We start from the raw sequence: 288,358 nt of genomic DNA on the forward strand, positions 1-288,358 counted from the left end.
TGGAAGAGTAATTTCTGCCTACAAATGTGGGGGCGGGGGGAGGTAAATGGAGGTTGGGCGGTTGGATACAGATGAGAGTTTGATGTCCAAATGTGCTCAAAATGGTGTAAGGGCAGGCAAGGCAAGGCATCTCCAGGTGAAATTAATCTAGAGCTGGCTCAAGCAAGTGGGGCCAAACAGGTCATTGATGTTGGCCTAGTCGCACAGTTGCCCCAACCTGGTACTTCAGCTTGGAATTGACACTGCAAATGGAAGCCAGAAGAGCAGCTGAGCTGAAATTGTGAAGAAAAATAGTCTCAGAGCAGAATCAAAGGGGAGAGAGCCCAGGCCCAGGAAGACCCAGTAGCCTAAAGCTTTGACTCAAAGGACCTCAGATTTACATACCCCTTAGGCCTTTGTGAAGCCTTGCCCTTACTAACTGCTCATGTTGATATTGCAAAGCTGAATTTCCTTTTAATAACTAGTGCATTTGACCAGGAAAAAAGCAAAACAAAAACAAAGTGTTTGAGATTCTATACATATTTTGTTTTTAGGCATCTTTATTTCTTTATTATAGTTGAAATCTTGAAGTTAAAATCAGTTTCTATAATTAACATCCCCCTTTTCTTGATAATACTGTTTACTTAGAAAACTTTGAAATCTGAAAAATAGGAAAAAGCATAAAAACAACCCACCACTACCAAGAGATAAATAACTTTTAATGTACTTTAAAACAAAATGGAGGTAATTTTATAGGTACAGTTTCAGATGTCCCCCCGCCCCCACTGAGCTTTCCGGGCTGGATTGTGTAATGTATGGTCTTCGTGTACAACTCTCCATAGTTTGAATATTCTTTGAAAACATTCGTTTTTACTGATTAGGTAATATTCTACTATTCAGATAAAACCTAACTTATTTACCCCTTCTTGTTAGACATTTTGGTCATTTCCCATTTTTCTGTTGTTCTGAATTTTGAACAGAACTGAACAAAACCCTTTCTTTATAGACAATATGTCCTTCAAACGTCCCTACAAAGCTGTGAGGTAAGTAAATATATAGGATACAGATTATCTTCTTACAGATTAGGAAACTGAGGGTTCCAGAGGAGTTCAGTGGTTTGTCAGAGGTCACGTCTTGGTTCAGGGTCCCCAGAAACAGACCCTGAGATAAGGATTTAGGTGCAAGGGATTTACTTAAAAAGAGATCTCTAGGTAAAAGTAAAAAAATGGGACAATGAGATGAGGAAGGCCGACAGCCAATGATATGTTTGTTCTCAAGCAAGCTGCCACCGTAGAGGACATGCGGGGGCAACTCGAGAAGCCCGTGTACTTGGGTCTCAGGATTATCCCACCCAGGGATGAGGGAGCTGGGTATTTTTCACCAACTCAAATCAGTCTCGGTTGAGGCTACTCCAAGGAACCCTGTCCCCTCTCCCTGTCACTTCTGAACTTCCATCGGGGAGGGAACAAAGCAGGCTCTGGGCGGGGGGGGGGGGGGGGGGGGGGGGGGGGGGGGGGGGGTTGCACAGAAATACAGGTGCTGGCAGTCCCAGGTTGTGCAGTGTTCCCTGCAGCGACCAGGGTGGACACTGAGCCTCTAAGGCCAGTCTCACAGTTGTAACTGTTGGAATGCAGGTGTGCCTAATTTTGGAGCCCTTTACCTTTAATGATTCGGCTCTGCAGAGAAAAGGAAGCTCCCTGTGACCTTGGGCATGTCACTTCATCACTCTGAGCTCCAGGATCTGATGAGGATATCGGCCAGTTCCAACTCAAAGCGTTGTCATAATGTGACAGCATGGATGTGTCAGCACTTTGATTACCAGCAAGGCCATTGTCGGTTCAGCATTACTGCCCATTCCCATAAGGTGGGTAGGAATCACATCAGGCAGACGTAGGGTGCTTTCCTGAGGATGGCTAATGAAAAGAAACTAATAGAAGATGGGCCAGTTCCCTGAGTTTATTAGATGCGTAGTTTTCTAAATTAAGTACATAGTTTGCAGGACGCCTGGGTGGCTCAGTGGTTGAGCGTCTGCCTTCGGCTTGGGGTGTAATCCTGGGTCCTGGGATCGAGTCCCACATCGGGCTCCCTGCATGGAGCCTGCTTCTCCCTCTGTCTATGTCTCTGCCTCTCTCTTTCTCTCTCTCTCATGAATAAATAAAATCTTTATTAAAAAAAGTACATAGTATGCAACATACACGTGGCTTATTCCATTGTTCTGGCAAGGGGGAGACAAATATGCAATTGCTCATCTCTATGCACCGACAGTCTCCAGGTCTGGATTCTCCCAGGAGGGACTTTAATTGGTCCATAAGCTTCAAACTCAAGGGCTCCTCAATGCTAAACTCCTGACGAGCTGCATTAAAGTAAAAATGACAAAGATGCCGGTTGACATATTTATTAAATATGCGGATCCCGAAGGAGCCAATGTGGGTTGCTCGTGCCAGTGAAGTTACAGATGCAAAGTCTGTATTGTCTGTAGCCCTCACACCTGACTGAAGTTCACACCTAAAAGTAAGGTCAAGACATACTGGAGATTTGAACCCTACTCAGGCTGACTTCAAAATCCATGTTTATTCTAGAAGACCACCTATGTGTTCATCTGTTACAGATGTTTTGCGGCTTTACACCACTGGAAAGTAAGTGTGAATGAATTGCACAGAACCATTCCTTTGCAGCACTACCTATACCAAGGTTTCTACACCCTGCCCCAGCCTAGTCCAGGCTGGCATAAGCATTTATCTGAACTGTTTTTGATAGTATGGAACATGAGTTAATACTTCAAAGATTTGGGTTTACCGATTTGGCATGTTTACTCCTAGGCACTAAGGCTGTAATTCAAGGAGCTTCCACTGATGAATTGGGGTCAGTGTCTCCAACATCTGTTGTTACTAATGCCAGGAGATTCACATAAGCTCTTAATCCTCCCAGCAACCCTGAGGAAAAGAGGAAGATACTACAGTCTCTATATCATGAAGGAGGAGTTGGAGGCAGAGTGACATGACCTGAGTTAATAAGTGGTAGAAAGGGGATTCAAGCTCACTTCAGTCTAGCTTCAAAGTCCAAGCACTTTGACACCCACGTATCACCTCCAACTTGCCTAGATGTTCCTCAGCCTCAAAATGCAGCTTTAAAAATCCACAAATTGGGCCAAGAATCCCAGACCCTCGTCTCTAGCCTAACACCTACCCAGAAATTCAGATTCATATAGGGAGGCAATGACCAGTTATCCTAGACCTAGAATTTTTTATTAAAAAACAAAGAATTTTCTTCCATGTATTTTTTTATCCTTGCCCCAAATTTCTTCCTCTTTCAATCTTTCTTATCCATATAAAAGACACTTCCATCAGGTTGTTCACACCAAAAGTGTTGTTATACCTGATGCTTCCCTTTTGATACCTAATGGTGATACCTAATATATTTATAGGCCTATGAAATACACCCTATAGGTCCATCCACCTCTTTTTGTCTCCATATGGCCATTAGAGCAAGCCACTAACATTTCCAGCCTGGGTAAAATGCAAAACCTTCCAAATGATTCTGTGTTCACTTCCACTTTCCTACAATCCATTCTCCACACACAGCCAAAGTCCTCTTAAAAAAAACAAAAAAACAAAAAAGAAAAAAACAAAAACATAAGTCAAAGGAGCCTGGCTGGTTCATTCAATAGAGCATCTGAATGTTGATCTCAGGGTTGTGAGTTCAAGCCTCATGCTGGGAATAGAGTTTACTTTTTAAAAGTATTTAAAAAAAAAAAAAACATGAATGGCATGCCATCTGCCATAGATTGAATGTTTGTGTTTCCCCCACATTCATAGGTTGAAACCCAATGTGATGGTGTCAGGAGGTGGGGCTTTTGGCAGATGCTTAGGTCCTGAGGGTGGAGCCTTCATGAATAGGATTAGTGCCCTCTCAAAAAGGACCCACAAAGCTGCCTACTCTCCATCCACCCTATAAGCACACAACCAGAAGGCCCATCTATGAACCAAGAAAGAAGTAAGCTCTCACCAGACACCGAATCTGCTAACATCCTGATCTTGGACTTTCCAGCCTCTAGAACTCTTAAATTTATTAATCTGTTGTTTACGAGTTACACAGTTTATGGCATTTTGTTATAGTAGCCCAAACAGATTTGAGACATTATCATTTCCTTGCTGAAAGCTCTTCATTCTTTCCATTAGGCTTAGATCAAAAAAAAGTTTCAAAAGGATCAGTTGAAACTTGTACATCTTAGCCTGGCACCCATGATCCTACATGATGTGGCCTCCTAGCCACCTCTCAAACCTGTTCTCACTACCCCCCACACCCCTTTTCCTTGGTGCTCCAGCCATACTGGCCTACCTGTTTCTCAAGCATCCCCTAGTCATGAGGATTTACAACTATCATATTAGCTATTCCCCGCCCCCACCCCTCTACCCCCCGTTGCTTCTTGTGCATATCCTCCTCAGAGAGCCTTCTCTGAACACCCAACACCAACTACCCAAATGTGGCTAACTGGTCTACTTCAGTGTGTGTATATACCAGGGTGTTCAGACTACTTGACATTTTCTGCTCTTCAGGTCTGTTTACTGTGATGTCACAAATATAGTGGACCAATGTGACATTCCATGGATGGTCCAAACACTCAAGGCCCCTGCTGACTTCATTGTAAGAAAATAAGAACATTAATTTAGCCTTGAGGCAAGACTGAATATGCACAGCTATCCTAAGGGAATGTACTTGCTTCTGATTCTTTTCTATGGTAGGGATTTTTTTTTAAGATTTTATTTATTTATTCATGAGAGACACACAGAAAGAGAGGGAGAGGCAGAGACACGGGCAGAGGGAGAAGCAGGCCCCATACAGGGAGCCTGGTGTGGGACTCCATCCCAGAACTCCAGGATCACGCCCTGGGCTGAAGGCAGGCGCTAAACTGCTGAGCCACCCAGGGATCCCCCATGGTAGGGACTAACAGAATACAGTTACTGGGTCAGTAGCTCACACTGAATGCCAGAGGGTGTTTTGATGTGTTCTAGCAAACACTGCAGCCTGCATAACTGCTATTAGGCTATCATTTGCTTATGTCTACAGAAACCTACTATCTTCTACCACAATCATGTCTTTTTGTTAAGGGCTCAAAATGGTGACTTAAATGTGAGTATGAAGAGGACCATGACCCCACATCTTCTAATAGCTACCATTCCAATAGAAGCAATACTGCTTTGGATGTATTATCTTGCTGGGATAGGGTACAGTTATAGGGACACGAACTTTCCCTTTCCCACCATGACTCTTGCTCCATAGATCATGAAACAAACATGAGATTTCTGCAAGCTCCTGAGTATATCCATCTCAATCATATACTCAGGAAATAGCCACAGCGGATCTACTATATAATGGATCAGGGCTCAGTTTATTCCTGGCTTCCCTAGGTCTCCACTTTAATAAGAAGCCATGCTGGTATTTGGAGTTTGGGGGAAACTTTTCAGTTCAGATCTTATATGTAGCAGCCCTCAAAAGAACTCTCTGGTATTCTGATACTGGTATACTGGTTGGTATTCCAGTACTCTGAAAAATGGTCACAGGTCCCTTTGGAGGAAGATTGGGATAAACACCTTCTGTGATGATAGAGGGTCCTTCCTAAAGGGAACCTGGCTTCAGCTTTCATTAGTGAGTTCTGGATTTGAAAAGTGGCTGAAATCTAGAAACTGGATGAGGAATCATGATTTTTCCTTCTGGCAGCTGACATCAGCCTTCAGCATAGTGCTCTCAATGCTCTCAATCTTTTCTGCTTAAGTCAAGAAAAACCCTTACTGTCTGCCCGTTTGTCTCACTACTTTGCCACAGATTCCAGTGGGTCAGGACCACAGTCACCACTGTGGCTTGAGCCCATTAAACAATGACATCTACTTTCACTTTGAATAGCCAAGTGTTAAACCTGGTCTATTATTCCAGAATTTTGTCATGTTCATTAAGATTAGAGACAGTTTGCTAGCAGCATCCCCCAGTTTGCAGTGGTGCATATTAACCAGATGAATAATCTTTTTGTTTCCTAAAGCTGGTCTTTTGAAAAGAATCAATAAAATTGATAAACCTCTGGCTAGACTCATCAGAAAAAGAAAAAGTGAGAAGACACAAACCACCACTATCAAGACTGGAAAAGAGGATAAGAGTACAGATCTTTGAAAAAAATAAGAAATAATAAGGAAATATTATTAACTATTTTATGTCAATAAATTTGACAAACTAGATGAAATCCAAATTTTAAAAAAGATTTTATTTATTCATGAGAGACACAGAGAGAGAGAGGCAGAGACACAGGCAGAGGGAGAAGCAGGCTCCATGCAGGGAGACCAACGCGGGACCTAATCGTGCCCTGGGCCAAAGGCAGGCACCAAACCGCTGAGCCACCCAGGGATTCCCCTGAAATCCAAATATTTTATGAGAAGTAGAACTATCAAAGCTTACAAGAGAAAAATGGATCATCCAAGTAGTTCTGTATTATATTAAAGACATTGACTTTATAGTTAAAAGCCTTTCCACAAATCACTCCAGGCCAGGATGGTTTCACTGGTGAATTCTATCAAACATCTCAGGAAGAAATAATACCAGTTCTATACCAACCCCTCTAGAAAGTAGAAGTTCATTCATGTAGCTAATATTACCCTGATTTCACAAAACAAATGACACACAGATATTTAAGGAAAGAAAACTACATACCAATATGTATTTTGAATACAGATAAATATCCTTAAGAAGAGGTTAGCAAATCAAACACAGCACTATATAAAAAGGATGAGGCATTTTGATCAAGTCAGGTACATGCTTGGAATGCAAGTTTGGTTTTTAACATTTGAAACCAGTATAATTCACTCCGTTAGTAGAATAAAAAAGAAAATCTTATGATCCTCTTAACGGATGCAGAGAAAGCACTGACAAAAATCCAATACTATGAATATAGTTAAAACCAAAAAATTAAAACCTCTCAGCAAACTATTAGCAAACCTAATAAAGAGCATCTAGTGTGGATTTTTCCCCCACCAAATAGGCCTAGAAACAATTCCAGACCCAGTAGCAATGAACATCCTTGGTTTTTATATTATGGTCTTGAAATACCATTTCTCACTAAGAGAAATTAGTCCTTTTCAGAGAAATGGCTGATCCTGGGGTAGAGGCAGGAAATGTCCTAGATGAACCTGGAACATCTTGTCATACGAGAGAGCAAAATTTCTATCAAATACTGCTAGCATCTAATTAAAAGGAATCGGGAGTCAACTTATGAGGCTCCCAATGGTTAAACAAGGGACAATTTGAGCTTCAATAGCATAACAACTATAATTGCTGGAAAATGCCAAATATGTTTAATAGTGTACTATTAGTTCATCAAAAAAATCAAAATAAAACTAGCCCACTTTTGTAGAATGATAGGAAACCTCATTATCTTAGAAAACTCATTATCTTGAAAACTGGTAAATTGAAAAAATGGAAAGTTTATCTTGCCTTTTCTATGTAAACTAGAAAATGTGCTTACATCAAGAAGAGAGAAAACAAGACATTCTGTGCCTTCTGTTGAAAGAATACACCACCACTTAAATCTAGAAAAAAAAAAAATTTAACCTGAATTTGATCAAGCCTCTAGATTGAACTACCAATTTCCTTGAAATACAGAGGACACGGAACATTAACTTGTACCATGAGGAAGCAGGTAAAATTCAGATGTATATCATTTAACAGTCAAATAGCCTAGGTTCTTCTATGAATAAATTGCAAGTAAAAAGATGGGGAGGAGGGAGAAAATTTAGCTTAAAGAGACTTATGAAACTGGCAAAACTAATCTCTATTATTTAGAGTTTCATCTTAAGTGATAAAACTATAAAAAACGTGAGAGAGCAACAACTATAAAAATTAAAGATGAGGCGCCTGGGTGGTTCAATCAGTGAAGCCCCCAACTTTTGGTTTCAGCTCAGTCCATGATCTTGGATGGTGAGATAGAGCCCTGACCCAGCTCACCCCCCAGTAAGGTATCTGCTTGAGAGTCTCTCCCTTTTTCTTTTTAAGAAAAATTGAGTAATGTTTCCTTTGAGATGGGAAGGAAGCAGCTGATTGGGATGGAGTACATGGAGGGTTTTTGAGTTAGCTGATAAAATTCTATTACTTGACCTTGATAGTGTTTATAAGGATATTTGCCTTAAAACAATCCATCAATCTATTCTTTGTTTTATGTAATTTTCTGTATCTGTGTTTTATCTTATGATAGTTTTTTTGAAGCCACTATGAAGAAAGCAATTTGAGTAGGAGAAGATATTTGTACACATAGAACCAAAAAAGAGTAAATCCAAAACACAATAAAGAACTCCTGAAAATTCATTATAGAATGATAACCAACTATGTTGGGAAATAGCTAGCAAACTCATATTGGTAAATTTGTGGACAGACTTATAAATGGATAATATACAGAGTTGAGGGTAGGGTGTAGGGACACCCCAACATTGCCCCTCTAAGACTGAAAGGACAAGGAGAAGTAATAATTCCTAGAACTCAAAAATGGAAAGTTATTGGGGAGAGCTCCTGCCGGGAACTGTGGTCTTGGGTGAAAGGATGCAATCAGCCCCTAGTGACCCTGCAGAGAGAGAATTGGGGAACAAAGTATGAATGTTCACCAACTGTATAATGGATTTCTCAAATGTGGCATCTCTGCATGGTGAAATGCTATTCAACAATGATAATGTTGCTATTCACAAGATATGGATTAACTTAGTGTATTGCCAACTGAAAACAGTAAGTCACAAAAAATTACCTAATGTGTGATTATAGTTACATGAAGTTACAAAACAGGGAAAACTAAATTAAATAATTTAGTCAGGTATACATAGGGGGTAAAAGTATAAAAAAATGTGAGATAGTAGTTCACGAAAGCCAGGATAGTGGTTACCTCTAAGAAGAGGAGAACATTGGATGCAAGGATCCCAGGGGTTGGGAGGTATTGAAGCTGTTCCTGGGATGCTGGTTATGTTCTTTTTTTTTTTTTTTAAGATTATTTATTTATCTATTCATAGAGACAGAGAGAGACAGAGAGAGAGAGAGAGAGAGAGAGGCAGAGACACAGGCAGAGGGAGAAGCAGGCTCCATGCAGAGAGCCTGACGTGGGACTCTATCCAGGGTCCCCAGGTTCATGCCCCAGGCTGCAGGCAGCGCTAAACTGCTGCGCCACAGGGGCTGCCCTGCTGGTTATGTTCTGTTTCTTTATAAGGATGTTTTACATTTTATATGAAAGAAAAAAAATTAAGAAGGGTGGCAACTAAAGGATTGATTAGAAGCTCTATGGGCATGGGCAAAGCTCAACTGCTGGTGAATTGTGCTGTAGGATGATCCATTTTGTTCACTGCTGAGTCGCTATCTCTTGAACAGTTTTTACTTGAACTAGGTGTTCAGTAAATACTTGTTGACGAATGAATGAATGTGTTCAGATATGTCTTGTCTTGATAAGAAGCATTGTGTCTCATGCCTCACAACATGTTATGTAGGAGAAGCCTCAGGGGAGTTCTTAGGTTCCCTGGACCTTTGCAACCAATTAACAGAAGTTTGGTCCATGGTGAGTTACACGTGGAGACTGAACCAGGTGGAGTTGTCACATCAAAGGAAACTTTATTTGCAACAAATAAGGAGATCATAGGAGCATAACTTCCAAAGCCCTGACTCCTCAAGCAGGGGTGAGTGGGTTCTTTTTACTTAGGGTGTAGGATACATATTCAGAAAAGAGAATTTGGTCATTGCCTGTAGAGGTGGCCATAAGGTTACGCATGTGCCTTGAGGAAACATGCCTTTATATACATCGTATGTTATGTTAATGAGACTCGTGGTCCTTCTTAGGTGGAGATTTTAGCATTATAATGAGGTAGAGGTAACATAGGATCAGGGAAAGAGCCATGGGCATGCTCTGAGAGCCAGTAAACCTGGATGGGATCTTGGGCCCATCATGTGGGGTAAGGAATGCAGGGCCTTGCTTATTTTTGAAACAGCACTGGGAGTTTTACCACGGATTGATTTGTTGTGTCTGATACAATTAGGCTATTTCCTGGTCTAGTAGAGACCATTAGTTTTTGCATTCCCTTTGTTTCCTTAAAACCACTTTTGTTTCCTTAACCACTGAAGTTTTTGCATTTCTTTGTTAATTCTGATACCTCCTAGGAAGTTGTGCCAGAAGTGTGCTTAGGCAAGCAGAGCCAGTAAGGCACAGATCATGGAAAATATGGGGTGGGGGTGGGGGTGCCTAAAACGACCGCTCTTCTGTCAAGAAATCTGTATCTTGTCTTTCTTTTCCTGGGGACCTCTAATTCTTTCTGCTTACACCTTGAGGGACTCTATAGATTTGCAGTTAGAGCTGAGAGTGTGGTCTTTTGGTGAATGGGTCTCTCAGACAACCAAGGGAACCGAACTAAGAAATGCTGTGTTTCACATCCATATCCTTGATGCTAAATAAACCTGTTTGTTTGTTTCTGCTAATATTTGCATAAACATGATCTTTCGATCGAAAAATAATAAACTTTCTTTACAGCAAGGATTATCATACCCATTTAACAGATGAGGATTATGCTAGACATGGTTTGTTCTCTTTCCATTCATTTCACTTGTTTTCAGATGTGTAGCAGCCAGGCTAATGAATGACTTACCCCTACTTTCAATTCTAGAAGTGATTATCGATTAATCCATTAGGATGGACAAATTTCTTTCTGAGAGCCAGTTAGTAAATATTTTAGGCTTTGCAAGCCGTAAGATCTCTGGCCAAATTACTCAACTCCATCAGTGTAGCATGAAAGCAGCCATAGACAATCCATCTGCAAATAAACGTGGCTGTGTCCCAAAACAACTTTTCTACAAAATCATGTGGTAGGGCTGACTTGGTCTGCGGTCCATAGTTTGCTGACCCCTAACCTAGAGCAGCTTTTCTCAAACTCCTCATTTGAACTACACACATAGTAAATTATTTGAGTGGCTACGCTCTCAATTCTCCCAAGGTTGCCAAATCTACAAATCTACAGATCTACAGATCTACAGCATCTGTTCTCACGGTGTGGTGCTCATTCCTGCTGCATTAGCTTTATCTGAGAAATTGGTAAGATTGTAAAGTCTCAGAACCAATTCCTGAATCAGAAACTCTGGGAATGAGGCTCAGCAATCTGCATTTTAACAAGATGTCCAGGAGATCCTGCATGTTCAAGTTTGAGAACCACTGCTGTAGAGTCTAGAAAGAAATCGAAAAATTCGTTTCATTGTCACAGAGGGTGCAGTTAAACTCAGGGATAGAGCTAATCAGTAAATGGAGTTGCCCTAATCACAGAGATTGGATTGGAAGTGATCCAAAATGGGGACATTTTTCAAAATATTTACCAACCAGCATATCAAGGACCCCAACTGATCAGAATAGGTGGCAGCCATGGCACGGAACAGTGTTCTAAAGGCCCCTTCTTACACTAGGCACTAATCCTTTCCTCCCTGGATCACAGAGAAGTGAGGGGAGGGGAGGAACACCTTCCCCCAGAGTTGGCGAGGGGGGGGGCGGAGGGGCACAGAGACCAAGGAGAGAGAATTGTTTACAGGGGAAGCAGTATTGGGGAAATAGCTATTTACCAAGTGCATATGCAGAGAAGCAAATTTTGCCACCCAAGTTGCATCTCTTTAGCATATTGATTATTTTTTAAGCTAGTAATTTTTGGGAAACTGTGAACACAGGAGAAGTTCTGAAAACCAAGAAGCTTACCTTTTTGTAAGAGACATTTAGGTACATAAGGGAAATCTATTTGTAAGGGCGTCTCCCTCACTGTACCAGGAGGAGGATGAGGACTAAATCTCTAAAACCTATTACCAATGGAGAAGGCAGGGACTTAAACTCTTGTTTATTGTGCTTCTCCCAGTAACCTCTCCTAACTGACTCCCCACCCCCTAACATCTTCTTTTGTCTTTAGACATTTTGCAGGGTTGCTCAGTTTTCATGAGTCTCCCCCATGTATACAGGAGGTATACATGTTTTTGAAGTTCTGTTTCATGTCCATTTAGTTCATTTAATTCTTAGACCAGCCAGAAGACTCTTGAAGGCTAGAGAGAAATTTTTCCTCCCCAACATATGCAAGTGTTTCACTATTGTAACTGGTACCAGCACACACCAGCGCAAAGCTGTCCTGGGGCAATTGGCACAAGCCTCGATATTTCCCATCAGTGACTGTAGAGACAACAGCCTGCCTCCCACCCCCCACATGTGATAAGTATGTAACCCACGAAAATATCAACCTAAAGGTGAAGCCAACGTAGAGAGGAGGACACAGCAGAGAGAATCAGAGGGAAATGGAGCTCCAGCCCTGAAGGAGCCACTCAAACTCATCCTGCTCCTGGGCACTCCATTCACCTGGCTCAGTTTGAGTTGAATTTTCTGGCTTTTGCATCTGAAAAAGAGGCCCCGAGAGTATCTTAAGGAAAATCTTGCAAGGAAAAGGTTTCTGAGGGCCTGATTGAACTGTTGTCCTTTCTTCCTGGAGATTTGGGTAATGTAGACCCTCCCTTCTTCATCACGTCTGCTGGGGAACAGCTCAGGCGCCCTTTGCCCCGGCTGTGTGTTGGGCCGGCTGCAGTGCTTGTTTATTAGTGGAATGCATCTGATCAGAGAGGCCCGCCTGACAAGTTCATTACATATCAATTTAATTAGCTGATTTACATTTAATTTACATTTCAATTAATGTCTTTAGCAACAAAACGCTGCCTTAATAGGGTAATTGCCTGTTAGGCAATATGTAATAGAATAAATAGTCGCATTCTGAGGAAGAATTCCTATTTTCAATTTTTTATTACCATAAATAACTGAAATAATTATTGCTCTTAAGGGCCACGTCCTCGTTTCCTTCTGGGCCTAATTATAAAGACTTAGTACCTCATTAAGCAAAATGGTTTTAGAGTCACAGAAAAACATTACTCGAATCGTGACTCATTAGTTTCGACAAAAGAGGGAAAACTGTGATAATAGGCACATTTGAGGGATTGGGGGATTTGACAGTTAATAGAGGCAAGCTTTGTCCTCTCTAAGCCACATCACGATAGCAGGTGTTTCTGTTCTGCACACCTGTTGGATATTGCTCTGAGGGATATACAAATAGCCTCTTATAAGTATTTCTGGAGATGAGAGGCTCACTGTCATCAGACCTTACAGGACTCTGGATTTGAAAAGTTCTTATGTTAAATCTGCCCCCCTCTTTGGTAGGTGCCTGCCAGGGAAGATGTTTTGCCAGGGTTATAATTTTTATATAACCATAGTTGTGCAGTAAGAGGAACTGACCACACAGGAATAGAGAGGGGGTGGGATCCGTAGAAAGGGAAGCAAATGGTCTGAGAAATGGGGAGAATGAGACTCTGTGTTTTGAGAATTCAAGAGGAAAAGCTGCCCTACACCCAAGGTGAATAGGAGGGGAAGAAAGGAGTGGGGTTTGGGTCTGAAAAGTCAGACACCAGCACCAGTGCAAATGGGGCTGGCCCGTGCCTTGAAAAAGTGGCCGGGTGTTTAAGCTGAAAGAGCAAATGCTGAGAACTGAAGACTTCAGAGCCAAAGTATGGGGATCCCTGAGGCTCAGGTTATCCTTCCTCAAAGATCCACCGCAATCACTGCAGCCACCTCGCCGCCGGCTGTCTCCAGCAGTGCCACCATGTGGGAGCAAGGTGCAACCGCAGAGGAGGGATTCTCGCTTCACCCCGAAAGCCTAACAGGCCGGGTTTGGATTTGATCCGTAGACAGAGAAACAAAGGAAGTCTCAGAAAAGAAACACTGGACTTCCAGAAAATAACTCATTTAAGAGCTGAAGGAAAGGAGAATTTTTTGATTCATTTTAATGGGAAAAAAACGTGACCATATTTGCACCCTAACATTCTGGAAGTGTTCATTCCAGTTATATGACCACTGGTGCCTGCTTTCCCCCTCTCTCCCGCTGGAACATCTTCGCTTCATGCCAACCCTTTAGAAATTCAATGAGAGGACTTAGGTCCCTGGGTCCACCTTTGCTCACACCTGAAGTTTATTTTCAAGGTAAATATCTCTAATCCCTCGCTCTCTTTTTTGGGGTTGGGGGGTAGGGGTTAGTTTTTCAGATTCATTGACACCTTAGCCACTCTCATCTGGAAGTTATCAGATTTATTCATGGCCTTTTAAAAGCAGATACAAAATCTGAAGGCAAATTCCAGAAGCAGTGAACACAAGGCAGGGTGAAGGAGGCTGTCAGGAGGGCAGCAGGTGTTCCTCCCCTCACCACACTTACCCTTCCTGGTAAGTTTAGAGCCGGGAGTCTCAGCCCTACCAGATCCAATGCTCCTTTTTCATTACACATATTTTGTAACACTTTCTTTCCTATACGGAATTCACAGAAAATATAACTTGCCTAAGTGCACAACTTTCAAAAATACATACGTAATTCTATCTGTAAGATGAAGGAGAAATAAAAGAGTAATGTATCATAGAATGATCTGCATTTCCATATGTAAATATGCTGGTACATGAAACGATGTAATGAAGCAGCACGTGCTTTCATCTCTTTATAAAATTACCTGAATGGGAGAACTACAAATGCAAGCTGGCTCAGTCAGGTATGTTGAACTAATGATGCAAACACTACCCACTAGCTGAGAGTGATATGCTTTTCTAAACTCATGTACAACTCTTTTTCCATTTGTCTGTTTTTTCCTTTACATACAACCTTTAGTATAGTTCTGTACAAAATAAAATGTAGTCTCCTTTTTTTTAAAAAAAATGGCATTATTCTGGACGAACTGCCTTGTATTTAAATCATGCGAAGATTTCGAGTTTATGTGTGAAATGAAATCAGGCTATAGACTCCAGTATTTATAAATACACTCTTCACCCATTAAGTTATGTGAAGGGATGGGATTTGGGGAGGCTGGACGCTTCTTGCTTGTGTATGACTACCTGGCATTTCTGAATATTTCCCACCAAGTGTCAGGAGCACTCCCCCCCTAATTGTTGTGACAGCTATTTAAAAGACCCACATATTTCTGAAACACCTACAGGGTGATATTATCTTCATAGAGTGATGCAGATTTATGCCTCCATTCCCCTTCCTTCTGACCCCAATTCTCTTTTGAACTAAGAATTCTGTCCTGAACCCCAGCTCCCTGCCTTCCTCTCATTGGTGCCCAGTCGGAGCCTGGGGATGGAGGGCTGGTCCAGTTCCTGTATTCTCAACTGTTTCTTACTGCACAGATTACTCAGGCCTCCCTATAGACTATCATCACACTCTGAAGACAATGCAAACTGCTTTTCCTTGGTTGTGGATTGCTTTTTGGCTTGTGAGAAGGTTCCAGTTGTCCACTTTAGGACCTGCAGCCTCCCATGTCGAGGTCCCACCACTATTAGCTCATACACACCATGTCTGTGCTCACTTCCAACTGCCAGCACCTGTTATTCTCCACTGTCTGCTGGAGCCCACTCTACCCACATGGAAACACAGACTGGAATTAACACTCAACCAATGGCTGATGGGAATGGACAGATACAGATCTCAGGTGGGCAGGGATAACTCTAAGGTGTATATTCCACACTGGCTCTGAGTGGGATTAAACTCCAGTCTTCCACAATAGCAATTTGCTTCATAATACGCCTTTTATTTGACCTCCTTCTTTCTCTGGTGTTTATGAGATCATCACCTCAATAAACTACTCAAATAATTGTCTGAAAGTTCTAGGGAAACCCAAAATGAGCAACCCCGGGGGAGCAGAACTTCCAGGAATGCCTTTTTTGTATAAGATCTCCTAGGCCTCTCAGGGAGAAAGAGAAAGAGAGAGAGAGAAAGGAGCTTGACACTGAGGTAAACTGGATCTCACAGGATAGCCTCAAGGAGGATCCACAGCTTTCCAAGGAAGTCATCCTAAAGTAGGAGGCCTATGACTCCTGTCTTGAAATTTTTGTAGATGTGGGGGTTGGCAGGGAGGAATCATGTGTTGCACTGGCTACTGGATGCTAGCATTCAACTGTGTTTCTCCTTGGCCCTGAAAAACATGAACGACGCTCATCAAGAATGGATGTGACAATCAGAAAGGGCCTGTACCTTTGCTAAGCTTTATAAATTAAATAACTGTTCTCAGTGGGTCGCTGGACTCTGAAGTGTGACTGAGGGGATGTTTTCCCTGGCTGGAGAGAGTCCTTCCATGTTGGAGGGAGAGCAAAGACACAGGGTACAAGGGCAGAAATGGCTCTGAAGAGGGACAGTAGTGGGGGCAGAGACGCAGTCTTTCTCGGGCTGGTAGCAGCAGCGACAAAGCCACAAAGAGGTGGAGTCAAGAGCAAGCAGCGAGACATCCGCGGCTGGACAGCTTCAGTGGACCCTGAGGACTCCCTTAACCACCCAGCCCCAGGGGGGGAAGGAAGGGCCTGGGGCAGGCCCTGAAATCCCAGTGGCCCCCCTGAGCCGGAGCTGGAGTCCGAGGCCGAGGCCGAACCACTGTTAACTAGGCTCCTCGTCACCACCAGGGCCCGGGTACTGTAATCTGTGGAACAAGCAGCACATTTTGCTTGGGTCAGCACATTCCAAAGCTGCCCTGTGACTTCCAACGAGACAGGGGCTTTCTTTTCCTCTTTATAGTTTATTGGCAAAGTATCAAATATTTTATAGGGCAAATGCTGCCATCCGCCCAGCTGTGCTGAGCGGTTACTGCCAGTGAGGATGTTTCAGCTGGGACTCACGCTAGGGTAACTTCAGATTTAAAAGCCTGCCTCTGAATGCCTCCCTTCATGCCCTTTAAATGTTGCAAATCAAAGAGGCACACAGGGAGGCTTGGGGATTGGCAAACTTCCTGCCTCAGTGATGAGAATGTAGCCCTTTGTGTGGCTAGGACAGCTAGGGGTGAAGAGGAGGAGGGAGGAACACAGGCAGCCCACCCGGGAGGCCAGAAGTCCCAGTGGACGAGCAAAGCGAATTTTCCGGCTGAGGTCAGGCTGGGGTACTGATGAGACTTCACCAACAACCAGCAGTATCAGGAAGCTCCTTCTTTTCAGGCAAGAGTGCTATGGTTCCTGCTCACTCCTCTTCCTTTCCCTCCCTTTCATGTGTATTCATTCACTGAGTGCCCAATATAGGACAGCCTACTTGTGGGTTCAGGAGGCTCCAGGGCCCCTGACTTGCACCAGCCCTTCCCCTGGTGCCGAGTCCACCTGGGTCACATGTTTTTGCAAATCGTGCAAGAGAGATTTGAATGGCAGTCTTCTAAAACCCGGATCTCTTTCCACTCAAGTTTTCCCTCCACCTCACTAGTCTTTGCACACAGCAGCCATAGGCATCTTGGGCAGCCACATAAAGGGGAGTCAAGTTGAAGTTGGGCTTAGCAGATTATGTTTATGTGATTTGTGGTTACTTCCCACGTAAAATTCAGTTATTACTGGCCACCTCTGGCATAGAAATGGCTTCCAGGAATACTGCTACTGCCCATAGCGCTAATTCAGCCAATGCAGTGACCCAAAGATACGGGGCCTCTAAGACAAAAGACATTGGCAACAGATCAGTGAGTGAGTCTTGGCAATTCAGACAGTGTGCAGGATTAGTACTGCACAAGGCAATGCAAAATGCCTTGAATTCTTATGGCAGCTTATACAAGAAACTTGATAAAGGTTTCCCAGAAAAAGCATCTGAAAAATTTATCAAACAAAACCAATGAGTGGTTGGGAAGCTAAAGTAAACTGTTGTGAGTACTAGAAAACAAAGACCCAATTTTGACCAATCATACTAGAAAAAAGACTGAATTATCTTTCACAAAAATTGTTGTCATAGGAGAAGGTAATCAAAGAGAAAATGTAGGAAATACAAGATTTATGGTGGTTATCTCAGGCAGTTAGTATAAATATAATGTGATATTTCTGGATTTTGAGATTTTTTAAAATTTTGATTTGTGATTTCCTCCCCATTTTAAATATTTACTTTTGTACTTAATTTTCCATTCATAAATGTTATATTCTTTTTCTTAAAGGGCCCTCCCCAAATTATACAAGCTTCAGGTCTCCCAGAACCACTGAGACACAAGGAGAGCTAGTGGGCCTAGAATAGCCAAGACCTGGCCTGTGGCTTCCAGGATCTCACAGGCCACCGGCCCAGCCAGATATACATGGAACAACAATCATACCAAGTGCCCCCAGGACGTTAGGGACTTTACCTCACTTCCCATCTCCAACTCACTTTTTTTTTTCTTTTACTTCCCTTTTTTTTAAAAAAAAAAAAATCAGATAATTATAGGAGCTAGTGTACCTTGCTTGCTCTCATGGTGCTTCCACCTCTCACTTTTCCCTCCCCCATCAAAGGCATCTTGTGCCTATCCATGTCTGTCTCCTTCCTGGCTGCAGCAAGGTGATTTCTGGGATTGGAGGCTTTTGTTTTCTACATCCTCTCTCTCTGCATCAAGGACGATAAAGCAGCCTCATCTCTAGGCAGACTCTCCCATTTACAATGCTCAGGCTACAGTGGCCACCGTCCACTCCATAGTGTATCTTTGAGGGAAGGGGGAATGCTGTGGGGAGTCTGAGTCATGTTGAAGCAGGACAGCCGGGGGAGGGAGGGGGCAAAGCTGAGAGAGCGAGAAGAGATGCTGTGGGGACTGCAGAGGAGGGAGCAAATGTGTTCTCAGCAGCTCCAAACCATTAAATAGACCACCAAGTGGAATCTTTGAGGAGGGAAATTTTGTCCCATTGTAAGAGAACTTCATAATAGTCCTAGTCATGTGACAGTGGGGAGGGTAGCCTCCCTAACACCAGGGCCCTGTTAACCCCTAGGGCATTGCCATGTGAGTTAGAAAACAATGGGCTTTTTCCGAGCCAGCCACTGCCTGACACACCCCAGCCCCCACTCAGTACTCTGGGCAGGTGGCCTAGTGCAGAGCTTAACTTGCGCACTGTCTTACGCAGTAACTGTGTAAGGCAGTGAGCTTTCTGTCACTGGAAGCATTCAGCTAATGATTGGAGAATTTCTTTTGGTTCTGGAGGGAATGATCCTGCTTATAATTCTCTAGCCTGGGCTGTAAATATGTGCTAGAGATGGAGGGAGAGGAGATGAAGGGTGGAAATAAATGGAGTAGGGGAGGAGAGATGGAGGGGTAGAGAGAGGGAAGGGAGGTGGAGGAGGGAGAGAGCCAAGGAGGCTGATCATTTTAAGCTTGTGTCCACATGTGCCCAAATCCAGCTGCATCTTCCCTGCTTTATGAGCAAATAATTTCTAGCTGTGTCTGCCCCAAGATGTCAGTCCCTACCCTATTATTCTTCCCGTCTTGCCTGCTGAGTCCCAACTTTGTTTCAGGGGGTATCATGGTATGAACCATAAGTGGTCTACACCAGGGGTTCTCAACCTGACTGCACAGTGGAATCCCCACCTGTACAGCTAACATATATATTTAAATTTAAAATATAGACTAAATATATATTTATACTATATATTATTGTATGTGAAGATATATATGTATAATAGTATATATAATACATATTATATAGAATAATATGTATAATAATCAGAATATATATACACACATGCATATACATGTAATCAGAACCTTTGGGAATGAAGTCCAGGTATCTTTATTTTTTAAGTTTCCCCAGATGATTCTGGTTAGGATTGAGAACCACTGGTTCTCAGTCATGAACATCCTTTTCCCATTTGTGAAATATTCCACTTTTGGCCTCCCCTACGGCTGTAGGAGGTCATGTGACCTAGAAACCAAAGTCTGTTGGGAGGCATCTAGAAAGCTTTTATTTCTCTATAAGAAGAGGGTGACTTTCTAGTCCATTGGTGCTGCCCTTTCACCTTTTTCCTGGTGTGAATGTGGACAGCCACATTCAGCTTCACAAGGAAAAAGAAAAGCACTAAATACAGTGAAATCCAGCAATAGGAAGGAATTGGGCTTTCAAACCAGGTGAGCTTCAGCAGCAACCACCCCTCCTCCACCCGGCCCCACCTGACCACCTCCAGACTTCTGGGCATATGAGATAATTAAATATCCTTATTTTTTAAGCCATCGATAATTGAGTCTTCTGTTATTTGCAAGTAAAAGCAATTTATCTGGGTATATTTTCTTATGATGAAAGCTATTATGATTTTTTATCCCCTTGAATAAAGAGAAGTACAGCCCATGCTAATGTTCAGGTTCAGAAAATGAGTGTTCCTAGGATGAAAATGTGCAATGGATTTGTGATAATTTTTTTTATACTGATTGTATTAGGTTCCTCAGGCTTCACAGACTGAGAAGCTTAAACCACAGAATTTATTTTCTTGCAGTTCTGGAGGCTAGAAGTCTAGGATCAGCAGGGTTGTTTTCTTTTGAGACCCTTCCCTCTCTCCTTAGCTTATTGATGGCCATCTTCTCTCCTGTGTTCACATGGTCTTTTCTGTGTGTGTGTTTGTGTGTGTGTGTGTGTGTGTGTGTGTGTGTGTGTGAACCTCTTCTTTTTATAAGGACATCATTGGATTGATTCGGACTCACCCTAATAAGTTCATTTAACCTTTTTTTAAGGCTTTATTTTATTTATTTTTAAAGATTTTATTCATTTATTCATGAGAGACATAGAGAAAAAGAGAGGCAGAGACACAGGTAGAGGGAGAAGCAGGCTCCATACCGAGAACCCGATGTGGGACTTGATCCCAGGACCTCGGGATCACACCCTGGGCCAAAGGCAGACACTCAACCGCTGAGCCATGCAGGTGCAGCAAGGTTTTATTTATTTATTTGAAAGATAGCAAGAGACAGCATGAGCAGTGGGGAGGGGATTAGGGAGAAGCAGACTCCCTGCTGAACAGGGAGCCCAATGTGGGGCTTGATCCCAGAACCCTGAGATGATCCTGAGCCAAAGGCAGATGCTTAACGGATTGAGCCACCCAGGTGCCCCAGCTTCATTTCATCTTAGTGACCTCTGGAAAGATCCTGTTTCCAAATACAGTCACATTTTGAGGTACTGGGGGTTAAGACATCAACAAATGAATCTTAGGGCACACATTTCATCCCATAATACTAGTGTTAAAATTTGGCCAAGAATGGGCTCTTCATGGCTTGAACCAGTGGTTCTCCATCCTGACTATGATCATCCGGGAAAATCTTAAAAAAGCAGGTGCTTAACCTCAGTCCCAAAGGTGCTGATTTAATTGATCTGGGGTGGGACTAGATATACTTTTAATTTTACATATTGTCAATCATTATTTCTGTAAGTAAGAGTTGGTTAAGCCAATTAGGGAAAAATTTCTTACTTTATTTAAAAAGTCACCCGAATTTTAAGGGAGAAGCCAACCTAGTTCTGATGGATTGAAGCTGAGAGAGGAGTACTGTGGAAGAGGGTCTCCAGTGTAGGGCTCAAGCTGCCTGTCTTGTCCAGAAAATGGGGAGACACCCAATCCATCTCCACTCTTGCTTTCTATAAGAACAAGAGGAAATGGAGAGACGTGAAGGCATTAGTAGCACAGCTGTTTGAGGAAGAATGCTCCGAATGGGGTGCCCGGGGATACCAAGGATGGGAGGGCACTCACTTGGTGTCAATATGGCCTTATGTGAAAAAAAAAAAAATGGCCTTATGTGTTTTGTCCACACTCCCAATTAATAGGCCAGGAATTTAATTTCGTTAAAATTTGTAGGTGGCCTACAAAGGCCTGAAAGGGACCACTTACCAATCAGAGTGCTGAGAAACCACCCTCCAAACAGACATTGCGGAGGACTGGTTCATTTCCTGAACATGACTTTAAAAAGTCCTCTGAGGTCACTATTTTGTGTCATGATTTTTAAATCTGTAATTTCTATTGCAAAATTAATTCTGGAGTGGCTTGGGCAGCCCGGTGGCGCAGCGGTTTAGCGCCGCCTGCAGCCCAGGGCGTGATCCTGGAGACCCTGGATCGAGTCCCACGTCAGGCTCTCTGTATGATGCCTGCTTCTCCCTCTGCCTGTGTCTCTGCCTCTCCCTCTCTGTCTCTATGAATAAATAAATAAAATCTTTAAAAAAAAATCTGGAGTGGCTTAAGAAACTTAGTGTCAACCTGTTGAACTTCTAATCCACCTGCAGATTCTGACTAAATCAAGTATTGTATGAGTTTCCTCCTGCTGCCCTGTAACACATTACCACAAACTAAGTGGTTTAAAACAACACAACTTCGTTATCTTCTTGTTCTGGAGGTCAGAAGCCTGAAATGAGTCTCACCGAGCTAAAATCAAGGTGTTGGCAGGGCTCTTTCCTCTGGAGTCTCCAGGGGAGAATCCACTCCTTGCCTTTTCCAGTTTCTCAAGGCTGCCCCCATTTTTTGACTCATGGTCCCATATCACATCATCTCTCTCTGGTTTCTTGATCATGTCACCCTCTTTCTGACACTGACTCCTCCTGTTTCTCATGTGATTACACCTGTATAAACCAGGATAATCTCCCCATTTCAAGATCATAAACTTGTTCACATCTACAAAGTCCTTTTGGCCATAGAATGTAGCCTTCACAGTTCTGGGAACTGGGATGCAGACATCTTTAGGAGGCCATTACTCGGTTTACCACAAGTACTCAGTGTCCAGGTGCTTACGGCTTATTAGTTATGGATAGAAATAAATGGTACCTACATCCCCTTCCTCCCACAACAACTACATGGATACACCACCACCAAAGGACCAATAATTCAGAAATTATTCCCTACGATGGATGTGGCTTATAGGCAATGGGATTATGCACAGGGTCCAGACCCTTTTCTTTCCTGAAATGGAGATTATAGGGTCGAATCTCAGGAGGCTGTCCACCAGGTTGGAAGCAATACCCAATTCCAGCACACTCAGTTCGTGCCTAGGGCTCAGAACTTTTATACTATGTTTTCCTACTCCCTTCTCTTATTTTTCAAAACCAAGCTGGCTGATTACATGGCCATTTTCCTTAAGGCTGAAATGATCCCTCATTTGCTTACTACTTTCTCAAATTTGATCAGAGGAATGGAAATCTAATCATTATTGACTGGACTAGCATACCTTACCTAGGGAGACAAGATTAATAAAACAAAGCGTACTTCTGGGTATGTATTATACTGGTTGCATAGTACGTTTCAAGCCCAAGCATTTTTCCAAGGAGTACAATTCATATAAGAAAATTTTATGTAAGAGGAGTGCCTCGGTGGCCTGCCTTTGGTTCACGTCATGATCTTGGAGTCTTGGGATTGAGCCCTGCATCAGACTCCCTGCCCAGAGGGGAGCCTGCTTCTCCCTCTGCCCCTTACTCTGCTCATGTTCTCTCTCTCTTTCAAATAAATAAATAAATAAATAAATAAATAAATAAATAAAGTCTTTAAAAAGAAAAAGCAAAATTCTATATAATAAAAAATTTTTTTTTTTTACATTAAAGTATAGTTGACACAACATAAGAAAAGTCTCACTACGGGTGATTCTTGCTTGATCTTTTTATTCCAAACTCAGAAATTTAAATTTAAATTTTTTATTTTTATTATTTTTTAGGATTAACTTTATGTTTTTTATTCCTATCAGATAATTTTAAGTCTTGTTTCTCTTAAACTTTCCATACCATTCTCAATGATAAATAAGCCCAGTCACGTATTAGAAGTTTAGACAAAGTTGTACTTTACAATATATAAAATCATCCTGAGAATCAATTTAAATGACAGAAACATGCTTTCAGGAACACAAATATCTTTTCAAATGCAAGATCATACTGTGATATGTAACATCTATTCTATTAATGTAACAATCACTGTTATATTTTTTGTTATATTTGTTTGGTATTTTGTTAGTGATTATTAAGATAATAAATGAGAGGCAGCATTTTACAGCAGGAGAAGGACAGGCTTAGGTCCAAGTTCCTGCTGTGACAGGTACTACCTCTGTGATACGGGCACATCAATTTAATTTGCACTTGTTTCCTCATTTATTAAACGGGGATACAGATACTTTCCTTGTAGAGATGTTTAAGGTGTATAATTATCTATATAAAGTACCTTGTACAATATCTGATATTAAATGAACTGTCACCAGTTACTATGGCCATTTTATGTTGTTAATTGTCATATTATGAATAATGAAGACACTGATTTTTTTTTTTGGAAATCAAATCCCTTATAGGACTGGAGTCTAAAAAATGCCTTCTAGCCTTCTGACCATTGGCCAGGGAACCTAAGTTACCTCCTCACTTCATAAATGCAAAGTAGATGTATAAAAGGGGAAAAAAAGCTCTAATTTATTCTCTCAAAGTATTCATCAAATGAGGTAGGATTTCTGGGGAAGATTAAGAGCTTACATTTTTTTATTGGACTTATTTCCCATAAAGTTTCACAAAGGATGAAAGGAGGGGAAGTGCAGAAGCCAACTATTTCTGTTTTATCTGCAACCTGCGATTATAAATCTTCCCGAGATATTGTTAATTATAATGATGCCATTCAAAATGCTGCAATTTAAGACTATTAGAATTTTTACCCAAAATTTAATGCCTGGGGCTTAAGAATTGGCAGCTGAATGTGTTTGTATGAGGCTGAAAACTTGAAGGCTATGACAGAAGGAGAACATCTTTAAACTATTTGCTAAAGACTGAATGTGTCCCCTCCAAATTCATATGTTGAAATCCCAATCCCCAATATGGTGGTACTTGTGAGCAAGGCCTTGGAGAGATAATTAGGTCATGAGGGTGGAGCCCTCCTGGTTGCAATTAGTGCTCTTATAAAAGAGACTTTCAGAGAGCTTTCTCAGGCTCTTCCCTGGGTGAGGATAAAATGAGAAGAGGGCCTTCTGCGACTCAGAAGAGGGTTCTCACCAGAACTCAACTGTGCTGGCACCCTGATCTTGATTTCCAGCTCCCAGAACTGTGAGAAATAAATTTCTATTGTTTATAAACCACTGTGGTGGCTCTGGTGTTGTTATAGCAGCCCAAACTGACAAAGACAGGTGCTGTGCACAGAGAGCCTAGAAACCTATCACAGGTTTCCTCAAAAGTTCAAAGGCTGAGATGAGCTTTACATGCCCTAGGGAGAGATTTGCCAGTTAGCAGCTGCTATAGAGCAGAACAGAGACTCTTGGGATTTGGCAGTACTGGGGATGCTGGAATACTGAACATTCCACTGTGGAGAGATCTTTTAAAAACTTGTATAATACTCTTAGAATCCAGCTGATACAGCAGAAAGTCTGCACTCCAGCAGAAAGAACAATATTATATAGTTAGGCCTGCACTAGGCTTGCCTGCACAGTCTACAACCAAGCCTGAAAAAGTTTGGAAGAGACAGAGAGTTTGAAAGTCGAGTCATACCAAGTTAGACAGGCTTTAAGAACATCTTGGGCTTTCCGCTTTTCTGCACTAGCCAAGTATATCACTAAAGTCTGTACCAGTTTAAGGCAATCACCCCATAATTAAACTGCCTGCTAAAATAAGAATCAATACTCTTCAGAAAAAGATAATAGAATCCAGGTTCTTACAATGTGTTATTCAAAATGTCCAGTATTCAATAAGAAAAATCACTAGGCATACAAAGAAACAGGAAAACGCATGTTTACAAAAATGTGCAATTAGTAGAAGCAGAGCTTGACATGGGACAGATGTTGGATATAACAAATACAGACTTTAAGGCAGCTATTGTAAATCTTTTCAAGGAAAAAAAGAAAGATATATTCAAAGAGTAAAGGAAAATAGGGTCCTAATGTGTAACCAAATAGGGAATCTCAGTAGTCATGTGCAAACTAAAGAAAAGAAAAAGACCACGTGGAAATTTTTAGAACTGAATAATACATTAACTAAAATGAAAAATTCAGTGGGTGGTGGGAGTACTGACTGGTATGGCATTCTGGACAGCAACTTGGAATTATTTCATACAACTAAGACTATTCATACTCCATGACTTAATTTCTCTTCTGTTCATCACATACCACATGGAAAATTTTGAAAAGCACAAACTGGGGAAGATATTTGTTAACACATAAAATCGATAAAGAATTAGTAGCTGGAATATATAAAGAACTCCTATAAATCAGTGAGAGAGAGAGAGAGAGAGAGAGAGCGTGCAAGCAAGGGAGCAAGAGAGAAAGCAAGAAACAATCTAATTAAATGATAGCAAGAGAACTAGTAGGCAGTTCACAAAGAGAAAATGGGAAGACTAATAAAACTATGAAAAGGTGTTAAATCTCAATAATAAGAGATGCAAAACAAATGCGCAATGAGATATGTAGGCTGCACACACTCAAATATACAAACATTAAAAATATAAACAACACTAAATGTTGGTAAGGATGTGGGAAAATAAGAACTCGTATATACTCCCATCAGGAACATAAATTGGAAATGGTGTGGTATTACCAATTAAAATCTCTCCTGTACAAAACCTAATACCCAGTGAATCCACTACCCCTGGAGCATGCGTGTGCTAGTAGACATGTACTAGAATATTCACAACAACATTGTTAGTAATAACTAAAAATGGAAACAGTGCAAGTGGCCATCAATAGTAAGAATAAATAAATATTCAATATATTGGAGTACCATCCAACAATAGAAAAACTTCTGCTACACAGCATCATTACTGGGTGAATTCCACAACATAATAGTGAGAGAAGCAAGTCCCAGAAAAAGACAGATAGTGTAGTTTCATTTTTATAACATCAATAACGGGAAACAAAGACATTTTGTTTAGAAATGCACACATGAGGGGCACCTGGGTGGCTGACTCTTGATTTCTGCTCAGGTCAAGATCTCAGGGTTGTGAGATGGAGCCCCAAGTCCGGCTCTGTGCCGGGCATGGAGCCTGCTTAAGATCCCCCTTCTCTGGATGCCCCTCCCCAAATGCATACATAAATAGCAGAAGGACGCAGGAAAGTGAAGGAACTAACAAAAGTCAGGGGAGGCGCTTCTCGCGGGCCAAGGAGGGCAGCGCGCGGGTCGGAGCCTTTCGGAGGCCTCATTCTCTATTTCTTAACCCGAGTGTGAGTTGCACAGTTACTCACGTTGTTGTTTAAGATGAATACGTTTTGTTTTGTACACTTTCTCTCTGTATAACGTATTTCACACTAAAAATGACTCTTATAAAGACTGGATCGGACAACCTCTAGAACTCTGTCACCGTGGACGGTGTGCGGCCCAGGCCCTTCCCACGCGGACCTGCTGGTCCTGCATGGGCGGTGCCCCGTGAGCCGCGGACCCCGAGGCTGGAGAGTGGCGGGCGGGCCTGCGAGAGCACCTCCACGGTTCTCAGGGAGGCCACGGGGTCCGCACCCAGGGGGCTGGGTTCCAGCGCTGGTTCCGCCTCCTGGGCAAGCCTCTGTGAAATCCACATCTAATCACTGAACTGGGAAGTTCAGGCAGAGACCCGACACGAAGGGCGGTTCTTTCACAGCGGGGGGCCCGAGGGCGCCCCGGGGCTCTCCAGCCGAGGGTGCCGTCTGCACCCAGCACCGGGCTCCCCGGCCCCGCCCCCGGCCCCGCCCCCGGCCCCGCCCCGGCCCCGCCCCCACAGCCCGCGGGCCGCCCCGTCCGGCTGCGCGCGCACCGCTGGACGTCACAGACGAGCTGCCCCGCCCCATCCCGCTCCTTCGGAAGCCCCGCCTCCCCGCGGGGCCCCGCCCCTGGCGTTCGCCGGGCCCCGGCGCGGCCCCGCCCCGCCCGTCTTCCGGCCCCGCCCCTCCCGGCTGCCATGACAACGAGTCCGCGCCCCGCGCACAGCTGCTGCTCGGGCGGGACCCAGGCTGGACCGCGGGCCGCGGCCTGGGGGCCACAGCTGCCGCCGCCGCCGCCACCTCGTCTCCTCCCCGCCCCCGCCCCGCCCCGCCCCGCGTCTCCTCGCCCGCCTCGGGCCCGCGGCCGGGGTCCGTCCCCGCCGCCGCCCCCCGCGCGGATGCCGAAGGTGAAGGCGCTGCAGTGCGCGCTGGCGCTGGAGATCCGCTCCGTGAGTACCGGTCGCGCCCGGGCCCGCGGTCGGCTCTTCCCCGCTCGCCGCCGTGCGCCGGGTCGCCCCCGGGAGCCCGGCTCCGTCGCCTCGGTGTCCTCCCGCCCCGGAGCCGCCGTCCAGTCGCGTCCCCGCGGCCCTGCCCGGGAGCCTCGCTTCGGGGCGCCTCCGCCCCTGCCCGGCCTTCCAGCGAGGTGGGCTGGGGCCTCTCCTCCGTCCCCTCTCTGCACCTGCTGCCCTAGACCGCCGTGTTGGCCCCGTTCCTCCCCGGCCGTCCAGGCGCCGGGATTTCCTCCCAAACCCCTGCAGCAGATTTGCTCAAGTTCCCAAACTTGGGGTTGGTGGAGCAGCCTCTGCTCGCGGTGTTGAGAGTGGAACCCTCACACCCGGCGGCCAGGCCGGCAGCTCTGGGAGCGCCCCGCCACCTCCCGGCCCCCTGCCAGCGCCGGGCCGCCCTGCCCCGCCGGGAAAGGCAGCGACCTGCACGGAGAAGCCCCTGTTCTCGCAACTGGCTGCAGAGGCCCAGCCCCAGGCCCCCTGCAGATCGCTCAGGAGGACCTTCCCCAGCCTGCTGTGGGAACCAGCTGAGGCATGAGCCCCCATGTCCTTCCTTAAAAAAAAAAAAAAAAAAGATTTATTTATTCATGAGAGACACACGGAGGCAGAGACACAGGCAGAGGGAGAAGCGGGCTCCCTGCGGGGAGCCCCATGCGGGACTCGATCCCAGGACCCCGGGGTCACGCCCTGGGCCCAAGGCAGACGCTCGGCGCTGAGCCCCCCAGGGGTCCCCACCGCGTCCGTCCTTCAGTGAAGGAAGTTGGACCTCTCTGTGATGGGAGAAAACTCCATCCGTCTTAATCATGGCAGTAGACCCTTTCAGGGGTTTTTTAACTCCCTCCTCTGCACTTTTTACAGAACCCTCTCATCCTGGTCTTCAGATGAAAGCCCCAACTTGTCTCTTCTGGAGGAAACCCTCAGAGAAGCTTTCCATACCCCCATTTTAGACCCAAATCCCCCATTCGGTCTCTTTTCTCTCCTTCCACTTCTAAGCCCTCTCACCTCTCAACTCTTTGATCTCCCAGTGAAGGCAGGCGGTGAGGGTACCTGAGTGTCCAACCCCAGGCCTCTGAGGGCTGCCCTGGGAAGCCCTCCCCACTTCCTTCCTGCACATCCTGCACATCCTGCAGGCCTGCAGGCCCGGCTTCTGTGTCTGCTTCAGCCCTCCCGTGCTTTCCTGGCTGTCCTGACTCGCGTTGGAATGAGGCCGCTGTTAACACAGTCCGTGTTACCTCCAGGGAAGTCACAGGACTGTTCTAGATCTTTTGTTAGGTGTTAAAGAAGGCAAGGCTGGGTAGGGCAGAGTGTGAGGCAGAGTGGAGGGGAAGAATGTTTCTGGGGATGTTTTCATCCCGCAGCTGCCAAAGTTTAGCAACTTTGTAAAGTAAGATTCCTCTAGCAAAAGAATACCCAGAGCTGCTTAAACGGCTTGGCCTGGAGCAGTTGGTAAAACTCCTCTGCCGGCAGCCTCACCGCACTTTGTTACTGGCTGCTGCTTCCTCCTCTGTCAACCAATGGGGGTTAGCGGGAGTGCAACTGCCTGAGGGGCTGGCTCCCCCCCCCCCCCTTTTAAGGCTTTATTTATTCATGAGAGAGAGAGAGGCAGAGGGGAGACACAGGCAAAGGGAGAAGCAGGCTCCCTGCAGGGACCTCAACCTGGGGCTGGATCCTGGGACTCCAGGATTATTACGCTTTGGGCGGAAGGCAGACACTCAACCGCTGAGCCACCTGGGCTGCCCTGGCTTCCCTTCCTTTGCCAAAAGATCTCCAAGAGGAAGTACTAGGTTGTAACTGATTGATACTGCACGAAGGAGTTGCAGAAATACATTTGATTTCAGTACTGCTCTTCCTCAGAAAGTAAATGTGTGATGCAGCTTTGTGTTCATCGAAGCTGAAGAAGTTATGCAAGTGGAAACGTTCCTATTTAACTTTTTTCAACAGACACTTGAGTCGCAGAATTTCACAATTCTAAGAATCTTAGGTATCATTGAATTTAATTCCTTTTTACAGGTGAGGCTTAGCATGGCTAATTGTTTGCTGAGGGTTGCACAACTGTTTAGAGGCAGATCTGCAACAAGATGCTAAGTTTTAACCAGCAAAAGCCCTGTTAAATGGCTCTGATGCTCAGAAAAAGTAAAAAAAAAGACCACTAGCAACCATTAGCTTGATTAATTTGGCTTTGATTGAATAGATGAATTAAATGACCATAGATATTTTTAACCTCTTCTTTCAAATTTTAGTTTTTTCTTTTCAATTAGTTTTTTATGTTTACATGGTATAAAAGTCAAACCTACAAATGATACACTCAGAGCAGTCTCACATCCAGCACTATCTCCTCAAACTTCTTTCCCATCCATACTCATTTGCTGTAGGTAATGATTTTATTGGTTTCTGAATTATTCTTCTAGTATTTCCTTTTGTAATATAACCAAATAGATAACACACACACCATTCCCCTCATATATTTTTTCTTTGCTTCTTTATACAGTAGGTAGCATATAAACTATTCTGCACTTTGCTTTTTTCCCCACTATGTATAAAATTTGGCATCTTTATTTTCCAACTTTTTATTGACATTTTTTCAAACATAAAGAGTAGTTGGAAGAATAGTACAGTGAATGACTATATCCCATGACTATGTACATTAATTTATCTGTACATATGTGTATGTGTAAAATGTGTTTTTTTTTTCTGAAAATTTGGAGGTAAACTGTTGGTATCATGATACGCCCTCAACATCCGTCTTCTAAAAATAATGACATGGTTCTGCATAACTACCATACTGTTATCACGCTTAAGATCATGAGTGACAGTTCTTAATATCTAGTGCATATTCACATCTTCCCAGTTGTCCCACAAATAACTTGCAGAGTTAATTTTTTAAAACCCGGATCTAATCAAGGTTTACATGTTGCATTTGGTTGTTAGGTGTTCTTAATCCATTTTAATATAAAGTTGCTCAGGCTCCGGGGTTGAGTGCCTGACTTTGGCCCAGGGCGTGATCCTGGGGTCCCAGGGTTGGGGCTCCCTGCATGGAGCCTGCTTCTCTTCTCTCTCTCTCTCTCTCTCTCTGTCTCTCTGTCTCTCATGAATAAATAAATAAAATCTTAAAAAAAAAAAAGCTCTACTTTTTCATTCCCATGATCTTTCCTTCTCCACTACCCCCCCACCCCCATGGATTTAGATAAGTTCATACACTCATGTAATCATTACTCAGGTGAAGACTTAGCACACTTCTATCACCCTAGGAAATTCCTTTGTGCCCCTGTCCAGCCCTGAGCAGAGGGAACTATTCTGATTTCTATTACTATAGATTAGTGTGGCAGTACGTGAATTGCAGGTGCAATGGAACCGTAGAGTATGTAAATTTTGTGTCTGGCTTTGTTTGCTCAGCATAGTTTTGAGCTTCCTCCATGTTACTGTGTATCAGTAGTTTATTCCTTTATATTCTATGTGTAGACAACATTTTTAGCCATTCTCTTTACTGATGATTATTTGGGTTGTTACCAGGTGATGGTTGTCATGGATAAAGCAACTATAAACATTCATTCTTGTAAAACTCTGTGTATATTACTTTTTTTTAAGATTTTATTTATTTATTCATGAGAGATGCAGAGAGAGAGAGGCAGAGACTCCTCATCTGGGTCCTTTCCTTCTGTCTCTGTGGGGCCCTCACCTCCACTCCCTTGGGCAGCTTGCTCGTGTTGGTGGAGCAGTTGCTGTCTGCTTTCTAAGAAGGGTATGAGGGAGATAGAGTTCTGGAACCTTACAAATCCAGAATTGTCTTTATTCTGTGCTACCTTTACCTTTCTGTTATACTTACTAGGAGATTTCTTCCACTTCGTTTTCCAAACCTCCTACTGAGTGTCTCATTTTTGTCACCACGTATTTTATTTTACTTTTTTATTTTTATTCTATTTAGTTTTTATTTATTTTTAAAAATCTTATTTATTTATTCATGAGATGCAGAGAGAGAGAGAGAGAGAAAGGCACAGACACAGGCAGAGGGAGAAGCAGGCTCCATGCGGGGAGCCCAACGTGGGACTCCTTCCCGGGACCCCAGGATCACTCCCTAGGCCAAAGGCAGACTTAACCGCTGAGCCATCCGGGCTGCTCTGTATATTACCTTTTAAAGAGACCATGCTCAGATATAGAATATCCTATGTTGTACTATTATCTGAATTTTTCCCCTATGTGGTGACATTTACTTTGTTCCTAATTCCTATTAACTGGAAATTAGAGGTTTTCTCTCTGTGTGCATTCCATTCTCTCCCCCCACTGTGCCCCGCATGATTGTTTTTTTGCTGTGGGCTTGTATTAGTAGTAATCTCATGTATGATACTGTGGGGAGATGAGGGCAAGAACATAGTAAACATGAAAGGTTTTAGTGTACAACACACCATTTTGTATTGCTCCTTAGAGCTGTATGACTTGAGAGAAAATATATTGCTAGGAAGAAAGTCTGACTTTGCTCGATGAATCTTTGTAGAATGATATAGGCCAATAACTTGCCTATCAAGAGCAGCAATTACGTCTCCTACCACTTATACTTTTAATAGTTGAAACATCTTACCTATGATATGAAAAGTAGTTTTGCTGCTTCTTTTAATTAGTAGTTCAGTTTTCATGAGATTACTTGAGAGAATGGAAGAAACTGCAGAGAGAGTCTAGTGCCTGGGCAATGAAAGCAGTCAATAGTGACAGTTTGGGTTTAATTTGTATATATGTATATATAATTCCCAGTTTTAGTTCTCTATACTCCCTTCACCTCATTGCCTCCTTAAATTATTGATAACATTGGGGCAAACAAATCTGGGTCCTTTTTTCCGATCATTGCTCATCCAGGTTTCTGTGGAGTGAGTGGTGTCTCACAATTGTGCTACAGTTGGTGGTGATTTTCCTTGTAATACAGACTTTTAAGAACTTTTAAATAAAAAACACTTGAAACTTATGGAAAAAATAAAACTGAATACTGTGATCCTTACACCCCTGATTTAAGAAATGCTACATTTTACATGTTTGCTGCAGATTTTGTTTTTAAGAAGTAAAATGGTATGGATATAGTTAAGGCTCCTTTGTGTACCCTCCTGACCCCAGTTTTTCTCCTTCCCTTCCTAGACGGAAGGTAATCAATATCCTGAAGTTACAGTTTATTATTTTCATTCTGGTTTTGTACTTTTATTTGTGTGTGTCTTTTTTTTTTTTTTAAGATTTTATTTATTCCTGAGAGACACAGAGAGAGGAGAGGCAGAGACACAGGCAGAGGGAGAAGCAGGCTCCATGCAGGGAGCCCCTTGTGGGACCTGATCCGGGATCCCACCACACCCTGGGCTGAAGGCAGCGCTAAACCGCTGAGCCACCCGGGCTGCCCTATTTGTGTATGTCTATGTGCTACTTATACTATTGTCTTGTTTTAAAACTTTACACAACTGGTATTTACTTTATGTATCTTTTTGCATACCTGCTTTTTCCAGTTCAGTTTTTGAAATTTGTGTTGATTCTTGCAGATCAAGTTCATTTCCTTAATTGCTATAAAATACTATTTATTTTTGTAATAGTGATTAAATTTTATTTTATTGATAGACTTTTAGATGCCAGTGAAATTCTTTGGGCTACCTTTGTTTACCTTAGTGTTTGCGGGGGTCCTGTTGGTGTTAATTGTCTAATATTCTATATGACTTGAATGTCCTATTGATTATGTACATTAAAACCAGTGTGTAATTAATACAAGTTAAGAATCTAACTCTGTTTTATGTATAAACACAGTCTTTTTGTTTTTAAGGTGGTAAAACTCAGTGAATTTTCTAAGAATACAATTGCAATGTAAATTGAGGAAAGAGTAAACTTCGTTTTGTTTGATACTCTGCTAAGAGTTTACTTTTTTGGAAAATCATGGCACCAGTGGCAGTACTGGTTTGAGTTGTCAGTATGGGCATGTGTTATTCTGCTTTAGAACCTCTCCATTTTACTTAGATTCTGTATACAGGTGCAAGTGCTGTATCCTCTAGCTTAGTCCTGCCTGAGCATTTACATATAGAAATAGACCTTTTATTATAAATTATTTCTGTTTTTTTTTTCAAGTTAGGGCATTGGTTTATTTTTTTGTCACATGTATAGGTAAATTTCAAACCGTCTGTTGTAAAGTAGGGTGTTTTGGATCTTCTAGAATATGGACCCAGTGCTCCAGGCACAAGATTTAGGAATTGAACTACTGAGGCTCCGGCAATTGTGTTAGCTTCATAGGGCTATAATAACCAATTTCCACAAACTTGATGTCTTAAGACAACAGAAATTCATTCCCTCACATTTCTGGAGAACAGAAGTCCAAAGTAGAAGTTCAGCAGGGCAACATTCTTTCAGAAGGCTCTAGATAGGGAGTGGGACTGGGATCCTTCTTGGTTCTTCCAGTTTCTGATGGTGGCAGGTATTTCCTGCCTTGTGGCTGTATTAACGCCAACCTCTAATCCAAGAGGTTTCATTTTCTGTGAATAGCAGTTTATATCCTTTGCCTTTAGGAATTCCAGAGGTGTTTTTTTTTTTTTTTTTCCTTTCTTGTTGAATATATCAATATATCTTGGATAGTAACCTATCCAAGATTACTACATTACATTATATATAATGTAAATTTCAACAATCCAGTTGAACCTTATTTTTTCACTTTGTTTTTGCGGTCTTTAGCAAATACCTTTTTCTTTTCTTTCTTTCTCACTGGTAAGCAAAGAATGCTGTTGATTTTTATTTTTTTTAGGTTAACGCTTTATAGAACTGTATATTCAGCAAGTGCACAAATTCTGAGTGTGTAATCACCACCCAGATCAATAATTAGAAAGAATATCATCAGCACCCCAGATTGGGCTCTTGTGCTCCATTCCTTTCAGCCACCTCTCCTGCCCCCTCCTCTCCCAAAGGTAATCACTGGTATAACTTCTATCACACCATATTTTGAACTTGTGAAATCTGTCTCTCTCTCCACAGAATGAACTTTTTAATACCTAATTTCCGGGATCCCTGGGTGGCGCAGCGGTTTGGCGCCTGCCTTTGGCCCAGGGCGCGACCCTGGAGACCCGGGATCGAATCCCATGTCGGGCTCCCGGTGCATGGAGCCTGCTTCTCCCTCTGCCTATGTCTCTGCCTCTCTCTCTCTCTCTCTCTCTCTCTCTCATAAAAAAAAAAAAAGACTTTAATACCTAATTTCCTTGTGAGAATTCATCCCTGTCATTTTGTAAGACAATAAGCCTTTTATCATTCCATTGGTTTTTTTTCTCCCCAGCTTTATAGAGCTATAATTGACACATAACGTTGTATAAGTTTGAGGTGTGCAACATGCTGATATGATATATTTATAAATTACAGAATGATTATCTGGGCAGTATTAGCTACCATCTGCATCCTGTCACATAGTTATCATTTCTTTTTTTTTTTTTTAAAGATTTATTTATTTATTTATGAGAGAGAGAGAGAGAGAGAGAGAGAGAGAGAGAGGCAGAGACCCAGGAGGGAGAAGCAGGCTCCATGCCGAGAGCCCGACGTGGGACTTGATCCCGGGTCTCCAGGATCATGCCCTGGGCCAAAGGCAGGCGCCAAACCACTGAGCCACCCAGGGATCCCCTAGTTATCATTTCTTTTTTGTGGTGTGGACACTTAAGATCTATTCTCTTAGCAACATCAAGTATTTAAAACCGTATTAGCTATAATCACCATGTTGTACATCAGATCCCCAGACTTATCAATCTTATAACTAGAAGTTTGTATCCTTTGACTAATATCTCCCCATTTCCCCCTCTATTCCCCCATCCCTGGTAACCACCCCTCTACTCTGTTTCTCTGAGTTTGTCTTTTTTAGATTCAATGTATAAGTGATATCATACAGTATTTGACTTTCTCTGATGGGCCCTTGGAGCCCATCCAGATTGCCTCAAATCAAAGGATTTCCTACTTTCTTATGCCTAAAAAATTATATATGTAATCTCACATCTATGTTCATGGACATTTGGACACTTAGGTTGTTTTCCATATCTTGGTTATTGTGAGTAATCCTGCAATGAACATCGGAGTACAAGACATCTCTATGAGATCCTGTTTTCAGTTCCTTTGGATATATAGACAGAAGTGGGATTGCTGGATTGTATGGTAGTTCAGTTTTTATTTTATTTTTTAAAGATTTTATTTATTCATGAGAGACACACAGAGAGGTAGAGACACAGGCAGAGGGAAAAGCAGGCTCCAGGCAGGGATCCCCATGTAGGACTCGATCCTGGGTCTCCGGGATCACACCCTGAGCCGAAGGCAGACACTCAACCCCTGAGCCACCTGAGCGTCCCGGTAGTTCAATTCTTAATTTTTTGAGGAGCTTCTATACTGTTTTCCACAGTTGCTGTACTCAGTTTACATTCCCATCAATAGTGCAGTAGGATTCCCTTTCCTCAACCCCCTTGCCAACACTTAGTATTTATTGTCTTTTTTGATAATAGCCATCATGGCAGGTGTGAGGTGTGGTTTTGGTTTGCGTTTCCTGGATGATCAATGATGTTGACCACCTTTTCATGTACCTCTTAGCCATCTGTGTGTCTTTCTTGGAAAACTGACTATTCATTTTCTCTGTGTCCATTCTACTGTTTTTTTTTTTTTTAAGATTTTATTTATTTATTCATGAGAGACCCAGAGAGAGAGAGAGAGAGGCAGCGACATAGGCAGAGGGAGAAGCAGGCTCCGTACAGGGAGCCCAATGTGGGACTCGATCCCAGGACCCTGGGATCATGACAGGAGCCAAAGGCAGAGACACTCAACTGCTGAGCCACCCAGGCGTCCCTCCATTCTACTGTTGATGGACATTTTCACTATTCCCAGTATTAGGATATTACAAATCGTATTCTTATAAATATTCTTGTATTTCTTTTTGCACATTTTGAATTCTGCACATTGTGGAAATCTCACATTAGTCCTGGTCATTATTTAGATTATCTATGTGGAAAATTATGTTATTTACAGATAAAGACAGTTTGACTTTTCTTGTACAATTTTTTTTCTTTCTTTTGTTTTATGTCCTTGACTAGACTCTCGTATAAAATTGAATGGTGGAAATAATAGTAAATATACTTGTCTCTTTATTTTTATTTTAAGTTGTGGTTCTGAAGTTTTGCCAGTAAGTATTAGGTTGAGTCTTATGAAATTGCTGACAATGGACTATATTTTTACTTTATTTTTTTTTATTTTTATTTTTATTTATTTTTAATTTTTATTTATTTATGATAGTCACAGAGAGAGAGAGAGAGAGAGAGAGAGAGAGAGAGGCAGAGACATAGGCAGAGGGGGAAGCAGGCTCCATGCTTCCTGATGGGAATTCAATCCCGGGAGCCTGATGTGGGATTCAATCCCGGGTCTCCAGGATCGCGCCCTGGGCCAAAGGCAGGCACCAAACCGTTGCGCCACCCAGGGATCCCTATATTTTTACTTTAAAAAAAAAAAAGCCATGGAGATTTCCTATAGTTTAGCCTAATATAATATTAGCCCTAGGATTTTCATTTATTAAAATAAGAAAGTTCCCTTCTATCCCTCATTTTGAAAACATCCTGAGCATTGAATTATATTGAATGTTTTTTCCTGATCTGTTGTGATTATAGTATAATATTGTTCCCATAGCCTATAAAGGGATACATTTTGTGATGTTGCACTCTTTCCATTCCTATGGTAAATTCTTGTTGTTAGGATATATTATTTTTCCTATATTTGGATTGGCTAATTTTTTCTTTAGGATCTTTTTTTTGGATTCATAGATGAGATTTTACTGGATGAGTCAAATACTTATTTCACTTAGATTTCAGTTTTTTTTATTCTTAAAACATTTACTTTAAAATATCTTAGACATACAAAAAGTTATAAAGAGCAACATAATGCACCCATGTGCCTACGTACCAGCTTAAGAAGTAAAATATTACAGATAAAAAAATAATATTACAGATAAAGGTGAAGCTTCCTATATATCTCTCTAATAGAATCCCTTCTTCCCCTTAGCTACTCACTCTTCTGAATTTTATCATTCCTCTGCATTTCTCAGGATTTTTCTCATATTAATGTCTGTCTTTAAGGCATTTGTTTGATTTACTTCCAAGTGCTGCTTAACTGGCATCCCAAAAGGATTGGCAAAATTGTTTTAAAATTATTTGGTTCTAAATATTTTATCTTTTTTTTTTTTAAGATTTTATTTATTTATTCATGAGAGACACACAGAGAGGCAGAGACACAGGCAGAAGGAGAAGCAGGCTCCATGCAGGGAGCCTGACGTGGGACTCGATCCTGGGTCTCCAGGATCACACCCTGGGCCGCAGGCGGTGCCAAACTACTGCACCATTGGGGCTGCCCTATTTTATCATTTTTATTGTGATTTTCTGCTTTAGCTTATGAGCTATTTAGGAATTTGTTTCAGTTGCAAGATGCACAGGATTTATATATGTGTATGTACTCAAGTCCCCTACACGTATACATACAGACTATCTTTTATCGTCATATTTTTTTTAATTTTTTTTATTTTTTATTATTTTTTTATCGTCATATTTTAATTTAATTGCATTGGGGTATTGAATGACATCTGCATGATATTATTTTTGTTGAGATTTCTTTTGTTTCCTAATACTTATACAGTTATTGTGAATAATTTTTTATATACTTGAAAATAATATGTAACTTCATTTGTTGGATGTAGGGCTCTCTGGCCATTATCAGATGGAGTTTATTTTCTCCAAATTTTATTTATTTATTTATTTATTTATTTGAGACACACACAGAGAGAGAAAGAGAGGTAGAGGGAGAAGCAGGCTCCATGCAGGGTGCTCGATGTGAGACTCGATACCGGGACTCCAGGATCACGCCCCAGGCTGAAGGCAGGCGCTAAACTGCTGAGCCACCCAGGGATCCCCCCAAATTATCTTTAATCCCATATTAATTTATTTTGTCTGCCTGATCTTCCAGGTTGTAATGGAGATATATTAAAATCTTCAGTTTGCTTATGTATTTCACTGTATCCTTGATGTCTTCTAGTGCACCGTGATCTGTACAACTGTGGATTCATTTCTACCTACTCTGTTTTGCGTTGGGTGTGTACCATCTATTTGAGAATTTGTGGGTTTCTCCAGTTCTGGGTAAATTCTTAGCTTCCATATCTTTGACTTTTATTTTTTTCTCCTGTTTTCTCCTTTCCTCTGACATATATTGGAACTTGTATCTGTTCTCCATGTGCTTTTTTTTTTTTGGTGTAATTTTTATTTTTATACTTGTTCTGGGAGAATTCTTCAGAATTATATTCTTAAGAAGTTATCAAGTTAAATTTTAAAAATCTCCTGTATTGAGGTGCACCTGCCTGGGTGGCTCAGTTGGTTAGTGTCCAACTCCTGATTTTGGCTCCGATCATGATCTCAGGGTCAAGAGATCCAGCCCCTTGTGGGGCTCTGTGCTGAGCATGGAGCCTGCTTGAGATTCTCTCTCTCCCCCTCCCCCTGCTCATGCATGTGTGTGTGCACTCACACACTCTCTCTCTCAGAACCCTTCCCCCAGAGGTGCCTGGGTTGCTCAGTTGCGTTAGTGTCTGCCTTCTGCCCAGGTCATGATCCCAGGGTCTTTGGGTCAAGCCCCATGTCAGTCAAGCCCCACGATGGATGAGCCCCACGTTGGACTCCCTGGTCAGTGTGGAGCCTGCTTCTCCCTCTCTCTTTATTCCTCCCCGCTGCTCACTCTCTCCTACTCCCTCTCTCAAATAAATAAAATCCTTAAAAGAAAATTTAAAAAAAGCAAAGTCCCCAAACTCCTGTATTGAGATTTTTAACTTCATGGACTACATATTCAAGAATTCTCATATAACCTGTCTTTATGTTTATACATTTATTAATTTTTTAATTAATCTCTATTTTAAGTAATGTGGGGCTCAAACTCACTACCTCGAGATCAAAAGTTGCATGCTCTACTGATTGAGACAGCCAGCCACCCCCTAGTTTCTCTTTTTAAATTTCTGGCAAATATCTTCCTTCTCTGTTAATTTTATAGTTTTTGGGTTTTTTATGGAATTTTCCCCCTTCTCTCAGATGAAGTATCCTAAACACTTACTTTAAAATTGTTTTCAGATTTCATTTGAAGTGAATTTATCACTGGCTTGTCAATTCTGTTGGTTTTCTTAGCTCTTGGGATTACACCGAATTATAGGCCAGTTTTGTGAGAATTGATATCTTAATAGTATTGAGTCTTTCAGTCTACGAACCTGGTATATTTTTTACATTGTCTGGACCTTCAGTTTCTTTCAGAAGTGTTTATTGTTGTCAGTAGGCATGCCTCACACATATTTTGTTAAATTTATATGTAAGTACTGCATACCTCAGGTTTTAATGCTATTGCAAATGGTACTTTTAAAAATTTTTCATTTTTTTAAAAAAAATAAAAAAATTTCATATAAGTGTTCTGACATAAAGAAATAACATTGATTTTTGCATATTGAATTTATATCCTTTGACATCAGATTTTTTTTTTTTGACATCAGATTCTTTATTTCTAGTAGCATATTTGTAGATTATAGACTACAATTAGGTTGTCTACAAATAATCAGTTTTACTTCTTTTCAATTTGTATACCTTTTATTTCTTTTATTTTTTATTTTTAAAAAGATTTTATTTATTTGTCAGAGAGTGCAAGCAGGGCAAGCTGCAGGCAAAGGGAGAAGCAGACTCCTGGCTGAGCAAGTAGCCTGGTGTGGGACTCAATCCCAGGACGCTGGGATTGTGACGTGAAGCAAAGGCTGATGCTTAACCAACTGAGCCACCTAGGCGCTGTATTTCTTTTATTTTTAAAATTTCTTTTGCTTGTCCTTTTTCACTGGCCAGGACCTATATAGTACATTGTTGAATACAAGTGTTGAGCATGGACATACTGACCTTTCTGCTATATTGGGGAAGCATCCAGTCTTTCAACATCAGTATGACATCAAATTCAGGCTTTTTCATAGATATTCTTTATCAGTTGAGGAAATTTCCTTCAGGCCTCAGTTTTCTAGAGCTTTTATCGTGAATGGAGCTTACAGATGTCAAATGCCTTTTCTGAAGAAAAAGAATTGCAGGGAATTTCTAAGATTTAATACTACAGTATACCTTTTAGAAGTGATTTAATTATATCTGACACATTTTTATATGTTGTCTTTTCATTTTCATGCAGTTCAAAGTATTTTTAATTTGTCTTGTAATTTCTATTCTTGTGATTTAGAAATCTATTGTTTAATTTCTAAATATTTAGATTTTTTTTCTAGATATTTTCCTGTTTTTTAATTTTTAATTTTTTCCTGGTTTTTTTTTTAGATTTTCCTATTGTTTATTCTAGTTTGGTTTAATGGGATTAGAAAATACACTCTGCATGACTTCAGTCCATTTATGTTTATTAGACTTATATGGCTCATAATATCTCTATTCATGAATGTTTTCATGTGCACTTGAAAAAAATGTGTATCCTTTTGCTCTTGGATGGAGTTATTACATAAATGTCAATTAGGTCAAATTACTTGAATGTCGTTCACATTTTTTATACTCTTAATGATCTTTTGACTGCTTATTTTATCAGTTACTGAAAAATCAGTTACAGTTATATACTGTAATTTTTTGCTTCGTTTACTTTGATACTGTATTATTAAGGCTATACATTTAATTTTGTTATAGCTTCCTGATAAATCAAATTTTTAATCAATATGAAATATTTCACTTTAACCTTGGTAATCTTTTTCTTAAGTCTACTTTATATCATATTAAGACAGTCATCCAGCTTTCTTATGATTAATGAATGCATGGTATACCTTTTTCTATCATTTTGCTTTTATCTTAAATCTTTATTTTTTAAAAGATGAAGATATAATTCAAGTATAAAAATATACCCATTTAGGGACACCTGGGTGGCTCAACAGGTTTGATCCAGGAGTCCCGGAGTCCCGGGATTGAGTTCCACATTGGGCTCCCTGCATGGAGCCTCCTTCTCCCTCTGCCTGTGTCTCTACTTTCTCTCTGTGTCTCTCACGAATAAATAAAGTCTTAAAAAAAAACATTTAAAGTGTACAATTCAGTGAATGTTAATATATTCACTGAAAAATTGTAAAACAATCAATTCCAGAGCATTTTCATCACCCAATAAAGAAATCCCATATCTATTAGCTGCCGTTCCTCATTTTCCCTCTTCCTCAAGACCCTGGCTACCGCTAATTGAATTTCTAACTCTATAGGTTTGCCTACTGGGGACATTTATATAAATGGAATCATAAGGTATGTAGCCTTTTGTGTCTGGCTGCTTTCACTTAGCATGCTTGTAAGGTTCATGCATGTTGCATCTGTCAGTGCTTTATTCCTTTTTATGGTCAGATAATATTCCATTGGATATACTACATTTTGCTAATCTATTCTTCAGTTGATGGACATTTGGATTGTGTCTACTTTTTGACTCTTATAAAATGCTGTTATACTCTTGTATATATTTTTGGGTTGTTATATGTTTTCAGCACTCTTGGGTATATACCTTGGAATTGGTGAATTTCATGGAAACTCTGTTTAGTTTTTTTGAGGAACTGCCAAACATTTTTCCACAGTGGCTGTGCCATTGATACATTTCCATCAGCAAAGTATAAGGGTTCCCATTTTTTGGCATGCTCCCCAACACTTGTTTTTGTCCATCTTTTAAATTATAGTCATTTTAGTGGATGTGAAGAGATATTTCAGTATGATTTTGATTTATACTTCCCCAATGACTAGTAATATTGAACGTTTTTCGTGAGTTTATTGGTCATTTGTTTTATCTTCTTTGAAGAGATGGCTATCTTTTTTTGCTCCAGCTCTGTTAAGTGCATAAATGTTTTCTTGAAATCTGTATCTTATATATGTGTTTTTAGTTGCTGTGTCATTATAAAATGTCTGTTTTAGTTTCTAGTGCCCATTTTTGTTTTAATGTCTATTTTGTCTGATATTAGTATAACTATTGCAGCTCTCTTTTGGTTGCTGCTTGCATAGTTCATTTTTTCCATTCTATTACTATCAACTCATTTGTGTTTTTGAATCTACAGTGTGTTTCTTATAGACAACATATAGCTGGCTTATAGTTTTTATCCATTTTGCCAAGTTCTACCTTTGCTTGGAGTATTTGGTCAGTTTGCCTTTAATGTAATCACAGTTAAGGTAGGATTTGTCTCTCATTTTGCCATTTGTTTTCTGCATGTCATGTCTTTTTTTGTTGTTTCTCTGTTTCTGCATTACTGCCTTTTGTGTTAACTGTTTTCTAGTATATCATTTTAATTCCTTTGTTTCTATTACTATGTTTTTAAGGTATTTTCTTAGTGGTTGTTCGGGGGGTTCACAATTACTATCTTAGTTTATAACAATCTGGTATGGATTAATACCAATTTAATTTGAATAGTACACAAAACTTTTGCTTCTATTTAGTTCCATTCTGTCCCTTAATGATTTTATTGTCATACAAATTATATCTTTATACAGATAAGCCTTATCAACACAGTTTAGTAATTGCTGCTTTATGTAATTTAATTTTAATTAAGGATGGAGCAATAAGAGAAAAAAATGTATACTGTCGTCATATTTATCTATGCAGTTCCCTTCCTTGTGTTCTTTTTTTTTTTCTTTTCATGTGGATATGAGTTGCTGTCTAGTGTCCTTTCTACTGAAGGATTTTCTTTAGTATATCTTATGGGGAAATTGTGCTAAGGATGAATTACCTGTTTTTGTTTTGCTAAGAATGTCTTAGTTTTCCATCCTTTTGGAAGGGAAATTTTTGTTGAAATTGAATTCTTATTTGATAGAATTGAAGTGCATTGTGCAAATATTCTGAAATTCCTTCGGCACTTTGAATAAGTCATCTCACTTCTTTATAGCTTCATGTTTCTGATGCAAAATCAGCTGTTAATCCTATTGAGGATTTTTGGTACCTGTTGAATCACTTCTCTTGTGTTGCATTAAAAATTCTCTCTTCATCTTTGTCTTTTATGTGGTTTGGAATTCTCTGAGCTTGTTGGATGTATAGATTACTTTTCTTTAAATTATGGAAGTTTTTGTCCATTATTTTTTCAGATATTCTTTCTGGCCATTTCTCCTCTCATTCTGGGGTTCCAATCATTTCTATGTTGTGCTTAATAGTATTCCACAGATCTCTGAGATTCTGTTCATTTTTCTTTTTTCTTTTTTTTAAAGATTTTATCTATTCATGAGAAACAGAGAGGCAGAGATACAGGCAGAGGGAGAAGCAGGCTCCCTATGGGGAGCACGATATATGGGACTTGATCTCGGGACACCGGGATCACACCTGAGCCGAAGGCAAATACTCAACCACTGAGCCACCCTGATGTCCCTCTTCATTTTTCTTTATTTTTTCTTTCTGTTCCTTAGGCTGAATAATATTTTCAGGTTCACGTAGTCTTTCTTCTGCTAGCTTCTTTAGTGAATTTTTTTCATTTCTGTCATGTGCTTTTCAACTCTAGAATTTCTACTTTGTTCTTTAAAAAAATAATTACTACTTATTTTTGATATTCCTTCTTTGAAGAAACATTATTGCCATGTTGCCCTACTTTACTTGAGATTTTAATTTATTTTTTATTTTTATTTTTTGCTTTAGATTTTTAGACAAGGTTTCCTTTAGTTCTTTTTACATATTTATAATAGGTGATTTAAAGTCTCTGTTTAGGAGACTGGGCTTCCTCAGAGACAGTTTCTGTTGACTGCCTTTTCCCCTGTGTATGGGTGATACTCTTGTTTCTTTGCATGTAATATTTTTTTGTTGTTGAAAATTGAACATTTTAAATAGTGTAATATGGAACTCTGTAAATCAGACTCCCCCTCTTTCTCAGGGTTTGTTGTTTGCTATTGCTTTCTGTTTGCTTAGTTACTTTCCTGAGTTAACGTCTGTATTCTTTGTCACCGGTGGCCACCAAAGTCTGCTTGGTTAGCTTCATGGCTTGCTAATGACTGGATTTATATATCCTTAAATGTCTTGAACCAATAAGTCTCCCTGTCTTTGCTGAGGATTTTTGTATGATTGTTGAGGCATATTTTCTGTGCTGTGCAGGTAGTTTACAACTCTGTCTTAGCCTTCACTTCCAACTATTTCAAAGCCTCAGGGTCAGCCAGAGAGATTAGGGTTTCATCAGGTCATTTCTGAGCACATGCACAACCTTGAACATGTGCATGATCTTCTAAACTGCCAAAATTATGTTATATAGCTTCTCAAGACAGCACTCCCCCCCCCCCCATACACTCATATACATGCATTTCCAGCTTTGCATTTTGATCAGGTTATGGTTTGCCTCAATTGTGATCACTGCCTCGGGCATCTGTTGTGTTAAACAATTGCTACTGATTGTTTTTGACAATTGCCTTCCGGAGAAAGGCTGTTTGTATGAGTGAACTTCAATTCAGATCAAATAAAGAGAATCCCTGTGAATGAGGGTTTCCAGGGAACTGTCAGACAGATCAAATAATGGCAGTTCCACGGGGATGAGGCTTTTTGGGTAGCGTTAAACCTGTTCTGAACACTACAGTGTCTGTGTGACTGCTGGTTTTCATGGCTAATATAATTCTAAGGATTTTGTATTTCAAGGCTAAAGAAGACCTGAGTAGAGGAGATGGGGAGTAGAATATGTTAGCATACCACAGTATCACTGTTTTAACTGCAAGTCAGCTATTTTTTTTTTCAAATAAATGCTCTTCAGATTGTTGCAAATCTCTGGTTATTTTCTATAGCTGTAAAAAGTTGATTTCACCAGTTGTTGGTAATGTTCTCTTTTGCTTTTATAGAGGAGCTGATTTTTGGAGGTATTTGGTCCACCAGTCTGAAAGTACTTTGCCATGTGCATCTTTATCTTTAAAGTGATTTTTTTTTGCATACAGCATATTGTTCTTGCTTTTTTTAATCCAATCTGACAATCTCTTCCATTTAATTAGAATGCTTAGATTATTTGCATTCATGTAATTATCCATATGGTTGTTTAAGTCAACTGCTTTGCTTTTTATTTTCTGTTTGTTCAATCTGATTTTCTTTACCCACCCTCCCTTTCCTACTTTCTTTTTGGAAAGCTACTGGGTGTTCTTTTAAAGCATGGCAGAATTTGTAGAAATGTGGGTGAGAAAAACTCATGCTTTCTTGCGTATATATATGTGTGTGTGTGTGTGTGTATGTATATTTCAAAGATTTTATTTATTTATTCATGAAAGACACACAGAGAGAGAGGCAGAGACATAGGCAGAGGGAGAAGCAGGCTCCCTGCTGGGAGCTTGATGTGGTACTTGATCCCAGGATCCCAGGATCACAACCTGAGCCAAAGGCAGATGCTCAACCACTGAGCCACCCAGTTGCCCTTTTGCATATATTGCACATTGGAAAGAGAGTCAGTAGTTTCCAATAGAGTACTCTCAATTAGAGTAGCTGCACAACTCAGTAGAAATAGAATATGAAAAAAAAAAAAAGAAATAGAATATGAGTAACAAGTTTGAACCAAGGATGTAATTGTAAATTTTTTACCAGCTACATTAAAAAAGTGAAAATAAATAAATAAATTAGTTTTATTTTATTTTATTTTTTTAATTTTTATTTATTTATGATAATCACAGAGAGAGAGAGAGAGAGAGAGAGAGAGAGAGGCAGAGACACAGGCAGAGGGAGAAGCAGGCTCCACGCACCGGGAGCCCGATGTGGGATTCGATCCCGGGTCTCCAGGATCGCGCCCTGGGCCAAAGGCAGGCGCCAAACCGCTGCGCCACCCAGGGATCCCAATAAATTAGTTTTAATAATAATTTTACTTAAGTCAATATATTCAAAGTGTTAGTTATTAATGAGATATTTTATGCTGATTTTGTAATGAGTCTTCAAAATCTTTTTGAACAAGTTCTCAAAATCTTCAAAATCTTGTATTTTACACTCATTGTCCATCTCAAATTTGGACTAGCCACAACCGTAAGCATAAGTGGCTAGCACCTACCACATTGGGTAATATGAAGTTAGAGGGATTCTAACAGATTTGATTTTAATGAGGCAGAGTAGGAAATGAAGGTGATGGACAGCATGAGATTTGCTGAAGACCTTGATTTTAATAGATTTTAATAATCAGTGGGGAATATATTAGGACAGAGTGGAAAGTTGATTCAGGGGGAGAGGAAGTAAAAATATCTGGCACAGAAAATAATCTTAACTGCAATGTACAAAGAGACATGAAGTCTTAGTCATTTATTCAGTGCAATAATTTGTGTTGATATGACAAATTATAATGATTTTCAGTCTAACAATAACTATATTGGTGGAATGCTCTGTTAGGCACTTTTTTTTTTTTAAAGAAAGCTGGCAGACATTTTTTTTTTAAGATTTTATTTATTTATTCATGAGAGACACACACAGAGAAAGAGAGAGAGATACAGAGACAGAGACACAGGCAGAGGGAGAAGCAGGCTCCATGCAAGGAGCTCGATGTGGGACTCGATCCTGGATCTCCAGGATCACACCCCAGGCTGCAGGCGGCGCTAAACCCCTGTGCCACCGGGGCTGCCCTGTTAGGCACTTTTCTAAGCACTTTTGAATGTATTGTATTGATTCATTTACTGTGTCGCTTTAAGTAAGTAGATCACCTATATTTCTTGGGGCTCTATTGTTGTCATATATAAAAAATATGAAGCTGTACTTGATAATCTCTAAGCTTCTTTTTAACACTGAAAGTCTGTGGCTTTGGATACACTGATGCGAATAAAATTTCTGTCCTTAGGGAATTACAACTAAAAGAGGTGAGATGTACCCACTTAATTAAAATGCATGGAGACAATAATTAGGCCTTAAGAGAACTACAAAATGTTATGAGAATTTAAAACGTTTTTACTTGAATATAGTAAATTCATAATAAATGTTTGAGTTAGATTGAATGAATAATGATATCTGGTGAGTCAAGATAGGTTTTTTTTTGTAGGAGATGTAGCTGATTGATGTAAGCCTTGAGAGGTGATAATTATAAATGAGGAGGAGATGAAATGGAATGGTAAGGAGTAGTCATCCTAATAATGGAAGAATGTAATGTGTGTGGTCAGAGGACAATACAAATATACTTTCATTGTATTATTGGGGAGGTGTTGAGTGATACTACAATATGAGTATATTGGAATGAAATCTTAGCCTTTAAAATCCATGTAAGGGTGTGGTTGATTACTGACAATGAAATGTGGGCAGGGCCTGAGGAGACTGTGCCATGTAGTTTTTAGAAATGCCATATTTTGTGTCTATACTTTCTGTCAATCATGTGGCTAAATAAATACAATTTCATATTTTAAAAATATTTCACTGGGCTAGAAACTTATAGTTCACTAGCTTTGGAAGTTTGTCATATTGCTTTTGATGAGAGTGTGCATGGGCTGCTGTTTAGGGTGGTACTTTCTATCACTATTTTTTTTTGTGTCTTTTAGGATAGTGCTTTGTTTCTGCTGAGTCTTAATCCTTTGTGATTAAATGATGCTGAATAAGTTTATGTCAGCATTCAGCGTAAAGTGGGTGCCTAAGGCTGACTTTAAAACTGTTAGTGTCTGTCCCAAGAGCCAGTACACAGAGCTTCAAATGTGGCACAAATAACCAAATGGAGAATCATAGATTTCTCAGAGGGATGGAAGTTATAAAGGCATTTCATTTAACTCTGTAAACACTCGAGTCTCTCTCTCTCCTTTTTTTATTTGTGCGTATTTTTATTAGCTTAGCAGACTAGTGTTTTAATGTAATGCCTTGTAAATTATTTTAGTAGGATAGTTCAGGGAATTCATAAAGCAGTTACATCTCTCTATCTAATTTCATTCAGGTAACTTGTCCAGGAGTGGTGCTGAAAGACAAGGAGGACATCTATCTTAGCATCTGTGTGTTTGGCCAATACAAAAAGACACAATGTGTCCCAGCCAATTTTCCACTGGTCTTCAATGCCAGAATGGTGTTTGAAAAGGTGAGTTCAAATATCAGATCAAATATTAACAAATAATCAGAATACTTCCAATTTTTAATAAAAGCCCAGAGCACAAATTATTGTTGCTGACTGTATACTTTGATTTCATTCAGAAGGAGATTTGTAACTTAAACTCGGAAGCTTGAAAATAAATATGCATTCTATTATGCAGTGAATCAGTTGCCTCTTTTTCATGATGGATCAGTCTATTTCCAAATTTTGTTAGTGGGCTTTATGTAAGATAGAGCATCTTGAGTATTAAATAATTTTTATAAAAAAAGAGGAGATATTAATAGGTAAAAATAGGTTTTACATTTTTATTTATGGCTATCTCGTGTATTTCTTTCTTGAGTTTCTTTTCTATTTTTCCCCTAAAACTACTGCTTTTAGTTTATTACCAGTCATATTCTTTATTTTTTTGTTTCATTCTTTCCTTCTCTACTTCCCTCCTTCCTTCCCTAACCTCCCATTCCTCCCTCCCTCCTTCCCTTCCCTTCCCTTCCCTTCCCTTCCCTTCCCTTCCCTTCCCTTCCCTTCCCTTCCCTTCCCTCCCCTTCCCCTTCCCCTTTTCCTTCCTTCCTTCCTTCCTTCCTTCCTTCCTTCCTTCCTTCCTTCCTTCCTTCCTACCTTCCCCTTTTTTTCTGCAAGTAATTACCCATGTCCTGCCCTGTTCCATGCAAATATTTGGAGGCACTGGGTAAACAAGACAAATAGCCTCCTTTCTTGGAGCTTTCACTGTAATGGGAGAAACAGACACTAATCAAGTAAACATGAGAATAATATAATTTTAGGTAGTGATAAATGTCATGAAAAGAATAAAGGGAAGACAAGGGGATGGAGAGGGTCTGAGTGTTCAGAGATGGCAGTAACATTTAAGCTGAGCCTGAATTATGAGACAGTTAGCAGTTATTCGAAGGTCTGGAGGAAAAGCATTCTTTTTTTTTTTTTTTTTTAGAATTTTTTTTTTAAGACTTTATTTATTCATGAATGAGAGACACAGACACAGAGAGAGAGAGAGAGGCAGAGACACAGGCAGAGAGAGAAGCAGGCTCCATGCAGGGAGCCTGACATGGGACTCGATCCAGGGTCTCCAGGATCACAACCTGGGCCGAAGGCGGCGCTAAACTGCTGAGCCACCCAGGCTGCCCAGGAAAAGCATTCTAAGCTGAGGAATAGCAAATAGAAAGGCTTCTTGGTGGGAATAAGCTTGATGAATTGGAGGCGCACCAAGAAGGCCAGTATGACCACGGAAACAAATAGCAGGAGGAACTGGAGATGAAGATGAAGCACAGGTGACGTTGGAGAGGGAGCCATAGTCAGCTGTAATGGGTGTTTAATTGTCAGACCCTCCATAGTGATCATGGGAAACAGAGATGAAGTGACAGTCCTCAATAATGTCAGAAATTTCTTTGGGTGGGAAAGGAATATTATGGGAATGAGGGGAAAAACAAAGACTTTTTATGTGTCTGTTCCTTTCATTTCTTCTTTCCCACCCTGCTTCCATCTACATTCTCCCACTATAGGTGTTCCCTGAAGCAGTAGACCCTGGAGATGTGGTTGCACAGCTTGAATGTAAGTTTTTAACTTTTCATTCCTGATTCTAGGACATTTTAGAATTATGATTATTAATCTTGAGTTAGGTAAATTTTTAAAAAAGTTTGCTAAGAATTTTAAAGATCTCAATTGGAGACCTTTTAAGCATTTTTAAAAACATTTTTCAGAATATACCTGGAAATAATAAAATATACATGTGCTGCAGAGAGGCTGGGAGTTTTTCCTTTTTCTGTGTTGGGTCTGTGGAAATCAAAAAGACTTATTTGAACCTTATATTGATTTAGATGATATGAATTGTTTTTGATGTAAAGATAGAGATTCATGTTAGGTGGGGCTTTGCCTTGCAAAGAAGCATATGTCTTTAACCTCAGTGTATTGAAAATTAATAGAGTAAATAATAGAAGATTTAAGGGATGATAGCTTAAAATATATATGATTTACATTTTGTATTGCATCTAATATGTTAATAAATTATTTGAAGTGACATTTTCAAGGCTGTGGATAATAAATTCCTCAAAGTACTAGAAATTAAGTATAAAGAGGTACAACTACTTTTGAGAGCAACAATGCAGAGGTATATACATACGTGGGAATAAGTTATTAAAGCTTCGAGTATGAAATGAAAAGCTCTGTTATTTATCCTTGTAATTAGAGAGGAATCTGAGATCACAGTTTGCTCTAACATTTAGAACTGTGGCTCAAAACACCAACAATATTGGGCATCATCAGTGCTACCTGCCCCCAGTACCCCACTGGGGCTCCATTATTGTAGAAACATGGGACCTGGCACCATGCTGGAATATGAGCATATGGGGAGAAATTGGGCCAGTTTACTATCTAATCTTCATGAATCTTAGAGTTTAATGATTTTTCTCCAGAGAACTCTTTAATGGCCAGTGTCAATATCTTCTTTATTTATTTATTTTTTTATAGTTGTTCTAGCACTTGGTATCCTATCTTTCACTATGGCAGATTAGCTAGGTGGCAATTTGGTGGGTAAATGCCTTTTTATTTTTATTTTTATTTATTTATTTTTTTATAAATGCCTTTTTAATATTCCTTCAACATCTTCAAGATCTGGGAGATTGTGTTGTGTATTTTAGAAGATATGAATTCTAATATCTAAATATCTAATATCTAGATATTGTTTATCTCATAGCTGAATGAGATAATTATTTCATCATTCTGAAATTCTTTTGTTAGAAACATAATTCTTTTTTTTCTGTGTATTTTTTTAAAAAGATTTATTTATTTATTTGAGAGAGAGAGAGTGAGAGAGCATGCAAGTGGGGGAAGGGGCAGAGGGAGAGAATATCCAAGCAGACTCCTGCTGAATGTGGAGCCCCACATGGGGCTCATTCTCACCAACCATGAGGTTAGGACCTGACCTGAAACCAAGAGTTGAATGTTTAACCAACTAAACCACCCAGGTGCCCCTTTATTCTATTTGATTGGAAATTTGGGGGCTGTAAGAAGAGTACTTAGTAGTTATTATTTGGAAACTTTCTTGCCTTGATTCTGATTCAATTTTTCTTTTAGGTCTCTTCTTTTTGGTACCTTTCTCAAACTCATCTTTTTCTACTCTGTCTTATTTATTACTATTCCACTGGCTTTACTTCTCTGGTCTCTTTTTATGTATTTATTTTCTACTTTCTTCTTATATTCTACTCTCCAAATATTTGGCTCATGTGTTCCCTATCTTCTGATGACTTCCACATCAGCCTTTATTTCTAATCTCTCTTGTGAGCTGCAGCCCCCCTTTTCTTTTACTTTTCTTTTCCTTTTAGTTTTGCAGTCTTTCCCTGTCCACTAACCTTATTAATATGAAAAATTAAAAACATACTGAGAGTGGAGAGGATGGGGCAATGAAGCCCAACATATATATTGTCTAGCTTCAACAATTTTCAACATATTATCAATCTTTTCTTTTTTTCTGGATTTTACTTATTTATTCATGACACACACACACACACACACACACACACATAGAGAGAGAGAGAGAGAGGCAGAGACACAGGCACAGAGGGAGAAGCAGGCTCCATGCAGGGAGCCTGATGTGGGACTTGATCCCAGGACTCCAGGATCACACCCTGGGCCAAAGGCAGGCGCTAAACCACTGAGCCACCCAGGGATCACCCATATTATCAATCTTTAAGTAATTGTGGGACTCTTTAAAAGCAAATAATTTACATTATTTTACCACAAATACTCTGGCATGATCTCTGACTGATAAAGACTGAAATACACACACACACACACACACACACACACACACACATACACAACCACTATGCTGATATCATACAATACAATTAATTTTTTAAAAAATATTTATTTGGGATCCCTGGGTGGCGCAGCGGTTTGGCGCCTGCCTTTGGCCCAGGGCGCGATCCTGGAGACCCGGGATCGAATCCCACATCGGGCTCCCGGTGCATGGAGCCTGCTTCTCCCTCTGCCTGTGTCTCTGCCTCTCTGTCTCTCTCTGTGTGACTATCATGAATAAATAAATAAAATCTTAAAAAAAGAAATTTTAAAAAATATTTATTTATTTGAGAGAGAAAGGGATGCTTGGGTGGCTCAGCAGTTGAGCGTCTGCTTTCAGCTCAGGTCGTGATCCCGGAGTCTCAGGATCAGTCCCACATCAGGCCCCCTATGTGGAGCCTACTTTTCCCTCTGCCTATGTCTCTGCCTCTCTCTGTGTGTCTCATGAATAAATAAATAAAATCTTTAAAAAAGAGAGAGAGAGTACAAGTGAAAGGGGCAGAGTGAGAGAGAAAGAGAGAATCTCAAGTGGACTCCATGCTGAGCAGGGAGCCTAAAACAGGGCTCAATCTCAGAACCCTGAGTCCCATGACCTGAATTGAAAATAAGAGTCGGGTGTTTAACTGACAGCACCATCCAGTCACTCCCAAAATTAATAATTTCTTAATAACATCAAATATGTAGTCATTATGAAGATTTCCCTAGTTGTCACCAAAATGTCTTTTTATGGTTGGTTTGCTAAGATCAGAATCCAATCAAGGTGTGGTTCACACTTTGTGTATTGCTGTTTAGCTCCTAAACTTCTTTTTTTCTGTAGTAGTTTCCCTTTCTTTTTTTAAGTTTTTATTTTTAAGTAATCTCCACCCCAATATGAGGCTTGAACCTCCAACCTCAAGATCAAGAAGTCACATGCTCCACTGACTGAGCCAGACAGGCACCCCCTTTAATGCTGTGAACTTGCTAGAAAACCCAAGTCCTTTAGAATATTCTAGAGGGGCACCTGAGGGCTTAGTTGGTAAAGCATCTGCCTTCAGCCCAGGTCATGATCTCAGGGTCATGGGATCGAGCCTGGTCTTGGGTCCCCTGCTCTGCAGGAAATCTGCTTCTTCTACCCCTCTCCCGCTTTCTAATGTCTCTCTATCAAATAAATAAATAAAATCTTCAAAAAATATCCTACAACTTGGATTTGACTGATTGCTTCCTTAAAGGGTGGTTTAAAAAAAAAAAAGGTGGTTTAGCTTGTTTATTACTGTATTATATAAACTGTTAATTAGATCTAGAGATTTGATTGGATTCAGGTTTATTTATTTATTTATTTTTGGTCAAGAATCCTTCACAGTTGATGCTGTGTACTTGTCGTAAAATATCAAATGGCATACGAGTCTGATTGTGTTAAGTTTGGTAATATTAAGATTGATGATTTGGCTCCAGGTAGCACCAGCCTAACTCCTCCATTGCAAAGTTCCTCATCAGTCTTTCCACTGAGTAGCTTTAGCACCCTTTGAGATCCATTTTTTCATTAGGGATTATAAAGTGTGGATTTTCTAATATTGTCACTTTCTATATGTATTAGTAGAGTTCCTCTATAAAAAATTTTCTTTATTAGCAATTTGGTTACCCCAAAACACAATTCTTGTAGGAAAGGCAGAGTCATTCTTCTCTTCTTCCCTTACATTAATAGCTTTAGTGAGGTATAATTTACATATCATAAAATTCACCATTATAACTGTAGTTAAATGATTTCCAGAAAACATATACAGTTGTGAACCATCATCACTATTCAATTTATGATACTGCCGTTATCTGAAAAGTTTCCTGCTGCTTATCTGTAGTCATTCCTTATGCCCACTTCCAGTCCCTAGTAACCACTGGTCTATTTTCTCTCTTTCTTTGCCTTTTCTAGAAATTTCATGTAGATAGATTAATATGCAGTCTTTTGTGTCTGGCTTCTTTCACCACTTTAGAGGTCTATCCATGTTATTCTACGTTTTACTGGTTCATTCCTCTTTATTGACAAATTGGTACTCTATCATATGAAACTGTTTTCCCTTTCCAAAACTCTAAAACATTACCGAGTGAAATTAAAGATCAGCTAAAAAAATGAAATGACACATCATGTTCATATGTCAGAGATTTGATAGTTCATAAAGGCAGTTCTCCTAGAATCTTCTCTGCATTTAGTATTATTTCTATTTTATGGGCGTTTGGATGGACATTTGGATTATTTCTAGTGTTTGGCTAATTGCTGTGAATATATGGATAGAAGCTGGATTGTATGCAATGTATGCGTTTAACTTTTTTTTAAGATTTTATTTATTTGTTTGAGTGAGAGTGAGACAGTAAGAGAACATGAGTGGAGGGGAGTAGGCAAAGGGAGAAGGAGAAGCAGATTCTATGCTGAGCAGAGACTGACACAGGGCTCCATCCCAGGACCCTGGGATCATGACCTGAGCCAGAGGCAGATGCTTAACTGATTGAGCCACCGAGACCCCTTGAAGAATCACTTTTTAATTTCAGTGATATTTCTCTGTTTTCATATTTTCAATTTTACTGATTTTTATTCTAATCTTTATTATTCTTTCTTCTACCTGCTTAGTGCATGCTTTGTTCTTCCTTTCCTAGTTTCTTGAATACAACTTTTATAAGCATTTAAAGCTAAAATTTCTTTCTACATACTGATTTTGCTGCATTTATTGAATTTTGATGTTATTTGTTTCCATTAATTTCAAGATATTGTCTAATTTTTATGTGTGTGTGGTTTCTTCTTTGCTCTTCGGTTTATTTTGAAATATGTTATTTCCAAATATTTTCACATTTCCTACATTTCTTTATGATATTGATTTCTAACTTAATTCTACTGTGGTAAGAGAACATACTTAATAGGATTTTAGTTCTTTTAAATTTACTGAGACATATTTCTATCCTTGATAATATTCCACTTGCCCTTGAATGTGCATTTTGCTGATGTTGGTTGAGATATTCTATATCTATCTATTTCTATTAGGTCAAGTTGGCTGATAATGTTTAAGTCTTCCATATTCTTGCTGATTTTATCTTTCGAGGGGTGAGGGAAGCCTGATTGTTCTATCAATTATAGAGAGAAGGGCATTTGAATGTCCAGCTATAATTATTGAATTTTCTGTTTCTCCTTTCATTTATTTCAGTTTTTGCTTCATATAATGTCCTGGTTATTGATTTCTTACCCCTCAGTTCCAAATTCAATCTTTTTGCCTGCTCTGTGGAAATTGATCTGGTTCCTTCAAATATTTTTTTTTTCCTTAGCTGGCACTGAAGCTTCATGTAGTAGAGGGCCCCGGAGTAAAGTTACAGAGGGAAATGGTTGTGCTTCCTTAGTAGGCTCTTGCATTGAGCCTGGCTTTTTCCAACACAGACTCCTGTGGTGCTTGAGCCTTCCCTGGATCTCAGGTACTGCAGTACAGAGTGGCTGTCCCTGTTGTGTTGTGTATTGTTTGTAGTTTTGTACTGAAGTGCCTCTGGTGAAACACCTCTCTGTGAATAACCTTCCTGGCACCTTACATGGAAGATTGCTAGCCAGTGCCTTAGGCAGATTTCTAGTAAGTGAGCAACTTTTCTCTTTCAATAAGCAAAAGTTGTACCCTCTTGAACAAGTTCTGGATCTCAGCACTGGAGAAGACAGCTAGGGGAAAACTCTTTCTTCTGTGCTCTGAGCCTCAGGAGTGATGGCTGTGGCTTTTGTCTGCTATTCCTATATTCTTTTAAGTTCTCTTTGTGTCCTTACAGCTAGACACTCTTTCATTACTTTAACTCCCATTATAGTTAATAGTTCTTTATATTAAATTTTCCTTTTGTGATTTCTCTCTCCTGATTAGACCCATATTAATGTATTGTATTGTTAAAGCTCTGTTTTAGTTGTTTAGACATTTATAATTGTTATATACTCCTGAATCTTCACCTCATTTATGGGAGTCAGATTTCTGGTACAAAATTGCAGTAGCTTCAGGCCTCATGTCTTCCCTATTCTTAGAATAAGAAGTCTGTGATCCATAATTTTAATAAAGTTTTGAGATTTTTTTCTAATTACAGTTGGGGGAATACAATATGCTGTCTCTTAGCTTATACATGTTGTACTCAGGTTCAAGTGGTGCATGTGTCACCTTTCTAAAAACTACACAGGTCTCTGATAGAGGAGAAGGAAGGGGAACCTGTGGAGCTTTCTCGTAGGTGTCCCCATAGTGAGCCTCCATAGTACCAAACTAACCTTAAACACAAGAGTGATGGTAGAAATGGTAGAAGCAGCTCCTTTAAATAAAATATAAAATTGAACCCAAAGAAGTAAGGCAGACTTTATGTCAATAAAAGCAAAGAGAAGAATTTCAAGTAAGGAAACATTGATATAATCATGGACTTCTCCAGAATTTCCACCTACCAGTGGTATTCTATTGAGATTGTGAATCACATGTATCATTTTCCATTGTGTAACATATATAAAACTCATATGTACTTTTTATCTAAAATCCAATATTATTTAAGATAATGTTATTTAAAAGCAAATTGAGCATGGTCCAATCTCAAGGAGATTCAAGGACCCCCTTAACTGGACAGTCTGGCAAATGGTCAGATCCTTAAGAACCTCAGTTAAGTTGCTTAGAACAGTCTTTGGCACATAATAAACACTTAAAATGTCCGTTGTTTATTATTATTGGTGGTGCTATTAATGTCACTAGTGTTGTTACTAGAAAATTACCCGGTTCCATTTCACACCATATCTGCACCTCTGAGGAATCTGCAGGGGTTTAGAATCACATGAGGTCTAGGGATATATATGATTTATAAATGATATTAAGTGCCAATGATATTAAAAGCCATAATAAGGCAATTTTAAAAAAAGATTTTATTTATTTATTCATAAGAGACACACAAAGAGAGAGAGAGAGGCAGAGACACAGGCAGAGGGAGAAGCAGGCTCCATGCAGGGAGCCTGACGTGGGACTCCATCCCAGGTCTCCATGGTCACACCTTGGGCCAAAGGCGGTGTAAACCGCTGAGCCACCCGGCTGTGCATGGCAATTTTATATTCATAGAGAAGGCATTCTCTTTAGGGAAACTATTTTAATTGTGGAATTACCAGAATAAACTTGGTGATGGCTAAACCTATACCCTGGGAACCATTTTTAGGCAAGAAACAATGAAAGTTTTCTACTTCATAGACTTTATTGAAAGTGTGGATTCTCATCCTTTCTCAGTGAAGGTTTAGATTCTTTTCTACACACATACACACAGAGGATGCTGTTTGAAAAGCTCTCCCTAAAGATATCCATATTGCTTGCTCCCTCACTTCTTTCCAGTCGTTGCTGAAATTTACCCTCCTAATAAGAGGCCTTTTCTCACTGAAGTATCTAAAATAGCACCTTTTGCTCAATATATCAATCTCTACCTATCCCATTTAGAGTTATTATATCTTAAACCCAGGATATTTTGGGTAAAACAGCATGCTTTTAATAGTTTCACCAAGACAACAGGTATAAAAAGGATACTGCTCAGGGAAAATACGAATGAATGGTCCTTCTGTCTTTCTTTGTAGCACTGGTATATTATTTTTTCTTTCAATAATGTGAGAGTTTCATAAGAGCGGAGGTTTTTCCTGTTTTGTTTACTGGTATATCTCATACATATAGCAATACCTGGCACATATTAGGTATCTAATAGACTTAAATAAAATATCATAATGCATCGTAAACCTGTCTCTCATTACTATTTTTATGACTGTTGGAACTCTTTTATTGAGACATAGCAGCTGTTTGTAGTGTCATAATCCTTTGATTAGGAAATGTATTTTGTATTTAAAAATTTGTAATTAATAGCTTCTCTGGCCTCATTCCCTTTAACACTTGGATACAGAGAAGATACGATTTTTATTTATATTGTACTGGATTAGCAGGTGTACCTATTGCTTTTTCTTGCCTGTAGGGAAAAATTGCAGTTTTACGAGCTCCTGCTTCTCAAGCTTCTGGGAATTAGTGCTTAGCTAGTGTCTGGGGTATTAAAATACTTTCAGGTGAAGATTTGAAGGCCAAGAATATATCCTTCAAAGTCTACAAATGGGAGTGTCCCTGCCTCAATCCTCAAGGAGGGCTTGTAGGATTCAGGATTCATATTTTAAATCCATAGTGATGAATACATTCCAACCAATTCATCTTTGTAGTTGTGGCAGGTAAATAGGCATTCTGAGGATATTATTAGAGCAATTGTTCTGGCTGGTGCTGAGGGCTAACAGCATTCTGGCACTCTCAAGGTATTTACTGTAGCTTTTGATTTGCTGTATTTATGTAGGATTTCTGGAGTATTGCAGTGCATTTAACTCTGGAACTTACACTAACAGTACATGTGAAAAATGAGAATTTTTGTAGAGGAATGAGGAAAATTGTCATTATTTAGTTACGAGAAAAAGGGCAACTATAAAATGAGGTTAATTATGCTGTATGTTCCAGTAGATGTAATTACATTAACTTGCTATGTGGTTAGGTTTTCTTTCAATGATTTCAATGTTCTTTCTTCCTGAACTATTTTTGCTAAAATATATTTTGTAAGTATAAAGGAATAGAAGATTGTTCATAGAAACTAGTAAATGCTTTTTCTCAGTAGAAGTTAATCTAGGTTCTTATCATAAGCTATAAATGAAACCTTAGCAGTTACTTTTCAGGCCATTTCTTTACAGCTGGGCAGTTGCGGGTGACAGTGTCACCCTTAGGATTTATTTTGGTACTTCACTTTGTAGGGCAGTTTCTCGTTGAGCAGATGGTAGATTCTCGAGGTAGCTAGTATATTGACACAAAATCTTAAATTTGTTTTCTATTTAAATCCTTTGTTTTTCAACTTTACACTCCTTCTGAGACCATTGATACCTTGAGCAAACCTATTGGAATTACAAACTAACTATATTTGGAAATCTATTTTGTTAAAAAATGCATAATTTTTCTTTCTGCCCTGGAAATGGTTCACAGAAATAATAACTGGCAATACTAAATACTCATGTAATATTTTAATGAAAGTTTTATTGTCCATTTTCCACTTGCATATTTGGCCCCTTTCAGAATCATTCTAGCTAGGGTGGGGTACTTTTGTTTTACTTAGATCCTATCCTTTATGGAAGTATTTTCTTCCTTGGCTTTATTTTTAACGGTTTACTTTTCTTTATGAAGTGATTTTTATTTTTATTTTTATTACTTATTTGAAAAGAAAGTGTCACTTTTTCTTTCAAACTCACCAGTACTGAATTTGCACTGTCCAAAGTAAGGCAAGTTCTTTGAAACAGAAGGGGTAGTGATATTATGCACATGGCTTCAGAACTTTTCACCCAGAGAATTACAAAGCAATTAATTTTATTTTTTTTATTCTGTAGGACTTCCTCTCAGACCAGATGTCTACATTCATACATATATACGTACTTATATAAATACAAACATACAGTAGCTATTAATGTCTTACCTTTTTAACTTTGGTTTTACTTATATTGAAATTATTTTATTGGTTATACAATTGTTATTTTTCCTTATATCATAGTTATATGTAGTCTACAAAGCTTATTACAAAACAGTAGTCCTGTAAATCCCTCTGCTCCATCATTTCCCACTCCCCAGGGACTAGGTTTTATTTTTTTAAAACTTGTTTTTCTTTGTATTACCCATGAATTTCTACACATTTGTATTGCATTTAAAACATTTTGATTTTTTCTTTTAGGCATTATCTCTATTTTCCCTTACTTTTCATACATACTGTGCTTGCCTAGAAAACATATACATGCCCTTTTGCTGTCTTTCTCTTCTCTTAATACAGTTGTATCACACTTTTGGTTTATGTTATGGCCATGTAAAAAGTATTTTTAGCTGAACCATGTGGTGAATATATTACGGTTACTTTTCTTGGCAAGAATTCTGTTTTCACTTGAATTAATATTTTCTTCCCTTTGCTTGGCTTTGTAGTTTATTTTATTTTTTGAGTTTTTGCTTAACTTAACCCAGTTCTCTCTCAGATATTTAAATTATTTTCTCAAAGTTTAATGTTATTTCACTTATAAGCCATTTTATTTTGCCTGCATGCCTAAAATATTTTTTTTTATCTTTAAACTCTAGTGGTTTTGAATATGTCCTGAAGTTATTTTGTATGGCTTTGGATTCTTCAGTATTGTGTGTGCTTTCTCATCTGTAGTTTGTAATCTGTTTTCAATCTTGCAAAGCTTCCTGCATTGTACTATTTAGTGTTTATTTTTTTTACTTTGCCTTAGTTTTCTTCATCGGGGTCTGCTCTTAAAGTATGTTGGGTTTTTTTTTTTGTGTTTAGTATTTGTTATTTTCTCTCATTTAAAAATATTTTTTTGATCTCTTTGATTAAAACAAATCTCCTTTTTATTTCCTTCAAGGTTTTTGTCTGTTGTTTTTTTATTTGCTTTTGTTTTAATGTTTATTTCTGAAATGATTTCCTCTATTTCTACTTCCTTCCTGAGTTATGCAATCTCACTTTGTTGTTTTTCTGACTTTGATTTATGTTGCTCTTCAATATCTTGTATTAACTTTTAAAATTTTCAAGTTAGTAGATTATGGTTGTGATCTCTTTTCAAGTGTCTTTTGGCTTCTTTCATTGTAGGAATTTTTTTCTTTTGCTTACTATTATTTTTTTTACACAAGAACCTGGTATATATTTGACCTTTATCCTTTTCTTTGTTCATTCTTAATTGAATTTAGTTTTTTCCTGAATGTTTAGAAGGAAGCATGATTAAGGATAACTTTTTTAAAGCCTCACTGAGTTCTTCTGTAGTGTTCAGCGAATATCATGGCTTGCCTTTGGCGATTTTCTGCCTTTGTTTTGTTCTACTTGTGTTCATCTATTTTTCTCTGGTTTTTCTTTTTCTATTTTTAAAAAATCCTGTTTATTTGTATTCTATTCTCTACAGTTTCTCCTAGTTTCTTGGGATTTCTCCTACCTGATCACCCTGGGTGATCAGTTTCTCTAGTTTTTACAGGTTACCAGACTACTGCCTTGGGAACTTAACCTTAAATCTTTTGAACTGACCTGCTATTGAAATGGGCAAACATTCACCCAATTTCAACTGCTTTTCTCAAATTGACCTGTGCTTCCTAGTGAGCACCTTTTGGCTGTTATGGGGTTCTCTTCCTAGATCCTTTAGCTAACCCTTTACTTCCTTCTGCTTTCCTGCATAGATAGATGCTGGTATCTATGGGTTTTGTGACTGTGAGTGGTTTGTAGAGAAGTCTTATCACCTTATTATAAATGTTGCCCATAGGTTTATGGTTTTGCTATGTAGTAGCTGTGTCTGTTTTCATGAAGGGATTTGGGGAGACAAACTGCTGCTTCTACTTTTATTTTCTGTTTTGTGTTTTTGCTTCTGCCTTTCATAATATCTGACATATTAGAGAGTGTCACCGAATTATTGGCCATCCGTTCATATTTAAGAGCAGAAAAATAATATGCTTTTAGAAATTATGTACCAAAGATGTCTGGCACTCCTATTTGCTAAATCTGTTGGGGGTTCCTCCTGAATGGAGATTGTCAATATGGACCTTCTAGGAGGGTGATTCCTCTGGGCTATCTTATTGGAAAACTTAGGATGTCCTTACCTTTTTAATGTCTTTTTTCTTCAGCCAGTCATATTCAATAGAAAAATCGGTCATATCTTCTTTCTATAGGCTATAAACTTGGCTGCTATTGATTTTTAGAACCTGGGGGAAGAGGAAGCTATGGTAAAGTATCAGTATAGCCCAGACTCTTTATCTGTTTTCATATAGTATCCCTGCTATTAACTGTTTCTGCTGTTTCCATTCCAAGGACAAAAATGCTGAGGATGACTACTCTTCCCTCATCTCATCTCCCCTCCCTCCCCTTCTCCCTCCCTTTCACCTTCTTCTCCCTGTCCCACCCTCTCTGGAGAATAAACTTCCAGTCACCTGCCTGGGTATGGGGAAAGACAGTTTTCTAGCAAAGTAAACTGGGAGAAGGAGCTGGGGTTTTTAACTGCTTCTTAAACTTTCAACTGCTGTGGCTTTTAGCCCCACTGATTCTGTTATTTCCAGAGGTACCTGGCCCCACCAATTACTAAATCTGTTAGAAATTCCTGACTATAATATGGGTTGCTTCTAAGCTTTCCTGTCTATTAGCTTAAGATCCTTTCTCCTGCTAACTCAGTTGCCAATTCTGTTCAAATTGTTTCCTCTCAGGTTTTGCCTTTGAGTGTGTGTGTGTGTGTGTGTTTAATCCTTTTTTTTTTTATTTAGTGAGGGCTCAGAAGGGAACATAGCTAATGCATATATTTAACCCACTGTGTTTAACTCAAGCATTTGTTTATAGCTCATTGAAATATTACAGTGTGAACACCTGTGTAACCAGAACCTAGTCAAGAAATAGAGCATTGCTAGAACTTCAGAAAGCCTTCCATATACCCCCTTCTAATGCTGGCTTTTTTTGCTCAGCATTTTGCTTAAGAAATTTATCTGTGTTATTGTTAGCAAGCCATCCATTCATTTTTATTGCTGTATAGTATTTCATTATGTGACTGTACTCCAGTTTATGTATTCTATTATTTATGGAGATGGATGGACATTTAAGTTACTTCTAGTTTTTGCTATTAGGAATAAATTGCTCTGAACATTACTGATTACGTGATGTGGTGCTCATGCACATGCATTCCTATTATGTATGTACATAGAAGTGGAATTGTTAACTCTCAGGGTCAACATTTCCTGTTGCTCTACCAGAAGACACTCTGCCATTGATAAAGTTGTTCTCCACATCCTTACCGACTCCTGGCATTGCCAGACTTTTTCATTTTAGTCATTGTGATGGGTGAAGAGTGGTTTTATTTGGCATTTCCCTGAAGACAAATCAGGTAGACCAATTCTTCATATGTTTATCAATCTTTTTGGATGTCTTTTAATGTGTGTGAAATTATTTTTGCTCACTTCTCTATCAGACTGTTACTTTCTCATTAATTTGTAGGAATTTTCTATATTTTCTAGTTATAAACCCAGTGATATGCGTTGCAGATGTCTTCTCTCACCCTGTGGCTTGCATTTTTTACCTATTAGTGATTTTTGTTCTTTTGATGAACAGTTGTATCTAATATAGTCTAATTTAATAATGTAGTTTGATTAATTAATCTTTTTTATACTTAGTGCTTTTTTTGATCATTTTTAGAATTCTTTCCCTACCCTAAGTTATGAATAGATTCTTCTGTATAATTTAAAATCCTTATTCCTTTACTTGTTACATTTAGGTTTATAATTCACCTGGACTTCATTTTTTTATATGGTATAAAGTAGGAATAAAATTTCATTTATTTATTTGTTTGTTTATTTATTTATTTAATTTTTAAGAAGATTTTATTTATTTATTCATGAGACACAGAGAGAGAGAGAGGTAGAGACATAGGCAGAGGGAGAAGCAGGCTCCATGCAGGGAGCCTGTTGTGGGACTCGATCCCGGGTCTCCAGGATCACACCCCAAGCCGAAGATGGCACTAAACTGCTGAGCCACCGGGGCTGCCCCTCATTTTTATTTTATGTGAATCTGTGTGTGTAATACAATTTGATGAAAAGACTTTTCTTATTCTCATCACTCTGTAATGTTAGTTTGTCTTAAGTTAAGTGCCTACATACATGCGAATTTTTTTATAGGGCCTCTGGTCTGTTTCATGGGTCTGTCTGTCCGTCCTTGTATAAATACTACACTTTCTTAATCACTGTGGTTTCAGTTTTCATATCTGGTCATTTGAACCCTTCAGGTTTATAATATTTGAAAATTGTCTTAGCTATACTTTGTATCAAGTATCTAACATGTACTAATTTTAACCCTGTGGACTCATCAGTGATTAGTCACATTTGTATATAATCATCATTTACCAAGACATAGGGTATTTCTTTTTTTTTTTTAATTTTTATTTATTTATGATAGTCACACACACACACACACACACACACACACACACACAGAGGCAGAGACATAGGCAGAGGGAGAAGCAGGCTCCATGCACCGGGAGCCCGACATGGGATTTGATCCCGGGTCTCCAGGATCATGCCCTGGGCCAAAGGCAGGCACTAAACCGCTGCGCCACCCAGGGATCCCGACATAGGGTATTTCTATTGCCCAAAAAGGTTTCCTTGTGCCTCTACCAGTCAGTACCTCAAGATAATCACTATTCTGACTTCTATCAACATTGATTATTTTTGTCTATTCTTGACCTTCAAATAAATTAAATCATAGAATATGCATTCCTTTGAGAGCACCTGGGTGGCTTGGTGTGTTAAACATCTGCCTTTGGCTTGGGTCATGATCCCAGGGTACTGGGGATGGAGCCCTGGATCAGGCTCTCTGCTCAGTGGGGAGTCTGCTTCTCCCTCTTCTGCTCCCTGTACTTGTGTTCTCTCTCTCTGTCTTTCTTTCTCTGTCAAATGAATACATAAAATCTTAAAAAAAAAAAAGTATATGTATTCCTTTGCTTGTGGCTCATGTCCATGACAATCATCAGTGTTATTGTGTTTCAGTAAACTATTTCTTTTATTGCTCTTTGGTATTCCACTGTATGAATATAATTGATTCATTTTCCTGTTGATGAGCATTGTTTTTAGTCTTGGATTATTATGAATAAAACTACTATGGATATTTTTATAAATATTTTGTTAGTATATACTCAGTTTTCTTGGTATATTCTTATGAGTAGAACTTCTGGGTCATAGAGTAGGTATATGATTAGCTTTAGTTAATAGCACTTTAACAGTTTCCTAAAAATAACTGTATCTATTCCTTGTTGTTTGGGGTACTGGACATTGTATGTGAACAATTATAGAAACAACTGAGGCCATGGCATTGTGCTCTTTCTCTCCAGATAGGTTCTGTTTGCTTTTATTTGCCTATTCTAGGCTGCTGGGAGCATGAGCAGTCCTTAATCATATCTGTCTGATGTCACAGAGTTAGGCCTTTAGAAGCCAGGTTATTTCTAGTTCATCTTTATTCCTGGACCTTTTAGGGGCTAAGGTATGGAGAATTTATGAAAATCTCTCCATGTTGGTAGGCTCTGCAGTCATATTTTGCTTTTAGGTCTATGAGACCATCAAGATCTCAGCTAAATTTATCAATCTTTCATTTGTCTTTTCTGGAATTAGCAGATGCCCTTAGAGAGAAAACAATTCCAATGTCTGGCTCATCCTTCTGGCTTTTTCTTTTTCTCTAGGATTTTGGTCTTGTAATTCTTTAATGCTTTATTTGTTTCTCTGTGCCTTCAAGTAGATTTTTAAAAATAATTTGACCAGATTTTTTTAATCTTCTTAGCAGGATGATTGGTCTGCTTTGTATAAGTTGCCATTATCAGAAGCAGAAATCTGTTCCCCATTAATATCCTTTCTACTCTCATGCTGTCTCTGTGTATTCTCCAATTCCTTTTTCCCTCCATTATGTCTATTATGAGTATCTATTATTTGGTTGAGATTGCATAGTTAGTTATTACAGCTTTCTGTAATCTGTAGTTTCATTTGATACATTCCTACTCACACATGTTTAGTTTTATAGATGAACTTAGAAACATGTTTCAAGGTTTAAGATAAATCTCTTTGAATTTTAATTATACTTTGGAAGAATTGGCATTTTTACTTTATTCATTCTTCCCATTTAGATATGTAATGTTTATTGACTTTTTTTTTTAAAAAGATTTTATTTATTTATTCATGAGAGACACAGAGAGAGGCAGAGACATAGGCAGAGGGAGAAGTAGGCTCCCTGAAGGGAGCCTGATGCGAGACTTGATCCCAGGACTCTGGAACCATGACCTGAGCCGGCGGCAGATGCTCAACCACGGAGCCATTCAGGTGTCCCCAGTGTTTATTGACTTATTTAAATTATTTTTCTTTCTATCTATTACTAAGGTTTTGGAGTATGTATGGGCACACACATGTGTGTGTTTGTGTGTGCTTGCCATGTAGTTCTTATGTTTATTTCTGTTATATATTCTGTGGCTTTGGAGAATAAAGCTCTTCACCAATTTTCTTTTCTTTTTTCCTTTCCTTTGTGTGTGTGTATGTGTGGTTGTTATATAGAAAAGTGATCAAAAAGATATTTATTTCATTTCCAGTCATTTTGCTGAACTTTCATACTGAATCTGATGTCTTTTGAGTCTGTTTAAAATATTTATTCATGATTCATTTAAATATATATTAAAATATTGTTAATTTGCTTTGTAATCAGAGCACATGGCCTCTAATACTACTGCTTCTTAGAATTTACTGATGTTTTCCCTGGGCATCTACATAGGGATCAAATAAAAACATGGCATGGCTGCTTAAAAAGTTATGTTCTCTTTGTGTTGGCTACAACATTTGAAACTTTATCTTATTTTATTTCATTATGCCAGATATCACATCAAGGCTGATATAGAGGAGATTCTTAACAAATGTATATTCCTGGGTCATAGCTACCTACCACTTGCCTTCCTGGCTTTTATTCTAGGTGAGTTTGGTGTTGCTGATTGAGTCTCATGACCTTCAGATTGGTGGCAACATAAGTTGCTTCTCAGTGCTACCTTTCAGTCTTTACTTGTCTAATTTCTCTTATAGGATATTCTAAGGATATTCATTTCTCCTATCAGATGTCTCTTGTTTAAACTCTAAGCTTCTTCAGATGAACAGATGACTCTACTTCCTACTTTGCCAACCAAAATTGAGGCTATAGTAGTGATCCACCTTCATCTACTGGAATCTTGTCCTAAAAGTCACTTATATTATTACCTCTTTTAATCTAATTTATCCTGGTATTAGAACAGAGTTTCTTTATTCTGCGCAAGATTTTTCTGTCTTCTTGTCCCCTTTAACTATCTCCTTATGCCATCTCTAATATCTTGGTCATTAGGGTTTTTTTTTTTGAAGATTTATTTATTTATTAAAGAGAGAGTGCACAGACAATCACATGTGAGCAGACGGGGGATGGGGAAAATGGAGAGGGTGAGAGAAACTCAGGCAGACTCCATGCTGAGTGTAGAACCTGTCTTAGGGCTCAATCTTAAAACCCTAAGATCACAGCCTGAGCTGAAACCAAGAGTCAGCGCTTAACTCACTGGGCCACCCAGGTGCCCTTTGGTCATTAGTTTTTTTTTATTCCTCCTGTATCTTCAACTTCTTTCTTGTTGTGAACCCTTACCCTGTATAAACATACTATATATTCCAATCTTAGAAAGAAATATTCCCTGAATTCATCCTCATCCCCATCTAGCTACTGTCCTATTCTTTATTTTACTCCTCATTCAAAATACAGCTTCCTCACCTAACATTTATTTTGTAAATCTCAACTTTCTAGTTCCAGTAGGCTGTTAATGAAAACAGCACTGGCTTTGAAGATAGTTAGAGCTGAGCTCAAATCTCAGCTTAGGAACTTAAGATCTTTGGAAACCTTAACCTTTAGGCTCTGTGTCTTATCTGTAAGAAGAACACTGGCTTATTCAGGTTGTTTTGAAGATTTGTGAGCTCATTGGAGCTCAGTACTGGCAAACAAGAATCCTCTAGATGGTAGTAAATAATACTGTTACTGGACTACCCATATCTTTTTTTTTAAAAGATGTATTTTCTGGTTTGTAATCATGTTTTTCTAGCAGTTGAGGTTGTAGAATAAATGACCTCAGGAAAATATAGTGTTGGTATCTATAGGAAATTAAGACACTGAGCTTATTCTAGGCTTGTTTAATGTATTTGATTTCTAACAAAATTTCATTTTATTTTGTAGAAGACAGGGCATTTCTTGGTGGGCAAGTATTTTTTTTTTTTAGGTTTTTTTTTCATTTTTTTCGGTATATATTTTTTATTGGAGTTCAATATGCCGAATATAGCATAACACCCAGTGCCCATCCTATCATGTACTCCCCTCAGTGCCCATCACCCAGTCACCCCAACCCCCTGCCCACCTCCCTTTCTACTACCCCTTATTCGTTTCCCAGACTTAGGAGTCTCTCGTGTTCTGTCTCCCTCACTGATATTTCCCATTCATTTTCTCTCCTCTTTATTCCCTTTCGCTATTTCTTATATTCCCCAAATGAATGAGACCATATAATGTTTATCCTTCTCTGATTGACTTACTTCACTCAGCATAATACCCTCTAGTTCCATCCACATTGAAGCAAATGGTGGGTATTTGTCATTTCTAATGGCTGAGTAATATTCCATTGTATACATAGACCACATCTTCTTTATCCATTCGTCTTTCAATGGACACCGAGGCCCCTTCCACAGTTTGGCTATTGTGGACATTGCTGCTATGAACATTGGGGTGCGAGTATTCTGGTGTTTCATTGCATCTGTATCTTTGGGGTAAATCCCCAGCAGTGCAGTTGCTGGGTCATAGGGCAGGTCTATTTTTAACTCTTTGAGGAACCTCCACACAGTTTTCCAGAGTGGCTGCACCAGTTCACATTCCCACCAACAGTGCAAGAGGGTTCCCCTTTCTCCGCATCCTCTCCAACATTTGTGGTTTCCTGCCTTGTTAATTTTCCCCATTCTCACTGGTGTGAGGTGGTATCTCATTGTGGTTTTGATTTGTATTTCTCTGATGGCAAGTGGTGTGGAGCATTTTCTCATGTGCTTGTTGGCCATGTCCATGTCTTCCTCTGTGAGATTTCTCTTCATGTCTTTTGCCCATTTCATGATTGGATTGTTTGTTTCTTTGCTGTTGAGTTTAATAAGTTCTTTACAGATCTTGGATACTAGCCCTTTATCTGATAGGTCATTTGCAAATATCTTCTCCCTTTCTGTAGGTTGTCTTTTAGTTTTGTGGACTGTTTCTTTGGCTGTGCAGAAGCTTTTTATCTTGATGAAGTCCCAATAATTCATTTTTGCTTTTGTTTCCCTTGCCTTCATAGATGTATCTTGCAAGAAGTTGCTGTGGCCAAGTTTCAAAAGGGTGTTGCCTGTGTTCTCTTCTAGGATTTTGATGGATTCTTGTCTCACATTTATATCTTTCATCCATTTTGAGTTTATCTTTGTGTCTGGTGTAAGAGAATGGTCTAGTTTCTTCTTCTGCATGTGGCTGTCCAATTTTCCCAGCACCATTTGTTGAAGAGACTGTCCTTTTTCCAGTGGATAGTCTTTCCTGCTTTGTCGAATATTAGTTGGCCATAGAGTTGAGGGCCCATTTCTGGATTTTCTATTCTGTTCCATTGATCTATATGTCTGTTTTTGTGGCAGTATTGGTGGTCAAGTACTAAATTATTTTAAGTGTAATCAAGTTTCTTAAAAGCCTCACTCCTATTTCAGTACTGTATTTAGCATTAATCCTTTTCTCTTCTTCCATCTATTGGTAATGGGATGAGAAACAGCCTGGTGTATTCACAGAATGTGATTCAAAAGCTAATAGAAAAGTCTTCTTAAGCAAAAGTTGCTTATCCACTGGTTTATGATAAGAACTGAATTTTTTTTTTTAGCTTTTTGTTTGCCTGTGCAGACTCTGTCACTATGCAAGAATATAGGGAATTCAGAAATAAATAAAATATAGCCCCATTTTAGTAAAAGAATCAGACATGTAAATAAATAATCAGAATCTTTGCATAAGTGTACTGAATTTGAGGAGATCCAAGAACTGTTGTATGAGGAATTCACATGGAAGTTGATATTGCTCAAAATTATGACAAAGTTCTGTGTTTGAAGGGAATGTAAGCCTGTTTCATCCTCAGTGAAAAGTGGGAGGGACTTTGAGGTTTAGAGACTGTAATAAGAAAGAGGATGAACAGTTGATAAAATGAGATGGCATAAGATGTGCTATCTTCTTGGTAAGAATCCTCTTCTAAAAAATAGTGTTTTTTTTTCCAGTTTTGTTGGAAAATAATTGGCATATGTCATTGTGTTAGTTTAAGGTATACAGTATGATGGTTTGGCTTACATATATTGTGAAATGATTGCCATGATAGGTTTATTTCTTTATTTATTTTAGAGAGACAGTGTGTGTGTGTGCACAAGTGCATGGTGGAGAGGGGCAGAGGGAGGTGGGGGAAGAATCTTAAGCAGACACTGTGCTTAGCTCAGAATGGGAGGGGCTTTGATCCAACGTCCCTGAGATCACCAACTAAGGAAAACCAAGGGTTGGCTACTTAACCAATTGCACCACCCAGGTGTCCCTACCATGGTAGGTTTTGTTAGCATCCATCTTTCATATAGATACAATATAAAGAAAAGGACAGAAAATTTCTCTTGTGATGAGAACTCCTAGGATTTATTCTCTCAACAGTATCCTTGCATGTCATACAGCAGTGGTAATAGTAGTCATCATTTGTACATCACATCCCCAGGACTTATCTTATAACTGGAAATTTCTACTTTTTGACCACCTTCCTTCCAATTTCTCTTTCCTCTACCACCTGTTTCTGTTAACCACAGATATGATCTCTTTTTCTGTGAGTTTGGTGGTGTTTTTTTGTTTTGGTTTTTCTTAATTCCATATATAAGTGAGATTACATAGTATTTATCTTTCTCTGTCTGACTTATTTAACTTGGCATAATGCCTTCAGTCTCTATTCATGTCATTCCAAATGGTAGAATTTCTTCTTTTTTTTATGGGTGAACAATGTTTCATTGCATAATTTCTGTAGATTTGATGGAAAAAGCAGAAGCAAAACAGTGTAATGGGAGTTTTCACAGTGATGTTTTTGGAGCACACAACTTTCTTTAATCAAATATACTTTTTAAAAAAGTATTTTTAAAAAACTTTTTATTAAGAGAAAATTTAGTAAATATACACAAGTAGACAAAAGAGAGTAATGAACACCCCTGACCTATCACTCAGTTCAGTAGTAATCAGCTCATGACTAATGTTGTTTTATTTCTATCTCCCCCTTCTTTTAGAATATTTTGAAGTAAGTCATGTTTTTTAGAACATTACTTTTTATTTTATATTATTTTGAAGTAAATCTCAGACATCATCTGCTTTTATCTATAGATACCAATATCTGAAATGTAGGGTTTGGGTAGATAGCCTGTTATTTTTTTTTTTTTAATCAAGTTTTGGTATCAAGGTTTTGCTGGGCTTATAAAGCAAATTGAGAAGTGTTCTCTCTTTTATGGTCCTTGAAGGAGTATGCATAATTGACACTAATTTCTTCCTTAGAAGTTTGAAAGTGAAGTCACTGGCTTATTATTTTGTTATTGCTGTTGTTGTTGTTAGATTTTAAATAACAGATTGTGATCTACACACATGCATATGTATATACATATACATATACATATATATATATGGTTTTTATATATAGAAACCATTTAGTTTTTTCTATGTCTATATAGGTTTTAAGTTTTCTTTTGATGGAATTTTGCTTTTTTTTAAGTAAATCAGATTATTTTGAACTAAATGTCAAGATTGGACCAGATATGGATATCTAAAATAAAGGAATATTACATCACACCAAAAAATACCAATTTCTTATTATCATCAAATATCCACTCAGTTCACATTTCCCCAATTATACTATAATTGTTTAATCATTTTTGTTTGAATTATGATTCAGATTAGGTACCTTCAATTTAGTAACATGAATGTATTCTTAATGTCTTGTTAGAATTTTTAAATACCTCTCTCTCTTTTTGTTCCTCATATTAGTGATTTGTGTGTTCTCTCTTTTCTCTTAACCAGTGTTACCATGCATTCCTCAGTTGGTGCATTGAACCTTTTATTATCTTGATGCTTTTCTTTGAAGATTTATTTCTTTTTAATAGTGCAGCCAAGCCAGTAGTTTTTTTAGTTTTCATATGCTACATCTTTGTTTATGTTTTTGCTTTCTATCTTTATATATCCTTATATTTTACATGTATGTCTTATAAGCAGATTTGAAAAGAGTTTTCTTTCTTTAAAAATTCAATTTGTCTTTTAATTGGTTGATTTAGACTTTTTCTTATAATGTATGTTATAATCATAGAAACCAGAAATGGGTGAGTAGTTATTAGGGGTTAGAGATAGGTTTGGGTAGGGAGGAAGGTGTGGCTACAATCTTGACATAAGACATCATGTGATGCACTCCTTCTGTATCTTGACTGTGGTAGTGAATAAACAAACCTGCACGTATGATAGAAGTGTATAGAACTAAATATGGACACATACACACTCACAGAAATGAGTACAGGTAAAGCTGGAGGAATCTAAATAAAACCAGTAGATTGTATCAGTGTCATGGAAGTTGTGATATATTTTACTATAGGAAGTCCCCTCTTATCTGGGGTATTGTTTCCATGGTTTCAGTTACCTACAGTCTAGTAGCAGATGATCCTTCTTCTGCCTAACACTATCATTCACTTCACTTCAATAGTAGCCTAACAGTTGTTCATCTCATTGAATTTTATCACCTCACATCATCTCACACCATCTCAAGAAGAAGGATGAATACAGTACAATAAGATATTTTGAGAGAGGGAGAAAGGCCACATTCATATAACTTTAAGTATATTGTTATAGTTTTTCTATTTTATTATTAATCTTTTTCTACACGTAATTTATAAATTAAACTTTATCATAGGTATAGGAAAAAACATAGTAAATACAGGGATCAGTGGTATCCATGATTATAGGTACCTACTGGGTCTTGGAACATGTCCCGTATGGCTAAGGGGGGACTATGGTATATTTTTGCATTGGGAGAAGATGGGTAAAAAATATATGCAATCTCCCCATCTTGCTTCTTCCTGCATGTGAATCCTCATCTCAAAAAGTCTAAGTAAAAAAATGTATTTACTGATATAATAGGTTTAAATTTACCATCCCACTATTTACTTTTTATTTGTTCTGATTGTTGAATATTAGTGTTCTTTTTTCTTCTATTTTTTGCTCTTTCATTTCTACTCCTTAATGAACCTGGAGGTGCATGTTCTTTGCCGTTTTGGCTTTTTTAGTGGTTACCAGAGTCATGACAGAAGGCAGGCTTCACTTACCTCTAATAGATGTATTTTTATTTTTACCTTTTTTAGGACGTGGAGAAGCTTACAAATACTTGACTTCATTTATATCCCTTCTATATTTTATGTGTTGTTTTTTTTTGTCCTGTGTTTTAAGTTAGTATGCTGTTAAACTACACAAAATTTTACTGTTCTTCTATCAGCATCATCGTTTGACTTTACAACCATATTTTACCTTTTTGGTTGTTCTTTATTTCCTTTCATTTTTGAGCTTCTTTCTCAGTTTATTGCTTTTTTCTGAAGAAATTTCTTTCACAGTTTCTTTCTCAGTGGTCTTTTGGCGATAAATTATCTTGATTTTTTATTTATTTGAAAATGTCGGGATCCCTGGGTGGCGCAGCGGTTTGGCGCCTGCCTTTGGCCCAGGGCGCGATCCTGGAGACCCGGGATCGAATCCCACATCAGGCTCCCGGTGAATGGAGCCTGCTTCTCCCTCCGCCTGTGTCTCTGCCTCTCTCTCTCTCTCTGTGACTATCATAAATAAATAAAAAATTAAAAAAAAAAAAGAAAATGTCCTTATTTTGTCTTAATTTTTGAAGGATTTTTTTTGCTGAACTTGGGGTTATTGCTTTCTATATCCTATTGGGATTATGCTATCCTATTGTCTTCTTATTTCCTCACTTTCTGTTGAGAAATCCTTTATCAATTTCATTCTTTTATTTCATTAAAGGTAGTCTATCATTTTCCACTGGCTTCTTTTAACATCTTCTCTTACACTTTTTTTCCCTGTAGATTTACTTGGATGTGCCCAACTCTGTATATATGTATGTGTCTGTATATTTTAAAATATATTCTGCTTGATGTTTGTATCTTGATCATCTTCTTCAAAAAAATTCTCAGGCATTAATCTTTTAAATAATTGCTTTTGTTCTTTTCTGTTCTTTCCTTTTGCATATCCAATTACACATTGTTAGTGCACCTTTTCCTGTATCATTTTTTTCCTCTTTTTTATGTTCTCTATCCTTTTGGCTTTCTGTGCTTTTCTCAAAATGTTTACTTTTGTCTTCTAATTCCATAGATCTCTCCAGAGTCATTTATAATCTGCTGATAAATCTACCTGTTATGGGTTTTTTTGTTGTTGTTGCTATTTTACTTTTCAGTTAAAAATTTTCCCTTTGGTTCTTTATAATAGTTTCTCATTCTAACATTCTCAACTTTGTGTTTTATTTTGTTGAACCTGTTAGGCATATTTTAAGTCCCAGTCTGATAACTAAGTTTTCTGGATCTCCTGTTTCCCTGTTTTTATTGTCTTATTTTTCTTATTTTTTTATCTCACTTTTCATTTTTATGTGTACTTGGTCAGTTTTCATTGATTGTCAAACTTTCAATGTAAAAGTTTTTGAAATAATTTGAAAACTCAGATGATGATATTTTCTTTTAGAAAAAGTTTGTGATTGTTTTAGCAGATTTCTAGGGGGTACCAGCAATTCAGGATCACTTTAATTCAGACAGTATTTGGGATGATTCAAATTTAGCCCTTAGTTCCTAGTTGGCTGTTTTAGTTCATTTGGGTTGCTATAACAAAATACTGTAGACTAAGTGGCTTACAAACTATAAAAGTTTATTTCTTACAGTTCTGGAGGCTGAGAAGTCTCAGATCAAGGTGAGCAGATTTAGTGTTTTGGTGAGGGTTCCCTTTCTGTTAATAGATAGTCATCTCTGTCAATGTCCTCTTGTGACAGGAGCAAGGAAGCTCTCCGGCGTCTCTTTTATAATGGTACTAATCTCATTCTGAGGGGTTTGCCCTACTTCCCTCCCAAAGGCCCCAACTCCAAATATCACATTGGGAGTTAGGATTTCAACATATGAATTTTGGAAGGAATTCAAACATTCATTATATAGCATTGGCTATCCATTTTTACTTTACTCTTTTATAGTTTATCTTTTCAAGATCCAGTCTTAAAGCCTAGCCAGTTTATCAGGCCATTGTCTCTCTCTCTTTTTTTTTTTTAAAGACTGGCAGTCTTATTTATTTATTTATTTATTTATTTATTTATTTATTTATTTATGAATGATAGTCACACAGAGAGAGAGAGGCAGAGACACAGGCAGAGGGAGAAGCAGGCTCCATGCATCGGGAGCCCGATGTGGGATTCGATCCCGGGTCTCCAGGATCGCGCCCTGGGCCAAAGGTAGGCGCCTAACCGCTGCGCCACCCAGGGATCCCAGGCCATTGTCTCTTAACCAGCAGACGTCCCCTCCTATCTTTCTCCAAGGCCATGATACTCCAATTTTTGGTCCTTTATTTCATGAATTTATCAAAAGCTCTGTTCAGCTTCTTAGTCCCTAGGCTACCTCTTTCAAGACTGTCAGATTCCAAAAAGAAAAGCAGCCTCAAATGCCAGGCTTTTTCTCTGTATTTCCTTCTTATACTGAGTTTCAGACTTATAATTTTTTTTACTACTTTGTTATGTCTCTCCTGCTTTCATTGTTTACCTTTTCAAGTTGATTTTTGCAGAGCGGTTGTTTTCAAACACCTAATCTCTCAGATTACTTTGCTGTGTTCTATTTAGGGCCTTTGTATAACCCATTCCTCCTGCTTGAAAAAAAAACTCTACTGCCCCAGCTATAGATCAGATCCTAAAGAGCTCTTCCTTAGGCTTCTCTAATTCCCTGCTTAGATTAGGTCTTGTTAATATAGTTTTTTATAGCACTACCTGCTGTGCCTTCATTGCACCTGTAGTTTGTAGTTATAATTTATTTGTGTGTTTATTTCCTGTGATGTCTATATTCTCAATGGAGTGTAAAGTTCTTGAGGAAAAGGGCTATAGCATTTTTTTTCTTATTATAAATTATAATCTATAAGAAATACTAAATATATTTAAAAAAAAACAAAAAAAAAGAAATACTAAATATTTCTTCATATATTAGACATACAAATATTGGTTTAAATGATTGTGCCTTTTTCTTGAGTCCTAGAAGGGGAAACAAGATGCATTTCATCTTTTATTCTTATTTTTGTAAGTGTATTATAAAATATTTCAAACATATTAAAAGTATAGGAGTTTTATGATATCCCAGCTGTCCTCATAGCTCCGCTTAAGAAATAAGACATAATTTATATTTATAAAGATATACAGAGAGCCCAGAAATAGACTCTCATAAATATAATCAACTGACTTCGACAAAGGAGCAAGGCAATACAGTGGAACAAAGTTAGAGTTTTTTCAAAAAATGGTGCCAGAAAATTTAGACAACCAAATGTGAAAAAAAAAAAAAAAGAATCTAGATACAGACCATACACCCTTCAAAAAAATTAACTCAAAATGGATCATAGGCATAACTGTGCCATAACTTTTATTTCCAAACCATAAAACTGTTTGGAAATAAAATAAGAAGAAACATAGATGACCCTGAGTACAATGATACCTTTTTATTTTTATGTATATCTTTAAGATTTTATTTATTTACTCAGAATACAGAGAGAGAGAGGCAGAGACACAGGCAGAGGGAGAAGCAGGCTCCATGCAGGGAGCCTGATCTGGGACTCTATCCCAATCCTGGGTCTCCAGGATCATGCCCCGGGCCAAAGGCGATGCTAAACCGCTGAGCCACCCAGGCTGCCCAATGATACCTTTTTAGATGCGACAGCAAAGACATCATCCATGAAAGAAGTAAATGCTAAACTGAACTTCATTTAAATTAAAATTTTCTACTCTGTGAAAGACAGTATCAAGAGAATTAGAAGATAAACCACATATTGGGAGAAAATATCTATAAAATATTGATAAAGGATATTTATCCAAAATATACAAAGTACTTTTAAATTCAATAATAAAATAACAAACAACATTATTTTTAAAATGGGCCAAAGACCTTAACAGATATTCATCAAAAGAACTTATAAATATGGCAAAAAGCATATGAAAAGATTCTCCACACAGTATGTCTTTGGGGAAATTCAAGTTAAAACAAGATGCCACCACACTCCTAGAAGGGCCAAAATCCAAAACACTGACAGCTGCAAATGTTGGTGAGGCTATTGAGCAACAAGAGCTCTTCTTATATATTGCTAATGGGAATGCATAATAGAACAGCAATTTAGAAGACAGTCTGGCAGTTTATTACAAAACTAAACATATTCTTAACATATAATCCAGCAATTAGCCTTCTTGGTATTTACCCAAAGAAGTGGAAAGCTTATGTTCACATAAAAACCTGCACAGGGTTGTTTATAGCAGCTTTAGAACTACCAAAACTTGGAAGCAACCAATATGCCTATAGTAGGTGAATGGATAAATAAAGTGAATGAATCCAGACAGTGAATAGTATTCAGCAGTTACAAGAAATGAGCTATCAGGCCATGAACAACACGAAGGACACTTAAATGCATGTTACAAAGTGAAAGAAGCCAATGTGAAAAACCTGAATTAGTGTATGATTCTAATATGACATTCTGGAAAATGCAAAGCTATGGAGACAGTAAAAAGATCAGTGGTTGCTTATGGAAGCAAATTGAAGTGGAGGAGAGAGATGAATAGGAAGAGCATAGAGGAAAATCAGGGAAGTGAAAACACTATGAATGATACTATGGTGATGGAATATGTCATTATACATTTATTTGTCCATATCCACAGAGTATACATCACCAAAAGTGAACCCCAAGGTAAACTAGGGATGTCGGTTGATTAGGATGTGACTATGGGGGTTCATCCTTGGTAAAAAAAAAAAAAAAGTGCTGTTCTTGTGATTGCTGTTGATAGTGGGGAGGCTATGCATGTGTGGGGATAAGGATATATGGGAAATCTTTGTATTTTCTTATCAATTTTGTTATAAACCTAAAACTTCTCTAAAATGATAACTTTTTTAAAAAACAAACAAACAAACAAACTCCAGAGATTGAAGGTACAATCTCTGCTATTGATTAATAATGCCCTAAGAGACATAGCAACCAAAAAGTATACACAGTATATTAAGATACAAACATATATGTAAATGGCAAAAAAAAATGTATATGTAGTTTACCCAGCAATTACTTTGACTTTTAGATACTTTTATGATGAAGTAACTAATTTTTATTATCGATTTGCTTAAGGAAATTTTTCTTTAAACTTTCAGATGATACAGCATTGTTTGAGTTGATTCAACTAGTTCCACCAGGTACTGTATTATAGCTTGATAAAGTAATTGATGTGCAAACCCATTTCAAAGAATGCTTTTAAAAAATACATATTTTCCCCTTCCCAAATTAAGAACAATGTTGAGTTTCTAGTATTGGTCCACTATGTGTAAGACGTCAATAGATTAAAATAATAAATACATAAAGATGGACATAAATAGTATTTGAACATTTGTGTTAAAATAGAATAAATAGGAATGGAAAGTAGAAAATTACCTGCTATCCTCCTTACATATTTTGTGACATTCATAAAAGTTGACTCTGTGATTTTTCTCAAACTATATTTTTTTATGGATAAAGTAATTGTCTTTGTTTTTGTGTGTTGACTATTACTGGGAATGGGGGAGTGGAATAAAACCTTACCTGTTTAGTAAACATTACAAATCTCTGGGGCAGGGAAAGTTAAAATTAAAATATGGAGGATAGCTTGATTTTTGTTGTTTACCTCTGCAATTATAGGAGAAGTCTATCTTAAATAATTATTTGATGGAGATAGAATGGAGAGCTGTATGTTGCTGAAAATTAATAACCTAAAAGATTTTGAATATTACATATATACCTAATTTGAGTAACCACAAAATCTAGAAAATGTCTACATTTTTACCAACCTGTAACCTAATGTCTTATATTTCTTTTTTCTTTTTTTTTTTCCTAATGTCTTATAATGGTGATTAGAAAAGAATGGAAGATAGAAAAAATTTATGGAGATGATAATTACATTTTAGGTTTGTAAATGTCATACCAACTTAATGTTTAAGGACTTTTTTCATGAGTATGCATAGGTACTCACAAAATTTACATGAATATTTCCCTTCTATAAAAGAGGGAGAATAAGTAATATGTACTACATTTCTGAATAAGGAATCCATTTAACATAACTTTCTTTTAATTTTCCTTTCTTAGAAAAAAAAATAAACATGACCCTGAAGCAGAAATTTCAGTAAGGCATCAGGCACTATAAATATTGTACTTGATGATTTTGTTTCTAAATAGAATATTTTGTTATAATTTGAATCATAGGATATCTTTCTTGTAGTGGGTGAAACACTGTCTACATATGATGAAAACACACGAGATTTCATGTTCCCGGGTCCAAACCAAATTTCTGGACACCATGATTCAAACCGCCAGGTTACCATGAGGAGGATTTCTGGCCTTCGAGTAAGTGTTTACTATTTTCTGAATCAATTTGTGTTATGGGATCATTGTCAAAAACCACCACATAATCTTTAATATGAAATGTGAAGAACTAATTCAAAGTTTAACATGGTTCAAAATGTAATTCGTTTTATGAAATTATGTTGTGACTTTAAGCATACCGAAATTTGAATGAAATCCATGCATCTTTCATCCAGAATTAGCAAACGTTAATTTGCTTTATATCCTTCAGGTTTTTCTCCTCTCCTTCTGCTTCCCACCTCCTTTCCTGCCTTTCCTCTTTTCTTTATTTTCTCTCAAAAGAATGACCAATTAACATTTGAAACAGTGCTGTCTGTCTCATTAGCATATAGGGAAATCCAAAATTATTATTATTATTATTATTATTATTTTAAGATTTATTTATTTATTTATTCAGAGAGAGTGAAAGAGAGGCAGAGACACAGGCAGAGAGAGAAGCAGGCTCCATGCAGGGAGCCCGACGTGGGACTTGATCCCTGGTCTCCAGGATCACACCCTGGGCTGTAGGCAGCGCTAAACCGCTGCGCCACCAGGGCTGCCCAGGAAATCCAAAATTAAAACAACCTTATGATTTTATTTTCATAGCCATATGATTGGTAAAATTTAATAAAATCTGACCATATGAGAAATGTGAAAAATGGAAGCTCTTACATGCTGCCATTCTATGTAAATTGGAACCTCACCACAAATCAGAATTATCTAGTAAAGGCAAAGATTCTTGTAGCCTGTTGCCTTCTAGGTATATATCGTGGAGATATATTCTCTCTGGTATACTAAGAGTCTTCCTAGGGATGTTCACTGATAGCATTGTTCATAATAGTAAAAAACCAAAATAATTTAAATGTTCATTAGTAGGAGTTTGGATAGATTCATTGTTGTATGTTCATGTCATAGAAATACGTTCATTTACCTAAAAATGAATGCTACATTGTGAAAGCCAACTCTTCCATCCTTTCCCCCACTCCCTTCAACTTTTGATGGGTGATTTAAAAATCTACTTAACCCTGAAAATGTCTTCCACTTAGAGAAAGTGGAGAAGACCCTGCCATTTCAAAGGCGAAAAAAAGCAAAAGATGTCTAGGTTGAAATAATTTGGACATTTTTTTTTTACTACTTTTATAAAATGTTAAAGTAGTCTGAGTAAGGAAAGTGGGGTGATATATGAGCCAATATGATAAATTAAATACTTTTCCCTATAGGTCTAGGTTTATGATATTCTGTATTCTGGGAAATAGTGACTTCAGCTTGCTAGAAGTGTAAAAGTTAACTAACTAGCAAATCTATGAAAATATACTCCCTTTGGGATATTATCAGTGTCCATTAGCCATCTTCTATATTATAAAAACCTTCAGAGTGTTTCCGCAAATACATGGAAGCCTGCAATGAAGAAAACTGATTTTAAAATTATGGTGTTTTGAAAGTAATTTAAAATGCTATATTATACCAAATTGGCAGTAAAAACATAAAAGTATGGATATGGACCATTAATATAGGGATCTTCTTCATTTACTTTGGATTACTTTTTCATACGTTCAGATGTTGGATTACTAAGGCAAAAATACTTCTGGTAATGGTGATATGAAGAGGTTGGCAGTTCCTCCCTCCATACAAAACAAGTACAAAACTGGACAAAATCATCACAAGTTTCAGGACACTAGAAACTGCCTGGCAATTAAGACAGATTAAGCGGGTATTATAAGGAAGTGTTGAATTACAATACTGTTTACCTGAAATTAGTATAACAATATGTTAACTAGCTGGAATTAAAAAAAAAGTGTTTATGCTTACATAATGGCTAAAACTTTGGATAAAAATGGTGGCAGTATGTCACCTTGTAGTCTGGGACAACTTCCCTACCCTTCAAGGCCAGTGAGAATTGTAACTGCACCAGTCCTGGGGCTGGACAGAAAAATCAGAAGCTCTGCTACCAGAGGGGTCAGAATCAATTTTGGAGAGTAGGACTGAAATACTATGATTTAAAGTAAGAAGTATATATATGGTCTTTATCCTTGTTCTGGCACAGAGCTCCCAAAATCCTTGGAATTTTCTACGTGATGGGGAGCAATAAATCCATCTCTTGTTATGTTAATGAAGTGACTTTTTGAAACCCCCACTACATAACCTAAAGATGAGGACTGGTTGCCAGAGGGAACAACTCTGTGGTTAGATGGTTGGAACTTTCAGTCCCTGGACATCTAGGGAGGATAGGTGAAGTCTGGAGATTGCTTTAAAATATCAATGGCCAGTGATTTAATCAATTGTGCCTGTGTAATGAAACCTCCATTAAAACCCAAAGGGCCTGTATTTAGAGGCCCTTAGGTTGGTGGACTCTTGGAGGCAGCTCCTGGGAGAGTGATGTCCCTGGGGATGGCATTGTTCTATGTCTCTTCCCACATACTCTGTGAATCTCTTCCTCTGGATGTTCATCTGTATCCTTTATCATATTCTTTTTTTTTTTTAATTTTTTTTTATTTATGATAGTCACACACACACACACAGAGAGGCAGAGACACAGGCAGAGGGAGAAGCAGGCTCCATGCACCGGGAGCCCGATGTGGGATTCGATCCCGGGTCTCCAGGATCGCGCCCTGGGCCAAAGGCAGGCGCCAAACCGCTGCGCCACCCAGGGATCCCCCTTTATCATATTCTTTTATAATAAATCAGTAAACAGTCAACTATTTTCCTGAGTTCTGTGAGCCTAATTGAACCAGGGGAGGAGATCATAGGGACCTCCAAATTATACCTGATTGGTCAGAAACACAGATGACAACCCAGACTTGTGATTGTGTCTGAAGAGGGCTGGGCACAGTCTTGTGGGACTGATCTTTAGCAGCTGTGGGATCTGATGCTATTACTAGGTAGAAAGTGTCAGAACTGAGTTAAATATCACGAGAATTGCTTTGGTTGGTGTTGGAAAACCCACACACTGGAATTGGTGTCAGAATCATAAGGACAGGTATTAGGTCTTCACCAACTAAATGTGATGGATTCAGATGTAAGTGGATGAAGAAACCCCACAGCTTTTGTAGGCCGATGGCAGTTCCAATTAGAGTGAGCAGCCCATTTGCCAAAAAGTTCACTTAAGTAAGGGAGCAATAAAAGGGCAGAGATGAGCTCTCTACCCATTCCTTGCTGACTCTGAAACAGTGCTGAGCAACAAGATACTGTGAAAGCCCAGCAAAAAGTGAAACTCCATGGAAACTGCGGACCAGACTGTATCTTTGAATATATTTTCCAAGCCATATACAGGTAATCAACAGAGTGGAACCCTTATAGTTTCACTGGATGACCACAAAGCTATATATACACAGGTGAGAGCCCTAGAAAGAATGGAAGAATCAAAAGACATGGTACCTCTATAAACTGAACAGCAAAACGGCAGATATAAATCCAATCATATCAATTGTTGTATTTAAATGTGAGTGGAGGGATCCCTGGGTGGCGCAGCGGTTTGGCGCCTGCCTTTGGCCCAGGGCGCGATCCTGGAGACCCGGGATCGAATCCCACGTCGGGCTCCCGGTGCATGGAGCCTGCTTCTCCCTCTGCCTGTGTCTCTGCCTCTCTCTCTGTCTCTCTGTGACTATCATAAATAAATAAAAATTAAAAAATAAAAAATAAATGTGAGTGGAAAAAACACTCCCATTAGTAGTTTGTTGTTCTGGCAGATGACAATGCACCTTTCCTCAATTCTTGTAACATCTGGCCGAGTCTTGGGCTGTTCTTCTGAACCCATTGCTTTGGCAAAAATAAAGTCACACCTGGGATTAAATCCTAGCACTTTCATAGGCTACCGACTAAACTTGAACAAAGCACTATAATATGAAGATCTCACAGGGCTACTGGGTGGATTAATGAAGCCTTGTAGATGGTTATAGCAGTACCTGGCAGAGAGAACACTCAGTAAATGTGCATTATATGCTGATGGCTGGGGAGATCATGACAGTGCTGATGATAATATCCCCTTTAGACTATGAACTCTGTAGAAACAATATGTGGCTTTCTCATCTTTGAATTTAACTCTTAGCACAGTACTTTGCATGGAGTAGGTACTTAAATGCCACTTGATGGAATTAAATGAACAGACTACATCTTCTAGACTTCATAGAGGAACTGACATTTGAGATGGAGTGATGATTAATTTTACATGTCAACTTGGTTAGGTTATGGTGCCTAGTTGTTTGGTCAAACGCTAGTCTAGATGTTACTGCGATAGTATTTTGTAGATGTAATTAATATTTATAAACAGTTCAATTGAAGTATAGGAGATTACCATTGACAAGGTAGGTTGAACTCATCCAATTAGTTGAAGGCCTGAAGAGTAAAAATTGAGGTTTCCTGAACAATAAGGAATTCTGCTTCAAAGCTGTAATGTAGAAATAACTGCCTCATTTTTCAGCCTGCTATCATGCTTACAAATTTCACACTCCAGACTGCAATATCAACTTCTGTCTACATTGCCAGCCTGTGCATTGCCCTGTGGATTTTGGACTTGCCACTCTAACAATTGCATGAACCAAATCCTTAAAATAAATCTTGCGCTCTCATGTGTGTGCTCTCTCTCTCTCTTTCCATATATATATATTTCCATAAATAAATAAATAAATAAATATATATATATATATATATTTATTTATCCTACTAGTTCTTTTTCCTGGAGAATCTCAACTGATACTTATTTGGTTTTGAAAGCTCAGTGAAAATAGTGGCTAAAACATTGAGTTTTTACAATGTGACCAGCAACATATGGGGGTGATAAGTTGCAATTCAGGCTGTGGTAGTTATAAAATACGTCCACAAATGGTTTGATACTTCTCTCTTCCAAAGGCAGAGCTGATTCTCCACACTATACTTAGCAACTCTAACAGATAAAATGTGGTGAAGTGACAGTATTAGACTTTGGAGTCACTAAATGTATTGTGGCTTCCTCCTCGCTTTCACTCTTGTATCAGTCACTTTAGGCTAAGCCAACTGCCATGCATGAAGACACTTAATAAGCACCTCTATAGAGAGGGCAAAAGCTGGAAAAGTTTTGCTAGAATGTTTGTGAAAGCTTGGAAGGTCTTGAAGAAACTGTCAGATGTGTATTTGCAGGAAAATAAGGTGAATGTTATTGGAAATTAGGGATGAAAGGATTCCTTGTTCAGTAATAACAGGAGGTTTGGCCATATAGTCACCTGCAGTAATGTGGGATGTAGAGAAATATCCAATGAAATGGATTGTATGTTTGAGACTTTCCAATAGAAAGTTAGAGGGTCTGCTTGGTTTTCTCTTGCTGCTTTATAGCAAAATATGAGAGGAGAGAGAGAGGAGCAAAAGGAAAGGCTGTTTAGCAAAAAGGAGTTGGAACTTATGGTTTCCGAAGATTCCCAGCCTTTCCCAATGGCAAATAAAACTACAATTAAGGAATGACTTCTGAGCAAAAATCATTCCAGGCACTTTTGGAAAATTGTATTCTGATGGTAAAACCAAGGGTAGTAACTATAAAATTCTTCATTAAAATTTCAGAAAGATCTAAGACGTTGCCTCAGAAAATAAACATTGGTTTTTCAAAGATCCTTCAGGGGAGTCTCAGCAGAAACTGTGTGTGGAAAAGGCTGCAGCTTGTGTCTAATGGAATGAACTTCAGTAAGATTCACATGAGAACCAGTGTGTTTTTTAAGAGCATTGCATTGGTGGAAATACCACCAGCTTGGTCTGAAATGCAGAGAGACCTCACAAAATGAAAAGGCCTTTGGACCCCCAAAATTCTGGTGTCAGAACTCACACTCAGAACACTGTGCAGCTCTAAACACGGCCTGCCTCTCCTTGGAAAGGAATGATAATTCAAAGGTTGGAAGCAAGAGCCCGAGGGAGGAGCCCAGAGGATAGTTATTTCTTGATTAAACTTCTAATCAAGGAACTTCTAATATTTTCCTGGACAGATTTTAGAATTTCTATAGGCCAGTGATTCCCTTTTGACTTAATTCCTCCCTTTTTTTTTTTTTTAAAGATTTTATTTATTTATTCATGAGAGACACAGAGAGAGAGGCAGAGACACAGGCAGAGGGAGAAGCAGGTTCCATGCAGGGAACCTGACGTGGGACTCCATCCCGAATCTGCAGGATCACGCCCTGGGCCAAAGGTGGGGCCAAGATGCTGAGCCCCCCGGGCTGCCCATTTCCTCCCTTTTTGAACAAGAATATCTAGAGTGATTATGCTGTGCCTACTACATGTGTGTACTTTGGGAATGTATGGGACAGATAACTTGTCTCTTTGATTCATAAGTCTTCTAACTGTGAGAAACTGTATTCTAGGAACTATCCTTAAAGAACCACATCTGGGTGGCTCAATGGTTGAGCATCTGCCTTCGGCTCGGGGCGTGGTCCTGGGTCCTGGGATTGAGTCCCACATCAGGCTTTCCACAGGGAGCCTGCTTCTCTCTCTGCTTATGACTCTGCCTCTCCCTGTATCTCTCATGAATAAACACATAAATCTTAAAAAAAAATAAAGAACAACATCTGAGAAGGCTGAATAAGGATTTGACTTAGATGCCAACATCTTGGATTTCAAGCTGAAGTTGGAAAAGGATGAGACTTTTCTTTCTTTGTTTGTTTTTTGTTTGGGTTTGTTTTTGTTTTTGTTTTTGTTTTTGTTTTTGTTCTGTAGGGTATGAGTTTAGTTTACACATGAAAGGAGTGTAAGTTAACTTGTGGTCTTGTGGTCAGAGGGTGGACTGTGGTGGTTTTAAGATATGTCCACAAAATTTTTGATATTTCTCAGCTGAAAAGGAAGTCTTAACTCCTTTCCCGTTGAGTGTGGGCTGTACTTCAGGACTCTAAATAGTATGTGATAGGTGACAGTGCTAGGCTTAGGAGACTAGGTTATAAAAACGGTTGTGGCTTCCCCATTGCTTTGTTTGGGGAGAACTAGCTGCCATGGCATGAGGACACTCAAGCAGTCTTATGGAGAGATTTATGGCATGAGGAGCTGAGTCCTTTTGATAAAAGCCAGGCAAGAGCTGACATTTATGTGAATGAGCCTTCTGAGGAAGTAGATCCTCTAACCCCAGGCAAACTGCAGATGACAACAGCCTAAATGGCAATCTCATGAGAGATTTCAAGCCAGAACCACCCAGTTCAGCCTCTGCCAGATTCCTGACCCATAGAAACTATGTGAGATAGGTGTTTACTCTTGTTTTAAACTGCTAAGTAATCTGTTGTGAAGCAATAGATAACAAACAAGTAGGCATAGTGAGCATCATTAATAAAAGTTATGTTTGCATAAAAATAATCATTTAGTTAGTTCTTAGGCAACTCATATTTACCTTTCCTGTAATGTAATGTTTGAAACTCTAATGGTCAAATGCTGGGTTTGTAAAGGACAAGCATCTGCTGCTATATTCAAATGAAGTCGCACTGGACATACACAGTATCTTTTAATGCTTCATTGAATGTACAGTTTGTGTGCTTCCAAATATTTTGGCAGGTACTTCATGACTGTTCCTTTAAATTTTACCATTTGTCTCCACTTACTTCAAAACAGTGTTCAAGCTGATGTTTGAAATGTTGCAAGAAATAGAAGCCAGTTTCATTCATAGATCTGAGTGTAACCTATATGTTATAGGAAAAAATGTTGGAGGAATTGGTAGAGACTTTCCTCTCTTCTGTTTTCAAGGACTGCATACCTAGAAGTTATAATTTTATAATTTTATACAGCTCAGTGGAAGAGTCCTTTCTAAATATAAAATTACCCCCCCCCATTGTCATTGGACTTAGGAATGAGGAGACTATCCAAAGTATTTCTTGATTATGTAGTTAAGTGTGTCTTAATAAGAACTCAAATCCATTAAGTGTTTTTATATATTTATCGCCTTAATTTTATATCATAGTTTAAAAATCTTAGAATAATTTGACAGGAAAATACTTGAAAATTAAAAAATATGTTAATTTTTACATAAAGGTAATCACTTATAAGCGTATCATCAGCAATGAAACTGCTTCTTGCTAACATTTATTAGCATCACTGTGTTGTCTTATCTTTAATAAGAAAGTCATACTAACAAATGAAGCAGCTATATCTTGACAAATATTTGTTACTTCAGGTCATAGTTTTATCAACAGTAATTATATTTTTTTAAAAATCAAAATGTCTAATAATACCCTTTTTCCCCTCAGGGAATTGCTCCAAAGCTGGAATTTTCTACAACCTCAGTGATTACTGAATGTCTGATAAGTTCAAGGAAGTGCCGCACTCAGGTTGAAATCATTTATTTAAAGTTTTTAATAGTTTACCTTCTTCATATTTATGGGCATTGGGCAAGAATTATTCTTTTATTTTGGCTGCAACTCTTTTCACTTTTTCAGCTCAATCTTTAGAAAGCAAAACAATTATCAGATATTTAGCAGTTTGGTTGCATCTTAAAAATGAGAGTGAAGAGTTTGGTACACATGATAGATAGATGGTGCCATTATATTATTATTTTATGACTTCATGGGGCTTTTTTTTTAATGCAAAGAAATCTGTCCTCCAGAAAGATGTTGAGATCAAGAAGACCCACGGAGAACTAGATTGGAGGCTTCTATAAATCTTATAGAAGTTACAGGTGACTGCAGGAAGTTCAAAGGATAACTTCTGGCAAATGTGACCAGAGATTCTCATGTGGGGATATTGATGTTAAATGAATGTGGTTTCTTGAGTGTCTCTAATTCCTTAAATGACTCTTGTTCAGTTTGGTGGCCATACTGATGCTGTCAGACCAAGGGAACCTTGGACGCTCCAACCTAAGTACCTTCAATATTTGTAAAAACTGTCTTTAGTAAACTGAGATATCTGGACCTGATATTTCATTCTGGTTAACTTTTTACTGAGTCACCAGGATTATCTTACTGCCTTGTCCACAAGTTATCTAATAATGTCTAGTCATCACTTATATCTAGTTGCATTATGATCAGGTAACAATGACTAGTCTGTGATGAAGAGCCAGTATCCATATAAAGCCCAGAGGACCCAAACAAGGCAGGACTGGACCTATGATGGAAAGAGTGAAGAGTTAATTTACTGCATTCTCAGTTTCACAGTAAATTTGCTGAGGATGGTAACTGAGACATAAGCTAAGAAAGGTAAAGCATGGTTATATAAGATTATCAAAAGATATATCTTATATATCTTATTTTGTTTAGCAAGATACATAGTATGCCAATTTGTCTATAATTATTTATCTTTTAAATGAGAGCTGAAATGCAGCTATGAGAGATCTAACAGCCTGTCCTTGCCAAATGCAAAGGTATTACTGACTTGTTTTGAGACATGCACTGTACATATTTATAAATTGTTAAAAATATTTTACCTGGACTCAGACAACATTTTTCTCTCCTCATTGGGGTATGCCCTTCTGATGATTGGGTAGAAAAGTCTTTTTTTTTTTTTTTGTATGAAGTATGGCATATACACAGAAAAGTACTCTAAGTATATAGCTCAGTGGAAGAGTCCACTGAGCTATGTTAAATTACCCCCCCCCCCCGCCGTCATTGGACTTAAACTAACATTTTCCCCTATAAACTTTTGAGAAGGTTCATTTCTTTTTTTTTTTTAACTTGCTATTTCAGTGTTTGTCATTTGTTCTTTATTAAACAGATGTAAGAAAATAGGATAGGTTTTGGTGTCAGTGTTTAAGAAAATATACTTCAGAATCAGATAGATCTGGGTTCAAGTTTCTCACAATTCTGCTTTAAAGATGAAATTGGAGAATAGGTAATGTGTCTGGCACATAGCATATAATTAATGAATATGACAGCTATTACTAAGCTTTCTTTAAAGATAATTAGGAGAGAAGACGGTACTTAAAACAAGATAGAAAACATTATCTGGCACAACAGAGTATACACTTACACATTAAAATTTTAAATGTCAACAGACAGAATTTTCATCTTATTTGACCTTATTTGAGAATGTGATACATCTGCTTTTTTAATAGTATTAGTTACAATTAAAATTTTAATGGCTGTAAAGCAGCATTTTCAGATTCAAACATAAGAATAAGACAAACCATTTTGATTTTTAAAAGAGGAATGAATGAGAGAAACTATAAAATTATTTAAGTTCACAATTACTTATAATGATCTTTATTCCTTTTGACACACAATTTTCAAATTGATGTTTTGTTACCAATTGGATAGATTGAAAAAATTGAGCATATTAATGTGATTTTCTGAAAGAAAACTAGTTTTCTACTTTATATCTAGTAAAGGTAGATTAGTTAAGTATCAGTAGTAGTTTTATTATTTTGTATGCTCTATTGGGTAGTTTTTGCTGTGTAAAAATCAACACTAACTTAGTGGCTTAAAATAAAACATTTCTCACAGTTCTGTGGATTGGTTGGGGGTTTCTTTTGGTTTGAACTGGTGAGGCTAGGGCTGAATGATCTAGTATGGCTTCACTCATGTCTGGCAGTTGGCTGAATTTTTGGTTTGGGAGATAATTGGTTTGATTTTAGCTGCAGCAGTGGCCACAAGACTGTCATCGTCTAGTAGGCTAATTTTGACTCATTCACATGGAGGCAGGAAGGTTTTCAAAAAGGAGTAAAAGACTTTTCAAGTCTGTGTCACATGCTATGTTAACAGCATGTAACAGTCACTATTTTAAGTTTTACTGGGCAGTATCAGGCTGCATTAAGGATTGAGTAGAGTTAGCATGTATCTGTAGTTGACATACCACAGTTTATAACTTACTCTAGTAGTATTCAACATTCAAAAACTCCAATGAAGAAGATGAAGTTAGTTATTTTAGGTTTGGTATAATCAGAGATCAGTGAGGAGGAACTTTACAGCATTGCTGAAATGGACAATAATGGTGTTCATCTGGGTCTGGAGGTAAGAGATATTAAAAATGCATGAATGTCTGAGCAAAAGAGCTCCAAAGACTGAGAAGGTGAGGAAGGTAAGTAGCAGATGGAGTGAGAATAAAAGAAGTAGAATGAGGAAAAATAGTTTTGGTCAGCAAGGGATTTTCAGAGTTGAGATACAATAGATCTGCATAAAAAAAATAGATCTGCATAATGATGAAATCTAAGATGAGGTAGAAAAAGGTAATTAAAGCTGAGTCTAAGATTCTGGAAAGTTTCACTGCTTTGAACATGTGTTAAACCTCAAAGGTGAGCTAACATTCCTGCTTCTGTGCATCAGTGTGATGTCATAGAGATGGATGAAGTGTGATAAGGTAGAAAAATTCTGAATTACTGGTTGAAGTCTTGAACAAGGTGGGAGAAGGGCTGGGAACACATCCGCAGCTGTAGAGGAAAAATGAGGAAATAATCTGATGCTGCAGGTTTGTATGATTTCATGGACTTATTTTCCAATTGGAAAATATTATTTTTTCCTGTTTATCTACTTCCAAAAAATATTTGACTTTTACCTTCTATATCACGTTTATGTTTTATTTACTTAGAATAGATATCCTTAGTGAGTAGGGAAGGAGAGGTTGAGCAAACAGGGAGGTAGGATTGGTAGTTTTTAAAATGATTAAAGTTAGGAATACAAAGATTCTCAACTGCCCATTTTCTTTAATACTGAAACCTTATAATTTTAGATAATGAGTCAAGAGTAATTGTAATCTAAATTTTAAGGTACTTATAAGGCAGAGACTAAATGTTACCCTAATAATATAAAAATGTTTATAAATGTAACATTTGTTTTTTTAAATTTTAGACTGCTAATAAATTATACTAGTAGAGTACTAGTCATTAAAATCTATATGTGTCTTTTATGTCTTTTTACTTTTATAAAAATATGGAATCAGAATTAAGATGATACGACTATTGGTCACAGAATAATAAAGTATTAGTTTGGAGGAGATCTTAAATTCTAATCACTTTGTATAATCCAAATAATACATTTCATGAAAATGTGTATAAAGCTGTTTTTCAGATGTTCACCAGTGTACATGTGCATGTAATCACAGCAGCATAAATGAAACTTATTTTAATCATTTTCTCCATAAAGATTTCATAAGCACCTACTTAGCCATGTGTATTTGTAACATTACTAAAGAGAGCCCTCTTGGGCCACATGGGTGGCTCAGTTGGTTAAGCTCCAACTCCTGATTTCAGCTCAGGTCTTGATCTCTGGGTCCTGGGATTGAACCTCATGTTGAGCTCTGTGTAAAGTCTGCTTAAGATCCTGTCTGTCTCCCTCTGCCCTCCCCAATCTCTTCACTCTCTCTAAAAACAAAAGAGAGAGCCTTCTTAAATTATATAGCCAATTACTTGGATACTTAATTACAAATGATAAACCAATGTTTACATTAATTCTTTAGCACACTGAAAGCTAATTTTTTCTGACCTTGGTTCTTAGATTTTTCATATGATTTAATATTCGGCTTTTATTTTCAGAAGTACTTGTTAGACTTAAGAATACCATATACTTGATTAACTACTAGACAAAGAGTAATCTTTATCTAGCATAGATAGAAAAGAGTAATCTTTGTCTAGCATAGATAGAAAAGACTAATCTAGTTGGCTTTCATAGATTACATGTGCCTTAGATTAATTTTTAAAGTTTTTTTCTACTTGTAATTTATAGATAGATCTATATATATCTCTACATATATCTTCTGCCCAAGTTAATTTTTATTTTTTATGTTTAGGATAAATTTATTTACCATACGGCTCCAGTTGAAAAATCACACGGCAGACTGCAAAGCAGAACATCGAGATCACAAAAGAAAAAATCCAAGTCACCTGAGAGAAATAAATATTGCATAAATGCAAAAAACTACGAACAGCCTACAATTTCTTCAAAATCACACTCTCCATCTCCCTACACAAAAAGACGCATGTGTGAGCTATCTGAAGACACCAGGCGGCGGCTGGCCCATTTAAATCTGGGACCCTATGAATTCAAAAAAGAAACAGATAAACCTCCATTTGTGATTAGACATGTATGTGTTCTTTTAAACATATCCATTTGAAACCGATCTAATTTGTTCTTTCACTAAAATATTATTCTGAAACTTCTTTCAACTTCTGGCTTTTATTAATAATATTCTTTCTTGAACTGTTAGCCCAGCAATCTAAACTGGAAAATTAACTTAGAGTAAAAGAGCATTCTTTTGTCAGTCTTTAAACCTGACAGAGATCAAGTTCCTTTATGATTGCCATGTTAAATCCTTTAAGTACCCATTTCCTTTCTTCGTATACACTGGGCAGTGTAATAACTCTACAAATTGAACTTAGATAAAATTAACATTAGTACTAAAATGGCAGAGTAGGGTTTTAAAAGAAGACCAACTTTCTTTATAAAAAGGAAGACTCCCTTTTTCTAGCCTTTTAAAAAATTAAAATGGAAAGTTAAGTTTTCTTTGATATTATATCCCTTGGGTAAACCTTATATAATGGATCTTTGAAGCAAATCATTATTTGATGGGGATGGGAAGGCCTTTAAAAGTGAAGAGAGTTAACTTAGGGTAGCGTAGATCTAATATTCCCAAACAGAAGATTGCTTTTGAAATGGTTTAAGCTTAGAGCTTGTGTTCATGTGATAGGTAGACTTTGGCTAATTTTAAGGGTCTATAATATTTCAGGATTTTTAATAAAGGACTTAGAAATGCTCATAGTTTCTTAAATTTTTGTAAAGAATTTTTATCTTAGAAGCATTTCTTTAACAAAAGCTGGCAAATTAATAAAAAATTACTTATAAATACATATAATAATAAGTGTTAATATTTAAGTGCCTACAGAAGTAAAACAACTTTTGAGGTTATCTATAAAGTTATTTCTTTTTTCTATAAAGTTATTTCTGACTTTAATGTCTAATTCATTTTTTCTAAATTCTAATATGTAAATATAAACGTAAACATGTAAAGATGCTCCTTAGATAGTTCAGTTTTTTTTTTTTTTAAGATTTTATTTATTTATTCATGAGAGAGGCAGAGGGAGAAGCAGACTTCCTGTGGGAAGCCTGATGCGGGACTTGATCCCAGGACCCCAGGATCATGACCTGAGCCGAAGGCAGTGGCTCAACCACTGAGCCACCCAGGCGTCCCACTTCTTGGATAGACTGATGGGTTTTTGAAAATATACCATCTGAAAATTCAGATTTTTTATGTGATATTTTTTAATTTTAAATGTAATTACATTTAAGCAACATTTCATTCCATTTTTATATTTTGACTATGAATCCTTTATTCTTTAGCCTTAAGTAACAAAATTTTTTATTGTAAAAAGAAAACTTATAATAGGTACTTTTTAATGATAATGTTTTATTGAGATTATTGTGATTATATTTGTTTTATTTCTATAGAATTTATTTATGGGTACTGGCCACATTTTTTTGTTGTTGGAATATTTTATTTATTTATTTATTTATTTATTTATTTATTTATTTATTTATTTATGATAGTCACACACACACACACACAGAGAGGCAGAGACACAGGCAGAGGGAGAAGCAGGCTCCATGCACTGGGAGCCCGACGTGGGATTCGATCCCGGGTCTCCAGGATCGTGCCCTGGGCCAAAGCCAGGCGCCAAACCGCTGCGCCACCCAGGGATCCCCTTGTTGTTGGAATAATAGCCAGATAAGATTTACTGTTTGATGTTTGATGGCAGTTTCAGAAACCTTTCAATTTATAACTGGTCATAGTTGTAAACTAAGTTGAAAAGAAAGGATATATTAAATTCTAATCTGAAGGAATAGTAGCATTTTAATTAAAATGCCTATGTGCAGAATAACCAGTAATAGTTCGTGGGAGTTAGCCACACAAACAAAAAAATTGTGGAGGGAAATAACTTCTCTTCAAATGCTCATTAAATTACTGTTTTTCACACAGGTGTTCAAAGTGGAATTAATTCTAATACTGCTGGGTGTAGACCTTAATGTTTTCACTGAAGAGATTTCCTTTACAGCTTTCCAGTGAACAGAAAAAATGCATACGTCTAAGCCTCCAGTTATATTATATATGCTTATATTATTGTATAGGAAACTGAATTTTTCCAATTGTATTTACATAGAGATATCATTTCTTCCCCTGTAGCCATTCACAATTTCAAAAGTACTTGATAAACAAAATTTTAATTTCACAGGCACCTGTTAAGTGTCCAACTCTTGATTTCAACTCAGGTCATGATCTCAAGGTTGTGAGATGGAGCCCTACATCAGGCTTCATGCTGGACATGGAGTCTCTTTAAGATTCTCTCTCCCCCTCTGCCCTTCCCCCTTGGCAACACACATGCTCTCTCTCAAGAAAAATAATTTTATATATGCATATGTAAAAAATTAATAATACTTTTATTTTTTTAAAAAGATTTTATTTGTTTATTTTTGAGAGACACAGAGAAAGGCAGAGACAAAGGCAGACAGAGAAGCGGCCTCCTCACAGAGAGCCTTTCTTGGGACTCAATCCCCAACCCGGGATCATGACCTCAGCCAAGGGCAGATGCTCAACCATTGAGCCACCCAGGTGTCCCAAAAGTTAGTACTTTTAGGAAAGACATTCTAGTTTTACATGCATCATGTGAAAAAGTCTTAAGGTAGTAAAGAGCAGTTTCAAGAAACCAACCAGCATGCTCCCAAGCAAACTGGCACTATCATCCCAGAAAAGTTAAACAGAATTATTTTCTTTCTCGTTCATACAGAATAGGATCTTTTTTTTCTATTGCAGTAAAATACTCATAAAATGCACCTCTTCAACCATTTCAAAGTATATAATTCAATGGCAGTAAGTACATATTGTGCAAATGTCACAACTGTCTAGTTCCAGAACTTTTTCATCATCCTGAAACCCTGTATTCATTAAGCATTCATTCAGCATTTCTCCCTTTCTTCAGCCCCTGGTATGAATATGTACCACAGTTTGTTCATCTGTTCATCTGTTGATGGACATTGAGCTGTGTTCACCTTCTGGTGTGTGACTAGTGCTGCTATGAACATTCAAACACAAGTTTCCATTTGAATACCTGTTTTAATGCCTAACTGCTTTAATACCTAAGAGTGGAATTGCTGAGTATGTCTCTGTTTAACTTTTGAGGAATTATCAAACTGTTTTCCACAGAGGCTGTACCATTTTGCATTCTCTTCAGCAATGTATGAGGGCTTTACTTTATCTACATTCTTGCTAATACTATTTTGCTTTGTTTTCTTTTTATTATAGACCTCCAAGGGGTGTGGAGTGGTCTCTCATTATGGCTTTTTTTTTCCTATTATGGTTTTAATTCACATTTTCCTTATAAGTAATGATGTTGAGCATCGTTTTATGTGCCCTTTAGCCATTTGTATATTTTCTTTGGAGTAATGTCCATTCAAGTTCTTTGTCTATTTTTAATTGGATTTTTTTTTCTGATATTTACTTGTAAGTTTTCTTTCTATATTTAGGATTCTAAATCTTTATCAGGTATGCTTTGTAAATACTTTCTCATTGTATGGCTTCTTTTTTCACTCTCCTTATTTTAAAGCTTAATTTTTTAAAAATTGTGGTAAAATATACACAATATAAAATTTACCATTTTAACCATTTATAGTTTAGTGGCATTAAGCACATTCACATCATGAAGTAGTATCTCTCACCGTGATTTTGAATTATATTTCCCTAATGATTAGTGATATTGAATATTTTTGTGCTTGTCATTTGCATATCTGTTGGAGAAATGTGTACTTAAGTTCTTTGCCCATTTTTTGAGAGAGGTTTTTTTTCTTGAGTTGTAGAAGTTTCTTTATATATTTGGGATATCAGTGCCTTGTCAGATGATTATTTGCAAATATATATTTTTATTAAATGGTTTGCTTTTCACTTTCTTAATAGTGTCCTTTTATGTACAAAATGTTTAATTTTGATCAATGGAGGTATCTTTTTTTACAGTTTATATCACTGACTTTTTTTCTTTTTCATTAGAAAACATGCTTAAAAAAAAAAGAAAACATGCTTGACTATAATAATCTGTGAGCTATAAAGCATTCGGCATGCTGGGCTCTGAACATAGCCAAGTAAAGACACTGTTAGAATTCAGTATCTGTTAAGTAGCAAATCCTAAACTTGCTTTTTAAAATGTAGCAAAATAGATTCCCCTTTTGTAGCTTTTTTAATGGAAAACCAACTGGGCAATAGGGTAACAGACATTTCAACTACAATTATAATTTGAAATTTATAATTTTACAAATTATAAAGTGAATTACAAAGTGAAATTTATAATTTCAAATTTATAATTAAAATTTTCTGGAGTTTAATTTCAATTTTGTTTAAACATGAACAGTAAAATACTCAACTAAGCTCTGGCTTCACACAGGCCTTGTCATGCCAACCTGATGACTACAGTCTATGTACTTGAGTTGATTTTCTGGTACCATGAGACTAAAAAGAAAATTTAAGTTCTTTGACTTTAAATCCTTCATCTTCTAGGTCGACCCCCCAAGTCCCAGGGCTGATGCTTTATTTGGATCTTCTGGCAGAGACTGTGAAAGAGATGGATGGTCCAGGATGCACAATGGTAAGTTAAAAGTTGTCTCTCTTCATTGCTTTAGTTGCCTTGGCTACAATCAAGGCTTTCACTTGGCATTAATGAACCAAAATAGATTCTTTGCTATATTATTGGTAAATAAGGCATAGGGCTACTTTTTAAGACTCATGGGATGCCCATATAAGTACTCTCTAAAAATAATAAAATTTCTGTGTGGCCATAAACTAATCTCCCTCTTTGAGATTCAAAATACATAGTAGCATATTAAAGACTGATACCTTCTCATGAAGAAAAAAACAACTTGATTTTGTTTTGCTCAATGATTTCTAAATTTATTTGACAATGGAACCATACTCCTTAGTTTGTGGAATAGGCTTTGGGAAACACCATAATAAAAAGAGTTTAAGGTTACAGGTTTTGGACATACATTTACACATGTATTTGAGTACTTTCTTTGTCACTTATTCACAAATTGAGCATTCTTTTTTTTTTTTAAGATTTCATTTATTTATTCATGAGAGACGTAGAGAGAGACAGAGTGAGGCAGAGGCACAGGCAGAGGGAAAAGCAGGCTCCTTTGCAGGGAGCCTGACGTGGGACTTGATCCTGGGTCTCCAGGGTCACGCCCTGGACTGAAGGCAGCACTAAACCGCTCAGCCACCCGGGCTGCCCTAAGTTGAGCATTCTTAAATCATTTTAACTACTTTGATAATATATTGCAGAATGAAGATGATATGGTAAATATGACCATGTAAAATACCCTAGCACATAGGTCTTAATATCAGCAGTTAATACTTACATTTCTGAAAAAGTAGTGTCCTTTAAGTTTAGTTTCTTTTTATCATAGTTCCTGGTTCTAATGATTAGTTATTTTTTCAGTTCAATCTGGAGATGACTTTTATGAAGATTAAATAGTATTGTATGACTTTAGGGATATTTGAGTGTTAATATCTATAGTCATTGGTTAGTTTGGCAAGTATTCCCCAGCAGCCTTTAAGTTAATTCACTACACACACTGGGAAAGGCATAGAAGAAGAAAAATGAGAGTGAAAAAAATACAATCATAACATGTAGTGGGCTCCATCTCTTTTTGTTTCTAAACTGTAATCTGGAATCTCTCTCTCTCTTTTAATGGGGAAATGAAACATTCTTCTCTGAGAACATGCAGAATTTGTGCTCATTTATTTTGCTTTTTTAGCATTAGTAGGGAGATAGATGTGGTAATCAATAAGTCTTTTATAACACAATAGCAAATTATATGAAATTAGGAACAGATGTTATACGCTGTTTCCCCTCTTGGAAGAAATTTATGGATGTGGAAAATAAGGTTTAAGAACAAGAAAATCGAAAATAACTTCAATATAGATGTTTCTTCGGAAGATGTTTTTGGGATGAACGGAAGTGTCTGATTTCTCTTGATGATTATTATATATTTACTAGCAGAACTGTTTATTTGCTGTTCCCTCTTTATCTCCTCCCCCACCTCCAACTCTGTATGTATGTTTGTGTATAAACTTTTTTTTTTTTTTTGACAAGGACATTGCTATTGGACAGAATTGTGTCCCTCCAAAATCCTTATGTTGAAGCTCTAACATAAAATGTGTTAGTATTTGGAAATGGGGCCTTTGGAAGGTAATTAGGTTTAGATAAGGTTAGAGGGTGGGGCCCTCATGATAGGATCAGTGCCCTTAAGAGAAGAGAAACCAGAGATCTTGCTTTCTGTCTCTGCCTTGTGAGGACACAAGCAGAAGGTAGCCATCTTCAAACCAGAACTAGACCCCTCCCCACAACCTGCCTGCACTGGCACCTGGATTTCAGACTTCCAGCCTCCAGAACTGTGAGAAATAAATGTCTGGTGTATAGGCCCCCCAGTCTATATGATATTTTTTTATGGCAGCCAGAGACTAATGTAGATATTATGTGATATAATTATGAAAAGCAGGAAATTGACAATGATGTAATAATAATAACTAATCTATAGACCTAACTCTAACTTTGCTGCTTGTCCTCATAATATCTTTATAGCAAAAGAAATTCCACATAATGCATGGCCTTCGGTTACCGTGTCTCTTCAGTTTTCCTTAGAATGCTCAGTCCTTAAACTTTCTTTGTGTTTGACATTAATAATTTTGAAGAGTACAGGCCAGTTATTTGGTAGAATGTCCCTCAATTTGGGTTTGTTTGATTTTTTTTTTCCCCTCATGATTAGATTTAGATGATTCATTTCCACTCCCTCTCCCCTCCAGAATATAACAAATGTGATGTTTACTCTCAGTGCAACATGTCAGGAAGTATGTGATACTGCTTTGTTACTGGTGATATTCATTTGCTCACTTAATTAAGATGGGGTCTGCTAGGCTTCTCCATCATAAAAATGCTATTTCTTCCCTTTGTAATTAATAAGGAGATACTTTGAGACTATTATATCCTGTTACTCCTTCACTTTGACCCCTTTAGCATACACACATTGATGATTCTTGCTTGAAACAATTTATTACTGTTTTCCAAGTAGTGATTTTTTAAAATTCCATTATTCTTTGTACATTTATTACTTGCTTTTCCATCTCATTTTTGTACTTTGAATGTCCTTGTTCTTTTAACTCCCTTTTATTTTTCCTGTCTAGCAATTGGATGGTTGTGTTTTGGGGTCTCATCAACTATTGAAATACATATGGGAATTTCTTATAGAATCTCTTATGAGGACGGCCCGGGTGGCTCAGCGGTTTAGTGCCGCCTTCAGCCTGGGGTGTGATCCTGGAGACCCAGGATGGAGTCCCACATCAGGCTCCCTGTATGGAGCCTGCTTCTCCCTCTGCCTGTGTCTCTACCTCTCTCTTTCTCATGAATAAATAAATAAATAAATAACCTAAAAAAAAAAAAGAATCTCTTATGATAGTGAATTTTCACTAGTGATTATTTTACTTAATTGGAAATTCTTAAAACTTTTCTTGCCAAATTATCTTGCCTAAAAATTCTTCAGTTTTTATAGGATACCATTTCATCACTATTGACTATTTTAGTCATCATTATAATTGCATGAGGATGAATTTAACTATATTTGATCAAGAAAAATGACAGAGGCCTGGACAGGCTGAGTGTCTTGTTGGAGAGTTACAGAACAGCCCTGGTCAGTCTGGGGTCCAACGCTTCCTGGCCCAACCTCCTTACCCTCACCAACCTCCTCCTACTTTCTCTACTTCCACTTAGGTATATTTTTTTAAGATAAATTTTTCGAGCACAATTTCTTTATCTGGAATTTCCATAGTGTATCATTCCAATTGTAATATGTGTAGTCCTTTTAAAAAGATCCAGCATGTCTTCCGCTACAAGAATGTTTGTAAGCTTTAGCCAACCATTGGTGTTTTTGAGGAGAAAATTGAGGTTATCATCTGGGCCCCTTTTTATTTCCTTAGAATATGAAAAGATGTTCGATTCTGGAAACTTCTCTTATTCCCTTCATTTGAAGATTCTTTTATGAGTTTCCACTAATCTCTTTGTTTGGTGGTTGTTTGTAAAGTAAAATAAGTTGGAAATTACATTCCAAATCCTCCTATGTCATAACTTGAGTAGAGAGCAATAAATAGCAACATTAAACTCTTCTGAGTAAAATAGCATAGTCATCATAAATATATTTGTTAGCAAAATATTTTATTTGTTTCAGCTTTTATTTAAATGTATGCTTCCTCATCTCATAGAGCAGTGAGCAGCAGAGCTATGTCATTTTTAGGAATTCATCTTTTAGTTTCTTCATTTCTTTATTATTTATTAAGCATTCTTAAGAACATTAGTAACCTATAATTTATATATCATAAATTTCACCTGCTTTGCGTACACAACTGAAGGATTTTAAATAAATTTGCACAGTTGTAAAATCACCGCAATCCATTCTTAGAGTATTTTTATCATCCGAAAGAGTTTCCTCATACTCATTTGCAGTAAATCTGTATTCCCACCCTGAGCCCCTATATTATTTCCACTTTTTGGCCATTATAAATGATGTTACTTTGAGCATTTGCATTGAAGTCTTCGCATAGATACATGTTATTATTTCTTATGAATAGATAGGTAAGAGTGAATTGCTAGTTCATATGGTAAATTTATGTTTGACTTTTTAAGAAATTGCCACTGTTTTCCAACATGGCTGTACCATTTTACATTTCCACCAGCAGTATATGATGGTCTAGTTTTTCCACATCTTTGACAGCACTTGTTGTTGCCTTTATTTTTTTTTAATGGTAAAGCCACTTTATTATTACTATTTTTTAAGATTTTATTTATTTATTTATGAGAGATACAGGGACGGGGGGCAGAGAGGGAGAGAGAACGGCAGAGACACAGGCAGAGTGAGAAGCAGGCTCCATGCAGGAAGCCTGACATGGGACTCGATCCCGGGTCTCCAGGATCACGCCCTGGACTGAAGGCAGATGCTTAACCGCTGAGCCACCCAGGCGTGCCTTGTTGTTGCCTTTATTTTAACCATTCTAGTGAGTAGGCAGTCCTGTCTCACTGCAATTTTAATTTACATATGAGTAATGGCATTGAATGTTTTTTCATGTACTTATTAGACAATAATTTATAATTTTTCTTGATCATCACTCTTCCAGTCACTGATAAGTGTGCTATTTGCTAGACTTCAAACAATAAAAAAATAGTGAGAGGGAAAGTCGGAGACTTTTGCTGCTGAGACTTCAGACAGTGATAGAAATAAGAAAGAAGAAAACATCAGAAGTCAGAGTAAATAGTTTCTGGTGAAGGTGTCACAAATGAGCAAGAGATAGAAAACATCTAGAAAACACATGTTATATGTCTTTCCTTTTTAGAAGGTAGGATCTCCTGAGAGATGCTCAACTGTGGTTTTATTTTATAAAGCTGGACATCTTAGCTTTGCTTCCAGTTATAGGGACTGGCAAATAGCAAACACATGGCTGAATGGCCCATAAATTCACAGGAGAACAGAGGCCAGCCTTACAATGTTATGTGTATATTAGGATAACAATAGGGTAAATACTGATAAAGGAGTCCAGGGGCATGCTCTTTGAAGGTTCATAGGTACACACATTTATCAGCAGGGATGCTTTGCACTTACTACCAGAATGGGGATCAATTTCTTGAAATTATGAAAAAAAGAAAATGGTAGTACCCTTTGAGGTAGGGTACTATAAAGTTTGCCAAAATAGGGATTGACTGATAGGGAACACATATTGGCTATAATCATCAGAATGGGGCTCAAGAATTTCTTTAATAGAAAGAATGAGCTGTTACAGGGATGCTAAGCTTTAAATGAAAGCCCCTTAAGTCCTTCTTGGTTAAAGTCAGATTGGTCCTTTAGGACTGAGTCATAATTGAGCCTGTTGAGGGCCAGGGCTTCAACATACAAATTTTGAAAGGATACAAATATTTGGTACATGACGCCTATTTCATGAGGTTATTAGAGAACCAAGTAATAGCTAACATTTATGAATGTGTTTCTGCTGGCCTCTATTCTAAGTACTAATATTTCATTGTCACTTAAAATAATCAAGAATTTTAGATACTATTATTTATCTCCATTTTATAGGTGAAGGAACCTGAGGTTTAAAGAAGTAAAGTCAAGCACTATCTGAATTATCTCTAATTTTTCTTCATACTTTTAAGTGTGACCCATTCATTAAGGCCTAGGTCAGCTTTCTCCTCCTCTAGGAAGTTTTTTTCTTGAGAGATTCAACCTTGAGAGATTAATTTCTGATATGACTTTTAAAAATAGCATTAATTGCCTGTACCATTCTGACTTAGCCTCTTGTTTTATGCTGCTGTTATTCAACTTTGCATAACTTAATCAAAGTAAATTATGAGCATTTAATGAGCATGGGCCATGACTTTTATCTCCTTTATCTCCTGCTTTTAGAATATTGTTAGTGAGTAATTATTGGTAAGGGTGATTAAGTGCAAACATTGGGGGAACCTCAGTAACAGCTAGATTTCTAAAAATAAAAGAAAATTATAAATCTGTCCCTGTTAGAGTAAGTCTATAAATGGATTGTGGAAAGCAGAAGACATACTGGTGTTTTAATATACTGATGCTTTTAATATTACATTAGCTGCCAGAAAGAATATATACCAAGTATAGAAATTATTACCTTAATTTTCAAAGTTAGCATGTGTGGAGAATTAGGTTCATTATTTCCTTATCATTCTTTTATTTCTGCTACTGTGGCCATACTATATATTATTAGACTTTATAGAAGAGGAGTTGATCTGGGATTTATTTTTATTTTTAATTTTGAAAAGCACTTGAAGTAAGTTGAGTCTACTGAATTAAATGGTGAAGTTGGCCTTGTGTGAAAAACATTAATGTTTCAGCTTTCTCTGTAATGGTTCAGGACTTTTGCACAACAAACAAAATCTTGTGCTATAAAAGAAAATTAATTAATTGAATATAGAATATCCTATGTCTCTATACAGTCATTTTTCTTTTTGATTAAGGTGGTTTGGGAAAATAAACTATAGGATGTTAGAATGCTTTGACTAGAATGTATAAGGAAGTAGAATTGCAAACCATGGTTCTGATTTGCTTGAATGTTAATATACAGAGATTATAATACTTAAATATTGACTCCTTTAACTAACGAGTAAAACCCCAAATCTGCATCTGCAATATAGTGGTCCTTATCCCAGGAGAAAGTTAGAATAGTTTTATAATCAACTTTGTTACAGATACTATGCTAGGAACTTTTCATAAATTGTATAATTTAATTACTATGACTCTCTGAGGCAAAGTAGGCATTGTCTTCATACTTTTAATTTAAGGAATGAAACACAGATTAGTTGTATAACTTGTCCAAAGTAATACATTTAATAAGTGGTGGAATTGGAAATTGCACGTAGGCTTGTTTGACTTAGAACTTGGGAGCAGCAATGTTGATGATGACGTTAGTAATAGTAGCTAACATTTATTTTATTGCCTCACATGTAATATTTCATATAATATTTAAAAGAACTTATGAAAGAGGTTCGTGAGACAGATGAGGAATCTGAGAAAGGTTAAATAATGAGCCCAAGGTTATACAGGAGGTGCTAGGGATTGGACTGTAATACAAATCTGTTTGTCAAAAAGGTCTGTACCCCTATGTCACCACACTATAAAGCTGGTTTTTTTTCCGTTATACTCACTTGACCCTAGTGTGGACTCCAAGAATAGGAATATATGCAGTTTGGCAATATCTATCAAATCTATATATTCAAATTATATTTCTTCATAAACTGGTTTATCAATTTAAGATTATCCATTTCATGTAGGTGAATTGGTTTGGCAACAACCAATTGTTGATTGTATATATTCTGATATCTCCAGTCTATAGTCTGATATCTCCAACTCTAATGAAAATAGTATTTGTGAAATCACCTAATTGCTGAAGAACAGATATAGTTTTAACTTGTTGCATATCATCTTTACTTATGTGGCATTGTTGAGGGATTTTTTAGATCTTTCTGAAAACTGCTGTGTGAAATTATAATCATAGAAACAGAATGATAGTAGCAAAAACCAAAGATAAAACCAAATCTTCTTTTTGATACGAAGTATGTATAATTTAATTCTTTTGTGCATCCTTTTTCAGAGCATTCTCATCTTGGCTGCTACCGACCCAAGGATTATAAGGTATGTAGTATAAATTGCGGAATGTTAATTGTCTTGGCTCTCACATAAAAGCATATGTATGTTTCTTACAGGTATGGTAAGAGATTATCATAATCATTTAGTCAAGAAAATGTACAAACAATAATTGTCACATCATGGAATATCATTATTTTGGCTACATTGTCAAGTGGTAGAATAGACTTTTCATTGAATGTCTTCCTATAATTATTTGTGGCTTTTGATTATTTACATAATTACTTACTGAATGTGTTTGTGTATGTATATGTGTGTATGTGAGAGAGAGATACATAGACAAAGGCATTGATTGTTAATTTTAGTAATACTTTGCACAGTACTGTTTCTAAACTTCATTCTTAGAGCATCCTCACAATTTTTACAAAATCTGTATGCAGTTTATGCTATTTTCTTTAAATTCACCTTTTTTCTCACTACTATAAATGAAATATCAGTATCCCATGCCTTAGATGGATGATAGCCCTAAAGGATACAGTGAAAAGAGAACAGTGTTACTAAGTTCTGACTAGATAATGGTTGTTTTCCAAAGGCTCTGAGGCATGTTCTCTATTTCTTAAAATGAGATAAGGAGTGATAGAGAAGTATAGGAGACATACCAATAGCTTACTGAGGATTTCTGACTGAAAGAAAATTGAAAAGATAATACATCTTTTCCTTTGTAACTCAGTGTTATTTAGCATATGTCCATGTGCCATGTAAAATAATCTTGTGTATCATCTAAAATTAGTTTGGGTACCATATTAAATTATCTGCCATACACTAGTAGTTTGTGTCCTCCATTTTAAGAAGCATCACCTCAGAGGTCGTCTTTTCTGTTGCTAAGTGAAATTTTGATAAGGAGTGTCACTATATTTGAGAAAAAAAACAACACAAAAAAACATAGTTTTACTTTTAATACCTTTGCTTATTTAATTGAAAACAATTTATTTTGCATTTAATGACACTAAACAGCATAGTTTGAGTACTTTGCCATGCTTTGAGCATGATATAAGAAATATGGAACAGTTATGTAATGAATCAAGGCTCTATATGACTAAGGGTGCAAATCTAACAGTGTCAGAATCATCTAGGTGGAACTTTATAAAAATGCATTCCAGGTACTAAATTGAAATTGTTAAAAAAAAAAAAATTGTTGAGAATGGGGACTGGAAATTCTTATTTATTTATTTATTTATTTATTTATTTATTTATTTATTTATTTATATTTTTAAATTTTTAATAAGTTTCCAGGTGATTCTGATGCAGCTCTCTTGCCATCCCCCCAAGGATTGGCATTTGAGAACCACTAGTATGGACTATGAATATAGCATTTGAATTGGTGGAACTGTCCCTCATATAGTGTTTGTATTTGGTTGTGCCCTCGTTTAGGGCTGCTGCTTGGCATAATTCACCTGGGGCAGACCTATCCTATTATGTGGAATGTTTTCAAATACACACACATACATATAGGCATACTGATGTGTGTAATATATATGTGGGTATGCACACACATAGATCAAAAAGCATGATAGTCCTTGTCTGTCAGGGAAGCCACTAGTTGGTCTACCTAAGGGATAAGCCTGTCTTTGTATGTTTCTGTCAAGTTATGCTTTACAATTTATAATCATATATTTATTTTCATCTTTTAAAAAATCTTCTTGTTTATAAAATCTTAAAAAAAAAAGAAGGTGGCACTTGGGTGGCTCAGTCAGTTAAGCATCTCACTCTTGGTTTCTGCTCAGGTCATGGTCTGGTGGTCTTGTGTGGGGAGTCTGCCTCAGATTCTCTCTCCTTTCGCCTCTGCTCCTCCACCTACTTGCTCACACTCTATCTAAAATAAATTTAAGGGATACCTGGGTGGCTCAGTCGGTTAAGTGTCTGTCTTCAGCTCAGGTCATGATTCCAGGGTCCTGGAATCCAAGCCTGTCATCTGGCTTCTTACTCAGTGGAGAGCCTGTTTCTCCCTCTGTCCCTCCCTCCACTCATGCTTATGTTCTCTATCTCAAATAAATAAAATCTTTTTAAAAAATTAAAATCTTAAGGAAAATAAAATAAAACCTGCTTGTTTTACTAATCTAAGTTCCGAATGATAGGGACCTTGTTGATCTTGCTTAATTGATAATTGCTAGTACCTACCATATTATCTGATATATGGTGTGGGTTCCTAATATATGTGTATTGTGTGAGTGGATTTTTTTTAAAGATTTATTTAGAAAAAGAGAACAAGAGGAAGGGGCAGAGGAAGAGGGAGAAGGAATCTCAAGCAGACTCTGCACTGAGCATGATGCCCAGGTTGTGAGCCCAAACCAAGAGTTAGACACTTAACCAACTGCTTCACTAAGGTGTCCCATGTGAGTGGATTATTAAGAGAAAACAAGTAAACCAAATATAAAAGAATATAGAATGGAGAGACAGGTATAAAGCTTATAGGACACTAATCTTTAACCTAAAGTGAATAGAATCCAGCTCTGTGTTGGCTGGTCCATTTAAAGATAGGTGTTTATATTTATAATCCTCCTTTCCAAAGGAATTCTTTAAAAGAACTGAGCTTCCGCCCATCTTTTATTCTCTCCCACTCTCATCTCTTGATTCTTTTAGGGTTAGGATAGAAGTTGATCATTCATTCCAACCTTGTAAGGCAGTAGGTGGTAAGTAAACTCACAGGATTATTTTTTTATTCAAGGGGTAGATTTTCATAGAAATGCATATATAGCCTTGAACACTGCTATCTTCTGTATGGAAAGAATAAAGGATCTTCTTATAGGCACATAGTAGCTAGTTAATGAATATTCAGGCAGTAGAACACTAGGATTTCTATAAGGAAAAAACTCAAAGGTAAGAGTGACTGCAAAAAGAATTCTGGAAAAGTGGAACTTTTGCCTGAATTCTGTTGAGAAATATATTTTATATAAGCAAGAGAAGAAAAGTAATGTGAAAAAGTCTTGGGATTTGGACTAGATACAGTGTCCTAAGAGAAAAGAGAAACTACCAGTCTTATTTGAGTAGAGAGTAGGTACTAAGGGATAATGGCTTTTTAACATCCTTTTCTATTTTTCCTTCTTATCTATTGTATCTGCTTCCTCCCTTTTTAAAATTTGTAGTTGTTCAGTCATTATCCTTTATTTTTAAAAGATTTTGTTTTTTTATTCATGAGAGACAGAGAGGCAGAGACACAGGCAGAGGGAGAAGCAGGCTCCATGCAGGGAGCCCAACATGGGACTCAATCCCGGGTCTCCAGGATCATGCCCTAGGCCGAAGGCAGGCACTAAACCACTGAGCCACCCAGGCGTTACTCATTATCTATTCTTTTGGCCAAACTCAACTCTCTTTGCCCTAGGTGCATTATAACCAGCTGTTCTCATAAATTCTTGTATTCTCTTCGCTTCATTTCTTTTCTGTTGTACCATTACTGCCCCCGAGTCATTGGCTTCTTCTCTCCCATGTACATGGTTCCATATGGCGGTATAATAGGCATTCATTTAGTATATGGGTTCTCGGTGGAGACTGGCCTGGACTCTCACAGTGGCATTTTAGACAGTAACAGGTACCATTATAATAGTCATTTAGAAGAGGTACTCTTGATATTTAACGATCAGGTCTGCTAGATATTCTACAGTAGTGGGACAGTTCCAAACAATGAGGAATTCTTAAGTCCCACATGGCTTTCAGTTGTCTTACCATAATGGAGGTGAAAAACATGTTCATAATCATTAGAACCATTTTAATTCTACATAAACACAAGGTACCTTTACATTGTTTTGAGATACATCATATATTATAGAAATACAAGTGTATTATAAGTGATTATACTTTGTTAAAAATGTATGGTGTAGTATTACACTGTGATGAAGTATACAGTAGCTCATTTATTTTCTTGGTTTTCTTGTATAGAGTGGCTGATGATCTTCTTACATTTTAAAACTCCAAACTTATTTACATAAGGGAGTGTGAGCATACTTAATGTTTTCAAGAGTTGTCATATTTGAGCACTTATGAATTGAAATGCATATGTTAGGTCATGTTCCATTAATTCTTGTTTATACTACAATTAAGACAATTCGTTGATTTTTTTTGAAAGTGTATATGTAAGTTACATTTTTAATACATTCCATTTTAAGATATAAAAGAGGTCAATACAAAAAGAATTGTTTTTAAAATGAGGGCTAAAAAAATAAATAAATAAATAAATAAATAAATAAATAAATAAATAAAATGAGGGCTACCTTAATTTGGGCTACCATAATAAATATTATAAACTGGGTGACATAAACAACAGAAATTTTCTCTCAGTTCTGGAGGCTGGGAAGTGTAAGATTGGGGTGCCAGCCAAATTGGTACCTGGTGAGAGCTTCCTTCCTAGCTTGCAGATAGCTGCCTTTTCACTGTGTCTTCACATGGCAGAGAGAGAGAGAGCATGTGAGCGCAAGCTTTGGTGTCTCTTCTTTTTTTTTTTTTTTTTTTTGGTATATTTTTTATTGGAGTTTGATTTGCCAACATATAGCATAACACCCAGTGCTCATCCTGTCAAGTGCCCCCTCAGTGCCCATCACCCCGTCACCCCATCTCCCCGCCCACCTCCCCTTCCACTACCCCTTGTTCACTTCCCAGAGTTAGGAGTCTCTCATGTTCTGTCTCCCTCTCTGATATTTCCCACTCATTTTCTCTCCTTTTCCCTTTATTCCCTTTCACTATTTCTTATATTCCCCAAATGAATGAGACCATATAATGTTTGTCCTTCTCCGATTGACTCATTTCACTCAGCATAATACCCTCCAGTTCCATCCACGTCGAAGCAAATGGTGGGTATTTGTCGTTCCTAATGGCTGAGTAATATTCCATTGTATACATAAACCACATCTTCTTTATCCGTTCATCTTTCGATGGACACCAAGGCTCCTTCCAGAGTTTGGCTATTGTGGACATTGCTGCTATAAACATTGGGGGTGCAGGTGTCCTGCCGTTTCACTGCATCTGTATCTTTGGGTAAATCCCCAGCAGTGCAATTGCTGGGTCGTAGGGCAGTTCTCTTCTGCACAGCTAAAGAAATAGTCAACAAAACTAAAAGACAACCTACAGAATGGGAGAAGATATTTGCAAATGACATATCAGATAAAGGGCTAGTATAAAGAACTTAAACTCCACAGCAAAGAAACAAACAATCCAATGATGAAATGGGCAAAAGACATGAACAGAAATTTCACAAAGGAAGACATCGACATGGCCAACAAGCACATGAGAAAATGTTCTGCATCACTGGCCATCAGGGAAATACAAATCAAAACCACAATGAGATACCACCTCACACTAGTGAGAATGGTGAAAATTAACAAGACAGGAAACAACAAATGTTGGAGAGGATGTGGAGAAAGGGGAACCCTCTTGCACTGTTGGTGGGAATGTGGACTGGTGCAGCCACTCTGGAAAACTGTGTGGAGGTTCCTCAAAGAGGTGTCTCTTCTTATAAGAACACTAAACCTTTCAGATTAGGACCTCATGAGTATGACCTCATTTAATCTTTTTATTTAAAGATTGTATTTATTTATTCATAAGAGATACACACACAGAGAGAGACAGAGACAAAGGCAGAGGGAGAAGTAGGCTCCATGCAGGGAGCCCAATGTGGGACTCGATCCGGGGTCTCCAGGATCAGGCCCTGGGCTGAAGGCAGTGCTAAACCGCTGAGCCACCAGGGCTGCCCGACCTCATTTAATCTTAATTCCATACTCCAAATGCAGTCAAGTAGGAGTTAGGGCTTCAACATACAAATTTTGGAGAGATACAGTTCAATCTATTGCAGGGGCTTTAGTTGAAAAAATCAATGATGCCATATGTAATCAGTGTATGAATAAATAAATGGATATATATCTAATAACAACAGGGTATTTCTGGAAAGATTTATAGAACCCATTTTACCTGGGCCTTTATAAGGATATCCTTTCTAGCTTCAATTTGGCCTTCAGTGCTACTTGATCATTTTGTTCTTTTGTTGATTCTATAACACAGTCCAAACTTTTCCTCTCCTTCTTATTTTCTATATATATGACATCATATTTTACTCTGTCAAAGAAAGTATTAGTTGTGGATGGCATTGTTCTCAGTTGTCTTCATTTCTACTTCAGTGTTTCTGTTAATCTCCACTTTCTCTCTGCTCTGCCTTCTTAATAATATTAACACCTTCTTTGTATTTATGTATTGGCTCCCTCTCTTTTGACTATAAACATAATAATAAAATCAACTTAAATTTGTATAATGGGTTCCATTTTTAAAACTTTTCTTATTGATTATATCACTGGATTATATGCAGTCTTATAAATTCAACAGGAGGGCAGCCCTGGTGGCGCAGCGGTTTAGTGCTGCCTGCAGCCTGGGGTGTGATCCTGGAGACCCGGGATCGAGTCCCACATCGGGTTCCGTGCATGGAGCCTGCTTCTCCCTCCACCTGTGTCTCTGCCTCTCTCTTTGCTCTCTCTGAATGAATGAATAAATAAGTCTTTAAAATAAATAAATAAATAAGTTAATTAATTAATTCAACAGGAATCTTTATTGCTATCTTAAATGACAGAAAACAAATTGCACAAAGCTCCTGAAAAAGAACATATCTCACAGTCTGAATATGATATATCTCAAAACTGGAGAGTTCCTATATTTATTTAAAAGAGATAGGGGACCACCTTAGTGGAAGTGGAGAAGCAGACCTGGCCTTAGGCAAAATTGTGAAATACTTGTGGAATATATATGGTTGATTTCTGGTAGCCTTACATCAGTTTTAGCATCCTCACATACCTAATCATTGCCTTATTACACTGGGTGCCTCTTGGACTTAGCAGAATACAGATTTAATGTGTCTTCCTAAACTCCTAAAAGTAAGTGTAATGTGTTAATTTTATCCTCACTTGCTAGCAAGGCATATGGTATCTGGTGGACACATAATGTTTGAATTTATGGATGAATATCACATCAAGGTCAGAGTTTTCTGCTTAGTATTCCTGGCAATTTAGTTGCTCCTACTGCTCCTGAACTTACACACTCTGTTCCTATTATGTTATCACTAGCCTTCTCCAGGTCATGTTTATATTTCTACTTCTTGATTTTAGCTCACTGAATATATTAGAGTAGTGCTATGTGTTCTGAAACTTGACTATTTAAGTGTCTTCACACAATGTAAGTTTATTCCTCATTAACAGTCCAGTGCATCTGTTTCTTAAAAGCCTGGCAGTGACCTAAGTCACTTCTTCTATTCCATTGACAAGAACTGGGCACATGGCCGCATCTAGAAGCACAAGGAGGAGGTAGGCAACTGATTCCCATTAACATACTACATAAGAGGGATACACATTTTAGGGGACAGCTAACCATATCTGACGCAGTCTGCCCCTTTGGCCACCAAATATCTCTGCATACCTTTCTTCCCCCACATAGAACATATTCATGTCCTACTCAAGAAAGGCCACTCAGTTCCACTCAGTCACTTGAGTCTAGTTTGAAGGCCAGGGTCTTTGGGTGATGCATAGGCCAGTCCATAAGATCTACATGGGGCTCCTTATGACCTGGTGACCTATGAATTGACGTTCTCTATCTCCTCTCTCAAGTTCCCACCCTACTGAACCCCTTTGTAATATACTTTGCTAGAAAAAGGAGCAGGATAGCTGGGCAAATGGATTCCTTGAGAAAGGAAGAGTGGTTGTCAGTCTGCGGCAGGGCTGAGTCCTGCCAGGCAAGCTTTGTGAACACCCTGCTGCCCTCATAGCAGAGGAGTCTCTTTGCATAGACATTACTGAAATCATGCTGCTTAAAACAGTAACTGTGTGATTTAAAATTATAGTGTGAATACATGGAGGCAGCTTGAATCTAAGTTGGAGAGGGCACAGACTTAAAGTGAAGCAAGTGCGCGAGTCTGGCAATGTTGGCCAGTGGACTGCTTGTATACCTTGTGTCTCAGGTTCCAACCCAGTAGTTATCCAAATTGGAGACCTGACAAATCAATTCTAAGAAGATGGAAGATTTGGAAGCAATTTCTCCTAGAGGTGTTTTTTCCCATGGAGAAAACAAGGAAAAAAAAAAAACGACATTATCGTGATATTTTGACAAATGACATGGCAGTTTTTACTCTAAGGATTGTGGTGTGATAAGAATATCAGAGCCTATTCATCCATTGGCCTGACTCGAGGATGGATTTAGTAGCTTAACGTTTGTTCATTTTTCCTATGCTCTTCCTCTTATAGACTCTCCACAAAAAATAACAAAGATAGAGACATATTAGTATTAGTATTGTTAATGAAAAGACAGACTTCTGCTAGGGATATGAGTTTTCAGACCTGATCAGATAATAAAAAGATTACTGAAGGGTTCTGTTTTCCTAGAAGACAAAGTAAGCATTTGGGAAGTTCAGCAAAAGGAAGTCAGGGCCCAGACTCAATCAACACCAAGATTCACTTACCTCATTGTGCAGTCATATTCCAGGAGGGAAGCTCAGGAAGTCTCAGAAGAATACAGTTTCTAAATTGAAGGTCTTAGCTATGGCAGCAAGGGGTTGTCTGTTTATATCTTATTGGACTTCTAGGATTGTCTATGGCCAACTCACCCAAAGAACACGACAATAACTGAATAATATTCATTGACATCAAGCCAAGCTGAGTTTATGACGACGTAAGGCAGTAAGGGAGAGCTACCACCTCAACAGCAGTTGGAGCAGTGTCTCTGAAAGGTGAAGGTTAAGGGCAGATACTTGGGGGGTTTTGGAGTCTGCGCTCCAGTATTTTAAGGTAGGGCTTTTAATGAGGGAATCTAATTGACAAGGTTTGTTATATAAAAGTTTGGGATTAATGGACACAAAGATTGGGATCTTAAATCAAGTCTTGATAAGTAAGCAGTTTATTTGGTAAGGAAGGATTTGTCCAATTAAGTGATCTGTTATCCTGAGAAGGGAATTGTTTGCCCAGATGAAGAATCTCTTGTTTTAAGAAGGGAGCTGATTGATGATTGAGCAGGCTGCTGTTCAGGTAAATGATTTATGGGAATGTCCTGGGGCAAACGATGGTTATTTACTGGTTTATAGTGTTATTTTCTTGTGCAGGAATTTGCTTGAATTCATAGTAAAGTCTTGTTCTAGTAGGTGGGCCTCTTCTTTGATCTGATAGTTGAGCCATGTGATTGCCCATGATCTCACTTCTCGCATATCTCAGTAAAGTTATATATGCTTTTCCATTAATGCATTATGAATTGTTAGATTTATTCTAGAAACCTTACAGCTTGGGTTTTTATTGTAAACAGTCTTTTATGTAAAATTACATTTTTTGTGTGTTTCACTGATATATAGGTTTGAAATTTATTCTTGTATAACATACTTGTTATAGATATTCTTGAATTTCTTAATAGAAGAAACTGTATCATCTGCATATAATTAATTTTATTTCTGCCATTCAAATTATTTCTTTGTCTTAACTTACTAGGATCTTTAATACAATGCTGAATAAAAGTGGTGATAGTGGATGTGGCAGAGACATTTATTGCTTATTGACTATTCATGTCCTCTTCCACCTTCTCAATCCCTCTTCCACAGCTATATAGGACCTACTCTAGCTGATGGGCTATGAAGAAAGATTATGTGGATCCTTTCCAGGGTGAAACATAGACAAATTGATATGAACTCTTTCTTGTTTTAGTGGCAATGAGGCTTCATGTTCTAGATCATACAGCTATAAGTTAGTTGTTCAGTGTGCCTCATCAGAACAGTCCTTGGACTTTTTTTTTTTTTTTAAGATTTTATTTATTTATTCTTGAGAGACACACAGAGAGAGGCAAAGACACAGACAGAGGGAGAAGCAGGCTCCACATAGGGACCCCAATGTGGGACCTGATTCCGGGACCCCAGGACCATGCCGTGGGCCAAAGGCAGGTGCCAAACCGCCAAGCCACCCACGCGCCCCTTGGACGGTTTTGTGAAGTGTAATTTCACTTGCTAACCTCTGTTACTATAAAACATAGGAAAAATGAATCTTTATTATGTTAAGCCACGGATTTTCAAACTTAATTTGCTACTGCAGCATAGCCTAATACAATGTGCCCTCTTGTCTTGATCCTGTCTTTGATAGGCTCATGTATAAGGTTTCACACCTATGATTTGCAGTAGGTTACTGTTAAATATCCTTTAGCAAATTAACAAAGTTCCTTTTGCAATTCCCTATTTGTAAAGAATATTTTTAAAGTTATGAATGGATGTGAATATTATCAAATGCCTTTTTTTCAGCATCTTTTGAGTTGGTTAATAGGTTTTCTAATGCAAACCTATCTTTGTATTCTTTGAATAAACCCGACTTGGTCATATTATTTTTTTAATGTTACTAAATTTAATTTTTTCATATTTTTATTTAACATTTTTTCCATATATGGTTTCTAGTGAGGATGGTCTGTAATTAGCCTTCTACTATCCATGAGTAGTTTGGTAGCATTATTATGATCATAAAATTAATTGGAAATGTCTTCCTTCTTCTTTGAGAACAGTTTGTCAGTTTGTTCCTGAGCTCTGTATTTTGGGTTATTAGTAAATCAGATTGTGAGACTGTCTTCTGTGAGACTTTCCTTTGAGGCATATTGAGGGACTTTGGCTCTAGGAGTTTTCTACTTGGAAGATCTGCCCTAGATCTCTCATATGTCACTGGCCTGAGACCCCTTACTTAGTAGCTGTTCAACTTTGCTTCAGGTTCCTATGCTATGAAGTACAGAGAATAAAAATATCTACCCCATCAGACTGTTGTGGGGATTAAACAAGTTATTTCTATAAATGCATAGTACAGTGGTCAAAGTTTAAATACTCTCTCCCTCACATACACATAAGGATTGGTCTATTTAGGAATTACTTAGCATTTTTATTGCATTATTTTGGCATTTCTTCTAAATTCTTCTCCAGTGTAAAGAAAAGTACGTCTTTCTAAAACCAAACCAGGTAGGTGAGCATATGGATTTTTTTTTTAAGATTTTATTTATTTATTCATGAGAGACACACAAACAGAGTCAGAGATATAGGCAGAGGGAGAAGCAGGCTCAGATCCAGGGACCCCGGGATCATGCCCTGAGCCAAAGACAGACGCTCAACCACTGAGCCACCCAGGCGCCCCTGAGCATATGGATTTTTAAACTAGATAAGATAGGAATTGATTACTTACCTGAAATAGGGTTCACTAAGGAATGTTCTTGGCAAAACTGAGAAACTGCTCTTAGTTACCAATATCTGCTTTCTCTCTCTCTCTTAGATTATTTGCTCAGTTTATAAATAAGGAAACGAAAGCTTAGAAAGGAAATGACCTGGTCAGGCAGGGATCTGAACCCAGGTTTCTGGATGGTAAGCCACTGTCCTTGAGGAATCAACCAAGAAATGGAACTCTTCTGTAATGAGCCATTTGGTTTCTGAATAACCTATGGAAAACTCATCAGAGCTATGGAAATGTTTCTTAAGCTAAGGCTTAAGACTGCAAGTTTGAAATGGATTCTTAATAAAGACTCACCCCCTCATTATACCTTTCAGTCCTCCATATAGATATAAAACATTACAATACAAATACTCTGATTCCAGAAAGAACACATCCTAGCTATTTTCCTGTTGCACAGTTCTATTTAGTTCTAATTTCCTTCCTTTTTGTTTTATCACTACTTGTTTTTAATGTCTGCCATCATGGATTGTAACTTCTTTGAGGTCTTCTATTACATTTATCTGTGATTGCTATTGTCTCCTACCTTATTCAGTATTTCATACATAAAATATGCTTAATAAATGTTGAGTAGTATCGAGTTACAGCATTGAAAGTTCTCTATAATGTGCCCCTTTCCACCCCTAAGATATCCTCTCCTATTGCTTTCCTGTAGAAATAACCATGTTACCATGTGCAGTGTTCATCTTTTCTTGCACCTTTTCCCTTATTCTGAATTCCCTTTCTCTTTCTTTGCTGTGCATATGGCTTTGATTCCAATCCCACCTCCTCCATGAGACTTCCACCATTCAGACGAAAATTGTTGAATAGCCCTCTGCGTTATTGTCATTAGGATGTATTTGACACAGCATATCTCACCGTCAGTTTTCTTTGTGTTTATGCCGCATTTCATCTGGATTGTGCATTCAAATCCCTGTACCTCTCTAGACCTGAGTATTAGCTAATATGTGGTTCAGGAGATTCTCAGTGAATATTCCGATAAATAGAGAAATAGGCTGTATTTAAAATATTGCTGACTAGTTCGGGGAGAAAATTTAGTAAAAAATGAAGTGACCCTCCTAGCCATCATGACTCAAATGATGTTGAAACTAACAAAGAAGGGTGCCTGGGTGGCTCAGTCAGTTGGGCATCCACCTTTGGCTCAGGGCTTGGGATCAAGTCCTGGGATCAAGTCCTACATCAGGCCCCCTGCTTAGTGGAGAGCCTGCTTCTCTCATTTTGGGAGAAAATGCCCCTCCCCCTGCTTGTGCACATGTGTGCTCTCACTCTCTCTCCAATAAATAAATAAAATCTTTAAAAAAAAAAAGGATATTAATGAAGAGAAAATAGTCTCTCTAGCATAAGCCAAGGGGGTTCATATTTGATATAACTCTAGAAACAGCATTATGGCAGGTTCATTTTGTTCCTGTAAGTCTCTTCTATATATATACCCTTGTATTTATTGACCATGGACCTCTTTGATCTTGTTCTTGACATTGACTATGCTTTTACTTTCTCTGTGAACAGCTAATAGTGGAAAAATTTTCAATTTTTTATTCAGTATAGATCACATATTTCTTGATCATATTTTGGGGGACTGTAACTGAGCCATTTGAATCATGTGCTATTTGGTTCTGGGATGAAAGCTTGATTCTCTCAGCTGACTCATATGTTGCTGTAATTCTGGAAAGTAATGAAAATTGTGGTAGGGTCGAAGCAAAAAGTTGTGCTTTTTATTGATTATTTAATAATAAATGACTTACATTTATTGTTTAATTCATACAACCTAGATGTTCTACTAAATACTTTAAATTATGGAAGATCTATAAGATAGAGTAACTATTTTACTTATGAGGGAAATGAGTCTGAGAAAGATTAGGTGGCTTTCCTAAAGATTAAATTGACCTCCTTAAAGGTCAAATATTTACGAAACAATACTGCTAGAACACTGGCTTATAAAGGCAGGGACTGTGTTATGTTCATTGTCATAGTCCTAACACTTACAACAGTGACTGGAGATTAAGTATTTATTAAATGAATGCAGTTCCTCTCTCTCATTCTCTTTTGAACTCAACTCCATATTATCACTCCATCACCTCATCAGTGCTACTCTTGTTGATATTACTGATGACCTTCCAAATGCTAAAATATAAAGGTCCATTCCCAGTTGTTTCTAATTTGATTTATCAGCAGTATTTAACTTAGTTACTCCTCTTACTTGAAATAACATTCTTCATTTGATGATACATCTTCCTGTTTCTTCCCTGACCACTCCTTAATCTGATGTTTCCGTCTCATCTTCTGGATAGATATTCCCCAGGCCTTTGTCTACAGATACTTTCTTATTTCTATTTATGTTCACTCCCTTGGTGATATCACCCAGTGCCCTGTCTTTAAATACCATTTGTATCTTTATGCTGGACTCTTCTCCTGAATTCTATTCTAATATGCTGGATAATATACATATGTTAAATTGATAGATATGTGAAGCTCAACATGTCTAAAAACAGACTCCTAATATTTACTCTTCTGTCCCCCCCAGTTGGAAGGCTACTTATAAACTCAACTCTTTAGGTTGATTAGACCAAAATATTGGTGTTATGTTTGACTCTAGTCCATCAGCAAATCCTGTTGGCTCTCTATTTCAATTGCCTTTTGGATCTGATCACTTTTCATCTCCATTGATATCACTCTGATCCAATCCAGCATCCTTTTCCATATTCTATTATAACCATTTCCTAGCTGATTTCCCTGTTTCTGCCCTTGGCCCCTCTATAGACCGTTCTTAATGCAGTAGTCAGGGAATTCTCCTTTAAAAAAAAAGTCACAGCATAGAAGCCTTATCCTTAAAATCTACCTTTTTAACTTCACCTACTATTTAGTTCACCCCTGTTGGCTTCCTTGCTTTTTCTAATATACCAGGCCATGCTCTACTCTCCACCCCACCCCACAAGATCTTTACTTTTATTTTTCTTTCCTTCTGGAATGATCTTCCTACAGATGTCCCCATGACTTAGGTCTTGTGGTCTTTACTAAGGTCTTTAGGCCTTTACTCCTTAGGTCTAAGACATTCTTTTTCTCTGTCAGGTCTCCATTGATCAACCTACTTAAAGTAGCCCCTCCTTCCCTCCATACCCCTCCTATATCACCCATCAGTACTTCTTATCTCCTCTCTGCTCTTATTTTCTTATCATGGTATTTACCATCCTTAGACAAACTATATATTTTACCTATTTACTTGGTATGTGTGTGTTTTTAAAACTCTATTTCCTTAGTAGAATGTAAATTATACTAGGATCTAAGGTCCCCATAATAAGGGTAGGAATTAATTAATTTTTCTATCCTGACTTATTCATTTTGTCTCCAGAACAAATGAGTCAATGAATGAGTATAAGGATAGAATTCTGTTCTGATTGCCCTCATACCTAAATTAGACTATCATTAGTTTCTGTGTATTGTCCTTTGTTTTATTTATTTTATTTTTAAAATGTTTTTATTTATTTATTCTTGAGAGACACACAGAGAGAGGTAGAGACATGGGGAGAAGCAGGCTCCATGCAGGGAGCCCGACGTGGGACTTGATCCTGGGTCTGCAGGGATCCTCAACCACTCAGTGGTTGAGACACTCAACCACTGAGCCACCCAGGCGTCCCTGTCCTTTGTTTTATATATACACCCCTACCTTTACCCCACCACTGCTCAAAAGCTCTTGGAATTGATAAAGTTTTATAAATTTTAGACAAGTGGAATGAATAACCAGATGTATCTAATATTTACTTTTACAGTGATAATGATGACCACTACATTCTGAAACTTGCCTTCAAATATGGTTGTGGCATTATAGTTGTTTTTTTTTAAATTCTTATAAAGGTTCTAAGGTTGCGTGTATGTATGATAGTATCACATTTATTATGTGTATACAAATAAAATTTGCATACAAATTCAAATTTTTTGAACAGGTTATCAGGACACCCCATGGGAGAGACTTTGATGACTCTTTGGAAAGATGTGATGAGTACTTAAGCTCAAGGTCATGTAGCAAGCCCCAGCATTCAGCAAGGACCTTACTAGTCCATTCAGCACCTTCAACAATGCCGAAGCATTCTCCAAGCCCTGTGTTAAATAGAGCTTCTCTCAGGGAAAGGTAATGCTTGGTCTCTCTTTCTGTACTGATATTTTGAATAATCATCATTAGAAAAGACAAGGCAGTAATTATGTATGTAAAATGTTTATTCCTGCAAGTATAATTTGATTTTAAAAGGCTTACTTTTTGTTTAGAATATATTACATATCACATAGTACTAGATACTTCTCCCCAGCCCAGTCCCCTTGAAGTAATCTTACTATTAGCAAGTTTATTAATAATTAGAGTCACTTTAACCCTAATTAAATACTGTAGTTCCTAAAAGTGAAAAATAGTACATGATGGTTGTTTTCAATAGATTCAGAGGCATTTAACATTATGGATATGGCTTATATATAAAAATAGCACAGATTATACTCTCCTTTTAGTGGTAATGATGATGCTGTATATTGTTGGTATATGGTACCTCACATAACCTTTCCCTAATTCTCCAGGAGAATCTTAACCATGTAAAGATTCCAGCCCTCCCTCTAAAAGAAGCTTTGGCAACCAAAGCTAGACACTTGTAATAATTTGAGTGTGAAGAAAATAATACCTCTTTATCTGTTTTTGTTGTTAAATTCAAATTGGAAATTCCTTCCTCACTCACTAATAATATAGAAAACAGAGTTGCCATAGATTAAAAAAAATAAACAAACCTCACCCTAGGTAGTTTAAAAATTATATGGAAATGTGAACACCTAAGAGGCATGCCATCAAGAGCATGGAAATAAAATCTATATTTACAGTTGGTATCAAAAAGCTAAAGGAACATACTAAATTTGTATAGCTTATTATAACTATCAGACATCACTGACAAAATTTAAACAAACTGTCTATCAAAAAGTTCATCTTGGGGATCCCTGGGTGGCGCAGCGGTTTAGCGCCTGCCTTTGGCCCAGGGCGCCATCCTGGAGACCCGGGATCGAATCCCACGTCGGGCTCCCAGTGCATGGAGCCTGCTTCTCCCTCTGCCTGTGTCTCTGCCTCTCTCTCTCTCTGTGACTATCATAAATAAATTTAAAAAAAAAAGTTCATCTCAAAACCGATGATTTGAGCAAGAGTTATCCATTTGGAAGCTGTATTAATACATCCCTATTCTGAGCAGATAGATTTGTGTTTCCAAATTAGCCCTGTAAGTCTCCACATGGACGTATGAAGGTCTGCTGGAGACCCTAATCCTGACATAGGGAATTTTGATTCATGTGGCTTCTAGATTCATTAGAATCCTGCCTTCAGGGTCATGGAGTTCATAGATAGACAGGTAGATTAGAAGATAGACCTATGTATTTGTAGAGAGAGAGAAACATATCTATGTTTCTATAGGCTTTAAAGTTCAAGAGAAACTTTTGAAGAGATTTTTTCTGCTGAGGCCCAGTAACTTGTGTCTCAGTTGTCAGGGGACTTTGTGTAGTTACTGTGTCTGCTCAGATGTTCAGGCATGTAGTCAGTGCTCCTCTTTTTTTACTTACGTTTAGAATTAAGCACTTGTGGTTTTGTCATTTGGTTCTTTGCCATCTCAGTAGGTTTTCAACAAATTTTTCACCTCTATCTCCTTGGATATGTTTTTATAAATATTGTTGTATTTTTCTGCCTTTTCACATATTTCACAGAGCTCTCCAGTTGTCTACCACTGTAATACAGTATGAATTTTAGTCCCACATTATTTTATCCTTGTCTGTAATTTTGTCCCAGCTTTTGAAGTCTGTCTTCCCAAGTTGATAAATTCTTCACTGAGGCTATACTCAAAAATTCTTCACTGAGGTTAGCTAAAGTCAGCTGTCTCTTTTTCATATTCCAGTGCAGGTGATGGCTTCTAGTAGTCAGTGGCATTTGCACATTTATTCTGATGCTTGATAGTAGATGTAGTAAGTTCTTTTCTAGAAGGAAACAAGTAGCTCTAATATGAAATATTGTCACCTATCACTTGAGGAAGGTTGAGGTACTTTTAAAATAAAAGAATTTAAATTCATCTAAAGGAATTAATAAACTTTTATTGAGGTACTTTTTAGGGTAGATAAATTTTTTTACTTTCACTAGGGTAGAACACCTCTACTTTGAATGTATGTTCTAAAAAAGATTTTGATTTAGTTATAAAGGAAAATAAAGTGTCTATAGGACATATCACCAAGAACAGAAACATTTCATCCTTTTGAACACACTCAGTACTACACCTTTAAATATAATACGTTCTCTGATACGGCTTTTTAGGTTAGTGAGCAGTATACTTAGAGGGTGTTTATAAAATACAGTGGAATCAGTAACCAATTTGAAATGATGGAAATGTAGATTGTATGCCCCCGGCAAAATTGGGACTATGACAAGATATACAGCTATAGGAGTTTAACTGGGTAAATAGTCATTAAGATAAAATAAGTTTTCCTCTAGGATTATTATAAAATGTTGACTCCTTAATCACGAATGTGAATAAACAGGCTTTCAAAAAGTCTCTTAGTGACTATAAGCAAATGAATTTCTTTATTTATAGTGAAGGTGCTTTTTGCTTTAAGCCCATTTAAAAAAATATCTTCAATGGAGTTAACACACATAAAATGGTTGCAATTTTTATTATAAATGTTACATTTGAGAAACAGTTTTGTCCTCCAAAAGTAAATATTAATATTATGACTTATATGTATTAGGCTGTAGAATTATTACTAAAATCAGACTAAGAAATACTAGCAAATCTAATTAAAAAGTAGCTGATATTCCTTTTAATCATGCTTACGGTTTCGAATTTTGTAAATGAAGTTAAAGATTGTTGGGCAATCATTTCTTATACCACAGCACAGACTAGTGGATCCTCTCATAGTACACTGAAGAGATCCTCTTAGAACTGCATATTTGGATCTCAGGTTTTCAAGATATGTTACCTACATAGGCAAATAACAAAATTGGACAATGTATTTGTGTAGATCCAGTAATATTTCCTTTTACAAATGTAGGAGATTAAAATTTAGATATAGCTGATCATCCATTATTGACTGTGTTCTTTAAAAAACAGGTCATGTAAATCATTTTTCCTGATTAAGAGTTTATATTTTGAGTAAACATATAAAATAATAACTTTGCCATCACAAGCTGGGAGAAAACAGGCAAAGTGTAAGCAGTTAACATTTTAGTATCCATTCCTTTATGAAGGAATTATTTCAATAATACTTGATATGATGAATTATAATAAGATGGACCTGGAGATTTTCATTATTACTTATAAGATTGATAAAGTAGCTTAGTTATACTAATGCCAATTTTGAGTTTGGGAAGGGCATAAGAAAGAAGAACAGTTGCTTTATTTCTCTCTATTCCCAAACTCAGGTTTTAATAAAAGTCACATTTTCCTGTTTTTCAATATTCACTTAAAAAACACACTTACAGGAGAGACTAGAGAAGTGTTATCTGTGCTGAGGGAGGATCATTCAATTTTTATGTTCTTATGTATTCTGAGGGAGTAAGAACATAATTGGATTCTAAATAATATTTTCATCTATTTAAACATTTTGTTTCATTTCATAAAATTAGTTTTATTTTTCTGTATACAGAAAGGAATTTCTTCTACATAATTTAAGAGAGTATGATGAAATTATTGGAAAATAAAAACTAATTTTAAAGGCACTATACATGGAATTGTTCTAATCTGAGCATCTGTATATTTTTTTTAAAGATTTTATTTATTTATTCATAGACACAGAGAGAGAAGCAGAGACATAGACAGAGGGAGAAGCAGGCTCCATGCACGGAGCCCAATGTGGGACTCGATCCTGGGTCTCCAGGATCACACCCCAGGCTGCAGGCGGCGCCAAACCGCTGAACCACTGGGGCTGCCCATGAGCATCTGTATCTTTATTTGGAGCTAAAGCTCTAACAAATTATGTAAGGAGATCATTAAAGTGGTCAGATATATATAAGTATGCTCTCCCTAATTCACATCAAACTTTATTAAGACCACTTATTGCACATATTACAAAGACTTAATATGTCTGCAGAGAATCAGGGCCTGATTTTACATCTGCCTCTCATCCTTGGTCAATGAAGAAAATATGCTATTTTCATCTTTCTATGTTATCACATGGGGATAGGTAAAAAAAAAAAATGACTTTCTGTGTCTGGCATTTGGAAAGATTTATTTTTCTCTCCCTCTGGCTACAAGTCACCTTTGTTTTTTATGTCTACAGATTCCATTCTGATTGGTGTTCACCTTCAAACTGCGATGAGATCCATGACCGGGTAAAAAATGTCTTGAAATCACATCAGGCTCATCAAAGACATTTATATGTTAGTTTCTAAAATATTTTCTTGAAGGCCTTTTCTAATTGGGCAAGAAAACTACTCAAGATGCTTAAAGCTTGTAATAGTTAACCACTGGGAAGAGAAGAAAAAAGATACAACCTCCAAATGATGGAAGTCAGTGGTTTTGCTAAAGGCAACATCTCTAACTTCTGGCTTGGCCTGAGTCGTTATGCAAAATGTTTGATATCATCTGAACTCTAAACAATGTTACTAATAATTATCTCATAGTCAGTAAGTAGTAACTTTATGATAATTATTTCATAGCCTTCAAAGTATGGAGACTCCTGTGGCCCGGTATAAAACACTTCCGTTTCCTACAAATAGATTTTGTTCTAAATGGTAAAGTGGGGTCAGAAATAATTATTTTGAAATAAACTTCTCAGCTTATTTTTATGTTAATTAAATATTTAAAAGAAAAGATCAGGTTTACCAGGTGTAATATTAGAGAACATCAGTGTGAGAATATTTTCTGAGGTAAGACAAACAAACATATATATGAAGGACAGCTGGGGAATAATTGCAGTGTATTCTTTTTGTGTTTGATTTTTTTGTTTGTTTCATTCAGTAGTCTACTGAATCATTTATCATGAGTGTCATATTAGGAACTAGGCTTGGTCCTCACCATATAACTGGATTATTTGGCATTCCATGAGTTTGTACAGTTTTAAGTTTCTATATGTATAACTGTTTTTAAATTAAGCTTGTTTTCTGGCACCTAGGTGGCTCAGTCAGTTAAGTGTCTGACTTTGGCTGAGGTCATGATCCCAAGGTCCTGGGGTCAAGCCCTCCATTGGGCTCCCTGCTCAGCGAGGAGCCAGCTTCTCCCTCTTTCCTCTGCCTCTTCCCTGGCTTGTGTGCTCTCTCTCTCTCTCTCTCAAATAAATAAAGCCTTTTTAAAAATTAAGCTTGTTTTCAAAACACAATATACATATAGAAAATGCACAAATCATAAGTAACAACTCTATGAATTATAATAATCAGCACACTCCTGTGTAAGCTGTCTACCCAAATCAAGAAATAAAATATTACCAGCTCTGCAGAAGCTTTTCTTTCCTCTCAGCTACTGCCACTCCAAGGGTAAACATTATCTAACTTTTAATAGTAAGATTAGTATTGTGTGTTTTAATCTTTATATAAATGACATTCTACAATATCTGCTTCTTTGACTTGTTTCACTTTGACTTTGCAATTCAAACTTCTTGGTACTGCACATATCTTATAATCAACAATAATTCTTTTTTTTAAAAACTTTTTTTTAAATTTTATTTATTTATGATAGTCACAGAGAGAGAGAGAGGGAGAGAGAGAGGCAGAGACACAGGCAGAGGGAGAAGCAGGCTCCATGCACCGGGAGCCTGACGTGGGATTCGATCCCGGGTCTCCAGGATTGTGCCCTGGGCCAAAGGCAGGCGCCAAACCGCTGCGCCACCCAGGCATCCCCATCAACAATAATTCTTTACTTTTGCCTGCTGTATGGTGTTTGTTATATGAAAACACTACTGTTGATTTATTCTTCCTTTTTTGATGGACATTTAGGTTGTTTCTGGTTTGGGCTATTGCAGAGGTGCTATAAGCATTTTATGCATACTTTGAGTATTGTTGTATTCTTCTTCTTTGGGTATGTATGTACTCTTCCTATTTGGAATTTCCCAGACATAGGGTATATATACATTCAGCTTCAGAAGGTGCCGTCAAAAAAAAAAAACAAAAAACAAAAACAAAAAAAATAAAGAAGGTGCCATCAAAGACTTTTTCAGGTAATTCTAACTACCTGTTAAAACATAACCTGAGAGTTATACATTTTAATCTTTTAATCATTATATTTAAAGTGCATATCTTATGAGTAGCACAGGGGGTTGTTTTTGAAGACTTAAGATCTAGAATTTTTATGTAGGTTGATGTGGCTTTTGTTTGGATTAGTATTTTTTATAACTTTCTTTTTTATTAACTTGTTATTCATTTTTAACTCTTCTGTTATTGGTGGCTCTGGAGATTTCAACATGCATACATGATAAATGATTTTTTTGTTGACCTCCCTAAAAATAATGAGGCCCTAAAACATTTAACCCTCTTTTAACCTGCCCCCCTTTTTTGCATATTTTTGGCATGCATTTTAATTCTATATACATAAAACACAAGAAATTAATTTTATTTAGTAATGTTTATTCATGTTGGTCATTTATATATTCTTTCTATTCTTCATTCTTTCCTTAACTTCCATGTTCCCCTATGGATTCTAGGGTCATTTTCCTTCTGCCTTTAATACTTCTTTCTTGACATTCCCCTGGCTATGAATTCTGATTTTGTTTGAAAACATCTTGGTTTTAATTTTTGTGGGATAATTTTATTGGATATAAAACTCTAGGTTGGTAGTTATTTTCTTTGGTACTTTAAAGAAACTATTCCATTGTCTCCTGGCTTCTTTTGTGTTTTGAAAAGTAAGCTATTACGTCTTTGAAGTAATATGAGGATTTTTCATCTGCTCTGTTGCATTTAAGATTTACTCTTCAACTTTGCATTTAGTAATTTTACTATTACATACCTAACATGTCATATTCTTGGATTGATTTCTATGTTGAGTTTTCAGAGCTTCCTAAATTTGAAGGTTGGTATTTTCCATCAATTTTGGAAAACCTGTAGCCAGTCTTTCTTTAAACAGTGCTTATGCCCCATTATTTGTTTGTGTAGAACTCCCAATTATACTTGTATTAGATTTTTAGACTTAGGTAAAAAATTTTTTTTAAAAAATTTTAGATGCATATGCATCTTATGCTTATTTTGATATTTTTAATTCTTTACTTTCTTCTCTCTCTAGATTGCATGCTTTCATGAGACATGTCCTCTAGTTTACTAGTCCTGTCTTCTGTGTTTACATTGATATTAAAACTGTTCATAAAGTAAAGCTGACGTAGAAGGGAATGTTTTTTGTTTTTTTGTTTTTTTGTTTTTTTTTATGATAGTCACAGAGAGAGAGAGAGAGAGAGAGAGAGGCAGAGACACAGGCGGAGGGAGAAGCAGGCTCCATGCACCGGGAGCCCGATGTGGGACTCGATCCCGGGTCTCCAGGATCGCGCCCTGGGCCAAAGGCAGGCGCCAAACCGCTGCGCCACCCAGGGATCCCGAAGGGAATGTTTTCAACCTAATGAAGAGCATCTTTGAAAACCTATAGCTAATATTATACTTAATGTTATACTTAATGGTGAAAGACCGAATATTCAGTCTTTCAGAAACCATGATGCTCTCTCTTGACATTCTTTTAACATCATATGGAGAGTCTCAGACAATGCAGGAAGATAAGAAAGCGAAATAAAAGGGATACAGATTGGAAAGTAAGAAAAAAAAAAAACATATTTGCAGAGGATATGATTTTGCAGAAAAATCCACAGGATCTCCAGAAGAGCTCTCAGAACTAATAAGTGAGTTTAACAGGGTCACAAAATACAAAGAAAGCCAATTTTTCCCCTATATATCTGCAATGAATAATTGGAATTTTAAATTAAGAAATCCATACCAGCCTTCCTCTGTGGAATCACCATGGCGGCCGGGACCCTGTACACATATCCTGAAAACTGGAGGGCCTTCAAGGCTCTCATTGCTGCTCAGTACAGCAGGGCTCAGGTCCGCGTGCTCCCCGCACCACCCACTTCCACTTTGGCCAAACCAACCACACCCCTGAATTTCTCCGTAAATTTCCTGCCGGCAAGGTTCCAGCATTTGAGGGTGACGATGGATTCTGTGTGTTTGAGAGCAATGCCATTGCCTACTATGTGAGCAATGAGGAACTGCAGGGAAGTCCTCCAGAGGCAGCAGCCCAGGTGGTGCAGTGGGTGAGCTTTGCTGATAGCGACATAGTGCCCCCAGCCAGTACCTGGGTGTTTCCTACCTTGGGCATCAGGCACCACAACAAGCAGGCCACAGAGAATGCAAAGGAGGAAGTGAGGTGAATTCTGGGGCTCCTGGATATTCATTTGAAGACGAGGACTTTTCTGGTGGGTGAACGTGTGACACTGGCTGACATCACAGTTGTCTGCACCCTGTTGAGGCTCTATAAACAGGTCCTGGAGCCTTCTTTCCACCAGGCCTTCCCCAATACCAACCACTGGTTCCTTACATTGCATTAACCAGCCCCAGTTCCGGGCTGTCTTGGGGGAGGTGAAACTCTGTGAGAAGGTGACCCAGTTTGATGCTAAAAAGTTTGCAGAGAGCCAACCTAAAAAAGACACCCCATGGAAAGAGAAGGGTTTTCGGGAAGAGAAGCAGAAGCCCCAGGCTGAGCAGAAAGAGGAGAAGGCTGCTGCCCCTGCTCCTGAGGAGGAAATGGATGAATGTGAGCAGGCACTGGCTGCTGAGCCAAAGGCCAAAGACCCCTTTGCTCACCTGCCCAAGAGTACCTTTGTGTTGGACGAATTTAAGCGCAAGTATTCCAATGAGGACACTCTCACTGTGGCACTGCCGTGTTTCTGGGAGCACTTCGATAAGGATGGCTGGTCCCTGTGGTACGCTGAGTACCGCTTCCCTGAGGAGCTCACTCAGACCTTTATGAGTTGTAACCTCATCACTGGAATGTTCCAACGGTTGGACAAGCTGAGGAAGAATGCCTTTGCCAGTGTCATCCTCTTTGGAACCAACAACAGCAGCTCCATATCTGGAGTCTGGGTCTTCTGAGGCCAGGAGCTTGCCTTTCCGCTGAGTCCAGATTGGCAGGTGGACTACGAGTCCTATATGTGGCGGAAACTGGATCCTGGCAGCGAGGAGACCCAGACGCTGGTTCGAGAGTACTTTTATTGGGAGGGGGCCTTCCAGCATGTGGGCAAAACCTTCAATCAGGGCAAGATCTTCAAGTAAACATCTCTTGTCATCATCGCCTAGCTGCCTGTACCTGCCCTTCGGGGAGATGGGGTAATTAAAGGAAACTGAACATTGAACCCTTAAAGAAAAAAAAAAAGAAAAGAAGTCCATACCATTTATAATAGCACCAGAAATTGAAGTGCTTAGATATAATCCTAACAAAATATGTGCAGTATTTGCATTCTGAGAATTACAAAATGCTGTTGAACATCAAAGAAGATAGAACTAAATGAAGAAGTGCACCATGTTCACAGAATGGAGAAGTCAATATGAAGATGTCAGTTTTCCAATTTGGTCTCTAGATTCAGTGGAATCATAATTAAAACCGTATCAAAACTGCTTAGTAGAAATTGACAAGCTGATTCTAAAATGTATATGGAAAGGCAAAGGAAATTGAAAAACCAAAAACATAATTCTGAAAAAGAACAAAGTTGGAGGATCCATTACCTAATTTTAAGACTTAGTATAAAGCACAACAATGAAGACAGTGTGGTTTGACTAAATAATAGACATATAAAGAATAGATCCCCCAGGATAGACCCACATCAATATTGTCAACTGAGCTTTGACAAAAGTGCAAAGTCAATTAAATGGAGACTTTGCATTTGCTGTCTTTTCAAGGCATGGTTCTGGATTTTTAAAAGTGAACATTTAAAAATAAACCTAAAACATAGTAGATAATCTATTTATATTTGTAAATTACTTTTAAGGTATGACACCAAACACATGATCCATTTATAAATTTGATAACTTGAACTCCATTAAAATTTTAAAATTTTGTTCTGTGAAAGACACTGTTAAGAGAATAGAATGACAAGTCATAGTCTGGATGAAAATATTTGCAAATCACATATATGACTAAGGATTTGCATCCAAAATTTTTAAAAAGTCCTCTTAAAACTCAGGCAGTACCCACCATTTGCTTCAACATGGATGGAACTGGAGGGTGAAGTTAGTCAATCGGAGAAGGACAGACATTATATGTTCTCATTCATTTGGGGAATATAAATAATAGTGAAAGGGAATATAAGGGAGGGGAGAAGAAGTGTGTGGGAAATACCAGAAAGGGAGACAGAACATAAAGACTCCTAACTCTGGGAAATGAACTAGGGGTGGTGGAAGGAGAGGAGGGCAAGGGTGGGGGTGAATGGGTGACGGGCACTGAGGGGGGCACTTGACGGGATGAGCACTGGGTGTTTTTCTGTATGTTGGCAAATTGAACACTAATAAAAAATAAATTTATTATAAAAAAAACCTCAGGCAGTAAATCTGAACAGACATTTCACCAAATAAACATAAAAAGATGCTCAATAATCATCATAGAAATGAAAGTAAAACTGCAATGAGATACCACTGCCACCTTATAGAATTGTTTAACAGAAACAAAAAACCAAAAAAAATTTATACTAGTAAATGCTGTCAAGGATGTGGAGCAATAGAAATTCTCATTCAGTCCTGGTGGGAATGCCCAGTAGTGCAGCCACAAGATAGTTTTGCAATTACGTATAAGGTTAAACACACTTATCATACAACCCAGCAATCCTACACTTAGGTATTTCCCCAAATGAATTGAAAACTTAGGTTCACATAAAAACCTGTACATGAATGTTTGTAGAAAGTTTATTTATAATTGCCCAAAATTAGAGGCAGTCAATATGTTCTTCAAAGGCAAATGGCAAACAAACTATGGTATAGCCATTATATGGAATATAACTCAGCAATAAAAAAGGATGAACTAGAGAGTCACTTGACGACTCTTGATGTTGGTTCAGGTCATGATCTCAGGGTTGTGGTATCAAGCCCTGTGTCAGGCTCCATGCTCAGCAGGGAATCTGCTTGAGATTCTCTCTCTCCCTCTTTGCCTGCTCCTTTCCCATCTCTAAAATTATTATCTTTTTTAAGAAGTGAGATTTATTTTTTTTAAAGATTTATTTATTCATGAGAGACAGAGAGAGAGAGAGAGAGAGGCTGAGACACAGGCAGAGGGAGAAGAAGGCTCCTCACAGGGAGCCCGATATGGGACTCGATCCCAGATCCCGGGATCGCACCCTGAGCTGAAGGCAGACGCTCAACCACTGAGCCACCCTGACGTCCCAAAAAAGTGATATTTAAATTCACATAACAACATGGTTAGTCTTAAATTCAGTTTGCTGAGTGAAAGAAGCTAGGACTCAAAGCTTTATAAAATGGTATGATTTTATTTCTGTGAGTGACATTGTTGAAATATTAAAGTATGGGTGAGTCAGAAGAGGTTGACTACAAAGAAATTAGTTTCACAGGGAGATTTTTAGAGTTTTGGAGCTGATACTGAAGTTGCATTATGCATTTGTTACTTTATGTATTTGTTACCTTATGCATTTGTCAAAACTACTAGAAATATACATCAGAAAGAAATTTGCTGAATGAAAAAATAAAAAATATCAAGTGTGATATTTGGGCTTCTGAAGATTTAATGCAGATTATAACAAATGAATCTAAAGGTTCTAAAAATACAAGATATAGCTTTAAATTAGCTTACCTAAATGACTTTGGAGTATTATGTTTTGGCTGGATACTATGAGGCTAAAGACAAAAAGAACTATTTAATCACTACATTCTATTGCAGCGATTTGTAATAGAGCGCTCTCTAAAGAGCCAGAGTAAATATTTTTTGTGTCATAGGGTCCCTGTCACACTACTCCACTCTGCTGTTACTGCACTAAAGCAGACATAGACAGTAGGTAAACAGATGAGTGTTTCTGTAGTCCAGTAAAACTTTATCCATATGTACTAAAATGTGAATTTTATATGATATTTATGAAACTTTTTCCCCCAGTTACTTAAAAAAATTTTTTGTTTTTACCTATCAGGCCTTGCAAAAACAGGCAAGGGCCAGAAATGCCCTGGGAGTTGAAGTTTGCCAAGCCGTATTCTATTAGATGAGTGTGATTCTTACAAGGGTATGGATTAGCAATTCTGAAAATACTTTACATTTATATGAGAGTTTTACATTTATATGAGAGTTGAACAAGTAAGTAAATAAATCGTAAAGACAGCCAGATTTTTAATCATAGTATACCCTATGTTACATCCATGTTTATTTTGATATATATACAGAGAGAATGACTCAGATATAGATATGAGCATATATTGAGATTAGTACACCTCCATATTTCCTAGTTTTGTTCTCTAAAAGTCTCAAAAGGAGTGGCAACCCAATAGCAATGAGCACACCCAGCTCTCCCAGATCTTGGTTTCTGAATACCCATATTCAGTAAAAGTTATCGGGACTCTTGGAGCAATAGCTGATTCTGAGGCTGGGACGGGGAAAACACAAGATTAGGATGGAATATTTTGCAGTATGGAATGTGAGGAAATGCTTTTAAAATAAAAGAAGGGGGGTAGTAAGGAGAACAGGAGCATATCAAAAGAACACAGGAGCCCATCTGAAGTCCCAGTGACCATTGCTAGAATAATTTGAGCAACAAAATAAATAGCAATATTTGGATTATAACTGAAAGAATAAAATAAAATCTATGAGTACATATTGATATAAGCAAAACAATGAATGACTAAGAATGAGAACGGACACATCTTCTTTACAGGAGAATTGTAAATAATAATAGTGGATATTGCCTCTTTCATGAGGTGTGGAGCTTAATTCCTCTTCCCTTGAGCATAGGCTAGACTTAGTGATTTGTTTCTGATGAATAAAGTATGGAGAAATCTGGTAGACACCACGTTCACAAAGTGATCAGAATTAACATCATTAATAACTCATGCTGGCATCCTGTATTCCCTGATATCAAGTAATACGAAGGGCACTGCTCTCTGACATTGTTCCCCAAAACCCATAACCCTAGTCTAAACATGAAAAAAATATCAGACAAAATCAAATTGAGAAACTTACCACAAAATCCCTGAGTAGTACTTTTCTAAACCATCAAGGTCATGAGAAACAAAGAAGGACAAACTTGGCACAGATTGGAGGAGACTAAGAAATGATGACTAAAAGCATCATGGTATCCTTATTGGATCCTGGAATAGAAGTGCATTACTGTAAAAACTGGTGCAATCCAAATAAAGTCTGCAGTGGAGATAATTACTGTACTAATGTTACTTTCTTGGGTTTGCAAAATCAGCTATAGCTATATTAAGATATAAACTTTGAGAACCGGGGTGAAGGGTGAAGTTCCCGGGTACAACTCTTTTATCTTTGCCACTGTTTTGTAAATCTAAATATTCAAAAATAAAAAGTTAAACTACCATTGACCCTTGAACAATGTGGGGGTTACAGGCTCCAGACCTTCCTTGCACAGTCAGAAATCTGCATATAACTTTTGATACCCCAAAACTTAACTACTAATAGTAGTTGACCAGAAGCCTAACCAGTAACATAAAATAGTCAATTAACACATATTTTGTATATGTATTGGACCTGTGGTTGCACAAAGCATAGATTCCTAGCATTTTGTTCTATGCTCTATACACAAATGCCCCCAGGAAAATACCAGTTGCAGACTTTTACTTTACCTCTTCTCTCAGGAATGTTAGTACCACTAGTACTACTATGTAAGCAGCTCCCTAGTGCCTTTGAACAAAAACAAACTATGTAAATATACATGTGCATACACACACACACATATTTGCATGCATGCAGCTGGCTTAAACTGTACACTAATCTCAGTATCTTAAATTGGTTTACACTAAGAGCAGCTTGAATACAAGCTCTTAAACTTAGTCATATTTTTCTGCCTAGGTTAATTCACATATACTCAGCATTCTCAACCAAATATCTGCATGCTCTGCATCTGACACTATGCACAGCACTGGAGATCTTTTCGTAAAATCAAATTTCCTGCCCATAAGGAACTTTACAATTCCCTGAGTTGCGTGGTAATGATATTTTGTCTGTAGTGTTTATTCTTGAAAGTTACTTTGGCTGGATATAAAAATCCTTGGCTTACATTTTTTTTTTTACTTTAAATATGTTATTTGATTGTGACAGAGAATGTTTCTGTCAAAATCTGCTTAAAATCCAATTTTCTTTCCCTTGTGAGGGATTTGCTCTTTTAGTTTGGAAAGTCAAGCTAAAATATTGTGCACTTTTCCCCCCTTCATTTTACATCATGGTGTTGATTATTCTGGATTGAATTTTTTCCCCCAATGTATGTCATGTGTCTTTCATTATGTTTTCAATATTTTTGTGAATATAACTTTTATTTTTAATTAAATTTTTTTATTTTAAATTTTATTTAGTTAACATACAGTGCAATATTGGTTACTGGAGTAGAGTTCAGTGATTCATCACATATATTCAACACCCAGTGCTCATCACAGGTGCCCTCTTTAATAGCCATCATACATCTAGCCCAACCCCCACCCACCCACCTCCTTCCATCAACCTCCATTTGTTCTTTATCATTAAGAGTCTCTTGTGGTTTGTTTCTCTCTCTATTTTCCCCTCCTTCCCATATGTTCATCTGCTTTCTTCAATTCCCCATATGACTGAGATTATATGGTACTTGTCCTTCTCTGATTGCCATGTACCCCTCTGAATCTGTATTTTTTTTATCCTTTGGATAAATACCTAGTAGTGCAATTGCTAGATCACAGGGTAGTTCTATTTTTAACTTTTTGAGGAACCTCCATACTGTTCTTCAGAGTAGCCGCACCAGTTTGCATTCCCATTAGCAATGCAAGGGGGTTCCCCTTTCTCTGCATCTTCACCAAAACCTGTTGTTTCTTATGTTGTTAATTTTAGCCATTTTGACAAGTGTGAGGTGATATCTCATCATGGTTTTGATTTGTAATTCCCTGGTGATGAGTGATGTTTAGCGTCTTTTCATGTGTGTGTTGGCCATCTGAAAAAGTTGTCTATTCGTGTCTTCTGCCCATTTCTTAACTGGATTATTTGTTTTTTGGGTGTTGAATGTGATAAGTTCTTTATAGAGTTTGGATGCTAACTCTTTAATCAGATATGTTGTTTGCAAATATCTTCTTCCATTCCGTAGGCTTTTAGTTTTTATTGATAGCTTCCTTTGCTGTGCAGAAGATTTTTATTTTACTGTTCATTTTTGCTTTTGTTTCCCTTGCCTCTGAAAGCGTGTCTAATAAGAAGTTGCTATAGCTGAGGTCAAAGCGGTTTCTGCCTGTGTTCTCCTTTAGGATTTGTAGGATTTGTTGTCTCATACAAATTTTAGGATTGTTTGTTCTAGCTCTGTGGAAAACACAGTTATTTTGATTGCATTTAATTTGTAGATTGTTTGGGGTAGGACAGACATTTTATCGACATTTGTTCTTTCAATCCATGAGCATGGAATGCTTTTCCATTTCTCTGTGTCCTCTTCAATTTCTTTCATAAGTATTCTGTAGTTTTCAGAATACAGATCTTCTCCCTCATTAGTTAGGTTTATTCCTAGGAATCTTACCGTTTTGGGTGCAATTCCAAATGGAATCGATTTTTTTATTTCTTTTTCTGCTGCTTCATTATTGGTGTATAGAAATGCAGCAGATTTTCTGCACATTGATTTTATATCCTGCAACTTTGCTGAATTCATGTATTAATTCTAGCAGTTTTTTGGTAGATTCTTTCAGGTTTCTATATAGAATATCATATCATCTGCCAACAGTGAAAGTTTGACCTTTTCTTTGCTGATTTGGATGCCTCTTATCTCTCTCTCTCTTTTTTTTCTTCTGATTGCTGAGGCTAAGATTTCTAGTACTATGTTAAATAGTAATGATGAGAATGGACATCCTTGTCTTCTTCCTGACCTTAGGGGAAAGGCTCTCAGTTTTTTCCCCATTGAGGATGATATTAGCTGTAGGGCTTTCACATATGGCCTTTATAATATTGAGGTATTTTCCATCTATCCCCTGCTTTGTGGAGGGTTTTTATCAAGAATGGATGCTGTATTTTGTCAAATGATTTTTCTGCATCTACTGACAAGATAATATGGTTCTTTTATTAATGCAGTGCATCATATTTATTAATTTGTGAATATTGAACCAACCCTGCAGCCCAGGTATAAATCCTACTTGATTGTGGAGCATAATTATTTTAATTTGATGTTGAATTTGATTGGCTGTGTTTTATTGAGAATTTTTGCATCCATATTCATCAGGGATATTGGCCTGGTCTGTAATTCTCCTTTTTATTGGAGTCTTTGTCTGGTTTTGGAATCCCAGTAATGCTGGCTTCATTGAATGAGTTTGGAAGTTTTCCTTCCATTTCTATTTTTTTGGAACAGTTTAAGAAGAATAGGTATTAACTCTTCTTTAAATGTTGTAGAATTCCCTTGGGAAACTATCTGGCCAAGGACTTTTGTTAGTTGGGAGACTTTTGATTATTGATTCAATTTCTTTGCTGGTTATGGGTATGTTCAAATATTCTATTTCTTCCCGTTTCAGTTTTGGTAGTTTGTTTCTTCCAGATTGCCCAGTTTGTTGGCATATAATTTTTCATAGTATTCTCTAACAATTGTTTGTATTTCTGTGGTATTGGTTGTTATCTCTCTTCTTTCATTTGTGATTTTATCAATTTGGGCCCTTTTCTTTTGGTAAGTCTGGATAGGGATTTATCAATTTTATTAATTCTTTTAAAGAACCAGCTCTTAGTTTCACTGATCTGTTCTACTGGAGGTTTTTGTTTGTTTCTACATCACTTATTTATGCTTTTTATTATTTTCCTCTTATGCCAGCTTTAGTTTGCTGTTCCTTTTCTAGCTCCATTAGCTGTAAGATTAGGCTGTGTATTTTAGCAAGACTTTTCTTGCTTCCTGAGATAGGCCTGTGTTGCAGTATTCTTCCCTCTTAGGACTGCCTTTGCTGTGTCCCAAAGATCTTGGACTGCCATATTTTCATTTGCTTCCATGTATTCTTTTTTTTACTTCTTCTTTAATTTTCTAGTTAACCCATTCATTCTTTTTTGTTTATTTGTTGTTGTTGTTGTTGTTTTTATGATAGGCACACAGTGAGAGAGAGGCAGAGACATAGGCAGAGGGAGAAGCAGGCTCCATGCACTGGGAGCCCGACGTGGGATTCGATCCCCGGTCTCCAGGATCGCGCCCTGGGCCAAAGGCAGGCGCTAAACCGCTGCGCCACCCAGGGATCCCCAACCCATTCATTCTTTAGCAGTATGTTCTTTAACCTTAATGTATTTGAAGTCCCTCCACATTTTTTCTTGTGGTTGACTTTAAGTGTCATAGCATTGTGGTCCGAAAATATGCATGGTATGATTCAATCTTTTTATACTTGTTGAGGGCTGATTTGTGAACCAGTATGTGATCTATTCTGGAGGATATTCCATGTGTATTCAAAAAGAATGTGTACTCTGAAATGCTCTGAATATATCTGTGAAGTCTATGTGGCCCAGTGTGTCATTCAAAGCCATTGTTTCCTTGTTGATTTTCTGCTTAGATGATCTGTCCATTGCTATAAGTGGGATGTTAAAGTCCCCTACTATTACTGTATTATTATCAATGAGTTTCTTTTTGTTTATTATTAATTGATTTATATATTTGGGTGCTCCCAAGTTGGGGGCATAAATATTTACAATTGTTAAGTATTCTTGATGGATAGACCCTTTAATTATAATATAATGCCCTTCTTCATCTCTTAGTACAGTCTTTGTTTTAAAATCTAGTTTGTCTGGGAGATCCCTAGGTGGCTCAGTGGTTTAGCGCCGCCTTTGGCCCAGGGTGTGATCCTGGAGTCCGGGGATCGAGTCCCACATCAGGCTCCTTACACAGAGCCTGCTTCTCCCTCTGGCTGTGTCTCTGCCTCTCTCTCTCTCTCTCTCTCATGAATAAATAAATAAAATCTTTTTAAAAAATCTAGTTTGTCTGATAATAAGTATGGCTACTCCAGCTTTCTTTTGATGTCCATTAGCATGATACATTGTTCTCCTTATCCTCATTTTCAATCTGCAGGTGTCTTGAGGTCTAAAATTATTATCTTGTAGGCAGCATATAGATAGATCTTTTTAAATCCATTCTGATACCCTGTGTCTTTTGATTGGAGCTTTTGGTGATTTTTCTACACTCAAAGAGTCCCCCTTAACATTTCTTACATGACTGGTTTAGTAATTATGAACTCCTTCAGTTTTTGTCTGGGAAACTCTTTCACTCTCCTTCTATTCTGAATTACAGCCTTGCTGAATAAAGTATTCTTGGCTGCATATTTTTTCCCATTAAGCACATTGAATATATCCTGCCGCCCCTTCCAACCTGCCTAGTTGCTGTGGATAGATCTGTTGCAAACCTGATCTATCTTACCTTGCAAGTTAAAGACTTTTTTTCCCCTTGCTGCATTCGGGATTCTTTCTGTGTCTGTTTATTTTGTAAATTTGACTATGATATGCCTTGGCAATGGTTGGCTTTTGTTGAATTTATTGAGAATTTTCTGTGCTTCTTGGATTTTGATGCCTATATCCTTCCACAGATATGGAAGTTTTCACCTGTAACTTGCTCAAATAAACCTTTTGCCCCTTTTCCTCTATCTTCATCTTCTGGCACTCCTATAATATGAATGGTATTCTATTTTAATAAGTTGTTGAGTTCCCTAAGTCTACCTTCATGATCCATTACTTCTAATCTTCTATATCACTGATTCATTCCTCTGCCTTATCTATCCATCATTTTTATGGCATTCATTTGGGCTTTTTTTCAGTTAAAACATTTTTAATTTTGGCCTGACTAGATTTTAGTTCTTTTATTTCTGCAGTAAGAGATTCTCTAGTGTCATTTCTGCTTTTTTCAAGCCCAGTTAGTATCCTTATAATTGTTTTAAATTCTCTTAAATTTGTTCTTTTACTTTTGGAGTAAAAATGGTTATCAGTGATTTTTTTGCCTACCAGTATTCTCACCCCTGTGTAGTTTTGTCCCACCACGCGTGAATAGGGATGATCTGTGTAAACAATAGATTATTACAGAAATAATAGTTATGAATTCTGAGACTAGATCAAAAAGAATTAAAGCTTCTTTCTTGTTCTCATAAGATCATTTACTCTTGGGAAGACAAATTGTCAGGTCGTGAAGACACAGTACATTTTCCATCTGTTTTGTGAGCATGACTTTTCTGGCATGATTTTTCTTTTTTTTTTTTTAATTAAGGTCTCCTTATTTGGTCTTTTTCCCCCTCTTAAAACTTTTTATGAAATTTAACCCATTTATGATGATTATTTTATAAAATTATTTTTTCATGAACTTTTAGAAAGGGACATAGGATTTAGAATTTTTCTAATGTGAAGTTTGAGAGCTCTTTTTTTCTGTCTTCATTTGTTCTAAAGTATGGCAGCTTAGCTTCTGACATTTCCTGGCTCCTTCTTCTTCCCAATTTTTATATAGAATTTTTCTTTCCTTTGCTTTTACTTCACTGCTCAGTTTGTCTTCTTTTTCCAGATGTTTATACACAGTGTAAAGTTTTATCTTGGAAGGTGACTTTGGCATATTAGTTTTGAGAGTTAAGGAGTTCCAGACTGCTCCAGCTCCTTCAGAATTTGTTGTAAATCCTTTGTACTCATCACTATGAGAGTGGGAGAAATCTTTTCCAGTTCCAGTTTCTGAATTGGCTCACCAAGCTTTTGAGTGAATACTCTTTTTTGTTACATTGAAGTTATTTGGTTTATTTATTTTTTTTTTTTTAATGAAGAACTATTTTTTTTTTAATTTTTTTTTTTATTTATTTATGATAGTCACAGAGAGAGAGAGAGAGAGGCAGAGACACAGGCGGAGGGAGAAGCAGGCTCCATGCGCCGGGAGCCTGATGTGGGATTCGATCCCGGGTCTCCAGGATCGCGCCCTGGGCCAAAGGCAGGCGCCAAACCGCTGCGCCACCCAGGGATCCCCGAAGTTATTTGGTTTATCAGATGCCTCAATGTTTTCCTCTGATTTCTCCTCCACAGATGGTATTACCATCTCATGTACCTACTGGGAGTTTATGAGTATCTCCTGATATTTTAGAGTTCATGGGAATATCTTGTCATTTAATTTGGTTGCAAATAAAAAATAATTTGGTTGCAGATGTTTCCCATGGATTTTTTAGTATTGCTATTTTAGGTAATTTTTAAAATTGTATTTCAGTATAATGTACTTTAATCTTTAATCCTAAGTTGTACAGCAAAGTGAGTTTTTAAAAAGTGAACCCATGAATGAATAGCATCCGGGTCAGAGACATGACAACCCAAAATGCCTCTGGTGCCTCCTTCAATCACTACACAACTTACTATTCTAATATATAACAACATATAAACTAGTTTTATGTGTTTTTGAACATTTCATAAATGGAATCATATGGTATTTACCCTTTTGTATTTGATTTCTTCGGCTGATCATTATGTTTATGACATACCTGTGCTTCCTTTTTTTATTATTATGTAGTGGGAATCAGCAAACTATAGCCCACAAACATATTCCAGACTTTTAAATTTTAAATAAAGTTATATTGGAATATGGATAGACCTATTTGTTTATATATTATCTTTGGCTCTTCTCAAGCTACAACAGCAGAAATGAGCAATTGTGATAAAGAGCATATAACTTGCAAAGCTGAATATATATATGATTTGGTCCTTCTCTCTCTTTTTTTTTTTTAAGATTTCACTTATTTATTCATGAGAGAGAGAGAGAAGAAAGGGGGGGGCAGAGGGAGAAGCAGACTCCATGCAGGGAGCCTGATGTGGGACTCGATCCCAGGTGTCCAGGATCAGGCCCTGGGCTGAAGGCGGCGCTAAACCACTGAGCCACCCAGACTGCCCTGATTTGGCCCTTCAAAGAATAGTTTGCCAACCCTTGCTTTATAGTATTTCAATAAATATCAAAATTTATCAGTTCTTTTTAGTTGGGGCTAATACAAATAGTACTGCTATCAATATTATTATATATGTTCTTTGATGAACATAAATATGTATTCCTGTTGAATATATGCCTAAAAATGGAATTACTGAGTTATAAGGAATGTGTATTCTTCTGTAGATGATACTGCCAGAAAAAAACTGATTCAGTATCAGTGGTTGAATGTTCTAGATTTCTGCATCCTTGCTAACACAGTGTATTTTCTGGGTTTTATTTTCCCATTATAGGTATTCCAGAGAGTATGAATTGATCATGTATTATGGATTTGCTTTGCATATTCTGAAACCATCTTACCAGATGCATACAGTTTGGATTGTGGGGATTTTTTTCCTGGGTAATTGGCCTGTTTGTCATTGGGAAATGTCTTTACCTCTAGGAAAGCTTCTTGCCTTCAAGTATAGTTTGTCTGATATTATTATAGTCATATCAACTTTCTTTTGGTTAATGTTGATTGGTATTTTTCATTTTTTTTATTTTTGCCCCTTCTGTGCCCCTATATTTAAGATGTATGCATTATATAGTTGAGTTTTGTATTACTCAGTCTTTCTCTTTATTTAGTATAATCATTTAATTACTGATGTTGTTGGGTTTATACCATCCTTCTATTTTTCTATCTGACAGATCTGTTAGTGTTTGTTTTTTCAATCTCCTGCATGTCTCCTTTGACTGAGATATTTTTATTCCTTTTTCTCCCTCTTTTAACTCATAGGGTATGTATTTGCTTATTATTCTTTTAATATTGCCCTGTAAAATACATGTATCCTCTATTACAATCTAATACAATTTTTTCCTTTGCCAGTTTTTTGATGATGCTAAAATTTTAGAATACTTACACTCCATTTAAACTCCTTTCTTCTTTATTTATCTTTATTCCTTCCTTCTTGGGTATCCAGTTACATCTACTAGACCTTTCGGTTGTCTCCCAGTTTCTTACACTTCTTTCTGTATTTATCATTCTGTTTTCTCTTTTATTAGCATTTCCTATGAACCTATATTTCTGCTTCACTGATCTTGTCTCCTCCTGTTTCCGATATACTGTTAAACTCATCTATTTAGTTCTTTATTTATCCTATTTGATGTTCAGATATAAACTATCTCTTTAATTTTTATAAATGCCAATGTTTCTGGAAATCCTTAACCTTTATGTATATTTTGTTCAACTTTTAATCTGTTTTTTCGAACATATTGATCATAATTTAAAGTGCTTATTTCCTCATTTTGATACCAGGCTTACACTTGTGATCTACTTCCTTTATCTTTTTTTACTCTTGCTTACTGGTTGTACTGTCCTGACTGTACCACTGATTTCATAGTTAAATTCTAGACATTATTTTTTAAAGAACTTTAGATTTTTCCAGATGATGAGACATTTCCCTCTTTACTAGTCAGGTAGCATCAGGGGCTAACCTTGATTCAAAAGAGACAAAATTAGTTTGAAGCTATATTGATGTATTGGTAAATCTCAGTTTACCAATCTCAGTAAGGTAAATCCTTAATCAAACTTTCCTTAAATCTCACCTCACCTCTCTTTTTTTGGTAATTAGCCTCCATTTCAAGTCAGAGTTTTTCAGATCTTTGTCTTCTGAAGAAACTGAGGCAATTTCTGTCCTACTTCTCAGAAAGTTTAGGTTTAGTTCCTTACATTTCCATACCAGGAACATTCAGAAAATATTCATGTATTTGAGTCCTTTCTCATCTCTGTTTTTATAACATCAGCTTTACATAGTTACCAAGATAGCTCCTGGTTTCTGTCTGCCAGCACCAGCTCTATGACTAGTTCTAGATGCTCCCAGAAGTCAAGTGCCCTTAGGGTAAATGTGATTGCAACTGGTAAGTAACAATTCACTACTTCTCAAAGCTTTCAGCTCTCACTTGCTCTGTTACAAAAGTCTTTTTCTCCTGACAGATGTTTGTCTTTTTTTTTTTCTTAAGATTTTATTCATTTATTCATGATAGACACACACAGAGAGAGAGACTAGAGAAGAGAGAGAGAGAGAGAGAGAGAGAGAGAGAAGCAGAGACACAAGCAGAGAGAGAAGTAGACTCCATCCCGGATCCGGGATCACTCCCTGAGCTGAAGGCAGAAGCTCAACCGCTGAGCCACCCAGGTCCCCAGATGTTTGTCTTTTAATTACCATCTAGTTATATGGCATGCATCTTTTGCATTCTAGTTTTCAACAAGAGTATTGGTCTGCTCTGAATTATTCTATCTAACCACTAAACAATATATGTTTTTATGAGGAGATTTGTGCCTCTAAATATTATGTTTTGTATTGCTACCATAACAAATTATCACAAGCTTAGTAGATCAAATTGATTACCTTACATTGCTATAGACCTGAACATGGATCTCACTGGGCTAAACTCAAGGTGTTAGCAGAACTGTTTTCTTTATAGTGTTTCCAGGGAAGGTTCAACTTTTGCATTTTCCAGCTCTTGGTGATCACCCACATTCCTTGGCATGTGGCCATTTCTCTCCATTTTCAGAGCCAGCAACATTGCATCCCCCTTGACTCTTATTCTTTTTTTAAGATTTATTTATTTTTGAGAGAGAGAGAAAGAAAGAGCATGTGGGGGAGGCACAGAGAGAAAGAATCTTCAAGCAGATTCCCACTGAGTGAGGAGCCCATGAGATCATGACTTGAGCCAAAGCCAAGAGTTGGACGCTTAACCAACTGAGCCACCCAGGTGCCCCTTGACCCTAATTCTTAATCACATCTCCCCTCTGTCTGATCATGGCCATCAAAGATTTTTCTGCTTTTAAGAAGTCATTTGTTTGGGACCTCTGCATGGCTCAGCGGTTGAGCTTCTATCTTCAGTCCAGGGCGTGATCCCGGAGTTCTAGGATCGAGTCCCACATCGGGCTCCCTGCGAGGAACCTGCTTCTCCCCCTGCCTATGTCTCTGCCTCTATGTGTCTCTCATGAATAAATAAATAAAATCTTAAAAAAAAAAAAGTCAATTGATTAGATTGGGCCCACAGATAATCCAAGGTAATCTTCCCTTCTCAAGATCCTTAACCTTAGTCAAATCTGCAAAATCCCCTGCTGCTATACAAGGTTACATATTCTTTGGTTCTGAGAATTAGGGCATGGACATCTTTGGGTACCTTTAGTCTGCCTATCACACTGTTGCTAACATTTTCCTACAGTTTCCTTCTCTGGCCATTTTTAAGGTATTTTTCATTGTCATTTCTTCTCAGCAGTTTAATATTATGTACTTAGCTGTGATTTTCTCTTGTTTTTATCCAGTTTGGCCTTTGTAGTACTTTTCAGAAAGCACATGTTAGACTCGTTCTGTGTGTACCATATGCACCTTAAGGTCTTTTATTTTAATTCCTGGACATTTTCTGATGGGTGTGTTTTATATTATGAATATATCCCAATTTGTGACATGCATGTTTGTTTTCTGAATAAAAGTCCTTTTGTGAAGAGAAGTTCTTAATATAGCCCAATTTTCCTCTCCTTTTGATTAGCGTTTTGATTCACTTTAACCATGATTCTGAAGAAATTCCCCTATTTTAAAAATCTTTTATCATGTTACCTTTCACATTAGATCTACAATGCATATGAACTTGATCTGTATGTATAATGTGAGATTTGGATGAAAGTTTATTTTTTCCCCTATGTTTATGATCCATCATCCTTTTTCAAATGGCCATTTTTCCCTTACTACTCTGTTTACATGGAAATCATTCTGGATTCTATTCTGTTTTATTATGACTGTATATTTCTGGATTTTCTTTTGTTTCATTCATTTCTTTAATTCTGACATCATACTTTCTCAACTGCTACAGGTTTATACTAACTCTTGTTATCTAATGGCAGAGGTTCTTCAGCTTTGTTCTTGCTTGAATTTCCATCTGGATTCCAAGATCAGCTTGTCTGTTTTAAAAAACATGCTATGATTTTGTCTGGGATTACCTTGAATCTGTGCTTTAACTAGGGGAAAACGGACATCTTACCAATATTGAGTTTTCCAATCCATTAAAATGGTGTCTTATAAAATTTAGATATTTAATTTCTCCCAATTATATCATAGTTATCATAGTTGTACTTCAGTAGATTTATTCCTACATGTTTGATATTTTAGTGCTATTATAAATTGTGTATTTTAAAATTGTATCTTTTTTTTAAAGATTTTTTTCATACATTCATGAGAGACAGAGAGAGAGAGAGAGAGAGGGAGAGACACATGCAGAGGGAGAAGCAGGCTCCATTCAGGGAGCCTGACGTGGGACTCGATCCTGGGTCTCCAGGATCACACCCCAGGCAGAAGGCAGGCACTAAACCACTGAGCCACCTGAGCTGCCCTAAAATTGTATCTTTTATTTGGTTTTGGTATAATGGCTGTAATAGATTTTTGTATAATGACCTCATATCCTGTGACCTTGCATTCACATATTAATGTTAATATATGGTAGTTTTCTTTGCATTTATATGTATAATATAATCTGTAAATAATGGCAGTTTTATTTCTCCTTCTTTAATTTTTATGCCTTTCATTTCTTTTTCTTGCCTTATTGCCCTGTGTAGGATTTCCAAAGCAATATCAAATAAATGTGGTGATAGATGGCATTCTGTCTTATTTGCCATCCAAAGAGGGAAGCTTTTTATAATTTAACATTCAGTATGATACATGTTATACATATTTTGTGGGTATTCTTTGGCAGATTACAGAAGTTTCTTCTATTTTTTCAATGAGGTTTTTAAAATTTCATTGTAAATGTATGAATTTTATGACATTGGGATTATTATATGCTTTCTCTATTTTAATATGGTAAATTACTTGATTATTCAAATGTTAACCCATGTTTGCATGCTTGGGACAAAACTCTTGGTCATATATATACATCAAAGAAAATATTAGCAATCAAACCAGTGAGATAGGATATTTACATCTAAGTTAATGATAGTGATTGGATTGTAAGTTCCCTTTCCTGTAATGTCTTCCTTAAGTTTTGGCTGGTCTCTTTTTTTTTTTTTTTTTAAGATTTTATTTATTTATTCATGAAAGACAGAGAGAGAGAGGGAGGCAGAGACACAGGCAGAGGGAGAAGCAGGCTTCATGCAGGGATCCTGACGTGGGACTTGATCCCAGGTCTCCAGGATCCTGGCCTGGGCTGAAGGTGACACTAAACCACTGAGCCACCAGGGCTGCCCTTGGTTGGTCTCTTAAAAATGATTTGGGAGGGGTGCCTGGGTGGTTCAGTCAGTTAACCGTCCCACTCTTGGTTTGGGCTCAGGTCATACTCTCATGGGTCATGAAATTGAGCCCTATTTTGGGCTCCGTATTCCTTGGGAAGTCTGCTTGAAGATTCTCCCTTCCTGCCTCTCTCCCCACTTGTGCACACACACTCTCACTCTCTCTCAAGTAAATAAATAAATCTTAAAAAAAATGATTTGGAAAACATTCCCAATCATTCTCTAGAAAAGCATGTTTAAAATTATATCTTAAATGTTTTATATAAGTTTATCTTTGTAAGAGAGTTTTTAATAAAATTTAATTCGCTAATTTTATTTCACTGTGGCCAGATAACATACTTTGTATGACCTCAGTCCTTTTAAATTTATTGAAACTCATTTTATGGTTTAAGGTATGGTCTCTGCTAAAGAATTTGTCATGTATACTCGAGAAGAATGTATATTTTGCTATTGTCTGGAGTATGTTCTATAGGTGTTATTTTTTTTTTCTATAGGTGTTAGGTCTAGTTGATTAATAATGTTCAAATCTTCCATTTCCTTGTTGATCTTCTGTCTTAATTATTCTATCCATTGTTAGAAATGAAGTACTGAAGAGTCTAACTAATATGTTGTAGGAGTTTCTCATTCTCATATTGTGTGAGTCAGGATTCTCCAAGGAAATAAAAGCAACAGAACAGTCTGTGTGTGTGTGTGTGTGTGTGTGTGTGTGTGTGTGTGTGTGTGTGTGTGTGTGTTTATATACACGTATATGGACAGAGAGAAAGAGTTAAAGAGTTGGCTTATGCAGTTGTGAAAATTTGGTGAGCCCAAAATCTGATGAGATAGGCTGGATACTCAGGGAAGAGTTGTAGTTCAAATCCAAAGCAGTCTATTGGCAGAATTTCTTCTTGCTTGAGGGGAGGGCAGGATTTGGTCCATAAGGCCTCAACTGACTGAATGAGGCCCACCCACATTATGGAAGCAGTCAATCTTTTTTACTCAAAGTCCATACATGTAAATGTTAATCTCATCCATAAAAGCCTCGTGGAAATGTCCAACCAAATATCTAGACACCATGGCTGAACCAAGTTGACATATTTAATTAACCATCACACAGATTTTTTCACACTTCATCTCTAGCAGTTTGTCAAAGTTAGCATTTAAGGGGCCTTGAAATGGTGTTCCCTTCAGACTTTATTATTCTCTACTACATTTATAATATAAACCAGGTTATAGAATTCGAGAAACCTTGGAGGGCCTTGCTGGCTAAGTTGGTTAAGTGTCCAACTCTTGGTTTTAGCTCAGGTCATGATCTCACTGTCATGAGCTCAGGCTCCATGTGGGGCTCTGTGTCCAGTGCATAGTCTGCTTCAGATTCTCTCTTCCTCTCCCTCCTGCTCACTCTCTGTTTCAAATAAGTAAAAAAATAAAGTCTTAAAAAAAAAAAAGAATTAGAAAAACCTCAATTCAAGGTCAGCACTTCAGATTTTTGTCCTCTTGGCTTTGAGCAATTCTACCTAAATTTTCTTTTTTTTAACAATAAATTTATTTTTTATTGGTGTTCAATTTGCCAACATACAGAATAACACCCAGTGCTTGTCCCGTCAAGTGCCCCCCTCAGTGCCCGTCACCATTCACCCCCACCCCCCGCCCTCCTCCCCTTCCACCACCCCTAGTTCGTTTCCCAGAGTTAGGAGTCTTTGTGTTCTGTCTCCCTTTCTGATATTTCCTACCCATTTCTTCTCCCTTCCCTTCTATTCCCTTTCACTATTATTTATATTCCCCAAATGAATGAGAACATATAATGTTTGTCCTTCTCCGATTGACTCATTTCACTCAGCATAATACCCTCCAGTTCCATTCACGTTGAAGCAAATGGTGGGTATTTGTCGTTTCTAATGGCTGAGTAATATTCAATTGTATACATAAACCACATCTTCTTTATCCATTCATTTTTCGATGGACACCGAGGTTCCTTCCACAGTTTGGCTATGGTGGACATTGCTGCTAGAAACATCGGGGGGCAGGTGTCCCGGCGTTTCATTGCATCTGAATCTTTGGGGTAAATCCCCAACAGTCCAATTGCTGGGTCATAGGGCAGGTCTGTTTTTAACTCTTTGAGGAACCTCCACACATTTTTCCAGAGTGGCTGCACCAGATCACATTCCCACCAACAGTGCAAGAGGGTTCCCTTTTCTCCACATCCTCTCCAACATTTGTTGTTTCCTGCCTTGTTAATTTTCCCCATTCTCACTGGTGTGAGGTGGTGTCTCATTGTGGTTTTGATTTGTATTTCCCTGATGGCAAGTGATGCAGAGCATTTTCTCATGTGCGTGTTGGCCATGTCTATGTCTTTCTCTGTGAGATTTCTCTTCATGTCTCTTGCCCATTTCATGATTGGATTGTTTGTTTCTCTGCTGTTGAGTTTAGTAAGTTCTTTATAGATTTTGGAAACTAGCCCTTTATCTGATATGTCATTTGCAAATATCTTCTCCCATTCTGTAGGTTGTCTTTTAGTTTTGTTGACTGTATCCTTTGCTGTGCAAAAGCTTCTTATCTTGATGAAGTCCCAATAGTTCATTTTTGCTTTTGTTTCTTTTGCCTTTGTGGATGTATCTTGCAAGAAGTTACTGTGGCCGAGTTCAAAAAGAGTGTTGCCTGTGTTCCCCTCTAGGATTTTGATGGAATCTTGTCTCACATTTAGATCTTTCATCCATTTTGAGTTTATCTTTGTGTATGGTAAAAGAGAGTGGTCTAGTTTCATTCTTCTGCATGTGGATGTCCAATTTTCCCAGCACCATTTATTGAAGAGACTGTCTTTCTTCCAGTGGATAGTCTTTCCTCCTTTATCGAATATTAGTTGACCATAAAGTTGAACTGGATTCTCTATTCTGTTCCATTGATCTATGTGTCTGTTTTTGTGCCAGTACCACACTGTCTTGATGACCACAGCTTTGTAGTACAACCTGAAATCTGGCATTGTGATGCCCCCAGCTATGGTTTTCTTTTTTAAAATTTCCCTGGCTATTCGGGGTTTTTTCTGATTCCACACAAATCTTAAAATAATTTGTTCTAACTTTCTGAAGAAAGTCCATGGTATTTTGATAGGGATTGCATTAAACGTGTAAATTGCCCTGGGTAACATTGACATTTTCACAATATTAATTCTGCCAATCCATGAGCATGGAATATTTTCCCATCTCTTTGTGTCTTCCTCAATTTCTTTCAGAAGTGTTCTGTAGTTTTTAGGGTATAGATCCGTTACCTCTTTGGTTAGGTTTATTCCTTCTACCTAAATTTTCTTTATGTTATGAAGTAGGAAATAAAAGTCATTAGGGCTAACTGATTTGTCCAGGTTAATAATGAATATTATTATTATTATCTTTAATAATGAATACTAGAACTAATGATCAAATTCTGTTTGAATTCTTGTCCATATACACAATTAACTCTAATGTATTGAATATGTTAGAAATAAAATATACTTTACAGGTATTCTAACTATATATAAGAATTTCATGTGTTTGAGAACGACAGGTATATATTTTATTTAAACACTATGTAATTAGTGAGATTGCTGCCTTTTAGTTCTGGTTATGTTTTAGACCAACCACGTTTATCCCTAAATTTTTTGGTTTGCAAGCATAAGTAGATACCTTTTATTTCTTTCTCCCAGGGGTAGTCTAAGTAAGATGTCAATCACATGCATAAGGTGTAGTGATCATTGATGAAAGGAATCTTAAGAGAACATTTAACTTAGTGCCAAATTCAGGGAAGGGGAGCCCACAGCTTCTTTTAATAATGTTTATTTTATTAATGACTTTTGCTGAAAGAAATATGTTTCTTCATGGAAATTCTGAGAAAATTTCTTTGGACTCTATTGTTTCAGAACACCTTCATAAAAAACCAAGTAGGTATTAGCTGAAAAATAGATGTAGCTGAAATTTTGAGTCTAATTTTCATATAGAAGAATAATCTAATGGCTTGGGATGGGGGTTTTGATTTCATTTGCATTCTAGGAGGCAGTCTAGTGTAAATTAAGTTAGCTCTGGGTTTAAATTCCAGCTCTGCCACTTAATAATGTGTGACTTTGGCCAAATAATTTAACTTTTTGAATTTCAATACCTTTTTCATAAGGTCATTTAAGGCTTAAATGATACCCATGTAGAGAGGACCTAACTCAATCCTAAATACCTTACAGAAACTCAGTAAATATTGGTGTCGTCCATTTTTTCTGTGTTTACATGTTGGCAAACAGGAATGTTGATAAAGAGTAAGAGAGGAATCATTTCTTCTTTCCCCAGGAATGTATTCCCTGGCACTAATGAGAATGATACATCTCTCCAAATACTTACTTTACCAATAGTTAATAACTTACAATAAAGTGATTTGCCTCTTTGCTTTTATATAATTTGACCTTTAAAAAAAAGACTCTTATAAGAGATTTGTATATGTATTGAATATATATAAAATGTCACAAAAGATAGTCTTAAAATTTGAAGGAAATAATTATGAAGATCATCTGGTCCTTTTTGTTTCTTGGGGCAGTATTCCCGTCCAGGAACTTCTCGATCTAGACATGTATCAGTGCTCTGCCTGAATAGTTTTACAGGTTGTGGTCTCACTTCCTCTTAAGTCAGTAAACAACTTTGTTCTGCTGTTTGAGGGAACCATATCTTAGTCATTTTTTATCCCATAGGATAGTAAGTACCCAACTCAAAACAGGATTTTATTTAATGAATAGCTGAGGTTCAGATTTTTTTAAAGTACTTTTATATATTTTTCATGTGTAAACTTTAAAATTTAGTCAACATGTTTTATTACTCCTGGTCAAAAATTAATTTTTTCACCTGTATTGACAAAATTAAATAAGGAACATTGATTTATATTTATGTGTGATATCACTTATTATATAATCTAGAAATGAATAGCTTATTCCAAGGAGAGAGTTAAAAATTAAATACTATTTACATCACTTTCATTCAGTTCTTCTTTGGAGCATAATCTATTTCAGAAGGTTGAAAACAATACATTTTTAAAAATATCTTATGCTTTATTTTGCAGTGTCTTTTGCACTCATTGTCTGTAATGTTAATGCTCCACTTCACTGACTCATCAGACTGGACAAAAACAACCAACATCCAGCTATATGATATTTAAGAAGATCATCCAAAACCTAATAATAAGGAAAAATGGAAAATAGAAGGACAAATATATGCCATCCAAACACTAACTAAAAGAAAGCTATTGTAGTTATAGTAACAGTAAATCAAAAGTTAAGGGAAAAAAGCATAAATAGATATAAATGGAGTTACTCATAATGATAAAGGTTCAGTTAACCTAGAAGCTATAACAATTCTAAATGTATATTCACATTTCCTGTGATTTTTAAACTTTAAAATACTGGAGTATTTTATTGCTCCAATTTTTAATTGAATGCTCTCTTCCCAATTTCATGCTATCAGCAAATTTTTTAAAAACATTTTTCTTCATAATTTGTATTCAGCTGATTTCTTACATAAAATAAATGCCTCCCTTATTAATACTAATCCCTGTAGCAGTTTGTTTGTGCTTATAGATTCTTGTATTATTCAGTAGTCTTTATGTCTGTTCCTGTCCGACTAAGGAACAAGGGTATTGGCTAATAGTCTTGAAAGATATTTGATACTAAATTATATAAAACTACCATACATAAGAACATAATTGCAGTGGATGATATAGTTTACAATCCATCTCTTTAGAATTCTATTTCTTAGATCTTGAATATGTCTATGAGAAGTTAAAAACAGGTTGTCCATAGGAGGAGTAGCTATGTATTTTGATTCCAACTACCTTGCCTTTCATTTTTGCTTCTTGTGCCTTATTATTGCATTTTGGCTTATGAATAATAGGTACTTGTTAGAATGTTTACATCTGCATAAGTTTCCCAGGTGCTTATTCTTCAGAGTATAGGAGCAATCTTTTAGGAGTTCACATAACAATGTGGAAGACATTACCATATATCTTACTACATATCTTGACACAGTATCCATTCCTATTCATTGATGCAAGAAACATCTACCAGGTTCTAGTCTTTGATAAGCCTTATTAGCAAAAGTATACTAAAATTGTATTTGTTTTATCGAACAGAGTAATGAATTCTCACCTACTTTTTTTTTTCTTTCCTAAGAAATCCGAGCATTTGATTCATTTCATATAATGGGGGAGAGGGAGAGCATTTCCCAAAGAAACATAGGCATTGTGTTAATTATAAAATGAATTAATGGGAATCTTTAAATTTTTCAGGATGAGAGAGACCCAGAGAAGGAAGATGAACTGGAACTGAAAAGAGGTCTTTTATACAGAGACTCTGCCTACGACAGTGACCCAGAGTATAGGTATGAGCCAGATTAATGTAGCGTGTAGAGACCTTTCTCACAGTTGGCAGAAATATAACCTGCCTTTTAATGTTTTGGATTTGTGGGAAATTTAGACTCAATTTAATCATTATTATTTATTTATGTTTTATGTTTAACAGTATAAAATCCTATTAAAATACTTTAATGAGGGATCCCTGGGTGGTGCAGCGGTTTGGCGCCTGCCTTTGGCCCAGGGCGCGATCCTGGAGACCCGGGATCGAGTCCCACGTCGGGCTCCCGGTGCGTGGAGCCTGCTTCTCCCTCTGCCTCTGGCTCTGTCTCTGCCTGTGTCTCTGGCTCTCTCTCTCCTTCTATCTCTCAAGAATAAATAAAAAATCTTTAAAAAAAAAAAATAAATAAAATAAAATAAAATACTTTAATGATTACATTACTGCAACTTTTCTGTGAAAACAAATATAGTCAATTAAGAGTGATACTTTTCATTTTACTTAAGATTTATGGTGTATTTGTCTTGCAAACCCAACATCTCCAGGGCATATTTATTCTCATTCAAACAACAGTTTATATAATTTTAGACCATGAGCAAGCTTTTTTTTTTTTAATAACGTAAGAAAAACTGTTCTTCTAGCCTAACATTTTAGTAATAATGTTAGTAATAACAAAATTTTTGCAAGATTATGCTAGCAAGTGTTGTGAAGATTTTTTTTTAAGATTTTATTTATTTATTCATGAGAGTATGTACACAGAGAGAAAGAAAGGCAGAGACACAGGCAGAGGGAGAAGCAGGCTCCTCACAGGGAGCCTGATGTGGGACTTGATCCCGGGTCTCCAGGTCACGCACTGGATTGAAGGCGGTACTAAACCACTGAGCCACCTGGGCTGCCCGATGAAGATTTTTAAAAGCTCTGTGTCAGTTGCCATAGAAGGTGGTATTAAAAGCTGAATGTAAATTGTGGTTTATGTAACTAAGGTTCTCTGAATCCTTTGGTGCAATACCACTGATGACCACATGGCTTCTACCTTCTTCCTGAGTTTCTAGAAAAACAAGTATAAGAAAAAAAGCTCCGGATAATGGAATATGTTTTATTGCTAATTTGAGTTTTGGCCTGAAGTTTCTGATCTTTACCCTGGTAAGTTAGGCTAGATATCCTGTGAACATGTGAGAATTTCTTTTGCCGCTTACACAGAGTATAAATGTCAACTCATCACCCAAAGCTATTGCTTTGCAACCAACAGGCAACCTTGGCCTCTCATTAAGGGAAGTAGCATATTACAGGTGAATTTGTAGAAGCAAAAAAAAAAAAAAGAGAGAGAGAGAGAAGAATTTGTAGAAGCAATCCAGCCAGGAAAAAGGAGATCCAAGAAAGTCCACCCCTTGAAGAATTACCTTTTATTATTATTTACTTAAAACTCTATTCTCCAGATTGCTACTATATGGATTGACATTTCAATTTTGGTTCTTAATCCATATAGTTAATTCTAATTGGGTAAGAATGAATAGGATTGATAAAGGAAAGTGTCTGTTTTTTGTACTTCTGTATGCATAATAATGACCTGAGTTGCATCTTAAAAATACAGATTTATTCTTCCTATGCCTTTGGGTTCTAAATCTTTACCTATAGGTAAAGACCTAGAAACCTGCATTTTAAGAAATATCATGAATGCTCCTAATGTAGCTAGTGTAAGAACCACATTTTGAAAAGCACTGTTACCAAGCAATGTTAATGGCTAAGCTTTTGATTACCTGAGATTATTTTGGCACCTCTCAAGTAAGAGTTAAGCAGAGTATCAGAAAAGTTCTGCTTACACATTTTTTTTTAATTTTTATTTATGATAGTCACAGAGAGAGAGAGAGAGGCAGAGACACAGGCAGAGGGAGAAGCAGGCTCCATGCACCGGGAGCCCTATGTGGGATTCGATCCCGGGTCTCCAGGATCGCGCCCTGGGCCAAAGGCAGGCGCCAAACCGCTGCGCCACCCAGGGATCCCTGCTTACACATTTTTAAAGATTTTTTTATATTCCTTGTCACTTCTCTTATGTACATATTCAGACTGATAGAACCAAGTGGTCAGGCCTTCAAGACCTTTTATAAGAGTATATTTGATATTAGTTCCAGAAACTACTGAAATGATCAGAATATTATTTTATCCCTAAGTCATATTATGTATTAGGCCAAGGAGTCACTCTCCTACTTTCCATCTCAAAGACGAGAGAACCTGCTCTCAAAGTGATCACCCATTTGCTTAAGGCTTCCATCAGCAGAAATCAAGAGATTTGGGATCTTGGCTTAATATCACCCCTCTGCAGACACACATTGACACAGAGATCCTGAAGAAGTCTGCATGGACTCCTGGAATGGCTGAGTGATGAGCTTAGCAAATCTTCTCTTCCCCCAAGCAACAACTAGATAGAATTGTCAAAAACAAAAATTTTTAGGACTTTGAAAATTAACCAAAGGCGTATAACAAATTGAGAAGCATTTCTCAAGAAAGTCTACTGAGCCTCAATAAGGGCAATAGGGAACCTAGGGCATTTTGCCTGGAACTCCCCATACCCAGCTCCTTAGGGCAGTCATGCTAAAAGACTGGGCAGCTCTGCGGACAGAGGAGGCTGACTATATGGAGCAGAGCATGGGAAATCCCATGTGCATAGAAATGAATAGAAACAATAATGATCCCACTGGCAAAGTAAGAGAAGACTGAGGTCTCACTACTTGTTGGGACAGACAGCAAAGATCCAGGGACCAGCTAGCCAAAGTTGGTCTTGATAAAGTTGTACTTATCCCTGGTAGTCTGGATCATTATATGTATGTGTAAGGTTGTAAATATGTTCAGGAGAAACTGGAGAGGGCCTTTGGGAGCCACTAGTCCATGGCTGAATGTGAGGCCTTGTGAAAGCAGAAAGTAATATCCAGGACAGACTTGTAAACTGGATAAACTTTGAATGTATATTCCAAGGCACACATAGATCCATTAGCAAAAGATGGAAAAAGCCTTTCTGACCAGTCATTTGCTCGTCACCAACCTATGCTGACTCAGGAGCAACCCCTATGAGTCCAAGCTTAAAAGTAGAAACAATATTTTTCTAAAAAAGAAAAGGAGTAAGAGACACCAGAAACTGTACAGGACAAGGAAAACAGACTTAAAGTATTAGTCTAGGCAGGACACTAAACAAATAATCAAAAACAAAGCCCTGGTAAGGTAAAAATGTGCAGCTTTTGTCTAAAATATTGTTTTTTACAAAGAATTATGAAATATACAAGAAATAGGAAAATCTAACCAATACAGTTGAAGAATGAATTACTATAAACTGTCTCTGAAGAGGCTCAGATATTGGATTTAGCAGCTATGTTCAAAGAACTAAAAGAAATCCTGTTCAAAGAATTAAAAGGATATAAAATGGCAGTGACTCATCAAAGAAAGAATATCAATATTTTCCTTAAAGATTATGCCCAGGACTCAGTATTTTATCTTATTTTTTTAAAGATTTATTTATTTATGATAGACATAGAGAGAGAGAGGCAGAGACACAGGCAGAGGGAGAAGCAGGCTCCATGCCGGGAGCCCGACGTGGGACTCGATCCCCGGTCTCCAGGATCAGGCCCTGGGCCAAAGGCAGGCGCTAAACTGCTGGGCCACCCAGGGATCCCCAGTATTTTATCTTAGGATCGAGATATGCATTGTGCTTATCATCCATGGAATATAGCAGAGATTCAGTGTTTTCTGTAGAAAGTGCAGAATGGGAAATTGAAGTGCCCGTTTACTGTATGCATTAGCCTATACATTCTAGCCTATACATGGAAGTCCTATGTCTTCCATCATCTTTGAGTATAAAATTCATTTGGAAGAAATTTCTTATCAAAGAGTTGTTAAGTAACCTTTTACTTCAAGTACTTTGGGATTTGGAGCTAGATTTTGGAAAGAACTACCTAGGCTGACTTCCTTCTCTCTTACATATTGCCTATCTTTTAGAAAATTTTAGGGTGCCTGGGCAGCTCAGTTGGTTGAGCATCTGCCTTAGGCTCAGGTCATGATCTCTGGACTTAATATTGACTCCTAGGATCAAGCCCCACATCCAGCAGAGGATGGCTGGGGCTGGATGGCAGGCTGCTCAGCAGGGAGCCTGCTTTTCCTTCTCTGCACTACCTCATGCTCTTTCTCACTATCTCTCTCAAATTCTTAAAAAAAAAAAAAAAAAAAAAAAAAAGAAAGGAAAATTCTAGACATTTGCAGTGGTAGCCTTATCAGTTCTCAGAGTGCTGAGATACTTTTTAGTACCTGCTATGTGTATTTCAAATTTCTTCAGTTTTCAGGATGTTTAAATTTCTCCATACTGTTGTGTACTTTTGACATAACTACCTTATTGGAATGTTAGTCCTAATTAAAAACCATATATGAGTGATGCTTCATACAGATGGGAGCTGGTCACAAAAAGAAGTAAGGATAAAAATAATTTCAAGTTCATTATTAGAATGTGAATTGACCTTTTAAGACTATTGCCTAAAATTTTTAACCAAATCCTTTATGGAACTATTCAGATAAACTATTTTCTATGTACTTATGCATATTTTTCAGATTACTAACAGTAGAAATATGCTCAATATAATGTTTTAATTGTGAAATTATTTGTAACAGAGCTGAGTAAATTTTGACTATATATGTTTTTAAGTTTTTACATATTCCAGAATAGTTAACATACAATGTTATCTTAAGTTTCAGGTGTACAGTATAGCGATTCAGTAATTCCATGCATCACCTGGTGCTCATCACAACAAGTGTTCTCCTTAATCCCCATCACCTTTTTCACCCATCCCTCACCTCTGCCCCTCTGGTACCCAGCAGTTGACTATATATTTTTGAATAACAACAGGCTTGACTATAGTTTTCGTCTCTTCCCTCTGGGGCACTATCTGATTAATCTGATGAATCTACTAAGATGTAGTAAATAGCCAAAAGGATGTCTTTAATATTAACAAATTGAAGAAAAAAAATCTAAATAATATCACAGACTTAAAATCTCTCAAATAACTAAAAATAAGCCTTCATTTTTAAGTGAGAAAAATGTTGGTTCATTCTAATTAGAATTCATGGGATCTTGAGTTATTAACTCAAGTATCATAAAATCCTTTTTCATTAAATACTTAAGATTTAATTTTTCTTTTTAAAAAATGTTTGTCTAGAAGGTATATTGATATTCAAAAATATTGAGGGTGCTGCACATTTATGTGATTTTTCAAAGTGTTGTAAAACTTGCAGTTTAGGAGTCTAGAAAAGTCTCTGATGATTAGGACAGGGCAGTGTTGTATTCATTTTTTTTGTATTCATTTTTTAAGACAAAAATATGACCTTGGTAATTAGACTTAATATTGACTCTAGGGTGGGGCGCCTGGGTGGCTCAGTGGTTGAGCAACTGCCTTCAGCTCAGGTCATGATCCTGGAGTCCTGGGATCAAGTTCCACATTGGGCTCCCTGCAGGGAGTCTGCTTCTCCCTCTGCCTTTGTCTCTGAGTCTCTCTTTGTGTCTCTCGTGAATCAATAAAATCTTAAAAAAAAAAAAAATGGCTCCACGGCATTGTCCAATGTTCAACTTGTTGCCCCCTTAAAGAATACTACTAAGCAGCCAGAATGGTTTTATGACTAGAAAGTCTTGGTAGACTAATTTAATTTTTAAAATAGATTATAAGAAAGTGATACATTAAATATAACTTTTAGTAAGAATTGTGATTTTATAACATTGTCAGCAAACAAGTAGGCAATTATGGTCTGAACTAGATAGTGTTAAATGGACTGCTGTTTGGATGATGACACGTATGAGATTATTTACAGCAATCCCAAGTTAGGTTCAAGAGCCACAATAAGTACTAGTTCATGATATTATGCTTGAACTGTAGTTGTGTGAGCTGCTTTAGTGATAACTGCTTTTAGGAGTAAAAAATATGTTTATTATTTTATTTAACCAGGGCAAAACATGAAAATACTCCTGAAGTATTATTACAGCTGTACTCTACATTATTTCAGGTTTATATCTAGTTATCTTTATTCGAAGTATGAGAGGGAAGTCAGAAAAGAATAATAAAACAAATGAGATGTTCTTTGTGTATATGATATCAATATTGTTTAACTTGCATTCGTGAAACTGGAGGGATGACTTAAAATACCAGTTTAAAATACTATTTTTTGTGTTTAAATAAAGACTGCTTGTCCCCTATACACATATTAAAAATATACATATATGAGACTAAGGAGACTTTTAAAGTAATCTTGATTCAATTTCCCACCCAGAGTAGAAATCCCTTCCGTGTCCTCCCATTGTCAGCTCATTATTCCCTCCAAGATAAAATTCTGTTTGAGTTCTAACAGTTAAATCTTACTTTAGTCTTACCTCTCCAGGTATACCTGGTATTTCATGATACTCCAAACTGTTTCATACCTTGATTCTGTTAGAATATGATGCTATGTGTAGCATAGCATGTAGATTCTGTTAGAATATGATGCTATGTGTAGACAGATAACTTCTGTCTTCTTGTTTATCTAGTAACTGCCTACTTATTTTCTAGGACTAAGCTCAAGTTTTTCCCTCATGACCTCAACAGACCGTTGGGTGTTTTCTCCTTTATCCTGCCACTTTCTCTCATATATTTCATTTCAATTACCAACATTTTCCTCTTGTAACAACTTCGTTATGTGTCTATCTTGCCATCTTCTATTAAATGTGAGCTCCTTGAAGGCACAGATATGTTACTTAACTTTGTTTTTGATTACTCATTAAGGTCTTTGACATGTATAATAGGAGGTCAATTTAGAAAAATAGTTCACATATTAAAATTGGGTTCTTTATTAATACTGATCAGTTATATTGCTAAAATTATTGTATTTAAGTAAACTCATATTTTGTGATATTTAATAACATGTTTAGATAAAAAACATGTTTAGATAAGTGATCAAGAGAGGAATTAATAATCATGAAAGCTGTTAGACTTTATTTGTTAGTGGCTCGCTTCTACATACTCTTAGTCATGGAAGAGAAATAAATGGCCTATAAGTAACCAGTGTTCAGTAAATTTCTTTGAATATACTTCTTTTAATGTTGACTATATAGTTTCTGCTGATAGGAAAAGAAGATAAATGACCAGATGCAGTTTTCTTCCCTAAGCTTTTTTTTTTTCCCCCTGTAGAAGACAAGTCTCTGATTCTGTGCTTTCTAAAGTATGGTTCCTAGACCAATGACCTCAGCATCACCCTGGTACTTGTTAGAAATCCAAATTCTTTGACTCTCCCTCAGTAACTCTGGAGGGTGAGACTCAATAACCTGAGTTGTAATAAGCCTTCCAGATGCATATTATAATTTGAGAACTATTGCTATTATTTATCAGTAAATTTTTATGTCTTTAATGACGTTATCTTTATTAATTTATTCATGAGAGAGAGAGAGAGAGAGGCAGAGACACAGGCAGAGGGAGAAGCAGGCTCCTTGCAGGGAGCCCAATGTGGGACTTGATCCCAGATCCTGGGATCATGCCCTGGGCTGAAAGCAGACGCTCAACCACTGAGCTGCCCAGACGTCCCATTATATGGTATCTTTAAAGACACAAGATACTTTTCAGATTTTATTAAACCATAATATATCCTCTTCCTATTATCTGTTCTGAACTCCAAGACTTTTGAAAGCTTCCATTCCTACTTTTCATCCATCTGTCCATCCTCCATCCAGTGCTCTAAAAGCACACATCACATCCTCAAAACTATTTTATGTGTTTTGTCATTCAAAATTTGGTTAATAGAAGCCTTTATTGAGTATTATGGAAAGGAATTTATCTCTTGTATTATATAAGCATCTTTAATTATATTGACTCTTAGATCACAGTTTTAAAATATAGAATATGTATCATCATCTTTAAAGTCACTTTCAACTCTGGTTCTTTGAGTACAAATGGCAAGTGGACAATTTTATAATTCTCATGGCCTTCCAGTTATTTCTTAGAATTAATATCTTATGGGTAGCATATCCATCTTACCTTCTGACCTCTTTTACAAATGAGTATCACCTTATAGATATTTTGTCTGAAGACTATGTATAGAGTAGTATATGCTTGGTCTTCATTTGACACTAATATAGGAAATATCAGGGTTTCAAGTGAGTTTATTCTTTTCTAAGCAAAAAACTAGTAATGTCCTTTTTCTCTTAGTTCATGCTGAACTGCCTAAGACCTTTCTCTTCTTTGCATATATGCTAGGCCTTATCAATACTTAGAATTTGAAACTGTCCAGTTCTTGGATATTCTCCTAGTCTGCTCTTTTTTGTCTTTTTTTCTTAATAGCATTATCATAAATACAGTATATCCCTACTTAAGTAGCAAGTATAAGTTAATTAAAACAAAAGTCACTGCATTAATAAAATACTATCCCTTAAAAGTAACCATTTTAATGGTATATGGCATTTATGCAGTATTTTGTAGAGCTTAGTAGGAATTCACAAAGTGCTTTGAATAAATGAATGCTGGAGATATTCATGGTAAAATAGAAAAGTTTAATTTTTAAAAGCCTATTACTATAATAAAACATTTTAGTATCACTTACAGTAATGAGAAATCAGAATTGACTTAATATGTTCACAGTTCATTAGAGAGCTAATGCTTTCATGTCTGGAAGTAAATAACGTTTTTTAGGATTCTGATACTCTTTGTACCTATCTGTGGGCCATATTAGGACCTGTTCTGTGTTCACATCTCTGTTTTGCAATTCAGGCTTCCAGGCTGAACTAATTTCCAAATTCTCTCCAGAGATTACAGTATTGTTTACTAAGTTGAAAAATTTTGCAATTTTAAATGGAAATTAACTCACTGCCAAATTTTACAAGACCTAAAAGCATTAGAATGTGTGTTTTGGCCACTTTAGCTCTTCTTTACCTTCTTTACCTCTTACCAGGTTCACATTTGCCTCTAAAAAGCTTTCTGAATTTTATTTATTCATTCCAAGCCACTGAGGTGATACTATTTAAGGCATCTTTGAGACATGAAAAAAAATGTATAATGGAATTAAAGCAGTAGCAAATCTATGCCAGATAACATTAAATATACTAATTGATAATAGAAGTGACAATTTTGTTTACAATCTCAGAAGAAATCTATACAATGATTTTTAAAGTTAGCAGCCCTGCTGTTGCTTACCTCTTTGAGAGCTGGGTGGTGGTGTGTGTGTTAGAAATTCAAACTACTGTTGAGTAGGTTTATCATAGTAGAACCAGCCTAGCAACTAAACAAAATGTAAAATTCAGAAAAGAACATTATTACCTGGCCATCAGCATATAGTAAAGTTGATGATTGTGGACAAGGAGATAGGGACAAACTTGTGTTTTATGGAATTTTAATTGGTTCATGACTTCTTACAAAAAACAAATAAAGTACAACCAACCAAGCAAAACACAACATGGTGGGATCCCTAAAGTAGTATGAGGGAACACAGGCAAGTGTGGGGACCTCAGCTGGTAGATATGGTTATGGAGTCATGAAAGATGTAGAAATGTTTCTATTAATATATTTGTATAAATGTTTCTATTAATATATTTGTCAGTGTGTGAATCATTTGACTCAAAATGTCCAAAAAAAAATGTTGTAAGTGACAACAGGAGTTAGGCTTGTGAAAAAATGTATGAAGTCATAAATTGTAGTCAGTGGCCAGACTATATTTTCAGCAAAGCTAATGAAAGAAATGTAGTAATTATATCAAAACAATAGCACTGAGACTTAGCTAAGGCCTTTTGAAAAATTTTAAATATTATACTGACATTATTAGAAATTGTCTTAATTATGGACAAGATAGAAGTAATGATAACCGTATTTTAAAACACCTTTGTTATTCTAGAGACTATACCATTTTCAAAATTTTCCAGAATGAAAGAGGCAGTGCCAAGTGTAAAGAAAGTTTGACACAATCTAGTAAATATTACTAGAAAATATGAGGTAAAATTTCATTTTGGCAAAGCCATCAGGAAGTAAAAAGACCAGTTGTCATGGTTCACAGAAGTGAGTTTTTGAAAACATACAACATATATTAATTGTAACAGAGGAATATATTTAAGTTTTGTGCATCCGAAATTGTAATAATAATGATAATAATAAATGAATATGCATTTACTCACTATCCATTTTAATAGACCATTATCCATACCTCCAAAGTCACCTTAAGCTCCTAACCAAAATTGCATCTCTTTCTATAAAGATAGCTGTTAACATAGTTTTCTATTAATCTTTTTTCTTTATAGTTATACCACACATGAATCTATCCTTTAGCAATAAGTTGTTTTATTTTCTTGTTTTAAACTTTATATAAATGTAAGTATAACTGTGTATTGTTTGAAATTTGCTTTTCCCCCCCTCAGTTGGTTTTTTAGTTTCACCCACATTGATGCATGTGGCTATAGATCATTAATTTTCCTTGCTGCACATACACCATTGTATGCCCATAACATTGTATGCATATCTGATCTAATGTAGATGAATATTTAAGTTGCTTCTAGTTCTTAGCTTTATTACAGGGAGTGTTGTTATGAACATGTCTGTACATGTCACTTGGTAGACATGTGCAAGAATTTTGCTGGCGTACCTAGGAGTTGGATTACTGGCTTGAAATTGCATGTTCAACCTTGTTGGGTCATGCCAAAGTGAGTGTATAAATGTTCTCATGACTTTACATCCTCATGGACACCATGTCAAGCTCTAAGAATGATAACCCAGCTACTCCATGCCTTTTTTCATGGTCTCTTTTATTGTGTTCAGCTGTTAGATTGACTTCAGGTCAAATACCAAATTTTCCTTAGATATACAGCCCTAAGAGTACCTGTTTTACAGTTGACAGTAGAGGTAACATCATTAGACTAAGTCAAGGAAGAAATTATCTGTTTGAAGTGAGATTCCAAATGTACATTTAAAATATTTGTGACATTTAATAACCAGAACATAAAGTTTTATATGGCACAAATTTTGTTAGTTCTAACATGCCTGAGTCTTCATTATAACAAGTAAATTTATTGAAGTAGGTCAAATATTTATTTAAAAAATAAAACTCAGTCCTTGAAAAAGACAACATTTTATTTCTAGCAAATGATATATTAAGCCCAGAACTTAACGTTTATGATAGTAAAATTGTATCTTTGGTATGTTTTTAAAAGTACTATCAAACCTTCAAAAAGAGTTGCCTGGGCAGCCCAGGTGGCTCAGCGGTTTAGAGCCGCCTTCATCCCAGGGCCTGATCCTGGAGACATGGGATCAAGTCCCGCGTCGGGTCCCTGCATGGAGCCTGCCTCTCCCTCTGCCTGTGTCTCTGCCTCTCTCTCTTTCTCTCTCTCATGAATAAATAAATAAAATCTTTAAAAAACAGAACAAAACAAAAAAACAAAAAGAGTTGCCTTTTCTTCTCTATTCCCATTATAATTAACCTAGTGCTGGTCTACTTCACAGCTTCCTTTCTCCATGGTTTTTTTTTGAAGACCCTCAAAATTGGATCCCTGTCACTTCAAATACAGACTTTTCTGCCTTGTTTTCCATTTTCCAGAAGTGCTATGAAGCACTTCAGGTGAATTTCCTAATCGCCTTTGAGGACAGTAGCAGTATGCTATAGGGGAAGGGGCCTCAAGGCCATGGACGTGGGATCTCATTCTCTTCTGCCAGTTGCTAGCTGAGTGGTCAGAGACAGGTCCCTTGACTTCACTGAGCCTCAGTTTCCACGGCTATCAACTTCAGAGTGTCCTCATATTTTTAGATAAAGTACCTAGTAGTTTAGTGTCCCATGGTTAATAACTTCAGTGTGCAGAGTAAGCACTGTACTATGCACTTTACACATATGTCTTTGATTTTTAAAATAATACTGCAAAAAATACAGCAGAGGAAGCTGAGACTTGGGATGATTAAATAAATTGCCCCCATCCCATAACTTCTAAAGGATTGAGCCATTATCCAGTTCCAGGTCTGCCTGACTTCGGAGGCCCGGTCCTCTCGTGACTGGCCATCCCACAGCATCTGCACTTGGCTTTTACCACATTATTTCTCCCCTCTGAATTCTTTGTAACTCTGTCTCTCTTGCACATTTTTCATTTTATTGTTTTGTAATAGTTTCATACAAATAGGGTCACTCTTGAAGACACAGACCTTTTTGTCTTTTATTTCTCACAGCCTAGAGTATCACACACCCATAGAGTACTCAGTAAATATTTGATTACCTCTCACTGAGTTTCACCAGTTTAATATTTTATATCCTTTTTTATAGCTCATTTCAGCGGCCACGTGGCACTCTCCATTTGGATGATGGTGAATACTGGTCCAACAGGTCAGCCTCTTATAAAGGAAAATCCCACCGACCCGTCTTTGAGAACAGCATGGACAAGATATACAGGAACTTATACAAAAAGGCCTGTAGTTCCGTTTCTCATACACAGGAAAGCTTCTGATACCATCCATGATAAACTGTATGGGTGTCTGTGTCAACTTCTCAATGAAAACGTTTGATGTGATCAATATCTGTATTCTTTTTTTTTTTTTTAACAGGTGGTTCTGAGTACCGTAGTTAGAAGTGAATAAGTTCATTGCTTCAAATGGTAAATTAATCTAGGCAGTCTTCTTTTTTTAATCACAGGAGAGAGTGCTCTGTCTCAAAGTCAGAGCTCTACATCACAATTACAACTTCCAATCTGATTATGAGAATGATGTTCAGCCACACGTCTCAGGTCTCCTACAAATCCAACAATAGATTCTCTCTAGAAATGGTCTTCTGCTTTAACCACTTTGCGATTTTCTTTTAATCTGGTTATTTTGTCTAAGATTAATATTAACTCCCTTTTCTTGGTAATGAGCAAAAAGATATACTGTACAGAAATGAATTTCCTAAGTTTAAACCCTGTTTTAGCTGGTATTTTCTCATTTCTCCCCCCTAAAAAAGACTATTTGCACTTCTTAGCTAGTAAGATACAGTTTTCTTTTTAAAGTTTATATATAGTCATTCACTTCCTTTTCTCTAAAAGAACTAAGTTACCTACAATTCAGTTAGCTAGAAATAGCAGTGGCCATGTATGACCCAAAATGTGAAAAAATGATTTTTAAAAATAGAATTCTTTCTGTGATTTTCTTTTAAGGCCATACCTTTTGGTGCAACCAGAATCAGAAAATAGCTTTTATTAGTAAGCATGTAGAGACTCCAAGAGAATAAAGGGAATATGTTGTAATTTTAAACTCTTTAGAGTTTTCATAAGTACAGAATGGCTCAGGAAAGTAGTATCTTTACTTAAAAGACACTGGGAACCATAAAGGAGAGTAAAATATTATACAGAATGTATTGTCCTGGGAAGTCTGGTAATTGATAAAATTAGCTTTTCTCTACCCTCCATACACACACCTGCGAGGCCAGTGAGTCTTTGAAGATATGAAGAAATCGGTTACCTCATATTTACCAGAATAAGCAGAGGGAAAGCAGAGAATAGAAAATCAGTAAACTTGGCTTACAAGGTTTAAGAGTTGACTACAAGGTACTGTTCTCTCATTGACTCCACCTTTGGTTAACTCTGTAGTTATGATTTAAAAGGGGAAGAAAGTGTGACTTCATTTAAGTTGAAATTCACATGTAAAGTTGAGTGACTTGTTTTTGTATTAGGAGAAAACATATAATACCTGTTATCTAATAATAGGATTTTTAAACTTCATGTTAAGAGTGTTCTGGTATGGCCATCTGTGATGTGTTGGAAAGTGCATCAAAGAAAGGGGCCAAGAGGCTTTGGCTTTAGTTCCATCTGGCCGTTTTCCAGCTGACTCTCTTTAATTCTCTGGGCCTTACTTTCCTCAGCTATCAAATGAAGAGAATAAAGTGGATCAGCATTTCCCAAACCATGTTCTGTGGACCTCTGTTCTGAGAGATGGCTGTAGGAATGTAGATACAGGTATTTCATTAGTCACATAAGTTGAGGAAAATCTATGCACTAGACTCACACTCCCTGACTTAGAGAGTCATAGGTAGGATGGCGGGAACCAAAGGTAGTGCTACTGATACTGGAACAGCGGTTCCAAACTGGAGCTGTCCAAGCACACTACTGTTCTAGTCATAGTAAACACTAGCCTGTTGGAGGCACTAGAAATCCTAGCATAAACCTGTTTGGCTATAGCATCTGGTCTGGAGTCTGACACATAGTTAGTTCTCATTAAATAGTTTTTGAATTAGCCTGAGGCTTCCTAAAGTAAGTGTGTAGCAGTACTTGTCATTATGGCGATCCTCCCCCCTCCCACTCACCCCCTCAGCTACCCGCACTTCCTTTCAGATGTCCAGTCTGTCCTCAGGTCCCTGACACCAAGCAAGGAAATGGTATACACGCGATCACTGAGTTACTCCCTAGCTGTAAGCTGTAGGATGATGTTTTGTACAATGGGTATTTAAGAGTCAACATTGACTAAAGCTTTCGGGTTTTTTAACAAAAAATATCGTCAGTGAAACTTAACATGTTTTGGTTTTGTTTTTGTTTTACATGTGGAAACAAATGAGAAATTCTTCTATTTAAAAGATCCTGCTTGGTAAAATAACAAATAATGAACTTCAAAGAAAATTTCACTGTCCTAGGAAATCTCCCGAGTGAATAAGTACATCAAAAATTATCTATTACACCTATATCTGCCATCGGCTATACAAAGGCCACAAAAAAAAAAAAAAATAGGTCTCAAAGGGGAACTTCAGAATATGATATTCTAAAAGACATTTTTGCTATGGATTACGTTTGACTTCTCTCTGAAGGATCAGGTGTGAATTTCCATATATGTTGTGTCTTGGCTTAGTGTCTATTTCCATTCCCTGGGTGGGGGGAGGAGTGGTCTTTGTTGCTGTCCCTAACTACTACTATGACCCTTTAAATTCGAATAGTTGTCTTTTCTCATTGTAAGAAGCAGAAAGTTGCAGTTGTTTATTTCTTTAGCCTTTTAAAAATATTTCTTATAATCTAGTAATAGTTACTGGACGTAGTATGAAAGATAAATTGATCTTCTTCCTTATAAGGTATTTTCCTTTAAATAAAAAAAGTCACCTGGGAATTTTAGGAAAGAAGATGTCAATTCAACTGAGATAAGAGGTGTGTGTTTGGACAGAGTGAGGTCTGCATGGTCCCACTACTAGTTATACAACCTTGTTCAAGTCATGTATCATCCTTCTTGGAGCTCAGTTTTTTTATCTGTTAGGTGATGAAGGGGTTAATTTAGAAGGGACTTTTAATGTTCCAACACTTCTATAATTGTGTAATTGATTAACATGGAAGATAAGCCAGTTCTAAACAGCAGAGTTATATTGTAACTTGAAAGATTAAGCCCCTGATTAAAAATCTAGAGCAGAAAGAGCATTCTCATTATTGTGTTCATTTTCCAATAATAGCTTTATTGACATATAATTCATATAGTATAAAGTTTACCCTTTAAAAAGTATACAATTGCATGGTTTTTAGTAAATTCGCAGAGTTGTGCAGCTATTACCACTAGCTAATTATAAAATATTTCATGACTCCAGAAAAAAATCCTGAACCCGTTAGCAATCACTCCCCATTCCCTTCTGTCCTCACCTCCTGGCAATCAGTAATCTGCTTTCTGTCTCTGTCCTCTTCTGCCTTTTCATATAAATGGAATCATACCATATGTGACCTTTTGTGTCTGGCTGCCTTGACTTAGCATAATGTTTTCATGGTTCATCTATGTTGTAATGCGTGTCAGTATTTCATTCCTTTGATCATTAAATAATAGTCATAATGCAGCTGCACAACACTCAGTTGATGAGCATTTTTACTATTCTCACTTTTGGGACATTATGGAACGCACTGGCATGAACATTTGTGTATGAGTTTTTGTGAGGACATATCTTTTCATTTCTCTCATTTGTAAACCTAGAAATGGAATTGCTGAGTCATACAGAAACTCTATGTTTGACATTTTGAGGAACAGCCAAACTGTTTTCCAAAGTGACTCCACCATTTTACAATTTTTGTGTGTTTTTTAAACTTTTACCTTAATCTTAGGCTAGTTACACATTCAAAGCATTCATCTACCCATTTGTCACATATTATTGAGCACTGTGTTTGATGTGTATAAATTTGTTAAATGTACCTTCCCACAAGTGTGAAGAGTCTATTGAAAAAGACAAATTACAATGTATTTAACATTTACAGTGGTTTGGTAAACTTCTACAGTAGAAGACTACAAAAATGGGGATAGGGCATTCTAGCTTGGTGCAGAACTTGCAAAAGGATGAAAATGGGGCAGAAGGGAGAGCATGATTGTTCAGGAAACTCCCAAGTGCTTTTCACTGGAGATGGTCTGCAGGGATGCAAAAGCTTTGGGAGGATATGTTGAGTGCAATAAGAGAACTGCAAGGAGAATGACAGGCCTGGAGCAGCACTGGTGAAAGAGGTGACCTTTGAGCTGGACACTGAAAGATGGGAATGACTTTTGAGAATAGGAAAGCAACATGGAATAAACTAAATATCGATCAGATTTTATGAGGGTGAAGGTGGGATAGAGGGAAATATCTACTAATCAGTTAAAAATAAAGATCTAGAACTTGGGAGAACTCAAAAGTAGAAAATGGATTTTTGAAATCAGATAAAAATAATGAAGTGAGAGAATTCTTGTCCTAATTTGTACATGACCATAATAGGTACCCTGACATGAGTGAACCTCCAGCAGTGGCATTTCTTCCTTATTGTTGAGGCCCTGGTGGTTAACATGTTAGAAGGCTACCCTTTTAGAAATTAGGAAAAATAATAGAATTATATTTCTTTTATAATTAGGAAAAATAGCCAAAAGTTCATGTGCATAATGAGATAAGAGAGGAAACCCAGCTTTCTCTTAGGAGTTATTATGAGTGGTACACTTAGTTTAATGTAAAATTTCTTAGACAACCAGAACTGGTGAATATTCATCCATTTAATAAGTATCATTGAAGATTTACTCTGTTCCAGGCAATCTGCACAGCACTGACTGATCAACCAGAAATATACAAAAACAGTTCCTGACCCGAGTTTGTGGAAGGAAACTGACATTTACTTATTACAGTGAGAGAAATACTATAATAGATGATAGAAATGGTATAAAGATGAAAAGGAGGTTCTAATTAATTCTTAAAGATGTCATATACTTCAGACAGAGATAGTAACTGAATTTAGCTAGTATTCTATCTAGATGGCCGGGACAGCATAAGCCTTAGAAAATCACTAGGATTTTTTAAGTAAGAGAAATAACTCAACACAGAACAGATATGAGCTTATATACTGTCACACCTACCTTGTTCTCTACAGGTTAACAAAATTAGTTAAGCTCTTATTCTCTTTACCAAAAATAACTACTTTTGAGGGGGAAAAGGTCTGTGTATAAGATATTCAAGAAAGTACATTTTGCTGTATTTTTATAGACCACAAAAGAACTGAACATGCGTTAGATAAATCAGGATTCTTAAACTCAAGAAGCTTATTTTGACTGTTGATAGAGGGTCAAACAATGAGTGTACCTATGGATTTCCTTATTTTTACTCTCATTATGTTTGATGTAGGCTTTTCTAGCCCAGGAGTATTTCCTCATCTTTGTGTTTCCAGCCCCACAATCTGGGCATATCTTTATTATAGCACTTAACAAGCAATTGTCAATACCTTTCTTGTGTGTCTTTTTCTACTGGTCTAGGGCCCTGTTTACTTCTGTATCTGTGGCACAGAGTAGTTGTACAATGTTTGTTGAATGATTGCATGAAAGAAAAAATACATTAAGGGCCACTGAAAACAATACCAAACCTAATTATCTGGATATAAGAAACAAGAAGATCTGATAAGACTTGCTTTCATCTAGTTTATCTGTACCTGTAGCCAAAAAGAGATACAAAGGAAAAGATAAGAGAAAAATACTAGTTGTACCATGGTCCTCAAGAAGAAAGAAATAGTTCATCATTTGGGAGAGTTAGTGTTTATGTAGTGCAATCTATTTTTCAAAAAAGTACTCTTAAGAAAAAAATCATATGATGGCCTTTTTGTTTGTTTCTCAGCAAATGAACCGAGATGTTACAGCGATCAGGTCAGTAGGGCCAGCTCCTCTGCTGCTGCAAGGGGTGATAAGTACAGGGTTAGGCAGGACCAATGGAGTTTAATTAAATCCCTTCCATGAAATGCAAATTTCATGGTTCCCAAGAAGTGCCTTAAATATTTTGTCATTTACAAAGCAGTACATTTTTGACAGAAGGATTGAGTAATTCTCCATCTTCTAGCCTTCAGATGTAACTGAGCTACTCATTCTAGAAACTATGGCTCTCTTGATTAATTAAGAGTTAGTGTATTAAGTAAGGTATTATATGAATATTTAAGCAAAACTGTCTCAATGAATTACAGGTTTTTTTAGACTAATATCTTACACTTAGTATGTTGCATTCAAGTTATGCCAATTCAAGTAAATGAGCCTGATGGAGAGAATGCATCCTCTAATTTATATACTATATGAATGTTTACAGGGTATGGGGGGAGGTGAGGGTAATTTTTTAGTTTTTTTACTTCTCCTCCCCATCTAAATGTCATCTTTAAAGTTCTTAGAGTAAGAGAATTAAAGTAATACCTATTTAGGGCCACCATCTGTACTTGGTGATTTATCAATACATTATATTATTTGATCTTCACAACAACCCTATGAGCTTGGGTAGATATAAGTAACCTTGGTTCTACAGACTGCTATAGGTCAAACTGCTATGACTGGCAAGTGATAAACACAGCCAGTAAATGGTTAAGCTTAAATTTGAACCTAACGCAGTTCTGCCTCTCAACAATAAGTAGTTTAAAAACTCAGCTTGTTACAGTTAATAACATTTTTAAACGGTGGGGCTAGTGTCCCTCAGAGAACTGCTGTAGATTACAACCCCAATTTAATTGACATTAATGCAGTAAAGCCTAGGGCATATTCCCAACATCCAAACAGTAAAAGTGAATAAAGAGGGCATTTCATGAGCTAAGGTAGAAGTTGGTGGAAGTGTATGAAAGGAATGGGATAGTTCCAGGTAAAAAGACCCTATGTGCTTTCTGTGAAGCACTAATTACCCTCTTTGAGTAACCACATGTTCAGGCATCACTAACACTTCTCTTTTTTAAAAGTTTTCTTAGCTATAATTGATAAGCAGAACTCTACCTATTTTAATATGTACAATTTGATAAGTTTGGACATATGCTAACACCTGTGATACTATCAACACAATCAAGATAGCAGACATATCCAACACATTCCAGTTTCCTCGTGTCGCTTTATGTGTTAACTATAGGCATCATGTCATACAGTAGTTCTCTAGGACTTACTCGTCTTCTATAACTGTAACTTTATTATTAACAAAGGTATTATCACAGATCTGGTTTGAAGATGTTTTCTCCCATTCCACTGGTTGCCTTTTTCGTTCTGTTGATTGTTTTCTTTACCATGCAGATGCTTTTTGATATGGTTCCACTTGTCTATTTTTACTTTTGTTTCCTTTGCTTTTGATGTCATATCTAAGAAATCTTTGCTGAGACCAATGTCAAGAAGGTTTTTCCCTGTTTTCTAGGAGTTTTACAGTTTCAGGTCTTATGTTTAAATCTTTGATCCACCTTTTTTTGTGTGTATGGTATAAGGTAGGGGTTCTAGTGCCTTCCCTCCTTCCTTCATTTCTGCATGTGAATATCCAGTTTTCCTAGCACTATTTATTGGAGAAACTGTCCTTTCTCCATTGTGTATTCTTGGCACTCTTGTCAAAAATCAGTTGGACTATGTGTTGCTTTGTGTCTGGGCTCTCTGTTCCATTGCTACAGGTCTGTCTTTATGTCAGTGTAATACTATGTTAACTACTGTGGCTTTGTAATTTAGTTTGAAATCAGGAAATATGATGCCTCCAGCTTCCTTGTTCTTTCTTAAGATCACTTCAGCTGTTCTGGGTCTAAAGGTTTCATATGAATTTTATGATTATTTTTCTAGTAATGTAAAAAAATTGCCATAAGGATTTTCATAGGCAGAGTGATGGATTTGTAGATCACTTTGGGTGGTATGGACATTTTAACAAGCCACATGGTAACCCAAAACACACACAGACATCTAGAAAGAAGATACACAGAATAAAAAGAGAAAGAAATCAAAGCATATCCCTACCAAAAATTAACAAAACACAAAGGAAGACAGCAAGAAAAAAATAAAGGGACAAAAGAACTATAAAACAGAAAACAACAAAATGGCAAAGTCCATTCCTATCAATAATTACCTTAAATGTAAGTGGATTAAATTCTTCAATCAAAAGATGTAAAGTGGCTGAATGGATAATAAAAGACCCAACATATGCTGTCTATAATAGACCCACTTTATATTTAAGGACACACCCAGGCTGAAAGTAAAGGAATGGAAAAATGGTATCCCAAACAAATACTAAAAAAAAATAGAGCATAGGTGGCTCTATTAATACCAGAAAAAAAATAGACTTTGAGCATCACTATATTTCTGTTGCAATGGAAGTTTAAAGATGTTTAGTGTATGGTATAGTTCAGAAGTAAGGTGAGAGAAAACAATGTCCTTGAACTATGTAATAGAATTGAGAATAAGTGTTCTGTTAGAGACTTTTATCAGTGCAACTCATTATTCATTGGGGTGTCTTTGTTTTTTAGTAAAACTAGTGATATATGCAAACAAAGTGTTGAGGAAGGATTTATATATATAAGTCTTCAGAACGTTCTACTTCCAGGAGATTGACAGCATCATTGCATAGTAGAAAAGGCACTTCCTCCACAATTTTTCTGAACCTTGTTTTGTCACACCTGTGAAATAGTAAGCATTGCCCTCCATTCTTGAGAGACTTGTTAGAATTAAATAGGAAAAATAAATGTGTGCATTCTTTGACATATATGAAGCGCTATCATAGTTGCTTTTTGGAAATGATCTGGTAAAAGGAATTTGCAATTTCAAAAATATTCCATCTAGCACAATAGCAATAATACTGGTTTTAAAGTTAAACAGACCTCAGATTTCTTTCTCTAAATTTGTCACCTCTGTGTTACTTAAACTCTCTGAACTTGTATTCTCACTTGTAAAATAGAATATATTTTCAAAATGATCATTTATTTATAAAAAAAAAAACATTTTTAAGTACTCTCCTTGCCCAGTATGGGGCTCAAATTCACAACCCCAAGACCAAGAGTTACATGCTGTGCTGACAGAGTCAGCCAGGTGCCCCTGGTTATGGTAATTTAAAGAGTCCATGCATGTAGAGCACCTCATACAGTGCATGGTGTTCAATAAAGAATATAACAACTAAAATTCCAAGCCAATATAAAGGTAGTATTTTGAAAAATCTTGATCTGATTAGAGAGCAAAAAGTGGAATATGAGCTATATGAATAAATGTAAAAAATATTCAAAATTATCTTAAGATATGAAACCAAATTACTCAGATTTTTGGTATAACTTTTAATTTACTAAGTTATTTAATTTGTGCAGGTTGTACAGTATATGGAAAGAGCTATATATACCTGAGTTCTGTATTGTGGGGCTATCTGGAGGTATCAAGCCTTATTTTTATTATTAAAAGGGGAATGATACCTAGAATGATACCTATCTGGGATGGTTATTATGAAGAATACATTAGGGAAATGATGCAAATATATTAGGTAAATTATGCAAAGTGACTAGCATTGTACTTGACAAGCAGTAGATGCTTAAAAATGAGTTAGTACTCTTTCCCTGTCATTAGTTTTATTGTTTTGTGCAGAAATCCACCCAGGCATAGACAGCTGCCTTAACATCATTATTTCTATTTTTAAAAATCCTATTAACCTTGTATACAGTGTGCATTTTATGTAGCTTTTACAAGTGAAACTAAACACATGCCTTCAGCGTCTGACAACATTACCATTTCATCTCTCTATGTGGCTTCCCGTACCTGTGAAGGTATTATTTTTGAAGTAAAACTATATTTAGTTTGGATATATGTCTTATAAAACCAGTTTTGATCCTAGGAAGTTTATTTTGTCCTTCATTTGCTTTAGAATTAACACAGATGTGTTTTATAAATTTTTACATATTTTTTAACTTGGGGGATATTAGAGGCAGAACTTAGAGTAAATTACCCTAATTCAACAGAAGTAGCCCTAGATCATCTCAGCTGGATAAACATCTCTGTAGCTCTTAAGAATTTGTGATGAAAAAAAAAAAAAAAGAATTTGTGATGAATGTGACTGAACAGTTACCTTTTTGAGAAGACACACTGTTTGATACCAGTGTATGCACACACACACACGTACACATGCATACATATGCACATGTATATATTTTACTTAAAAAGACCAATCTTAGGTTTACCAGGTAATTCTTTAGAAGTCTGAAATTAAAAATTTTTTAATTATAAAAGTTTCCTTTAGAGATCTCAACCTAAGATATAAACAAAGTTAAATTTTAAATATACTTAAATATTTTTGGAAAATGCTCGCTAATGAATATTTACTTACTGCATCTTACTGCATATGAACTGCCCATGAAAATAGTCTAGTGGTTAGATACAGTCTCTGAAATCATACTGCTAGATTGAAATTCCACCTAATACTGTGTTACCTTAGAAAAAATAACTGTTTTCTTCACATTTTAGTTTTCTCATCTGTAAAATGAAGATACTGTTATGCATCCCATGGGGTTATTAGGAAGATTAAATTAGTTAACAAATATAAATGGCTTAAAACATACCTAGCACACGTGGTAAGGGCTCTGTAAATGGTAATTACTGTGATGATGATGATGTAGCTAACTATCAAACTCAAGTGAAACATGTTTTCTGAAACAGTAGAGCTCCCTCTCCCTGTTTTTAATAATATGTTGCTGTTAAATAAAAGGTTCTATTGGAAAGAAATCTGCCACTGGACAAAGCCATGTTAAAAATATTTCACATTTTCCTAAAGGATAGAAAAAATATACTATCCTGTTTCTTCTTTGTGGCCCAGCAGTTGTTCACATATGATATAGTCCTACAACTGTGCTGCATAAAGAATGTGTTTTGGCATAGATGCTGCAAAATTTGGAGAGGTTCTTGTCGATAATCTTAAACAAAAACAGTCAAACTCATTTCAGTTCCCCTGGAAACCCAAGGGGAGGATTGTTTTCGCCAAATGAGAAAAAAAGATGCCAGCTTTTGAATTAGGAAGTATTTTCAAGTGTTTGTGTTGGGAAAATGGAAAAAAAGAATATTTGACTTCAGTGAATTTTTATCTACCAAACATTCAAAGCCTTGGAAAACTATTTTCACTAAACTTTTACGGTAAATAATATCTTGTATTTTATGTAGCTTGTTATTTTCACACATTTTTATGTAAGTTATTTTATTGTATCTCCCCATAACAGGTTTATAAATTAGGTGAGGCTGGGTTGATAATGCCCATTTTTGACAAATGAGAAGATTCAGGTTTGGTTTAAGCATCTCTTAGAGTCCTACAGTGGGAGTATAAGTGGCTAAACTAGGATTTAAGCCCAAATATTAGTATTTTCTCATAAATATCCTGTAGAATTTTCCCCACTATATATTGTTTGATTTCCCTTAGGCGTTAGATTTAATATTAGACTTTTCAGAAATAATGTTTGATTCATTTATATATTTGGAGGAGGCTTGTTGTTTGCTTACATATTAGTGAAAATCTGCAAAATTTGCTTTTCCTGCACCCTAATCTGCTCCTACCTCTTGGCCAGTTCATCTGCTTATTAGCACAGAAAGGGAAATTAAATTAGCCAACTTGTAACCTGTTAGCAGCTCTATTAAAAAAAAGTTCTGTGGGAATTAAACAATCTAGTTTAAACAATCTAGTTACCATGAATAATTAGAAATTGTCATAGTTTGGAAATAACTTTTCCTTATATATAGGATTCAGAAATAGAATATCCTAGACAAAGCTAATATTCATCGCAGTAGTGGAATATGCATGACAATAGAGCATCCAGGTTGAAAGCTGGAAGAACTTTCGATTATGTTCCAGTTCCAGTTCAGTGGTTCCAAACGCTGACTGATTAGAATCACATAGGAAGCATGTTAAAAATACTTTCCGTATCTCAACCATTGGAGATCCTGATGCAGTAAATGTAACTGTATTTTTAAGAGTCTCTTAAGGTGACTGTGATGCTTGCCCAGGTTGGAAGTTCGAACACACGTTGGAGGTTGGAATGTACCTCTTCACAGCTTCCTCTGCAGTAAAGAGCATGTAGGGCTTATTTTAAACTTCTCCTTTATTTTTTTTTCTGAAAATTTTATTTTTAAATAATGTCTGTACCCAATGTGGGCCCCAAACTTACAAACCCGGGATCAAGAGTCACATGCTTTTCTGACTGAGCTAGCCAGGTGCCCCCTCCTTCTTTTAAAATCTTGTCATCTTGCTAACCTCTTTATCCTCTGAATAGTTTTATATTTTAGGCACGAAATGTTTTGAGCTCCAAGAAGGATAAAGGCTGGCCCTTAATTCCCATATGAATTATATACCTTTTGGGTTATCCATGGCGAACTTAAATACCAGGGTGTTTTTCTCCCTTCATCTGAAGAGTTACCAAGATCATTCTTTTATCTATGTACTCGTTAGCAAGCATTGGGTACCTACTGTGAACTAGTTATGGTGAGTGGCATTGGGTAAATATAAATAAGACACATCCTGACCTCTCACAAACATGTTATAAATATAGTATGTTCTAAAATGTTAAGTGTAGTGGAACTCTACACTATAAATGGATGAGGGAGATGTTTGAGTGGGTACTATAGGGGCATGAAAGAGGAAGCAATTCCTTCATGAGTAAAGAAAGTCATCACAAAGGAATACCCTTTTATCTCAGTCTTAATAAGTGATTTTATCTGAAGAGGAGAGGCAGGGCATCAGAACTTGCAGGGACATGAAAAAAAGCACAGCCTATCCCGGGACCTGTGGGAAATTTAGTATAGTTAGCATATAAGGGTACGCGGTAAAATTGAGGCCCAAGATGAGGATGAAATGTATATGGAAATAACATTGAGGCCCTTCTTAGTATGCTTTACTATAGATTGTGAATTGTGTCCTCGTACCAAAAAAGATCTTTAGGTGCTCAAACAATGCCATTTCCTTCTCCTAGTATCATTACGCAGATACAGTTGACATCCCAAAGGTCATGAGTCAGACAAGAGTAAGGGTTTTGTAGTCTGTTTTTCACTTTTCAGCGTATTTATCGCACTTGCAGGGTAAACACTATAGATGACAAAAAAAAAATAATAATTCTCAAACGTTCCCACTTAATTTTCAGTCTACTTTAGCAGATGGCATAAATGCTTGAAAAGATCACGATAAGAGATACCACAGAGGAATCTATAACTGCTGAAGAATCCATGAATAGTAGGAGTTCAAAAGATGGAGGAACAGGTGCCATTGATCTGAAAAGGCTTCATGAATACAAAGGAGGGACATGAGTTCAGGCTGAAGGATGGGTTGGATTGAAAGAGGTAGGAAAGGAGAAAAGTTTTAAGTGGAAAAATACTGAGCACCCAAAAAGTGTGGAAATGAGGGTTAACTATTGTTTGGGGACAGCAAGTTGGTCCCTTGCCTGGAGCTAGAGTTTTGGGCAAGTTCTCCTTGAGAACAGCAGCCAGTACTGGCAATAAATGTGTCTTCTAAGTGAAACGAAACCTTCAGAAAATCTAGTCAGAAAGGCTGTTGCTAAATTTACTTTTGATCCATCTTAAAGATCCCGTATAAAATTCTTTAGTTGAACTTTAAGAAAATAAATATTTTGTAATAGAAGAGCATTTTTCTGGCATCAAGATAACTTTTTTTTTTTTCAAGATAACTTTCAAACACTAAAGTCATTGCCAGAGATTTTTTCAGCCTAAACTCATGCTGTTTAAATGCATTAGAAAGAGATTTAGATAGCCTTTGATGTTTGATTTAGGCTTTTTATTTCCCAAGGGAAAAAATGGAACAGTCCATTGACCCTGTGTGCACAGAAAGCATAATTGTCACATCCTCAGTCTGTGCGATGCCTGTGTGTCATTCATTGTCTATAACCAGTGAACTTTGGGGATGATTCCTTCTTGCCTCAGTCAAGAATGAAACTATCCAGATAAGGGCTGCCATTGCTCAGGCATCAGAGATTAATATAAAAACATTTTCTGGTAACCTAGAATCATTGTTATTTCATATCCACTAAGTACATATTTCAGCTTTAACTGGACTTCTCAAATATTATTTTCTGGTTTTAAAAAGCAGTACTAGTAAAAATTAGATGTATAGGACTTGCTCACATAAAAGTAAAAATTCGAGATAACTTGTATTTTTGTATGTTTTATTTTCATATCCTATGCATTTCTACGAAGTCGTTAGTTTTTTAAATTTTGTCATCTTACTACTTCAGTGTTAATGCCTGCACTTTAGTTTTTCTAAAATGATGCATAATTGTATTTTCAATAGTTATCTAATGTTGCTTTGATAACTATGAAGTGACCTAACCATTCCTTTATGGTTGGACATGTAGGTTGTTTCCCAGTTCCATGTGTCTCTTATACATTTAAACTGAGGAGAAGCGTGTTTGCACTGAAGTTAGGTTATAGGATCTACTTACGCAATGTGCAAGCAGAAAATAGACGACAGAAGGGTGTTCTTCCTTCCTTGTTTGTTTGTACCAGAACACTCTATTATTTACGTACATTTTAGCCTCTGTGCCATTTTCAGAAGCTTTATTTGTCTCACTTACTTTTTGGTTTGGGTAAGGCTTAAATAGAAAATCCATCTGTGAAGCATATTGTATATTCACATTGAAGGCTAAAAATCCATTTTTAATTAAAATTTTGTTCAGCACTCATGGTTCACTTTGTCCTGCTTTTATTATGAAACACTTCAGTCTTCTTCCTAAAACACATATGTCTTGTACGTTTCAAGATGTTCCTTGTTGCTCATGCAGAACTGGTTTCTTTACACTGTCAGCGCACTGCCATATGTTCAGGCTGTTCATTTTGCTTCCTTTCTGGCATTTGTGTGGGCAACATCTTGTATGCAATGCAAGTTAGTTTTATTCCCTTCGCTTTTATAAAACTTGTCAGAAGGTAAAATAGCAAACTGGAAACACTGAATGATGCTCTGGCTTGTTGGGTTATACATGATTATAAAGGATGTAGCCTTTCTAAAGTTCCTAATGTTTACAAGATATGACGAGAAAATGTGTCCAGTGAGACCTGAAGTCTTGGCAGGTGTGAATAATGACAACTGAGATACAAGTGGTGCTACTTGCCAAAGACACACGACATATAAATTGCAATTCTTTATATTGATTATTAAACCAAGTGTGAAGACTGGAGGGGAAAGGAAGCATAAAGATCAGATTATCCCTTTTATTTTCAGCCACATACCATCATGCTCTCATCTGAAAGTCTCTTTGTAGGATTGTTCATACCATGTAAATGATAGTTTTTAGGGGAAGGGAGCAGAGGGAGAGAGATAATCTTAAGCAGACTCCACTCCCACCAAAGAGCCCGACACGGGGCTCAGTCTCAAGACCCTGAGATCATGACCTGAGTCAAAATCATGAGCCAGAGACTTAACGGACGAAGCCACCTAGGACCCCTCCCGTAAACGATTTCTGAGATAAGGTATGTTGTACTTAAGTCTATTGAGATGAACAAACTTAAAAAGTAGTGATATATACGTTGAATCTGAATTAGAAAAGGCAGTGATATCTGATCGTATTAGGAAGTTTGCCTTTAAAGAAAATTCTGTCAGGATGGGCTTTACATTCTCCATTATATAAAGTCTCCAAATAGTAAAACCCCCACTACTTGAACCCTAGTGAGTTCTGAATATTTGAATTTCTCAAATAGTTGTTATTTTTCCATTAAAATATTTGTTCTTTTAACTATTGACTGGAACATCTAAATTTATCACATACTTCCTAACCTCCTTGAACTAGAAGATACTGAATATATTTTAGTGCCCTCTTGCTGATTCTGGCTCACCAGTACGGGCACCAGGTATTCCATCAGCCCGTACAGGCGCAGATGTGCCAGACTTCAGATGTCAGCTGTTGGGGTGGGGAGGGGAGACTTCGTACCTGCAGTGACTGCCTCCACGTGATTATGGCTCTTTATTTTCAGCATTGATGCTACTTTGGTGTCTGTCCTGACCTTGCTGACAATTGGCACATCTCATTATTCCAGAATCTCTCTTTCCTCTTCAAATTTTCTGTTTATGACGTAGAGTAGGCTTGGGGACCAGGTCACCAATGTGAAATGATCATCTAAAACAACGAAAATGGGGATCCCTGGGTGGCGCAGCGGTTTGGCGCCTGCCTTTGGCCCAGGGCGCGATCCTGGAGACCCGGGATCGAATCCCACATCGGGCTCTCGGTGCATGGAGCCTGCTTCTCCCTCTGCCTGTGTCTCTGCCTCTCTCTCTCTGTGACTATCATAAATAAATAAAAAAAAAAAAGAATTAAAAAAAAAAAATAAAACAACGAAAATGTCCCATCAGCGACCTCATTAAGTGTTGGCGTTACATCATCAGCTTTGACTAGTACAAGTTTTCGTTTGCTTCTAGCTCCGTCTAGGCGGACAAACTTGCTGGTCTGAAGAGTTGAGCTGTCAGTGTAAATGTTAGTCTCTCCAGATTTGGTTAAACATTGAAGGATAAAATAACTTTGGCCTAATGTTCTAATTTCATATAAATTTTGACATGAGAGAAGCCCAAGTGCATTTAGACTACCTGAGTCCTTTATAGGATAATTTGGTATATCATACACCTCCACACCATATTTATTAGAATGCATATCTTTTTTTAAAAGATGTTATTTGATGGAGCGCACAAGTAGGCAGAGTGGCAGGCACAGGGAGAGGGAGAAGCAGGCTCCCGCTGAGCAGAGAGCCCACCGTGGGGCTCAACCCCAGGACCTTGAGATCACGACCCAAGGCAAAGGCAGACGCTTAATGACTGAGCCACCAAGGCGCCCCTAGAATGCATATCTTCATCATGTTGCACAACCTATAATGTGAGACTTATCCCAGTACAGACATCAGGGCACATTTTATTTAAGATCATGGTGGTGCTTCTCTGAAATAGAAACCTTTCTTCAATCACAGCACAAATGAAAGAGCTAAAATACAGGGTTTTGTATGTTCTGTGCAGCCATTTTGAAATGGGCTAATACATTTTTCATCCTATAACATTTGAACTTAACATTCTGGATTATGTCCCGTAGATTTATATATTCGGTAAGCGCCTTCCTCTCCCTGAAAGAAGGCAAATAGAAATACGTATCCGGCACACAACGTTAGTAGGACACTGGAGCATCCCTTGAACTCTACTGAGCACATCTGTGCAGGGCCCAGTCCTAGGTGCCGAGGAAGGGACGCAGAGATGAATGGGGCACCAGCCCTGCTTTTGAGAAACTTTGAGTCCTGAGAAGAACGAGACAACGAGGTGAGTTACACTCCCAACATGGAAAATATAATAAGTATAAACAAATCCAGTTGTGAACTCTAGAGGCTGAAGGATGAGGGGGAAAAAGAGGTGGGGGCTGGTAGAAAGTAAAGGGGCTGGAGAACACGCTTCTTCCCTGTCTCCAGGAGCAAGAAAAATCCCTGTCCCCCAGCCACTGTTAGGAATACTAGAGGTGGGGGCCTGGGTGGCTCAGTCGGTCTGCCTTCGGCTCAGGTCACAGTCCCGGGGTCCTGGGATCGAGCCCCGCGTGGGGCTCCTTGCTCAGCAGGGAGCCTGCTTCTCCCTCTGCCCCTGCTCGTGCTCCCTCTGTCAAATAGTCTTTAAAAAAAAAAAATACTAGAGGTGCATTTATTAAACATTTTGCTGTTACTCTTCTACTTCGGGAAAAACAAAGTATCTAGGTACAGAGCCCTGCGAAGACAAAGGGAGAATCTGGTTAATTCTGCTGAGAGAAGGCAGGGTCCAGGGGAAGTTTAGGCATTGGGGCTGGGCCTTGGAGGATGCTTGGGTTTTGAGAGACGTGCAGCAGCGGAGGGTGGGCAGAGAGAACAGCCCTGAGAACAGGCCAAGGACGGCGTCAGCTAATAGGGGCCACCCTAGGACACCCGCCGGCCGGCTGGTGTCTTCCAGCACAGGGACAGGGACAGGGTAGCGGGGTAAGAGCCCCGCCTTCGTCAAGGCCGCAGGCTTCCGTCCCGTGGGGATCACGCCCCAGTGGTGCCAGCTGGTGGCAAGGGGCCCAATCATCCTTTGCCTCCATTTTCTCATCGGAAGAAGAGACGGTGCCACGTGTCCCCAGGGTTGCATGTTGCACAACTGTGGGAGGGAGGCGTCCTTCACACCGCGGCGCACGGAGATCGTGTGTGTATCAGGTGGGCCCAGAGGAGTCAACAGGTGATGCGTATAAACACTTAGCCCGGGGGTTGGCACACAGTGCTCAGCAAACATCTGCTGCTGTTAAGCGGACTGCTACGATTTTAGGGAATGAATCTCTCTGAAGTCCTTTTTATAAAAAAAAAAAAAATGAAGTCCTTTTTATTGTAAAGGTTTATGCATCCCTATCCTTGTTAAGCAATCGGTGTGTTCTGAGATCGGAGTACAATGCAAGATGCGCTTTGCCTAATATTCTGGGCTTCAACCGAAAGCAAAACAAAACAAGAACTTAAATCCCTCGAAGACGCCTTGAATGATCAATCTTTCGTCCTCAGTCTTGGTTCATTTGATTCGTGCCAACGTATAGAAGTCTCAACTATATTTATTTTTATTAATAAAACCTATACTCCGTGACCGTCCAGTGTTTCTTTTGGGAACTTTTTCTAGTGAAATTTTGTAACCCTGAGGTTTAAAGATGTTTGTTTTATCTTTTCCTTTTATATCCAGAAGCAAGGCTGTTTAGAATGGATTAGTTGATTAGAACATCTGACTCGGAAAATGGGACAGCCATGAATTTGCCTGAAGACTCAGAAACATGGCTAGGGGACAGCGATTATTACCAGAATTCAAATGTCAGCAAACACTTCAGGGTTGCAGGAGGGAAAAAAGAAAACCCACAGGGTCTAATGGCTTCTGCTGTGGGGGGTGGGGGGCAGCTGGGATGGAATTACTTGCTGAGCACACGAGAGTCTTTTTGTTACTTGTCCAGCTGGATTGATTGGCGCCTGCTAACACTCGGTCTTCTACAACAGAAAGCAGTAGTAGTTATTAGCTACTCACCCGTCCACATGGAGAAGGCGGAGGTCAGGGTCCATCTTCAGAGATGAAGTCAGCAGAGTTCGTGATTAGAGCAAGGACCACGAGTAGGTAAAGTCAAGGAGCTTGGTCGGGGGCCCCTGGGGGGCTCAGTCATCTAAGCGTCCAACTCTTGGTTTCAGCTCAGGGTCGTGAGCTCAAACCCTGCATCCTGCTCTGTGCTCAGCAGGAGGTTGGCGTGAAGATTCTCTCCCTCCACCCTTGCCCCCACCTGCTGCTCATGCTCTCTCTCCAAAATCTTTTTTATTTTTTAATTAATGTTTTTTAAAGATTTTATTTATTAGAGACACAGAGACACAGGCAGAGGGAGAAGCAGGCTCCATGCAGGGAGCCCGACGTGGTACTCGATCCCGGGTCTCCAGGATCAGGCCCTGGGCTAAAGGTGGCGCTAAACCACTGAGCCACCTGGGCTGGCCTCCAAAATCTTTTTTTAAAAGGAGGTTGGTTCATCACAGTTTGGAATCAGACTCTGAGGCTGGTGTTCAGAGGGCAAGATGCTTATGAGGGAATGCCCTGGACCCACGGCAGCAGGAGGAGGGACCCAGGATCGGGCACAGGTAGAGGCTGGGCTGTGATGTAGGCCTGGTTGCAGCCCCCAAGGGGCTGTCGAGCTGAAGTGACCCATCAGAGTTGTCTCACACCCGGTGAAATGACTGTGCCTGTATCCTTACTAGTCACTGGATGTGGGCTGTCCCGGAAAGGGTGGGACCTGGGACAAGGGGGCTCTGCAGGTAGGAGAGTCCCTTGTGAGGCTGACAGTTGAAGGCCGCCCCCCGCCCCCCGCCCCGCAGAACCGCAGCAGCGGGGCCTGTCCTTGTCCTCGCCTCTCCCCACCCCCAGGTCCTGTTAGAAGGCTTCTGGAGCCTCGCTGTACAGAGAGAAGCTCCACCCTTCCCCCTTTCCCGGGTGACCCCAACAAAATGAAGTCTCCAGTGACTCACGATCCAAAAATCACTCAAGCACTGGGCGGCACCCTCCCCTAACCCCCAGCACAAATCTAGATCCAGTATAGCGCTGAGGGGTCGGTCTGCTTTCCCAAGCAGGGATGATGTTTTACAGCCCTGACCTCACCAGGCTGCAGACCCGCAGGTGCAAACAACACTCAGGCAATTCCAGCAGGATATCTCGCACCTCACAGCAGGGTGCCCCAATCTGAACTCACAATTTTACTGTATTTGCTTTACCATATAACCACCCACCTGCCAACCCTTACTTTGTCTAAATACATATTGATTTTAACCACTTCTCACTGCACAATTCAATGGCATTAAATACATTTGCGGCGCCGTGTACCCGTCCCCACCATCTATACCCAAAACATTTTCATCGTCCTCAACCCAAACTCCGTATCCATTAAAAAGTATTTTCTTCCTCCTCCTCCCCACCCACTGGGAACCTCTGTTCTACTTTGTGTCTCCATGAACTTGCCTGTTGTAGGGCATCCCATGTAAGCAAAGTCCTACAACATTTGTCCTTGTGTGTCTGGCTTATTTCGTTGAGCATAATGTTTTCAAGGCAGCGTGTACCAAAATGTCATACCTTTTTATGTTAGATGGTATCCCCGTGTGTGTATATACATGTGTTTATCCACGCACCTGCTGGGAGCTCTTCCTTATGTCTTTCCAGTGATAGCACAACAGTCCCATAAACTACCATCCCCTAGCTGCCTCTGACACTTTTTTTTTTAATTTCTTTTTATTGGAGTTCAATTTGCCAACATATAGCACAACACCCAGTGCTCATCCCATCAAGTGCCCCCTTTCATTTCCTCTTTGTTGCCGTAACAACCTTCCTAAGCAGTAGGATGCTCCTTGGATCTATTCGTTGCCCTTCCTCAGCCTCCCTGACCCTGTTCCACTCGGCTCCAGCGTGTTGCTCAATCTAGAGCGCCGTTCATGGCCTTGGCATTGCCTCTCCCAATTTCTCCAGGCTGCTCTGCTCTTCGCTCCTTCACACCTGGCGCTTCGGCCACACCGAGCACCTCACCCTGGCCCAGGTGCGCCAGGCCGTGCTGCCCACTTGTCTTGCTTTGTGCTGTTTCTTCTGCCTGGAACATGATACATGGCATTTTTTTTCTGCAAAGAAATCTCTACTTGCTACTCAAAAGCCAAATTAAATGTCATGTGTGGGAACATACCTCCCACCTGCACCAGGTAATCTGTTGCTCCTTCTCTGTTTGTTCCTTCCTCTCCCTTCACTCCTTTTGAACATACTGCAATAACTTACTGGCCTGCCTTTTTTTATTATTATTATTAGATTGACCTCTGCTTGGACCGTCAATTCTTTGAACATCTATTCCCTGGGCCTGGAAGCTTAGTATCACAAAGGGTGCTGCGTATAGAGTGATGTGGCTGGGTGACGCTGTCCGGGCTTGAGGACCACCCCTGCTACTGAGCGACGGGGGCCTGGGCACGTCGCACCCCCTCTGCACTTGTTTTTTCGTTTGGAAATAATCCAACATCCTAGAGTGGACCTGAGAACTACAGGAAGTGATGGATGTGGAATCGTCCTTATAAAACAATTGTGGAGAGCTCTAAAATGGCCAGTCTCAGTCTTCATGTACTTCTCCTTCCAGATTAATTTCTCCTTCTTCGGGGAGTTTCCAGTTTGGGGAATTAGTCTTTGAAGAATAGATCACCAATAGCAGGGGTATAGTTTTGGAGTAGATGAACCATTGGAGTTATTTTCACATTGCTGGGTTTTTTTTGTGTAAGTGGGTGGGAATGCAGCATGCAGAGTTTAGGGGGTGAAAGAAAGGACTTTCTAATTGTGTAGTGCTGGGGTGGCTGCGGGCTCCGAGGTAGGGAGGCAGTCCCCCGTCACTGCAGGCATTCAGGCAGACGCTCATGGGACTTACCTGCCCCCGGCGGCCGATCAGAGAATCAGAGAAAATATGACCTGGCCTGGGAGGCAATGGAGGGCTGAGCTACTGACCCCTGAGGCTTCTCCCCTTTCTGGAGGGGCTTGATTCTAAAATTTATGTACAAACTGTTCCAAGAGATGGATCAGGCTTTTGTATTTTTACTTAGGGGATAAGGCAAATTGGGGCCCCTCGGGGGCTCACCCTTCGGCCCAGGGTGTGATCCTGGAGATCTGGGATCGAGTCCCCCGTCGGGCTCCCTGCATGGAGCCTGCTTCTCCCTCTGCCTGTGTCTCTGCCTCTCTCTCTCTCTCTCTCTCTCTCTGTGTCTCTCATGAATAAATAAATAAAATCTTAAAAAACAAAAATCTGTTCCAAGAGATGGATCAGGCTTTTTGTCTTCTATTCAGGGGATAAGGCAAAAATGGCAGGGGTTTCCTTTCCTCTTGAAATGAAAGTTGTAGATTTTATGTAAGACCACAGGAACAAATATGACATTTCTACTTTGTGAGCCTGAGCTAAAACTGAGATTTGATTCTGAAATATGAAAGCAAACTGTTACTAGCTCAATTTAAGTCTCTAGGATTTATATTTATATATAACCTTTAAAGTTCTCCCAACTTTCCACCCTGGAGAAAAAGGAGAAATTACAGTAATCTTACTTAGGGCTGGAAGTCTAGAGACATGAATTCTAGGTTAATGGAAAAGTGACCCTGTTTTGCCTGGGCTTCCAGCAGTTTCCACCACCTTTTAACTGATGTGAACTCTCACACCCAGGGACACAGTTACGAGTCTCACGTATTAAATTGAGTGCTTTTGTGGTCCAAGCTCAATTTACAGATCACTTTTAAAGATGTTTCTTCATGGTATTTTTAAGAGTACCGTTTGTTTTTAAACATCACCCTTTTACAGCCCAAAGCAACTTCTTAATGCCGTTATTGCTCATGGCAAACCCATTTCATTTCTCTAAAAACTACTTTTCGGTGATTTTCTCTGTGTGCTGTCTCCACCCTAGTGCACCTGCGCAGCCCACTCCCTGCCCCAAACCCACACAAAGCTGGGACTGAGTCAGAGGCACACAGTGTTGGCATTGGGAGACTCCTAGATTTCATCTCAACTAGCTCATGTCTTTGCAACCCCCACCCCCCCACCATCCCCTTATTAAGAATGAGGTATGGTGTGGGAAGGGGTTGCTCACAAAGCAAGTAGCAGCAACATCAAGCTCGGTAGCAAGGACTTTCAAGTCCCAAATGGCTTAGTTTGGTTTCCCCGGAAACAGCACTTAGAAGCTGGTGCAAGTCGCTTGTCAGGTGATCCGGGGATCCCCACAGGAATGTGAGGAAATGAGAATTTGAAAATAGGTGAGGTCCTGATCGCGGGCAGGCCGATGCTGCAGGCAGCCGGAGCTCAGTCCCCGAGAACCTCTGAGGTGCTTCCCAGGAAGCCTCCTTGTTTCGCCAACTCTAGTCTGTCGTTGGTTGGGCACTGTTCCCAAGCTCTCAACACCCCCAACCCCCATGCGGGGGGCGAAGCATTTTGCTGCAGCCAGAGGAAGCTCTCAGCACGGAGCTCTAGGACCTTCCGCAGGAAGTCCCGGGTGCAGCACTGGTGGGCCTGGGAGACGTGAGCGGCAGGGGCAGCACAGCCCCTGCGTCAGGGCCAGACGCACACCTGTCTCCTGCCCCAGCCAGTAAGCCTCAGAGCTCCCTGCCTGAGAGGCAAGAGGCTGAAACGAAACGTGATTTATAAAGGAGATTAAATGTGGTGGGTCAGGGCCGCCCCGGGGGGCTCAGAGGTTGAGCACCTGGCTTCGGCCTAGGGCCTGATCCAGGGGACCCGGGATCGAGTCCCGAGTCGGGCTCCCTGCGTAGGGCCTGCTTCTCTCGTGTGTGTCTCTGACTCTCTCTCTCTCTCTCTGTCTCTCATGAATAAATAAATAAAATCTTTTTAAAAAATGTGTTGGGTCAGTATCTGAAAATGAGCAAAGAGTATCCCGATTTGCCGGGGCCCCCGCATGCACCTTTGCACCTCCCCACCCTGCTCAAGCTGCCCCTCTACCTTGTATGACTTGTCCCAGAAAACCTCATCATCCAAGGTCCAGCTCCAACATGAACTTTTTTGTTCTGCCCTTTCCCGTTTCCTTAAGGGAAATTCATCGCTCTCCCCTTCATCGCTCTCCCCTTCATCGCTCTCCCCTTTTGCTCTGGCGGCGTGTTGTGCCGTGGCTCTGAAGTGTCGGGACTGCCGTGCGCCCATCTCAGCCCTACCCTTAGCAGTAGTACTGGCGAGTGCTCGTTGAGTTTAATGACGACTTTGTGTGCAGGCACTGGTTAGGGTACTCTGTGTAACCGCCTCCCTGAATCCCTCACCAACTCCTGGCAGTCGCTGCAATTAACAGCGCCAACTTGCACAGAATAGTCAGAGAGGATCGTGTGGTTAGCAAGGGGCAGAGCCAGGAGGCTCCAGAAGGTCAGGCTTCGGAGTCCTCCATCCTAACCACTGTACAGAACAGCCTCTCCCTGGCTGCTGTAGAGGGGGCGTCCCAAGGACTGACTCTGGGACGTATTTCTAGCAGTTTCTATAGCACCTCCTGCTAGGGCTAATAAGCAACATCGTAGAGAGTCTCACACCGACGGGCAGCCCAAGACTGACCTCATGCAAAGATGTGAACTGGAGGAGGAGGAGGCCTTGAACCCGGAGATGGGTGATGGCCAGGAGGAGGCTCGGTGCAGCGATCTGGGCAAGAGATAATGACGGTCCAGGTTTAGCAGGGCCACCCCGGCTCTCCGGCCTGCCACTCCCAGCACAGCACATCGGGACCGTGGGGCGGGCCCCTAGTGCAGCCTGGGTGCTGGCCGCCACCTGCGAGGCCTGGTCAGGGCCACAGGCACCAGGCAGGGAGGCGCTCTCCCCGCTCGGACAAGGAACAGATGGCCTGGTGGTGGCCTCACCGCTGCAGACCTTTGAAACTATGATTTGTTTCCCGATGGTTCGTGCCATGGCTTTCCCCCACCCCTGTGTTCTGAGATTCGGTTTGCTCTGCTAAGGATGCTCTTTTTTTTCTCATTCACTAATGCGTTCTTTCACTTGCTCACACACCTTGTTTTGAGCACCCACCTGGTGCCAGGTACCTTTGCACGTGATGGTGCCTCAGTGGGGGAAGCTTGCAACCTAGGAGATGAGGTGAACATTAAGGAAATCTTTGTACAGACATGTCGCTCTGACGGCTCTCCGAAGGTCGAGTCGGGGGACCAGGAAACTCTACACTGGGTGCTGAGGACTTGGCTGCTCTGGAAGGCAGGTGGCCGTGGTAAGGTCATGGGAGGGAAATCCGGCTCCCCTTAGGATGTGCATCATTTCTTTGCTGAGGCGAGGAGTAAGTTGGAAGTAGCCAGGCAAGGAGGCTGGAGGAGGAGAGCGGCCACCTCCCCCAGCATGCTCCTGTGTCTCTGGGGAGGGTGCAAACCGCACAGCGCAGGCAGCAGGAGGTTGGAGCCTGAGCGGCCTGGGGGGAGCTCTCATGGAGGCTCTTCCAGGCTTCTGAAAGTAGGGATGTTCAACATTTAACTTTATTTAACTTTATTTTTTTAAGATTTTATTTATTCATGAGAGACACACAGAGAGGGGAGGGGGGTGGGCAGAGACACAGGCGGAGGGAGAAGCAGGCTCCATGCAGGAAACCCGATGTGGGACTCGATCCCGGGTCTCCAGGATCTTGCCCTGGGCTGAAGGCAGCGCTAAACGGCTGAGTCACCCGGGATCCCCTCAACATTTAACTTTAAATTGTGCTTCTGTGGTTTAAGAATATTTCCCTCCCCAAACTTTCAGTACCTTTGGTTGCACACAAATGCTTCAAGGGAATGGTCTGGGGGAAAAATGAGGGGCAAAAGTTGAATTCCCAGGGAAGGTGAGTGGGGAACAGTGAGGAAAGCGTGGCCAGGTGAGATGACACCTGGCGAGATGAGGTCACAGGTCAGAGGACACAGAAATGTGGAGGCAGCAGCAGCAGGTGTTCACAGAATCAGCTGTGTTAAGCCTCAAAGGCCTAGAATTTTATTTGTAGTCAGTTATGGCAATGGGATGGGACCGTGGTCTCTCTCTGGACATGTGAGGCATGGTGTGGGCGCCCCGGCCGAAGGAGCTGGCTCCCACGTCACAGCCCAGCCTGCCGCCGTGCGAAGGTGCCAGGACCTTAGAGAATTACTAAAGCATCATTTACTGAGCATTGGTACTCTCTGGGTACAGTCACTTGGGATGTGGCCCTTGTGCTTGGTCCTTGCCCCGTGGAGGCCCCAGGGAGCAGTGCTACCATGGAGGCAGGGTCAGAGGGGCGGGAGCAGGAGTGGGATCCTGACCCAGTTGTGGCATCAGGCAGCTGGGGCCACGTGCCTTCCGGGGAGGGCGATGCCCGGCAGGCAGGGGGAGAGGACGGGGGGCTCCCAGGCTAGCTGAGCCGGCCCCCCCAGTGCCTATGGTCTCCAGCAAGTCAGGGCTCTCCTGGACTCGAAACTCCTCGAGGCTGCAGAGACTCTGCACATGTTTGGAAGTGACGGTGGCAAAAGGCAGAATGAGTGGTGCCAAGAGAGCCCCTGCCGCAGAGGTCCCTGCCCCAAACACCACCTGTCACCGCGCTACATTCCCCTCTGGGCCCTCGCTCCCTGGGGTGTGTCAGTGGAAGGAAAGGCCCCTCCTGGGTTGGCGCCCGTTACAAAGTGATGGCTAGGGGTTGGGAACCGGCAGGGGGTGGGTACAGGGGAGCAAAGTGCACTTGGACTTTGCAGTGTTCTTGCAACCCCTCTTCTTATGGCCTCCACTTTTTTATTTTTATTTTTATTTTTTTTTTTATTTTATTTTTTTTAAATTTTTTTTTTAATTTTTTTATTTATTTATGATAGTCACAGAGAGAGAGAGGCAGAGACACAGGCGGAGGGAGAAGCAGGCTCCATGCACCGGGAGCCCGATGCGGGATTCGATCCCGGGTCTCCAGGATCGCGCCCTGGGCCAAAGGCAGGCGCCAAACCGCTGCGCCACCCAGGGATCCCTGGCCTCCACTTTTTTAAACCTCAAAACACAGGTATCCTAAAAGTTCTGGAACAGAAGCACCAAGAGGGTAGAAGTGTTTCTGAGGTAGGGGTGTAGGGCAGCGTCATGGGAGAAAGAGCTGGAGTCGGAAGCCCCCGTGTGAGTCCTGCCGCGTGGGTCTGAGCAGCCCACGGCCCTCTCCGGGCTCCCTTTCTCCCCGGGCAGTGTGCACACCAGGCCAGGGCTCCCGCGGGCTCGGCCCGTCCGCTGTTGCCACTGCCGCCAGGTCTGCAGAGTCACGCAAAGTAGCCCCACAGGAAGACGTTGATGGCCAGCAGCAGGACGGCCTGGACGTCGCAGACGCTTCTCCAGAGCGGCTCCTCGGCGATGCTGGTCAGTGCCTGGCTGCGCGCAGCCGCGTCCTCGGGGCTCAGCGCTGGCTCGGGGTGTCCGGGGAGCCCGCAGAGCCAGGCCCCCAGCAGCCTGCCACACCGCCTGCACGGGCCTGAGGACCATAGCGGGAGGGCAGGGAGAGTGGGGTTGGGGGTGGGGGGGAGGCGGGGGGGGGTGAAAGGCGGGGAGCTGGTGAGACTCGAGGGGGCTGCACAGAAAGGGGGGCGGCACTGGTCTTGCTGGGAGCCCACAGGCTGGGCCCAGCCGGAGCCCTGGCCACAGCACTCCTCCAGCAGAGCCTCCCGGAGACGCAGGCCAGGGACACGGGGTGAGGGTGATGGGGCTCCTGCCAACTCCGAGTGGGGCGGCCCCCGGGCTGGGACCCAGGGCCCCCTCCAGGGCCGCTCCCCCACTCCCGGCCTCCCCAAGGCCCAGTGCACAGTCACCCCCTCGGCCTCTCCGAGCCGCAGCGTCATTCTCTCTCAAATAGGTTGGCCGGGTGCTCGGCTTTCTCCAGCTTGTCTTGAGCATCGAATGAGAATGGACATTCGCTAGCATTTTAAAAAGTGACCCAGGCTGGGCAGCAGGGAGAGGCCTGGTGACTATCATGTTCTGACCGCGCACGAGGCCAGTGCAGACCCGGCTCCCCGCACCAGGACGGGGTTGCTCTGAGGTTAAAGGGTAGCTCAGTTCACCAAAAATTAAGTTTAAAAGAAGTAATAAAGTCAATATTTTAAAAAATTGTTTTGCACTAGCAGCCCATCAAAATAACATTTCATTGAAGTTGGAAATGCCCTATTATCTTAACGACTCTGGAACTCAGTACCTGGTAAGTTCAGTGCGACTACAGAGTGCAGCCTCTGGTCCCGTCAACATACCATGTGGTCTTGCCCCCTCCTCGTACCAGGAGGGAAGAGGCCCAGGGAAGTGGAGGGACGCCTTCAAGGGCACAGAGCAGCAAAAGCAATTCCAGGCGTGAGGTTTTTCTATTGCATTGGGTTTTAGCGGTTTAGCATTATTCCAAGCCCATCCAAGAGCTCTCCTGATGCTCAGGGCCACCCTCGGAGGCCGGTGATGCACCCATGGTCCTCAGGCCCGTGCATCGCACGCCGGTTCCGAGGCCCCGAGAAGTCACTAGGTGGTGACTGGCGAGCAGAGACTCGGTCCCTCTAAGTCTGTCTACAACCCCGTGTGTACACTTCCTTCAGACCTACTCGCTGGCAGTACAATGTTTCTCATCTTTCTCTTTTTAGGGCACAAACCCACACTGCTGTTTTGCTGTTTAACCTGAGACGACACCGATGCGCCTTCATCTGCCCCTGGGCCTTTTGGGAGGGGGATTCCAGAGGTTGCCTTCCAGAAGGAGTGAGAAGTGCTTCCTTCGTCTTTTTGGGAAGGAAGTGCCCCCCCACCCCACCCTGGGAGGCAGGCATTTCTCTGCTTCCCCGGGAACAGACTCTGCCCTGTGGCAGGGGGGTGGGGGGGAGCCAGGGAAAGCTGCAATGATGGGGTGAGTCCACCTAGTGCTGGGGTTCAGCCGGGAGAGGCAAGTTGTGCTCTCCCTCCTCCCTAGCTTCTTCCCTTCCCCTTCTTCTCTTGGCATCTACCTCCGCGCCATACATTTCTTAGGGACCTAGACCTGGTTCCAGCCACGATGGGGGGGGGGGGGACCCTTTGGAGACCCCATAAGGTGCGCGGACCAGGAAGCTTGAGAGACAAGGGGTTACATTGTGCAACATGCTGCAACTAGTGGGGTAACTGATTAGACGGAGGGGGTGACTGTGAGCCTTGGTGGTGCTTCCTGAAGTAAGCCTACGTGGGTGTTGACCTTTGGAAGTGTGTAAAGGCTTACGTTCTCCATTACGCAGGCTTTGCACAGTGTGCCACTGGCTTTTACTTGCTGCATCTCAGGCGAGAAGACCTGAGAGTTAGATCTGGGCGGGAGGCTGGAGCTTAGGACGTCACTGACTCTAGGCACCTGGCTGTTTCTCTAGGCCGGGCCTTAGCAAGGGGGAGGCAGTCAAGAGAGGTGGGCAATTTCTCAGGCCTCGGGGGAAGCACAGGGCCCCCCAAACCTGGCAAAGACGAGGGACCTGAGCAGCAGTGCCTCCAGCCGTTCAGGCCCGACAACTGGCACTTTGACCATCTTACCTATGCTCTCACCTTACGTGAGTTTTGAGATGTGTGGGCACCAGGGGCTTGTTGAGGCCCTGATGGAGCCAAATCCAGTGGGAGAGGGCGGCTGACGAAGGTGGGCTTCCCTCTGACTGAGGCAGGAAGTAAATTTAGGACTTAAATTTCATTAAATTATTCTTTCTCTAAGGCAAGAGACATTGATTTGGAGCTTTAACCGGCAAAATGATGTTAACTTTGTTTGACTGTAATTTTTCCTTGGGAATCCTATAATTTAGGAAATCTCTATAGTGTCCTCATACCAGACGATTGTGACGTTGTTATGTGATCACACTACAGGAAGGTCAGTTGTGTCTGAAACAGTGACATTATGTCCTTAGCCAGTTTTCAACTTTAGGGACCCCGCGGCCTTGGGGTGAACCTGACTAAGCTACTATTCTAACCTGCTTAGGAACCTCTAGGAGGCAAAATGTATGTGGCTCATCAACAGCTCCAGGCTGGCACCCACAGGAATGGTTGTTGGCCTTAGGAACCGGGCGCAGATGGGCAGGACTGTGTAGACGCCCGGCGGCCCTTGCCCCCGACAGCCAGCCCTGCTTCTGTGTGGCTCCAGGCAGAGTGGCTAAGCCCCATGGGAGTAAATGCATAATAGATGGGGGGCCTGCTTATTGGACGTGCCCCATGTATCCTTCCATCTGGAGGGAACACCCTTTGACTTTCTGGCCTCAGACTCATTCAGCCAGAGGAGAGGAAGGGACTGTCCTGTTGGTAGGTTTGGGAAGCCCGGGGCGGTTGGGGGGGGCGGGAACACGCTGGGCTCTGTCCTCCCTCCTGCTCCTTGTCAGTGCAGGGCGCACGGGGAGGCGACCCAGGGGCACATCTGTGTGGTGTTGGGCTTCGGTGTAAGGAAACGCAGCCCCCAGGACCTAAAGGAAGTCTTCCTACCTATCTTTGGGCTCCTAACCGCCTTCCCTGTTTGTCTGCTTTGACAACTAGTTTAACAGCCATGCCGGAAGGAAGAACGATGATGTTTTCTCCGGCACACCTCAGAGGCCCCCCGTGACCCCCAGGCCGTGCCCCAGCATGCCCCCAGCCTACCTGCCTGCCGCTCCTGGGCCTGGCTGCAGCACTCTGTCGCTTCCCCCCCTGCAGGGCGCACCCCCGATGGCATCTCAGGGGTCCCTGGTGCTCCCTCGGGGACCTCCTTCTCCAGCTCAGGGTGGGGATGGTGTCGGGTCCACCACGTCAGGCGAGCCAGCTGGAGGGAAAGGAAATGTTGTTTGACTCAGTTTCCTTTGTGGGCAAATCTTGCTGTGGGAAAAGCCGAGCCACTAGCGAGCAGTGGGGAACACGGGCCCGGCCCAGGGCCCAGCCCAGAGGCCTGGCTCGCGGCCCCAGCGCCCTTTCCTCTGGAGATCTGTGCCTGCCCTGAGCACCTGCTCCGGGCCATGCCCACAGGCTCGGGGGGAAGGGGCCGGCCAGGGAGGCAGGCGGCTTCCGAGGCCCGGCTGTGGAGTCCAGAGTCTTAAAGGGAATCTTGCAGACCGTGGAGAGTCACTGCAGACGTCAAAAGGAAGAGACTCTAAGTTGTAGGATTTAGATAGATCCCTCAGAGTGAATCGAAGGGATGCAGGCTGGAGGCTGGTGGAAGAGCAGAGAAGAGATACAGAGCACCCAGGGTAGGAGAAAGGGGTGGTCTTCGAGCCCAGAAGCAGCGAGCATGGCTCTCAGGGCCCTGCCTTGGCCCCCAGGTGGGTGGTGAGCGAGCCTGAAGAGCCTGCCTGCAGGCCTGCTGCCCAGAGCAGAGACGGCCAGGTGACGAAGCAAAGCTGCACCCCCTGTGTGGCCCTGGTACTTTCCCCCCTCTGCTCCTCTCCAAGCAGAAAGCACAGCAAGTTCTCTGGCTCATACCAGCTGCAAACAACCACAACTATGTGAGCTCTGAGCTCTTTTCCCGGCCCAGTGGAAAAGACCTGGGTCACACATTGGCCCAGGTATCCCCTGTCCTGTCCCCAAATCCCTACACATACGTGTAGTGTATGTGTAGTGCAGAGCAGTGTGCAGAGTGAGGGGTCATCTCCCAGGACCCTCCCCACTGACGTCCAGCCATGTCCCCATGCGGTTTCGTGAAAGCCCAGGCTGCTTCTCTGCTCACAAATACCTCCAGTGAATGTGACTTCACACTTCCACCACGTGTTGTTAGAGTATACGGGTGGTGCCTCTATGTGACAGGAGGCAGTCGGAGTTTGATCTGAATCTTGGGCTAGAGAAAGAGAGTGGAGTTTCCTCATCATGTAGAGGATTGTTGAACTCACAGGTACGGATAAGACAGCTCAGGGACAGTGTGGGGTGAGAAGGGCCCTAGGCCACAGGTGGGACCTAAGGAATACTGATGTTGAATACCATGAAGAAGGCAGAGGAGTGATCGGAGGATAGAAAAACAAAACTGGAGAGGCTTATGTCACGGGCGTGAACGGAAGAGAGGTCTCCAGGCTGCGGGAAGTGGTCAGTGGTGGCTGGTTCTTCTCAGAGCTCAGGGAGGATGAAGATAGGGATGCGGTCATTAATTGCTTGCAACAAGAAGGCTATTGGGGTCTTAGAGCAATTTTGGTGGGAAGGCGGGACACCAGCCAGGCTGCATGAGAAGTAGACGAGAGGAGGGAAGTGGAGGCTGGCAGGGGAGGCCATCCTGCAAAGCCTACTGCGGAGGAGCTGAGGGGAGGCTCCGTCACTGGGGAAGGACAGGGTCCGGGGAAGAGATTGTCAAGTGGGAGACACGTCAGTGCAGGAGTGAGACAGCAGATAATGGAGAAGGAGTTGAACATTCAAGCAGGGGGGACAGAGCCCTTCTGGAGTGAGCCTCTGTCGGCTTCCGCCGAGGGCATGAAGTCATTTCGCAGACTCGAAAGCGCCATGGATGGGATTACAACTTCCACCCGATGTTTCAGGGCCTGACTTGTGGCACAGGCTCTCTTATGGGCTAAATGACATCCCCCCCAATTCAGGGTGTCCAAAGGTGACTGTGTGTGGAGATAAGGCCTTTAAAGTGGTGATTAGGGTTGAATGAGGACCTTAGAGAGGCCCTAATGCAGTATGACTGGTGTCCTCCTAAGAAGAGGAGACTGGGACACAGACGCACACAGGGGAGGACAGGGTGATGACAGAGGGGGAGGCAGCGGTCGGCAAGCCAACGAGGGGGCCTCCGAGGAAACAGCTCTGCCCACACCTTAGCCCAGCCTTCCCGCCTCTGGAGCTCTGAGGACCGTGCTCCAGCTGGGAAGCCCCGGGTTGTGGCCCAGGCCCGCAGCACCCAAGCCCCCCAGTACTCCTGCTGGGAAGGTGAGAGGTGGGACTGGTAAATCTGCCAGCATAGGGGGAGCACTTGCTCTGCGCGGGAGCACTTCCTCTGGTAGGCTCGTTTCTTTTCTCGTTTCCCCAGGTCTTGACTGGCCAGTGAATCTCTACCGGTCCTTCAGGGCCAGCTCACCCTGCCCTCGCCAGGGAACCCCCCACAGCCGCCGGGGTGACCGCCCCTCCCGTGCTTGGCCCCACGTCGGAGGGTGGGCCTCCTGCACCCCCTTGTGCTAGAGTGACTGTTGGGCTGGTGTCGGCACCCAACACGCTGGCAGGGACCGTTGGTCTCTGCGACCCTGGCACAGTGCCTGGCACACAGCAGGTGCTCAGTGAGGAATTTGCCAATTGAATGAATCACTTTTCCCGTGGGAGTTAATAATCCAGTGAGCTCCCCCCCACCCCCCAGGACGTGTGTGTGGCCACAGGAGAGACGACCCAATGGCATGAAACTGGATGGTAGCACCCCGGGCCCTGGAGGTAGGGGCACGCCGGGAGGGGCCCCAGTACAGGCTCTCCACCTGCCTTTTCCTCAGGGATGGGGGCGGTACACAGGCTGACGGCCACGATGACCACGGCAGTGAGCCCGCAGAGCAGGAGCGCGAAGTAGAGGTAGTGGAGGTCCTTCAGCACGGCCGGCCTCCGGTCCACCTCCCCGCAGGCTGGCACCGGGTACGAGAACTCCAGGATCATGCGCAGCAGCCCCACTACCAGGCCGGACATGAGGCCCCAGAAGGCTCCCTGTGGAGAGAGGGCAGATGGGGGCCGGGGCGAGGTCAGGCGGGAGGCCTTGGCCAGCTAAAGGCCGCCGGGTTGTTATGGTGTTTGCGGGCCCCACCCCCAGGGAGCTCCCCACTAATGCTGAGGCTTCGTCTGAACTCAAAGGCTCGGAGTAGTGGAAACAATGACTCAGCCTCTCCAGCTTAGAGTTGTCTCGTGCGCAATGATAAGAGAAATTATTAATTAATACTAAGTATAGATGCGTAGCATTCAACTGGAATGGAATATGCTTTTGTAATAAGCAGGGGAAACCGGGATCCCCCAACCTGATTTTCTGTTATAATAAATCAAAAAATCAGAATGAAGCTCTTCCTCTCTTATTTTTTTAAAAAGAAAAGCTCTGGCTCCTCCCCTGTCCCGTTTCTAACGCCAGTTGACCCTAACCTTTACCTGGCCCCTGTATGTGAGAGTCAGGTGGCTTGTATTTTCAAAAATGAGATGCTGATCCTGATTTCAAGAATTTTAGAATGAGCACAAGCACCCAGAATTGCGCCCAGCCCTTCTGTGCACCACGGGTAACAGCAGGGAGATGAAGCCGTGGAGGCTCGGATGTCTCTCCCGGGCACCCCGTAGGGTAGGTGCTCCCGACGTGCGCGCACACCGCAGCCATTATTAGTATTTCTTGTTGAATCATCTTCCCTCCCACCTGGCTCGGTGATGGGAGACCTACATGCACCTTGTCAGCCATCGCATCTAGAAGCCTCCATAATAGGGTCGATGAAATGTTGGTTGAGTGAATTAATAAATCAAGACCTGATGCTGTGGGGACGCGTAGGTGGGTCAATGGTTGAGCCTCTGCCCTCGGCCTGGGGTGTAATCCTGGAGACCCGGGATCGAGTCCCACATCGGGCTCCCTGCATGGAGCCTGCTTCTTCTCTGCCTGTGTCTCTGCCTCTCTCTGTGTCTCTCAAGAATAAATAAATAAAATCTTAAAAAAGAAAAAGAAAAAGACCCTACGCTGTGGATGGGGAGACGGAATCTCCTTTGGGAGGCAGGGAGCCTGTCCAATACACCTCAGGGCGACCCCAGGCTACGGACACACTGGACCTCCTGGCCCTCTGTGCCCAGGGAGAGAGGTGCCCTGCTGCACTCACTGGCTCTGTGACCCTCTTGCAGAAAATGGCCAGCAGGAAGAGGGCGGTGATCGGTGGGGCCAGGTAGCTGGTGACGGACTGGATGTAGTCAAAGAGCTGCCCGCTGTTGGAGCTTTGGATGATGGGGATCCAGAGGATGCTGACGACAACCAGAAACACCACAAACACTCTGCGGGGAGGGCACAGGGCACTGTGAGGAGCGCTCAGGCTGGCCTGGGCATGGGATGGGGGAAGGTGAGGCATAGGAACCGGAAGGGAGAAGGGGAGGGATACGTGGCCACGGAATCAGAGAATGCTAGGAGCCTGGAAATGCAAAGATTCCAGAAACTTAGACTTTTTCTGGGATCAGAATCCCAGAAACCCAGGAATTTTGAAATGGGGTCTTGGAGGTCATGTAGCTCACCCGCTCTTCCTGGAGGAACACAACCTTTCACAACCCCCACCCCCACCTCAGTAGCTGCCTCTGGTCTTGGCCTGGGACCCCTCTCCCGGCATCCACGCCCTGTGCAGGACAGCGCCCGCCAGGACGGCTTCGGCGTGGGCCCTCTTCCCTGCTTCGGGCGCCCCCGGCTCTAACCTCCTGCTCCTTACCCTGGCATTTGGCTCAGAGAAGGGACTCCGCGCCGTCACCTCCTGACTCCCCTTCAATGGATGCTGGCGCAGGCCCAAGACCCCTACCGCCCTCTCCTTGATTTCCCCAAACGTGCTGAAAACCTTGGACACGTGGGGCGCGGTGATGCGCGCGGCCAGGAGATGGCGCGCGAGCCCCACTGATGAACAGAGGGAAGGGACGCCACCGGGAGGCCTGCGGCCCGGTCCTCTCCTGTCCCGCCCCCCCCAGCCCCACAGCCGCCACCCAGGCGGTGGGTGCTCATCCCTCCCCTCCCAGGTCCGTGGATGCTCAGGCCCCGCGGCCGGAGAACCCTCAGGAGCCCCCCATGCACGGGCCAGGGAGCGCAAAGCAGGGACACTCGAGGGCAGGTGACCGCGACTCCAGCCCATCTACCAAAGGGAGAAGAAACCCTTAGTCCAGAAACCCGAGTCACAGAGTCACCGAGTCACCGAGTCACCGAGTCACGGAGCCTGACATGATGAAGCAGAGCTTGGAAAGCGCCCCCTTGGCCCCACCTCAACTACAAGCCTAGGGAGAAAAGGACAAGCCACAAGCCATAGTTTGCGAAGCACAAATCGAAGCCACCAGACAAAGCTCAAATTCCCCAGCTGGCTGCTCAAGGCCCTGCGGCCGTCCCACGAGCTCCCCCGCTGAGGCGGCCCCCGCAGCCCAGGACAGTCACCCCACGACCCCGGCAGGGGTGCGATGCAAGGGGACGCCCCGGTGAGTCAGGCGGGGTCGCCCACAGGCCTCTGCCACTGGGCCCAGGCCCGAGCTGATCCTAAAGCTCCGGGTGAGCTGCCTGCTAACTTTCCCCAGCTCGCTTCACTTCCCTGAGGTGCACGCTTCCTCGGCTTCTCTCACTTACTCTGTTGACCACCTTCTAAGAGAAAGTTCAACAGACGGGAAGAAATTTTGTTTTTCCTCCTTATTCTAGAAGGGGAGGAATGTCTAGAGCTGGGGAGGGACTTACCCAAGGTCACGTAGGCAGTGGGCGCTGGAACCAGGTGTTCAGCCTTCCAGTCCAGGGCCCAGACCCCACCGCATCTCCCAGGGCAGCCCAGGGCAGGGAGGGGAGCTTAGAGGGGTTCCCCCAGAAGGAGGGGCCGGCGCACCTGCCCACCACCATCAGCTCCTGCTCTGTAGCCTTCCTTCGGAGGCGCTGCCACACGTCGATGGCAAACAAGGTGCTGCTGCTGTTGAAGATGGAGGTGAGTGAGCTCATGAGGGCGGCCAGGATCACGGCGATCATCAGGCCCCGCAGACCTGGGGAGAGGCGAGGTCTCCGTGGGCAGCCCCCTCCGGGGGCCACGGAGGCTGCAGGGTCCAGCAGAGCCCAGGGTTTGGGGGTGGGGGTGGCGTCGCCTCAGGTTCCCATCCTCGTGGGCGTGAGGACTGCAGGGGGCCTCGAGGCTGGCTTCTGGATAGGCCGAGCCACCCACACCAGGCCTGCCCAGGCTCCCCCTCCTCGTCTGCACCGCTAGGAGCTGGGGCCTGGGTGGTCCTGCAGCTTGGACATCCCAGTCTGCATTTCTTTTTTTTTTTTTTAATTTTTATTTATTTATGATAGTCATACAGAGAGAGAGAGAGAGGCAGAGACACAGGCAGAGGGAGAAGCAGGCTCCACGCACCAGGAGCCTGATGTGGGACTCGATCCCGGGTCTCCAGGATCGCGCCCCGGGCCAAAGGCAGGCGCCAAACCGCTGCGCCACCCAGGGATCCCTCCAGTCTGCATTTCAGAGCTGCAGACGCTTGGGTCCTGGGCCCCTGGCCCGGAGGGGGTGGGGGAGGGTGACTGTTAGTACTTGGGCGTTTTCAGTTTCTGTGTTTCTTTATCGACACTGGGGTGCCGGGTTAAGGCCCTGGCCTGGGAGGCAGAGGCCCCGGATTTGTTTCTGCGCTGTGTGATCCCTGAAATAGCTCCTTCCTGTCTGGACCTGTTCTCTCCCTGGGGGCTCGAGGAGGTGGAGCCTATGATGGTCTCTATCCTCTGATGACCAAGCTTCTAGAAACCACCACTCACGTTCCCCTGAGGAGATGACTCCCCATCAGCCCTAGGTCAGCCCTCCCAGTCTGAACATTTAACCACCTCCTGAGGCCTCCCTAAAGCCCCAGGTGTTCCAAGCAAACCGAGGCCAGCACCTTCCTCCGAGGCCTTCTGTGTCTTCCTTCGGTTAACAACCTCCCGTCTCCACACCAGACAGTCATCCTAGACCCCCTCCTCTGCTCCCCTCCCTTCCCGCCTCCCTCAGTCAGCTCCTCCGTGGACGGCCTGTCACCCCCGGGCCTCCCACCACCTCTGCTGTGTCTTTGGTTCATTTCTTGTTCTACCGGAGGGAGGGGACAGCCCAACTCAAGGACTTCCTTCATCAACCTTTCTTCCCATGTCCCCATTCTCAGTATCCTCGTAAACCCAGGACCTGGGGGCCCTCACTGGATCTCTCTGTCTTTCTCATCCCTCAAATGTAATCTGTCACCAGATCCTGCCACCTCTGTCTCATAAATGTCTTTTAGCCCTTTTCTGTCCACCTCTGAAACCACTGCCCCGGGCCATGCCGCCATCACCCCGCACCTGGAGCACCACAGACCCCTTGTTCACGGTCCCTCTGCCTCCCTCCATGCAGACTGAGCCTCCCAACGCTCAGGCCTCGGCCTCCTCTCCATTCCCCCACCGTCCATCCCTCCCGCCTGTGAGCCCACGGGGCGGCGTCAGGTCACACCTGGCACTCTCTGTGAGGCGGGGCCTTAGCACACACAGTCCTTCCTCCTCGATGGCGTTTCCCACAAACACCCAGCCTTGTCTGCTCAAGAGGTTCCTCAGGACCAGCTCCATGTCCTCCCCTCTGGGAAACCTTCTCCGACATTCTCCCAGGCGGGTCAGGTGCCTCCCCGGGGCTCCCCAGGCCCCACGGGGTCCCCACACCGGGTACGCAGTACTGTACCCTCTGTGAGCCCGGGTATCCTGGAGATGGCATAAAGCCCCAGAGCAGGGCCTGCCTTTTATCCCTGCTTCTCCAGGATAAGAGCCAGAGCAGGTGCTGGTGGAAAGTGCGTGTGCGTGTGCATGCGCATGTGTGTGTGTTGGGGAAGGAGTGCGGGGCTGAAGGCTTCTATTCCCTCTCCCCGTCCATGTCCACCCTTGATGCAATCCCTCCTGGGCAGCGGGGCCTGGGGAGGCTGGGAGGGGGGCGTGGAGGGGGCGTGGGGCAGACAGGACTCACCAACGGGCATAAGGGCGATGACCAGCTTGGGGTAGGCGATGTTGGAACAGCCTACTCGGGCCCCGCAGATTCTCTGGCAGACGTCAGGGTCTACACAGCCCACCTCGTCTATAGAAGAAGTGATGGCCGTTAGAGCTCACTCTTCTTGTGCCTTCTTGGGTTGGCGCAGAATTTGCTTTCCAACAGGGAAAAACCATGGGTAAGTGTTTACTGGTGACCCTGGCAGGAGCTGCATCTCTTGTAGGGGCCAGAGGGGCAAGGGCCGGGTAGGTGTCTGGGTACTATGAGTTAGCTGCTTCCAGTAAGCCTCCTGACCGTATACTACCCTGCAGAGCCTGATAGACCTCCTTGGGTTTTAGGCCTTATATCTTGATAAAAGGAGAGAGGATATGCTTGGGAGGCCCCAAGAATGCCTTCGTTGGTCATCCCTCATAAAGGGAAAGTAGGATTTTAAAATGACATCCGGATAAAAATCTTTTTCTGAAATATCTACTGTATGTTTGTCCCACAACGCCGAACACACTAGGTATCCTTACTAGAAATAGCATGTGGCCCCCCCATGACCCTAACCCACATCTAGTGCAGCACTGCCCAGCTCTTACCTGGGTACAAGGCCCGGCTGATCATGCCAGGCATGACGATGAAGAACATGGGCAGGATCTTCAGGTAGCCCCCCAGCACGGAGCCTCCCTTGGCATGGGACAGATTCTTGGCAGAGAGAGACCTCTGCACGATGACCTGAAAAGGGAGCAGTGGAGGCTCACCACTCGGGTTGGACAGGGCTCAGCTCCACCACAGGTGAGCCCTGAGCTGGTTCCGGAATAAGTCCCAAGCCCTGTGCATCTAGATGCATGGTTTTCGGGCAGGGAGCCACCCCAGCTTGTGACGGCTGGGCCAGGCCTGGCTGGGGCATCACCTGGTCCGTGCACCAGCACCAGGTGGCCAGCACCGTGAGCCCGAAGATGAGGCCTGGCCAAGGAATGTCCCCATTCACAGGGTCCCGGAGCATGTGGAAGGCATCCGCCCGGGGCAGATGGCAGGTGGTATTGGGGACCGTGGCATTAGGGATGGCCTGTCTGTACCGCTGCTCCAGGCCTGGGTACCAGCCTACCTCCTGAAAGCCTGTGGAGAGACCACAGTGAGGGATCTGTGAGCCTGTCACTCGCCCCCACCCCAGCTTCCAGTCCCACGTGGTGCCCGGGGGCTTGGAACTGGTATGGGACTTGGGGAGGGGGAAGGGATGCGTGGCGCAGACCCTCAGTTGGTGTAGCCCCATCTCTGCTCTTCGGGACCCCATCCTGGAGGTGGGAGGCAGAAGGATGGGGAATCTGGCTCTGTGCTCTGGAAAGTTCCAGCCAAACCACAGAGGGGAAAGCCCAAGACAGATCAGAGAGCAATTTCTACTTGGTGGTGGGATACACTCGGGCCTCTACCTTACCCAGAAACATGAGGACCAGGGCGCCGCCCACCATGATCACCGTCTGTAGGGCATCTGTGTAGATCACAGCAGTGAGGCCCCCTGTGGACCAGAGGACAAGGCCGGTCAGGTGACACCAAGGGGTAGCTCTCTGGGCGGCTGTCCTGTGCTTGGCCACACTGGGGAGCCCTCCCAGAAGGTGGATCCGCCGCCTGCCTCCAACCCCCCAACCCTCAGCTGGTCCCAGCCACAGGCACTTGGGCCTTTCTCTCCCCAACGGCCCCTGAGTGTGGCTGCTGTGCCTCAGTTCTTGTTTTTAATATCCCAAGGCTGTTCCTCTGCCCTGCTGGTAGTGCCACCAGGATACTCCCTCCTTCCCCACCCAACACCATTCAAATCCCCCATCCTTGCAGGCTGACTTAGCCCTGAGCTGGGCTCCCAGGTGCCCAGGCCTTAGAGAGGGGCTCTGGCGGACGACAAGGCAGGCTGGTGGCTTTGTCTGGAGCAGCCCCTGGTGATGCCAATGCTGATGACAGTCCCCTTGCCACGCCCCTGCTCACCGCTGCATCGCCAGGCAGCCCTCCCTACCTCCCCCTGGCTCTCAGTCTCTGCTCCCGGTGCCTGCACCCTGATGCCTTCAGCCCTACCGGCGATGGTGTAGACAGCCGTCACCACCAGCAGCAACACTGTGGAGAGGTAAAGGTTCCAGCCCAAGGCCATCTGGACGAAGAGAGCTCCAGAGAAGATGTCAGTCTGCAGAGAGCCGAGACCCAGGAGTCCAGGTCACCTGAGGCCCTCGCTGTGCCACCAGGGCACGGTTGCCTCCTGCTCAGCAATACCAGGTGCTATCGGCCCTCATCACATGATGCGGGTGAGCCTAAAGCACCGTGCTGAGGGGGACGGGCTTGACCTCACAGACGCCAAGGAGCCAGAGGGATGTTCAGGCCAAGGAGCATCACATAAATCTTTAAAATTGGGAGCAGTGTAATCTGGTGCCATGAAGGCAGGGGTGAAGAAATGAAGTGAAGACAGAGGAGGTGAATTGGGGAGCAGGGGTCGGAGAAGAGAGGGCAGGCACCCAGAGGCTCACTGACTGCCCCCAGCAGAGCCGAGGCCCACCCAGCGGCCAGGTGGGCCCACGCTGACCTGGCGGGCCGGAGCCCAGGGCGGAGGACCCTGGCCCGGAAGGCTCCGCATGTGTGGGTTTACTGGGGACTCGGAGAGCGTCTTTTGCCTAGGCTGACCTGGGCTCATTTTCAAGCATCGGTGGACAAGCGGCTGTACAATTTTGTCCATCTCTTGCCCTGGCAGCTCAGACTCAGTCCCTTCCAGTGTGTGTTTGCTGCTCCCACTGCACGGCTGCTTCATAAACCCATCCCAGGGCTACAACGGGACGGCGTGCAAGGACACCCGGACTGGATCACAGGACCCAAACTTTAGTTCCAGGCCCACGGCTACATTTGGTGTGGACATGGGCAAACCACTGACCTGAGTGTAGGCCAGTGGGGGAAGAATAAAGACCCTTCTAACTGCAACATCCTAGGCGATCGGTGCATGGTGCTGAATGGACAACCAACCGATGGAGAGGGAGAGGGATGAACGGGCTCCGGATTATGGGTTGTCATTTACCCAACAGACATTTCTCACTCATCTGTGATTACTTCTGGGAGGGGGCTTGCACTGAAGATATGTGGACTCATCCCTCCTTCCTCCCTCCCTCCCTCCCTCCCTCTCTTCCTTCCACCTATTATCTATCTATGTATCTATCATCATCTATTCCTCCCTCCCTCTCTCCCTTCCTTCCTTCCCTCCTTCCTTCCTTCCTTCCTTCCTTCCTTCCTTCCTTCCTTCCTTCCTTCCTTCCTTCCTGCCATCTATCTATCCATCCATCCATCCATCCATCCCTACAGCCAGCGGTAAGCCATGACCTAAACTCAGCATCTTCAGAGAGACGGGATGGCCACACTGCAGTGGGTACTCACAGAAATCTTGGTGAAGATGTAGAGAATCAGAGACAGGACAGACATGTACACCTGGATCCTCTGGCCCCCGAATCGCTTCTTCAGGTACTGTGGCATTGTGACCACGCCGGCGGCGATGTACACGGGGACGAAGATCCAGCCCAGGGCCAGAAGCAGCCAGGTTGCCTTAGAGAGTGGGGAGAAGGTACCCGTGTCCTAGATGCAGATGGAGGGGGAGTCCCTACCCACATGGTGATGTCGGGGAGCACTCTGCTGGGAAGCAAGGACCCGGGACCTGGTCTGAGTGCTGTGTGACCTCTGACGAGTCCCTCTGCCTCCTCTGAGCCTCATCTGTAAAATGGGTTCTATGTTTACCATGCAGCCTCCCCAGTCAGCTCTGAGCTTCCTCTCTGCACTAAAGCCTGGGAGGGGTTGGGGGTGGGGGTTCAGACCTCCATTGTCCCTGAGAAGCCTCCAGGCCTGCTTCCTTACATTCCATTCAAAGCCCCCCACAGCAAGACCTCCAGCGGCTCCTGTCCCGGCCAGACCGATGAACAAGCCGCTGCCCACGTTGCTGGACATCAGAGAGGCTCCAATCTGCAAGGCACAAGTGGGGTCAAAGGTTGGGTCAGCTTTAATCCAGACCAATCTGGAGCCAGGACCACAGGCTGCATGGCCCATGGACAGAGCAGGACCTGGGCTCAAGAAATCTGAGATCAGAGGAAGGAGAGGACGTGAGGGAGCAAAGAGGAGGAGGGATAGAACTGACATTTATTGGGTACCTACTGTATACGGGCACTGCGCGAGGCATTTAATATGCACAAATACACTTAGTCTTCATAAATATTTCAAGGGATGGGTATTAATCTTTTCAATTTACAGAGGAAGGAAATAACGTTGGGAAAAATGAAGCCGCTGGCCTCAGGCCACCTGGTGAGTGAGTGGCCAAGTGGGAAAGAAGGAAAGCCATGGGGAGCAGGGTCTGTGTAGGGAGGACCAGGCTCTGCACTGGGGCCATCCATCTAGGGGCCCCCAGAGACGAGGGTGCTGAGGGGAGGGGGTCCCCACGAGAGGGACTGGGGGAGGCCCTCGGGGAGCCGAGGGGCTGAGCACTGGCAGGGCCAGCCTCAGAGTTGAGGCCATGTTTCTGCAGGAGGCAGAAACTCCTCAGAGGCCACGGAGACACCGATAGAAGGACGACATCGTGGCGGTTGCTACGGTTAGTACCTCACCATTGCTACGGTTAGTGGCCAGGCGCTGCTCCAAGCTTCCTCACTCAGCCTTCACTGCAGCTCCAGGCCGGATGTCCTATTATTACCCCGCTTGACCTGAGCAGGGTACTGAGGCACCGGTAAATGACCTGCCCAGGCTCCAGAACTAGTGAGTGACAGAAACTTTGAACCTTGTTTGTCTGACTCCGGTAATTACTGCACAATTGTTACTGAGCACCTAGTGAACACTCATTACTGTTATCTTTTATTATTCGATGGGATCCCTCATGGGGCAGGGAAAGGGGCAGAGGGAGGGGCTTGGGGGCCTGGGTGGAGGCAAGGCCTTGGGGACAGACCCGGGGCCAGAGGTGAAGAGCTTTGCTCCAGGCTGGCACCCTGTTGTCACCTTAATAAAATCCCTTCCTCTTGCAAATGCACAGACCTTCACCTGTAAAATGTGGGGACTCATGTCCTCCCACTGCCTGTCCTAGAGCTGCTGGACAACAGAGAGAGAGAAGAAAGGAAAGGTACTCCTGGGCTGCTGGAGGCATAAGAACCCCTCACCCCTACCTCCTCCGCCCCAGACACCCGAACATTCCAGAGAGCCCTGTTAGCACCCTGGGCCTCCACTACTCTTCAGGGGGTCTGTAGCAGCGCAGATGGGGAAGCAATGAGAACCAAGACAGGGGGCAGGGTGGTTGGTGGCGTGGGAGCCGTGTGTGCCCGGGAGGGGGGGAATGCAGCCAGCTACCTGCGGGCTGACAGCCCCACTGTTGGGTCTCCAGGCAGGGCTTCCCTCCCGCCATGCTCTTTCAGGAAGAGGAAGTGGTTCTGAGGACCAAGAGACACAAGTGGGGTGGCCTGAGAGGAGGGATTGGGGCTTGCAAAGGAGTTGGGATTGATTCCCTGAGGTTGCTGGGGGTTTGGCCCCTGGCACCCCCTTGCTTCACTGCTTTGCAGTACTGAGCAGATGCTTCTCCTTCCCGGCCTCCTGGCTGAGCTCAGAGGCTTCCAGAAGCACTCCCGGCCCCTCTGCTTCCCTCCAGCTCAGCGTTTCTCCGGTCATCTGTGTCTCTCTGCCCAGCTAGCCTGAGCTTCTCCAGGACAGGGACATTCTAGGTTATTTCTGCAGGTGCAGCGTTCAGCCTAGGGCATGCACTCAGGAGGCACTTCTCCGAGACCTGCGTTAGCAAGATGTCCCAGGTTGGGTGCCTGTGGGCCACAGGGAGGGAGCCCGGAGAGCCGGGAAGCCCGCCCGGGGGGCTGCTGCCTTGGGGTAGGAGGGGAAGACGAGATGAGGACCCGATGGTGGGAAGGGGCAGAGAGGCAGCCAAACTCACCGGCCACCAGCTCATGGACCTCCCCGCCAGGAAATAGCCGCCGATGGTGCCCCTGCTGGCTCTGACGGATGACTGGAAAGGAAGGGGAGAGAGATGAGGATGGGATGGGATGGGATCCCTGAACTCCCCCACCTCTGGCCGCCTCAGCTCTCGGTCCTGGGCTCAGGCGCTGGGGGACCCAGAGCGGGAGCAGCAGGCCTCAGTCCCACTGGTTTTACTGCACGGGCCTTCAGGGGGTGCCACGGCCTCTCCCTGGGGCTCCCCGTCAGTCCCATCCAGTGGGTGTGAAAAGCACAGGGGCCCACAGAGGTTAAAGCCTTCTGGAATGGCGCGGAGCCCGGCAAGCGGGCCGGACCACGGATACCGTCCCAGTGGCCCTCCCTCGGCCCAACCTGGCTTCAGGAAGAGCTGGCATCTGATCTGATCGGAGGGCTGGCGTGGAGGCCGCCGCCCCCTCCTTTGTGCAGGACACCCCCTCCCGCCCCCCGGGACTGGCCGGCTCTGTCCCGCTGCACAGGCCCCGCAGGCCCTGCCCTGAACTGGTTGGTGGTGCCTCCTGGCCTGTTGGGGTGGGGGAGTGGGTGGTGCCCTGGAGCACAAGAGAGGTGGACATGAATGACCTTCCTCCGAGGCCTCAGGGCCCAGGAAGCAGAACCACGAAGACTGTTTAAGATGCTGAAGCCAACAGGCCTGTGACAGGGCCTAGGGGTGGGAGGGATACCCGAGGGAGAGGAAGGAGAAGAGAAATGGGGCAGGAGCTTCTCCGCTCCCAGGGAACATAGGCGGTCACCCCGGAGAGGCAGGGCAGGGAGGCTGCTGCTGTGGGGGGCCTCTGCGTGACCTTCCTCCGGCACCGCTGGCCTTTCGGGCAGCCCAGGTGGGCAGAAGGAATTCATTCACATGTGAGGAGACTGAGCCTGAGTCAGAGAGCAGCTTGTCCAAAGTCACTGAGGAGCTGGTGCCTTTCCTCCCTCCGCCGTCTGCGGGTGTCTTCCTCACACCAGCCTTGGGAGCCCGGGACTGTCCCCCTGCTTTATACTGGGGGATCTGAGGCCCAGAGAGGATTTGAGAGCCTATCCTGGTGAGCGACCAGCTGGGATTCAAATCACTGTCTGGCACCCGGCAGCATCTGAGGGCTCTGGCCTGTCCCCCCAGGGGGCTGTGATGACACCTGCCACCTGTTGCTGCCCACCGTGTACTGGGCACTGTGCCAGGCACTTAAATGTGTCGTGTTGCTCCATGGCCATGACCCCCCCGGGGGACAGTGTTCATCATTCTCAGTGACCGCAGGAGAAAACGGAGGCTCACGGAGCATGCGCATGTTCCCAGGGCCCCGTGGCTCTGTCGGAGGTGGGATCTGAACTCAGGGCTCACTGGTCCCTTTCCCCAGCACTGGGGACCTGGTGACAGTGAAGAACAGAAGGAACTCTGGGTTCACCTCTCCCTCCCCACGAGCACACAGCACAAGAACCCCAGCTCCGTTAGAACGCACTCCTCCTTGCCAAGACACCCCCCAGAGGAGGGTTCGCAGAGTTGGCGGCCTTGGCCTGGGGAGGACGGCGGAGTGGGGACTGGGCCGCCAGGGATGAGTGGGGCCGAAGGCCCTGCGCAGAGGCAGGGAGTTGGGAGGGGGCTTCGGGCCTGGCCTGCCTGGGCTCGCTGTGTGCCCTCAGGCAACTCACATCCCTCTCTGGGCCTCAGTCTATAAAAGAAGGGGTCGAGAGGATTTCCAGGGGCCTCAGCACCTGGGCCCTACGCTCCCCAACGGCCCACCCAGCCCCAGCACGGGGAGCCAGAGATGAGAGACCCCACTCCAGCCTCTGGGCCTACTCACCCAGACCCCCACGCCGATGACAAAGACGAAGTAGACAACCAGGACCCCGATGTCCGAGGCGTGCAGGCTGACTCCGGAGCCCAGGGCCGCGTGTGGAGCTGTCGCCGGCCTGACCCCATTTCCGGGAGCTCCGGGCCCCATTGTCGTGGGCTCCATGCTGCTCTGTTAGAGTCACTCACCACCGGCTGGGCTGGACTTTGAGGCGCTCCTGGCTGCGTTCCTGCCCTTTAATGATTAAACAGCCCCGAGTGCCATTAGCTGCTGAGAAAGCTCTGAGCCCCACTGGCACAGAAGGTCCCGGTCCCCTTTTCTCCTAACTGCCACCCTATCCTCTGCAGGACTCTCTCCCTTTCCCTGCCCCCAGTACACTCGCGTGTGCGTGCACACACACACACACACACACACACGTGCACAGGCATACGACGTGCACACTCCCACTCCTGGAAGGAGCAGCAGGAGGAAGACAATGAGGACAGGAGTAGCGTCGTGGAATTCTGGAGCTGGGAGAGACCTCAGAAGTTGAGCTGTCCAAGCGCCGGCTTAGGTGGAGAGGAAACTGAGGCCCAGGGAGGGAAAGGTCACAGGGAAGTAAGATGGAGCTGGGCCTGGAGTCCAGCTTTCTCAGTAGTGAGTTTCTGCAACTTTCCTTATTCCCAGGAGGAAAACAGGGAAGAGAGGAGGGAAGAGTGCTGTGATCCTTGCCAGTCTCCACTGCGTCACCTGCTCCTACCTCCAATCCCTGTCCCCAGGCATAATTTTTCCTTTTTTTTTTTTTTAAACAGTGTAGGAAACAGGCCCGGGAAGAGACCTGTTTATTCCAAGCCACAGCGTGGGGCTAGAATTCACACTTCTGGGTCCACGTGCCTGCCCTGCGCTGGGACAGACAAACACACGGACGTGGAAAGGACAGAAAGTGCCCTGGGTCCAAGGAAGACCAGCCGTGCCCAGACCCAGGCCACCTGCTTTCCCGTCCCAGCAGCACATCCCACGGAGCTGCAGAGTGACCAAGGACAGACTGCCCCGGCCCCCCCACCCCCGCCCCGGCCATCCTCCCCACACATCTAACCCTGGGTCCCCGCTGCCGCCCAGTGCAGCTGAGACCCCCTGTTAGGCCGCCAGGCCCTGCCACAGCCCGGAGCCCAGACAGCGCCAGGAAGGGAGCCAGGGAGGTCCTGACACCTGCAGAGTAGATGTTGTGCTGCTTACAACCAAGTCCAGCCTTGACGTATCTGTGAGCCCCGGACCCGCCTCAGGGCCTGTCTAGTCGTGCCTTCCCAGAGCTGCGTCATTTGTCTCCGGCTCACAACCAACGAAGCAGAACAACTTAGCAGGGGCAGAGGGGCTGCGGGAGGCAGGCAGGGCCATGCGGGCCCCGGGAGGGAGCACGGCTGCAGACGGCCCACGGGTGTCCTGGTGACCAAGTGAAGTAGAAAGGATGACGAGACAAGACAGGCCACGCTGGAGTGAACGAACCTACACCTCCAGCCCCGTCAACTCTGAGCCAAGGAAGGGCGCTCCTGAGCGGCAGCTGAGGACTCACACGCGTACCCGTGGCTCAGAGCCACGGAGGAAAGATGCAGGGTGACCACTACGGATTTTCCATTTAGACAGCGGGGATTATGAAATCCAGGTGGGAAGAGTCTCATCCAGAGTGGTTTAACCCTGCAGGCAGGTGTCAGCACTCGAGGATGAGGCCTCGCACACCCAGGAAACCCTCTCCAGAGCTCTCGAGACGGAGGATGTGGCCACACTGTCCTTACAGGAGGCGTGCACCTGCGCTGCACCTGGCTCGGGGGAGGGGGCCGGGGACACTCGCAGGAGAGCCCAGGGGCTGGGCGGGGGGGCTGACGGGCCTGCGGTGGGGGGGGGGGGGACTCACACAGAACACAGCAGAGGGGGGTTGGCAGGGAGATGGAGACCCACCCTGGAAGGGGGAGCTGCCAGGAGAGGGTCCAGAGGAAGGCACAGGTGAGTAACAGGTGGCGCGGACATTCTCTTTCTGAGTCGTATCTGAATCGAGACTGTTTTCAGAGTCCAGCAGGAGCAGGGACGGCTGTGGCTTGCTGGTCACGGGGATACTCCTGGAATGGCGGGAGTTCCAGGCTCGGGGTGACAGAGGGACCACGCTTGAGAAGGCTGCTGTCAGGGTGCCCTCCCTGCATCCTCCTTATTTCGTGTGTACTTCACAGTCGGAAGAAGCAGGCGCTTCACTTGGGGTGTGCGCTTCCTGTGTCTCCCTTCGGCTGTAGGCTGTGCCATCATGGAAGATTCTGGAAAGCAGAGTTCCTCTTGGACTCCTGGGGCCAGCGACTTCCTCTGGCCTTCTGGCCTTGTCTTGGGAGGTGACCGCCTTGGTGACCTGATCCTCCCCACCCTCCCAGGCTGAGTGTGCCCTGCCCCTCCCAAAACTCCTGCTGCCCCATCCAGCCGCCCGGCCTCTCTGCCCTCGGGCTCCTCACTGGCAGACTGGTCACAGCTGTCACAGCGTCCGGGGGCCCACAGCAGCCTGCTCAGGGGAAGGCTCTTCCTTCCCTCGTGCCCTCGCACCACTGTGCACACCTGGTGCAGTTCCCGGCCAGGCCACCCTCCCCGGCCCCTCCAGGTCTCCCACGTGCTGTGTCCCCCTCCACCACCCTTCCTTACAAGGCTTCTCTCCCCTAGCTGGAAGGCCCCCAATCCCACCCTGCCCCCCATTTATCTCACCGATGTGGCCTTACTAGATGTGAACCCCCCAAGGAACCTGGGTGTCTCATTCCCGCTCACGTCGCCAACAACGGGAGCCAAGTCAACACGAGAATGTTTCTAACAGGCTGTGTCGGGTGAGGGGGGCAGGGGGCAGTGGGCAGGAGCAGACGGCACTCCAGGTGGAGCGAGGCAGGAATCCGCAGAGGGGTCTCAGCAGGTGTGCGTGGTCAGGGAATGGCTTTGGGGGGGGCAGTGAGGGGGTGCTGCAGCCTAGGGCCAGGAGAGGGAATGGGGGGGCAGGATGCATTCTAGAAAATCCCTCAGGGGGTCACTCTGGGGGTTGGTGAGGATGAGGAAGCTGGCAAGACAGATCAGGTGAGATTGGCACCCAGTGGAAGGCATAGAGAGGAGAGGGTCCCGGCTGTTCTTACGGAGCCAGAAGCACGTGGACCTGAGCAGCTCCCTCTCCCCTGGGGGCCCTGCCCCCCCCCACGGTGGTGCCAGGGCCAGGATCCTCCATGGAGGGTGCCCCACCCCTGGGTGGTCCTTCCTCTCAACTCCCAGGGCCTAGAGGGCTCATCCCCTCCACAGAGCCATGAGTGAGCAGCCTTGGGTTGCTCGTTCCTAAAAGGACTGACCCCGTAGCCAGGCCAGGTGGGGTGGGAAGCCCTTGGCTGGGGGAATGGAGCACTCACGGCAAGATCTTGAGTGTGAGGCCTGAAATGCTGGTGGTACAAAGTGTGCTGGCCCCCCCGAATCCACAGTGGAAGGACACCACCTATCACGCTGCTGCCTGGGTGTTCCCGTCTCCAGGGCACCCGGCCCGGCCCCAGGATTCTTCCTGGGCAGACTCCATGGTACCTCTGGCGGGCCTCGCCCTGCCTCCCCCTCGCTCTGCCTCCTGGCAGGTTCTTCCTGAAAAACCACTGGAAGCCGACCTTCCTGCTGCGAACTTCCTCTTCCAGAACAATGGGGGGCAAGGACTACCTCCGCCGTGTGTGCCACAGTGTCCCGCAGGTCACAGCCAAACCTGGCTGACATTGTGACGTTAACTGCAGGAGTCGCTTGGTTATTCCTATTTTGTTAGGCGAGGAAAGGAGCTCGTCGGTGATGTCCCCTAGTTACGGCTTATTCGGATTCTGAATTCAGCCTTGATTCACCCTAAAAGCTGTGCTAGACCGCGTCCTGCTGCTCCTAATCCTAGTCTCTGGGAGAGAACGGGAAGGTGTGTCCGTCTAATGGAGGGGGCCCTGGGCTGTGAGGGCTTCCTGCAGTGGGCACAGAGGTGGCCGGACTGGGGCTGCAGCTGGGTCCAGAGGCCTCAGCCCCTCTCCGCGCCCCCCCCCCGCCCCCCCATCAGCCACCCTTCCTCCCCGCCCCCTGCCCTGCCCGGCCCGCCCCCCCCCCCCCCCCCCCCCCCCGCCCTGCTCTCTGCTGGGGGGGGGTCTACGACCCCGACCCCCCCCTCCCCTGTGCGGATCATACAACCCCACCGCCCCCAGGTGCGGTCACAGGGTCGGGGAGGGAGGAGGCCCCGCTGGGCAGGCTAGACCCTAAATTCCTAGAGGAAAAGATTATCACAGAGGAGGAGCAGACTGAGAAAGACAGTGACAGGGCCGCAGGGGCGGGGGGGGGGGGGGGGGGGGGGGGAGGGTAGAGCAAAGAGAAAGAAGAGGGTCTAGTCACACAGGTACCCCTGTCAGACCCCGGGACCCCTACCAGTCACCTGGCCTGGGCAGGACCTCCTGGGGCAGCCTCTCAGCCTGGGGCTCAAGTCCTGCTGGGTGAGCCCTGGCTCCTCCCCTGGGGACGAGGTGGGAGAACCTGAAATCTCCCTTCTGCCCACTGGGCCTGGCTCTGAAGGCCCGCTCCTGCACTTGTCCTTGCCACTGGGTGTGGTCTTGGGGAACAGAGAACTTACCTGTGCCCGGGCTTCTCCAGGACCTGGGTGGGGGGCAGATGGGGAAGACCACGGTGGGAGATGGGTGCTGCGGCTGCTGTGACAGCCCTCACAGCTGGGCGGACGGGTTTCCCTGGGCAGACAGGTTTCCCCACGCATTGTTCGGAGCTGAGGAGAGCATCTTGGGCTGGGCCACAGCTCGGGCACGGGCGCGGCTGGCACACGCGCACACGCGTGCATGTGTACATACTCCTAACTAGCAGCTTGTCCAGGAAACGCTGTGGAGTCGTCATGAGTGCAGACTCTCAAGCCACATGAGCGCAGGTTCACTTAGGCTCCATGTGCAGCAGGGGGGTGGGATGAGGGCAAAGCCCTTCAGCTTTCTCAGTCCCTTCTTCTCCTCTACCAAACGGAGATAGTAACTATCTCACGAGGGGCTGGAGGAGTGAGTGACCATAGTGGATTTGTGAATGTTTCAGGGATTGCCCAGGACAGTGCCTGTGGGAGGCACGCTGTTAGCTAAGCCCCGAGTCCCTGTGGCCAGACCTGGGAGGGCAGCGTCAGTGAAGCAGGAGAGCCACAGGTGGGGTGGGAGTGTGAGGCCCGGTTCTGCTGCTCACTAGCCATACCATGATGGAAGAAGTATTTAACCCACTAAGCACAACATTTTGCATCTGTGCAATGAAGTAATAATACACTGGAAACAGAGAGTTGGGGAAGCTGAACCATGAGATGCCAGATTATTTCTGTCTTGGGGTGGCTGAGGTCCACAGGATGAGAATGATCTAACAGGTGCCTGCCCCCCCTCCCCCAAATGTGAGACGGAGCACCTAGGGATCCTTGCCGAGGTGGCCTTGGCAGTGGTGGAGCTCAGCAGGCCTGTGCTGCACCCCCAGCCCCTGGGCATTGAACGCCGTGCTCACCCTGAAGTCTACTGGCCCCAGACGCTCTCGGCCAGCGACGAGCACAGCTGACACTGTGCGTGCCCTCTCCTGCAGGCAGGCAGTGTGGCCTCCATCTCTGGCTGGAGGGCTCCTCCCAGGCCAGCAGAAACCTTCTTAGAACTGCCTAGAATCTGTCTGGCCTTCCCCTCTTCCCTCCCGGTTTCTCCAGCTTCCCTCCATTTGGCTTCTCGTGTTTCCCCCAGCTGACCTCTTGCCTGTCTGATCCGGTCTCTGTGACAGCTTCTCGGAGGAACTGTGTGCGCACCGTCCCTGCAGCCTGTGACAGCGCAGCTGCTCTCCGACCAGCCAGGGGAGTAGCCGTTGCTTTGGGAAGGGTGGCTGGAGGGATGTGGCCACCCCTCCCCATGTCACCCTCAGCTGGGAGGAAGGCCCGTTGAGCCTCAGCCAGGAAACAGGACTTTCAGAGGAAACGTGTCCAGGGCCTGGTGATTTACCAGACCCTTCTGACCAGCCCTCCTCTCCTCCCCTCCTCTGACCGCCACTTGCCTGGGCCCCTAGGTTGGGGAGCTCCTCTCACAGGCTCTGGGCTCCCCCACCCCCCAGCAGTGCCACCCCAGGCCAGGTCCCCCCTAGATGGTGAGCGCCTCTATGGCAGCGCCAGCTCTGAGTCCCTGGGCCCACTGAAAGGTCACAGGAGGATGGGGAGTGCCCGGGATCCGATGTCTTCTCTGCAAGACGTTAGTCTTTCGGAGGAACCGAGCACAATCCAAGAGTGAACAGCTGTGCCCAAGTGGCAGAAGGCAGCAGAGGAAATAGGTGTGAGCCCCCCGAAGGGTCACAAGTGAGGTTGGGGAGCATGGCTTCATGCTGAGTCAGTAATCCCCCCACACACACCTCAGGCCCCCCTTTAGGCCGCAGAGCCCACCGCCACCCGAACAAGACTCTGGAGAACTCTGTGCGCATCTGGCCCTTGCTGGGAAGAAAATAAATGTTCTCCACCGTCTCTCACAAGAAATTGGTCGAGGAGGTCTGAGGACCCTGGGATTGGCGGGTGAACAGAGGTTGGGGACTGGGCTCCCACTCCTTGCACCATCCCCTCTCACCCCCCACCTTATGCCCTCTCCTGAATTCTGGGTTATGTGACACCCCGCGGCTGCCTGTGTGGCCCCCCCCAGAACTCCTATCAGTCGTCTTATAACCGCTCGTCTGTCTGCCCTGTTGGGGTGGGTTCCTGGAGGCCAGAGGTGTGTTGGACTCATTTCTTCCCTAGTGCGCAGCACGGGGCCTGGTACACAGCGGATCACTGCTAAAACAGTGATCATTCATTCATTCATTCATTTGATAAAACAGTTTTATCAAATAAATGAATAAATACGTACAGTATTAGTTTCCTCCTTTCCCCTGAATACTCTGTATAAAATATAAAAGTCAAAACCGTGCAAATCATCATTAGCAGAACTACATATATCAGCTGGAGCTAAGTCCATCTATAATATATACCCACATTAAAAGCAGCTTAAACAACAAAGGGGTTATTTTTCACATAAAGATCTGGAGATAAACAGAACAAGACTGGTAAGGTAGTTCACGATTTCCTATGAGGACCGAACCCCTTTATCTTGCTGCCCTCCCACCTTCCATCTCATTGTTTAAAGTGGCTGCTCCGACTCCATCCACCCCCTCGACGTTCCAGTGCACATTTTCTAGAAATGGCACACAACACTTCCACTAATATCCTGTGGCCTGGAACTCAGTCATGAGTTCACATCTAGGCTGCAGGGAAGGATGGGAAATGCCATCAGGATTTTGGGTGGCCTGTGCCCTGGCAAGAATCTGCATTTTTTTTTAACTCATTAACAGAGAAGAGTGGATGCTGGGAGATACTAGGGGTCCCACACTTTATAGTCCAAACTGCCCACTATTCTCTTATTATTCTCTGCCCGCTAGCCCTGATTTAAAATACCCCAAGCTGAAAAGCTCTACATTTGGAAGGACTAGATTATTATTATTTTTTTAATTTCACATAATGCCAGCTATAAATTCATTTCCTAATTTACACATGATATACAAAGCAATGAAGACATCATTACATGTGACCCCATAAGAGCCAAGACTTTGATACGGCAGCTAAGAAACAATCCCTGTTGAAAGGAGATGCTCAGGAATAAAACCTAAATGGCTCTGGCCAATTAAATTTCCTTATTCTGAAGTATCATTTTCAGACTTTACCAAATAAAATAAGGAAAAGGGGCCTGACCTCACTTCACAGTTGAAGGAATGAAGGCCCTGAGAAGCCAACAAGTTTCCTGGGACCACAGGGTCTCGGGCAGAGTTTACAGCAAGACAGAAATGGGGCCCCTAGTGGCTCAGAGGTTGAGCACCTGCCTTCTGCTCAGGGCATGATCCCAGGGTCTGGGATTGAGTCCCACATCGGGCTCCCTTCATGGAGCCTGCTTCTCCCTCTGCCTGTGTCTCTGCCTCTCTCTGTGTGTCTCTTATGAATAAATAAATAAAATCTTAAAAAAAAAAAAAAAGGACAGAGTTGGACTCCCAAGGCCACCAGCTACAAGGTGAGTGGTCTTTCCTCTTCGTCACCCTGCCCCAGAGCTTCTTGAAAAGGGTGGTGGTTGGGCGCTTTCCTCCCAAATCCCTCAAGAAGCTGTGCTTTCGGGAGACACTGGGGAGGAGGCCAGTAGGCACCAACCTTACAGGTACTCGACACACCATTTTAGGTGTACTGCAAACCCTTGTATTCCCCTGGGACAGGAGACAGGGGCTGGGGGGCTGGGGTAGGGGGAGAGCTTGAGCTCAGCTCCATTCCTCAGGCAATGGACACTGACGCTTACAGCTGGTGTGGAGATCAGGAAATGTGAGTTCCCTTTGCGGGGGGGAGGGAAGATTGGGGGGGCAAGTTACGACCTTGGGTTGTCTTGTGCGAAAAGTGAGGCTCAGAGTCTCAGTCTCTTGTCCAAGGTGGGAAGGCAGGTGAGTGGCAGAGCAAGAATTGGGTGCAGGTCCCCGAGGGCTCTGGGGGACCTCTCCCCCGCAGGCCACCCCTAGCCCGTGCTCCTTGCCCACCAGGCCAGATCAGGCTCGCCATCTGGATTTTACTCTGCAGCTAGAAGCCAGGCAGCTTGTGAGGACCCGTCAGAATCACGTCCGGTCAACTTGAAGGGGGAATCTCAGCGAGGGAAGGACTGGCCCCCTGTCAGGCTTGGAATGCCTGCTTGGCTAGACTCCACTGTCCTGTCTGTTCCCTGCATCCATCACCTGAGGACATTTCCTCATTTCTGTAGGGTTCCTGGCTCCCCTGCATCATGGCCTGCAGTAGGTAGGGCGTCCTCTGTCTCACTGACCTCAGCTACCCTACCAGGGTTTCGGGAAAATCAGTTGGCATGTCCTGGGATGGCTTTCTAGCCAGGCACTGGCTCCCGTTGGGCACGGACCAGTCATCTGGTCCTTAGGCATTTGGACCCCAGGCTTGGGTTCCCCGGTAGGATGCTCATCAGATAGGTAGGAAGGGTAAGTGGGGGAGCAGAATTTAGAGATAGGACCGGAGGAAACAAGTCCTATCCCAAACCATCGAAAGGTTAGGGCAAAGGAGACAGTTGCAACTTGGAGGCATCCAGGGGTCATCCCTGGGGACCATGCGGTCACATCTGTTTGACGGGACAGCTGGTCCAGGAGTGTCACGTGATCAATCAGTCTTCAATTAGTTTGGTCACAATCTACTGTGTATCCAGTCCTGTGCTGGGCCTGCAGCTGGAGAAAATAAAGTGGAGAATGGCCCTCCCTTTAAGGGGGTTGAGCTGGAGAGCTTGGAGGTAGGAAGAGAGAAGCGGATCTGGGGTCTGACAGGAGACCAACAGAGGTTAGCACGACCCCGGCTTATTAACTTGTGACCCTCACCCCCGGTGGGCTCAGTCCTCGGAGATCTGGCTTTGGCTGGTGTGGACGCCGAAGGAGAGACTATAAAACCGTCTGCCCGTAGTTGGCGCGGTCGGTGATCGCTGGCAAACGCAGGATGAGCGCACACAACTGTCTGCAGTCACGTCTGAATTCAGAGAAAGGCGGGGAGGTGTGGATTCTCTGAAAGGCCCTGGTTGGAGGGAGCTGACTGGGCCGGCAGCTCTTAGGCCTTGGGAAGCTTGCACTTCTCAGGACGTGGCCACTGGGGGGAGGAATAGGACAAATTTTAGCATCTTCCCTGCGAGGTCCTCTGAGAAACCCCCGTGACTGCCCTTACCTCGCCCCCCCCCCTTTCCCCTCGCATTTGGAACCAAAGCTCCGCATACAGTATCTGGCTAGATGGGGACTCACGGGGCTTTTCATTTTGCGGTAAAACGTCAAAGGTTCCCAGCCACATTCCTGGCGTGTGGGAGCCAGGGTGTCAGAAAAATCTCGATTCCATTTTCTCTACTCCCAATCTTGCTCTGAACTTTTCCCACTGATCTGTGCAGCTCTCCCAATATATCTCTGAAAATACGCAAATATCTACAGCTTTCTGTATTTCTCTGAACGTTTGGAAACTTTCTCTGGAATGCTATGCTGAAGCTCCTTGAAATGCGGTGACTTTATGTAAATCTCTGAAATCCTAAATCTCTGTGCAGATGTCTTTTCCTGGGTTTCTCTGCTCTATGGAACCACACATTCTCTCTGAGCCTCAGTGACCCTCAGCCCACCTGTCTACCACAGCTCATTATCATCTCCCAAATGGATGTTGGGCAAGGCAAGTCCTGTTTCATCAATGTTTTACACTTTCCTGTGTACAGATCTTTCACCTCGTTGGTAAAATTTACTCCTAAGTATTTTATTCTTTTTAATACCGTTGTAAATGGAATCTTCTTCATAGTCTATTTTTCAGATTGTTTAAAAACGAATATATAGAGATGTGGCTAATTTTTATGTGTTGATTTTTGTATCCTGAAACTTTATTGAATTTGCTTATTAGTTTTAACAGTTTTTTTGGTAGAATCTTTAGGGTGTTCTTTATATGAGGTCATATCATTTGCAGAGACATTTTACTTCCAAATCTCTTTCATTTGGATATCTTTTCTTTCTTTCTTTTACTTTTTCTTTTCTTTTCTTTTTGTTTCCTAATTACTCTGGCTAGGACTTCCAGGGCTATATGAATAGGCCTGGTTGGAGGGGACCCCTGTGTTTTGCTCCTGATCTTTGGGTAGAAAAAGCTTTCAGCTTTTCACTATTGAGTCTGTGGGCTAAGCTCAAGGTCTTTACTCTGTTGAGATGTATTTCATCTACATTTAGTTTAAGGTACATTCCATTTATATCTAATTTCTAAAGAATTTTTATCATGAAAGAATGTTGAAGTATATTCCATATGTACTTAATTTGTTGAAGGGCACTTGGGTGGCTCAGTCGGTTATGCATCTGCCTTTGGCTCAGGTCATGATCTCAGGGTCCTGGAATCAAGCCCCGAATTGGGCTCTCTGCTCAGCGGGGAGTCTGCTTCTTCCTCTCCCTCTCCCTCTGTGCTCACTTTCTCTCTCAAATAAATAAATAAATAAATAAATAAATATCTTTGGATATACTTAATTTGTTGAACTTTTATTATGAAAAGATGTTGAATTTGTCAAGTACTTTTTCTGCATTTATTGAGATAATTGTATGATTTTAATTCTTTATTTTATAAAAAGTGCATCACATTTATTGATTTGTATATGTTGGACCATCCTTTCATCCCAGGGGTAAATCTACTTAATCATGGTGTACGGTCCTTGTAATGTGCTGTGCAGTTTAGTTTGCTAGTATTTTGTTGTAGATTTTTGCATTTGTACTCATCAGAAATATTGGTCTACAATTTGTTCTTGTGGTGCCTCGTCTGACTTTAGTATCAGGGTAATAAAGGCTTCACAAAATGCATTTGGAAGTATTCAATTTCTTGGGAAGAGTTTGCAAAGAATCAGTATTAAGTTTTTACATATAGGGATCGAGTTTCTTATTAAAAAAAAGTTTTTACATATATTTGGTAGAACTCACCAGTGAAGCCATCTGGTCCTGGGCTTTGCTTCACTGGAAGATTTTTGATTATTGATGCAATGTCCTTACCTATTATTGATTTGTTCATATGTTCTACTTCCCTGATTCAGTCTCCATAAGTTGTATGTCTCTAGGAATTTACTCATTTCTTCTTTGTTTATCTAATTGTTGGGGTATAATTGTCCACAGTAGCCTTTTATAATCACATGTATTTCTATCAGGGTCCCAAGTTGCCTCTTTCGTTACTGATTTAATCTATTTGAGTCTTCCCCCTGTTCTCTCAGACTAGCTAAAGGTTTGCCAATTGTGTTTATCTTTTTAAAAAACTGACTCATAGTTTTATTGACTTTGTCTATTGGCTTCCCAGTCTCTGTTCTGGTTTTTGTTATTTCCTTTCTCCCAACAACTATGTGCTTAGTCTGTTCTTCTTTTTCTAGTTACTTGAAGTGCGACTTTAGATTGTTTGAGATCTTTCTGTTTTCTTAATGCGGGCAGTTATCTGTTGCTCTGGATTTCTTGCTTTGAACATGCAGTACCAAGACTTGGACACCAGATGAGGCAATAGATCAGATTTCCGCCTCTTCACCTTTAGTGATCAAGAGTAAAGCATTTTGGGGCACTTCAGACACTAACGTGCCCCTAAAGTGCGTGGGATCCCGTCTGCCTGCAGTGTTCAGAGTTGGGTGGGCACGGCTTGGGCAGCTGGAAATCTGAGCTGTTGTGGGACAGTAGGTCTCCGTGTTTAACCTCGAGGCTCATGTGGTCCAATAGAACGTTCTGCTGTGATGGAAATATTTCAAACCTGTGTGCTCTAGAATGGTAGCTATTGACCACATGTGGCCACTGAGCACTTGAAATGCTGAGACTAAGCAACACAAATTTTAATTAAATTCATTTAAATGTAAGTAGCTACATAATTTTTAAATGCCTTGAGATCATTTCCTCATGATCCAGCATTCATGAGCTCAGGGTCTCGGGTCCAGAGGAGCGTTACCAAGGACTCCCCTCTGTTCTTACCCTTAACTCCATGGCGGCCTCTTCACAGGTGTTAAGGTCTTTAAACAAACAGTGGTACTGATCAAAAACACGGATGTTGTGAATTTCCAAGGTCAGTTTGTCTTCTCCCAGGGTGCCCTTTGGAAAACAATGCAATTCATATGCTAGTGAGTGCTTTTTCCAGAGAATGCTCTCCTATCCTCCTACAAGTAAACCAGTTGGGAGTGTGATCCTGAGATCAGCCCACTTGCACATTCGCTGTGGTGGGGAAGCTGGCAGCTGAGCTCAGCCTGTTGGCCTACTGTGACCACCTGGAAGCTCCCACAGGGAACTGCCCTGTGGAGGAAGTCAGAGAGCACGGATATGGTCTGAAGGCCACAGAAGAATGCTTCACCTAGCTCCCTCTGCACTGGTCCTCTCGGCCTTTGATGTCAAGTCCTTCCCAACTTTGGAACTTTGCTCTCTGACAGCAGCATTATTCCCTTTGGACCCTCCCATCATCACTGCCTTCTCCTTATCTCTCAGGCCCCAGCTTAAGTGTCAGCTTCTTGGACTTCAACTTCTTATGACCATCCCATTCAGCATTTCCCCTAATCCTACCTGAACTATCTTCACAACACATATCACCACCTGATATTTTTAATTCCTGTCCTTATTTTCTCTCATGGCCCACTAATATGTGAGCCATGCAACAGCAGAGTCTCTATTTTATTCCCTTTTAAAAATTCTCTTTATTAGCCCCAGGGCATAAAACATTGCCAGAACATAGCACACACTGTGTAAATATTTAACAAAGGAGTGGAGGACACTCCCATTGTCCAGAGGTGGGATGTGGACCACTGTGCTGAACAACAGCCTTGACTTATCAGATGTACCAGTTGCTTTTCTCAGTGTCTGTGTTTGGTGGATTAAATATGGCCACAGATTTCTTTGATGCTCCTTCCAAAAATTGAAGGAATGTCCTCTCCTCTTAATACTGTGTGTTCTGTGATTGCTTTGCTCAGTAGAATATGGCAAAACAAACAAACAAACAAACAAACAAACAAAAACTAGCTGCAAATTTTTCTGGGCTTGTTTAATGAATGAGCAGCTTTCCTTTCTCAGCTTTTTGTCCTTTTGGGCGGGGGAGGGGGGTGACATTCTTTCTGGAAGCCCTGAACTGTCATATTTGAAGTCCGCCTGGAGACCACCATGGCAGAAAGGCCATTATTGACAATCTAGTTGATAGTCTTGGCCGACCCCAGCCTCTCGATTTACTCCACTGAAGTATGAGATGGTGAATGAAGCCACCTTGGGCCCTTTGGGCCATCCCACTAGCTGAATACACCAAGTGACCTCAGTCTTTGTCATGTGGAGCAGAAGAATTGCCCGATGAGCACTGGCAAGTATTCCTGACCCACCAAGTTGTGAGATATAATAGAATGGTTGTTGTTTTAAATCACTAACACAGGGACAATTTGTTCTGAAGCTGTAAATAACCATAACCTGCTCCTCCCAGCCTCTTTAAGTTTTGCTCCTTTCACCCATGCCACATTCATTCCTGACTCTGCCAAGAATGTTGATCCTTCTCACCATAAAGAACCTGAATTATTAGACTTCAGGCTTGCTGTGCTAAGGAAAATTTGTGGATGGCTCAAGCTCACAACAACTCCTTTATCTGAGGTCCTACTAAACTTATAATTCATATCGTCACATAAATGATTGTGGTTTGCTCTTAAGTATAAGGGATATATTCATTATGATTTGCCAGTGAGAATATGAGATTCCCAAGGGGAGATGTTAGACATTCATCTCTCTCTATTCCAGGGCCCATCATGGCAGCCCTGTGGCATGGAGCTGGGGCTGAGAAGGACACAGTAATTGAAAGAACATTTCTTAATAGTAAGTTGTTCTAACACTCATTTCTATCCTCAAAACCAAACAGAAGGCCTTAGAATCTGAAGATCAGCAGTGAGAATGCTTTCTCATTTCCTTCAGTGTCATTTACCTCCATTCATTTTCTTTTTTTTTTATTAAGGTTTATTTATTTTAGAGAGAGAGCATGTACGCATGTACATGAGTAGGGGGAGGGCAGAGGGAGAGAATCTTCAAGCAGACTCCCCACTGAGCAAGGAGCCTCAGGTGGGGCTCAATCCCATGACCCATGAGATCTAGACCTGAGCCAAAATCAAGAGTTGGATGCTTGGGATCCCTGGGTGGCGCAGCGGTTTGGCGCCTGCCTTTGGCCCAGGGCGCGATCCTGGAGAACCGGGATCGAATCCCACGTCAGGCTCCTGGTGCATGGAGCCTGCTTCTCTCCCTCTGCCTATGTCTCTGCCTCTCTCTCTCTGTGACTATAATAAATAAATAAATTAATTAAAAAAAAAAACAATTTCTAAGAGTTGGATGCTTAACCGACTGAGCCACCCAGGTGCCCCATTATTTTTCTTCAAAGATGTGACACGTCATGAAAAGGGAATAGGTACCCCTACCTAAAGTAAGTACTATTATCTGGAAGAGAATAGCCACAAAATATCCAGAGACAGAGGAAAATGAGGGCTCTGTCCACCTAGAAAAAGAAGTAGTAATTGTGGCATCCGGCAGCAAGAATCATTGTAACAATGGGGGGAGGGGAGCAAAACAGAGACAATTTAGAAATCGGGCCTTTTGAGAGAACTCCCTTTGATGTGTAACCAAATGACTTAGTCAAACCACAGGTGTCAGACCCTCTGAGATGAGATGATCTCTTCCTCTTTCCTTCCTGTGCTTTTACTGTGGCTTTTACCTTCATCAGATTACTATTCTGAAGGGCAACCACAATGGATGTGGACGAGAGCATAAGAGGTGCAGAACCCAGTTCTGCCCATCCCCATGCTCGCTTGGCCCCGTCTGCCCTTGGCCTAGGCCACCTGCCAGACCCAGAGCCCAGTCGCTGCCTCCCATGTTGTCTCATTTCCCCCATGGGAACACTTGTGTGCCTTCTCCTTGGCGGAGCAGACAGGCCAACTCCTCTAGCCAAACCTCCACATTCCCCATTCCTGCTGTTTCGGTCTGACGTGCCTGGATGCATGGAGCTTGGGGTTCCACTCGCTACTTGTGTATTCAGATGAAATACCACATCACGGAGGTGGCATCTGGATTCCCCATTTTACCCAGAGGGCCTGGGTAAAATGACTCCTATGCAAAGCTGTGTTAAATGTTTGTGAGAGGATCCTGGATCAATCAGATACAGGCATTAGGAAGAAGCAAGCAGACAAAGGCCTCTCCTTTCCTAATTTCCTTTTCACTTTCGCTGCCTATAATTGCAGCCCCCCCTCCATCTACTGTTAGTAATAAATTTTGGCACAGTCTTTTTTTCTAGGTATCCTAGACAGAGAAAACAGATACTGCTAAGGTATGGAGTACATATCAGCCTGCTGGCCTGAGGAACATATATATATATTTGGTTGCACATACTCCACAGTTGAGCTGGGTTCTGGTTTGCAAAGGACCTTGAGCATGCTGATAAATAAAATAATAGATTTTACCTGCTAGAAAAAATGGAATGCTTAAATGCAAAATATAAATGATATAATCGGTGGTGAAATTTGTTTTATAACAGGAGAATATCAAAGATGGTATTAAAAAAAGAGAAGTTACAGGTTTGATATCTCTTGCAATGATCTAACTTACCCATTGAAAAGAGAGTGGAGTTGGAGAGACTGCACAGATGAAAGCAGTACCACGGGGGGTGGGGGGCAGGAGGTAGATATTTGCAAAACTTCATCTGATGAAGGACTCACATGCTGAATACATATATTTTAAATTTTAGTTATGCAAATTATTTTTAAGGCAGGCACATAGTCAAAAGAATAATATGCAAGGGACCTGAACAATATCAGCATAAAAAATACCCAAATAGCAGTAAAGATAAGAAATGGTGCAGAGCCTAAGAATCAGAAAAAAATCATATAAAAAAAACCCACAATGAAATATCAGCATTCCCAGCACGGGTCCAGTGACAAGGCCGGCAATACCAGGTTTGATGAAGACGTGGTGTGATGTGGCATATAGGGTGTTCCTCGTGTTCATGACCAGTAACAGTGAAATAGGTAGAGTGATATTTGAAAGCCCTTGAGTATCTTCTTCCAGAGTTAAAAATAAACATAGCCTGTGACCCATCAATTCTACTTCTGTGCATATGATCAGTGGAAATAGATCACATATGCACAAGAGATACGTACAGTAAACCTCACGGTACAGTTACGGGTAATAACCATACTGAGATCAATACCAACACCCTTAACGATAAGCCTACATATGCCCCCGAATAATATCAACATCCATCCAATAGTTTCACATCCATAATGTTAATAATTGATTTTTTAAGCCTAATTTATTAAGAGCTCTTCTCATGTACAAGTTTAGCTGCCCATTCTTTCAGGTTTTTGCATAGAAAATTATAGTTTTCTGAACAATACTTACTTTGTTTCTTTTCTTTTATTACAAAATCACTTGCATTCTGCTAGTAATAGCTTTTCAAAATTACCATTTATTAATAATAGCAATAAAAATATAAAGTCCTCATTCCTGAGGCATAAATGTGGCAAAAATGCAAAACTTTTCCTAATGAAATTAGATTTCAAGGCTTCCCCCCATTGTAGATTCTACAGATGAATCTACAGATTCAACACAATTCCAATCAAAATCTCAGCCAAGTATTTTGTGGCTTTTGACAAACTGATTAAGATTTATATAGCAAGACAAAAGACAGAATTGCCAATGCAATACCGAAGAGCAAAGTCAGGATGGACACTACCTGACTACAAGACTCACTATATATTTTTTAAAGATTTTATTTATTTATTCATGAGAAACACACAGAGAGAGGCAGAGACACAGGCAGAGGGAGAGGCAGGCTCTTCACCGGGAGCCCAATGTAGGACTCAATCCCAGGACCCTGGGATCACGTCCTGAGCCAAAGGCAGATGCTCAACCACTCAGCCACCCACACGTCCCTCAAGACTCACTATAAAGCTATAGTAATTAAGACCACACAGTATTTTTTTTAAGACCACAGAGTTGAGTGAAAGAACAGATTCATAGAGATTAATATATCAACTGAAAAGAATAGAGAGCTCAGAAATAGTCTCATACAAATAATCAACTTATCATTAACAAGGAAGTAAAAGCAGGTCAATGGGGTAAAGGATAATTTTTTAAAAAGATTTTATTTATTTATTCATGAAAGACACAGAAAGAGAGGCAGAGACATAGACAGAGGGAGAAGCAGGCTTCCTGTGGGGAGCCTGACGCGGGACTTGATACCTGGACCCCAGATCATAACCTGAACCGAAGGCAGATGCTCAACCACTGAGCCACCCAGGCGTCCTGGATAATCTTTTTTTTAAACGAACCGTGTTTGAACAATTGGATATCCATATACAGAAAAAAAAATTGCATACACAGACACTCAAAAACCAAAACAGACAAACAAAAATCTACACACAGACCTTATACCATTCACAAAATTAACTCAAAATGGATCATAAACCTAAATGTAAGACACAATACTATAACATTTCTAGAAGAGAAAAATAGGAGAAAAATCTGTGCAACCTTGAGTTCAGCTATGAGTTTTTAGATACAATGCCAAAAAGCATGATCCATGAAGGAAAATTTGATACATTGGGATTTATTGAAATTTAAAACTTCTGGGACACCTGGGTGGCTCAGCAGTTGAGCATCTGCCTTTGGCCCAGGGCATGATCCTGGAGTACCTGGATCGAGTCCCACATCGGGCTCCCTGCATCGAGCCTGCTTTTCCTTCTGCCTGTGTCTCTGCCTCTCTCTCACTGTCTCTCATGAATAAATAAATAAAATCTTAAAAAAAAAAAAAAGAAAGAAATTTAAAACTTCTGAAAACTTCTGTGAATGACAAGTCACAGAATGGGAGAAAATATTTGTAAAACGCATATCTGATGAAATACTTGTATCTACATGTTAAAAATAATTTTTAAATTAAATAAAAATTAAAAATAAAAAACAACCACCCAATCAAAAAAATAGGCAAAAACCTGGACAACTTATCATAGAAGACTAACAGGCAGCAAATGTGCATATGAAAAGATGCTTATTTGTTACTAAGGAATTACAAATTAAAACAATAATGAGATACAATCACGCACGTATGAGAATGGCTGACGCCTCCCAAATCGACACTATCACTAGGTGGCGAGGATGCGGGAGCCACGGGAACTCTCACTCATTACTCCCGGGAATGCCAAATGGTACAACCACTTTGGAAGACAGTTAGGTGGTTTCTTAGAAACCTAGACATAGTCTTAACCATATAATCCAGCAACTGCACTCTTAGATATTTACCTAACGCATTTGAAAATTTATGTCTACATAAAAACCTGCACACGTATGTTTGTAGCAGCTTTATTCATAATTGTCAAGAACTTGAGTCACCAAGACATTTCAATAGGTGAAAGGATAAACAAATGATGGTCCGCCCATAAAATGGAATATTGTTCAGTGACAAAAGGAAATGAGTTAAGAGGCCGTAAAAAGACATGAAAAGACCTTAAATGTATATTGCTAAGTGAAAGAAACCACTCTGAAAAGGCTGCCTACTGTCTGATGTTACTTATATGACATTCTAGAAAGGGCAAAACTATACTGACAGTAAAATCTTCAGTGGTTACTGAAAGTTCAGGAGGAAGAGAAAGGGGATGTGTAATTGAAGCACAGGGGACTTTTAGGGGAGTATTACTATTCTGTATGGTACTTCAGCGGCAGATACATGGCTCTATGCATTTGACAAAACCCATAGAACTTTATAACACAAATAGTAAACTTTAATGTATGCAGATTTGGAATAATTTAGGAGATCAGATAATCCAAGGAAGGACTGTAAAGTATGACTGGGGAACCTAAGTGTCTCACAAATGTATGAAACAAGGGGATGGGTGGGAAAGGTGCTGACCTGAGTAACTTTGCAAATGAATGGAGTTAATAAGCTCAAGTGCAAAAGGAACCACACATAAGCCCCGTGCTGTCATTGATAAAATTGTTTCCTGGTGGGGTAAAGGTTAAAAATTCTGACTAGTGCTGTACATGTGTACTGGAATTGAACAATTAAGTAGATGAGTGGACGGTGGTGGAAGCCCAGTGTCTCGTTGTCTGAGCAGGATTTACAGAAGAACCAGGGGAGGAGGCTAGAAAGATTCCTGTGGTAACGGATTAGATTTGGAACTAGTGGTGTGAATTCATGTTGAGCTTCATGTAGATATGGATGGTTATATACAGAAACAGAGATAGGAGTCTACCAGGGGTAACACACACACATATATTTCTTCGCCCTATCAATTGAAAGGGCCTAAAGGAAACAACATCCCAGTTGCAGTGAGCACAGCTAGTGTCCAGGTCTTGGTTTCTAGTACCATTCACCAATAAAGAGACTTGGGCTCTTTGAGAAGCAATTGATCCCAGAACTGGGGCTGGGAATAGACAATAGCATCTTGTAGGTCCCGGAAAGCAAGTGTAAAAAAAAAAAATCAAACATATATATGTGTGTGTTATACATATATAACACACCCACATATGTGTATATGCACACACATATACACATATATAGATATTAATGACTATGCCATAGGAGCCAACTGAAAGAACTCCCAGTGGCCAAAGCTGGATCAATCTGAGGAACAAAATAACAAAAGAAATAAAGTAGTATTGCATTATAACCCAAAGGATAAAATAAATACCCATGAGATCAAACAGATCAAGGTCAACATCAATAATGATAAATCACATTGATAATATGTACCCTTGATATGATGTGATGAAAATTACCATTTTTCTCATAGTCTTCCTCCCAAAACCCACGACCCCAATGGAATCATGAGGGAGACATTAGAAAAATCACGACTGGGACACCTGAGTGGCTCAGCAGTTGAGCGTCTGCCTTCAGCTCAGGGCGTGATCCCAGGGTCCTGGAATCACATCCCACATCGGGCTCCCTGCATGGAGCCTGCTTCTCCCTCTGCCTGTGTCTCTGCCTCTCTGTGTGTCTCTAATGAATAAATAAATAAATCTTTAAAAAAAGAAAAGAAAAGAAAAATCAGGACTGAGGGCCATTCCACAAAATATCTCACCAGTACTTCTCAAAACTGTCCATATAATCACAAACAGGGAAAACCTGAGAAATTACAATAGCCAACAGGACCCTCAAGAAATATGACACTAGATGTAATGTGCTACACTAGATGGAAATCTGAAGCAGAACAAGGACATTAGGTAAAAACTAAGAAATCTGAGAAAAGGTAAGAACTTAATAATAGTGCACCAGTGTTGGTTCATTGATTATAATACATGTAACATACAACTACAAGTTGTTAATAATAGGGAAACTGAGTGTGGGGCACATGGGAACTCTATACTATCTGCGATTTTTCTCTAATTCTAAAACTGTTGAAACAAGTTTGATTTGTTTTGATTTTGTTTTTGTTTTTAGAAACAGATCACAGTCCTAAACATAAAATGCAAAACAATAAAATTCCTGAAGAAAATTTAGGAAAAAAAGCCTTTGTCACCTTGGGTTAAGTGAAAGTTCCCTGGTATAATCCATAAGAAAACAAACCGATAAATTGGACTTCATCAAAACTTAAAACTTTTCTTCCAAAGACACTTTAAAAACTGAAAAGACAAACTACAGACTGGGAGAAAATATTTACAAAGCATATAGCTCATAAAGGATGGAATATGTAAAGAACTAAATAATAAGAAAACCAAATAATAATTTAAAAATGGACAAAAGAATTGAATAACAGACGCTTCACTAAATAAGCACTGAAGGTTGGCGCCACATCAGTAGTCACTTCAGAAATGTCAATTAAACCCACAATGAGATACCACCACAAACACATTAAAATGGTCAAAATTAAAAAGATTGACCATACCAAGTTTTGGCAAGAAAGTGGAGGATTCTCATACCACTGATGGAAAAATGTAAACTTTGTGGAAGAAGTTGGAAAATTGCCAAAACTTTACCTAAATGGAATCACACAATACGTATTCTTCTTTTGTTTGGCTTATTTCACTCACCATAATTATTCTGAGATTCATCTATGTTGTTTGGCATCAATAGTTTATTCCCTTCATTCCCAAGTAGTATTCTGCTGTATGTGTGGGCCTCAGTTTATCTATCCGCCTGTTGATAGACATTGGGGTATTTCCACTTATTTGTCATCTTATTTTTTTCTTTTATATTTTGTGAAGTTTTCTTGACTCTTTCATCCCAATTTCCTATTAAGTTTTTTATGACTTCAATTTTAATTTACAGTAATTTGTTCTGATTCTTTAACCTTAATTGGTATGTTGCCTTTCTAATGTTATTGGCAGTAGAGGGCAAGACAGTCTTTGTCCATTTGTTTTGTTTGATTTTGTTCTGTTCTCTACATGTATCCACTTCTTTCCGTTTTCTGTTTTTTTAATCTTCATCTTTCTTCACATTGTAAACTTTTCTCAGTATCTTGGAATTGCTTCTCCAATTTACACTTCAGACTGAAGAAAATGGAAGATAGGGTGAGAGTTTTATTAGTTGAGTGAGACTCGTGGATGGTCAGCCTTTTACCAGTTGCCAGGGAACCAGCCACTCTTCCAGAGCACCCCTCTCCCAGAAAAGCCCCAGGACACGGAGAGCTTTACCTAGGGGGACAATCACTACACTTTCTATTCTAGACTTCCACATATGGTGTTTTTAACATATTTTCAAAGAGATCTCTGTTTTTTATTTTTGTTTGTGATCTCTTGTTGGTTGGCTTTTGCCAGGGAGTGAGTGCTGGCTAACAGCCATTCTGTGCATGGAGGTGGGGGTGCAAGCTGATGATTACATGTGCAACATTTCAACTAATCTCCCTGTTTTCTTCCCCACTTTTCACTCCCATTCTTTATCATGCATAGAGTCCCAAGCCTTTCTAGTATCTTACCAGGGAGGTCTACTGCCTTTAGCTGCAGCGTCCTTGGAATTAAGAATGACGATGCAGAGCCTGTTCTTGCTCACTGGTCAGGTTTCAGCTCCAACGTCACCCCAGAAAGTCACCCAAGACCACCATAGCTGAACAAACCCCGTCTCTAATTGCTCCCTCTCCTGGCTCCCGATTTTGTCATCTTCATAGCATTTGTCACCATCCGATCTTGTTATTTATTAATTTCCCCCACTTACTAAAATGTAAGGAGTTTTTTCTTCTTCGTAGCTCTCCTTCTGTCTCTACCAATACCTGTAGCATGAGAGGTACTCAGGTGTTCACAGGATAAAGGCACAGCCATGGGGTATTGGGCAGGTGGGGAGAAGGGGAGATGCTTCCATTCCAGCTCAAAATTCAGCTAGTCCAGGCTGAGCCTTAGTTCCACACTTTCCTCATCTCAGATCGAAGGTACTCGCTGCTTTCCGTGGCTGGGGAGTCAAGGATGATGGGACTTCATCTCTGGACTGCCCCTCCCCTCCTGTTCCTATACTCCTAGCTTGTTGTTTTTTATGTATCTTTGGAACTTTTCAGATCCACTGTTTCTCACAGCCCCTTCAAACACAGTGTTTTGGGTTGTGATCTTGACCCTGCCTTATCTTCGTCCTATCTGTGTAGAATAGGTAAGAGCAAACAACAAGGAATCAATATGGAATTGAAGAAGACAAATGTCCTCTGCTTGTCACTTGAGACAAAACATCACACTTTACCCCAGAACATAGCTATGCCAGGGTCTCGGCCCTCATAGACCCACAGTCCAGGGCCTGACCTCTGCAGGGATCCAAAGAGGATGCGAATGACGCTAGCATCTGAGACAGAAGGACCATGTCAAGGGAATCTGTGTCACCTGCCCCGGATACGTATGATTCAGGATATCAGGCTGTTTGGCCTCAAAACTTTTTAGACTGAGAGGAGGTATACATGAATGAATTAATAATAAATAAGATGAAAACGTGTTTGTCTTCTGGTATTTTATTAACCATAAGTGGACGCCCTGCCCTAGAGGAGCACAGTGTTGGACGCCAAGTTGGACAGACATTGGACAGAGCCCGGGCCTGAGTTCTTTGGAAGCTGAGCTGTAAGAGCTGTGAAGGCACATGAGCACCATCTAGAGGCACAACTAGCACTGCAGGCTTCCTGAAGGCGGCTCATGCCAAAGGGGTCACAGAAATTTGCTCCCAGACCCCAACCCTATCACAGCTTGGTGGGCGTCATTTCCATAGACCATGAGGGAAGCAAGCAGGATATTTTCATATCTTGGGTCAAAACCTGCCTCCACTGCAGACCAGACCACGGCAGTCCACGTAACCTCCTTTTCCCTGATGGTTCCTAGTATATTTCCATTAATTCAGTCCACATCCGAGCATTTTCTATCTTTAACAGTATGTTTAACATTTTTTTGTGTGTGTGCCAGATGGTGCTTGGCAATGGGACTATCAGCTCCTTCATGATGAGTCAGTCCCTGGGCTGGAAGGGACATAGCGCAGCCCCTCCTTGCCTCAGGAGGAGGAACGCTTGGTACATTTTACACATCCCCTGCCTTTGTTAAGACAAGGTTCCCCGGAACAGCACACCCCACCAGCTCCGGGACAATTGACATTTGCAGGCAGGTCCCAATGTAGGGTTTGGTGGTCAGTAAGATGTACCGTTGAATCCTCGCTCTGCCACTTGTGGACCGTGCAAAGTACTGAACCTCACACAAATTACTTCTCTGAGATTTGATTTCATAGTTTGCTAAGTGGAGTGATAATACCCACCTCATGGTCTTATGGTTAGGATTAGCAACAGTCTACATTATTTATGCATGACCTAGTGCAATTCCTGAAACCAAGAAGGTGCTAAGAAAATATTAGCTTTTACTATCACTCTGATAATAATAAAAACTCTAACCATGAGAGCAACTGAGCTACCCTGCAAAATTGTTGAGGGTTAAATTATGTACACATGTATGATAGACTGCCAAGTGAGACAGAACTTACAATTTTTTCGAGAGAGAGAAGCTGCCAGTGGCTTCTATCTGACAAACATTGCAAGTTGTATCACCTTGAAGTGGATCTTCGCTTTTTCTCTGAACACTTCAGTTGCACCTCTTAGCTATTGCAAACAAAAGACCGCAAAGTACACACTGAGATATGGAATAGGTGTAACAGGATTCTTCGACGCTTACCAAGATTGTCCTTTATAAAATCTCCAAAAATGTGGCCACTCAGGAGAAGGGACTAAATTTGCACGAGCTGAGGAATCCCCAGGAGGAAAAAGGATTAAAGCCAATCTCTTCCCTTCTGAGGATCAGCAAGGGGACAATCTCTCCAATGGCCTGAGTGCACTTGGACGCAGCACCAAACCCTCTGTACTACACACATGATGTTCTTGGAAAATCCAAGGAAGGTAGCTTTAGAGGCAGGTAGGCTTTGAACAATTAAATGAGAAGTGAAAGCCTTGTAACCTTTTTTTTAAGTGTGTCCAACTGGTGAAGGAGGTCATTCAAGCGCTGCATCTGGAATATGGTAGCACTCAATCAATGGTGGTTCTTATTACTCATATTATTGTTCCACGTGGTTTCCTGCTAATCTGAGCCAGAGCTCGTGTCACTGGCAGCAGCCGCGGCTGGGCCACCTCCCTCCGTAGGCTCACTCAGTGGCGAGGCCGGGGCGCTTGGGGATGGAGAGGCCGCACACAGACAGGGCCCGCAGCTCCAGCTCTTCTCCACATCCTTCTCTCTCTCGGGATGTGCTTGTCCCCCTGGCAGGGAGACATCCGAGAAATGCCCACCAAGTAATGCTCGCCCTTTGGACATTTCCAGAAAAAACAACTGGCTCTCTGTGGTGCATCTAAAAGCACAACTGTGCAACCTGCAGATGGCTTTTCCTTTTCCTTCTTGCTCACCGGCGTCATGTTTCTCGCACGGGTCACACAGGATACAGGGAGAACAAACAGGGGAAGGGATGAAGTAATAGTTCTCTTGGATGTGACAAAGTCCAGAGGCCTCGAGCCATCTCTTGAGCAGGTTGCACTTTCTCTCCCCGTGGACTTCCTGTGTTTGCTACATGCAGCATGCACTTTTGAGCGCTTGAGCCCCGCGATGGTAACCTCACCACAATGGCAATCCCAAGGTAAACTGCCATTGCTCATTTGCATCTCAGCAGCGCAGCTTTCTTGGTAATGCACACTTAATTACATTAGAGGCATGGAGCATAAATCATGTTCCCGCTGCCTCTTATGGAGATTACCTGATGGATACAGGCTTCCAGATCTATCTTTAGGTTTATTGGTGACAAATATCAGCCCTTTGTCCTAATGGTGAAATAACATCATCTACTATCACAGGACACAGATTCAATTTGATGAAATATCTCAAAAACAATCTCTGCATCACCGGCCCTGGGAGCTGGATGGATCCGGAAAAGTAACCCACGCCTTCCTCAGCCTTGGCGGCATCACCTGGGGGAGGTTTTAAAACGAGCAACACGCAGGCCCCACCTCAGACCTATTAAGTTGGAGTCTCTAGGGCCAAGGCCCGGTGAGCAGGATGTTTTAAAACTTCCCTGATGATTAATAAGTGCAGCCTAGAATGAACACCACCAACCCCACTGATATAAATCAGCCTGGTGTTGGCGCTGGCAGAGGCTTTGAGGCCTCGCAGCGGACGGTGGCTGCGGCAGGACTCCCGGGGTGACCGGGGTGACTGGGAGAGCTGTGTCTGGAGCCCCGAGCTCTGCTCCCCCACCCAGAGCCCTAGGTCCATCGCAGCGGTTTTCTCAGCGTCCCTAAAGGCAAGGCCTCCCTCCTGAGAGCGGCGGCTCCTGGCTAATGCAACCGCCAGGGGGAGCCCAGGACCCTCACGCTTTTGGGTGTAGATTCACAGTTGGCCCAAGCAGGGGGTGCTGCGCAGGGGGCAGGAGGCAGGCCCTCCAGGCAGGGGTGAGGGCTCTGGGAAATGACCTCTAGTGACCTGCAGGTGCGAGGTCCTGTGCTTCCCCTCCTGAAGAAGGCACCGGGCTGCCCACGATACAGCAGGCCTCACAGCCCTGGGGCCTGGGGCCTGGGATCCTGGCTGGTGGCGCACCTCAGACGCTCATCTGTAAACCAGCCACAGGAGGTTGTGTGAGAATCGGATGGAATCCGCTGTGTGGAATTGGTCTCATGTCCCTTCTCCTGCCTTCTCTCCTCTTCCTCTCACCCTCGTCTGCTCTCCACTGAATGTTTGAGTTTGAGATTCCTAGGTTGGGTTCTCACCTCCAATGTGATGGTATTGGGAAGTGGGGCTTTGGGAGGTGATGGGGTCAGAGGGTGGAGCTCTCAGGAGCGGGATTAGTGCCCTCCGAAAAGAGACCCCAGAGAAATGCCTTCCCCCGTGAGCTGTGTGAGGACCCAGCAAGAAGACGGCTGCTCCATGACACAGGAAGCGGGTTCTCACCAGACAAGGAACCTGCTGGCACCGTGAGTGTGCACTTCTAGACTCCAGAACCCGGTTGTTTATAGCCAGGCTGTAACATTTTGTTACAGCTGCCCAAGCGGGCCAAGACACCGTCCTACCCCCTTGCCTGGTCCTGAGAAGCCAAGTCATGCAGGGAAAGCCTAGGCCACAGAGAATCCGCATCTCACTGTGGATAAGAATTCATCTCTCGACCTCCCCAGAAGTACTGTCCTATCAACTTTAGACTGCGAACTTCCCATTCTCCAGTTATGAGATGACCAGTGCCTGGGGTGGCTTGTTTGCCACCAGTCCTTCCAGCGGAGAATTCCTCGGTCGGGGATGTAGGGCGTGCTGCCCTCCACAGCCCTCCCTGGCCGCCCTGCCCCAGGGCCAGCAGTCCTCGCTCTCTGTCTGTCTCTGCTGAGCGCTTCCAACTTTGCAGCTCCCTGCCTCACAGGGTGGCCTTGGCACGACAGCTGCCCCTATTTTAAGCTAAAGCTTGGCTCTCCACCAAAGCTGCTGCCCTGGGCCCATCAGGGTGAGGTGGGCCAAGCCCCTAGCACAGCACTGGGCACCAGGTAGTTACTCCATAGATGGAGTCAGGGGCACAGCCCCAAGGAGCTTCTCCTCTAGCCTTGAACCAACAAATCCCCCTGCCCATTCTGGTGAAATCTCCCCCAGTAGGTGGGGGCTGTTCAGTGTGTTGTGACCAGGGCGTGGACCCTACACTGCCCCGTGTCCCTGCTGGCCAGGCACAGCCCTGAGGGTAGCGGGTCAGCGGCCACTTCCCTTTCACCGGGGCCGCCTCAGGGCCTCAGCTCATGCTCTGGCACGTGAATGGCACAAGACTGGGCTTCCGAAGGCCAGACGTGTATAGCTGGGGATCTGGACATGACACCGGGGCCAGTGCCACCAGGCTCTGCCTCAGGGTCCCCTTTCCTTCTCCCTGTGCCCTGTCCTTCTCCCCAGTGTAGACTGGTGTCTGTCTGTTAGCCCACGCCCACAGACCTCAGCTCTCTCCATCTCAAAAACCCCAATCTCTGCCCCTAGATTCTTTTCTGAGCAAATACAAACCAGTTCCCAAATGACAGTCATCTGTCCGCTCCCAGCGCAGCGCTCCCAGCATTGGTCCTGACCAGCCGGAGTGAAGGCTGTGAACATGCACATGCCTTTACGTGGATGCATGAGCTCTTCTCCTTCCTTCTCCCTTGCTCCCCATGCACACGCACACATGCACACCCATGCACACACATGGTCCTTCCACCTAGCTGCAGAGAGCTGAAAATCTCTGCAAGCATGGGGACTGTGCATGCTGCATTCCTGGGGCCCAGAAAGTGCCTGCCACCAGTACACTCTCGGTAAACGATGGCTGGATAGAAGATTGCCACCAGGGAGCCGGTCCAAGCAGCCACACAGAGCAGCATTCAGACAAATGAGTCCCGTCTGGATTTCCTGCTGATTCAGTCCTGCTTATAAAGTTCTAACTGGAAGATTTTAAACTGCAAAAATATTTGTGAGACCCTCCTCCTTTCCTTTCCCACAAAACTCAGGCTCTATCTTGGACTCCAGTGATGTGGCCCCTTCTCTCCTGGCGGCAGTGTCTCAGATGCAATTGGCCAGGGGGTTTCAACCTCCTTCCCGGCCCACCTGTGTGTCCCTAAGGAACCTGGGATCTCGGGGAACCCCATCGTCAGACACTATCTGTTTCACCGAGAGTCCTAGGGACCAAGGGTTTCCTGAACAGTATTGTAGCCCCGGCTTGCCCGGCTCCCGCCCCTGCGCTCCCGCCTGCGCTGTCTGTCTGCAGGTAGGGATCCCCCGTGCTGAGGGCCATGCTGGCCTGCCAGGCCCCAGGTCCGTGTGCTGCAATAGAAGTCACGGGAGGGGCTGAACCTGGCTTCAACAGAAGGCAATTGTCGTTGTCAGAAAACCTCAGAGGCTACAGGACTCTATGTAAGGAAATTCATTCATTCACTCACTCATTCTTAGTAAGAGGCATTATGGAATGTTGTCAAAACGAAGGTTCTAAAATCAGATACAACTACGTTTAAATCTCAGCTTTGCCACTAAAAACCTACGTCACCTCAAGCAAGCCTCTTGAACCCCTCACACACTCACACGGAAGTCTGAGAATGACTGTACCCTTACTTCAAGGTCCAAGGTTAAATGAGGTGATGTGCATCATGTAGTCATTTCGTCCTCGTGGAAGCCTGGGAAGTAAGATACTGTTCTCCTCATTTTACAGAGAAGGAAGCTGAGACCGGGAAGGAAGGAAATCTTCTAAGTTCGCACAGCTTAAGTGGGTCACGGCACTTCTGTCCGCCTGGTTGGCCGGTGCTGCTTGTTGGGCTGTGTAGGGTCTCCTGCCACCTGGGTGTCCATCCTGGGCATCATCATGACCCAGGAAAACCGGCCATGAGGCCCTCAGATGCCACAGTGGCTTTCTTCCCTGGAGTTCTGTGCAGCCCCCAAACCAGGCTCGGCCCTGCTCCTGGTCCTTGCCGGTTTGGAGGTCAAAGGCCCGCAGGCTGCGAGCCGCACGCCCCCCACCAAAGGCTGCCGCGCTCCCTGTCTGTGGTGGGTAGAAGGTGCCGCCTCCCAGCAAAAGCTCTGTCCTGCTTCAAGAAACAACCTCTCAACTCTGCTCGGTTCTGGAAGCTCCCAGTAACGGGGCTATATGAGGGGAGAACCTAGCGCTCAAAGCAGGTGCCCATCCGTCTCTGCCCTGGGCCCGGAGACACTCACCCCCCTGTGAGCTCATTAGGCCACTTTCAAGGGTTCCTGGTCCACCTCCACCTTCTCTCTCTCTCCGCCTCTCCCATCGCAGGACAAAAGGGTTCCCTGGTCCCACGGTTCTCTTGTCCCCTCATCTAGAGGACAAGCTTCCCCAGCCCAGGCACCCATCTGGGATTAGCCATCTCAATGTCACGGGTGAAAGGTAGCTCTGTGTGACTCTACCAGATGGTGAGGGCCTAGCCGTCACCTCAGATGGTCGTTTAAAATGATCCACCTGCGGGATCCCTGGGTGGCGCAGCGGTTTGGCGCCTGCCTTTGGCCCAGGGCGCGATCCTGGAGACCCGGGATCGAATCCCACATCAGGCTCCCGGTGAATGGAGCCTGCTTCTCCCTCCGCCTGTGTCTCTGCCTCTCTCTCTCTCTCTGTGACTATCATAAATAAATAAAAAATTAAAAAAAATTTAAAAAAAATAAATAAATAAAAATAAAATGATCCACCTGCAAGAGACGTTGTGGAAAAGTGTCAGGTGAAGCCTGAGAACCTGCAATTTTAACTGTGGGTTCTCCTGACACCAGCCCTGGGGATCCCTCAGCTTTAATGCCCTGGACCTGGGGTCTTGGGGCAGGACACCAGCGGTTGTGTCTCTGCCAGGACATCCGAGGAGAACCTGAGGGAGCGCAGGCTCCGTGGCCCACAAGCCCCTTCCCATCCCAGCTGCTCCGCTTCCCAGCGATGCAGCTTGGGTCTCATGACTTACCCTCTGTGAGCCTCGATTACTCTGTCCCTGGGTCCCCCTCCCTCATGCCTATTTTTAGAGTTATCATGAGGATTAAGTGAGGCATTATCCATCAACTGGATGGTCTGGAGCACATGAAATCAGGTCTCCTTCCTTCTCTGCTTGCACCTGGACCATGGGGACCTGGCTCCTGTGTCCCGCCTTAGCGTCTGTTGGCACAGATTGAGGATGCCTGGGTACCTCTCTCTCCCCAGTAGCCTGTGGGCCCTGTGAGCACAGGGGTTGTGATCAAACCCTCTTTCTGTTTCCAGGACCGAATGTGGAGCCTTGCACACAGTAGGGTCTCTGCGAGGTAGAAACTATTGGAGAGAAGACCTCAGTGTGTTCTTCTGGCCTGGGCCCTCAGCCAGTTCACGGAATAACAGATCCTATCAGCATTTTTCTTTTTTTTAGAGAGGTGGGAGGGGCAGAGGGAGAGGGAGAGATCCTCAAGCAGACTTCACGTGCAGTGTGGAGCCTGATGAAGGGCTCGATCTCACAGCCCTGAGACATTGACCTGAGCCAAAATCGAGTCGGAGTCTTAACTGACACGGTGCCCCATCAGTGCTGCCCAGTGCTGTGCTTGGGGCTGGGCCCACCTCACTCTTGATCCTTAGGAAATCCTCGAGGATATGGATTACTAAACTTCATCCACAACTTTTTTTTTTTTTTTTTTTTTTAGCTCAGGAGGTGACTGTGGTTTGGAAAGATAAGACATCTCATCCAAGGTCGTGCAGCTGGAGGATGTCAGAGCCAGGACTAGCCAAAATCCACCTAACCCCAAAGCTTCTGCCCTTCTCAGTGCAGCAAGAGTGTCTCCTCCATAATCGAGAATCAACCGGTTTGCCTGCAGCCACCCTCCCAGCCCCAGGACCCGGGGAGGTCATGGTGAAAAGCATGACAGAAGCCAAGCCGACTCTGGGGTCCAGGGCGTGCCTTAAGGCCCATCTAATATGTACTCCTCTAAAATCCCCGTAGACTGAAACTGTAAAATCACAGCCTTATTTAGTGTGTCTCCAAGGCTGGCTCAGAGGCAGCTTCATAACTCTTGGCCAGGAATATTATTTCAAATAACTCATGCGGACAGCTGTGTAACCAAGAGGGGAGATAGATGGGTCCCGGAATGCCCCTTTGCTGTAGATCATAGTCCCCCACTCCCGGACCCTCCCCCAAGCTGCCTGGACAGAAAGGGTCAATGATTCATTATGCTAAGATAAACAGAGTTAATTTTCTTCCTGGATAAAACTAATTACAACTGTGTTTGTTTTGGTAGGACACAGAATTACTGTCCCCGGTGACAAATCTTCCTAATTGAAAAGAGTGTTTATTTTAAAGGGGTGGGGGTGGGGGTCACTAAACAACAGTTAGCTAGTGTTTTCCCCATTTTTCATTTAAAGAGGGACAGTGATTAGGTGTTGGCCTCAAAAGAACATGCAACATCTCCTTCTCTGGGTCCATCTCCCTCAGGCCTGCCGGGGGCCCCAGCAGCAGCACGTGGAGGGGTGCAGGGAGCGGCGGTTAGCAATTTGGGGGAAGTTTCCTAGAATTCCTGTCCTGTGGTGGATTAGCTCTTAGTGGTGAGCGAAATCAGGGTGGCAGCCCAGTGAGGAGTGTTTTGAATCCCACCACCCACCAACATCATAAACTATGGGAGAACATGCGACCAAACTCCAATAAATTCTTTTCTTATAAAAGAATTTTATTCATGAGAGACACACACAGAGAGAGGCAGAGACACAGGCAGAGGGAGAAGCAGGCTCCCTGCAGGGAGCCCGACGTGGGACTCGATCCCAGGACCCCAAGATCATGACCTGAGCTTTGAAGGCAGATGCTCAACTGCTGAGCCACCCAGGCGTCCCTCAAATAAATTCTTGCAGCGTCATGCTAGGTCAGATTTGGTGCTCCGGCACTGGGGAGATAGAAAAGAGAAACAGAGTCCCGGCTGTCAGAGTCCATGACTGAATGAGGGACCCAGGAGTAGCAGGAAGATGCTGCGTGAGCACGGCGGGGAGGCCTCCCCATGGAGAAGAGGCGGTGGGTGGGGAAGGGGAGCAGCTGAGTGAAGAGTGCACGTGTGGGGAACGTTTGGAGAGCCCTACAGAATCCACTGGGGCTGCCACAGGGTGAGCGGAGGTCGTGCTCGCGGGGGCGGCTGGAAAGACGGTTGGTATTTGGGTCACGACAGGTCGTGTTATTTCGCCGGGGCTGTCCTAAGACAGTACCACAGCCAGGTGGCTAAGACTACAGACGCTGCCATCTCACAGTTCTGGAGGATGAAGTCCTGAATCAAGCTGTTGGTAGGGCCGGGCTCCCTCCAGAGCCTCCAGGGGAAGGTCCTTCCTTGCCTTTTCCCCCTCCCTGTGGCCCCAGGTACTCCTCGGCTCGGGGACGCACAATGCCAGTGTCAGCCCCCACCTTTATGCGGCCGTCCTCCCTCTGTGTTTGGGTCTGTGCCCAGATTTCCCCTATTTATGAGGACACTGGCCCTAGTGGATTAAGGGCCCAGCCTCTTCTAATGTGACCTCAGCTTAACCAGTTACATTTCAACAACCCCATTCCCCAATGAGGTCATATGCAGAGGTGCAGGGGTTAGAGCTTCAACGCTGCTTTTGCGGGGACACAACTCAACTCATAACCCAAGTTGCAGAAGGCACTGGTAGGAGCAGAAAGTTGACTCTGCAGGCGAAGGGGAGACACTGACGGCTGTAAGCGATGGGGTGGTTTTCTTTCGGAGTAGGCTTGTTTTGTTTAAAGAGTCCTCTGGATCCATCAACTGTGAGCGTGACCAAAGCTCGGAAGCCCCGTTAGGTAAAATCCTAGTTGTAATAAAGCACGTGAGTCATGACCATACTGGAAGTTTGATGGGAGCAGAAGAGTCAGTGGTAGGGCTAGAGGCTGAGAGTCTGATGGGAAGAATGACGTGACTCCTGGGGTTGGGAGAGAGAGGTTCCCACAAGTGGGAGTCTAGTCCTGGCTCTGACGTCCTCCAGCTGCACGACCTTGGATGAGATGTCTTATCTTTCCGAACCACAGTCACCTCCTAAGTTAAAAACCTGCAAGTGGTTCCTGACTGAGGAACTGCACTCAAGGAGGCAAAGCCGGTCGGCAGGGAAATGGGTTGTTTGGGACAAGTGGCATTTGGGTGGTCTGGTCAGAGATGTGCAAGAGCCGGTGGGTGTGAGGGTCTAAAATTCATGGAGGTGCTTCCCTCTAGAGTTGCAGATTTAGAAGCTGTAAAGAAGCTGTAAATCTGTGCCCAGATGCGCACAGAAGCAGGGAAAGGCGGGGGGGGGGGGGGGGGGGGGGAGGCACAGCATGAAGCCCATATAGAGTGGGAAGAGCAGAGGATCCAAGACAGAAGCCTGAGGAAGCTGGCACATACGGGGTTAAAAGAGCAGGGGCTCTGGATTGGCCTGAGCAAGCACCATCCCAGGTAGGTGCAAAGAACAGCAGCCCAGCTCTGACTTCTCAGCCTCCCCACGCCCAGACCTAAGCAGCCTCACACCACTGCTGCGCTTACAGCCTTGGTGACAGGGCCCCCACACCTTTGCTGGACGCTTAGCATGCTCAGTGTGTGTGTGTGTCTGTGTGTGTGTGGACTCTTCCCCACCTCCTTGAGGGCATTACGGATCCCCTCCTCTTGGATCTCCCACAGCTTCCCTGAAAAGAATTTCACACAAGGCCAGTGCTTACTGCCAAATACGTCGCTCAATGTAAGTAGATAAAGCACCATCGAACTAATAGGTATTTGGTAACTATTATGGATAAAGTTCCCTACAGTGACCTAAAGCAGAGCCCCAAATAAAACAGGTACTCACTAAATGTTGACAGAAGGCAGGCAGGAAGAGGGGCCGGAGGAGGCAGCGGCTACATCAGGGATATTTAAAATAATAACAGGGGCGCCTGGGTGGCTCAGTCGGTTAAGGTCTGGCTCTTGATTTTGCCTCAGGGCAAAACCCTGATCTCAGGGTCGTGGGATCAAGCCCTGGGCCGGGCTCCTTGCTCAGCCCAGGGTCTGCTTCTCCCTCTCCCTCTGCTCCCCCCTCCCCCCCATGCTCTCTCTCTCTCTCTTTCTCTCTCTCTCTCTCGGTCTCTCAAATAAATAAAATCTTTAAGAAATAAAAAAATAAATTAAAAAAAGAGAACAGTAACAGTGAGAGGCTGCACAGGAGGCTGTAGGCTCTGAGCGCGAGGACGGCTAGATCCTGACCCAGCTCGCAGGACCCCATGGCGTTCACAACGGCTTCCGAGCCCCCCTGCCCTTCTCTAAAGTGGGGAGTTTAGGTTACTGGTCTTCAGGGGTCTCGTCCTCCAGCTGGAGTCCAGCTTGACGGTGCTGCAAGTCAGAGTGGGTACACTTTCCTACCGCAACATGTGGCAATGCCTACACTGTCCCATGCACACATTACTGCGGTCTCACACAGAGGAGGAAACTGAGGGCCAGGGAAGCTCAAACTGCCCAAGGGCTCAGAGGAGAGGGAGGAAGAGGGAGGTACCTGAGCAGGAGGCATGGAAAGCCCGGGGCAGGGGCGGGGGCAGTGTTGCCAGCTAAGTCAGGACGTGGCTTCCGGAGCCCTGCTGCCCCCGAGTGAAGCCTCATTCAGGCAAAAGCATGTTTCACACATTTTTGAATTATTTTGGACTTGGACTTGTTCCAAAAGCAGCTAAAGGCATTGACTCAGGGTAGGGTCCTTCCTGTAGCATCCCCCCCCCAAAAAAAAAGTGTTCTCAGATCCCTGGGCTAGTGAGGCAAGGACTGACCTAGCCACAGAGAGCTGCGGTGGGCAGGACCCCGACCTTGGGCAAGTTCCCCCCTGGCCTTAGTCTCCTCATTAGTCCTTTGTCAGTGGGCCCCAAGGTCCCTGTCACTTGGACATGCTGTAAAGCCTCTTACTCTCTGACTTGCAGGAGTACAGGAGGGTGGCCTGACCTGCACACTTACACACTTCATGCTCGCGTGTGGCTGCCATTCTCGGAATACGCTATGGTGTATTCCAGGTGTAGCTTCCTGCAGCAGGCTGAATCATAATTACCAGCAGAGCTTTCAAAAAACGCATATTCCCCAGGCCTCAGCCCAAACCCAAAGCAGCAGAATGCCGGGGATGGGGCCCGGGCATCTGCGTTGTTAGAAACCTGTGCCATCTGCAGAATGGGCTTTATGCCTGCCTCACCTGCATTTCAGACACGGCCCCTGCCACCTGGGGAACACAGCAGGTGCTGCAGGGACCCTACAGGTCACGAAGCACATTGAAGAGGGTAGGGTAGAACAGGACTCTGAAGATTTCTAATCTGGGAGACCGGCCATCAGACAGACCTGGGCTTGACTACTTGCCCTCTGCCCTCCGGCCGTGTATCCAGAGGTGTACCTCGAAAACCCGGGCAGGGAGCTTGTGTCAAATGTGGGTTCTCTCCAGGAATAGCAAAAAACGTTCCCCTCCTTTCTCCTGTGAATAGGAAGAGTAGTTTGGCTAAGTAAGATATGTTTCTTGGGGTGGAGATAGGTGACAAGGGAGGAGACAGAGAAAAAAGAAATGCTTATATTTGGGTTCATTCAGACTCATTGTTCAGGAGCAGAAGGGGACCTACCAAGTAATAGAGGCTGGACAGGGATACAGCACACTCATGATAGAGTACACCATGTGCCAGGTACTCATGGAGGGTTTATATAACACCTGCAACCTCACAACCTCACAACAGCCCTATGCAGTCTGAATATTCATGTGCCCCCAAAATCCATACGTGGAAATACTAACCCCCGAAGGTGATGGGATTAGTTGGTGGGACCTTTGGGAAATGACTAGGTCTTAAGGTTGGAGCCCTCCTACATGACATTGGTGCTTTTATAAAGGGAGCTCCAAAGGGAACCCTAGAGTCCTCTGCCACGTGAGGATACAGCAAAAGGTCCCACCCAGAAGGGGGTCCTCACCCAGCAGGGCTGGCACCCTGATCTCAGACTTCCAGCCTCAGCTGTGAGCAAGCTGTGTCCGCTGTGTACAGGCCATCAAGCTTGCGCTATTGCATTAGAGAAGCCTGAACAGGCTAAGACAATTGCTACCCCCCATTCTACATAAGGAGAGTAAAGCACCGAGAGGTTAAGTGGCTTGTCCAAGGCACCTTAGCATCATAAAGTGCACCTGCTGGACGCCTCTCACCTGGACATGGTTCCGTGAGCCGCGATCAACATTTCACCTGCTGACAATTAATATTTGCCCACAGTGCCCCTTTCTTCATCCACCTCCATGGCAGCAGGTGAGCTGTTCTGGTGGCACTAGGAGATGGGTTGACAAAATGGCCTGGGGAAATGGACGAAACCCCGAACATAGGCAAAATGTGTGGAAAGCATCATGAGTGAGAGCAGAGAGGCAAGCAGAATGGGTTTTCCCTAGATGGGAGTGATGAGTGAAATCGCTACAATCAGCATCTCACATCCGAAATTTCTGGGCTCTGTATTTAGGCGAGTTGATGGTGCCTCTGTGTACCTCCTGTGCAAAGTAGAGGAAATAAAACAGTAACTATCTCATAGGTCGTGCAGAGCAAATGAAATAATGTGCATACAGTGCCTGGCACACCGTCTGCCTCGGTATTTGGTAGCTACTGTTGGCAGATCGGAGGTAACCGGTTGAGCGTCAGTTCATCGAGGGTATAAACACAGATCAAGTTACTCCCCCCAGAGCTCCCAGGCCAGTCTCTGAGTCTGCTAACAGTGTCCCCAGGGGATCCCACGGCTTCCCCACCAGCAGCAGCTACTCCAAGCTCAGCCTGGTTCATGACTTCGATGTCACACCCAGGTTCACTCTCGTTTCTTCTCCTCCCTTCAGAGTTGGCCACACTTGTAACTAGTTTGAGGGGGACTTGATCTTACCTTTTACCCCTCCTTTTTTCTTTTCTGGGCCTTGTGCCCCTCATGAGGAGGGGAGAGGGAGAACAAAAGGGCTAGCAGAGGTCACCATAAATAAGTGGCTGCTTGTCACTGGTGGAAAGCAGGCCTGTCTTCACAATGGCTTGATCTGCTTGCCTCTGCTCTGGTAGCTTCTGGGTTCGGGCTGGTTTCCTATTAGTGTGGCCCGTGGAGTGAGCTGTTCTTGGAGGGCAAGGCTGGTCTCCTGCCAGCCTCTCTCATCACTGAGGACCTCACAGAGAAGAGCAGCCATGTGTCCCTTTGTACAATGAGCAATCTCTACTCCCAACTTTCTCTGTCTGGACGTCATCTTACCTGGTCCGAATGAGCTCCTACCTTCTCTTGTAATTTCTGTTCCTCATTATAATGGAGCCCAGAGAAACATGGAGGTCTTCTTCTACACTCTCCAAAGGCTAACGGTAAGTCGGTGATGTGGACACATAGCAGAGCATTTTCTTTTTCCCAGAAAAACTTCATGAGAGTACCACTCCCTTCAGAAGTGGGTTGCTCTGCCAAGCTTCAGACATCAGAAATCTACGGTGAGAAGCAAGTGCCAGATTTCCATTTTGGCCCAAGATAAAATTACAGGCACTAGACTTACCCTCCTGTCTGAAACAAACAAACAAACAAACAAACAGAAACAAACTGTAAAAAACAACATAAGATCAGAGTCCAGAAACTGACCCACACATTTATGGACAATTGATTTTTTTGACAAAGATCAAAGGCAATTCAGTGGAGAAAGAGTCTTTTCAACAATGCTGTTGGAACAATTAGATTTGCATGAGCAAAAAGGGGGGGGGGTTCAATCCATAATTCATACCATATATGAAAAATTATTTCAAAATGTGTTATAGGCCAAAATACAAATCATAAAGCTATCACACTTCTCAGAAGAAAATGTAGGAGAAAAATCTTTGGACTTTAGGTTAGGCAAAGTTTTTTAGATTCAACATCAAAGTACAACTCATAAAAGGAAACTCTAATCAATTAGACTTTTGCAAAACTTCAAATTTCTGCACCTCAGAAGAAAACTCTTAAGGGAGTGAACAGACCAGCAATAGACTAGGTGACAGTATTTGCAGAGCATATATTTGATAAAGACTTAAATCCAGGGGATCCTTGGGTGGCTCAGTGGTTTAGCGCCTGCCTTTGGCCCAGGGCGTGATCCTGGAGTCCCGGGATCGAGTCCCGTGTCGGACTCCCGGCATGGAGCCTGCTTCTCCCTCCTCCTGTGTCTCTGCCTCTCTCTCTCTCTCTCTATGTCTATCATAAATAATAAATAAATAAATATTTAAAAAAGACTTAAATCCAAAATCTATAAAGAACTGTCAAAACTCAATAAAAAGAAAACAAGCAATCCAATAAAAAAAATGGACAAGATATTTGAAAAGACAGTTCACCGAAGACGATATAGAGATGGTGAATAGACATTAGCAATATAAAAACCTCGGTGTGGCTCTACTTCACATCTATGAAAACGGCTATAATTAAAAAGACTGATCATGCTGAATGTTGGCAAGGACGCGGAGAAAAGGGAATTCTCACACACTGCTGGTGAGAAGGGAAAGTGGCAGAAACACTTCAGAAACAGTTTGGCAGTTTCTTAAAATGTAAGGCTACCGTACGATCTAACCGTTCCACCGAAAACATATGAAAGCATATGTCCATATGAAGACTTGTGCACAAACGGACATCACAGCTCTCTTTGTAATAGCTGAAAGCTGGAAGCAACCCCAAAGTCCGTCAGCTGGTAAATGGAGGTATAAATTGTTGCGTACACATTTAGTGGAAAGCTGTCTGGTGGTAAAACAGAATGAACCAGAGAGACACGAGACCACATGGATGAATCTCAACGTATTTATGTTGAGTGAGAGAAGCCAGACACAAAAGAGTGCCTACTAGATGACTCAACTTAACTAAAACTCTAGAAAATACAAACTAAAAAAAAAAAAAAAGAAAGAAAGAAAGAAAAAAGAAAATACAAACTAATTCTACAGTAACAGCAGATTAATGGTTGTCTGAAGAGACTGTGAAATGAGGGGGGGGAGTAATTTGCCAAGGGACAAATTTTTACAAAGGAAATTTGGGGATAATGGATCCATTCACTGTCTTCATTGTAGTGATGGCTTCATGTGTGTGAGTGTTCATATGTCAACATTTGTGAAACTGCACACTTTAGCTATGTGCAGTAGGTCGATTATACTTCAAATAAATATACTTCTGTTGAAGAAGAAGCAAGTGTCAATCTTTTGAGTTCACGGGCACCTTCAAACTCCAGGTAGATGTGAAGCTCCCCTTGAGCTTTCTCTCTAAGCTCTGCTGTACTCTGACAGCGGGTCTGGCATGGGCTTCCATATCAGGACCTCAGCAGGCATTGAACCAGGGAGTGAACCTCCAGTCCCCTCTTCCCATAGACATTCCCAGTCTCTAGGGTCTCTCAATTAAGTTAGGGGAGAAGTAGAGTGCAAGGAGTAGCCTTTCTCTGAACATTGCACTTCCCACGGTGGTTATGACAAATTTCCCCCTCTTCTGACCTAACTTCTTGTGCAAACTTGAGGGATGGGGTGCTTCAAAGGATAGGGGCGGCCAAGGGCCCAGAAAGCTTCAGGCTATATATTGAGCTAAGTCAACGAGTCTTTAATGACATTTCTCTTGGGGGAATCAAGAGCTGGGTCAGCCAGATCTTGAAGTCAGCAGAATTTTGTCCCAGGCTCTCCTCCCACATTCTTCTTCCCTCTTTCGCTCCTCCTTCCAGCTTTCAGCGTTGCTGAGTAGGGACAATAGACAACTCTTTTATGTTTGATGCTTTTCCACTTTGTATTCTTTGTAACACATAATTATTTGGCTTTCCAAAGACAATTTAAATATTCCAATCATGTACATGTCATGGCAATGAAAATAGGTTTTAATGATGCCTGCTGTAGGCTGAAGTCCTCTTCTGGACATTCTGAGAGAGATGAAGAAGGAAGAAAAAAACTTTTTAAGGATTGCATAAGAAACTCTAGTTAAGTGTTCTCTGTGAACCTTACCTTGAGCCTGTACTCTACTCACCCACAGACTGACCTCTCACTTCTCACCTGACCTGAAATTCTCTGCCTCTTCTTTGGGATTCTTCAGCATGCCCCGCATGGATGTCTGAGACCCTGGCTCCCAGCGGGGCTGGGGTGAATGTGAAATTTGACAAATCTGCCAGAGAGCATTCTTCTGGACTCCCAACTTTGTCCAAATGGGTCACATCAATCACCACAGAGACTTCCTTCTGAGGAAGTGAGGCTATGAGCCCGGTTGTTTATGACAACCTCCCGAGGACTTCCCTCTGCCAACTGGGCTCCCGAGGAGGGGAGATGGTCATTAAGCTACCCAGTTCTGCTGTGCCCTTCCTTTATAAACAAGATCCCGTTCTACAAGTGGGTACTGATGCCAAGAAAGTGGTCAGCTTGGTGGGGGAGGAGGACTAGGACAGGGAAATACGAGGCAACAGATAAGCTCACGTTAAACATTACAGCCTGGAGGAAAGTCACCAGGCTCGCTTCATAACGGAGACACGAAAGCCAGGAGAGGGAATATGTCCAAGACTATGCAGAAAGGGGGGCGGAACTGAAATGAGGAATCAAGTGTCCCACCTCCCAGTCAAGGTTTTTTCCTGCAGGCATTTTCATTTTCAAAGGAAATTTCTTAGAAACTGGGGGATTTCTTGGAACTCTGCCATTAGTAACCCTGGATATGGAAACTACTTCTTGCAAGCTCCCTCCTGGAGAACTGAGTGCTGTGATCGGGATGAAATTTCATTTTCTGGAGTTGGGTACATTCGAAACTTGCTTCCAAGTGGAAGAAGGAAGGGTCACTGCTCAGGATGCAGGTGAAGACAAAGCAGGAGGAACCCTCGTGACAACTCCCGTGAGGTCAATTTCATTCCATGGTGTGGGTTAGGAACCAGAGGACCAAAGGGTTCAGGCAGCTTGTGCTTGTCAGCATCTGAACCCATGGTTGATTTGATCTGAAGGATTTCAGAAATGAAATCGACTGTCACTAGAGACTAAAATTGTACCTTTATTGGTTAAAGTTGGAGACAAACGTGCCCTATGGCAGACACTGGACAGATGCTCAGCAAACCTGCTTCCTCCTTCTCCTGGACATCAGCTAGACTGCAGTTCCCAGCCTCAGTCACTGCCTGGGGTGATCAGGTGACTTCATTCTCGCCAGTAGACCGTGGGCAGACACATACTCTACCTGCACCCTAGGCAATAAACTCTTCTCACCTAAAATTCTCTATTCCTCTCCTTCTCCATCTGTTGGTCATATGCTCCAAGAAGGCCCTAGAACATGCTTTTTCATACTCACCACCACTGACATTTCGGGCCAGATAATTCTGTTTTGGGGGCTGTCCTGTGTTTTGTAGGATATTTAGAGGCACCTCTGGTCTCTACCTACTAGATGCCAATAGCATCCTACTCCCCAGCGTGATGACCAAAAGTCCTCAGATACTTCCAAGTGTCTCTTGAGGGATGAAATCATCCTTGGTTGAGAACCACCAATCTGGAAGATGCCAAAGGCACACAGTGGAAGCCACTTGGGTTCAAAATGTCTACATGGAACAGAGCATCCTCCCCACATTTGTCAATAACGTGCAAGAGGGATCCCTGGGTGGCACAGCGGTTTGGCGCCTGCCTTTGGCCCAGGGCGCGATCCTGGAGACCCGGGATCGAATCCCACGTCGGGCTCCCGGTGCATGGAGACTGCTTCTCCCTCTGCCTATGTCTCTGCCTCTCTCTCTCTCTCTCTCTGTGACTATCATAAAAAAAATAATAATAACGTGCAAGAAATTACCTTTTACTTCATAGAGCCACTATGGTTTGGGAGCTCTTGGTTCAAAAGTTAGTTCACCCTGGCTGATAGAGTACTGCTGAATGATTCCCATAGAGACAGACTTACCAAATCAGGCCATATAGCACCAGGGCAGGGACCACTCTGCCTACAAGGATCAGGCCCAAGAGGAACGTCACATGGTTACTTCCTGTGGGAAGATAACAAAAAAATAGTAGGGCTGAGCTCTACATGAGCCCTGCATGAGCTACGACAGAAGCTTCTGCTCTAAATCACCCATCAGCAAGTCACTTACCCCCAGGGGCAGGAAATCTGAAATATCTTTGGTGGAAGAGGCTTCTTCTTGGAAACCCCTTACCCATGAAACCAGGAGGCTCTGCCCTGGGAAACTCGAGAGCCCTCCGCCCTCCGTCTTTTCTCTACATCAGGTCTAGCTCAGTAGATTCTGCTCTGTATTCTGTGTTCTCTGTATTCTGCTCAGCACAAAACGTGGCCTATGTTCTTTCTCACTAAGGGCTTTATCTTATTTTGCTATTGCAGTCAAAGCTCAGTATTTGGCCAAAGTCAACGGTTGGTCTGAGGCTCTGCTTTGTGACCAAGGCCCAGGTTCAGCCCATCAAGGACAGGACTTGGTCTGTGACAGAAAGACAGAATGGGCTATAGAAGGCTAAACCCCATGGCCTTGCCCTGGATTTTTTTTTTTAAGATTTTATTTATTTATTTATTCATGAGAGACACAGAGAGAAAGGCAGAGACACAGGCAGAGAGGAGAAGAAGGCTCCATGCAGGGAGCCCGATGTGGGACTCGATCCCAGGACTCCAGGATCATGCCCTGAGCCAAAGGCAGACGCTCAACCACTGAGCCACCCAGGCATCCCCTTGCCCTGGATTAACCAGTGAATTTTGTCTACAGCCCCATCATGCAATTCATGTCCTTTCTCCATTGTTCTTTATATTCCCATTTACTAAATCACTCAGTGATATACTAACTGCTTTCCATAAAGCTGTCAAAGGACTGAAATCAGTGACCTCAGTCCCAGAGACCAGTGGAAGGGAAATAACTGGCTGCAAGTGGGAAAAAAAAACACACACACACACACACAAATCTGTGTCCAGATCTGATCTGTTGCTAACTGATTGTTCCAAACTAGACAAATCACTTTCCTTCTGGAGATCTTTGTTTCCTTAATGTAGAGTAAGAGCACACTCGGCATCTCTGTTTTAGGACTTGCTGCCCAGAGAAGCTTACCTGGAGATCTTGTTTATACATCTATGGTTCATGGTAACCACGTGCTTCTGCTTTCTCCTTGCTCACGTCACTATGCCTGGCTCAGGCACTGGATGCTGTGATACTCAACACGAGTTGCACCGGCCTCCAGTGGGTCTTCTTTAGACTCTCCCCGAAGCTGCAATTTATTCCACTATGGAAGAAATCGAATTAGATGTGTTCTTAGGCCCCTTTGAGCTATGCTATGCTAGAATTTTAGGATTCTAAGACTCTAATAATCTGTATCTTTAATATTCCAGATTCTAGTCTAAATATCGAGGAGACTAAAATTCTGGACTCCTTGGAGGTTTGAATTCTAAAGCCACAAGAGCCCAGAATTCTAAGTATAGCTTGAATTTCTCTCTCCGGGAAATAAATGCAGTTGCATCATTGGAACTGATTTCCAATGTTTTCAGATTTTCACTGTTCCTGCCCCCATATGCCCCAGATTCCTGATACTGTGGCACAGTATCTCCTGTGCCCTCTTCATGAACACATGTGGTCTACTGGAAGCGGACCTTCCCGGCCTCTCACTGGGCCTTTAGTCAATGGAAACATAAAGGACAACCAAGAAAGGAGATGGATCGCCCTGCCCTGCTCTCCTGCCAGGTGTGTCTGATTACTACTGGACATTCCTTGGTCACCCCTTACTCCTCTCTCTCTCTCTCTCACACACACACACACATACACACACACGAATTAGCTATACAGGTCCAACTTTGTCTAAACCTCAGTGGTAGACAGAGGCCTAGACCCAAGCTGAGCTCCTAAGTTCTTAATAAATTATCTTTCAATATTTTATACATTTTAGGACTTTAACATTTTAATGTTTTAGTAGTTCCAGATAGCTTAGAATTCCATGTTTCTCACAATTGACAGCCTCTAAATTCCTGGATTTTAACAGATTAGGATTAAAAAATATTTAGATTCTGGAATACTGATTCTAAGATGATGGAAGATGCTAGAGTATCTCCTACCTGCACCCAGAGGCTCTGGGACAAAGGCCTTAGCCAGCCCTGAGTGGGGCTGTGGGAGGGAGTCCCAGGCCTTAGGTGTGAGCACAGGCATATGGAAAGTGTTGCAGGCCCAGGGTGGAAGGAAGAGCCCTCAAGCTTCTTCACAGAATGCCCAGAGTCACACCCTAGAGGGCTTCCCAGGCCCTTGGCAAGGCAGTGAGAACCAATTTAACAGCCTCCAATCAAATGTGTTATTTATTTTACAAGTAACTATAAATAGCAAAATAAAACTGAGAGTTTATGTCCACGAGTTGGCCCCAGAGTTATTAAAGCTGCTCATGGCCATACATTTGGGGAGCTCTTCTCCCAGGGAGGAGGGTACGCCCCCGGCCTCCTGCAGGCCTGGTCCCAGCCCCGGGTCTCCTGGGGTTGGGAGTTCTGGAGGTCTGATCCCTCCCAGCCTGGCTGCAGACCCCTCTGGCTGTGGTGAGTGGAGGGGAGGCGGGGGAGGCTTCAGAGCAGTGGAAGTGATTTAGGCATGTGTCAGGAAACTGGGGCCTGGCCCGAATCTCAGATTTCATAAGAAGCCCAAGGGGCTGGCAGAAATTCTTGGCCCAACACATCCCGGAGCCAGGGGCACCATCTGTGGCCAGAAGCAGCTAAGTCCCAGCTTGGAGGAAATTGAGGGCAGAAAGGGAATTTTCTCTGCTGTGGCAGGGCTGGGCCTTCAATAGGAATGACTCCAATCAATACACTGTCCGGGGGCTGTGGCGAAGTCTTGACAGATGCTTTAGTCAACCAGTCACCTGGTTTTACAAAGCACCTACTAAGTGCCAGTCCACCTGGGAAACAGGAAAGTCTCTTGTTCTGGAAGCCTTGCATAGACTGGCGCCTCAAGGTAAAGCCCGCATGCTTAGCCTGGCCTTCCAGCCTTCTACCACTGGCCACGTCATTCCAGTCTCCCGTCTGGCCCTCTCCATGGTGAACCCCACTGCTTCCCCCAGTATCCCATATGGAGCCAGCACACCTCGGCCTGCCCTAGCTGTTCCCCAGCTGGAACGTCCCTTCCCGCTTCTGGTGCTCAGGGCCAGCTCAGGTGTCTCCTCCTCTAGAAATCCTGTTCTCGGCTCTCTGCATGGAGCCTGCTTCTCCCTCTGCCTGTTGTCTCTGCCTCTTTCTCTCTCTCTGTGTCTCTATGAATAAATAAAATCTTAAAAAAAAAAAAAAATCCTGTTCTCTGCGTGCTTGCTTCGCACATCAATCTAAAGCACATTCTTTAAGGTTCCATTTAAATGTCAGACTCCCCATCAGACTGCACCTTTACTCACATCTGAACTGCCAGCCCCTAGCACAGGACAATATTTATTTAGGATATTTGATGACCTGGACTAGTGGGCAGCGTGGTCAAAGCGCATCTGAATAAAGTAGAAGAATCCGTGCAGATTCAGTGAAAGCAGAGTGCCATCTTTTCTTTCTTTTTTTTTTTTTTAAGATTATTGACATTTATTCATGAGAGACACAGAAAGAGAGAGAGAAGCAGAGACATAGGCAGAGGGAGAAGCAGGCTCCATGCAGGGAGCCTGACATGGTACTCGATCCTGGGTCTCCAGGATCCCACTCTGGGCTGCAGGTGGTGCTAAACCGCTGAGCCACCCGGGCTGCCCGCAAAGTGCCATCTTTAGACAGCAGGAGAGACATGAGGACAGGAGGTGGCAGGCTTTTAATCTCAGCAAGGTCGCCGGCCTTTTATGGCTGGTTCCCTCCTCTGCTGAGGGGATGGCTGTAACAGGTGACTGAACCTCACTGTCCTCCTTGTAAAGCGGGGGCAGTCGGAGGCCGGAGCTGGTGCACGCAAGCTACTTAGGCTGTGCCTGGCGGTAAGCCCTCGAACAACGTTACCGCATGTGGCAGCCGCGGTTCACAGTAGCCGGAGCGATGGCAGCAAGGTGGCTCCTGCGCAGGCCGTGCGGAAACCCACAGCACCTGCCGGCCAGGCTGAGATAGGCACTGGGTCGGTCGCTACTGGAAGTTGCAGCCCCCCCACCCACCCAACAGTAAGACTCCGTCCTGTGGGCAGGGTCGAGGGCAAAGGTCAAGGGCGTGCTGAGCCAGAGTGAGGGGAGCGCTCTCTGTGCTGAGGAAGCATCAGGCTGTCGGCCCTTGACGTGGTGTTTGGGCTTTGATTCCTTGTCCATCCCAGCCCTGAGCTTCTCTCTCCCTCTCTCTCTCTCTTTCAGGGTTGGAGCAGGAATGTTTTCTTTCTCTTAGCTCTTCCTTTTCCTTCTTTTTTAAACAAGATTTTATTTATTTATTCATGAGAGACACAGAGAGAGAGAGAGAGAGAGAGAGACAGGCAGAGGGAGAAGCAGGCTCCATGCAAGGAGCCCAACGTGGGACTCGATCGTGGGTCTCCAGGATCACAACCTGGGCTGAAGGCAGCGGCTAAGCCGCTGAGCCACCCGGGCTGCCCTCTCCTGGCTCTTCCTTTCCTTAAGCTTGCTTTTCCTTGTTCTCAGCCTCTCCCTTCTCTCCTACTTTCAAAAGCCGCCAAGCAGCATAGAGGACTACCAAGAACCCGGGCTGGGGAATCCGAAGGCCTGGGTGCCAGCCCCAGCTCAGCCCAAAGCTTCTGGTGTGTCCTGGGCTAATCTCTTCTCCTCCCTGAACCTATGGGCTTCTCAACAGTAAGAACATCAAGCTGCAGGTTGTTCTAAACTCCTTTTGTTCTCTACGTCTGTGTGTCTCTGTGGCAAAATTCTCTCGTGCGGAAACTGCTCTGTACCCACAGGAATCATACAGAGAACTGGGTTTCCTTCATCCCTCAGGCAACACTTACTGAGCAGAGATACACGGAGAGCCTACCAGGCATTATCCGAGGTGCTGTGGATCACGAGGCCACCAAACCAGACCGAGTCCTTGCCTGCAAAGAGCTCACATTAAAGTGGGATCCCTGGGTGGCGCAGCGGTTTGGCGCCTGCCTTTGGCCCAGGGCGTGATCCTGGAGACCCGGGGTCGAATCCCACGTCGGGGTCCTGGTGCATGGAGCCTGCTTCTCCCTCTGCCTATGTCTCTGCTCTCTCTCTCTCTCTCTCTGTGTGTGACTATCATAAATAAATAAATAAATAAATAAATAAATAAATAAATAAATAAAATTAAAAAAAAATAAAGTGGGTCTAGATTCATCAAGATAAGAAGGTTTGCACAGCAAAGGATACAGTCAACAAAACTAAAAGACAACCTACAGAATGGGAGAAGATATTTGCAAATGACATATCAGATAAAGGGCTAGTATCCAAGATCTATAAAGAACTTATTCAACTCAACAGCAAAGAAACAAACAATCCAATCATGAAATGGGCAAAAGACATGAAGAGAAATCTCACAGAGGAAGACATGGACATGGCCAACACGCACAAGAGAAAATGCTCTGCATCACTTGCCATCAGGGAAATACAAATCAAAACCACAGTGAGATCCCACCTCACACCAGTGAGACTGGGGAAAATTAACAAGGCAGGAAACCACAAATGTTGCAGAGGATGCAGAGAAAAGGGAAGCCTCTTACACTGTTGGTGGGAATGTGATCTGGTGCAGCCACTCTGGAAAAATGTGTGGAGGTTCCTCAAAGAGTTAAAAATAGACCTGCCCTATGGCCCAGCAATTGCACTGTTGGGGATTTACCCCAAAGATACAGATGCAATGAAACGCCGGGACACCTGCACCCCGATGTTTCTAGCAGCAATGTCCATAATAGCCAAACTGTGGAAGGGGCCTCGGTGTCCATCCAAAGATGAATGGATAAAGAAGATGTGGTTTATGTATACAATGGAATATTACTCAGCCATTAGAAACGACAAATACCCACCATTTGCTTCGACGTGGATGGAACTGGAGGGTATTATGCTGAGTGAAATAAGTCAATCGGAGAAGGACAAACATTATATGTTCTCATTCATTTGGGGAATATAAATAATAGTGAAAGGGAATATAAGGGAAGGGAGAAGAAATGCGTGGGAAATACCAGAAAGGGAGACAGAACATAAAGACTCCTAACTCTGTGAACTGAACTAAGGGTGGTGGAAGGGGAGGAGAGTGGGGGGTGGGGGTGAATGGGTGACGGGCACTGAGGGGGGCACTTGATGGGATGAGCACTGGGTGTTATTCTGTATGTTGGCAAATTGAACACCAATAAAAAATAAATTTATTATTTAAAAAAATAAATAAAGTGGGTCTAGAGAAAGATCAAATAACCCACTGCCTCACATCATGGACCACTGAAGAAAGGACAGAATTCTTGAGTGCTGGATGCTTCATGTGGACCAGGCAGTATGCCAGATGCACAGGCCGAGGTCATCTTAGTTGGTCCACACGGTCACTTTGTGAACAGTTATTGCCATTCCCATTTTAAAGGAGAGGGACACGAGGCTAAGGGACATTCAGCAGCTTTTAGTTAACATCACCCAGCTGGATGTGATGGACACGAGTCCACCACCATGCTGAGGGTTCTCCCACACGAGCATGCTCCTCGGTCTATCATTCCCTCTCATCTGAGGCCTGGGCACACCAGGACAGTGAACCCCAGGTCCCACTTCCCAGGACAGGCACCCCAGGCAGTCCTCCAGCCTGGCTCGGGCTTCTTGGGGTGTCTGTGCTTCAGAGCCCCGCCACTCACTCCCTGTTCGCTATCTCAGTGGGGAGAGCCGTGAGATTTGTAGCTGCATCCTGCCCTCCTGGCTCATAACCCTATAAAATAGCAAGCAGCCTCAAAGGTAGAAAAAAAGGGGTACAGAACCAAAAAGTAAACACTGATGAAGATTAAAAATGACCAGTGAATCTTGGGGATTTATGTCTCATAAAGTGAGATGGCCAAGGAGGCCAGACAGGGAGCAGACAGCCCTGACGCCTCTGCCTTGTGGATAATTTATTCCAGAAAGTAGAGGCCTCTTTTGCGACTCACACAGGCCAGGGTGGTTCTCTGGGTCCTCCCAGTCCACTGTCTGCGGAGTCTGGCCCATCAGGCTGAGTCAGTTTTGTTTTCACAGACCAAACCCACACGTTTGATACTTTTTCATTGCTTTTCACATCTATGATGTTGTCTGAGGTTCATCTTACACTCCCGGTGAGGCTGACAGGACGGAGAGCTTTATCCCCATCGGTCAGATGAGAAAATTGAAGCTGACAGAGGCTGACTCATCGGGGTCTCCCAGGGGGTCAGCACTCGGAGCTGAGCCATCGTTGGTTAATGTGACAGCCCCTGTCGGGTACACACTTCCTTCCCTTCTCATCCTCTTTCCTCAACACCCAGCACACTCTCACATAAACTGTGCTCAGCCGAAAAATTAATTGAATGAGCCTCTATTGGGTAACAAAAAACTGTGGCAAACACAGAGATGAGCAAGCTGGAGGCAGATGCTAAAATTACTGAACACTAAAAAAAAAAAAATTACTGAACACTTTTCAAATATGTGGTGTTGGTGATGATAGAGGTCATGTTAATAGGGGGTTTCTCTCCAACGTAATCATCAGAAGACAGAAAGATGATAGATAGATAGATAGATAGATAGATAGATAGATAGATAGATAGATAATAAATAAAATAAGAGCTTTGGAGAGAAGTCAGGAAGAAGGAATCGATATTAGGGCAAAGCACAAGAGAGCCTATTTGCCAGCATCTTCCAAAGCAATTCCTTGGGCATCAGGGAAGCTTTTGTCCTGGACGACTTCCCATCAGATGAGTTTGTGGGTGAGAATATGTCCCAAGATGAAGAAGTAGATGACAGGGGCGCCTGGGTGGCTCAGTCAGTTAAACACCAGACTCCTGGTTTCAGCTCAGGTCATGATCTCAGGGTCGTGGGATCGAGCTCGACATCAGGCTCCCTGCTTCTCCCTCTGCATCTGCCTGCTGGTTCCCCTGCTTGTGTTCATTCTCTCTCTCTCTTTCTCTGTCAAATAAGTAAAAAAAAATCTTAAAAAAAAAAAAAAAGAAGCTGACAGCCACCCTGGACTTTGATGCTAATGCCCTTCCTCACATTCTTGCTGTCTGTCTGATGCGCTGGCACACATTATGCTGTCCCCCACCTCCTGCAGAGGTAAAGACCCAGTCTTCATAGTACAGTGGAAAGAACTCAGGCTCTGGGATCTGATTAGCCCGGTTTTCAATACCAACTAGGTATATAGTCTCTCAGCCTCTCTGAACCTGTTTTCTCAACCGTTATATGGAGATAGCAATATCTACCTCAAAGTTTTTTTTTTTTTTTAAGTGGAAAGAGAATCTTAGTTCAGCCTTCATGTGAGGCCCCAAGATAATGGATAACACATCCCCAAGTGAAGTGAAATGCAAGACCACCACGCAAGGGCTGCAAGAGGTGGTGTTGAAAACTGCTTTTGTGGTTCTTTGCTGACCACCCACCTCTAGCACATACAAAAAAAAAAAAAAAAAAAAAAAGATGGGAGAGGCCAAGAATGGAGCCAGGGATTAGATAGGAGATTTCTGGAAAGGGCTGTAAGTACATTGCGCATCTTTGTCCACTCCTTCCCTTAACTTAAGCCTGGGAAAAGTGGTTTCAATGGGGGTGATTGTTGGAGAGGTTGTGTTTTTCTATATTGGGGGGATACAGTGGACTGGAATCTGACTCCCACTGCTAAGTGTGAAGGGCAAGAGGCTGGCTGACCAGCTTTCTAACAGCAGAGTTAAGGGTAGTTATGCTGTGGCAACCTGCATTCTCAGTTCATCAAGCAGAGGATACAAAGCTGCTTCTCTGAACCTGATCTGGACCACATGAGAGGGAGAAGGTCTGGACCACCCTAGACCCTGTCCAAAGGCCCTGTAGAGAGACACCTTTGCAGAAAGAGGCCAATGGTGCTGGCAGAGGCCTAGGGGCTGGCAAGGAGTCACCATCAGCCAGCTGGAATAGAAATGCATTTACCCACATCAAGGCATCGGCTGTATGGGGGAGGGAGGTGGATTTTCTCCAAAGAACCCACAAAAATGCCTCATGAGAAAATAAGCAAGGTTAAACGCCTGCCAGGCCCAGAGAACATTGATCCTGATTCTTCACATATGTACTAGTCAATAAGAACTTTCCTGTCCTCCCTTCCTTGTCTCTCTCCTTCTATCCTTGACAGTGGAGAGATCAAAAATCCACAATGGTTAGCAAGACGAAGGAGAGAAGTGATGTCCCAGGTAGAACTAGAAAGAAGAAACTGACTTCTTTCTCACTGCAGGAGACTGGCCAGCAGCAGTTCCAGGCCCAAGTGGGTGATGAGAAAAGCATTTCTTTTAAATGAAGTTTGAAGTTTATTACTACTATTGTGGTGAATAGTAGTAATAGTAGCACACTGGATGAGATATGTTAATTATTGAGCAGAAATGATGTTTTGTAAGTTAAAATACATGGGAAACTTCTTATTACCCAAAAGAAAATAGCAGTCATGGATCAAGTTCAAGTTTTCATCAGAGGGGATGGAGGAGATTCATCCTACAGAAGGGTTGGTGAAAGTCATTTCTTGGGTATATCCCATGACTCTCACTTGTTCAATGTAATAGTTATAGGACATGACACACGATATCCCTTGCACACAGCTGGACTTGAATACATCTGAGTTTGCTTCCACCATTTCTCTGGGCCTGGTTGACCAGGGTAATGGGCAACATTAATCAGCTAAGGTAACTTTAACCAGCTATTGTGTATCTGATCTATGTTCCCTATGTGACTCAGAAGGAGGACTAGGAAGAGAAGATTCAATCTTAAACCTTGGCAAACACACAATTCACAAGACTGGAAACCCCTTAGGGATATCCAGATGGGATGACAGAGACCCAGAGAGAGGCAAGGGCTTCCCAAATCCATTGTAGAACTAGATGTGGAACCTGGCTCTCTTTCTTTCCTCTTTCATACTTATACCATTACTTCAGACAGCTTCCTCCTAGCCTAGGAATCTAAGAGAGAGTGGAGTCAAGTGCTAGATTGGCTAATCTGATGGTTTCTACCATTTATTGAACACCTACTATGTGTAGGGCCCTTATGCATGCTAATCCTAATTCGTACAATAACCCACCAAGGTAGGAGTATCAATAGTGTTTGCACAAGAGGAGAAAACTGAGATCTATGAGTTTAAGTGAATTGTCTGTAGTCATATAGTCATTAAGGAGTGGAATTAGAGTTCAAACAAGTCAATCTGACTTCAAAGTTAGTGGTCTTAAAAAAAAAGTTAGTGGTCTTGTCACACAAGCTTACTGCCTCTCTTGAGGGCTGCTGGAGTCAGAAAAGAGAAGGATCAGCAAAAAAAAAAAAAAAAGAGAGAGAGAGAGAGAGAGAGAGAAGGATCAGCAGGGCAAGGATCAGATCTGGATCCTTAGAGCCCCAAATGGGGCCCCAGCCATCCCACAGTGCCATCTTTATGGGAAAGAACCAGTCCAGACTAACCCACAAACTCTCCAACCGTCCGGAAGCCAAGACCATAGGCATAGGTTTACACTTTGCCAGTTCCTTCCAAGGAACAAAAAGTAATGCAAATTTTAAAAACCATAAAACAGGGGTGCCTGGGTGGTGCAGCTGTTTGGACAATCTGACTCTTGGTTTTGGCTCAGGTCTGGTCTCAGGGTCATAGGATTGAACCCCATGGCAGGCTCCGTGCTTGGCACACAGAGTCTGCTTGAGATTCTTTCTCCCTCTCTGCCCCTTTCTCCCTCTCTCCCTCCCTCCATCTCTCTCTCAAATAAATAAATGAATACATCTTTAAAAAAAATCATAAAGCAATGTGATTAATTTTTTAATTAGTTGGCAAATTATGTGCCTGGGGGTGTTTCATTCTCTGAAGTAGATATTAACTTTATTAACGTTTATTCCTTTTGCAAGTTAAATTGGTTCTTTGTGAAGGTGGGTGCGTGAGAGTGTGGTAAGTTCTCATTTCATTTGCCAGGAATCTTGGCTGGGGTTTACAAGGAAAGTTACTTTTAGATTTTTCTTCTGACGGTGAACTTGGCCTCCCTCACTCCCTGCTGAAACCCAACTCTTTGGAGGCGGAAACAGGGGATAAAAAAAAAAAGATAAAAAAAGAAATAAATTAGAGAGGGAAAAACAACTGAAGAATAAATAATTCTTTTAAAACAGTCACTAGGAGAGGGGATGGAGAGGGTCCCGGACGGGGCAGTATGGGCTCTGGTTGGGTAAGTCACATACTAGCTGGCTTTATGACCTCGCACAGATGGCCTACCCTCTCCTAGTCTCTGTCTCCCTGGCAGTGACATGGGAAGATAATCCTTGCTCTTGAGGGCCCACTCAGGTCTGTTGAGGTTCCAGTGGGGTATCATCTGATAAATTGATTTGACTTTTCAAAGCACAGTCCATATTGAAAGCTATGGCATATCCCTGACACCGAGACCAAGGTCCTTGAGTCTCTATCACTAGAGCCAAACTAACATCAATAAGGGAACCTTCAGGGTGACATGTGAGAAGAGTGTTTGCCTTAACTGAGCTCCTGAAAGGGACCCTGAAGGAGGCCTATGGTGTGGGAATGCGGGTAGGAATGAGTGTGCTGGGTGTCTAACACAGGTCAACATGCACCAGTGCCCTTGAGCACACACATCTCAGGACTTGTATATATGCGTATGGGGAATGTGAATCCCTGCATTAATATGGGGGACGGATGGGAATATTTGTTCATTTTTAGATGAGTTTTGAGGATTTAATAGGTGCTCTGTTTAAGCACTGGGGATTCAACTGAGAAACAAGAACACTAGTTTCTGCATGTGTCTGAGAATGTGTATTAGTAAGTGTGAGCCCTTGAGTATATGAGGGAGTATTTATTTAATTATTTATGTGAGGATGTGTGTGTGAAAACACATGTCCATGTATATGAAGGAGTGTGTATTTGTGAGTATCTGCATGTGAGTGAGCAGGAGTCTCTCTCTCTCTCTCTCTGTGTGTGTGTGTGTGTGTGTGTGTGTGTGTGGTGGGGAAAAAAGGAAAGAATTCTTGGCCACCCTAGAGAGTATCAAATTTTGTTAAAACACCATAAGGCTTGAAAGGCCCTGTGATATCATCTCGTCCAGTCCTTGACATCCAAGATAGAGAATCAGAGGCCCAGAGAAAGGAAGCAGTGTGTGGAAGGTCAGCCAGCAGCAAAACAAGGACCAGAATATACATGGGCTGACTCTGAGCCCAAAGTTCTTCCCCACTGAAGATGTGTGAAAATGCAAATGTAAATTAATTGAGAGGCTATAGGGAAGAAGCTGGGAGACCAAGCAGAAGCACAGACCAGGTCAGAGGATGGAAGGGAGGGGTGTATAAGGAGACAGGTGTACCCATCCAGGTGAGGGGCAATGAGGCCTGCTTTAGGGAGGGGTGAAGAGAGAAGAGAATGGATTGCAGGAGGCTTCTAGCCTAGAATCAGTGGCCTTCACACCCATTAGGATGTGGAGGGTGGGTTTTCCTTTTTTGGATGGTTTTCATGATGAAGCAGTTTCCTCTAAACCTGGGAACTAGTAGGAACCTGGGAGTTTATACAAGCATCTCATTATAACCTTCCAAAAGCCCTGTGAAATGGGCCTTAGTTTCTCCGTGCTAGAGGTGACACGACCGTGGCTCAGAATGAGGAAATAACTGCCCAAAGACACCCAGCCTGGCTCTGGCATATCTGAGACCAGAACTCACACCTTAATTGCTTCAAATTGACTATTGAGTAAGTCAATAATCACTTTTACTGGGCATCTACTTTGTGCCAGGAACTGGACTTGGCACCTAACGCCCCTTACTTCATTCAGCCTTTCAATGATCACTTCATCTTCCAGGTGAGGTGAATGAGACTCAGAGGTGGTAATGGCCAAGGATACGGAGCTACTTCAACCTGTACCTGAACTCAAGGCATCTGATTCCAATGCCCATAGTCTGTTGACAATCTTGCATTTCCCTTCAAAATCAGGACAAATGTGTTTGCAGCATAGTGTAGGCGGAAGTGAATTTAGGACCTTCCATTCCTAGAGAGTGTATAAGTTTAGAACAAAGGCTGGTTCAAAAAAGTTTTGTCAAATGCCTGGGTGGCAGGCCCATGCTGGGGATTAGAGGGTCTCCTGATCATCAAGAACCACGCAGAGGAAGTCAGATTGGGCCTCCAAAGTCCTGTTCCTTTCCTCCTTCAGATATTGAGCAAATGTGATCCTTCCTGGGTTTCCAAGGACAGTCATGTGGGGCTGGGGCCTGGAAGTCAGGTCACGTGGGACACATGGCCCCAGTAATCTCATTGTGAAGCTCAGGCAAAACCTAGGACCAAGAGGTCCTTGCAGCCATACTGGATTCTATGCCTTTGCACCCATTAGAGACACTGAGCTTTTCCTTCAGCAACAGGAATGTCGGACCTTTGCAACAGTGCCAGTCTGGTTTCTGTCACCCTGACCAAGTGCTGGCACCAAGAGCCTTCCCACTGCGTACCAGGCCTGCTCCATCACTAAGTCCATCCTGTTCAATGCAGGGAGGGTAATGACTCTCCCCACCAAGGAGTGAAATATAGAATTTGTCTTGTTTTCCTAAGCTTGGTGTCAGGTTTATCTGTCCTGGGACTCCCCTGGCCCTGACACTCTTCTAGATATTTCCTTCCCTCACCTCTATTCCCATTTCCTCAAATTGCTGACTAAAGTCAGGACACCAGAAACTGACTTTCAGAACTCCCATATACTTTCCTGAGATTCCCAAAGTCCAGCCCCCATTAAAGCCCTAGATGAAGCAAAAGAACAAATGGAACCTGGACACCCTACCCCCTCCTGAACTTGGGGTTCCCAAACTGGTCTCTCTGAGGTCCTGGAGCTATAGCAGTCCTAACACTATCCTTGCCTTCCTCACCAGCTTGGTTGCCAAGACCCCAACGTGCCTTGGCTCTAGTTTACCCAATTTACCACACTTGAGCTGATTTCTCCTTTTTCTTCCTAAAGTCTGACCTCAGTTCACCCTAATCCCTGAAACTAATTCCTGCTACCATTTGAGAGGCCTATCCAACTGCGTGAAAACAGTCTTCTGCCCCAAGTACACTGACATCTAGACACCACGGGTACTTCCTTCCCGACCAGAAATGCCGTCAGAGAGCCCAATAAGGGCTTGGCTCACCGCCCTCATCAATGTCCCCCCAGCATCCCATCCAAAAACATAGTTGGCAGAAAACACACCCAAGAAAGTTGTCAGGAAGTAACCAGTTGTCCCAATTATTTACTGTCCCCTGGAACATAGCCAACTAGATGCTGGCCATGCAGACGCTGGGAAAATATTTATGTGGGTCCTGATGGATGCTTGGCCAGCGAAGACTGCCCATTGTCATCTTTCTTTCTGCTGATAAGGCAAAGCTACACATGTCAGACAGCTCTTAGCAGGGCCTGGCAGTGGGGCCTGGCATCTGATCAGAGTGGGGTTAATAGCTGCAACCAAAGGACTCGGTTTCAGTCCTATCTCTGCCACCAACTAGTTCTTCCCCTCCCTGGGCCCCAGCTCCTCCATCTGTAACATCATGGAGTAGACCAGATGACCTCAATGTCTCTGGGATCCTAGGAGATTGCGACTCAGAAAGAATCAGATCTATTTTCCAGATCTGCCATCATGATGCCATTGGCTCATCACAGAGCTATTTTTCTTGGCATCCTGGAAACGTTCCTGAAATTCCAACATCCAAGAATTTCTCTTTCCACTGATTCAGTTTCTATAACCATATGGGAGAACTCCATCTGGAGGAGGAAGATCTGAGCTTAAAATAAAAGGGTAAAATAGAAGAGGGGAAATTGAGTTCAAGCAGTGTTTATCAGGCATCCAATATCTGCAAAGCTTGATGCTGGACCCATGAGGACAGAGAAGTGCCCCCTTGCCCTGCCCTCTAAGTGAAGAGTTCACCATAAGGCAGTGGGGACGGTGGTCCACAGACTCATCTTACTACCAAATTGACCCTCACGTTTCTTCCTCCTCATTAACCTCAATTCCTCTGCCTGCAACCCTCCTCAGCTCTGCAATACTGTCCTTGTCTGTGATCATCGTGGGCTCCCTGCTTTGAGGTGTTTCAGCCTCCCTAGCTCCCCCTCTGTGAACAGTTTGACCTCATGGGTCCTTCTCTACTTCAGAGTCTATAGTTATCCCTTCAAAGACCTTCCTGAAGTAACAAGATCATGGATACAACCCAGGACAAAGGTTCAAGAACTCCCACAGTTCTTTCAAACCCTGTCTCTACTCAGGGGCTCCTATGACTTCTCTGAGATGCTTGATTACATCTTAGGACCTACTGCCTACGTCAGTTTCCCTGAGTGGAAAACTCAAGAGTAAAGGGGTGAGGAGCTCATACGTGCCAAGCCAGGGGGGGTGTCAAAGATAAGTTTTCTGCATCTGGGAGGCATTTGATGGGTGGGGAAAAGCAGGAGATGCAGCCGAGGACAGGGACTGTGGCAACAGCTTGAAGGGCCTTAGGTGCAAGGCCAGGGGCTCCTGACTTTATATTTCAGGCCCCAGGGATATACAGGTTTTGAAGCAGAGAAGCAAACTGTTGTCACTGAAGAAGATCCTGGGGATAGAGAATCCATCCCAGGAATGGGAGCTCACGATGTCAACAATGATAATGACAGCTCGCACGTGCGTATCACTCCTATAAATCTTAAAACAAAACTTCCAGGCAAACTGATTTATTCCTAACTTAAGTCCTGTGAGTTAGGTAGCCTCATCCCACTTTTACAGAAGAGGAAAGCCAGGCCCAAAGCCACACAGATCTGTCCCCTCTGGGTCCAGGGCTGCTCATCGAGGTGCACCTCTCCAGAGAATCTGTCAGTGGTGAGCATGTCCACGGAGCCTGGACTTCTGCCCCAGGTCGGGGTCTGGACTCGCAGCTCTCTGTATCATCTAACTTTGGGATTGTCAGATTCTGAGACTCAGAGGCAGGCCGGCTGCCTCATGGGGCTGCTGGGCTGAGCCGTGGGTGGTCAGGAATGTTTCAGGACTTCCTGGGACCAGTGTTCCAGGTCGGAGTGTCTGGATTAATGATCCGTCTCCAGGCAGAGCCAGCTGAGGCTCCGACACCAGGCACAAGGCATCGATTAGACTTTACACTCTGAGCTTGCTTTCATCTGGGGCTCTACGGGTGGGCTGGGCCTAATAATTAACATTCTCCAAGCCCCCACAATGTGAGTGAGCTGGAGTGAGGGGGACAAAGAGTCTCTGAGTGGGCCTCCATCAGTGGCGGGTGTGAAGCACCCCCCACGTCCCCCAGAAAGCCAAGGCATGGCTGCTCGGCAGGGCACCATGTCTTCCAGCTGACACTTCAATACTACCTGAAGTTTGTAGGGTAAGTGGCTTTGGTCTCATCTTTGAGCTTCACAACACATCTATAGCAAGTAGCTACATGGGGAAGTAGCACTAGGACCATGCACAGGGGAGAACTGAGGCCCAGAGTAGGACAGGGGATTGTCCAAGGGCAGAGGGATCAGGATTAGAACTCAGCTCTCCTGCTCCCCTGCCTGGCAACTCCCAGTGCACGAGGCTGTTACTTGTAGGGCTGTTTAGAGCCTCCTGGCACCTCAAGGTAAGGGTGTGATGTGATTTTCTATTGTATAAAAGGAAATCATTATGGAGGTACCCTGCTATTCATTCGTGCATTGGTTCAGCCAGTACTTACTGAATACCTAGCATGTTCCAGCCTCTGTGCCAGGTGCTAAGGATGGCAGAAAATAGTTCCTGACATTGAGGAGATTATGTGGGGGGGTGGGGGGTAGTGGGGAACGTGGCAGGGGAAAAGTAGATATGCAAATTCTAAGTCCAATAAGGTGCCATAGTGCCTTCCTAGTAAATCTATTTGATAGTATAGAGCATTTTGGGCACGAGGTCCCAGGAAGGGCATGGATCAAGTCTACCCTGAGGAGCGAAGCATAGGCAGGAGTGGGAATGTGATCAGAAAAGGCTTCAGAGGGAAAAAACCCAAAAATGGAACCTTAAAAGAGGGCTAACTATTCATCAGTCAAGTAAGGGGTAGAAAGAGGGTCTAAGGGTAGGATCATCCCAAGGAAAAGGAAAGAGTTGACCCAGGCGGAGAGACAGAGCAGAGAGGCATAAAATATCAGTCAACTGAGTGCAATGGTTGGCTGAGGAATAAGGATTTGAGTAAGAGATCGTGGGAGGGGAGGCTGGAGAGATAAATGAGGAACAAATCAAAAAAGCCTCTTGAGCCAATGAGAAGGGGCCGAAGTTTGTCCTGAAGGATTCAAGGAAAGAGGCAATGTGGTCAGAACTGCATTTTTGGAGGCTCCTCCCGCTGTAGTGTTGAAGACATACTGAAGGGAAGAGAGATTAAAGCAGACACGTCTGGGAGGCAGAAGCAACAGTGGCCTGCTTTTATTGGTTTGTGGCCACTGAGGACACCAGAAACCCTTGTCTGGTCTGGAAAAGCCCGGGTCCTGAGAATTTTCTTACATAAAAAAAGGACTCCCCATGGTTGTCAGCTTATACCCAGGTTCATAGCTCTGGACCCGTTCCAGGCTCCTCTGGTCTGAGAAGAAACCACAGCAATCTCTCCTCTCTTCATATAGGATTCCCCGTACCACTATATCCATTCTGCAGGTACACATCCTCCCATAGCAAGTTCCCTGCTGCCCCACCACGGCCACCAGCACAAAGTGGCAAAGCTCCAAACCTTCACAACCTCTGTTTCAAGCCTTAGATGATTCCATCCTTATTTGGATTAATTGAGCATCTGTATGTACCAGGCACTGCTGGGCTCTGTGGAGGGGGCCTCAGCTCTCACCTCCATGGGCCCCCACGGTTAAAGTGCAAACTCCTTAACCCAGCATTTTAGGACCTTCTTAGATTGACTCCAGCCAACCTCCATAGCCTCATAGTTTCCCTTGCTCCCTCCAACTCTCTGCACTTGTCACAATGAGTGCTGCTTGATGTTCCTTAAATACCTTATATTACTTTTTCCAAATACACATATATTAGGAATAGAAATATCTTATTTTTTATTAAAAGGCTAATATGTATGCGCTCTAATTGAAATAACACCAAAGATGGAAAGTAGAGAGTAAAAATTTGTCCCCTACCCCTCCCACCCACTACCCTGAAAATCCCATTTCCCAGAGACCAATACTGTTAACATTTGGGTAAAATATCCTTCCAGATTCTTTAAAAAAAAAAAAAAAAGGTTGGGCAGCCCGGGTGACTCAGCGGTTTAGCGCCGCCTTCAGCCCAGAGCCTGATCCTGGACACCCGGTATCGAGTCCCAGGTCTGGCTCCCTGCATGGGGCCTGCTTCTCCCTCTGCCTGTGTCTCTGCCTCTCTCTCTCTCTCTTTCTCTCTCTCTCTCTCTCTCATGAATAAATAAATAAAATCTTAAAAAAAAAAAAAGTCATGTTGTAGCATACCAGCCTTCTGTAAACTCTTTCCTATCCTTCAGGACTCATTACAATGCCCTGTTCCCTCCTCTGAGAAGCTCTCTGTGGTCCTATATGAAGTAGGGGGCCCAATGCTTACAACAAACATAGCACTTGGCACCCTATATTGAAATCATCTGTTTCTGTGGGGTGCCGCCATCAGGCTCAGTGTGAAACTGTAATTGGAGATGACAATCCATGAGCACAGAGTTGTGACCCTCTCAGTCTCTGCAATATTCACAATTCCTTGCACGTAGTAGGCATGGAGGATGGATGGATGGGCAGGTGGATATTCGGGAGGACAGATGGATTGGGGACAGGTGGGAACCCCTATGGCATGCTCTGCAGAATTAGGGGGAAGGATTAGTGAAAAGTACCCCAGCTGGGGGTTAAGGACTTGGATTCCTGCTCTGGCCCCACCTCCTACTGCTATGTGGCCCTGTAGAAGTTCCTCGCCTTCTCTAAGCTTCAGTTTCCCTACCTGGACCTGAATAGTGGGGCTGGGTAGTTCCCCAGAACCCTTTCCAACGGATGCTCCAGAATGCTCAGCTGGCCCTGGCCCAGCACTCCTATTTCACACCTCTGTAATTACCCACCTGCATGCCTTTATTATAGAAATTGGGGTGGGGGCGGGGGCTCATTAAATAAAGGGCAAAAGGAAATTGCTGGCTTGCTGAAATGACATTGTTGGCGTTAACTAGATTAACTTCTGAAATGAAAAGCCCACAAAAGCAAAACCAAAACAGAGAAGGAGCCATGGCTTCCGCTGGGGGCTTCGTGGTTCCCTGCTTCAGCCTGCCTGTCCCCCAGCCTGGGCCTCGCGACCCATCTTCCCCGGTGAGGTCCCGGGAGCCACCTTCCTATGCTCACACGGGCTCCGTCTCAGTGATCCCAGGGACGTGGCACGGGGCACTGAGCCCCAGGCCGGGTCTCGGGCACTCCTCTCAGAGCTCTGCCTGTAGAGGCCGAGAGGGCAGAGACCCCAGGCAGAGGGCCTGGAGTCCAGGGTTCAAGGAAGCCACGGTGGAGCTGAACAAGACACCCCAGGGAGGAGACACCGAGGCAGGAGAGAGGGGGGCATCTCCAGGCAGTCGAGGGCGCCCCCCATGGCTGGAGCAGAGAGGGAGGGGATGACACCATTCCATTTTCATCTGGTCCCGCTTCTCAAGAGGCCCTAGAGGCGGGGCAGGTGACCCATGTAAGGCGTCCCCGCACCAAGCCAGGGGTGCCAACGTGCTAGAGTGCCCGGGAGGCAGCAGCGGAGGCCGACCCCAGCGCTGGTGCCCATGGGTGCTGAGACGGAGCCCAGAAAAAGAAACAGGCAAGAGGCTCCGATGGACTTGGACCGAGACACTTTCTCAGCTCACAAAACTTACAGTCATCAGGAGCAGGGCAGACCCAGGGAGATGAAGGAGGTGACCCCAGCCCTGCCCACTGGTTCCAGCGGCTCTGGGGGCTGGAAAGGATGGAGCCCTGATGCCTGGCTAACTCTCCAGTCTCAGAGGGAGAGAGCCAGTTCCTGTAGGCATCCAGAGCACCCAAGGAAAATCCTCCTCCACGGGTGAGCCCGGAATCCTCTCTGCCTTCCCGCAGAGGGCCAGCTAGGGCGAGTCCAAGCAGGGAGAAAATGGGGAAGACACACTATCCAATTTGTGCCTCTTCCAGATCAGATACTTTCCATGCACTCCGTCTTTCATCCTCTAAGGAGCCTGGAGGAAGGTGTTTTTCTACTTATTAGACAAAGAGACTGAGGCCAATGGGCTTACCCAAGTTTTCACAGCTAGTGACTATCGGAGCTAGACGTTGCACTGAGGTCTTTCCAACTCCAAATCTTGGAGCTCTCTCCCCATGTGTCTCTGCTCTCCAGACCCCATCCTTGTCCATAAGCTTATAGTCTCGTGTGCTGTGGCTCCAGTGACATCACACCAGCTTTGACTAAAAATCATGAATCCTATAATCCCTCTGAGCTGCTGGACATCACAACTGTCCCATCAACAGCCCAATGAGCATTTTAAACATGATTCGTATCCCTAGCTCCCCTGACCAGGGGAGGGCATGTGTGACATCCTGCTTCCCAGGAGTGACATCTAATGATAGAATTCCAAGCACAGGACAGAAGAGATTCTTCTAGGTGCGACGCCATTCCAGCACCCCTCAAACCTCATCCAGCTGCATACCAGCCACATCTGGCCTGGAGGCCACCAGCGCTCCCATGGGTCAGTCCTGGTCAGGATCACCAGATGCCAGACGAGGTCACTGGGTATTAATCATTGCCAAAAGGAAAGTTAAACTGAAAGCCAGTTCATTAAAGATTAAGCTTCATCTCCGTAGCCCTCGGGGAAAGGGTGCTTTGGGTGGAGAGCAAGGTCCTGTTGCAGGAGGTCACCTGCTATGAAAGCCTTCCGAGTGAGCCTGTGGTGAGGAGCTGGGAAGCCTGGGTTCTAGTCTAGTTTTACCCTCCACCTACTGGGGGACCTTGGGATGGCACTTCCCCACTCTGAGCTCCCAGTTCCTCCTTTGATACACAAAGAAAATTCTACAGGTTTCCTTGTGATGCTCTTGCCTATGTTGCCTTAGGAATAGTTTACACATGCTTGCTTTTTCTCAGTCTCTATTTGCTGTATAGCCTCAGGTGGTCCAGTGCAAGCTCACTTACTGTTCACTATATTTGTGGCCATGGAAAGCCGGCAGTAAATCACAACTCCATCAAGACCCGGAGTGCAGGGACTCCCATCTCTCTTCCTTGCTCCCACACTAGTCAGATTGCATCTCTGACCCCAGAAATTGCCCCCTTTGCTCTCTGGGAACTGGCCCAAGTTGTAGCTGGAGGAAGCTCCTCCAAGCCCACTGATCTACAAAAACAAAATTTCCCCATTTGGCTAATTCCTGATACTTTCCTTTGGGTCATCCCATCCCAGTGGGATCTGCTTAACCAAGATGTCATGCATGCCCTTCACTAATCTTGATCTAATACCAAAGCAATTCCACGATATATAACAAGCAGTTAAAGAACAGATACCTAATCATTCTGTACCTATACAAGGCACAGTGATGGTGTTGGGGCTACCGCACTGACCCCAAGTGGAAATGGCACCAGATGCATCCTGGTGCGAAACCCGAAATTTCTATTAAGGTGAGACGTCTGAAAACTATTGAGGTAAATAATGACAGGTTCTGAAATATTAGCTAAATAATGACAGGTAAGGTGGTTGGGATTGGCAACTAATTCTCTCATCTCCTCTGCTCTTAGCCGAGCTCTTCTTAAAACGAAACTAATCACTCTTCTGTCTGTAGATGGCAGCACTGGTCCCTTTCACTCCCCCAGGGGGACCCAGATTTCACCAGAGAGCGAGTGCTCCCAAGGAGAGGGGAGAGGAAAACAGGGACAACACAAGAGGAAATAGCTGCAGAACAAATGTACCCTCGCACATTGAAGAAGAGAGCACATCTGGTGAATTCACAGGATTTCCAAATCCTCACTTAATTTGTAAAATACCCCCTGGCAGGATCGAACTGGGCACCACAGATCACCAATACCTTCCTAGGGACCTTTGCAGAGCACGTGAACCCGGAGGAAGTTTCCCCAGAAGTCCACCGGGGTCCACAGAACAGCAAACGGCCAGCTGGCCTGGGCCCTCCCCTGGTGGCGCATCAGCCTGGACTGTCTCACCTTGGGCCACTGCCTGGGCAACTCCGAGGGCCCCGGGTTCCATGTGGGCAGGCGGGGCGCTACCATGGGGACACGCTCACTCCCGCACAGGCCCTCCTACCGCTCCCCTTCACAGCGGATCCGACAGGTTGACCGCCCAGAATATTCCAGCATCAACCTTGCACAAATGGGGAAACTGAAGGGAGCAGTGGACTGGTGGTCGGTGTCACGTGGCAGGTGCAGCGGGGCAGCTGAGCACCCGCAAGGCACCTGAGGGAGGAAAGCCTACAGAAGCCGCATGACGATGGGGCCCCGGGAATAGGGCACCCCACCCCCGGGGCATCTCTGGACAGGGAGTCGGGCCGCCCTCAGATCTGGTGCTGGCTGTGTGGCCTTAGGCAATTCCCTTCACCTTTCTGAGTCCCTGCACCCTCCCCCAAGTGGGGGGTGGGGGGCAAGTAGCCAACGAGATAGTGGCAAGGAAAAAAAAAAAGATTTTAAAAGCATAACAGCCCTCTTGGAGGTACTATTATTATTAATTATTCTTCTCCTCCTCCTCCTCCTCTTCATCTTTCACGGTTATTAATGACCTGTTACCTGCTAGGGATCTGTCATCCAGGAATTTCGGGAAAGCCTTTCTTGAACCTGTTTATATTCCCAGTCAGCGGCACCTCTCTTGCTCTTCAGACCCAGTCCGGGGAGCTGCAGGCAGACTCCTCCGCCGGGGCCTGGGTCTGAGCGGCCTGTCTCAGTCTCTTTTGGGGGGTCCGTCACAGCCGATGAAATTCAGGGCAATATAGCCTCGCTTCCTCCTCCGAGCCCCATCTGCGTGCTCAGGTCTGTGTCTGGGATCTCCGGAGGAAGGAGAGGAAGGTATAGGGCTCGCCTTCTCAAGCCCAGAAGCCCTGAGCAGGGTGGGGACACAGGACCCCTCTTAAGTGCCTTGCTAGGACTAAGAGAAGCATCGGGACCCCACAGCCCCAGAGACCATCCAAGGACCTGGGTGCCACATGCCCTCCAAGCCCATTTTCCTATGCGCACCAGAGGCAAAGTTCTGGGAGTCCTTTCGCAAAGACAGCGCACAATCCAGAAACAGAAAGCAAGGCCAACCACCTTCGGTAGCTACTCTGGGTGAGCTCTGCAGATCTAGCTGAGCCAGACGTGGCATGGTCCTCCCTGCAAGAAGTTTTCCATGTGATAGCGAGGCCCAGGCGTGAACCATCATCTCGCAAGGCAGGTTAGCTGACAGCTTGTTGAGGAGTCAAGAGCAACAAAAGCCTAGGAGAGGGCCCGACTGGCCTTGCCCAGGGACCATCAGGAAAGGCTTAATAAACAAGGCTCTTCTGAGAGAGGTTCTAAGGGATGGGTAGGAGTTTGCCTGGCAGAGAAGGCAGTGAACAAAAGGGAAGGATTTCATCCCCCTTGAGCAGAGAGAGCAGGAACACAGGAATGGAGAAGAACCAGAGGGATCCACCTGGTTGAGAACTGCCTGACGAACGCCCTCATTTCCAATCCCCACTGACAAGTCGAGTTTGGGACCCATAGGAAAACAAGGGAAGACCTTTGGATTTCTCTTCCTTAGGGAAGACCTTTGGATTTCTCAGCTTGGGAAGAACCCAGGAGAGTGTGGGCATCAGTATATCCACAGGCCTGAGCCAGCCCTGACTCTATCCTGTGGATCTTAGAAGGTCCCAGTGGAGAAGGGCTATTCAGACATTGCCCCCTCTTTCCCTTTATACAGGTGAGGAAATGGAGAAAAGAAGCCCCTTCCTCAAGAACCAGGGGCAGGGTGCAGGAGGAACCCGAGCGTCCTGCCCACCCCGCCCTCTGCTCCCACAACGGGGTAAGGCTCACCCAATCCAGCTGGAGGAAAGCTCCAGACAAATTCAAGGTGATTGTAACAGTAGCATTTTGCAGGCAAATTATACTCCACGAGCTAATTAGGAAGGGATTGGGGCCCTTAGCCTTAATTAATATCTAGTCCCTAACAACTTAATCCTGGGTGAGATCATAGCAGGGATTGCCCCTGAATGCTGAAATTCTTTCCTCCAACAAATCACCTATATAAATACATATATTTTAATAGCAGCAATTATAAAGTTCTCTGCCAACTTATGGGGCTGTTTAACATTCCTGGATCGAGGCCATGGTTTTTTCTCCCCATCTCCTCCCTCCCCACAACCAAAGCCTAATGAATAGTAACGCTTTTGTGGCTCTGCGTTCCATTTAACCAGTATCTCCTACCCAGTGGGTCTTCGCAGGGAGTTAATAAGCAGTCTGGGAGGACTGCCTGAGGAGGTCCACGAACCTGATCGTTAACTGCAAGGCCTAATCAGCATCTGCTTCCCACCCAGAGTCCCCACAGCTACGCGGCTCTGGTCCCTCCAGTAATGGATGGAAAATCGGCGATTTCCTGACAGTTAGCAACCAATTTTCCACCAATTAGAAGAGAGATGGTGGTCTCTGGAGGATGCAGGATGGCTTCGTGGCACAGAACTGGAAGGAAGAGTGATGATTCTCGAAGCACCAGGGGACCCAAGCCTGGAACCAAACCCCTCCGCCTCCCAGTTCAGCTGTGGCTTGTGAGGGTGGGAGGCAGCATCAGGGGCGAGAGGCTGCAATGGCAGGTCCAAGAGCGCTCTCCTCACGCCTCGCCTCCCGCGGCCAGCCAACGGGGCCTTCTCCTGCTAGCTCCCCTCGGTGCAGGACGGGTGAGAAGCCCCTCCAAGGCGGTTGATGTGGAGGCTTAATGACATCGTAAACTGGGGTTGGACAGCTGTGCCTTAAGACCCCAGATTTGTTGCTTTTTGGTCACCTGTGACCTTGGACAAAACATCTAAATTCTCTGGGCCTCAGTTTCCTCATTTGTAAAATGGGACTAGTCACAGCACCTACCTGATAGGCTCTGAGGATCAAAGGGAAAACATGTGGCTAACATGCTTACGTCACACCTCATCGTGCTCAGCAAATGGGTGCTAGTATCACTCTTACTACTACTCTCAGGATAGACGATGCTACTATTAATCCACACGTGGACCGAACGTGTGCCAGGCGTCGTGCTCCACACTGTGAGGAGCGCTACCCTGCGTCCTTAGCCGTGAGCCGGCCCAGCCCTCCACATCCCCCTGGGCTAGGACCACAGTCCCCTTACAGTCCCCTCCCGCCCCCTGCAGCCACCAGCTCCCCCATGCCAGGGCCAACGCCATCTCTAAGATGCGGAGTTGACTGTGCCCATGTCACTGGCTCACTGGCTGCCTGCAAAGGCTCCTGTGTTTTTTTATCCCCCCTTAAGATTTTATTTATTTAATCACGAGAGACACACAGAGAGAGAGGCAGAGACCCAGGCAGAGGGAGAAGCAGGCTCCATGCAGGGAGCCCGACGTGGGACTCAATCCCAGGACCCTGGGATCATGCCCTGAGCCCAAGGCAGGTGCTCACCCCTGGGCCACCCAGGGATCCCAGGCTGCTGTGGCTTTTACGGCACCCACTCCCGGCCGTGTCTCACCTCCTCCCTGAGACCTCCTCCGTCCCTCCGCCACCACTGCCGGGCCCTGTTCCGCAGGCCCTGGGCCGGAGCTGCTCCGCGAGGGCCACAGCCCTTGGGCACCCGCCACCTCTTGGCTGGAGCGGGGATTCCGTGGCAGGAACAAAGCTTCACACGTAGTAGGCGCATAGAGTGTGGCTCTGCGCCACCGCCGGCCCGGCCCGGCCTGGCCCAGCCCAGCCCAGTGACAAAGGGTGGGGAGTAACGCCCCTGCTGATGGGCTTGTGAGCCACGAGAGCCAGAGTCCTCCTCCACGTCATTTCAGCACACACTGCACTTGATTGTCCTCTAAGCTCTTGGGTAAGTGGCTGCTCACGTGGCAACGATGCTGAATCAGGGATGTGTCCCCCTCGAGGAGCTCAGGGTGCCAGGAGGGACAGGTGACCGAGGACAAGGCCCTGGGTGCCAGGGCTCCACGGAGGAGCTCCTCGTGGGCCATGTCACCGAGCATCTCACGCGGTCCTCATAAGCAGGGCGGGCGGTGAGCGTGTGACGTGCATACAGACTGGGGCCCCTCTGGGAGTGAAGGGGGTGCTGCTGGTGATTAGACGAGGGCGCCGGCCAGCCTGGGGCCGCGCAGGCTCGCCAGCACAGGTGCATGGCCCCTCTATCTGATGGGTATCCTTAGTTTAGGAATGAGGCAGGGAGGCTTCGGGAGCTTAAGGACTGTGCGCGCACGTTCAGGGCTGTCAGGAGCAGGGGTGCGAACCAGGCCCTCTGACTCCTATCACGTGGGCACAAATAACTGAGAGTCGAGGTGAAAAACAGCGTCTCCTAAGTGAGGAAGGAGACAGGCTGAGGTTGAAGTGGGAAGAGAGGCAGCAGCCGGAGAAGGGCGGCGGGCACTCCGAGCAGATGGGGAGACGCGCAGGACGGACGTGGGATGAGCGAACAGGTGCAGCCGAGAGGGAGGGGGTGTTTGGAGACGAGCGAGGAGCCGGAGTCTAGGCTGGGGTGGGGAACGGGCCACAGACGCAGGGGAGGATGATCACGGAGGGTCGAGGATGCCAGGCTGCACAAATAGGGAAGAATGGATGGGCGCTGGGCCTCAGCCCCTGCCTCCTTCACACACCTGCTGCCCCCTCCTCACTCACGGGGCACGATCACCCCAAGCCCACTACCCGTCCGTGTTTCGGATACCCGTCCTTTTCCAAACATACCTTCCATCCACCTGCCTCTTCCAAAGCGGCTGGAAAGCCCTGGGCCTCGATCCTAATGAGAGAAGTGAAGGGGCTGCAGAGCTTCTTGCTCCCCTGCCTTGGGCTGGTGTCCTCGGAGTTCTCCATTTGGGCAGCATGGGGGGGTGACCTGGTCACAGTCACTTGGGAGAGCTGGGGCTCAAATCCTTTTCTCTCAGGCTTTGCTTTCCTCAGATTCTCAGGGCCCATCCTTGCTTTCTGCCCGGCTGAGCCTCTGGCTCCTCTTGCATAGAAGCCAGCAACCATGACCCTCTTTCCCGGAAGTTCCTGTGGGAGGAGCAGGTGCTGTGTCCAGAGCTGCAGATTTGGCAACTCATGTGATCCCTGGGTTCCAAGCTCTGGAATTGGGAGGGAGCTTATCTCATGGCCATACTGGGAGAGATTCCAGATGCTGCTTCTGACCCGCAGGCTCTGAACTAGGCAGGTGAGGATCTTGCTGGTGGAGAAGAAGCCTCACACCCACAAAGACCAGACTCAAAGAGCACCCAAGGGTGTCTCTGCCTCCAGCACCTTCTCCAGCCACACAGGCAGCTCAGCCTTGTGTCTAGGTCTACCTTCCTCCAGCCTCAGAGGCCCCTGCACCACGGCCTGCCCAGTCTCATCCACTCAGCTCCTAGCTGTAGCCTTGCCACAGGATGATGACAACACACGTGGCTGATGGTGACCTTGCTGGCTGCAGTATCACCCCTCAGAGCCCTGTCCACATCTTTGCCACAGGGATCACTCTACCAAATCTGATCATGTCATCGATAGCTTTCCACCACCAAGACAAACATCTGAGCGTCTTACATAGAGCCTGTGGAGGCGCTCCAGCTCGACACCTTGCCCACCTCGTCCACGCGGTCACTCACGCACCTTCATCCAACCACTTATACATTCATCGGATACGCATGGAAGGATGGAAGGCCTTCTTCATGCTAAGCCCTGTGCTGGAAGCTAAATCACTCGTTGAATGATTCCAACACTCAATTCCAACATGCGTGTGTTGGGGGCAAGGGCTAAGGGGCGGGGGGTTTCCCCACAGCACCAAGCGATTCTCCAACACCACCTGGGTATCCTACAGCTCAACTCAATTCTGACCCTATTTGCCTCATGGGAGGCAGCGTCCAATTCCATGGGTTAAGGGCCCAGTCCCAGAAGATTGCCTCCATTTCAGAGGCCAATCCCAAGTCCAGATCCTCTCTGTACTTCTGACCAACCCACTATAAATCAGAGGCCCCCATAACTCCCTCTTTGGGTCGGATTGATTTGCTAGGGCAGCTCACAAAACTCAGGAAGCCATTTACTCACTAGATTACTGGTTTATTACAAAAGATATTAAAGGATACAAACCAACAGCCAGATGAAGGGATCTGTAGGGCAAGGTCTGGAACAGAAGAGCTTCATCCTCATAGAGTTTGGGACCCAGCATAGTGGCACGTGGAAGAGTTCTGGTCCCCAACCTGGAAGCTCTCTGGAACTTATCCATTTGGGTTTTTAATGAGGCTTCATTTCATAGGAAGCATTGATGAAATCATTGGCCTTTGGCAGTTGATTCGATCTCCAGCCCCTCTCCTCTCCCTGGAAGTCAAGGAGCGGGACTGCAAGTTCCAACCCTCTAGTCTCTGTTGGTTCCCCTGGCAACCAGCCCCCTTCCTTAAGTGCAGTCCAAAAGTCACCTCATTAACATAAACCAGGTTGTGGTGGAAAGGGGTTTGTTATGAATAACAAGACACCCATTCACTTTTATGGCCCTGAAGGGATTTCGGAAACTGAGGACAAGAGGCCAAATGTTATGATAAAAGATGCTCCCATTGCTCTTATCTTTCAGGAAATTCCAAGGGCTTTGAGAGCTGTGGATGAAGACCAAAATTACAAGAGGAATATATTTTGGCCCTCTGAATGGCCAGATATATATTTCTTACAGATCACCATATCACGTTCCCCGTTCCCCAATACCACATGTTGCTGAGGCCTCCCCTCCCAGCCTCTCCTATCTGATGTGCTCTGGTTGATCCTCCAGCACCCAGAGCTGGACACCCCATCCCGTCCTCCTCCAGGCTCCTGTGGCGGCTCTTCGTTGGCTGTTGGGAGGTTTCCTGAATTTGACTGGAGCTGCTCAAGGACAAGGGTCGACTTTGAGTCAGTCCTGTGCCTCTCACGGCAAAAGAAACTTGTCTCCCTTCCCAGTTCCTATATTCCTGGGCCTACATTTTTTATGATTTCTCCACCCACTCCACCGCCCCCTTGCCTGCTGCTAGGCCTTAAGATGCCTGCGTGTGCCTTAGAAAAAGATACCCCTTCCTCTGGTTAGACACAGCTTCAAGGTGGGGTGTGTGTCTTGTGAGTAGGGCACTGGCTGGATCTTGGCCCCGCCTTGCCCCTTGGCTGGGCACCATGGTGCACAGCACACCCATACTGTCCTGTGCATCCCAACCCCCACCAAGATGCCTTGTAGGGTGACTGGTACAAACACTTTCCCCTCAATCATGCTAGCATTAGGGGCTCACGGGTCCTCCTCCAGCCGCTTTTTTGCTTCCTCTAAAAGGAAACAGGGGTGGGAAAACTATGGGGACTGTGGATGTTCTGCAGATGGGAGGCACGGGAGACAGGAGCCTTCCCAGCCGCTGCCCGGCGGTCACTTCAGCGATGCTGGTCACGCGAGGGCGGGGCTGGTCTCCCACTGGAAGGACTTTCAGCCACCCCATTTCCTCTCTTTCCCCTCTGTAGTCTTCCTGTTCTTACCTTCTGAGATCCAGCCTCAGAGGTCCCTCTCCAACCTTCTACACATCTGCACACACCGAGGCACGCACACATGCACACACACTCACACGCAAACACACTCCTATAATTATTCACAGAAATGGGCTCTAGGAAATCAGCCTCAAAGACTCTCACCTGCCAGAAAGAACGTGGTCTTGGACCCAGTTGACGGATAATCAAGGGTGACAGAAGTCTCACTGGGCCCTGCCGTGGTCAGGGCACCTGCGTCCGCTCTGGGATGGTAGTTAGTAGGGCTTGCTCGGACCAAGGCGGTGCACCTGGGCCGTGATGGAAAGCCTTGGTCTGAGAGAAGGCATCAGAGAGGAGCGGGCTTTGAGTGGACCTGGATGTGCCCACCTCTCCCAGGAGGAGAAGCAGATACACTCTGGTGGCCCAGGGAGTAGGACCACCAGGGACCGATCTGTATTCAGTGTCGACTTCCCAGGAGCCAGACTTCAGGGAGCAGACTCATGGTCCTGGGGATGGGGGAGCAAAGGCTAGAGGGCCTTTAAGACCTTAGGACGGGAGTATTATCTTGTTGCATAGTTCAGATGTCAATCAGATGCCACATTGCTAATTAGTGCCTGATTACATTACTACCTCAAGGCTGTTTTTCTCCAAGTCACTTGAAGATGCTAAGATTTCATTATGCCCTGACTCCAGAACCTGAGAAACTTAGATTTATAAAATTATCTGCGAGACAGCCATTTGTGTGCATTTCTCTTAAAGATGTGTTGACCACGTGCTTTGTATCAGATACGTAGGCACTTTATCTATATTATCTTGTTCAGGGGATCCCTGGGTGGCGCAGTGGTTTGGCACTTGCCTTTGGCCCAGGGCGCGATCCTGGAGACCCGGGATCGAATCCCACATCAGGCTCCCGGTGCATGGAGCCTGCTTCTCCCTCTGCCTATGTCTCTGCCTCTCTCTCTCTCTCTCTCTCTCTCTGTGACTATCATAAATAAATTAAAAAAAATAAAAAAAATTTATTATCTTGTTCAAGTCTCACAATGTTCCTGTAAATTATGGACTATTATTATCCTATATTTTAGGTAAGGAAACTGAGGCACAAGAGGTGAAGGACTTTCCCAGACTCACACAAGTAGTCTATAGTGGTCCTATAATTGAAACTGAGAGTCCTATTCTTAGCCACTGTCCTAGGCCGCCTCTCTGTGTCGTAAAAGGAATATACCCAGGAGGATAGAAGTGCCCTGGGCAGCCCAAGCTGAGTTATGGGTCCTTCTGAGATTCCTGCTCAGCCTGACTCCGGTGGCCCATCTGAGTCCCCGACCTTGGGACAAGGGACCTGTGGCTCTCCTGTCCCCCCTCCCCACCTTTCCAGGGAGTGTTCCCTCCATGATCTCAGGTCTTGAATTCCCCAGGCAAAGCCAGCCACATTCTTTGGGCTGGGGTCCAAGTTTATTTAAGAAGAGGAAAATGTTATTATGGAAATTACAACAGCTTTACAAAACAGAGCGTCCCTGTATCAATCCAGGACCACAAGAATGCTCATCAACTTAATAGCTTCCTGTTGGGAGTCTCTCAAGCTACGCCTGAAGCTGGCAGGCATGGGGCACAGGAGTGAGTCCAAGCAGCTGGGTGACACTGCCAAGCCCTCACCCCCTGCCCTCAGGATGAATGGCAGAGACCCTGGAGGGGACCGCAGGGGCCCCCTCCCTGTCTCCTCACGCCATCCAACCCTGAACAAGACATCAGCTTTAGGTTTCCCGTTCTCAAAAGTGGAGCTGTGGGTGGTGGTGATGGTGGTGGTGGTGGTGTGGTGGTGGTGATGGAGTGTGTGTGTGTGTGTGTCTGCCGCTGAGGAGCAGGGAGGAGCCGGCTGGGGCTCCTCCTCCCACCCACCCCATTCCATAACCTCAGCCTAACTCAAGCAGGAATACGGTTGCTCATCCAATCCTCAGACCTTCTCCCTAGACCCAGCGTGGAGGGTCTGGATCTCTGCTCCGGGGCAGGGGAGGGGACTGCTTTCTTTACCTCCTAAGTCTAAGGAGAGAGAAGGCCAGGCCTTAACTCTTTTTATCTCTTTCTCTCTCTCTCTCTCTCTTTTTTTTTTAAAGGAAGAAAAGAAAACCATTAAAGTCAAATTCCTGAGGCTGGGAGCAGCCAGGAGTCTGGCGCGTGTCTCCTCCTGGATAATTATCTGGCATTTAGCACCCTCTTCCCAGCACTTGTAATTAGCAGGGAAATTAAGGTGCTGTCATCCTACCTCCCAGCTTCTCTCTGTTGTGCCCAGAGAGAAGCCTGGGGAGAGGCCCTGAGAAGGGAGGGGGCATCAGTGTAGCAAGAACAACTGCCATTAGACACTGGGAAGGACTTTCAGCTGAGAAGGGACACTGGGCAGGAGAGTGCTGGAGGGCCCTCTGGGGAGTGCTTGCTGTCACCTGCAGCCACAGACATCTGTCCTGTCTCCAAATTCCTGGACCGGTGCAGGCTGGCCTATGTCTCTCGCCCCGGGAGATGGCTTGGCTTTGATGACCCTGCCATGATCCAGTGGGGTGTCATCCACCAAAGTTTTCACAGAGAGAGGCTTCTTCGGGGTCCACCTGTGTGCTGAACTCTGACAACAGGGTCGAACCACCCAGAATTGCAAGTGCTCCCCACGGAAAAGAAAAGGCATTCGGGGAGTACAAACATAACACAGGCTCAAAAGTGACAAGAGCTGAGGGGGAGGGGAGCAGCTACACAATTTGGAGGGGCCCAGTGAAAAATGAAAATTATTGGGGTGCCTGGGTGGCTCCGTTGGTTAAGAGTCTGCCTTCAGCTCAGGTCAAGATCTCAGGCTTCTGGGGTCCAGCTTTGTATCTGGCTCCCTGCTCAGCTTCTCCCTCTCCCTCCTCCTGCTCGCTCATTCTCTCTCAAATAAATAAATAAAATCTTTTTAAATATGGAAATTATTGAAATTATGAATAACTTCAAGACAGCACTGGTCGAGAATTAAAGCAAGTGTGGGGCCCTTCTAAGCGCAGGGCCCCATGTGCCACACCGGCTGTATGCCCAGGGAGCTGGAGGGAGGCCAGTGTAGGTCTTGCCAATTAAGGAGAAACTCTTGGAAGAAGCAGCAGTTGAATTGGTCAGGCTCAAGAGGTCAATAGTGTTTAACAGGTCAAGTTTCTTTTACTAATCTGGCCCATTTTCTCCTTCTTCAGGACCCCCGTCTGCCCCCTCCTCCAGGAAGCCTTCCCTACCTACCCCAGAGTGGGTTAGGTTAGGACCGTCTGGACCCTCTGAGACCCCATCACCAGTGCCCCACCCAACCCTCTGCTTGTCCAGGACACCTGTCTCATTCCATTTACAGAAGGCCTGGTTGTGAACCTGCCTCTCCCACCAGCCACGGGCTCCCTAAGGACAAGGTCTGAGCCTTATTCCTGTCACCTTCTTAGTGTGCCATGGACACGGCAGGTGCCCAACAGTGGTTGGCTGAATGAATGATTGAATGAGCACACCCAGAGGGAGCAGCTTGGGCAGAGGCCTCCCTGACTGTGCTTAGGCTACATGAGGATGAGTCTTCATCAGCCAGGCCGAGAGGTTCGATTGGGATTTGATCAGAAGGGCCTATGTGTCAAGTCAGGGTCAGGTGCTCTCTAGGAAGCTGCGAGCTTTTACAGTTTCTGGCCGCTCTCTACAGGCTGGCTGGGAGTGGATGATGGGGGGGGGGGGGCAAGAAGCTTGGCAGGGGGGCTGCCAGGAAGCTGTAATTATGATCCATGCAAAAGGTTAGGGTGGCCGGGACCAGACCCTCGCCACAGGAATGCGGAGAGAGGAAGAGCCGGTTGTGAGCGTCGAAGCCCCAGCCACCCTGGTGGCAGCACCATCGGGTCACCAGCCAGCTATTCCAATTATTCATAGAAATCAATCTCAGTCCGTGGAGGCTCAGATAAAACCCGTGTACAGTAATGGATGGGGAGCTTAGGGAGAGGAGATAAGAGGAGGCCCACAGCGCGCGGTGGTCGGGTGGGGTTTTGCAGGCAGGAGAGGAGTCATCAGAGGTTATCAAAACATCCCTCAAATAGCAAAGGCTCCAAGGCCGTCTGCCCGGCTGTGATTGTGGAGGGACACACAGGCTCATCCCCTGCCTGGGAGACACAGACCTAGTGGCCCTTCGACATTTTCCCCGAAGCAGGAGCAAACAGATCAGTCTTGCTGCCCTGAGACTCATATTGGAGGTCCAGTGCCTTCTGTTGAGGGGTGGGGAGCAAGGGGTAAGGGCACGGAGCAGGGGGGTGCCCTCGAGGCCCCTTTCTGCCCTGACTTTGTGGGATCCCAAGTCTATGAGTCACCAAGTGGCACTTTGCCCGTTGGGTGAGGAAAAGGGTGGTCCGTGCCCCAGCACTGGGCAGGTGGGAGGAGGACAGAGCTGCTCTGAGTGAGGCCAGAAAGGCTGTGTGTCCGGGAGCCTCAAACCCCTGCACATATGCTGGGAAGGGCCCCACTGAGCATCCCCTTCCTGGGACAGGAGAGGAAATGTGGGTGGGCACGGGGTTTTCCCCAGGGGGAAGAGAAAGAGAGCAAGAGGCACTGGGGCTCCCCAGAGCAGGGAGAGACCAGGAGAGGGAGGCCGGAGCACCCACAGCAGCCATCAGAGGGTGAATTCGAGAGTAACGCTAAAAATCAGTAACCGGTAAAACACGGCACCTGCTGCTGTGCCAGGCCCTGCCTTAGGGGCTTTATCTGAACTAACCTGGGGCATCTTCACAACCCTCGTTTTCTAGAAGAGGGAACCAAGACACTGAATGGAAGTGAAGCTTCCCAAAGTTGGGGCCCTTGGGTGGCTCAGTGGTTGAGCATCTGCCTTCAGTTCAGGGTGTGATCCCGGGGTCCTGGGATCGAGTCCCGAATCGGGCTCCCTGTGGGAAGCCTGCTTCTCCCTCTGTCTCTGTCTCTGTCTCTGTCTCTGTCTCTGTCTCTCTCTCTCAGTCTCTCATGAATAAATAAAAATAAAATCTAAGAAAAAAAAGTTTTCCAAAGTCACAGAAGCTGGAGTGGAGCATGGGAACCCGGGCAGCCTGGCTCCATTTCATCAATACCTTGACATGCTGGTCGGCTGGCAAAGGGCTCGCGGACTTTACTCAGCCCCCAGGAGAGGTTAGCACCCCCATTCTACTGATGGAGAAGCTGAGGCTCAAAGAAGCTCACCATCCCATTTTGAGAAAGTAGCCAAGCTGGCCCCCGAATGCTTACCCATCTTGGGTCTCCCATTCCCCGGGCTTTACTGGTCAGGGGTTGTGCGGGTGAACTCAT

At 42.5% G+C, this 288,358-nt stretch overlaps 2 protein-coding genes, 1 long non-coding RNA gene and 1 pseudogene across 12 annotated transcripts; 2 read left to right on the top strand and 2 right to left on the bottom strand.

Annotated features, from left to right (window-relative positions):
* The first annotated feature begins 27,604 nt into the window (after nucleotides 1–27,604).
* Nucleotides 27,605–170,669, top strand: SPATA6 (spermatogenesis associated 6). 7 transcript variants are annotated; one of them, XM_025991877.2, is made up of 14 exons: nucleotides 42,142–42,181; nucleotides 47,863–47,931; nucleotides 48,736–48,873; nucleotides 50,397–50,445; nucleotides 78,699–78,740; nucleotides 79,796–79,920; nucleotides 88,092–88,172; nucleotides 92,557–92,850; nucleotides 97,303–97,390; nucleotides 104,956–104,996; nucleotides 120,133–120,317; nucleotides 124,469–124,568; nucleotides 152,730–152,821; nucleotides 165,064–170,669. In XM_025991877.2, exons 2-14 carry the CDS (start codon nucleotides 47,929–47,931, stop codon nucleotides 165,242–165,244), a joined length of 1,419 nt encoding a protein of 472 aa, XP_025847662.2. In that variant the 5' UTR covers nucleotides 42,142–42,181; nucleotides 47,863–47,928; the 3' UTR covers nucleotides 165,245–170,669. The 7 variants fall into 7 exon arrangements, with proteins under 7 accessions (XP_025847661.2, XP_025847663.2, XP_072580157.1 ...); XM_025991876.2 differs by lacking the exons at nucleotides 42,142–42,181; nucleotides 47,863–47,931 and adding an exon at nucleotides 27,605–27,848; XM_025991878.2 differs by lacking the exons at nucleotides 42,142–42,181; nucleotides 47,863–47,931 and adding an exon at nucleotides 27,625–27,848 and having other exon boundaries at nucleotides 124,469–124,520.
* On the top strand, nucleotides 128,086–129,461 carry LOC112914743 (elongation factor 1-gamma-like; annotated as a pseudogene).
* A 21,380-nt stretch (nucleotides 170,670–192,049) lies between the features above and the next one.
* Nucleotides 192,050–211,414, bottom strand: SLC5A9 (solute carrier family 5 member 9). Its single transcript, XM_072724058.1, has 14 exons — nucleotides 211,236–211,414; nucleotides 209,402–209,473; nucleotides 207,343–207,447; nucleotides 206,872–207,036; nucleotides 205,537–205,642; nucleotides 204,911–204,991; nucleotides 204,389–204,594; nucleotides 204,075–204,210; nucleotides 203,473–203,580; nucleotides 201,367–201,517; nucleotides 199,639–199,807; nucleotides 198,290–198,505; nucleotides 195,512–195,671; nucleotides 192,050–192,392 (listed from the first exon to the last, which is right to left on the bottom strand). The coding sequence occupies exons 1-14, from the start codon at nucleotides 211,389–211,391 to the stop codon at nucleotides 192,184–192,186; spliced, it is 2,040 nt and encodes a 679-aa protein (XP_072580159.1). The 5' UTR covers nucleotides 211,392–211,414; the 3' UTR covers nucleotides 192,050–192,183.
* A 31,903-nt stretch (nucleotides 211,415–243,317) lies between these two features.
* On the bottom strand, nucleotides 243,318–281,945 carry LOC140594196 (uncharacterized). 4 transcript variants are annotated; one of them, XR_011994806.1, is made up of 6 exons: nucleotides 281,690–281,945; nucleotides 280,319–280,624; nucleotides 254,614–254,785; nucleotides 253,473–253,554; nucleotides 247,792–249,146; nucleotides 243,318–247,083 (listed from the first exon to the last, which is right to left on the bottom strand). It is a non-coding gene; the product is annotated as an uncharacterized lncRNA (long non-coding RNA). The 4 variants fall into 4 exon arrangements; XR_011994807.1 differs by adding an exon at nucleotides 279,120–280,170 and having other exon boundaries at nucleotides 243,318–249,146; XR_011994804.1 differs by having other exon boundaries at nucleotides 243,318–249,146.
* Nucleotides 281,946–288,358: the final 6,413 nt, after the last annotated feature.

The sequence above is a fragment of the Vulpes vulpes genome, chromosome 10 (assembly GCF_048418805.1).
Source record: "Vulpes vulpes isolate BD-2025 chromosome 10, VulVul3, whole genome shotgun sequence".
Taxonomy (NCBI): Eukaryota; Metazoa; Chordata; class Mammalia; order Carnivora; family Canidae; genus Vulpes; species Vulpes vulpes.

Excerpts from the sequence above, each read along its gene's own strand:
- SPATA6 (XM_025991876.2), top strand. The coding sequence starts at position 27,798 with ATGCCGAAGGTGAAGGCGCTGCAGTGCGCGCTGGCGCTGGAGATCCGC. Across the intron at positions 50,446-78,698 it reads TGTGGTTGCACAGCTTGAAT|ATGATACAGCATTGTTTGAG; the intron begins GTAAGTTTTTAA and ends TTAAACTTTCAG. Across the intron at positions 104,997-120,132 it reads ACCGACCCAAGGATTATAAG|GTTATCAGGACACCCCATGG; the intron begins GTATGTAGTATA and ends TTTTTTGAACAG.
- SLC5A9 (XM_072724058.1), bottom strand. The coding sequence starts at position 211,391 with ATGGAGCCCACGACAATGGGGCCCGGAGCTCCCGGAAATGGGGTCAGG. Across the intron at positions 201,518-203,472 it reads CATCGCCCTTATGCCCGTTG|GTCTGCGGGGCCTGATGATC; the intron begins GTGAGTCCTGTC and ends GCCTCTCCCCAG. Across the intron at positions 195,672-198,289 it reads CCCCCATCCCTGAGGAAAAG|CTGGCTCGCCTGACGTGGTG; the intron begins GCAGGTGGAGAG and ends CTTTCCCTCCAG.